The following is a 288,358-nucleotide window of genomic DNA, read 5'->3' as shown; positions in this document are numbered from 1 at the left end:
TTATTTTCTTTCTTTGCCTATTATGTTTTTTCCCAGTCGACAACATATAAAAGGAATGAAGAGCTAATTTGTTTTATTTTTTAATTATAAATAACCATTTTACTTGAGTCGTTTTGCTTTTATTTGACGGTCTTTTTTTTTTGTTAACACTACCAAGCTCTATTCATTCTAAAATTTTAGCCAGATTTTATTCAATATATTTTAAGATTTCTTGTAAAATTTCAGCTCAATCTGATGGTTGGATTGAAAATTACGTCCAATAACGTAAAACTGGTTAAATTGTGTTTTTTCATCAAATTTCTGAATTTCTCTAAAAATTCTGAAATTTTAACCCAAGCTAAAGTGTCGTATTAGAAAGCTTCACACAAATTTTCAGAATTTTTTGATAACTCAATTGAGAATTACAAAATTATTTTATATAAAATTAATTAAAAAATATTAATAAAATCTTGACCTGGACTATATCCCACCCAAACCTTTACCGTGCATGCACTGTAATCGACAAAGAAAAGAAAATAAATCCTTTTAATTTATGAAAATGAAATGAGTTAACCCCTATCTCACGCTGGCCCCGTTTGTTTGCTGGAAAGTAGTTTTTTTTTGGAAAGTGAATTCCGGAGAAAGTGAATTCCGGGAAAGTATTTTCCGATGTTTTGTAGTGTAATGGAAAATAAGTTGGAAAACACTTTCCAGTGTTTGGTTATGTCATGAAAAATGAGCTGGAAAATAACTTATTAATATTTTATTTTTCTCAAATTTATTAAAATAATGAGGAACAAATCTTACAAATTAAAAAGTTGAATGAGAATGAAATTGAAAAAAAATATAATTTCATAAATTATCTCAAATAAAATAAATAATAATCAAAATAATAGAGATCAAATTTAAAAAATTAAAAAAAAATGAAAGGTGAAGAAATTAAAATAATGATAATTAACATTTCATAAATTATTTCAAATAAAATAAGTAACAATCAAAAGAATGAGGACCAAATTTGATAAATAAAAAATTTCAATAAAAAAATAATAAAGAAAAAGCAAATAACAATTATAAAAATAAGGACCAAAATTAATATAAAAATTAAATTTTAAGAGATGGAATTGAAAAATAAATATTCAAAACAAATTATATATAGCAATCAAAAGTTTGAGGATCAAATTTGATATAATCAGCAAATAATGACATTTCTAAATTTTTCAAAACATCCGGAAAGTGTTTTCCGTCCAAATTTTCCAGGAAAATACTTTCCTGAAAACCAAGCCAAATTTTTCTTTGACTGGAAAGTGTTTTCTGTTGACCAACTTTTCTAATGGCAAACAAACACAGGAAAGTTTAGAAAATAGTTTCCCGGAAACCACTTTCTGAAAAACAAACACAACCAAAAGAGAAAACACTTTCCTGGAAACCAAACCAAATTTTTTTTTGATTAAAAAGTGTTTTTTGTTGATCAACTTTTCTAATGACAAACAAACATAAAAAAATTTAAAAAGTGATTTCCCGAAAAGTAAATTTCAAAAAACAAACATGACCAAAAAATTACTTCCCAGCACTGTATGTTCGCTACTTGTGAGAAACACGCGAAAAATGAAAAAGACAAAAACAGAGGTGTGAGGTGTATGATACTTGAGGTTGCCTGATGGTAGTCCTGCTGATTTTAATTAACCTTTTGCCCTTCTCTTTTTCTTTTTCTTTGTTGACTATTCTTTGAACACATGGTGTTTCTAAAACCAAGGAAGCAAAGAACTAGCCAGCTAGTTCATAACTTGCCGCACCAGCAGATGGTGAGTGTTGGTAAACCAAGCCATAGAGAAACTCATGGTGCTTCAATTTGAACTAGTTCTTTCTTTCAGTATATGGTGCTTGGACCCCTCAAAGAACATTAGCACTTATTCAAGAAAAAACATATAAAGTTGTGAGACATGAGAGACTATAATTATTATTATTATTATTATTATTATTATAAGAAAAACTAAAATATATAGGGAAAGCAATGCAATTTTTAATTTTTTGAATTTTTGTTATGATTTTTTTTTCAAATCTACTTTTACAATGGTTGAGAATCTTGGTAAAACAATTAGTCTTAATCGTTGTTGCTACTTAATTTATAATGATAGATGTCGACATTAATTTATAATGGGTGATGGTTGAGGGTCATCTGATAAGTACGCTAACTTACCAAATAAGTGATAAGTGCCTCTCTTTTTTCGCAACTGTCCGTGGCCGCATGACCATTTTTATAAGGGAAAAAGAAAGAAAGAAAACCCATGACCTTTATTTGCTCAGCAAGAAACACAACATAAAGCAGAATTGGACCTATCAACAGATTGCGCTGTCAGGTGTAACCTTGCAGAGGTTTAATTGACTTATAAAATGTATGTTTGTGAGCTATGATGTAGTGTTTTTTGTTCAATTGTTGAGAGAATTTCATGAAACCAATGGAGAAACAAAATAATAAGAATTTATGTAAGAAATACACCTGTTTATTTTTGTGTTGTGTTCGTTAACCATGTTATAACCAATTTCTTTTTAATTTATAATTTACGAAAAAGGATGGAATAATTCTGTAGAGTGTTCTCCTTCTGGGGTTTATCAGTCGCTGATAAAAGTGCAGCGAGCATCATTCTCTTCATTCTATTTATAATTAAACGAATAACAATAATTGATGGTGGGTCCGTTTCCCTTTAAATGTTTATATATATATATATATATATATATATATATATATATATATATATATACACACATATATACATATATATCTTGCATGGTATCTTTAAATTAATTTCTCCATCAATCAAAACTAAATTCCCTCATCGATTGACTAATTATACAGAAATTTAATAAATTCTTCTAGATATTAACCCTGGATTCCAATCATAATTGGTAGACCTAACCCAACATGTGTTAATTTAAGAAACCCATAATTTATAATTTAATTTGGATTGAATTTCAAGTTAAATATGAAAAATTAAAAAAAAGAAATTAACTTGCTAAAACTTGATTGGTCTAATTGTGTTTTTAGGGATTCAGTTAGTATTATAAATTTATTTTTAAATAAAATGATATTGTTTTAATTAAAATAATTGGTTTATATATGATATGATGACCTCAAGGATTGATTCTATTACCTAAAAAATGTTTTTTCTAGATAAATTAATGGGTTCACAGATATAATTTCAAACTCAAACACTCGAGAAAAATGCGTAGTACACTTCCTTAGGTATGAGGACAAAGCTACGATAATATTTAAATGTTATTTAGTCATTGCATTGCATTGATAATATAAATATTTCTTTCTTTCTTTTCTAGAAACAGACACCCTAAAGATCAATAAATCCGAGAAACTAACGACGAACCCACAAACTGACGTTACAACTATCGACTAGTGGCTCCACGTCGCATCACTTTAGCTTTACCTTTCGACCATTTTTCTCTTATATTTTATTTAATTTAATTGTATATATTTATATACTTATTCACTGTGAGCTTGATTGATTAGATAACAAAAGAAATTAGCAAAACGTCCTAAAACAATCTTTTATCCCAAGGATTCATCAAAATATTTTATATCTATTTATTTTACTATACTGTGTTATTATGTGAGTTGAATTAAAAAAAATGAAAAAAAAAATATTTAGATTTTTGATATTGTTATTAAATCCAATTCAACAAATCAATATTAAAATTTCTCGAATTGATTTCTTATTTAACTCGTGTTTTAAATTCAATTACATGGAAGTTGTTCTAATATAGCCTAGTCGACTTCTCAAGTCTGAAGACAACCCACATAATAGGTTGAAACATGGTCTAGCTTAATTTTTTTTAAGATGTACTTTTTTTTGTATTGAACGGCGTCATATTATATCAATTAGGGCTTTGTAATTTAATTTGTTGAACCCGTGATCCTAGTTATGAACTTCATTGAATTTAATAAATTTATTTATGTTTGTTTTTTATAATATTATTGTAATTTTAAACAAACTTCCTAGTACTAATTAGTTCATATTTGATTTTACAAAAATCTATTTCAAAATTAAATTCCCCATTGAGTTTCTGCTAATCAATAAGGTTTAAGTTTCTAATATTATATTTCTACGTTAGAACCAATTTTTTTATTAAAAAAAATGGCATTGTTTTGTTTAAAAAATTAATCTATTTAACCCAATAATTCACGAGTTGATGAACAATTCAACAAAATAGATTTTTAACAGGATCAAAACCTGAACCAGGCTGGATCCATAAGCTGCATCTTTTTGTCACATCTTTATAGTTTTTGTAGAATAAATTGGAACTTAAGATTTTGTCACATCTTTATATATAGTTTTTGTAGAATAAATTGGAACTTATTAAGATAATATTCTTTAATTCTCAATGCTATTTGTAATCAATAAGAAAGATATGGACAAGTCGTGCGATTCACATGGATTGAACGCCACATCTTCCTCGGAATAGACAACACAATAACCCTGACCATGCTCGACCTTGAGGTAAGTTATAAAATGTTCTTCCTAACTAGATGCACAGCTACGCCTTTGAGAGGGAGGGAGAGAGAGAGCTCGGGCGGGGAGAGGTGAGGAATGTTGGACCAATGTGAAATAGATGACTTTATTCTTTTCCAGATTCCTTCTAAAAATATTGATGATTAAAATTTGAGTTAAATTCTATTTAATTAGTGTCTGTATTTTTGTTAAACAAACAGATTAATCCCTCTGGTTGATTTAAATAAATAATTAATTGATCCTTTAATCACAGTTAGCGGCACAAACTAGGGGTGAGCAAATTCGGTTCGGTTCGGTTTTTATCTAAAAAACTAACCAAAATCAAAATTTGAAAAACTAAAAAATTCAAACTGGAACCGAACCGGAACCAGTTCAAACCGACCGGTTTCGGTTCGGTTCGGTTCGGTTTTTTAACAGAAAAACCGGAAAACCTGTGTTATTATTATTTTGGGCTTTTCTAGGCTTTTTGGGCTTTCTGATGGGCTTTCTAATTAATGTAAATATTATCTAATTTTGTTACAAAATTCTATAATATATTTAATATTTTGTCACTAAATATTCATTTATATTAAATTATTAGTGCTAATATTGTATTTAATATATTGCAAGTCTTTTTAATATTTGTGTTTTGGACTCCTCTCCTGCATCAAAGTTTAAATAACACACACCAAATTAAAATTAAAATTACAAAGCATTGCCTTCAAAAGGGCTTAAAAAGAAACAACAAATAACAATGCCATAAAAAATAAAGCACTTCATGCAAAAAATATAAATCTTCATTGTGCACATTATCCCAATAAAAAAGCACATCAAGATGACAAGAACATTGCACTTTGATTCCGTAATACCATTGACATCAAAACCTGGAAATCAAGATCTAAAATTATAACATGATAAAATAAATTAGAATATGTAAAAATAAAAAGTAGTATTTTACCATCAAAGTAACTTCTTAACTAATTATCATCCAATGCTACATGTAATTTTCTACCAAATTCTACAAAATAAAAAATTAAACATGTTAGATGATTGCAAACAATTTAATTAATAAATTACAAAATAAAAAGTGTAAGTTTCTAATTTTTTTTTACCTGACTCAAGGTTTTCGTAGGTTTCAAGATCATTTATCAAGCTTCTTGATTCTTGATAAATTCAAAGAAACTATCAAACTAATAAAAACTTAAATGTCAAGCAAAAACAAAAAACAAAATGGAAAGTAATATCAGCCAAAACATTACACAGAAACAATCACATTACACAGAAACAATGAAATTAATGACTAAATAAGTAAATATAGGAAACACAATCTAATCTCTAAAACTTTTGTTCCATATCACATGCCTGGTATGTACATAAGAAGGCACAGATCAGTTCATAGGCACCAAAACAACAAGAATAGGAGAAAGGGAAATGATTCAAACAACAAGAGATTGCAATAACACAAATAAACAGTCATGAAAATCACAAATACAATGAAACAACAAGACATAGTCAACATATATCCTCAAGTTTGAAGAGTACATATTTTCAAATCAATAAGAAAAGAAAAACATAATTTCTAAACACCTATAGGCACCAAAACTAGCTTCTCCAGGACAGGTGACCTAGGCTGCACAAGTTTCCTGTTTAAAATGGAGTATCAATTAGATAATATTTAGGCATACACGAGACCAATCAAACCGGCAACTTTAATTGTTCATCAATACTAAAAAAAAAATAAACATTCCACCTCAGACTAACACCAAGCTTTCAAAGATTTAATTCTTGTTTTTGTGTTTTCCCAGTGTTAACAGTGAGGATTGCCCATGTAGCAGCTACTTACACCAGGCATTTGATAAGGAACAAAAGTTTTAGAAATTAGACTGCCAACACCATTTTTAGTCATTAATTTTAAAAGTTTTAGAAGTTTTAGAAACAATCACATCACACGTAATTAGTGACAGAATTAATGAAATTAATGACTAAATATAGGACACACAATCACATTACACAGAAATGAATGAATGGCAATGCGGTGCTTTACCCAGAATACACATTACACACTACACAGAACACACAGAAATAGAATCATACAGAATACACAGAATGCACAAATAAAAATCATCCCTACGCTAATCACAAAATACACACTACACAGAACAACAGATTTATTAATGCAGAAAAACATCAACCAAAATACACAGAATGCTCAAACTCTGGTGTTAAAAAAAAATCAACCAACAAATACATAGAATCACAAAGCATATGTTAAAAAAATAAAAATAGAGATTGACAGAAAAAAGAAATCATACCTGGTGTGAGTTGGGACACGATTTAAGGTCCGGTGTGAAAGAGGGAGGGACTGGTTTGCTAGATTTGAACTCTGGTGTTAAAAAAAAAAATCAACCAACAAATACACAGAATCAAAAAGCATATGTTAAAAAAAAATAAAAACAGAAATTGACAGAAAAAAATCATACCTGGTGTGAATTGGGACACGATTCAAGGTCGGGTGTAAAAGAGGGAGCGACTGGTTTGCTAGATTTGAACTCTGGAGGTTCGGTGTGCCGGTGTGGTGTGTGTCATGCGACTCGTGGCTAATTGGCTAGGTTGTTAGTTTTGAAGATGAAGATGGTGTGGGAGAGCCAGAGAGGGGTATGGATGAAGAATCGAAGATGGATTAACTTGTTTTTGTTGCAGAGTGAGTGAAAGTGTGAATCGTGTGAGGTGCGGCCGTGAGGATGAGGGAGCGGCTGCAAGGATAAGGAGTCGTTGGAGTGAGAGTGTCTAGGTCTAGGGTTAATTTTTTTTCTTCGTATTTATAGTACCCCTTAAACCGAACCAGTTCGGTTCGGTTGGGGTTTTGCCGGTTTCAGGTTTCCGAAACCGAAACCGAACCGAACCGAAAATTTTTACAAAAAAAATAATCGGTTTAATCGGTTTTTTTTTTCGGTTCGGTTTTTTTGGTTTTTTTTTCTCGGTTTACTCGGTTTCTCGGTTTTTTTGCTCACCCCTAGCACAAACTAAGGAAATATTGCTGACAGCTCAACATTTTACTAACAAAAAGTTAATTAAGGGACCGAACTGTAAATATATTTAAAAGTATATTTATTATTTCCGTTAACTTTCTAATATTAGATCTTTCTTCAGTATAATTTATTAAATTTATTTTAATATATTAAATAATGTAAGGCACAAAACAAGTCATAATAGAATACAATAAAAACAAGTTGTGATATATTTGTTTCTCATGACAAGATATAAAATGTTTGATTTACACTTTGGACATCACCAGGATTGATCATTGTCCGGTAAAAAGTTTTTCTTTTCATATTATTATCTCAATCATTTACTTATGGTCAATAAATTAGTGTATTTATACAGTTTTGACTTGTTTTGTCAATATGGTCAATAAATTAGTGTATTTATACAGCCTTTTTTTTCATTGGTTTTTTTTTTTAGTTTCTTCATTCAATATTGGTATGAATTTTTTGTTACCTTTTATCGGAATATATGGTTAGTTCATAAAAAAAAACTCTAGGAAACATAGTTGTTAAACACAACTAAGTACATGATTCATGTCGTGATATCAAATATCTTAATCTTAGTTACCTATTTATCAAATATCGATCTAATTACTAAATATATGTATAGGCATTTTGATTTGTGATTGAAAAAAAATTATATTAAAAAGTGCATTGTAAGAGCCTGCTTATTATTACTTTTTTACTTAAAAAAATAACCACCCTGCCGTGGAGTGCCAATACAAAAACTAGTTACTTATAATATAAAGTGTGTGGGTTGAATACTCCATGTTTTTCTAGGTAGGTCACCCATTACAACGCGATCAATTCTCCATGTTTTTTATCTGGGTAGGTCACCCATTACAATGAGGCCATTCTTCCACTTGGGTAGGTCACCCATTACAATGAAACCACTCTTTCCTCCTTCTTTGGGTAGGTCACCCATTACAATGAGACTGCACTTCACATTTTTTCCATCTGGGTAGGTCACCCATCACAACGAAACCGCTTTTCATATTTTTTCCACCTGGGTAAGTCACCCATTACAATAGACCACTTTTTACACATTTTTTGGTTTTGGTTTAATGAGGTCGCCAGATGGGATCTCATGTAGCTTTGGTTAAAGAAAATCGCTAGATGGGATTTCAGGTTGACCGAGTTACGTATATTTTTTGGTTTTGGTTTAATGAGGTCGCCAGATGGGATCTCATGTAGCTTTGGTTAAAGGAAATCGCCAGATGAGATTTCAGGTTGACCGAGTTATGCATATTTTTTGGTTTTGGTTTAATGAGGTCGCTAGATGGGATCTCATGTAGCTTTGGTTAAAGGAAATCGCCATATGGGATTTTAGGTTGACTGAGTTACACATATTTTTTGGTTTTGGTTTAATGAGGTCGCCAGATGGGATCTCATGTAGCTTTAGTTAAAGGGAATCACCAGATGGGATTTCAGGTTGCCGAGCTACACACATTTTTTAGTTCCAGTTTAATGAGGTCGCCAGATGGGATCTTAGGTGGCTTTGGTTAAAGGAAATCACCAGATGGGATTTTAGGTTGACTGAGCTACATATATTTTTTTAGTTCCAGTTTAATGAGGTCGCCAGATGGGATCTCAGGTGGCTTTGGTTAAAGGAAATCGCCAGATGGAATTTCAGGTTGACCGAGCTACACATATTTTTTGGTTTTGGTTTAATGAGGTCGCCAGATGGGATCTCATGTGGCTTTGGTTAAAGGGAATCGCCAGATGGGATCTCATGTGGCTTTGGTTAAAGGGAATCACCAGATGGGATTTCAGGTTGACCGAGCTACACATATTTTTTTAGTTCCAGTTGAATGAGGTCGCCAGATGGGATCTCAGGTAGCTTTGGTTAAAGGGAATCGCCAGATGGGATTTCAGGTTGATCGAGCTCCACATATTTTTTAGTTCCAGTTGAATGAGGTCGCCAAATGGGATCTCATGTGGCTTTGGTTAAAGGGAATATCCATATGGGATTTCAGGTTGACCGAGCTACACACATTCTTTGGTTTTGGAAAAAAAGATCGCTAGATGGGATCTCAAGTTAACAAAAAAAAAAAGAGAGAGAGAAAGAAAGAAAGAAAGAAAGAAGAGGAAGAAAAGAGAAGGAAGAGAGAACAGAAAAAAGAAAAGAAAAAAAAGAGCAAGGTCTTTAGATGAGTGGATATTAAGCAAGTTTAACAGACAGAAAGACAAGTTTTTCTTTACAAAACTTACTATGCAAAACATTGAGGAGTTTTTGTAACACCCTGTAATTTAGTACATTCATAAAAGAACTTTGAGCCTTAACTTTTTTAAAAAATGGGTATTTTTTTTTCATCCACCGAACTTATCCGAGAGTTGCCGAAATTTCCACTGAAATTTCGGCAAAGTTTCCTTTATACCTAGAGGTCCCAAGTTATCAACAATCATCCTGTATAGCTATACTCATTTCTCAATCATATCATAATCATGTAGAACCTTAACAACACATCATTCATGGTACATGCCTCACATTTCGCATGCTCATTTCTTTCCCATTAACACACATAATTCATAACAATTGCAAGTAAACAAACTAAGATTACAAATACAGAATAATACATTTTTATGTCCGACACTAAATGTAAAAGGAGTACTATTACATATTAAGTCATTTAGTTCCTTAAAGATAAAATACATTAATGTTCATCTTCTTATTCAATCATACAAAAAGAGACTAGAGGACCTAAAACGCTACTCCTAGCGTGAATCTGAAGGACTTGCAATTTCATAATGTATATAATAAATATAGCATAAAAGGAAAATCACACAATACATGCACAAGTAATTAAATATATATTCAACGATATGCAATCATAGTTCTTTGAAATTCTCATTTATCCTTCCATTATTACGTCTCTATTCATCCTTCCTAGAATCATTCAACATTTTCATTTTGTCTTGTTTCACCTCACGAGCGCATTTAATCCATTATAATATCTACCATGTGATTTCTCTCCCTTACTCTATCTCTTTATATCAATTTCAATCCCAACATCTATTATACCTATTATGGCTTTTTCCATATAAGTTGTCAAACTCGTCATGATTTCGGTCCAATTTTAGTTTATAAATATATTCAACTTACAAATTTCTTGTGCCCATTTCGACACATTCCAATGTTTCTTTAGATTTTCAGTAAAAATCTCTCATTATCATGGAACCTGCCATCATTTTCACAATATTCACATCGATCCATCTTTAAATAATATGAATACCATACATACATCATTCTATTTAATTCATCAACCTAATCTCATTTGACCACTATAATTAAGGCCAAATTTCATTATCTATCACTATTATTGGCATTTTATTACACTAGTATAATTATCACCAAATTCTTATCATGCCAGCAACAACACGAAACCTTACTACAATATATTTACATTATTAGTCATAATTTCTTTGACATCCTCCATGTGCGCAGGACATGATTCTCAAATTATATCAATTACAATTCATTAATTAATTCAAAATACATCATATATATATATATATATATATATATATATATATATATATATATATATATATATATAGCATTGCATTCCTTAAGTGTATAACACCTACCATGGTTAATGAACTTCTATTCTCACGTCCCAAGCGATACGATATTTACCTCCATCCTTCACAAGAATTAGATCTTCATCAGTTTCTCTCTTTCTTTTTTTCTTCAATAATCCATAACATAAACATAAATTACCATTTTTGTTTAACAATTAGGTATCGTCCAACATTCCATTTATAATCTGACAAGTCAGTCATCCTGACAATATTAACACCACACAAGTAAGTTTAACTCAAGTTGTATATTCCGGTCATTAGAAAACAAAACTAATGCCACTAGCCCATCACCGGGTAACTAGTTCCTCCGCCCATCTTATTCCATAATTTCCAATCAATATCCGCCTCTTCAAGGCCGAATGAATAATCCTATCAAGATGTCAATCCCCATTTCATTAATATTTTTAATTATTCCCTATCGGAAATATCATTATAATACCTCTCCCCTAAAACTTGGAAGGGAATGCTGACACTAATAAATTTTCATTAGTGTTATTAGTCTCCCATATCAGGATCAGCTAATCAAGTTCATTGTAAACATCAAAATTAATACCACTGATTGATGTTATCGACTATTTCTAACATGAAATAGCCAATCAGATTTTTCTTTCCATAATATCTAGGAATATTTCCGGAAATATTGATGTCAAGATTCTTGACACCATTAGCTTTCACTTCAGGAATAGCTAGTCAGGTTTCATGTGATTGCCGATATCGACAACACCGGTCGATATCATTAACTATTCTCACCCAAATAGTTAATCAAATTCAGTATCCCTCATTTTCAGGGATGATTATGCCGATGTTAGTAAACCTTACTAACATCATTAGCCTCCGCATTCGGGACCGGCTAATCAAGTTTCGTGTGATTGCCGATATTGACAGCACCGGTCAACATCATTAACTATTCTCACCTGAATAGTTAATCAAGTTCAGTATCCCTCGTTTTCAGGGATGATTATGCCAATGTTAGTAAACCTTACTAACATCATTAGCCTCCGCATTCGGGACCGGCTAATCAAGTTTCGTGTGATTGCCGATATTGACAGCACCGGTCAACATCATTAACTATTCTCACCTGAATAGTTAATCAAGTTCAGTATCCCTCGTTTTCAGGGATGATTATGCTGATGTTAGTAAACCTTACTAACATCATTAGCCTCCGCATTCGGGACCGGCTAATCAAGTTTCGTGTGATTGCCGATATTGACAGCACCGGTCAATATCATTAACTATTCTCACCTGAATAGTTAATCAAGTTCAGTATCCCTCCTTTTCAGGGATGATTATGCCGATGTTAGCAAACCTTACTAACATCATTAGCCTCCGCATTCGGGACCGGCTAATCAAGTTCGAGGAATGATCATCAACGAAGTCTATTAGTGTAATCCATATTCTTAACCCAGTCAGGTACTCAAATCCATTTTTAATTTCTCGTTTATTTCACTTTATACTCTCTCTATGTGGTTTCACCCATAGACGCAAAGACCAAGAATTTAATAAGTTAGTAAATTAACGCTACGTAAAAAGTGTAGGTATAGAACACCTACCAGCTGCAGAAGCTCAACTCACTCTTCCTTGTTGTTGTTGTGCCCCTCTTGCAGTCCCTCCTTAAGCTCCTACTATACGAGCTCCTGAGAAGTCGAGTGAATGCTTCTCCTACATTTTTAATATAACATCCTGAATCATTATTGAATCTTCCCGATTTATTCATAATATTCATAAATTCACAAAATCGAATACTTCCGTAAACAATTTCCATGAATGTATTTTATTTTCTTACTTGTCATTTAAATTCATTTACATTAGAATTTATTTGCACTAACATTAAACGCCCATTTAATTCAATTTTTCATTGATGATCTTCAATGTCCAAAGGGCATGACTTTTCGTCACCGATTTTCTTTTGTCCCAAGACATTTAATCTATCACCAAACAATGTAATTTAACTTAAATTTCATCAATGACTACACATGCCAAATTTTTTCAAAAGCACACTCAAAATGATTCCTTATATCATAATTCAACTTACAACATGATTTCCCATTCTAACACAACCAAAGTATTAGTCAATCACTATTCTTTATAGAATTTAACTATATCATCACTTATCAACACATCAAACATGACTCAAACATAACACAAACACAACCATCATCATTAAACCCATTGCCATTATCCTTAGTCCCAAAACATACTTTTTATGCTAAACCTCATATTCTCATTCAATATTTCTCAAACCAAACTTAAAACATCATTATGTAAATTTAGAATTCAATAAATCCAAATGGTGGAATTATACATCATCATCATTAGAATAACATATCCAAAATTAACATACATCCAACGGTTAAACCTCCCGATATCAGAACAATACTGGACTGACCTGAAATTTGGAGACCTGCTGTTCAGGAAGTATAATTTCTGGTAGGAGTGTTCTTTTCCAATCCAAACCGTTCAGAATTTACATAACATCTGGATGAATAAAATATCCAAAATCCAGACCAATCCAACGGTGAAACGATGATATAACGGCTGACGAACAAAGCTGTCTTGAAGGGTGATTTTCCAGAAATGTTCCTCCGGTGACAGCCCTCAAACGAAATCTGATATTTGCAATCCCTCCAGTCAGAATGTAGGTGACATTGAGTATAATAACATATCCAAAAATCACTCTAATCCAACGGTGCAAAGTCAAAATATGGCTGCCGAAGTTCCAGCCCTGTTGCAATCCCAAAACCCATAGTTTCAAATCAATTTATTCCTTCTATTTTTCAGCAAATCAAGCCATTATCATGCAATTAATCTTGAAATTCACATGAACAATTACTCCCCCAAAATATTTACATGAACCCTAGAATTTTAAACTTGGAGGTTTTCTTCTCCTCATGCAAGAACAAGAGAGAAAAACGAAATTACTAAAGGGTATGTTGCTTACCTTTGCTACTTTAACTTATTTCAATGAATTCTTGCAAAAATTTACAAAAATCATGTCCTCCTCTTCCAATTTCCAGCTTCTTCTCTTTGTTTCTCTCAAGCTCTATAACTCTCTAAGTTGTCATTTAATTTGTTTTCTTGGATATAATCCTCCTAAGCACACTCCCTTTTGATTTAGCTTGAAGAAAAGAAGAGAAAATGAAGAAAATGGGACAAAACAAATGGTCTCCCTCCTGTTTTTCCATTTGCAGAGGACGTGCTCTGTTTTTAAAGAGAGGAGAGGAGAGTATTTGTTTTGATAAAATTACAAAAGTGCCCTTATTAATGCCTCTTGTGTCATCTTCTTCAATTTACCCGATTTTCAGTGCTCCCGTAAATCCTTCCCAAACTCCGATTGACACGAAATTTGAACCTAATATAAAATAATATGTCTGGAGATTTCTTATAAAATTTCAACCAGATCCAACGGTCGGATTGAGATATATCATCAATACCGTAAAACTAGACAATCAATGTCATTTACGCTAAAATCTGAATTTCATGCATTAATTTATTTACTTAGATCCTCGTGACATTTCCCCTTAATTTATACTCAATAAATTCAATATTACCACATTTATCATTAATTTGTCAAAATACGTGTTTTGACCGGGGTTTACATATCTTCTGGTTTTTTTTATTTATTCTTTTATCCATTGAAACTCGTCACTGGTTTCGCTAACGTTACAAGTTTTAAACTAAAAATCATGACTCTTTTTTTGACTTTAACAATATCTTTAAATTTGTTTATGGAGATCATTCTCTCTCTCACATGACACATTTATTGTCATTCCTACTATTTATTCATTTCTTTCATACCGAATATCCATTACTCATCGAAATGTCATTACTTCGATCCTATGTGTTGTTTTATTATTATTATTATTATTTATTTTTATTTACAGGGGTTTACAGTTTTGCTTCGTAAGCATTGTAAAGAGGGGGCATCTGTTGCTACCCAATTTTTGACCCATGTTTTGATAAATTTTCAGAAAAAATCCAAAAATAGCGAAAAACATTGAAAAGCCAAAAAATACATTTTTAATACATTTTGCATCGTTTTTAGCATTTTTAGCATCGTCTCAAAAGAATTTAAATTTTCAAAGATATTTGAAACGCGTTCAACTTTTAACGCGTTATTTTTAAAAATCACCGATTTTCCTCACTCGAGACGATGTTGATAAGAAAAATCCAAAAAAATAAGAAAAATCAAAAGTTATAAAAAAAAGAAGTTGAGGGACCAATTTTGAGTCCCAGGCAATATTTTGCCTATAAATAGTAGCCTTCAACACACAAAACAGGGGGGGCAATTTAAAAAAAAAAGGGGGGAAACACAAAAAACCCTAAATCTAAACTTATCTTTGCCAACACAAACCAGCCGCCCCCCCCGGACTAACAAAAAAAAAAGCCACTTTCCCCCGGGGTCCTTGGTGGTTGTTTTCAGAACAGAGCCAAGGACCCCCTGACATTTCAGCTTTCCTCCGGTCATCTCTGCCAAAACAAACCAGAGCCGCCCCATTCCCACAAATCTTCCCCTCTCAGCCGTCCCCATCCTTTTTCAGCCCGACAAGACACCAGCCCTCTTTTCCTCACAGAACCCACAATCGATCTTCCCCATTTCCTCTCATTTTCAGCCGACAGCACAGCAGCCCCATCTCTCCTCAGCCAACCGATCTCTCCCCTATCCTCCACCGGAGCTTCAATAGCCAGCAACCTCTTCACCTCCTTCAACCAGCCTTGCAGAGGACCGCCAACAGATCTTCCCTCTTCAACTGGTGAAGCACCGCAGCACCGACTCGCAGCCATCACAGGCCGCTACCACCGACAGGGGTGAAGACCGGCCCACGGCACGCCCACAGAGCCATCAGCGCCGTCCACACTGTCAGCCAGCAGTGCCACAACAGATCCATCGTTGCCCTCTGCACACTGCAGCGTCGCCCGATCTGCCACCCAAAACAGAGGAGAAGAAGACAAACCCATAACAAACCGACCCGCAATGAAGCAGATCCGAAGAAGGAGAAGGTAGAGAAACGGGGCAGATCTAAAAAGAAAAAACCGAAGCAGATTTTAAAAACAAAGGAAATAAAAACTAAAATCAATTGGTTGTTGCGTTTTTTGTTGTTGCTGCAGGTCACCGCCGGCGCAAGGAGACAGAGAAGAGGAAGAGGTTCCTGATCCACCGGTTTTTGCCACCTTCATCGACGACGGCAAGTGAATCCACGCGCCGCCAGTGGCCCGCCACTGTTCCAGTGGTTCCAGAAGGCTTCCGGGATGTTTTGGGTCTGTTTTGTAGTTTTAACAGTGTTTAATGTATGTTTTTTTGTTTAGTTTTGATTTTATACAATTTTGTAGTGTTGATGTAACAAAAAAAAAAAGGAAAAGAATAGAAAAGAAAAGAAAAGAAAAGAAATATAGTGATAGTGCATGTGTGTATTTGTATTTGTTTTATGGATGTTTCTTTTTATTTATGATAGAATTGCAAAGAATAAAGAAGAATTTAATATTTTGATTTGCTCACGGTTAAGAATTATTAACTTATACGTAAGTTGTATTTATAATATCCGATGAAAAAAACAATTATTAAAACTTCTTTAACACATCACACCGCGAAGCAGCTTACCTCAGGTAGGGTGCGCTAGGGGTGTTAATACCTTCCCTAACCACAACCAGTCCCTTACCCGCGAATCTCTGACAAGACTAGTACATCCGGGTTTCCTAGTAGCCTTCAATAAATTACTAGGTGGCGACTCCAACGAATCAAGTCAAGCAAACCACACAACGAAAAAAATCGCCAGCCGACGCCGCGCGGATTTTGACGTGCGACAGCGAACACAATGGTTACTGTTCATACCCTCATGTTTGACGTGCTAAGGATATAGAACCAAGTAATTGTTTCTTCTTTGAGACTAAGTGCTCGTTTGGTAACGTGGTTGACCCGCAACCACGCTAATAAACGTTTGGTTAAGAAAATAAAAGTGCTTTCAGCACGTAGGACCCATATGGCACCGCAAGTTTTGGAGAAGCAACATTTATTTCCTTAAACGTTTTGTTGCTTCTCGTCTGGGAGAAACCTCAACAGTGGAGCATGGCTCCACTGTAGCACTGTTCACTAAAGTGAACAATGCGAGTGAATTGTAATAAGTTGATTGGGATTTATGCTTTAAAATAAGTTGATTGAGATTTATGCTTTAAAATTTGTTGCTATTTGCTTTATATAGCATTATCCTAGTTTTATGACCTGAGTTGCGTGTTTGGCATGGTAACCTAGGTTGACCCGAAATATTTTTTCAGTTTGCTTTCTATGAGATTATCTAGGTCTTGTGACCTGGATCACGGATTTGGCAGGTTCTTGAGTTGACTTAAGTCATTTTTTATGTTATTTTTTCATATATTTTTTCAATTTCATTTTTAAACACTGGTGGTTGAGAATTATGTTTTGTAATTTGTTCAATATACTTTTATGAGGTTATCATAGTCTCATGACTCAGGTCATGAATTTGGCATGTTAACATACAAATTATGAAGCTCGATTACCAATCAACTCAATGTTGGAAATTTTTTTGAAAAAAAAGACAAAAAAAAAACTCTAGTCAACCATGATACAAGGTTGTCAATTTTGTTATATTCCATTCAAAATGACTAGTATATCTCTTTCCAATTTAAAAAATAAAACAAACTGAAACAAATTTCATCTTGCTCAGAGTCTTAGCCCGTTCCATAAATTCCGCCAAAATTCTGGCTCGAATGTTCCGGTTCCATTCCGGCCAAATAATGTTTTTTTTTTCTAAAACAATATTAGCTAGTTTTACGATATCAATCATATCTTTCAATTCGATTGGTGGATCAGACTGAAATCTTATGAAGATTTTCCTAACATATTGTTATATCTCAGGTTAAAATTATAGGGCAATTGGAGTTTAGAAAGGCCTTGCGAGACTGCTGGTGACATTTTCATAATTTTGTTTTGAAACGTCATTTTTTTGTGTCCTTTTTTAGATTATTTTTTTTCAATTTAACTATTAAATAATAGGTTTATTAAGAATTGAGCTTTATAATTTGTTTTAATTTGTTTTATTTAGAGTTATTATGGTCTCATGACCTGGATTACGGATTTAAAAGGTTAACTTGAGTAGAACCCGGTCGATCTAATATGTTGTCATCTCAATATTTTTTAAAAAACTATGTCATCTTAAATTTTTTTGAGTCAAACTCTATTCTTACCAGTCGTTCAGGTAGTCTTTGGGCCCATCTAGTCGATCGGGTCATATTGGTTCAACTCTCACTTTTTTACTTGTGTTTGAAATTTTAATTGCATAATTTCAAGTTAGTTTATCTTTAAATTTGAATCAAAATTATGTTTATATATATATGAATAGTATGAACAGTATAATCCTGAAATAGCACGCCGAAATGCTCCGAAACCAAAACATACTGTTTCAATTAAAAAATGAAACACTAACTGTAAACCTCAGAAAAAAATAAATAAATAAAGGCTGCTTAAATTGAAAACTAACTATATGAGAAATAAAAGTCAAGAAATTCATACGTATGATTAAATAAAAGACAGGAATTCAGAAATTTAAAGGAAATCGGGCCTAAATACAAATAAGGAAAACTATAGAGTATAAATACTCTCTCCTCACCAAAAATCTGCAGGAACGATAATAAGAGAAAATAAGAAGTTTTATACCCATTCTTGCGAAATCAAGAGAGAAACACTAAAATTTCAAGAACCCATCCAAGATTAAGGGTTTATAGATGGGATAAACACTTGAGAGCAAGGGATTACCAAGAAATTAAACACTTGTCGCAATCCCTTTTCGATAAAGAACTCTTTAGTTGGAGAGCCATTCACAAGCATTGAAAGTTTTGTTGTCGAAATACATTATTGTATCCATCATCTCCATCGTGAACCAAAACCCACACAAGCCATAACTGTCGAAATACCTGGGCAGTAATTGTTGTGCGTAGTCTAGGATTGTGTGTGATACCACCGAAAGGCGAGTGATCCAACTCTCTCTTGGGGGTGCTGGGGATTGGGGGTTATGGGAGTGGGTTCTCAACGCATCTTTGTTTCTGCCTTTTAAAGAATTGCAAAGTCTTGATTTGAAGGCTATGAATTAGTTGGGTGCCTTTGAGAATCAAGGTTGGTTCATATTATTGTGTTATACTAAAATTAAAACTGATGAAATGGCTGTTGTTTAATGCTACTACTTATTTTGCTTTAATATTTCTCTAGCAGGCTTCAGAGTGTTGAAGCCTTGTATTAAATTTCGCTAGTTCTCCAACATCAGAGGATCTTAGCATGGGAGCACTGAATTTGTTGTGGTTGCTGGTGGGGGAATCAGTGGTTTGCTTCTTGCATTCTCGGCCCAAAATTGTGTTAGTTCGAAACTTGTCGGCAATTTTCTTGAATGTGTCCAGCTAATGGGTGCTTTTTAGTGTGTTGACCTCATAACTTAGCCTTATTGTTGAACGTTTCAATAGAGAAGTGTTGTAACTGGCCTGTTTGTTTACTGGAAAGTAGGTTTTTTTTTTGAAAAGTGAATTCCAGAAAAGTGAATTATTTTTCAATGTTTGGTAGTGTAATGAAAAATAAGTTGGAAATACTTTCCAATGTTTGGTTATGTCATGGAAAATGAGCTGGGAAATAACTTATTAATATTTTATTTTCTCAAGTTTATTAAAATAATGAGGAACAAATCTTACAAATTAAAAAGTTGAATGAGGATGAAATTGAAAAAAAATATAATTTCATAAATTATCTCAAATAAAATAAATAATAATCAAAATAATAAAAATCAAATCTAAAAAATAAAATAAAAATAAAAGATGAAGAAATTAAAATAATAATAATTAACATTTGATAAATAATTTCAAATAAAATAAGTAACAATCAAAAGAATGAGGACCAAATTTGATAGATAAAAAATTTCAATAAGAAAATGATAAGGGAAAAGCAAATAACAATTATAAAAATGAGACCAAAGTTAATATAAAAATTAAATTTTAAGAGATGAAATTGAAAAATAAATATTCAAAACAAAATATATATATATATAGCAATCAAAAGTTTGAGGACCAAATTTGATATAAACAGCAAATAATATGACATTTTTAATTTTTTCACAACTTTCAGAAAGTGTTTTCCGCATAAATTTTCAAGGAAAACGTTTTCCTGGAAACCAAGCCAAATTTTCCTTTGATTGGAAAGTATTTTCCGTTGACCAACTTTTCTAATGGCAGACAAACACAGGAAAGTTTGGAAAGTGGTTTCCCGAAAAGTGAATTTCCAGGAAACAAACATGGCCATATATTTATCTGTGGAATCCTAAGTCTGTCTTGTTTAATTACTTTGTTTTCGCTATTTTTTTTTTAAAAAAATTTGCACTAACCATCATGTTGGAGTCTTCTGATCAAGAAGTTAACAATGATATAGTCCATCTTCAAGTTCAGTTTCTTATTGATCTCTTCCTAATTTAACATAAAAAATGAGAAAACTATAAAGAAAACTCCTACTAAACCTGTCATGACTAACTCTTTGGACTTGTCTCAAGGTGTATGCACTACAAAGATATCCTTTAACGATGAAGACCTGTTGCTTAAATCAAAACTCCATAAACGATATTTTTTTATTAAAAGATATATCGATGAAAAGATGATGAATTATATCTTGGTGGATAATGGTTCAACTATTAATATACTACGTCTTAAGATTATAAAAGAGCTCAAGATTCATATTTATGTTTATATATAAAAAACAATGTCGTTTTGACACACATAAAATTTGGTTGATCCAAGTTGACCTGACCTGGAACATGATAAAAAACCATGATACAAATCTTACTCCAGGTTAATCCCCGAGCAGGGTCTAACGAGGATTGTTTGGAAAAAGATTCTGGAAGACCACCAGTATGCATAAGGAAATCACCAGGAAATTACGGCATGGTTGTGTTTAAAAATCAAAATGGTACACAGCAAGTCAAGCATCCGCGTTCACGACAGTTTCCATTAGATATTCAATAATTTATATATTCTTTTTGGAGAAGTAACTCATTTTCACACCCTTGTTGGAGTTTTCTATTCATTTTCACAACCCAGTTGCCACCCTGCTTTTCTTTCCATTCACGCACACAGATAATGCAAAAAAGCACTACGACAATAGTTGACTCCCAGTCAATACGGTCTACGCAAATTGTTTAGTGAAGTCTTAAATTGTTTGGTGAGGTTACATGCCAACAAAACTAATTTGAATATTTTTCCCAACCTGGCGAATAGACTAAGAGCTAAACAATAAAATAAAATAATATTCAAATCTCAAAACATGGAACCTGCACAAGATATGCAGATAAAGTCATGGAAATGACCAAAGTGTTATAAAAGAGTGTCTTGGGAACTTACAGTAGATTTCGTTGGAACTCTTGTCTCAGGACAGTAGCATAGCTTCTTGAATCTCCGTTTCTAATCGGAACAGGGGAGCAACGAGAAGCTTGGAGTGGTCGCAGATTGTCTTTCTTTTGCTCATGAGGCTGCCTGTCGAAACGCTGAAGATTTGCCCCCAGCTTGTAGGAATCAAACCAAAGCTCCTTTTAAGAAAATTTAATGACCAAAAGGAAGAAGATCATAAAAATCTGCCTTGTGTTTAAAAGAAACACCTCCCTTCTGTTTCCTGAACATGTCAGGTCATATTTTTGGCTGCAAATCTTGTATCCCTAGCGATCCCTCCTCTTTTTTAATTCCTGTGTGCTATTGTTTTAGATCCATGTAATATGCTGAAAATATTTATTTTCAGTACACTACTCATCTACTATTTATTAAGTTTTCTTGTTGGGCATAATCAAGGGCATGTGAAGCCCAATCCAGGTCATAAAAGAAACTGAGTCATTACAATTTTGATCAGCTCCAATTCGATGGAATCAGAACCTAACAGACATTGGTGTGGTATAGAAATTAAGAACACATCACAGGGAATGTATAAAATGAAATTAATAAAAGAATCGGGAATCACCAAGCTTATATCCATCTACAATCTAGAACAAAATGGACTTTGGTTTCTTACATCAATTTTCTTCAGAGTTCACAGCTATGACAATAAGCTACCAAAGACAAACATGTTCTTGAAAAATTTGGTAAACAAACTTAAATCATCTGTAACATTTACAGACTCTTATGTAGATATCTTATTGGTTGGGATTTACAATTTACACTTTCTAATTTATAAAACCAGGAGCAAATCACATATAATACAGTTTTTTTGTGTAGACATCTTTGATTTCAGGAAACCGGACCTCATCTGGGACAGAATCTGCAATTAAATTAGCACTTTAAAATCAAACCAAGATAAAGGTTTCTTGAAAAGATCAGTCACCAATTTTTCATTATAGAATTGCTCAGCAAATATTGGCCTTACGCCTTCAAGAGTTGAGTTCCATCCTCAATGAGTCACAAATGCACCTTTTGCTTCATGATCAAGAATCAAAACTTGGAGTGCCCATCCTCTGATAATAGCCCTTTGCCTTCCATTCTTTCCTCAAATCCTTCAGGTAAACAATCTTCCTTGTCTTCTTGACTCTTTTTGTTTCTTCTAACTACCCTGATAAACTGATGCCCAGAAGCTTCGAGACCTGCTGCAATCTCCTTAAGCTGAGAGGTAGTGAAGTTTGCCATGCTTCCAAAGCAAATATATACAATTTTCAAGGTTGGGGGAAGAAGAGGTGGCTGAAAACAAAAATAATATGACCATTTTCGAGGTGGGGGAAAGAGGAGGAGGCAGAAAATAAAAATAATCTGTAATTTTCTTGCCTAACATTCATCAATTACTCAACTTTTTGATTAAAGCATGCCATACACATAGCAATATGCCACAATAATTTCGATCGGGTTATATCAGTTCAACTCTTACTTTTTCTTTTTGTGTTTAAAATTTAAATTGCATAATTTCAAGTTAATTTATTTTTAAATTTAAATTTAAATTATATTTATTAAGTTTATATATATATATATATATATATATATATATATATATATATATATATAAACAGTATAATCCTATCCTGAACAGCACACCAAAATGTTCCAAAACCTAAACATACGGTTTCAATTAAAAAAATAAAACACTAACCGGTACGAAATTGACAACTTGACATGATATGTTTAAAATGAGCATCATCGAACCATTTAGAGCAACCGTGTACATAACAAGGGCGTCCCCTTCTCCGTCCAGAGATTAGGCACTGAATCTTTCGTTACAGTTAGAGGAGGCGAAGCTTGTCAAGCTTACAATGGCGCGAATCTTACTCCAGTCCTCGTCACTTGATCACTATTGATCACTTGTTTGAATGTATGGTGGTAGAATTTGAGGATTTTTAATGTTCTTTCTCATTTTTTGAATGAAACTGTAATATCTTATATAAAATGTAAAACAACACTGAGATTTATACATATTCTCTGTTATTATTGCTTGCTTATATGGAAGAACAATTAATGTTCTTTCTGTAATATCTTATATGTAAAACTGAATAGGGAAATAACAGAATTCTAGTTGGAATAAAAGGAGAACATAGTCTGACAAAAGCAAAAACATATGCTGGGAGTGGAAAGGATTGTCTCAAACAAACTAAATGCTAATCCCCAAGCAAACAGTAGCAACTCTTCCAATGCTGGAGAGAGACCCAAGGTGAGGGCAAATAAGTGTGTAATGATGGTGCTGCCCCACTCATTTAATACACAATGATTCTGCATTGACATCAAAAGCTGAGTCACAGCCAAAGAGCAACTCTTTCTATAAAGAAGTTGAGCCAAGCCACACTTGACGCCAACAAAAAGACCAGCAGAGAAGCCAAGACAACCTCCAAGAGACCCAGCAGAAATGCAGCCCAAGGATCCCAAAAAAGCTGCAACAGCTAACTCAGTCGTGACAGAGCTGAGCATAACAGAAACAAAGCAAGGAAAAAAGGGCTTGATTCTGCATTGACAACAAAAGTTGAGCCACGGCCAAACAAAAACTCTCTCCACAACCATCAATCCTAAAAAAAACAGGTGATGAAAGGCCAGCCAAGCAGATACCTGAGCACGGCAGAAGTTGAGCAGAGGAAAAAGAAGATAAAAAGCTGCCTCAAGGTACTGTTACAATTAACGGTTTCATGAGTTTTGATGAATAACATGATTTAGCTTTTTTTTTTAATAATAATTTTAATTTAATATATATATAAACTCATGTGCTTTTGACGTAATCATTTTTAATTCGTTTTTATGTGTTTAAGAGTTAACTTCTGTATCATGTGACAATATACTTTGTATTATAATTTCTTGCATTTTCATTGTATTAAATCAACATTGAAGGAAATTTAAGATGCTAAAGTAAATTATAATTCATTATCCATAATAATTATTAATCCTTCCCAGGTTAGAAGAGAAATCACTTAGGAGTTTTGATATTAATAAATCATGAGGTGGTTATTCTTGTAGATATTTCAATCTCAATTATTTTGAGAATAAGGTTTTGTCTTTGTTTTAAAAAATAGTGTTATTGGAGCCCGGGACTACCTGTTGTGTGAAGAATATATAGGATTCTTCATGAAAAGTTTGTTTTCGGGTAACTTGCTCGAGATTTGCGAATAGATGACCTACTTGTTGCGCGACAAATATCTAGGGTTTGATTGGAGAGTCATTTCCGGTTGCCAAACAAGTGGGTTCGTAGTGTGGGTTGGAACTATTAACTTAAATGGTGTCGATGGGGTATTTATCAGTTTCCGGTAGTGTCAGTGTTTGAACTACTGCTTTAGCTGAAGACTGTGTGGTGGCTAAAATGGCAAAGCTTGTGGAAGAAGCTCAAAACAGCAAGTCTAAAACTCAAAGATTCATAGACAAATCTGCTCAGTACTATACTCCAGGTTAGGCATAGTACTGCAGTCCAATTACTCATCCAGTTTTATAGGCTTTCACTGAAGTAGAGTACCGAGAACGAGTATTTGGACAGCCCTTCACATCATTCGTTTAGAATGAATCGTCAGCTCCATTGCTAGACAATCCTTTATATCCCAGTGTATATATATATATATTGGTAAAGGAAGATTGCTCACAGAATTTCCGGAACAGGTAGAAAGCCTTTATATCCCAGTAAGAATAAACACTGTGATTCAGATTTCAAACACGTATGAATACAACATCTATGGAATAACTTTGGTCTTGAAAGTTTTTGGCAGTTTTATCAAATAACCATGATTTCTCTCGATTTTTAATCCGATATGTGTAATTCAATCGGTCCCTTTAAACCAGCAATATATCATGTGTTATAACCTAAATTTTTTAAAAATAAATAAATAATAATAATAATAATAATTTGAGAATTACATCAAGATAACACAAATTGAGAATTTAAGGACTAATAAAGATGTGATTATAAATTTAAAAGTTAATTTGGTCAGATATTAGAAGAAATGATAAGTTTGGAGACTTAAATAATCTTTGAATCAGTTTAATTAATGAAAGTTAGGGTTTAATTGAAGAAATAATAAAGTTTGGGGCTGATTTGAATCAATATTGCAAGAAATTAAAATCCAAGGGCCAAAGTGAATAAATTGTAATACTGATGAATTAATTTTTTCAAAAATAATTTTAAACTAATTAAAAGTTGAATAGAAATTAAAAACTAAATTAATAAATTGAAAATCAAGAACGGTTTTGTAAATGACACCGAAAGCTAATCCAGAGGCAAAATTAAAATAGCCATTTCAGGTGAAAACAACGCCATCTCAAAACAAGCTATTCATCTCCTTCATCCCACCGATTCAAAGGAAACGGCAGCAGATCATTGTCACGTATCTCTCCCCCACGATGCGACACTAACAGAGACATAGAAGGGGCATTCTCTTGCCCTATAAAGACCACAACACACAGAGACGAAGAGGCAGGGGGGAAGAAAAACAGAGACATAGAGAAGAGAGAGAGACTTGTGACCTTCCTCCAGCAAAAGGGAACTTCAACTTCCCCTCACCGTAGGTTGTTGATCCAACCAACCAACCAAATACAAACCCAGAGAAATCAGGACGAACATACAAAAGCCACAAAGGAGGGGAGAACCACAAACACATAATACAAAAAAACACAGACGAAAAATGAACAAACACAGATAATACAGAGAGAGACCAAGAGGAACAAGAACCGAGAGAGACAGAGGGGACAAGAGAAACAAAAAAGGGAAAGAGAAAACAAGCAGAGAAAAGCAAGAACAGAGGTGAAGTGAACGAAAAACAGAAGTAGAGGGGAAGAAAGTAACATTGGTTAGCTAGCCCTCCATCACCATCGTCTTTGTCTTTAAGTAGCAGCTTCAGGTAAGTCTTTCTTTCTCTCTCCCCCGCTTTGCAGCTTCAATTCTTAATAATAATTGTAATAATAATAACAAACATGGATTGTGGATCATAAGGAACAGCAAACGAAAGGCCTTTTGTCATGATATATATATATATAAAAGAAATGGTTAGGGTGGCGAATCTAGAAGGTGACAGACCAGTAACAGTGGCTGTGGCAGTAAAGATACTATGATGGGGGATCGTGAGATAGTATGTTGATGACAGTGTAGCGCTGCACAATATGGGAGCCTGTAGGCCTAAAATGATCTACAGGCTCCATGCAATGATTGCGACAATGATTGAGCATAACCTACAAGGATAAAATTGCAAGTTTTGCACCCATGATGGGGATTATTGGTGAAGCATATCAAATAATAAGCAAATTATCAATATCCTATAATCTAGAATAAATCGGTCAATTCTGCTTATAAAAGCATGTTACCGCTCAGGATATTCTATACGCAATACGTGACTTACCTGCAAGTCTATCAGCAGTCTCCTCGGCTGGTAGTAGTAGCTTAACTCTCTCTAGATAGTGCATGTCTGCATAGCTTTCTTCTTCAACCCTGAGTCAGTGTCATAGAATATCATCATATTTCTGTAGAAGTAGACTCATAATGAAACATACATCACAAGTAGAATTTATCTGACACAGACGAGTGAAAGAGCATATTCTTTCTTTCCCTGGCAAATTATAATGGCAACAGGAAGAATTGTAATCTAGATTGATTCAAAATCAAGAGTCAAAGATGTTAATTACCTCAATGTCTAGGATTCAAAGCTTTCCAGAATCCACACACCATCTTCATTTGCATCTATACTTCCTATAGCTCTTTCCACTCAATAAACGAATTTCGTACAAAACCTTAACTATAGCAATCTGTAAATGGAAATATATAAAGTTAAGCATGAAAAATGTTTCCCACGACTTCTTTACAGGATAAAAAAAATAATGGCAACTGAGAAAGCTCCACAAGGACAGGCAAGATGACACAGTACCTGAAACACTAGATTTTGGTACTTCTTTCATATTCAAATTGATCCAGGTAAAAAACCAAGGTTTGGATTGAAATAATTAACAAATTTAAAACAAACAATCTACTAGTGTTGAAGCAATTCAAGAACCAATAAAATCATGAAACCATGTAATTTTTTAATTATTACGGGATCACTTCTGTTAGAGCTTAGATGATTCATTTATATATTTAATTATTTGTCAAAACCATTAGATATTTACAAAGAATCTTGAACAATTAAAATAATGAAAACCAGAAGTTGTACCCTATATTATGTCTATTCTCCACGTAATTTTTTCTACTAATTAATGAAATTTTTTTTGATTCCTACAGGAAAATTTTGTTTTGAATTGGACATTCACTCTTAAAAAATAAAATACAATACATGCTTGATTATTTCCACACCAACCAAACATGCCCTATGTGTTCTTGTTCCAACAACCACACGGTGTGGTCCACACCTATTAAAGAGAAAAAATAAAAAATCTAGAAAAGTCAAGACCACCATTCCCCACCAACCATTACCTAGGCTACTACTGCTATTGAATGTGTTGCTATTGGCTCAGCTGTTAAGACAAAGACGGGACTAGGTTGCATCGAATGCCATGGTTCTTGTTCTCGAATCAGCAGCTATTGAAGACGGTGTTCGAGATTTTCCTGTTAGCCCTGAGATAAGCATTTCTTTAGCTTTCTTCTTCGTGAACTGTGTATTCCTATTCTACGACTGGTTCAAGTTTTTTTTTGACAATCTTAGTTATCACGGAGGAAAAAAAAAACCCTCAAAAATCAAATCCATCAGCATCACTAAATCCCACGTCATAAGATCCAACATCAAACACCATGTCTGCATAAAAAAAAAAACCCACCAAAAGCTCCTCCTAGCAACCCAACCCCTCAACCCTTCCCAAATCTATTATTCTCTGGTGACTGTTGCACTTCACTGGTGGTGGGTGGGTGCCCATGAACATAGGTGTTTTGTATACTAGAGACTGGAGACCGCGAGACAAACGAGATGGAGAGGAGAGAAGAGTCAGTAAATTTTGTTAATTTTGTCAAACTCGGTAAACTTGGTCTGAGTTTACCGAGTTTACTGGTTTTTAAGTGTTTTACCCGATTTAACATGTTATATCTGTGTTGACTCGTATAATCGTATGATTTTACAAGTCAATTCGCAAGTTTGACAACCTTGCATTTAAGTAACTTGACATTCTTGACGCAAAGAGATCAAACCATCCAAACTTCATGTCAGAGACATTGCTCTCCCAAATTACAGCTGCAAATAGAAAGGAAAGCTCAGTAGTTGAAGAGATGGTACATTGTTTCATAGCAATTATTGCCATGAAAATATTCATGAATAAAAACAGTAAAACCTACAGAATAATCTCTGAAAGTGAAGTTGCTATACCAATTACTTAGCTGAAGAAATATTTCTCATCAATCATGATGCGAATGTGCTACTTACTTCTTGAGGTTACCAATTTGTTAATAATGTAACTAATTTGTTAATATTATTGTCGTTAAAATCCAAGTCCTCCAAGCTGCTCAAGGATTCTTGATCTTTATAAAAATAATAGTTAATTAAATCACTACAACACAAAAATTGTGTTTTTTGAAATTAAATTTAATAGAGAAAAGAGAAGTATATATATAAAAAACTAATCTTTTAAATTTTTTAACCTCTTCAGTCTATTATAACCTAAATATAGTGATTTAAGAGATGAAAATCCCTTCACAAATGATAAAATACTGTTACCAAATTAAATTGATTATATCCCAAGTCAAGGTGCTCTAAATTGCTCAATCTCAGTAATTCATAACCACCTATATAAAAAAATAAAAAAATTAAGACTTCATGTAAAGAATGAAAAAAGATATTATTGGAGTAATTTAATTATTATTGATGAAGAGGTATGTAAAGAGGTTGGGGTGGTGAAAGAGTGAAAATAAGAGAAGTAAGTGTTACAGTTACGGTCTGGTTTTGTATGATTATATTAATAATGAAAGGAATTAAAAGAAAAACAACAAATCATCTTTCGTTGTTTTAATAATCAAAATATGTTTTCTGTTTTTAAAATCTCAAGGTCTCCCATCCCACGGACCCATCTCCCCGTGGAGATCGAATAAATATGTATAATTCAATGTTCATGACTTTCTTAAGCAAAGAAAAATAAATAAAAAATCTGGAAAAAATCTCAACTTTTTTTTAAATCTCTTTATACTTTTAATCTGGATATCTTTGAGGAAAAAATGCATGATGACAATGGTCTAACGGACCCAACTCATGGAAAAAATGCCTGATGGCAACTCAATTGTTTCTATAGATGGAGCTATCAAATTCAGGAAACTATGTTATCTCATCTAAAGATATATGCAAATATGAGAAGGTGGGATGATTCTGTAAAGATGAGGATGTGGATGAGGCAATTTGGTGTCTCTAGAACCCCTGGCTGTAGCTGGATTGACATTAGAGATCGGAGATCGTGTTCATGAATTTCATGATGGTGACAACTTATATCATTATTCGGTGAATTTATACCAATTGCTGAATGAGATGAAGGGAGAAGGTTATATTCCAATTATCGGTTGCATATGGAGCTGGAAAAGTTGAAATCTTGGTTTAAAAAATATTGTTTTTAAAAAATATATTGAGGTAATATTTTTTTTATTTTTTGCATTTGATTTTTTATATCATAACATCAAAATAATACAAAAATATCAAAAAAATATTGATCGGAAGTAAAGAAAAAAAATTTAAAAATTTTCAATTTGTTTTAAAATCATTTTTGAAAAGTAAAAATAAACATGTTTTAATAAGAAAATTCAACCTAACCTATGAAAAAAATATTATCATCACCCAATTTTATATAATATAAAAAAGGTCACATCAATTTATTTTCTCTTTACAATATAAAAAAAATTAATAAGAGAAAAGAAAAGAAATTTAAAGAGGAAAAAAAATTAAAAATATCTTAAAAGGAAAAAATTAAAGAGAAAGAAATTTGATATTGGTGTATTGAGTGCTGCTTAGCTGTGCGTTATTCATAGTGCTACTATAAAAAATATTTTATTTAAAAATGGTGATGATACAAATATATTATGTGCTTTTAAATCAACTCAAGCATTTTTATATTTGACAAAAAAATTATTGAGATTAAGGTTGAAACAAGCATGCTAATACGTTGGTAGAAGTGCCCTTTAATGTCCTACCATTCTACTGATTAAGGATGTGTTTAGTATGTGGGATTGGGCATGCTATTATTAACCGGTTCAACTCATATGCTAGTATACTTTAAATTATTATTTTTTTAGTGTTTTTAAATTGTTTTGATGTGCTGGTATCAAAATATTTTTTAAAAAATAAAAAATATTATTTTGATACATTTCTAATTAAAAATCACTTTCAAAAGCTACTACTACCATACTTCCAAACACATCCGTAGTTGAACTGGTTTTTTATAAAATTATTAATTAATTTTTTTATTATTTTAATGACTGATATTAAAAGTAATTTTTTAAAAATATATTATTATAATATATTTTATATCAAAAGCATTTTAAAAAATAATTTTTCTAAAATTACAAAAAGGTTCTTGTTGTCACCATTTCAATGTTCGAACTTTACGTAGGCCATGTGAAAACATGGCTGCGACATGCAATTGTTTTTTTTTTCTTTTTAGTTTTTATAACGAGTGAATAAAATAACCAAATAAGTTAAAAAACCTATAACGACATTTAATTTGAACGGGCCATTCAAATCGGTTCAATTTATTTATTTATTTTTTAAATTGATGTGGTTGGATTTTTCTTTTTTTCCTCCAAAACCAATCATTCTCACCCACAAACGACTTTAATGGGTGGACCCTTTGTGGCGCTATTCTACCATGAGGATTGAATCATTGTAATAGCGGAATGCCTCACAACGAGGGACCGTTTGGATCATGATATTATTCTGAGGATTATAAAGTCTAGCTAGGGAAACCCCTGCTGGACGGCAACCTAAACTGAGTTACTTGATCATGAGATGCTGTCCTTAATCTAACACTATCCAGAAGCAAAGATATTGGCCGGAGACTATTTAATTATATGGAAAGGAAAAATTGTATACGGAAAACAAGAAATGTACATAGAAAGATTCAACAAAAAATCCATATCAGTTAAAAGGAGGATTTTCTAACTCAAAGCTTAAGAAAACCCGTTACACTAAATGAATACATGCCAAAGAAGATGAGAATGAAAACTCCTAGTGAGCCTATCATCACGGAAAATATATTTGTTGCTTATTATCATGTTGATGAAGTGAAAACTCATACTTAGCCTATCATAACTAACTCTTTAAACATGTTTCAAGGTTTATACACTACACAGATATCCTTTAACGATGAAGACATGTTGCTTGGATCAAAATTCTATAATTAGTTTTTTTATTAAAGGATATGTAGATAAAAAGATGATGATCGTATCTTGGTAGATGATGGTTTGGCTATCAATATACTACTTTTAAGACTATAAAAGAGCTTCAGATTCCTATTTATTTTTATATAAAAAAAGGTTTAATGTCATATACCTAATTTACTGGAGATCCTAAGATCCAGGTTCAAAGAAGCAACCAAATCATGTGTTAATTTAATAGCAGCACTCTTTCCCTTTCATTTTAAGTCAATAATTTGTATACTATTGCAATAGCTAATTTGCAATTGAAAGGGCAATATATATATATATATATATATATATGTAAAGTATTGACACAATTGTTAATATTGTAAGATAGTTGCTCTAAAATGAGATTATCTTTATTGACCATGTAAAATAGTTAAATGATAATATCATGGATTCACTTATAAAATGTTTAATAATAGAGCAAGTTGATAATCATTGAGGGGAATGAGATTAAAACAAAGTTCAATGAATTGTCATGATAGCAACCTAACCTAGTTTACTGGGGATCCTAGGATCCAGGTTCAAAGAAGCAACAAAATTATGTGTCAATTTAATAATAGTCCTCTTACCCATTCATATGATATAAAGTGCTATCTACAACGAAAATTGGATAAACTAAGCTTTTAATGACTTTTATAGCATGAGAAATTCAAGTGAGGTATTACATGATACTTTTAAGAAGAATAACCTATGTAAGTGTGAAATGAGGCTATTTCTATGAGAATTGAAAATGCAAATTATTTAACGCTACCTGAAATCAAGACGTATTCTAGGCTAAAAGGAACAGAACCGTGAAAACTAAGAAAATGACTGTGTAATCTCTATTATCTGGTTTTGCACAAAAGGCTAAACAACTCAAGACATCATGTTTGCTGGTTAGCCGAGTAAATCCAATAGTTTTAACTATGGAAGGTTCAAGATCAAAAGTTATCTTGCTCAATGCAACGACTTTTCGCTCCTACTCTTTATTTTCATGTCTACTTCGTATTTTATTTTGATCAAATAATTTTTATCATGTGGGGGGATTGTTAGGGTGTGAATGGAAAGTTGTATTTGTTAAAACTCTACTTGAAATAAAAACGTGTACTTTTAAACTAGAAAGTTGTAATCTTTTATTTTTAAAAGTTATGTTAAAATTAAATGTTAGAATTGCCTATAAAAAGAGACAATTCTAACATGGATTTGATAATGAAAAAAACTTCTAGTCCTTTCAAAACTCTTCTCTTTTACATTTCTTTACTCAAAATTCTTATAGAGAGCAACATAAAAATTTTAGTTCGCCATTTATTCTTGGTTGTGCTATCAAGAATAAGAGATTGAGTAAGTTTGAAATATAATATTACAATTACATTGCTAGCATCAAAGAGCAAGTAATAAATTGTTTTATGATAATTTATCGTCATTCTATTAATTTTAATCTGTGGCTATCCGTACATAATAGATCTCATAGATCAATCAAAATTGAAAATGGTATTGAGATTTCTAAAACTATAAGTGAATATACAGAAAATGATAAAAAATTATTTTTTTATGGATGTTAAAGCTGTAAATATTTTATATTATACATTGGGCAAAAGTGAATTTTATAGAATTATAACATTTAAAAATACTTAGAGATATATAGCATGCAACTCATAAAGGAACTAATAAGTTAAAAAATCTAAAATTGATATGTTAATTCATCAATATGAATGGTTCAAAATGTTTGGTGAATTCATAACTAAAATGTTTATTAAAATGACTAAACTAATTAATAGTTTATTAGTTTGGATTTTTTAGTAATGCGTAAATTATAGAGAATTGATCATTAAGTTGATTTTTTCATATGCATAGAAATCAGATCATTATAAATTTAATAAACTATTTAAAGTGTTCCAATAGAAAGAAAATGGGTGTTGTGAATTTGAGTCTGTATTTTTCTCTACCTTCTTTTTGGTTTTTTTCGTTTGTCCCTTCCTGAATATTTGTGCTCAGTTTTTGCCTTCTACCTGCTGCTTAGGTTAGGGTATTAAATTTCTGTTTCTTCAGAAGATGCCTTACTCTTTGTTGATTGCTTTTCTGTTTCCAAGATATATAAGATATATAAGTGAATAGTTGCAAAACAGGGGAGTCTCTGTGAAAACATTACAATAGCATTTATCCTGAGTAAGAAAACTTTTATGTATGCACTGTAATTCACAAAGAAAAGAGAAATCCCTTTAATTTATGAAAATACAATGAGTTAACTTTGTTGATTCCCTAGCACTGACTCCAAGCTTATTTGACAGTGTGGTTACGGGTGCTTTTTAAATAACCTTTTTGTATCAAAATACATGTCAATGATGTTTTTTTATTTTTTAAAAATTATTTTTGACATCACTACATTAAAATAATGTAGAATGTACAAACCATATTAAATTTTAGCAAAAAATAAATTCAATTTTTTTGGGAACACGGGTTGAACCGCGTTCCCAAACATGCTTTACATTGCAGGCCGTGCCTGATAATCCATTAATCATCTGATCTAGAAGGAAATGCAAATTACTATACTGAGAACTGCTAAGATCAACCACAACAGGAAATAGATGAACATGCAAGAAGAATGCAGAGCTAAAAATTAACTCTTCTCTAGTTCGAAAATTTATGTCTCCTACATCCTTTGCAGCAGTTGCACTAGCAAATTCATATCCTTTCACCTTGATTTCTTTCCTGCTCCTGGATTCCTCTGAAGTTGCCAGAGACTTGGCTTTCTCAGCTATCCAAGGACCAGTCACGGGGTCTTCCTGCCAAAGCATACTAATTGTACACAGGCAACCAGCTCTATTACTCACAGACAATCTTCTATGCACAAAATCTATACCTTGGCATCAAGGTAGACAAGGTAGTTCCATCATCATTGCACGCTGGATTGACCAAGTAAACCTCGATATTACTAACATTCAAATGCAAAGAACATATGGTCCTTGGTGCATGCCTTTTCCACGAACTGGAATTCGATGTTGGGCTTTCCAAGATCGACGGTGAAGAAATATCAACAGCAATAAATTGATCCAGGGAGAGTGGCCTCCAATATCTCCACCACTTGCAAATGGGAAACATAGCATTACCCTCGCCTTAAGGACTGATATACTACAGTAATTTGAATACTTGCTCTTAATTATGAATTTTTATCAATTAGGTCTCTATATTAGTTTTGTTGCCAGAATACAAATAACACGATTAATAGTATTTTATTTTCAATTTTTTTCAAGGCCTAAATTTTCCACAAGTAATTTCCATAAAAAAAGTAGCAAGTCTTCTATATCCATCATCGTCATGTGCCTAGCATTAACCTTTTATTCATGTTTTTTTCCATAAATAAATAAACTTGATGAATTACTTAGTTTCAAGAAGGAACATAAGTTTCGGTTAATTACTTAGTTTTTTCTCCAAAATGTTCCACTTTTGTTCTCTCTCTATTACTTTTCTTTTTAAAGGGGTTATGTACAGTCTTGCATATTATTTTTAAATTTAATATATAAAAATCTTTAGTATAGATGAATTTTATTTTTAAAAATAAAAAAATTATTTTCAAATAATATTTCTAATGTGTATAACATTGCATATTATTTTTTCTTCTTTTATTTTATTCAATCAAGTTATAATATGTGTGTTGTTTTTATTATCGTTTGATTGAATAAAAAAATTATTTTAATTTGAATTTTTAGAAAAATACAATTGCGCAAATGTCATGTCTTGTGAAATTAAATATTTTGATCTATAACTGTCTCTTGATTTTTTTAGTTTTTATTTTGAGTCATCATTTATGGTTTTTTTCATTTATTAACACACATAATTCTCGATTTATTTGACTATATTTGTATATAAATTTTTTACTTTTAACTTATTTTTTAAAAAATAAAAAATATATTAAAGAAATCTATATATAATTTTTTTAATTAAACAAATTTAACTTGCGATGAAGCTTTGATCAAATAACCAAGTCCATGTACTAAAATGAGTGGCACTTGAAAGTTCACATACCTTATCTTCCAAGCAAGAAGAGACAAGAAAAGTAAAAGGTGATGTTCTTTTCTATGGATGTAAATGGATGAAGAGATTAATACCAAAAACTTGAACAAAAATTGATGTGGACTCGCACCACTTTGATTATTCTTCACTTTATTTGCTCTTTCTTTGTTCCACTACTTGATGATTCAAAAATTATCTATTTAAAATAATTTAATTTTTAAAAATATTTTGAAAATAAAAAAATAAACAGGTATTATTATGTCATATAGCTAAATCTATTTTGATGTTATTCATACTGGAATTATATATTCAATTTTTTAAGTGTTAGCAATGCAAAAGAGACAATGACAAATACAAATTATATGTATTTTATAATTTTTTTATTTAAAAGCTTGTATCAATGTTTTTTTTTCCAATTTGAATACTTATATTCACGGAATTTAAAACAAATTCAATAAAACTATATTTTTATTAATAGATTTGAACTTAAATGTTGTTACATATTTTTGGATCCCCACACAAAAAAGGAGAAAATACAAAAAGTAAGAGTAAAAAAAATTAAAAATTAAATAATAAATAAATAATATATGTTGCAGTGAGAAAAGCTGTCGGATCGCCCAAAAATGGCCAAAAATTAGTTGAGGAGATAAAAAAATGCAAAGATTAAAATTTGATAGTATATCATTGCCTAATAAAAGCCCTGTTGACAAAGAAAATTCAATTTTTAAAAAGTATATCCAAAATTAGATGTTTATGGACTCAATTATTGAGGGTTTAATTGAATTTATGGAGGGTTTGATTGAAAGAAAAATTGAGTTTTATGTTGATTTAGGCTTTTATTAGAAGAAATTAAAGTTCTAGGGTGCAATTATAATTTTAAAGAGTTGATTTGGTCAAATCAAGGGCTTAATTGCATAATTATTCAAGTTTTATGGCTAATTAGAGACTTGATTGAAAAAATCAAAACCAATGACCAAACCAGAAAAAGGCGTGTAAATAAAGGGGCTGCAATTGACCAAGTCAAGGGCTAAATTAAAGAAATTAGAAGTTTATTGATCAATTGAGGGTCAAATCGCATGAATCCAGAACCAAAGATTGTCTTGTAAATGGGGCTAAAATCCAGGGATCCAATTACAATTTATCCAGGGGCTTGATATGAAATTGCAAAAAATCCAATGACCAAATCAGAAATATTCATTTTGAATTTTAAAATGATACCGTTTCCTTGACAACTGTTCATTACCTTCTTCATCAAAAACGGTTTCTATAGTAAAAGGCAGTAAAGACGTTAGCGGTGGAGCTGCTTCAATTAGGGGAGCACGTCTCACGGCTGATATCACTCACCACCATGATGCACGCCGGCCGTTACAACCTTCCTACAATAAATCCCGAATAGCATGCATCCTCTAGCTATAAAAAGCCAGAGGAGAGATGGACACAAAAAAGGAGGAGACAGGGAGGGAGAGCGAGCAGGACAGGAGAGAAAGTGGGGAGCAACATGAGAGGGAGACAGAAACGAGCAGAAGGAAAGAATGTAAGCAGAGGAAATTGTTGAGACCAGAAGTACCAGCGTTGCCATCGTCTTCGTCGTTTCAAAAACCAGAGACGAAGAAGAAGAAGAGTGCAGATAAGAATTGAACGAAAAGGAGAATCAGAAACGAAAATAGTAGCTGAAGGAAAGAAAGAAACGTCGCCCGATCAGAGCACTGATCACCCTCAACTTCGTCTTCATCTTCAGGCAGCAGCTCCAGGCGACGTTTGAGAGGACTAGAGAGGGAGAGAAAGATTAAAACAGGGAACAAAAAGAAGAACATAGCAGAAGAGAAGAAAAGCAGAGGGGAAACGCAGAGAAAGAAAGAAGAACCACCGGCCAGTCAACGCTGCGGTCGCAACTACAACACCGTTCACCGCCACCGGCAGCACCGCTAGACCGCAGGTTTGTTTTAGTTTTCTGGGCTGAATAGCATCGTCCCAGCCCAAAATGGTTGCGTCGGGTCCCGGCCAGTTAAAATTTTTTTTTTAAAAAAATCATTTCAAAAAAACTTTGATTTTCCTCCGTATTTTTTATTGAATTTTTTTTAGTATTGGTTTGTATTTTACAAATCTGGTATTAAAATATTCATCAAAACATTGAAAATTAAAAAAAAAACATGTTTTTATTTTCATGCATACGGTCACCTATCTCAAAGAAAAAAAATCATATCATATTTTTATATAACAAAAATTCAAAAATATGTATTAAGATGCATTTTAGCTTTAATAATCAGTTTATCAAAGTCATGAGAACTAGACCAATATTTCAAAATTTTCAAAAAAATTATTTCTTTCTTTTATTATCCAGGGTTACGACCTTATACATAAGATGTATTCCGGATATTAAATTCTTTTGTTGACATTAGAATAGTTAGGATTTACCCGATAAGATAAGGATCTCTTTATCAAGGAGGACTTTTCTTAAACCATAGGTAGACCAACAACTAAAAAATAGGAGAAGACCTTAGATTTTATCAGACAATAAAACAATGCAGTTTACCTTAGGTAGTGTGTATTTGGGGTGCTAATACCTTCCCTTTACTCAACCAATTTTTGTGCCCGATCTCTGAGACCAGTTAGGGTTCCTAGTGACCACAATACTAGGTAGCGACTCGCATTTCTACTTCCCACTTATAAGAGACAAGAATTCCTTGTCTCCCCATTTTTCTGATTTTTCCAGGATACCAATATTTAGGATTTGAGAATGGATTTTTTCATCGCACATGTGCCACATTAAGAAAAAGTATATTTTCAAGCTACCAAGAGGCACCTATCCTTCCAAGAAAATCATTGTCCATCAACATTTAAACTAATAGCCCCATCTTAATATAAATTCTGACCAATCATTACTAAAATGCTACTGGTATAAGTAACTATCTCTTGCAAATGGTAGCGAGGAGTTTAGGCTTATATCAAGCAAGGTTGTCAATTCCATTTTAATTGGTGTTTTATTTTTTTAATTGTAACAATATATTTTGGTTTTTGTGTTTTTTGATGTGTCATTTTGGATTGTTCTATATATACTTTGGATTCATCAAATCGATTGGGTCATATCAATTCAATTCTTTATTTTTACTTATATTTGAAATTTAAATTGTATAATTTCAAGTTAGTTTATTTTTAAATGTCAATTAAAATTATTGTTGTTAAAAATATTAAAACATCAATATATTGGATCGACCCGGGTTAATCTAGGTTAATCTTTTAAATCCGTGACCTAGATCATGAGACTATAATAACCACAAATAAAAACAAATTATGAATCTTAATTTTTAATAAACCTACTGTTGAATTATAAAATTAAAAAAAATAAAAAGAGACACAAAAAATAACCTTACGAAAGAAAAATATGAATTTAAATAAAATTATGAAAATATCATCAGCAATCTCACAAATTCTTTCTAAACTCTAATTATCCTAAAATTTTAACTTGCGATATAAATATATATTTGGAGAATCCTCGTAAAATTTTAATTCTAATCTAACAATGAAATTAAGAAATATGATTGATACCCCAAAACTAAACATTATTTGATCATAATAGAATGGCTGGAATAGAACCAAAATATTCCGGTTAGAATTTAGGTGAAATTCATGAAATGAGATAAAATTCTGAACGAGATGAAATATCTTCTAATTTATTCCATTGTTTAAATTGAAATAAAATATACCTGCCATTCTAGACGTGAAGTAATGAAATTAAAAACCATAGCTTTTTAGAACCCCAAGCGTACAGCCCCATGTCGTGGGAAAAATTGCATGATGACAATGGTATCACCGACCCATCTCGTGGATAATTTGTTGCAATATCCTGATCGATCTCCATCAAAATCCTTTTTGTTTTGAAAAGGATTATATGCACACACACACACACTCAATGATCACTGAATATCTTTATATTAGTTTTCAAGTTTTGAGATATAAGTTCATATATAGCTCTTAAAGACAAGAAATATACCACAAGATTTAAAACTATTTTTTATTTCATTAATATAAATAAATAAATAAATTACTTATATGGTTACAATATTTTTTTCTTAAGAAAATAAATTGATTTCTTGTGTTAATAACATTTAAGGATTTCTTCCAATCAAGTAATCAAATTTATTTTAATTAAAAAGTTTCCAATCAATAACAGCATTCCCAATTAAACCAAAGTTTTTCCACGAACCCATCTCATCTCGTGGAAAAAATGCACGATGATTGGAAGAGGACGTCTCACTGCCTCTCCTCGAGGAAAAATGCAGATTACATAACTTTCTTAAGCTAGTGATACTTTTATGCAATTCAATTTTTTCATTTTTTTACTCTATGATCCTGATAAACATGACTTTCTTAAGCTAGTTGTAGTATATAGAATTCTTTTTAATAATAAACTAGAAATATAATTCATGATGGCAACGGTCCCAGGGACCAATGTGCAGATGGAAATGGTCTCACGAACTCATAAACGCTTACGGGGCAATGGTCTCATGGACCATCTCACTGGCCTATATCGTGTAAAAAATGCAGATGGCAAAAGTCTCACAGACCCATCCCACACTGCAAATTAATTCCTATCCATCGATCTTACTTGTTGATTGTGTTACAAAAAATACACTCTTTAGAAAGAAAAAGAAGAAGACTAGTTGTCATGACAATGACAAGAAGTATTTTAGAAATAATATCATTTGTGGTTCATTTTATCAACGATACTGTTTGATTTTGCCATCACCATCAAAATTAAGACATGATTTTCCACACGTTATTTCCATAAAGAAAGTAGCAAGTCTTCTTTTTATTAACAATCATTGTTCGTTCCTTCCATTAAACTGTAATATCTTATATAAAATGTAAAACAACACTGAGATATATACATATTCTCTGTTATTATTACTTGCTTATATGGAAGGAGTATGGAGATTTGAAATTACAATGATTGTTACAAACCAAACTTTTAAAACTGACAATTGCTCGTTCCTTCCATTAATTAAGCCCACGTGATTCTGATGGGATGCAATCAATCCAGTTTACACCTAAAGGTGGAGCTTTTCTCTTTCAATGGTATAAGTCTTCAGCGGGTGGAGGATGAACGTGAGGTGGAATCACCGGGTTCACTGGATTCTAGAATCAGAAAAGGGAGTCTTCGTTACATCATAACTTACAGTTCTGCTGCAATTGCAGAATGTATTGTTGAAGATGAGGTGCAGAGGATGTTGTTTGCTTTGGGTTTTGGGAATGCTGAGGACTTGACAGTTTTGACAGCAGACATTAGAAGCCAGGTGGATATATAGGAAGATTGCAGATCGGAATGCAGCCCAAGAATTCCATTTTGCAGTATAACTTGGTAAGGTTTAAAATCATTTATCAGTGAAGATTTTATTCTGGAATAGTTGTGGGTTGGGTATGTCTGCTAAGAGGGCCTCTATTAGGAATACAATAACGCATAATATTTCGACTATTAACCAAAAAAAATATCGCATAATGATATTGAAGTGTGTTTCTTACTTGAACCTTAAGAGGAAAAACAAATTGAAACTTTTTCAAAACCGCACTTACTTCTTCAAGTGCTTCCTCTAGAACTTTCTTAGCCACCACAGCAAAGACAACTAACTCTTCATGAACCTGATTCTCAAAACTATTTGGGCCTATATGTTGGTGGGAGAAACCACTTGTGGTGGCTCTTATACTAATTGTTGGGGATTTCTGCTCCCCATGCGGAACGGTGGTGTTCATGATCATTGCTCAAAGGAGGCTAAGCACACTGACACAATATTTAACATGGTTCAGATAATTGCCTACATCCATGGGAGAGATCAATATTATTAGAGATAGAGAAAGAATACAACACACGGAGGAGGATCACATCCACTCAACTCCCATCTCTAATTACTACATAGGGCAGCAGCTGTATACAGCAGCAGGGCTGCTAGTGGCAGCCCTTCTCTTTCTTTCCCTCTTCTTCTCTCTTTTGTAGCTCTACTACAAGACTCTCTCTCTCATTTTGTGCTGCACTCTTGGTGTCTATTTATAGGCTTCAATGACAGCTCCTCTTGCTCCTTTGTCAATAATGGTGGTTGCTCTTTGTCAATGGTTGGTGCAGCTTCTTTAGACATTAGCAGCTGCCACCAACAACCCACCATTGTAGCCTCCTTCTTTGACAATGTCAAGGGGCTGCAAATGCTGCACCAGCAGCCCTCTTTGACTCTTACATGGCAGCCATCTTCTTTGACAATGACAGTCATATAATTGGCAATATTCCAACACTATAAGCTTAAGTCGTTTTCCTTTCACATGCTTTTTTTTTCTCATTATTGTTGTGAAGCCTTGGTGGCAGTCCAACAAAAGAGGAAATAGTAAGAATTTGACATATAAAAAATGATGATGTCCATATCACAGAGACATTGTATACCTAACATATCCTACAAATACTTAAATGGCATCCCCTCCATCCTACATATTAGATTGCTAGCAGTTGAATAAGTAACAATAGTTCTAGTGATTGAGCTCTTGTGGAATGTCGCACCCTCCCGAGAGCTTGACGTCGCGGCGACACTTCCTCCGTAGCGGGGATTCGATGTTGGGGTCTTTCTGTTGTGAAAAAGAGAGTCGCCACCTAGTATTATGGTCACTAGGAAACCTAACTGGTCTTTCAGAGATTCTAAGGCAAGGGACTGGTTGCGTAAAGGGAAGGTTTTAGCACCCCTAGTACGCCCTACCTAAGGTAAGCTGCTTGGTGTTTGATTTGCCTTATAAATGTTATGGTGTTGATGTTCTCTAATCCCATCAATTTCCTAGGAGAAGTCTGCTCTGATGAATGAAATCTAGGGTGCCTTAAAAACCTATTTTTTGTCTTAGTGTTTTATACTCTCACGGCTCTAAACCGTGGAGTAAAAAAAATTGAAATGTCCTCTATTATAATCAAGGCTTCTTTCAAGGATTTGTGCGGATTTATTATTCCTAGAAAATTATTTTGGATATTTACCACTCCGGGTTTCTTTATCCAAATATTAACAGTGAATAATAACAAATTATTCCCAATAATATTTTGGATATCCGTCCTTTAAGGATTTCTTTATCCAAACATTAGCGGTGAATAATAGATGAATTCCCCCAAAATAAGATTTTTATATTTTTTTGGAATATTGGCCAATACCCTTTGGAGTTTTACAAACATGTTGTAAAATCCAGAAATGCAAGAAAAATGATTTTTGTTGTGTTTAAGAAATCCATGCGAAAACACATTTTCAAAACTTCAAATATTTGTTTTTTATATAAAAAAAACATAAAAATAATGTTAGGGTATTGGCCGTATGCAGGAAAACAAAACATTTTTTATTTTATATTTTTTTTGATGTCTCGACGAAAACCGGGTATTTTCATACCGGACTTGTATCTTTACCATATAAAAAATACAAACAGATATTGATAAACAATGCATCAACAAACTTTCAGAAAACACATATTTAAATCATTCTTTTAAAGAAAATTTTCCGAACGGGCCAGACCCGGCCCACAAAGAGACTGGGCCGAAATCAGCCCAACATAAAATGGGCCCACTTCCTACAGGGGCTGGACTCAGCCCAGCCCAAACCACACGACTGGTACTGTTCACTGTACAATAACAGTGTTACTGTTCCTCTGCACAGTAACATGTTAATTAATTTTACAGTTACTATGCACATGCATAATAACCGGGTAATTATTTTTCCAGTTACTGTGCACATGCACAGTAACCCCGTTTTCACACATTAGCAAAGCAAATGTAACATTAGCAAAGCAAATTACATGCAAAAGGCCACGTTACTGTTCAAGTGAATTAAATTTCACTTGAACAGTGCAAACACAAAGCAAAAGATTACACAGTGCGGGAGGTTACAGTTCAATCAAAGCTGGCGGGTTACTGTTCAAGTGAATTAATTCACTTGAACAGTGCACACAAGGTGAAATGCATGGAAACAGAATTAAAATGCATGCAAAGAGACCCCGTCAAATACAAAGAAAACAAATGCACACAGAAGGTGAAGAGAACGAACCTGGAGACGAAGAAGCTGTCTGCGTTCGTCTGTTTCCAATCTTTTCCTCCTGTCCTGTATTGGTGTCAGTTTTCCTGTTTTTTCCTTTACTCTACGTCTTTGTCGCTCTCTCTCCTTGGTTTTCTGCTCTTTCTTCTTCCCTGTTCTGCAAGTGTTATATGTAAAAAAAATGAAAGCAAAGCCCGAAAGAGATGATGACCTGGTGCGGTTGGTGGTGTTGCTGCCACTACTCTTCCTGCTCTCTGGTGTTGCTGCGGCTGCCTTTCCTCCTGGTGGTGCTGCTGCTGCTGGGATGGAGGAGATGATGAGGTCGTTGGCAGCGCTGGTGCGGCTCTTCTCCTGGTGCTACTGGACCGAAGGAAATGGTGAGCTGACGATGGCGCTGCGGAATGGATGTTCTTCCCTCTGTATTCTCTTTTTGTTTTTTTTTTCAAAAGGTTTCCCAACTCTCTGTTTCTTTCTTCCTATGCTGCCCAATTCCCCTTCATGTCTCCCTCCGTTCCTTTTTATTTTTCATGTTCTCCTCCCTTCTCCGTTTCCTTCCTGTTCTTCTCTTCGGTATTCCTCTCTCAACAGTTCTTGGCGTGGCTGTTGGGATGAAGAAAATGATGAGCTGGATGACGTTCTTCCCTCTGTTTTTGTTTTTGCTCCTTCTCTGTTTTCCCGTGGGCTGCTGCTGTGTTGCTTTGGGGAGGAAGGATACGGCTACTGTGCTGTTCTTGCTTATTACTGCTCAAAGTGGCTGAGGAATTGCAACTAGTGATGACCGCTCCCCTGCTGGTTCCTGCTCCCAGTGCAGAGAAGAAAGCAAAGCTACTACTGGCGACTTGGAAGAGATATAGATGACTGGGATCAACTGCTGGCAGGGACGAGACTGGTCGCCATCCTGGATTGCTGCTGCAGCTAGTAACCACTCCTGGTGATTGAGGGGCTGCGAGTCAGCGGTGGCTGCCGGAGTTGAAAATGACGCTGCTGCTGAAGCTGGAGATGGCTGCGTACTGGTGTAGGACTCAGAGAAAAGCCGTCTGTTTGGAATGTGAAGCCAAGCTCCTGACACTGTTTATGGCTCACGGTTTTGGCTGGTCATAAAGAAGTTGTTGAACCGTAGGGGAGAATCGGGCGTTGATGGGGGTGGTGTTACTGTTTATCTCTTCCCCTCTTCTCCTTTCTCTGCCATTTTCTTTTGTTCAAAACTTTCCCCTCCTTCTTAGTTTTCCAGCCCTCTCTCCCGTTTTCAAAAACTCTTCCCCCCTTTTCAAAAAAAAACTCCCCCCTTTCTGCAGCTGCTAAGAGCTGTATTTATAGGCAAAGGGGAAAGCTGGGACGCTGCTGCGCATGGGGAGCAGGGGACACCAGGCGAAGTCTCCGATAGGCGTGGCCTTGCAGGGCGTGCCTGCGCTGCTTTCCACTCCTAGGGTCTCCATCTGCATGCTGCAGGGAGGGAGGAACAATTCCGTTTGCTTTGGGTTCTGCTCCTTTTTTTTATTATTATTATTAATTATATTTGCAGGGACCCCAAAAAAAGGTTACAAACACGCGGCAGAATTTTCACTTCCTCATCGGATATTCAAACGTGCATATCTTGAGCTTCTGATATCGAAATTGAGCGATTCGAAAGCCCAAAATCATCTATGTGTGTAGGACTACAACTTTCACGAAGGATTCAAGGTGAGATATAATCGTTTTACCGGACAGAATTGGGCCGCAAAACTGGTCGGTAAAAATGGTCTCCTGATCCGATTCAAAAACTGACGAATGTCGAGCATCCCGATATGACTGAGAGTATCCTAAGAGTGATGGCAGCAGAAATTTCAGTGCAAAACTTGGGTCAAAATCCTGCTCGCGGCAGAATTCTATACTTTCACGTCAGATATTCAAACAGGAATATCTCGAGCTTCTGATATCGAAATCAAGCGATTCGAAAGCCTAAATTCCTCTATGTGTGTAGGACTACAACTTTCACGAAGGATTCAAGGTGAGATATAATCGTTTTATAGGATAGAAACGGGCCGCAATCTGGTTGGTCAAAAAGGGTCTCCCGATCTAAATTCAGGAAACTGACAATGCCAAGCATCCTAGTTCGACTGAGAGTTTGCCATAAGAACAGTGAGCTCTAGGACCCAATAAAGGTGTAGGTCCATTTTTCAACATGTCATGAGTGACAGAATATAGCTGGGATGGTCACATATTGCACGAAACCAAGTCAGAAACAGGGCCTAAGCTGGAACAAAAAATATTGCGGCAGCAGCAAAACCAGGTTTTTTTATTTCCACTTTTGAGGGATTTATTCACCCTTAAAGACCTTATAAAAAAGGAATGAATTTGGCATTATGAAGACTTCTGATCAGTCTAAGAAAACCTGATGATTTTAGCAGCAAAAGGGGAAGGATAAAAAAGAGCAGAAAACAGCTCAAACAGAGTTTCGAAAAAAATATTTCTTTCATTTGCTTTTGTCAATCTTCTAGCAAACATGGGGTCCCAAAATGAGTAACAACAGCTGCCCCCTCTTTACAATGCTTACGAAGACAAACTTGTCAAGTGCTTCGCGTAGTAAGTGTTGTAAAGATAAACCGTCTGATCCTGCCAAATCTCAACTGCCTTTCCTAAACAATGGTATCCCTATCAGATTTTCTAGAAAAACTCCAAAATTTGAAATGGTCTCAATATCGGGTGACCTGCCCATCTTAAGATTCTTAGAAAACTCCACGCTTTTCTAAGAAACGGTCTCAATATCAGGTGACCGGCCCATCTTAATATTCTTAGAAAACTCCACGCTTTTCTAAGAAACGGTCTCAATATCAGGTGACCGGCCCATCTTAAAATTCTTAGAAAACTCCATGCTTTTCCAAGAAACGGTTTCAATATCAGGTAACCGGCCCCTCTTAAAATTCCTAGAAAACTCCACGCTTTTCTAAGGAGTGGTCTCAATATCGGGTGACCAGCCCCTCTTAAAATTCTTTAGAAAACTCCACGCTTTTCTAAGGAATGGTCTCAATATCGGGTGACCTGCCCATCTTAAGATTCTTAGAAAACTCCACGCTTTTCTAAGAAACGGTCTCAATATCAGGTGACCGGCCCATCTTAAAATTCTTAGAAAACTCCACGCTTTTCCAAGAAACGGTTTCAATATCAGGTAACCGGCCCCTCTTAAAATTCCTAGAAAACTCCACGCTTTTCTAAGGAATGGTCTCAATATCGGGTGACCAGCCCCTCTTAAATTTTTTTAGAAAACTCCACGCTTTTCTAAGGAATGGTCTCAATATCGGGTGACCTGCCCATCTTAAGATTCTTAGAAAACTCCACGCTTTTCTAAGAAACGGTCTCAATATCAGGTGACCGGCCCATCTTAAAATTCTTAAAAAACTCCATGCTTTTCCAAGAAACGGTTTCAATATCAGGTAACCGGCCCCTCTTAAAATTCCTAGAAAACTCCACGCTTTTCTAAGGAATGGTCTCAATGTCGGGTGACCTCAAGGAATGAAGTAGTGCTAGCTCACCAATCTCCTCCGTAGTTCTGTTGACCTTAGATTCTGTATCTCAGTGGTTCCCAAATACTTGGAACTAGTTTGGTTTTCGCCACCTTTCCTGCCAGTTTAATGTTTATGACAGTATAGTATGCATGCTTTTGTTACCTATTTTTGAAACATAGGTCCCCCTTTCCATTGTAGCCGTCTTTGAGCTCCGGTTTCCATTTATTTGCATGTCCTGTCCTTTTCGAACCAGAATATATTCCACGCGCTACACTTCCTATCCTTTTGGTGAAGAGGTCTTTGGTTTCTTCTGGGGCCCTTTCTTGCTCCATTGAGTATTGTCTTTTATTATTATTTCAAAAGGAAAACTCAAAAGATTTGGTTTTGTTCATGAAAACTGAAACTTTTAATGCAATTAGCAATCCCCATAAAAGATGCTTTTTCAGAAGTTTTTATGATGATACCTCTTTTGGGCTTTGGTTAACTTTGGGCCCCTATGTGCACTTCGTACGCTCCTTGCCCCCCAGTGTGGTGTGCAAAAATATGTCAAGTTTTGATTTGATTTGATTCTCCAATTGATGGAGTCATCTCCTCAGTCATGTGTAAGAAAAGAGTAAAAGATTTCAAATGCGATGAGATCATGCTTTTTATGAAGAAAGGTTTAGAAAATTCATGGCCAAACTTTATTATTGACCGGGGATCATAGTTTTTCTTTATAGAGTCATCATTCACAAGTTTAACTAGATCTTCTCCATCCATCCTAGATAACAAATAAAGCTCCTCTCGAGAATGTTTTCTTTAAAACGTAAGGGCCTTCCTTGTTTGGCGGCCTTTTACTTTGATCCTCTTCTGGTAAAGGCCATATTCAGTACAAAGTCTCCTTCATGGAATCCTCGAGGTCGGACCTTCTTATCATATGATTAGGCCATCTTTGATGATGACAGATTGCAACTAATCTCTTTTCACTGATCATATTCAACTATTCATATCTAACTTTTACCCATTCCATCTCTTCTAAACTTAAAGTCTACCAATACTCTTAATGAGGGGTTTTCCACTTCTAAAGGCATTATCGTCTCCCTTCCATATACCAACGTATATAGGGTGGCTCTTATTGAGGTTCAGACTGCGGTGCGGTACGCGTAAAGGGCCAATGGCAACATTTCATGCCAACACTTGTACGTGACTACCATCTTCTAAATAATCTCCTTGACATTCTTGTTAGTAGCTTCTACCGCACCATTCATCTTTGGCCTACATGGCAAGGAATTGGGATGCATGATTTTCAATTTAGCGCAGAGTTCTATTATCATCTTGCCAATTGAATTTCTGGGCATTATCAATTATAATCTTTTTCTGGTGGACCATACTGACAAATCAAATCTCTCAATAAATTTCTTCACCACTTTTTGCCTCTACATCATCCAAACATCTCAACCAAGTTCTGTCCGATGATTTCTTATACAAAGTTTCCCCATCAAGATCCCTTGCCAACCTTCTCAACGTCTTCTTGTTGATTTTGGATGCCCTCATGGGATATGTCTGGTTTTTTGGATGAAATTCTTGATATTATAGTACCAAGGGTTTCCATCTATTTCCCTCTACTCTGAGCAACAATGAGCTGGGTTATTTCTGATATCACTGTGTACCGGTTGTACCTTGTGCCCAAAGTCTATTCTAGCCATAGAAGTTAATGTGACCCAAGCATCAACAAAATGTTTTCCTTCCATTCCTAAATGGGTGAACTTTATTTCCTCAACTTCTCTAGCCAATTTAGACAGGTATTCTTGGTAAGGTCCCAACTTCTCGTCCTTGGTTTGCCCTTTTCCTTTCACTTGGCAAATAATAAAAATCGGATATTGTTGTTATTGTACCCATACACATTTATTTTTCTAATATTCAGCTCCAATGCCACCTCTAAAACGAGAATGCAAGCTTCATACTCCTATGTTGTTATTGCACCCAAACTGCAACTTAACTAAACCCGAATACTACTTTTTATTAGGAGAGATTATCATTGCATCAGCTCTATTACCACATACGTTTACAACACCATCAAAGTACATAGTCCACCAATCTAATTTTCCTTCCTCAACTGAAAACACATCTTCATCAGGAGGTACTGCTTGATTTTCTTGAAAGCTTCTTCACACTCTTATTACAAATTCCGAGATTCTTCTTGCTTAACAATCGAAGATTGGGTCACAAGTCATGGTTAATTGGAATATAAACCGAGCAATGTAATTCAACCTTTCTAAGAACTTTCTTACATCCTTCTCATCCTTAGGAGTTGGCATAGATTAAATAGCCTTTACTTAACCAAGGTCCGCTTCTATCCTTTTGTCACTCATCCTAAATCCCAACAACTTCCTAGATTTCACCCCGAATGAACACCTTGCATGGTTAAGCTTTAACTTGTACTTCCTTAATCTTTCAAATAATTCCTTCAATATTTGGACATGATTCATTCCCAAAATCCAAAACAGAGTCAATCTTCTAGCAAACATATTTCTTTCATTTGCTTTTGTCAATCTTCTAACAAACATGGGGTCCCAAAATGATTAACAACATGGAAATTAACCTTTAGCCTAGAAATCAACTCAAAACATCACATAGTTCTTTTGATGTTTTGAAGAGATGGAAAATCATATGAACTGAAGATGAGTGTATCATCTACAAACTGAAAGTGACCAAAACAAATACCTTTTATAAGTCCCGATTCACATCTCTTTTTAGCATTCTACTAAGACCCTCAGTCGCTATATTGAAAAGAGATGCTGATAAAGAGTCCCCTCTTCGCAATCCCTTTTCCATAAAGAACTCTACAAGAATTGGAAGTTTTGTTGTCGAAATACATTATTATATCCATCATCTCCATCGTGAACCAAAACCCACACAAGCCATAACTGTCGAAATACCTGGGCAGTAATTGTTTTGCGTGGTTTAGGATTATGTGTGATAGCACTGAAAGGCGAGTGATCCAACTCTCTCTTGGGGGTGCTGGGGATTGGGGGTTAGGCGAGTGGGTTCTCAACGCATCTTTGTTTCTGCCTTTCAAAGAATTGCAAAGTCTTGATTTGAAGGTTACTGAATTAGTTGGGTGCCTTTGAGAATCAAGGTTGGTTCATATTATTGTGTTATGCTAAAATTAAAACTGATGAAATGGCTGTTGTTTAATGCTACTTATTTTGCTTTAATATTTCTCTAGCAGGCTTCGGAGTGTTGAAGCCTTGTATTAAATTTCGCTAGTTCTCCAACTTCAGAGGATCTTAGCATGGGAGCACTGGATTTGTTGTGGTTGCTGGTGGGGGGAATCAATGGTTTGCTTCTTGCATTCTTGGCCCAAAATTGTGTTAGTTCGAAACTTGTCGGCAATTTTCTTGAATGTGTACAGCTAATGGGTGCTTTTTAGTGTGTTGACCTCATAGCTTAGCCTTATTGTTGATCGTTTCAATAGAGAAGTGTTGTAACTATATTTATCTGTGGAATCCTAAGTCTGTCTTATTTAATTAATTTGTTTTCGCTATTTTTTTTCTTAATTTTTTTTTTGCTCGGACCACCATGTTGGAGTATTCTGATCAAGAAGTTAACAATGATTGTTATTATAACACACAATATTTTATAATTTTTAAAATTATTATATTATTCAAAACTAATAAAACTAAATGATTGTTAAAAATTTATTATCAGTAATTAAAACTATGTTTAATAATCAATAACACTCATTACATTATATAAAAAAAAATGAGGACTTTATATCTATGCAATGATCAATTTAATGATAGCATTTTATCATGTTTGACTTTGCTTTCATCTTTAACGACTTTATATCCATAAATTGTACAGGTTGGTGTGAATTAAAGAATCTGAAGCAGTTGGATCTTTCTGGAAATAATTTTGGAGGTTCACTCCTAAATTGTTTGGGAAACTTGTCATCTCTACAACTATTAGATGTTTCTAAAAACCAGTTTACTGGAAATATTGCCTCCGGTCCTCTTACCAACCTCACATCCCTTGAATTCCTCTCACTATCAAATAACCTTTTTGAAGTTCCCATTTCAATGAAGCCTTTTATGAACCACTCAAAACCTTAAGTTCTTCTGCAATGAGAACAACAGACTAGGAGCAGAACCTGTTGCTTTTGATCATTTGATTCCAAAGTTCCAATTAGTCTTTTTTCGCTGGTAAAAAACAACGGAAGCACTCAAAGTAGAAATTCCCAACTTCCTCTATTACCAATACCACTTAAGATTCCTTGATCTCTCCCACAACAACATCAGTGGAATGTGTACAGCTAATGGGTGCTTTTTAGTGTGTTGACCTCATAGCTTAGCCTTATTGTTGACCGTTTCAATAGAGAAGTGTTGTAACTATATTTATCTGTGGAATCCTAAGTCTGTCTTGTTTAATTAATTTGTTTTCGCTATTTTTTTTCTTAATTTTTTTTTTGCTCGGACCACCATGTTGCAGTATTCTGATCAAGAAGTTAACAATGATAGTCCATCTTCAAGTTCAGTTTCTCATTGATCTCTTCCTAATTTAACTTAAAAAATGAGAAAACTATAAGGAAAACTCTTACTAAGCCTGTCATGACTAACTCTTTCAACTTGTCTCAAGGTTGGTTTATGTACCACAGAGATATCCTTTAACGATAAAGATATGTTGCTTGGATTAAAACTCGATAATCAGCTTTTTTTTTATTAAAAGATATGTCGATGGAAAGATGATGAATTGTATTTTGGTGGATGATGGTTCGACTATCAATATACTACCTCTTAAGATTATGAAAGAACTTCGGATTCCTATTTATGTTTATATATAAAAAGTAATATCGTTTTGACACACACATAAAATTAAGGTTAATCCAAACTAATGTGGGACCTAATAAAAAACCATGATACAAACCTTAACCCAAGTTAACCCCCAAGCCGAGTCTAATGAGGATTGTTTGGAAAAAGATTATGGAAGACCACCATTATGCATAAGGAAATCACCAGGAAATTACTTATCTGGGCCAATAGTGCTACAAAAAAGAGAAAGTGGTATATCCACTTTCTCATCAATTACGACAATAATTGACTCCCAGTCAATACGGTCCTCGCAAATTGTTTGGTGAGGTTACATGCCAACAAAACTAATTTGAATATTTTTAATGTTGGTAACACTATTAAATGTTGTAGTGAGGTAACATTATGTTTTCTTTATTTTGATATTAAAAAACATTATATTTAGAAAGGTTTTGGATTAATTAAACATGATATGGAAATATAATTGCTTAGTGGTATAGATCATGAAAATATAATTGCTTAGTTGTTCTTTAATGGTATAGAAATATCAAGTTAACAATTAGACAATAAAGTTAGAAGTTGTTAGTTTAAGTATTTTACAGGGCTACTATTTGATCCAAAAAATGATTTAATAGATACAGTAAAGAATACGTGGACTATCTGTCAATAATATTGTCCAAGAATGATTTCGGGTTTTATTACAAATTATATAAAAGGTAATTGAGACTAGTTTACAACTCAAAAAGCATAATAGAATTCTGAATTTTATAGGAGCTATGATTAGTTTATTAGGTAGCATGTAGTTAACAAATTATTGTAGTTAAGTGTTCGAGGGATTTTAACAGGTTATATGCTTGCGAATAGGTTTTTTGAGCAAGAACCTGAACTTACAAATCACACCAATATAAAAAATATGAGGAATCATTAGCAAAAAGTAAAAAAAAATAATAACATAAGCAAGTGTCAGTCAAGTAATATAAAACATCAAAATACATAGACATCAAACAATAATTTTCTTGAATTGGAAGAACCCTTCATTTATGGCTATGTTCCAAGATATATAAGTGAATTAGTTGCAAAACAGGGGAGTGTATGTGAAAATATTACAATAACATTTACTCTGAGTAAGAACACCTCCATGCATGTGCTGTAATTGACAAAGAGAAGAAGAGAAATCCTTTCAATTTATGAAAATGCAATGAGTTAACCTTATCTCATACTGCAATAAATACTCCACAGTATTCATGTATGAAAACATTTGAACAAGAATAATCAATTAAATAATATGAGAGTTGTTTGGAAAAAAAATTCTAGAAAACCACCGGTGTGCATAAGAAAATCACTAGAAAATTACTGCATGGTCGTGTTTAAAAATCAAAATGGCACAGCAAGTCAAGCATCCGTTTTCACAACCTTTTAATGCTTTAACTCATCTTCGCCAATAGTGCTAAAGAGAAAGTGATATATCCACTTTCTCATCAATTACTTTAGATTTGTGGTAGATATGATACAAGAGAAAGTGGTATATCCTATAATGGGTGGCAAGCTCCTTGCTTTTCACGTGGCCACTAACAACAACCCAGATAAGATGTTGATTGTTCTTACAGGGAGAGGATGCCCAGCTCCAGACAGCAGAAGGGAGATCGTTTTCCTACATCTTCATCATTAGAGCACAGCAATAACTCAAAGCTATCTTTAAATTACAAGGGTTTATTAATCAATTTTATTGATAATGCGTGATCATAATGGATTTCAATCATATGATCGAAAATATTTCAAAGATTTGGTAAATATTTTGAATACAAAACGTGGGGCTCATGCCATGTTTCTCACCCTTGAAACGTGACAATTGATTGTGAATCAGCATTTTTCTCTTCTGCCCCAGTCTTGGAATTTTTATTTGAAACTAACTCAGATTAATTTAATATTTTATTTTTTTAAAATAATAATATTTTTTTATAGAATAAATCAGTTTTCTTCAAATTTAGAATATAGAAAATCAACGTAGAGAGTAAATATTTTAACCATTGATCAAGTTTATATTGTATATATTCTTTTTGGAGAAGTAACTCATTTTCACACCCTTCTTGTAGTTCTCTATTCAATTTCACACCAGAGTGTAATATAAAAAAACTTTTGAAAAGTACTTTATTTTCTTTCCATTCACCCCAGCACTACGACAATAATGGACTCCCAGTCAATAAGGCACATAACTAATTTGAATATTTTTCCCAACCTGGCGAATAGACTACGTCCTAAACAGTAAAATAATATTCAAATCCAAAAATATTCCAAAAATAAATGAAATAAAGAAAACATCTGCACAACATAGAATATGCAGATAAAGTCGTGAAAATGGCCATAGTGTAGTATAAATAGGACGGACCTCTATGGTTGCCCAAAGGCACATAACAAACAACAATATTCTACGTAGTACGTAGTTCATAGAATTATCTAAGATGATGATGAAAAGAATGGGGGCTTGGATGTTGGTAGCAGTATTGACTTTGGTTGGCGAATGGCATGGTCGTTGTTATGGGTGTTCGGAGGAAGAGAGGATTGGTCTCTTGGAGATCCAATCTTTGATCGACCCAGATGGCTTTTCCTTGGGAGATTGGGTGGGCAGTAGTAATTGTTGTGAGTGGTCTGGGATCGAGTGTGATAACACTACAAGGCGAGTGATCCAAGTCTCTCTTTTTGGTGAAAGAGATGAGAACTTGGGCGATTGGGTTCTCAACGCATCTTTGTTTCTGCCTTTTAAAGAATTGCAAAGTCTTGATTTGGGAAGGGCTAGTTTGGTTGGTTGCTTGGAGAATGAAGGTTAGTTCAATGTTTCTGCACTTAATTATAATCATAAAATAAATGAAGGTTGGTTGGAGTTTAATGTCAATTATCTTGCTTTGATGATTCTCTTCCAGGCTTCGAAGTCCTATCATCAAAACTGAGGGAACTTGGCCTAAGTGAAAACCGATTTAATGATAAAAGCATTTTGTCATGCTTGACTGGGCTTTCCACTCTCAAGTCTTTAGATCTATCATCTAATAAGTTGACAGGATCAGGTAGCTTCTATGGTAACCTTTTAGTTATTTATTCAGATTTGAAACCTTTTCTTTTCTCCTTCTCATATCATTTTTTTCTATGCGTTTATTTCCTTCCAATATGCTCTTGAGAAACGTCATGCAGGTTTCAAAGTCTTGTCATCAAGGTTGAAAAAGCTGGAGAACCTTCATCTAAGTTCGAATCAATGCAACGATAGCATTTTTTCTTCTCTAACTGGATTTTCATCTCTCAAGTCTTTAGATCTTTCATACAATCAGCTGACAGGATCTATCAATAGTAAGTTACATTCTTTTTACCGATAAAATTGAGGACTATATATATATATATATATATATATATAATAATCAACGATTGCATTTCTTCATGTTTGATTGCGCTTTCATCTATGAAGATTTATATCTATGGAGCTTTGATCTTATCCATAAATTGTTTCTCTAATAAGACAGGAAGATATTAAAGAGATCAAAACTAGGATGATTAAAAATTACAAGTGACGATGTATAGAATGGATAGTTGCAATCTATCTTCTTCCTTAATCTATGCACTGTATATTTTTTATGTATAATTTGAGAATTATATATCTTGTAGGTTTTCAACTCCTACCGATGAGGCTGGGAAAGTTAGAGAACCTTGGCCTGGGAGGCAATCGATTGAACAGCAGCATCTTATCAATTCTGAGTGGGCTTTCATCCCTCAAGTCTTTAGATCTGTCAGAGAATATGTTTACAGGATCAGGTATAATACACAGTTTCTACCTAAATGCTTCGCATGACATTCTCTTAATTATATTGTTTCTTTATCAACAAAAATGAGGACTTTATATCTATCTAAAGATCAATTTTGTCAAAACCCGAGTTTCAAGTCTGTGACAGGCAACTCAAGAGTAGGGTTAAAAGGACACCCCATCTACTTTAAGTCTTATAACAAACATATCTAAAGAATAACACACAATATTTTATAATTTTTAAAATTATTATATTATTCAAAACTAATAAAATTAAATGATTGTATTATCAGTAATTAAAATTATGTTTAATAATCAATAATACTCATTACATTATATAAAAAAAAATGACTTTATATCTATGCAATGATCAATTTAATGATAGCATTTTATCATGTTTGACTTTGCTTTCATCTTTAACGACTTTATATCCATAAATTGTACAGGTTGGTGTAAATTAAAGAATCTGAAGCAGTTGGATCTTTCTGGAAATAATTTTGGAGGTTCACTCCCAAATTGTTTGGGAAACTTGTCATCTCTACAACTATTAGATGTTTCTAAAAACCAGTTTACTGGAAATATTGCCTCCGGTCCTCTTACCAACCTCACATCCCTTGAATTCCTCTCACTATCAAATAACCTTTTTGAAGTTCCCATTTCAATGAAGCCTTTTATGAACCACTCAAGCCTTAAGTTCTTCTGCAATGAGAACAACAAACTAGGAGCAGAACCTGCTGCCTTTGATCATTTGATTCCAAAGTTCCAATTAGTCTTTTTTCGCTGGTCAAAAACAACGGAAGCACTCAAAGTAGAAATTCCCAACTTCCTCTATTACCAATACCACTTAAGATTCCTTGATCTCTCCCACAACAACATCACTGGAATGTTTCCATCGTGGTTGCTTAAGAACAATACACAATTGGAGCAACTATATCTGAGCGAGAACTCCTTTGTTGGTACTTTGCAGTTGCAAGATCACCCATATCCGAAAATGACCGAATTAGATATATCCAACAACAACATGAACGGTCAAATTCCAAAGGATATTTGTTTGATCTTTCCAAATATGGAGAGCTTAAGGATGGCTAAGAATGGATTCACGGGTTGTATTCCTTCTTGTTTAGGAAATATTAGCTCTTTGGAAATTTTAGATTTATCCAACAATCAATTGTCTACAGTAAAACTAGAACTACTAACAACATTACAGTGTCTCAAGCTGTCGAACAACACTTTGGGTGGGCAAATATCAACCTCGGTGTTCAATTCTTCTACCTTAGAATATCTCTATCTAGGTGGTAATAACTTTCGGGGTCAGATATCAGATTTTTCATTATATGGGTGGAAAGAATGGAAAATATTGGATTTGAGTAACAATCAATTTTTAGGCATGCTTCCGAGGAGCTTTGTTAATTTTACGTACCTTGAAGTACTTGATTTGTCCAAAAACCATTTTAAGGGTCCGATCCCAAAAGACTTTTGTAAGCTTGGCCGGCTTCTATATTTGGACCTTTCTGAGAACAACTTGTCTGGATATATACCATCTTGTTTCAGTCCACCACCTCTAACCCATGTGCATCTATCCAAAAATAGATTGAGCGGTCCATTAACATATGGATTTTATAACAGCTCTTCCCTGGTTACGATGGATCTTAGAGATAACAGCTTCACCAACTCAATTCCAAATTGGATTGGCAATCTTTCATCATTGAGTGTTCTTCTTCTGAGATCTAATCACTTTGATGGTAAGCTCCCTGTTCAGTTATGCTTATTAGAACAATTAAGCATTTTGGATGTTTCACAAAACCAACTCTCTGGTCCACTACCCTCATGTTTAGGAAATCTTACTTTCAAGGAAAGTTCCCACAAAGCATTCACGAATCGCGATGTTCTTTTACTACCAGGGTCCATCCAAAAGGCTTATTATGAAATAATGGGTCCACCAGTAGTGGAGAGTATGTACACCTTGTTAAAGGGTTATTGGACTAACTTTACAGAAGAGGTGATAGAATTTACAACTAAAAATATGTATTATGGTTACAAGGGGAAAATTCTTAGCTACATGTCTGGTATTGATCTCTCCAATAACAACTTTGTAGGAGCAATCCCACCAGAATTTGGAAACTTAAGTGAGATACTGTCATTAAACTTATCACACAACAATCTCACTGGATCTATCCCTGCAACATTCTCAAACCTGAAGCAGATTGAGAGTTTGGATCTTTCTTACAACAGCTTGAATGGTTCCATCCCTCCACAACTTATTGAAATTACCACACTAGAAGTTCTTAGTGTGGCGCACAATAACTTGTCAGGTAAGACACCCGAGAGAAAAAATCAGTTTGGAACCTTTGATGAAAGCTGTTACGAAGGAAATCCTTTCTTGTGTGGACCTCCATTGCAAAAAAATTGTAGTGAGGAAGCAGTGTCGTCCCAGCCAGTGCCTAAAGATGAACAAGGAGATGATGGTTTCATAGACATGGAGTTTTTTTACATCAGTTCCGGTGTATGTTACACAGTTGTGGTGATGACGATTGCAACAGTTCTCTACATCAATCCATATTGGCGATGCAGGTGGTTGTACTTCATCGAAGACTGCATAGATACTTGCTACTATTTTTGGGTGGCTAGTTTTCACAAGTTCTCCAACTTCAGAAGGTGAATTTGTTACTGGGGAGACGGTCTATCCTGGTTTGTGATGATTATTTTTCTTGTATGTCTAGCTATTGGGTGCTTAACTTGTAGTGTACTGTCTTTATGCTCAGCCTTGCTATCTGATTAGTTATTTGAGCTAAATATATAAGGAAGGGAATTGATTTGGACTTCTCATTGCCAAAACCACTACAAAGTATTCTATGCACTGATTTATGACAACACTTACACAATACCTCAGTTATTTAATCAACTGTAAGTCACTTAACCAGAGATAAAGTGTAAGTCATTCAGAAATATTGCGCTTTTATTTTGAAATAAATAATAAAATGATAATACTTCTCTCCCAATAAACTTTCTCCAGAACATTGAAGCAATGCCTGCTCTTAAAGTTTTGTTTGTTGGTGACCTCCATGGCACCCTACCCGCTCAAAGTAAATTAACAATTCTCCATCCGCATATAATTACATCATCAATAAAAGATTCTTTCAACACTATTTTGACTGTTTGGAAATAAATTGTACGTGTGAATTGAAAAATCTGAAGCAGTAGATCTCTCTGTAAATAATTTATAGGAGGTTCACTCCCAGATTGTTTGGGGAACTTATCATCTCTACAGCTCTTAGATGTTTCTGAAAACCAATTTACTGGAAATATTGCCTTCGGTCCTCTTACCAACATCATATCCCTTGAATTCCTCTCACTGTCATAATTTTTTTATTTTTAAAAGCATTTTAAAAAAGTAAAAACAAACATGTTTTAATAAGAAAATTCAACCCAACCTCAAATAAAAAAACAATATCACCACCTAATTTGTGTATAATATAAAAAAAAAACCCTCATCTATTTATTTCCTCTTTACCATATAAAAAAAAATGAAAGTCTTGGGTCCTGCCCCCAGCAGGACCCAACTCTAATGGTCTAGCAGGACCCAACGCTATTGGGTCTTACTGTAACAACCTAGCAACCCTTTAGACCCTAGGCGCGTGGTTCTACAGACTTGCTAGCCTAGGTCTGCAATTAGGCGTGCAGGTCTGGCCCTAGCATCCATGGCATGACAGCCCAGTGCCAAGCTTTTGTAGCCTTTGGAACTCTTTGTGGCAGGGTGTGGCAGCCTAAAGTCAAGTGTTTGCAGCCCCATAATGCCCCACCCAAAATTTGCACTGATCATTTTCTCTCAAACCATCTCTTTAATACCAAATGCATCCCAATAAAAAACAGCTTTACCTTTTATTACATTGCTTCAATCTATAATATCATGAATCTTGATGAATAAGTCTTTTACTAACACTGCTTCTATCCACAGTGTAATGAATTTTGATGAATAAGATTTTTACCATATAATTTAGCTTTATGTATAATTTCTGTTATTATATGTAGACTTTATTTGAAGTAATTCATAAATATCTTAATATAATAGTAATTGTAGTATATGAGATCCATGCTATATCAATTTCTATTTCCTTGGATTTTTTTAAGATTTTTAGATTTTAGAAATTGCTAAATATAAATAATAAAAATTGATAATTAAAAAGAAAGATTACGGATTATAGTATTTTTATTTTTTTTAATTGTTACTCATATTAAAAAGCCCCCTTAAACATAATGATTCATAAAATTTATCTTCAAGCCTGTATTCATAATTTCTATTCACTTCACATATAATTAAAATTAAAAATTAATAAAAATACTTCAAAATTTAAAACATTATTGAATTAGTCCTCGTTTTTTTTTATAGGCAGCCCTTGGTTCTTATCGTACATTATCTTGACTACTTTAGATGAAAATATTTATACTTTTTGATAGATTTTACTAATATATAAAAGGAATTTTTAATTGAAAGATAACATAAACTTTTTATCCATGACTATATCTTTAATATTATTCCCACATTTAATAAAAATGAACTCTTTAAAATAAAATTATTCATAAAAACTATAACTTTTGAATAAAATTTTATTCACAGATACACTTAATGTTTTTGAGTTAGTTATAGATTTTATCTAAATAAAAAATCTTTCAAACAAAAGTAATTCAAAAATTTTAGAATATAATAATTACTTTTGTAGGGATTTTTTTTATTTTATAATATTAAAATATCAATATTAAAAAATCCAATTTTTTTTTTATTTGTGGTTTTTTTTAAGAGTTTTTAATTTTATATATTGATAATTATATGTAATTAAAAGAAAATCCAATGATTTCTTATTTTTATCTTGTTAACAAACTAACTTTATATTTTTTAAATGATAAGATATATTTTTTTAATTGAAAAAAAATATTTATTTATGTTCGTGGCAAGAAAAAATGTCACTCTCTTTTTATTTTTTTAGTTTTGAAAAAAAAAAGATAAAAATTATGATAATATAATATAAGTAATTTTGTTTTAAATTTTAAAAATGCTTATAAGAAAATTAAACAAAATTTTTAAAGCTTATCTCTTGAAGTCCATATAATAAATTCACAAACACATATACATAATTTATTATTTTCTAATTATTAATTATTGAAGCTATTCATAAAAAAATAATAAAAAATATGAAATAAAATTTTAATAATACACGTTGCCAAAAAAGACTAGTACAATAATAATACACTTCACACACACAAGTTATTTGACCCGTGCTTTGTCATGGATCGAATAATTTTATTTCTAAGTAGAAAAATAAATATATAGGTTTTTTAAACATTTTTTTTCCATAAAAAAATTCCCAATAATAAAACCATGGATAAATCAAGAAATTTGATCTCGAAACATAGTTCATGTACTAAGTTGCATCTAATAACTTTGTTTTTAAGAATAAACTATTTAATTAATCAAACGATAATAAAAACAAACACATATGAAAACGATTGAATAAAATCAAAGCAAAAAAAAATTTATGTAAGGTTGCATGTATTAAAAAAATATATTAGAATTTTACGTGAAAATAAAGTAAAAATAAAATATATTTAATAAAATACTAAATTAAAAATAAATTGTATATATATGTGACTGTAAATATCTAATTTTGAAACACCAAACATATAATTTATTATATTTAATAATATTATATTTTGGAATAAATGTTTTATTTAATAAAATGATAATAAAAAACACTGTTAGCAAAACAATTGAATAAAAAAAATATATAGGTAAAAAAAAAATGGATGGAGAATATCTGCATCCCTATCTTACTTTGCAGAGGATTAATATGCACGATGTCTGCAGGATAAAATTTCTCTAAGAAACTTGAGATCTAGGAGGCCCAGCAACCATTTTCTTTCTTGTAACCAGTCTTTCACCATTGAATGAGTACCTCACTAGCAAGCCAACGAATACCTTATGCAAATTGTAAGTGAAAAAGAACATAGTTATTGCAACATTGAGACAAAAAGGGCAGTTCTAGAGCCAATTGAATTGCAAATTACACTCCTACAGAGATAAACGTTGACATATGATTCAGTTGTTTAACAAAGTAAAATCTAGAGCTTATAAAAGCAAGGAATTTCTCAAGAATATGTGAAATATAAACATACCAAGCCTACAGCTCCACTGGGACTTCAGAATTTGTCGCCATCACATGACATCTCATGAACGCTAAAGAATCAACAGATTTTTGCAGAGGAAAGCTGGATACTACCCATGCCTTTTTCACTGGAAACAGTAGCTAAAATTTGTAGAGGAGAAAGAAGAGCCTCCCCATTGTTTCTCCCTTCTTCTTTAGTCCTTACACTCTTAATAACAGGTTCACCGGCAGGATTGGTTAGTCTACCATCTAATAGGGCAGCATATTAACCAAAATTATGGAAGTTAGACCTCCTTTTTTCCATATCATTACTGGGAACAACATAAGCTACTCAGGACTTTGTCTTCAGTTGAAAATTGTTGCCAGCAAGTGATGCGTGCATACAGTTTCTCGAGATGTTGAAGGCCTTCCAAGTTCTGTATCTCTCCAGCATGTGATGTGTTGTGCATATCCCTAAAGCAAATTGCAATGGAATGAGAAATGAAGTAAAAGAAAAGGTGAAAACAAATCCGAGGAGAAAATTCATGTGGACCCAAATTTTAATATTTTTCTTGTTTTCTAAATCAAAATAGAAAAAGCATTAAAGTAATGAACAAACACAACACAACACCAGAAGTTGGAACACAAAATGGCCACATACTAATTGCTTCGACCCCATAAGGACTCTGATCTACAACAATTTCTCTCATCCTTTGGATTTCCAGTAAACTTTTCCCAGTTTTTTTAAGAAAAAGAATCAACTCCCAGGCCACAAGAGAGACTGAGAAGCCCCTACAAAATGAATATGTCTGTTTGATTATTATTATGATTATGAACCTATGGTATGTCAGTCAGAATACCCATGCTAACAGGGTAGTGTTAGTCTTTGTGCACATCGTATCTGAACCTTAGTTGGTCGGGGGAGTCACCAACCTGTGTGGACTGATCATCCCACAGTACGGAGCCTTATGCGCATTGCATTTTGATTTTCTGACGAGTTTTACCATATGATATTCTTGTTATGGCCTATTTGAGAAACCTTTATATAAGAACCTGGAGACATACTTGTATATATATTTCTCATTGTTGTATTACCTTGTTTGTGTATTGAATGTTACCTACTCACTGAGTAGTTGAACTCATCCTCATATTATTTATCCTTTCCAGGCTTATAACTTGATAGCAGGTCATTTTTGTTGAACATTTTGGACCTGCTTTTCTATTGTAATTTGTACCTTTTTTTATGTCTAGTTAGTGCTCCAAAACTATGAAATTATATTAACTCTTGTATTAAGATAATTCAATTATATTATGAAGTTGATTTTGTTATTAATATTACGTTGAACTCTAATTGAGTTAGGATAAATTTATATGTAAATTTGGGTTCGCATAGGTATGAAACCTTAGAAGGAAACCTTGCTTATATACCGGTCATGGATCCGGAAATTAGGTTGTGACAGAAAGCAAAAAAAAACCCAAGAGAGATGCATGAAAGAAAACCAAGACAAAATGCAAACGAATCTATCTACTCCATCCCACAAAAATATGTGAAAGCATGGGAAAACCAAGGATAAGAGAAGAAGCAATGGAGAAAAAAAAAAGATGACTACACTGATGGCGTAGCAACAAATGGCCAAAGAGTGGTGCCCAGACTTGAAAGCAAAAGAAAACAAAAAATGAAGAGCTAATTGGAAATTCAAGACCCAGCCTCAAGAAAAGTCCTCGCGACCAAGACTCTCAAGAACTGATAAACCAAAAACACCCCCAGCAAAAAAGGCATGGCATGAACTGAGATAGCGACATTACAAACCAGAAGATGAAGTCTTGCCTGAAAACTAAAACTGAATAGCGAAATAACCGAATTCTAGTTGGAATAAAAGGAGAACATAGTCTGACGAAAGCAAAAACATATGCTGGGAGTGGAAAGGATTGTCTCAAACAAACTAAATGCTAATCCCCAAGCAAACAGTAGCAGCTCTTCCAATGCTGGAGAGATATCCAAGGTGAGAGCAAATAAGTGTGTAATGACGTTGCTGCCCGACTCATTTAATACACAATGATTCTGCATTGACATCAAAAGCTGAGCCACAGCCAAAGAGCAACTCTTTCTATAAAGAAGTGGAGCCAATACAGACTTGACGCAAACAAAAAGACCAGCAGAGAAGCCAAGACAGCCTGCAATAGACCCAGCAGAAATGCAGCCCAAGGATCCTAAAAAAGCTGCAACAGCCAACTCGGTCGTGACAGAGCTGAGCATAGCAGAAACAAAGAAGGGAATTCTGCGTTGACAACAAAAGTTGAGCCACAGCCAAACAAAAACAACCCATCAATCCTAAAAAAACAGGTGATGAAAGGCCAGCCAAGCAGCTGCAACAGCCAACCCACCCGTGTCAAATTTGAGATACCTGAGCATGGCAGAAGTTGAGCAGAGGAAAAAGAAGATAAAAAGCACTGCTGTCAAGGCACTGTTACTAGCAGGGGCGGAGCCAAAAGATAAAATTTGAGGGGGCAAGATTTCAATTATGTTATTATTTTAGCTAAAATTATATAAATTATCAAGGGAGGGTTGTAAAAATAATTTTCTTACAGGTTCCAGCCCCTGCTTGCCACCCCCTGTCTCTGCCCCTGGTTACTAGGGGTGTTCAAAAAAGCCGATCAACCGATTAAACTAAAAAAATTGAGAAATAATTAACCGAAAAAACCGAATCGATAAAAAAACCGAATAAACTGATTAAAAAATTAAAAAAGTGTCCGGTCCAGTTCAATTTCTGTTTAAAAAAGCTTAAACCGATTGAACCAGACCAAACCAAATCGGTTTAATTAAATCTAAAAAAAGGTATAAAAAGAAAACCCTAACTCTAAATACCCTAACCCTTCCAGCCGCCCCCTCCCTTTCCCCCTTTCTTTTCCGCTAACCCTTCATGATCTCAAGCTTCACAGCTTCAGGGGAACATGAATCATCTCGAAGGGTCAAATTTGAACTTCTGGTTCTATAGATGGAGATGAAAATCCCTTCATAAATGATAAAATACTGTTACCAAATTGATTATATCCCAAGTCAAGGTGCTCTAAATTGCTCAATCTCAGTAATTCATAACCACCTATATAAAAAAAATAAAAAAATTAAGACGTCATGTAAAGAATGAAAAAAGATAGTATTGGAGTAATTATTATTTAATTATTAAAATCTCAAGGTCTCCCATCCCACGGACCCATCTCCCCGTAGAGAATAAATATGTATAATTCAATGTTCATGACTTTCTTAAGCAAAGAAATATAAAAAAAAATTTGGAAAAAATCTCAACTTTTTTTAAAATCTCTTTATACTTTTAATCTGGATATATTTGAGGAAAAAATGCATGATGAGAATGGTCTAACGGACCCAACTCATGGAAAAAATGCCTGATGGCAACTCAATTGTTTCTATACAAATATGAGAAGGTGGGATGATTATGTGAAGATGAGGATGTTGTGTCTCTACCGTAAAAGAACCAATTCAACCTAATAGTTTAAACTGTTAGGTGAGGTCCCAGGATATGAGAAAGCCCTTTGGGCTTGAAACTTGTACAGGCTCACATGAGCTTGTGCTTAATTTTTTATCAAATAAATGAGGATGGTGAGATTCGAACTCGAGACCACTTGGTCATTAAAGCTCTGATACCATGTCAAAGAACCAATTTAACCCAATAGATTAAGTTGTTAGATGAGGTCCCAGGATATGATTTATATTATTCTCTAACATCTAGAACCCCTGGCTGTAGCTGGATTGACATTGGAGATCTTGTTCGTGAATTTCATGATGGTGACAACTTACATCATTATTCGGTGAACATATACCAATTGCTGAATGAGGAGATGAAGGGAGAAGGTTACGCTCCAATTATCGGTTGCATATGGAGCTGGAAAAGTTGAAATCTTGGTTTAAAAAATATTGTTTTTAAAAAATATATTGAGGTAATATTTTTTTTATTTTTTGCATTTGATTTTTTATATCATAACATCAAAATAATACAAAAAAATCAAAAACATATTGATTGGAAGTAAAGAAAAAAAAATTTAAAATTTAAAATTTTTTTTAAAATGATTTTTGAAAAGTAAAAACAAATATGTTTTAATAAGAAAATTCAACCTAATCTCAAATGAAAAAAATATTATCATCACCCAACTTTGTACAATATAAAAAAGGTCACATCAATTTATTTTCTCTTTACAATATAAAAAAAATCAATAAGAGAAAAGAAAAGAAATTTAAAGAGGAAAAAAAATAAAATTGAAAATATCTTAACAGGAAAAAAATTAAACAGAAAGAAATTTGTTGTCGATGTATTGGGTGCTGCTTAGTTGTGCGTTATTCATGGTGCTACTATAAAAAATAATTTATTTGGAAATGATGATGGTATAAATACATTCTGTGCTTTTAAACCAACTCAAGCATTTTTACTTTTGATAAAAAACTTGTTGAGATTAAAGTTGAAACAAGCATGCTAATACGTTGGTAGAAGTGCCCTTTAATGTCCTACCGTTCTACTGATTAAGGATGTGTTTAGTATGTGGGATTGGGCATGCTAATATTAACCGGTTCAACTCATATGCTACTATACTGTAAATTATTATTTTTTTAGTGTTTTTAAATTATTTTGATGTGCTGGTATTAAAATATTTATTTAAAAATAAAAAATATTATTTTGATACATTTCTAATTAAAAATCACTTTCAAAAGCTACTACTACCATACTTCCAAACACATCCGTAGTTGAACTGGTTTTTTATAAAATTATTAATTAATTTTTTTATTATTTTAATGACTGATATTAAAAGTACCTCACTAATTTTTTTATTATTTTTTTATAAAATTTTTGAATTTTAAATTCTTTCGAAAAGACATTGAAAATGACACGAATGCATCAAAAATATATTTTTAGGGTTGTTTTATTGATTTTTTTTGTTATATTTAGATTTTAAAAAAAAACATTTTGGAAAGGGAATCAAAATTGGATTATGACAATTTCCATATTTTTACAATACTTACCATCTAAAGTCTTGTAAGAAATTTTAGAAAGTAAATTTATATATATAAAAATGTATGAAAGCCTTCCCAGAGTAGAAGAGAAGTCCACTAAGGAGTTTTGATTTTAATAAATCATGAGATGGTTATTCTTGTAGATTTTTCAAAACTCAATTATTTTGAGAATAAGGATTTTCTCTTTGTTTTAAAAAATGGTGTTATTGTGGCTGGGGACTCCCTGTTGTGTGAAGAATATATAGGATTCTTCATGAAAAGTTTGTTTTCAGGTGACTTGCTCGAGATTTGCGATTAGATGACCTACTTGTTGTGCGACAAATATCTAGGGTTTATTTGGAGAGTCATTTCCGGTTGCCAAACAAGTGGGTTCGTAGTGTGGGTTGTAACTAGTAACTTAAATGGTGTCAATGGGGTATTTATCAGTTTCCGGTAGTGTCAGTGTTAGAACTACTGCTTTAGCTGAAGACTGTGTGGTAGCTAAAATGGCAAAGCTTGTGGAAGAAGCTCTATACAGCAAGTCTAAAACTCAAAGATTCATAGACAAATCTGCTCAGTACTATACTCCAGGTTAGGCATAGTACTGCAGTCCAATTACTCATCCAGTTTTATAGGCTTTCACTGAAGTAGAGTATCGAGAACGAGTATTTGGACAGCCCTTCACATCATTCGTTTAGAATGAATCGTCAGCTCCATTGCTAGACAATCCTTTATATCCCAGTATATATATATATATATATATATATATATATATATTGGTAAAGGAAGATTGCTCACAGAATTTCCGGAACAGGTAGAAAGCCTTTATATCCCAGTAAGAATAAACACTGCGATTCAGATTTCAAACACGCATGAATACAACATCTATGGAATAACTTTGGTCTTGAAAGTTTTTGGCAGTTTTATAAAATAACCATGATTCCTCTCGATTTGTAATCCGATATGTGTAAATCAATCGGTTCCTTTAAATCAACAATATATCATGTGTTATAACCTAATTTTTTATTTTTTTAAAATAAATAAATAATAATAATTTGAGAATTACATCAAGATAACACAGATTGAGAATTTAAGTACCAATAAAGATATGATTATAAATTTACAAGTTAATTTGGTCAGATATTAAAAGAATTGATAAGTATGAGAACTTAAATAAACTTTGGATTACTTAATTAATAAAAGTTAGGGCTTAATTAAAAAAATATTAAAGTTTGGGGCTGATTTGAGTCAATATTGTAAGAAATTAAAATCCAGTAACCAAAGTGAATAGATTGTAATACCATAAGAGAATGAATTAATTTTTTCAAAAATAATTTTAAGAAAATTAAAAGTTGAATAGCATTTAAAAACTAAATTCATTAAATTGAAAATCAAGAACGGTTTTGTAAATGACACCGAAAGCTAATGCAGAGGCAAAATTAAAATAGCCATTTCAGGTGAAAACAGCGTCGTCTCAAAACAAGCTATTCATCTCCTTCATCCCACCGATTCAAAGGAAACGGCAGCAGATCATTGTCACGTATCTCTCCCCCTCGATGCGACACTAACAGTCCAGTAATGGGTATCCTTTTTATATCATGCACGACTGAACCGTGCTAATCTCCACACTATCCTGAGAGAGATGAAGGGGCATTCTCTTGCCCTATAAGACCACAACACACAGAGACGAAGAGGCAGGGGGGAAGAAAAACAGAGACAGAGAGAAGACAGAGAGACTTGTGACCTTCCTCCAGCAAAAGGGAACTTCAACTTCCCCTCACCGTAGGTTGTTGATCCAACCAACCAAATGCATAGCCAGAGAAATCAGGACGAACAGACAAAAGCCACAAAGGAGGGGACAACTACAAACACATAATACAAAAAAACACAGACGAAAAATGAACAAACACAGATAATACAGAGAGAGACCAAGAGGAACAAGAACAGAGAGAGACAGGGGGGACAAGAGAAACAAAAAAGAAAAAGAGGAAACAAGCAGAGAAAAGCAAGAACAGAGGTGAAGTGAGCGAAAAACAGAAGTAGAGGGGAAGAAAGTAACATTGGTTAGCCAGCCCTCCATCACCATCGTCTTCGTCTTTAAGCAGCAGCTCCAGGTAAGTCGTTCTTTCTCTTTCCCCCGCGTTGCACTTCAATTCTTAATAATAATTGTAATAATAATAACGAACATGGATTGTGGATCATAAGGAACATCAAACGAAAGGCTTTTTGTCATGATATATATATAAATAACAGTATGTAAGAAATGGTTACAGTGGCGAATCTAGGTGACAGACGAGTAACAGTGGCTGTGGCAGTAAAGGTACTATGATGGGGGATCGTGAGGTAGCATGTTGATGGCAGTGTAGCGCCGCACCATGTGGGATTCTGTAGGCCTAAAATGATCTACAGGCTCCATGGAATAATTGCGACAATGATTGAGATAACCTCTCTAGATAGTGCATGTCTGCATAGCTTTCTTCTTCAACCCTGAGTCAGTGTCATAGAATATCATCATATTTCTGTAGGAGTAGAATCATAATGAAACATACATCACAAGTAGAATTTATCTGACACAGACGAGTGAAAGAGCATATTCTTTCTTTCCCTGGCAAATTAGAATGGCAACAGGAAGAATTGTAATCTAGATTGATTCAAAATCAAGAGTCAAAGATGTTAATTACCTCAATGTCTAGGATTAAAGCTTTCCAGAATCCACACACCAATTCAAAGATCTAACAAACCATCTTCATTTGCATCCATACTTCCAATAGCTCTTTCCACTCTATAAACGAATTTCATACAAAACCTTAACTATAGAAATCTGAAAATGGAAATATATAAATTTAAGCATGAAAAATGTTTCCCGAGACTTCATTACAAGGTAAAAAAATAAAATAATGGCAACTGAGAAAGCTCCACAAGAACAGGCAAGATGACACAGTATCTGAAACACTAGATTTTGGTACTTCTTTCAGATTCAAATTGATCCAGGTAAAAAACCAAGGTTTGGATTGAAAAATAAAGCACTAATAATGGAAAGTAATTTATTATGAATGAAATAAGTACATGTCAAAACACCCATACATGATCCAAGGACAGAGGATCGAACGGAACAATCTACAAATCCTCAACTGAACAACAAACAAAAAACAGATCAAGCTTTGATGGGCCCAGCACCATCCAATGTGTCTACTTGTAGTCACCTTGTGAATAATACATTTAGGTAACTTGACATTCTTGATGCAAAGAGATCAAGCCATCCAAACTTCATGTCAGAGACATTGCTATCCCAAATTACAGCTGCAAATATAAAGGAAAGCTCAGTAGTTGAAGAGATGGTGCATTGTTTCATAGCAATTATTGCCATGAAAATATTCATGAATAAAAACAGTAGAACCTACAGAATAATCTCTGAAAGTGAAGTTGCTATGCCAATTACTTAGCTGAAGAAATATTTCTCATCAATCATGATGCGAATGTTTATCTCTTGAGGTTACCAATTTGTTACGTGTTCATCATCAGAGTAATGTTGTCTCCCTTAAGAAGAATCCTTCCTGTAAAACATAAAAGATGTATCTTAGAACACGCATAAATAATAGAAGAGTTGAAAAATTAACAATGTAATTACCTAAAGACTTTCTGCTCTTTTTCTTGATATTGACTTCTTCAACATCTTCCAAAACCAAAACCAAATTCATGTACTCATCATACCCCTGCCAACCATAAAAACACCAGAATAACTCAGAAGCGAAGCAATATAAAAGCTGACCATGGATATGCTCCAGGCTTGTATGTGCAAGTCCCAGAGAACAAGTGTTTGGAAACCGAAAGGTAAGCATTTTCCATCTTCTATTGTTCAGCAAGAAATCCAAAAGACATCTGACATGGGGAATTGGATGGGTGATGATTACTTTTAAAGGACTAGTTAATCCCTGAAGCACCTGAAAATCTGAAACCAGCTTAAGGCACAGATGTGTAGTACCAAAATATGTGCTTCTATATCATCCTCAGAGGGAGTTGGGCAAGGCCACAGAGAACATTACTAATCATAACACATATACTATACAATTGATACTCAGAAAATTGAACGTATGGACTCTTACACAGTTTCAAAGCAAACACCACTTGTTCATAAAACCACTCAACTAGTGTCTGCAGTACCGATCAGTCCCTCCACTGCTTCTCCAGCTGGTCTGGAGCTCTGTGTAGACCTCTCCTCATATCCTTTTCAGCCTCTTCCAGGTACAGGTCACACTTCTCCATGCCCAGCTGCTCGTCAACATCCCATGGTTCTTCATCCAAGGCAGCCCAAGACAGCGCTGTCCACAGCCACTGCTGCAGCCTCTACTGTCTCCTTCAGCCGGGTAGTTTCTCCTCCCTCTCATGAGCCACTTGCTTTTAATGATGCTAACAGATATGAGGCGTGGCATAGTGCTATGCATGAGGAAATTCAGGCCTTACGCGCAAACAGAACTTGGACCTTAGTGTCGTTTCATCCCTCCATGAATGTTGTTGGTAGTCGGTGGGTATACAAGATTAAACGCAGATCCGATGGCAGCATCGAGAGGTATAAAGCGCGTCTGGTTGCTAGAGGTTTCACTCAGCAAGAAGGTATTGATTACTCTGAAACCTTTAGTCCAGTCATCAAACAGGCGACCGTCAGATTAGTCTTCTCCATTGCAATTTCGTGTGGTTGTAAAATTCATCAGCTTGACATCCATAATGCCTTCCTCAATGGTGTTCTTGATGAGGAGGTCTACATGAAACAACCTCCAGGTTTTGTTGATTCTGCTCTCCCCTCTCATGTGTGCCGATTGCATAAATCTCTATATGGTTTAAAACAGGCTCCGCGGGCTTGGTACACTCGTCTGAATGATTTCCTGTTATCTATTGGTTTCCGTGCCTCTAAGGTGGATACCTCATTATTTATCTTCTCTGTTGGTGCTGATATTTGTTATCTTCTGGTCTATGTTGATGATATTCTGCTTACGGGTAGTAACTCTCTTCTGCTCCAACGCCTCATTCAGCTACTGCGCTCAGAATTTAAGCTTCGCGACTTGGGTTCTGTTCATTACTTTTTGGGTATTGAGGTTCAGTCTACTAGTATGGGTCTTATGCTCCGCCAGCATAAATATATACTTGACATCCTCACTCGGGCTGGTATGTTATCTTGCAAACCTGTTGATACCCCTATCTCTACATCCAAAGCTACCATTCTGCCCAATCCATTGTTTTCTGATGCTACCCGCTTTCGTCAAATTGTGGGTGCTCTTCAGTATCTCACTCTCACGCGCCCAGATATTTGCTTTGTTGTTAATAGAGTCTGTCAGTTTATGCATGCTCCTACAGATTCTCATTGGGCTGCCGTGAAACGCATCTTGCGTTATCTTCGGGGTACGGCATCACATGGCTTACATATCACTCGTAGTTCTTATTTTGCCTTACATGGTTTTACAGATGTAGATTGGGCAGGCAGTGTTGAGGACAGAAAATCTACGGGTGGTTACCTTGTGTTTGTTGGTCAGACGCCGATTTTGTGGAAATCCGGTGAGCAACGCACAGTTGCTCGCTCTTCTACTGAGGCTGAGTACAAAGCCTTAGCTGATGGTACTGCTGAGGTTATCTGGCTTCAGTATTTATTAACAGATCTACAGATTCCATCCACTTCTGCTCCTATTATCTAGTGTGACAACCTTGGTGCCACTTATTTGTCTGCGAATCCTGTTTTTCATGCTCGCACTAAACATGTTGAGGTCGATTATCATTTTGTCCGAGATAGAGTTGCAAAGAAGGAGATTCAGATCCGTTTTATTTCCTCCCAAGATCAACTTGCCGATGTCTTCACTAAGCCACTTCCTACTTCTTCGTTTACTACTTTTCGTTTCAAGCTTCGGGTTGATCCTCCACCCTCAGCTTGAGGGGGCATATTATAGAATGTACTTATATAGGAAATATTGTATATAGGAAATATTATAGACATACTCTTGTGTGGTAACCTCCACCATTACTATTGTATATTGCCCTACCTATATATATAGAAAGGGTTGGCTAACCATTAGATTAAGCCTCCCAATTATTCTCAACTCAGTCCAACGAAAGAGGAAATAGTAAGAATTTGACATATAAAAAATGATGATGTCCATATGACAGAGACATTGTATACCTAACATATCCTACAAATACTTAAATGGCATCCCCTCCATCCTACATATTAGATTGCTAGCAGTTGAATAAGTAACAATAGTTCTATAGTTCTAGTGATTGAGCTCTTGTGGAAATTAACCTTCAGCCTAGAAATCAACTCAAAACATCACATAGTTCTTTTGATGTTTTGAAGAGATGGAAAATCATATGAACTGAAGATGAGTGTATCATCTACAAACTGAAAGTGACCAAAACAAATACCTTTTATAAGTCTCGATTCACATCTCTTTTTAGCATTCTACTAAGACCCTCAGTCGCTATATTGAAAAGAGATGCTGATAAAGAGTCCCCTCTTCGCAATCCCTTTTCCATAAAGAACTCTACAAGAATTGGAAGTTTTGTTGTCGAAATACATTATTATATCCATCATCTCCATCGTGAACCAAAACCCACACAAGCCATAACTGTCGAAATACCTGGGCAGTAATTGTTTTGCGTGGTTTAGGATTGTGTGTGATAGCACTGAAAGGCGAGTGATCCAACTCTCTCTTGGGGGTGCTGGGGATTGGGGGTTAGGCGAGTGGGTTCTCAACGCATCTTTGTTTCTGCCTTTCAAAGAATTGCAAAGTCTAGATTTGAAGGTTAATGAATTAGTTGGGTGCCTTTGAGAATCAAGGTTGGTTCATATTATTGTGTTATGCTAAAATTAAAACTGATGAAATGGCTGTTGTTTAATGCTACTTATTTTGCTTTAATATTTCTCTAGCAGGCTTCGGAGTGTTGAAGCCTTGTATTAAATTTCGCTAGTTCTCCAACTTCAGAGGATCTTAGCATGGGAGCACTGGATTTGTTGTGGTTGCTGGTGGGGGGAATCAGTGGTTTGCTTCTTGCATTCTGGGCCCAAAATTGTGTTAGTTCGAAACTTGTCGGCAATTTTCTTGAATGTGTACAGCTAATGGGTGCTTTTTAGTGTGTTGACCTCATAGCTTAGCCTTATTGTTGATCGTTTCAATAGAGAAGTGTTGTAACTATATTTATCTGTGGAATCCTAAGTCTGTCTTATTTAATTAATTTGTTTTCGCTATTTTTTTTCTTAATTTTTTTTTTGCTCGGACCACCATGTTGGAGTATTCTGATCAAGAAGTTAACAATGATTGTTATTATAACACACAATATTTTATAATTTTTAAAATTATTATATTATTCAAAACTAATAAAACTAAATGATTGTTAAAAATTTATTATCAGTAATTAAAACTATGTTTAATAATCAATAACACTCATTACATTATATAAAAAAAAATGAGGACTTTATATCTATGCAATGATCAATTTAATGATAGCATTTTATCATGTTTGACTTTGCTTTCATCTTTAACGACTTTATATCCATAAATTGTACAGGTTGGTGTGAATTAAAGAATCTGAAGCAGTTGGATCTTTCTGGAAATAATTTTGGAGGTTCACTCCTAAATTGTTTGGGAAACTTGTCATCTCTACAACTATTAGATGTTTCTAAAAACCAGTTTACTGGAAATATTGCCTCCGGTCCTCTTACCAACCTCACATCCCTTGAATTCCTCTCACTATCAAATAACCTTTTTGAAGTTCCCATTTCAATGAAGCCTTTTATGAACCACTCAAAACCTTAAGTTCTTCTGCAATGAGAACAACAGACTAGGAGCAGAACCTGTTGCTTTTGATCATTTGATTCCAAAGTTCCAATTAGTCTTTTTTCGCTGGTAAAAAACAACGGAAGCACTCAAAGTAGAAATTCCCAACTTCCTCTATTACCAATACCACTTAAGATTCCTTGATCTCTCCCACAACAACATCAGTGGAATGTGTACAGCTAATGGGTGCTTTTTAGTGTGTTGACCTCATAGCTTAGCCTTATTGTTGACCGTTTCAATAGAGAAGTGTTGTAACTATATTTATCTGTGGAATCCTAAGTCTGTCTTGTTTAATTAATTTGTTTTCGCTATTTTTTTTCTTAATTTTTTTTTTGCTCGGACCACCATGTTGCAGTATTCTGATCAAGAAGTTAACAATGATAGTCCATCTTCAAGTTCAGTTTCTCATTGATCTCTTCCTAATTTAACTTAAAAAATGAGAAAACTATAAGGAAAACTCTTACTAAGCCTGTCATGACTAACTCTTTCAACTTGTCTCAAGGTTGGTTTATGTACCACAGAGATATCCTTTAACGATAAAGATATGTTGCTTGGATTAAAACTCGATAATCAGCTTTTTTTTTATTAAAAGATATGTCGATGGAAAGATGATGAATTGTATTTTGGTGGATGATGGTTCGACTATCAATATACTACCTCTTAAGATTATGAAAGAACTTCGGATTCCTATTTATGTTTATATATAAAAAGTAATATCGTTTTGACACACACATAAAATTAAGGTTAATCCAAACTAATGTGGGACCTAATAAAAAACCATGATACAAACCTTAACCCAAGTTAACCCCCAAGCCGAGTCTAATGAGGATTGTTTGGAAAAAGATTATGGAAGACCACCATTATGCATAAGGAAATCACCAGGAAATTACTTATCTGGGCCAATAGTGCTACAAAAAAGAGAAAGTGGTATATCCACTTTCTCATCAATTACGACAATAATTGACTCCCAGTCAATACGGTCCTCGCAAATTGTTTGGTGAGGTTACATGCCAACAAAACTAATTTGAATATTTTTAATGTTGGTAACACTATTAAATGTTGTAGTGAGGTAACATTATGTTTTCTTTATTTTGATATTAAAAAACATTATATTTAGAAAGGTTTTGGATTAATTAAACATGATATGGAAATATAATTGCTTAGTGGTATAGATCATGAAAATATAATTGCTTAGTTGTTCTTTAATGGTATAGAAATATCAAGTTAACAATTAGACAATAAAGTTAGAAGTTGTTAGTTTAAGTATTTTACAGGGCTACTATTTGATCCAAAAAATGATTTAATAGATACAGTAAAGAATACGTGGACTATCTGTCAATAATATTGTCCAAGAATGATTTCGGGTTTTATTACAAATTATATAAAAGGAATTGCTATTTGAATCATATACATGGATGAAAAGGTAATTGAGACTAGTTTACAACTCAAAAAGCATAATAGAATTCTGAATTTTATAGGAGCTATGATTAGTTTATTAGGTAGCATGTAGTTAACAAATTATTGTAGTTAAGTGTTCGAGGGATTTTAACAGGTTATATGCTTGCGAATAGGTTTTTTGAGCAAGAACCTGAACTTACAAATCACACCAATATAAAAAATATGAGGAATCATTAGCAAAAAGTAAAAAAAAATAATAACATAAGCAAGTGTCAGTCAAGTAATATAAAACATCAAAATACATAGACATCAAACAATAATTTTCTTGAATTGGAAGAACCCTTCATTTATGGCTATGTTCCAAGATATATAAGTGAATTAGTTGCAAAACAGGGGAGTGTATGTGAAAATATTACAATAACATTTACTCTGAGTAAGAACACCTCCATGCATGTGCTGTAATTGACAAAGAGAAGAAGAGAAATCCTTTCAATTTATGAAAATGCAATGAGTTAACCTTATCTCATACTGCAATAAATACTCCACAGTATTCATGTATGAAAACATTTGAACAAGAATAATTAATTAAATAATATGAGAGTTGTTTGGAAAAAAAATTCTAGAAAACCACCGGTGTGCATAAGAAAATCACTAGAAAATTACTGCATGGTCGTGTTTAAAAATCAAAATGGCACAGCAAGTCAAGCATCCGTTTTCACAACCTTTTAATGCTTTAACTCATCTTCGCCAATAGTGCTAAAGAGAAAGTGATATATCCACTTTCTCATCAATTACTTTAGATTTGTGGTAGATATGATACAAGAGAAAGTGGTATATCCTATAATGGGTGGCAAGCTCCTTGCTTTTCACGTGGCCACTAACAACAACCCAGATAAGATGTTGATTGTTCTTACAGGGAGAGGATGCCCAGCTCCAGACAGCAGAAGGGAGATCGTTTTCCTACATCTTCATCATTAGAGCACAGCAATAACTCAAAGCTATCTTTAAATTACAAGGGTTTATTAATCAATTTTATTGATAATGCGTGATCATAATGGATTTCAATCATATGATCGAAAATATTTCAAAGATTTGGTAAATATTTTGAATACAAAACGTGGGGCTCATGCCATGTTTCTCACCCTTGAAACGTGACAATTGATTGTGAATCAGCATTTTTCTCTTCTGCCCCAGTCTTGGAATTTTTATTTGAAACTAACTCAGATTAATTTAATATTTTATTTTTTTAAAATAATAATATTTTTTTATAGAATAAATCAGTTTTCTTCAAATTTAGAATATAGAAAATCAACGTAGAGAGTAAATATTTTAACCATTGATCAAGTTTATATTGTATATATTCTTTTTGGAGAAGTAACTCATTTTCACACCCTTCTTGTAGTTCTCTATTCAATTTCACACCAGAGTGTAATATAAAAAAACTTTTGAAAAGTACTTTATTTTCTTTCCATTCACCCCAGCACTACGACAATAATGGACTCCCAGTCAATAAGGCACATAACTAATTTGAATATTTTTCCCAACCTGGCGAATAGACTACGTCCTAAACAGTAAAATAATATTCAAATCCAAAAATATTCCAAAAATAAATGAAATAAAGAAAACATCTGCACAACATAGAATATGCAGATAAAGTCGTGAAAATGGCCATAGTGTAGTATAAATAGGACGGACCTCTATGGTTGCCCAAAGGCACATAACAAACAACAATATTCTACGTAGTACGTAGTTCATAGAATTATCTAAGATGATGATGAAAAGAATGGGGGCTTGGATGTTGGTAGCAGTATTGACTTTGGTTGGCGAATGGCATGGTCGTTGTTATGGGTGTTCGGAGGAAGAGAGGATTGGTCTCTTGGAGATCCAATCTTTGATCGACCCAGATGGCTTTTCCTTGGGAGATTGGGTGGGCAGTAGTAATTGTTGTGAGTGGTCTGGGATCGAGTGTGATAACACTACAAGGCGAGTGATCCAAGTCTCTCTTTTTGGTGAAAGAGATGAGAACTTGGGCGATTGGGTTCTCAACGCATCTTTGTTTCTGCCTTTTAAAGAATTGCAAAGTCTTGATTTGGGAAGGGCTAGTTTGGTTGGTTGCTTGGAGAATGAAGGTTAGTTCAATGTTTCTGCACTTAATTATAATCATAAAATAAATGAAGGTTGGTTGGAGTTTAATGTCAATTATCTTGCTTTGATGATTCTCTTCCAGGCTTCGAAGTCCTATCATCAAAACTGAGGGAACTTGGCCTAAGTGAAAACCGATTTAATGATAAAAGCATTTTGTCATGCTTGACTGGGCTTTCCACTCTCAAGTCTTTAGATCTATCATCTAATAAGTTGACAGGATCAGGTAGCTTCTATGGTAACCTTTTAGTTATTTATTCAGATTTGAAACCTTTTCTTTTCTCCTTCTCATATCATTTTTTTCTATGCGTTTATTTCCTTCCAATATGCTCTTGAGAAACGTCATGCAGGTTTCAAAGTCTTGTCATCAAGGTTGAAAAAGCTGGAGAACCTTCATCTAAGTTCGAATCAATGCAACGATAGCATTTTTTCTTCTCTAACTGGATTTTCATCTCTCAAGTCTTTAGATCTTTCATACAATCAGCTGACAGGATCTATCAATAGTAAGTTACATTCTTTTTACCGATAAAATTGAGGACTATATATATATATATATATATATATATATATAATAATCAACGATTGCATTTCTTCATGTTTGATTGCGCTTTCATCTATGAAGATTTATATCTATGGAGCTTTGATCTTATCCATAAATTGTTTCTCTAATAAGACAGGAAGATATTAAAGAGATCAAAACTAGGATGATTAAAAATTACAAGTGACGATGTATAGAATGGATAGTTGCAATCTATCTTCTTCCTTAATCTATGCACTGTATATTTTTTATGTATAATTTGAGAATTATATATCTTGTAGGTTTTCAACTCCTACCGATGAGGCTGGGAAAGTTAGAGAACCTTGGCCTGGGAGGCAATCGATTGAACAGCAGCATCTTATCAATTCTGAGTGGGCTTTCATCCCTCAAGTCTTTAGATCTGTCAGAGAATATGTTTACAGGATCAGGTATAATACACAGTTTCTACCTAAATGCTTCGCATGACATTCTCTTAATTATATTGTTTCTTTATCAACAAAAATGAGGACTTTATATCTATCTAAAGATCAATTTTGTCAAAACCCGAGTTTCAAGTCTGTGACAGGCAACTCAAGAGTAGGGTTAAAAGGACACCCCATCTACTTTAAGTCTTATAACAAACATATCTAAAGAATAACACACAATATTTTATAATTTTTAAAATTATTATATTATTCAAAACTAATAAAATTAAATGATTGTATTATCAGTAATTAAAATTATGTTTAATAATCAATAATACTCATTACATTATATAAAAAAAAATGACTTTATATCTATGCAATGATCAATTTAATGATAGCATTTTATCATGTTTGACTTTGCTTTCATCTTTAACGACTTTATATCCATAAATTGTACAGGTTGGTGTAAATTAAAGAATCTGAAGCAGTTGGATCTTTCTGGAAATAATTTTGGAGGTTCACTCCCAAATTGTTTGGGAAACTTGTCATCTCTACAACTATTAGATGTTTCTAAAAACCAGTTTACTGGAAATATTGCCTCCGGTCCTCTTACCAACCTCACATCCCTTGAATTCCTCTCACTATCAAATAACCTTTTTGAAGTTCCCATTTCAATGAAGCCTTTTATGAACCACTCAAGCCTTAAGTTCTTCTGCAATGAGAACAACAAACTAGGAGCAGAACCTGCTGCCTTTGATCATTTGATTCCAAAGTTCCAATTAGTCTTTTTTCGCTGGTCAAAAACAACGGAAGCACTCAAAGTAGAAATTCCCAACTTCCTCTATTACCAATACCACTTAAGATTCCTTGATCTCTCCCACAACAACATCACTGGAATGTTTCCATCGTGGTTGCTTAAGAACAATACACAATTGGAGCAACTATATCTGAGCGAGAACTCCTTTGTTGGTACTTTGCAGTTGCAAGATCACCCATATCCGAAAATGACCGAATTAGATATATCCAACAACAACATGAACGGTCAAATTCCAAAGGATATTTGTTTGATCTTTCCAAATATGGAGAGCTTAAGGATGGCTAAGAATGGATTCACGGGTTGTATTCCTTCTTGTTTAGGAAATATTAGCTCTTTGGAAATTTTAGATTTATCCAACAATCAATTGTCTACAGTAAAACTAGAACTACTAACAACATTACAGTGTCTCAAGCTGTCGAACAACACTTTGGGTGGGCAAATATCAACCTCGGTGTTCAATTCTTCTACCTTAGAATATCTCTATCTAGGTGGTAATAACTTTCGGGGTCAGATATCAGATTTTTCATTATATGGGTGGAAAGAATGGAAAATATTGGATTTGAGTAACAATCAATTTTTAGGCATGCTTCCGAGGAGCTTTGTTAATTTTACGTACCTTGAAGTACTTGATTTGTCCAAAAACCATTTTAAGGGTCCGATCCCAAAAGACTTTTGTAAGCTTGGCCGGCTTCTATATTTGGACCTTTCTGAGAACAACTTGTCTGGATATATACCATCTTGTTTCAGTCCACCACCTCTAACCCATGTGCATCTATCCAAAAATAGATTGAGCGGTCCATTAACATATGGATTTTATAACAGCTCTTCCCTGGTTACGATGGATCTTAGAGATAACAGCTTCACCAACTCAATTCCAAATTGGATTGGCAATCTTTCATCATTGAGTGTTCTTCTTCTGAGATCTAATCACTTTGATGGTAAGCTCCCTGTTCAGTTATGCTTATTAGAACAATTAAGCATTTTGGATGTTTCACAAAACCAACTCTCTGGTCCACTACCCTCATGTTTAGGAAATCTTACTTTCAAGGAAAGTTCCCACAAAGCATTCACGAATCGCGATGTTCTTTTACTACCAGGGTCCATCCAAAAGGCTTATTATGAAATAATGGGTCCACCAGTAGTGGAGAGTATGTACACCTTGTTAAAGGGTTATTGGACTAACTTTACAGAAGAGGTGATAGAATTTACAACTAAAAATATGTATTATGGTTACAAGGGGAAAATTCTTAGCTACATGTCTGGTATTGATCTCTCCAATAACAACTTTGTAGGAGCAATCCCACCAGAATTTGGAAACTTAAGTGAGATACTGTCATTAAACTTATCACACAACAATCTCACTGGATCTATCCCTGCAACATTCTCAAACCTGAAGCAGATTGAGAGTTTGGATCTTTCTTACAACAGCTTGAATGGTTCCATCCCTCCACAACTTATTGAAATTACCACACTAGAAGTTCTTAGTGTGGCGCACAATAACTTGTCAGGTAAGACACCCGAGAGAAAAAATCAGTTTGGAACCTTTGATGAAAGCTGTTACGAAGGAAATCCTTTCTTGTGTGGACCTCCATTGCAAAAAAATTGTAGTGAGGAAGCAGTGTCGTCCCAGCCAGTGCCTAAAGATGAACAAGGAGATGATGGTTTCATAGACATGGAGTTTTTTTACATCAGTTTCGGTGTATGTTACACAGTTGTGGTGATGACGATTGCAACAGTTCTCTACATCAATCCATATTGGCGATGCAGGTGGTTGTACTTCATCGAAGACTGCATAGATACTTGCTACTATTTTTGGGTGGCTAGTTTTCACAAGTTCTCCAACTTCAGAAGGTGAATTTGTTACTGGGGAGACGGTCTATCCTGGTTTGTGATGATTATTTTTCTTGTATGTCTAGCTATTGGGTGCTTAACTTGTAGTGTACTGTCTTTATGCTCAGCCTTGCTATCTGATTAGTTATTTGAGCTAAATATATAAGGAAGGGAATTGATTTGGACTTCTCATTGCCAAAACCACTACAAAGTATTCTATGCACTGATTTATGACAACACTTACACAATACCTCAGTTATTTAATCAACTGTAAGTCACTTAACCAGAGATAAAGTGTAAGTCATTCAGAAATATTGCGCTTTTATTTTGAAATAAATAATAAAATGATAATACTTCTCTCCCAATAAACTTTCTCCAGAACATTGAAGCAATGCCTGCTCTTAAAGTTTTGTTTGTTGGTGACCTCCATGGCACCCTACCCGCTCAAAGTAAATTAACAATTCTCCATCCGCATATAATTACATCATCAATAAAAGATTCTTTCAACACTATTTTGACTGTTTGGAAATAAATTGTACGTGTGAATTGAAAAATCTGAAGCAGTAGATCTCTCTGTAAATAATTTATAGGAGGTTCACTCCCAGATTGTTTGGGGAACTTATCATCTCTACAGCTCTTAGATGTTTCTGAAAACCAATTTACTGGAAATATTGCCTTCGGTCCTCTTACCAACATCATATCCCTTGAATTCCTCTCACTCTCATAATTTTTTTATTTTTAAAAGCATTTTAAAAAAGTAAAAACAAATATGTTTTAATAAGAAAATTCAACCCAATCTCAAATAAAAAAACAATATCACCACCTAATTTTTGTATAATGATGTTGCTGCCCGATCAAAAGAATTCCTATTTAACATTAATCTGTCCATCAAGTTTTTTATCCCCGATTAAGACCATCTTGATAAATGAGATTTTACTCTGTAATTTTAATGCATAGCTGTCAATGACCCGAAACATGCAAATTAAAATTCAAAGTGTGAGCATTGAATTTCTTGTCAGTTTACACCTTTCTGTGGTGTTCCCTCTTTCCATTGATTGAAGAGCGTCTAAGAGGAAAAACTGAAAAGGCAAAAGTTCTGTTGTACAGTGAAAAAGAGCATGATCAGAAATACACAAAAACAGAGATGCATGAATCCTTCCCCACTAGCGGCTCTCGTCCATCGGATCATTGTGGTTTCAAGACTGATGCCTGATCATCGCCCTCTTTGTTCGATTCCTCAGACCTTTAGGAAACTGTATATGAGATGTTACAGAGTGACGGAGGACTTGACAAAGGGCTGAGGGGTGGGTGAGATGTTATGTCAAGAAATGATTTTGGAAAATTTCTTCATATTTGTTGAATAACTAAGAGAGGAGTCTTGATCAAGGCAAGAGCATAGGCTCTCCAAGACGATTGACCAGAAGGAGAGAAGGAAGGCTCTGTATCCTTAGCACGTCAAACACTCCTTTGCACATTAGAGAAATTGTCGAGTTATTTCTGCTTCTTTTTTTTTCCTTTTTTTTTTAATAATAGTCGATTATTATTATAGAAAGGTGCTAGAGCCAAAATTAGAGGCTAGCTAGCATAAAAGAAAAACAGAGGACAATATATACAAGACAGGGGGAGGAAGTAATAACATAACATAACATAATTAATATATATATATATATATATATATATATATATATATATATTAAAAAAAATCTTGAGTTAACGCAACAAGTCAACGACCCGGATCATGAGATCAGGATAAACAAGCTCAATGTTATATATATATATATATATATATATATTAAAAAAAATCTTGAGTTAACGCAACAAGTCAACGACCCGGATCATGAGATCAGGATAAACAAGCTCAATATTAAAAAATAAAATTAAAGAAAAAAACCATAAAAACATATATGGTTTAACAATATTAATTAATTATTAAAATCTTTCATTTTATATATATTAAAAATAAATATTAATAACTATTATATTAATTTGTGAATGTTTCAATTTGAATGCGAATAAATGTTTTATATATGATATTTTTTTAAGAATGTCTTTTTCATTAAAACCAAAATTATTTAACATGATTAGATTTAATACCCAGATAAGAGTTTAGGTCATAGATTGGCCTAATACTCGGATCAAGATTGGGATCATCATGGGACAAATTAGCTTATATTGAATGGTGTTAATCTAAAATTGTATCATTTTAAGAATTTTTTTAGAAAAAGTCAAAATTGCATAGTTAAAAAAAGTAAAACTAGTTTTTGACTGAGTTAACTAGGTTGTGGGTTGATTTATTTAATCAATTTGGTTTGATTGGGTCAACTCTCACTTAGTTTTTTCTAAACCTGAATTGGGTTAGGCTCCAAATTAAAATGTTAGGCTTGAATTAAATTTAATAATGCTGATTAAAACCACATTGTAGAAAAAAAATTAAATTGAATAAAAGTAATTAACCGAAAACTTGTATTCCTTCTTGTAGAGCTGAACCCATGACTATGACTCAAAGGTTAATGCTACTTTCATGATGATGACGAATATAGAAGACTTGCTACTTTTTTTATGGAAATAACGTGTGGAAAATCATGCCTTATTTTTTTATGGCGATGGCAAAATCAAAGAGTATCGTTGATCAAATGAACCACAAATGATATTATTTCTACAAGACTTCTTGTCATTGTCATGACAACAAGTCTTCTTCTTTTTCTTTCTAAAGAGTTTATTTTTTGTAACACAATCAATAAGTAAGATGGATGGGAATTTGCAGTGTGAGATGGGTTTGTGAGACTATATATTGCCATCGGTATTTTTTCCATGATATAGGCTTGTAGGATGGTCCATGAGACCATTGCTATATATGAAGCGTTTTTTCTTCGAGATGCGTCCATGAGACCATTACCTCGTAAGCTTGGGAATGGATAATATGATTTAATTAATACATCAAGATCGGGATAAGTAAATTTAATATTAAAAAATAAAATTAAAAAAAATTATATATATATATACATATTAAAAATAAATATTAATAACTATGATATCAATATTTATGAATGTTTTAATTTGGATGTGAATTAATGCGTCATGTATGACATTTTTCTTAAGAATGTCTCTTTTATTAGAACCAAAGTTATTAAACATGATTAGATTTAATATCCCGATAAGGGTTAAGGTCATAAATTGTCCTAATATGGATTATAGATCAGACAAATTATTTTATGTTAACCAGAGTTAATCTAAAATTATATCATTTTAATATTTTGTTTTAGAAAAAATCTAAACTATATCTTTAAAATTGTGGTTCTTTATGAAAATAACGTTTTTAAAGTGATGATAACAAGTTTATAAAATAACATTTTTAGAAAAAATCCTTAATTTTGATGGTGATGGCAAAATCAAATAATATCGTTTATAAAATGAACAGCAAATAATATTATTTCTAAAATACTTCTTGTCATTGTCATGACAAGAAGTCTTTTTCTTCTTTTTTTTAAAGTACTTATCAGTTTATTTTTCCACGATGTAGGCCAGTGGGATGGTCCATGAGACCATTGCTATCAAGCATTTTTTCTACGAGATGGGTCCATGAGACCATTGCCCTGTAAGCTTGGGAATGGTTGGTTATATTAACTTGAAAATTAATCGTTTCAATAATAGTATTCTATTATCATTTGTGGAGGGATTTTCATTTCTTAAATCATTATATTTAGATTATAATAAACTGGAAAGGTTAATGAATTTAAAAGATTCAGCAAGACTCTTGCAAAAGTTACACAGCTTGCCAAGTTTGAAGAGATCTGCTACAAGGATAACTGCTACCCAAAATATATGGTGTGACTATGCCACCATCACCAATGCTAACTTCGATAAACAATGAAGATAATAGTAGCTTCATAGATATGTAGGTTTTTTATGTGATCTTTGGGGTTGCATACATCATGATGTTGCCGGTAATAGATGCAATTCTGTACATAAATCTATATTGACGACAAGCTTGGTTTCACTTTATTGAGGTGAGCACAAACAATTACTATTATATATTTTCTGGTGAACAATCTTCTTATTTTATCCAAGTTTGGATTTTCATAGCCTTTTATTGCATCGTTTTGGATTTTAGTTTCAAGATTTAAATAAGTTTACATTGACTTCAAGATTTAAATATGCTGTGTGATATATAATAATAAAGTTTCTTCACTGATTGCTCTATGACTGGATTTATAAACTTAGAACTAGTAGTTTCTACGTGAATTCATAAGAGGATGTCTTGGTATTTTGGATTGGGTTTGGCAGACTGCATGTTTAAATAAAATAGATTAGATTACTAAAGGGATCGATTTTGATGATGATTTAGTGTGGGAAATTCTCTGCGTGCTCTACATAGAGTGTGGCTTCTTGAAACTCCAAAAATATATATAGGTGTGTCCAAACCAATATAATCAACCCTAATCAGAATTTCCCAAGAAAGAATTAACTGAAGACTTTAGTTAGTACTGATGAACACGAGTAAATGATTTGCTGAAGAGAAAACCATGTATTTAAGAACCATTGCTAAGCTACAGGTTCTGGAGCCACAAACCACTCACACGAACTACCTGCAACATGTCTCATCACATCACGCGGGCCACCCTAAGTACAACAAACAAGGATATGGTCAATTTCACTGGTTCTCATGACGAGTTTACATCACTCATTACTTCTGCACCAAGGTCTGGGACAACTAAGTTTCCAGCCCTGAGAGCGATGAGCAAAAATCTCATCAGAACAAAAGAAAATTGCAACGTAATATATACTGGGCCATTTGTTTTTGGTAATAAAAGTGCTCCTTAACCTTTTTGAAGTTATTTTACAATGAATTACAAGCATTAAACATGTATATACATGGAAAAACAACAAGTTATGATTCTAAATTGCCATATAAAAGATGCCCCAAGTTTTAGAATTTACCCCGAGGGCAAGTCTGTGCAAGGGCATAAGGGGATGAAAGATTTGACATGGGCTAATGTGGGTGAGATGTTTTTGTCAAGAAATGATTTTGGAAAATTTCTTGATATTTCTTGAATAAATAAGATAGGAGTCTTTATCAAGGCAAAAACATAGGCTCTCCAAGATGACTGACCAGAAGGAGAGAAGGAAGGCTCATTCTGCTCCACTGACTCTTAGTCTCAAAGAACAAAAAATTACTTAGCTCTATATCCTTACTCTTACTTGCTATATCAACTCTTAGAGTTGAAGTATCATCTTTGAGTATGCTTCTTTGTTATAATAAATATATCTTGATGAGATATTATCTTCAAGCATGTTTTCAAAAAGATGGAGAGGAGTAGAAGCATCAGGCTCTTCTTCATCAAGGAGCTCTGCCAGGCAACAAGATAAAGCAGCGATGTTGCTGATGGAAAAACTTCACTCTTGAATGAGTGCTGAAGTTATAATCCAGATCATTAGTTTGAAGGAGTAAAACTGGTTAGTAAAATTTTAGGAAGATCAATTCACACATACGGAGTGTGTAACTAAAATAAATAAACAGGAAGTAGAAAACAGGAAATCCACTTAGTCTAATATGATCTTTATGTGAAATAGAGGTTTTTTTTATGAAATTGTGGAGATGGGAGGAGATAAACGCAGATGCAAGATAAAAATAAATAAATAAATAAACACAAAAGTAGCATGGCTAACAAAGGACTCAAAACACAAAAGTATTTACCAAATGGACGATTAATATAATAGTTGACAGAGCTACAAATCATCTTTAGCTTTTGGCTCCTGCAAACATGTTACACAATTTTCCAAAATCATGCAACTAATAGCTGATGTTACACATAAGAGAGTGCAAAACACAGAAAATGAACCTGACCTGCATCCAAATGAAAAACTTTCCATCATCTGTATTGAATTTCAAGATGTAAACTCTTCCCAAAGCTTGATTAACCTGACTAACCCAAAGAATTATGAATCTATGATATTACAATCAATTATTAGAGTCAAATATCTCCCATCTCAGAAAAAACTAAGACAGAAAAGTGTACCTTCTCAAAAACAGCCTCTTCAGAAAAAAATAATCTGATCCTGTCAATCAACACATCAAGAAAAAGCTACCAAGTTCTCACCTCAAAAGAATATTAACAAAACAAACAACAGAAAAGGAAATAAAAACCAATGTTGGAAGAGAGAAACAAAATCCCCAGGCTCAAAAACATAATAATAACTAGGATTCCACAGCATTCAAAGTCCTATCAAGCCACTGGAAATGAAGCAAACCCTCATCACCCTGGAAAAATTCAAAAAATCCGACTTCAAACAGGAAACAAGATGCTAGAAACACACTATCTAGTACTTAAGATAAACCAAACCAACAGAAGTAACTAAAAATCTTTACACAGGCACGAACTCTATATAACACAAAAAAACCAAAAGACACCAGTTTACCCTTCCAATGCGAACAAGTCCTTTTTGAGAATTAGGAACAAACTTTTTACCATCGAAAACTATTTTACCAGCACGAAACTCCAACATAATTTCCTACCAACAAAACAACCGCAACACCATAACATAACTCCATCAAGAAAAACATACTTGTACATCCAAAAAAGCAATTACAGGCTCTAATTAATAAGAAACAGAGATTTTAAGCAAAACCACAATTTTAAAAGTGATTTTATTTACCTGCATTACTGGAATATCTACAGCTGATGAAGAACCCATTTTTCGCATACTTCATCTAAAGCTTCCTTTTTTTCAACACTGCAAAAAAGAACAAAAAAAAGGAGGACAAATCAAATACCAAAATCAGAAACAAGAACAGAAAAAAATAAAAGAAAATCCAAAGCTGGAAGTTGTAATCAAGAGGAGAACCATACAATTTCTGATAGAATGACATTTTATCAAGAATTGAACTAGGCATTCAGTTAATCAAATAGGTTGTAATCAGGTGACAGTAGTGTCAACAGCATGTCTAATTTTCCTCTCGGAAGTGCCATTCTGCACAAGCAATGAGCGGGTACGATTATTAGTGAAATGTAAAATTAGTCTGCGTTTGTTTTTTATGTTTTAAAAATATTTTTAAAAAAAATTAAAATTTAATTTTTAGTAGTTTTAATACATTTTAATATTAAAAATATTTTTTAAAAATAAAAAATATATTATTTTAATATATTTTAAAATAAATAAAATACTTTAAAAAAATCATCTAGATGAACAACGTTAAGATATTTGTTTTTTTTTTTTAATAACGAGAATATCCTAAATACTCAGGCTGGCCAGGTCAGGAGTGAGGTGTTTGGTCGCCACTGTGTCAGGAGGATACCATGCTTGTGAATTTTCTAAGGTAGACATGTTGGCAGATATATTATCCACGTGTTGCAACAGGCTGAATAATTTTTTTAATATAAATAAAGTGAACGGTGAAAAAAATACAAATTCCAAGTCATTTGTTAAATTAAAAATTTAAATATTTACAAAACAAACTAATAATAATAAATAAACCAACAAAAAAACAAGAAAAAAAAAATTACATTCATGTCCATTCAAATTATCATACAAACCCATGTGATAACCTGATAGAAGAAAAACAAAAAAAAAAGTCAATTTTTTTTTTAAAAAATCACCTTCAAGATATAGAGAAAAAACCACGAACCTCCTAAACCTGATCCAATTTAAAAAATTGCAATTTGTTATTTCATGAATCCAAATTTAATCAAAAAACTTAAATGTCATCTATTTTAATTTTAAAAGGTTAAATCATTGAAAAAAATATTAATAAAAAAACTTGAAAAAAAAAATAGATCTAAAATCTAACAGGAAAAAAACAATAAGGAAGAATTCTAAAGAAAAGAAATTATTGCAATTAAAAGAATTGTCAAGGGGTTCGCCGCAACGTCATGGGTGATGACGAGATTTTATTGTGCCTCTTGATGAGGTGTGGTGTTATTAGAAAGGGAAATGAGTTTGGGTTTAATCATAAAATTATGATTAATATTCAAGAGTCGCCATCTAGTATTATAGTCACTAGGAACCTATGGTTTGCGAAAGTCTAGGTAAGGGACTGGTTGTGCAAGGAGAAGACGCATCACTCCTAGTGCACCCTATCTAATGTAAGTTACATTGTTTTTTATTATTGTTGTTGTTTTTCTAAATTGGATTTCTATTCATTGGTTTTTTCTAAGGTTCAAGATAGATATCTCTTCATAAGAGAGTTTCTATCTTATTAGGTTAAATCATAACCGTTCTAAAGTTAAAAAATTTAGCATCGCATTTATTTTACACCTCGTATCTTTAATACCTAAGGGTGTACTCTATTATATAGTTTTACACTCCATAAATATTAAAATCTCCATCTAAACCCTTAAAAAATAATTGGTAAAATGATTTTTGACATTTTGATCAAATCCTAATAAATAATCATAAACTGGTTATAATATTTATATTTTAGATTTCTTAAAACATGAGAAGATGTAATTTTTTGTCTTTTAAGAAAATATACTTGGGAAACTTTAGGATTTTATTCGTATGCATTAAAAACTATATTTTTTTGTCTTTTGAAAAATGAAATTAATTTAAATTTTTGAGATTTTTGTTTTATTTTAAAAAAAATTAGAAACATTTTAGAGAAAAATCGGGCATGTTAACACCGTATTTGTATCTTACAGTGTAAAAATATAACCCAATATTAGGTAAAATTGGTAGAAAAATCTGCAAGGAAATCATAAATTTTTTGAAAGGATTTTTGATTTTTTTTTAAATAATATTATAATATAGATATTATAATTAAATATATATTAAATATATATGGGCTAGGATGACCCAACTAACTGGGCCAGGCTTAGATTAAAAAAGGATTGGGCGATCTCAGCTTAAAAAAGAGTTTAAATTAATATTTAGGCCAGACATGACCCAACCATGTGGAGGTTGATGGCATGTCTATTAATTTACTGATGGAACGATATGAATTGCGAAGACAATGGATAAAACCACTCCCGTGAGATGGAGCAAACCGGAGCATGAACTCTTCAAGAATGTCCTCAGCATCGTAAGCTACATCTCTCAGTCCTTGATCACTCTCACTCCTTTCTTCCGCATCCTGAAGGAAAGATTTCATGCTATACAAATCATCCTGTAGTTCAACGATTCCCCCTCTAACTCCTCCCAAGAAACGCGTTTCTTCTGCTACAAAGGAAGCCAGTTTCTCGAGCACCACCTGCACCGCAATCATGGCCACGGCTTCTTGCTCCAGAATCACCAATCCTGATCTCTTTTTTCTCGCCAAAAATTTGAAGAAAGGAAAAACAAAAACCCATGATGCAGTTTCTATCTCAGATCTTTGCTACAGGGTTTCAAGCTTTCCCTCTGCTGATTCAGTGTACATGAAAGTTAACAATTGTTTTCATTTAAGAAAATTATTATGGGGACCATATGGCCCCTAGGCAAATTAAGGCCTCACATATAAAATGAGCAAATGGTTTATGAAGTAAAATGATCCAAAATACCCAACTGTATTATATGTGATTTACTCCTGGTTTTATAAGAAAGTCTAAATTGTAAAACCCAACCAATAAGATATATATCTACATGCATGTTATCAGCAAGTGTAAATTGTAGATTAATATTTTTCACCAGTAAGTAATCCTAGTGCTTGCTTGGACTTGCAGATTAAAAAAAATGAAGTTTCACCAATCAGTCATCAGAGTCTGTAAATGTTACAGATAATTTAAGTTTGTTTACCAAATTTTTCAAGAACATGTTTGTCTTTGGTAGCTTATTGTCATAGCTGTGAACTCTGAAGAAAATTGATCTAAAAAACCAAAGTCCTGCAATGTAATTCCATTTTGTTCCAGATTGTAGATGGATATAAGCTTGGTGATCTCCGATTCTTTTATTAATTTCATTTTATACATTCCCTGTGATGTGTTCTTAATTTATATACCACACCGATGTTTGTTAGGTTCTGATTCAATCGAATTGGAGCCGATCAAAATTGTAATGACTCAGTTTCTTTTATGACCTGGATTGGGCTTCACATGCCCTTGATTATGCCCAAGAAGAAAACTAAAGAAATAGGAGATCTAAATTTATAATCACATCTTTATTAGTTCTTAAATTCTCAATCTGTATTGTTTTGATCTAATTCTCAAATTTATTTTTTTATTTAAAATAAAATAAAAAATTAGATTGTAACACATGATATATAGTTGGTTTACTGTGCATGCTAATTAATTAGCATGTGTATAAATATGTTATCTATTGTTTACTGTTAAAACAAAAGCAGCCGGATGATACTTCATGATTATTGAGTTTGCAACACAGTAAAAGATGAGACTCATAAATAGTTAACAATGTTCTTTTCTATAACCAAACACATGTTTACTGCATTTTATTTCAACCACAACCGCATAAACAGACGGAGCCATCCCTATCAAAATTAAGGCATGATTTTCCACACGTTATTCCCATAAAGAAAGTAGCAAGTCTTCTTTATCCGTCATTGTCATGCAAAGCTTGCTGCCTAGCGTTAACCTTTGATTCATATTTTTCCTTAAAAGAAACTGACATGGGTTCAACTTTATAAGAAGGAATACAAGTTTTTGGTTAATTACTTTTATGCAATTCAAATTTTCTACAATGTGGTTTTAATCAGCGTTATTAAATTTAATTCAAGCCTAACATTTTAATATGAAACTTGACCCGATTTATATTTAGAAAAAACCAAGTAAGAATTGATTCAATCAAGCCTAATCGACTAAATAAATCAACCCACAACTTAGTTAACTCAGTCAAAAACTAATTTTATTTTTTTTAACTATGCAATGTTGATTTTTTCTAAAACAAATCTTAAAATGACACTATTTTTTATTAACAAAGGTCAATAAGCTAATTTGTTCGATTTATAACCCAAATCTTAATTCGAGTATTAAGCCCATCTATGACCTAAACCCTCATCTAGCTATTAAATCTAACCATGTTTAATTTCTTTGGTTTTTTAAGAAAAATATCATATATAATTAAACATCTATTTGCATCCAAGTTGAAACATTCACAAATTGATATAATAGTTATTTTTAATACATATAAAATGAAAGATTTTAATAATTGATTAATATTATTAAACCATATATGTTTTTATAGTTTTTTTCTTCAATTTTTTTTTAATATTGAGTTTGTTTATCTTGATCTCATGATCTTGATCATAGACTTGACGAGTTAACTCAAGTTTTTTTTAATATATATATATATATATATATATATATTATAATAATAATAATAATAATAATAATAATAATATATTATGTTATTATGTCAATTAGTTAAGATTTGTGGAAGATTTGAATGATACAAGAGATAAGAAAATGATTGCTATTATCGACAATTTCTCTTTTATATATATATATATATATATATATATATATATATATATATATATATTAGGCGGAGTTTCATGAATCCTTTCCATTAGATATTCAATAATATATATATTCTTTTTGGAGAAGTAACTCATTAGATAATCAATAAAGTTTCTTTTTGTTCATTTACCACTAGTTTACACTTCAATCAAAAACTCAATTTACTTTTACTGCTATTTTAATTTTTTTAAAATATTTTAATTTTGTTTAATGCATTAATTTCAAGAAATAAATTCCTTTTATCTTAAAATCTGGACTTGAAAAACCAGATTTATTTTATAATTAGGGAGAAAACTAGAGAAATTAATTAGACTTCTCATTCTAATATAAATGGTATATCTTTGACTAGATTGAAAAAAAAAAAAAAATATATATATATATATATATTTGAAGTTTTTGTAAACAATACTATATATAGCCACACAATCCACAGGGATAAGATTTATAATTATTCCAAGTTTATTGTTATTGATAATTTATGCATTTAATTATATTTATGATAGTGATGACACCATGCAAGTAGGCTCTTAAATGATTCTAAATTATGACGAGAAAAGTATAATTATTAAAGTTAAAAAGATCTTATACGGAATCACAGGGAATACTGCAACAATATTAAAGTATTGCAACAATTTTTTTTATATATATAAATCGGATAATTAGTAACCAAAATATAATTAAATGCAAATAGAATAAGTGCTAAACAATAAAATAAAATAATATTAAAATCCAAAAATATTCCAAAAAGAAATGAAATAAAGAAAACATCTCAAATCATGGAAATGGCCAAAGTGTAGTATAAATAGGACCAAAGGCACATAACAAACAACAATATTCTACGTAGTAGTTGATAAAATTATCTAAGATGATGATGAAAAGAATGGGGGGCTTAATTGGATGTTGCTAGCATTATTGACTTTGGTTGGCGAATGGCATGGTCGTTGTTATGGATGTTTGGAGGAGGAGAGGGTTATGGATGTTTGGAGGAGGAGAGGGTTGGATGGCTTTTAGTTGAAATATTGGGTGGACAGTAGTAATTGTTGTGAGTGGCCTGGGATCGAGTGTGATAACACTACTAGGCGAGTGATCAAACTCTCTCTTTTTAGTGCAAGGGATTTCCGCTTGGGCGATTGGGTTCTCAACGCATCTTTGTTTCAGCCTTTCAAAGAATTGCAAAGTCTTGATTTGGGATGGAATGGATTGGTTGGTTGCTTGGAGAATGAAGGTAAGTTCAATGTTTGTGCACTTAATTATAATAATAAAATAAATGAAGGTTGGTTGGTTGGTGTTTAATGTCAATTATCTTGCTTTGATGATTCTCTTCCAGGCTTCCAAGTCCTATCATCAAAACTGAGCAATCTTGACCTAAGTGAAAACCGATTTAATAATGATAAAAGCATTTCGTCATGTTTCAATGGTAACCTTTCCACTCTCGAGTCTTTGGATCTTTCAGCCAATCAGCTGACAGCTGGATCTGGAGGTAGCTTCTATGGTAACCTTTTAATTATTTAGCTTCGAAACCTTTTCTTTTCTTCTTCCAATATGCTTTTGAGAAACATCATGCAGGTTTCAAAGACTTGTCATCAAGGTTGAAAAAGCTGGAGAACCTTCATCTAAGGTTTAATCAATACAACAATAGCATTTTTTCATCCCTAACTGGGTTTTCATCCCTCAAATCTTTGGATCTATCAGGCAATCAGCTGACAGGATCAGGTATAATACACAGTTTCTACCTAAATGCTTCACATGACATTCTCTTAATTATATTGTTTCTTTATCAACAAAAATGACGACGACTTTCTATCTGCTTAAAGAGGCACTTGGAATATTATAATTATTAAAACTTGGACCTTAATGCATTTGAGTTTGAATAACATAATAAGAAGCTCTCTCCTATAATATTATAAATATTAAAACTTGGATCTTAACATCAATTAAAAAAAAACTATCCAATACAAATCACTAGACAGCCAACGAGAGAGTAAAACGATTATGGATAAAATATTTGGACTTTGAGAATAAAACGATAAAATTGGGAAAGTAGTTGCTAGAAAACAGAGGCAGTTAGGAACAAATTATAATTACTAAATTAGTGACAACTAAGCATCTTACTAACTATATAGATAGAGGAATTAAGTTACGAACGGATTTCAACTTGCCATGGATTATGACTTACTCTTAGAAACAACTCTCTTGCAGGTTTTGAGATCATATCATCACATCTGGGGAAACTCGAGAACCTGGACCTGAGCTATAATATATTCAACGACAACATTTTCTCACATCTGCATGGACTTTCTTCTCTCAAGTCTTTAAATTTATCAGGCAACATGTTGCTAGGATCGACGACTGTCAATGGTAAAGTTGTGAATATCTCTTGGCATCTTCTATTATTTACTTCATTTCTTAACAATACCTTTTGAAATCTCAGCATGCTTCATTTCTTTATCATAGGTTTAAAAACTCGATCAAGATCACACTTAGTTTCACTACTTACTTGATTGCCTGTTTTCAATTCTACACATCACAGGTTTAAGGAAGCTGGAATTCCTGCAGTCATTGCCATCCCTGAAGACCCTATCTCTCAAGGATACTAATTTAAGTCAAGGTTAATCATAGTTTAGTTTCTTAAAATCTTAATTAATAACATTGAATGCAATGACTATTCTGTACCACCACTATTTTCATCATATCTCTTCTTCTTTCTTTTTCACAGGAACTTTCTTCAATTCAAGCACCCTTGAAGAATTGTATCTAGATAATACTTCTCTCCCAGTAAACTTTCTCCAGAACACTAGAGCATTGCCTGCTCTTAAAGTTTTGTCTGTTGCTGAATGTGACCTCCATGACACCCTACCCGCTCAAGGTAAATTAACAACTCTCCATCCGCCTATAATTACATCATCAATAAAAGATTCTTTCAATATTGTTTTGACTGTTTCGAGATAAATTGTACTGGTTGGTGTGAATTGAAGAATCTAAAGCAGTTAGATCTCGCTAGAAATAATTTTGGAGGTTCACTCCCAGATTGTTTGGGAAACTTGTCATCTCTACAACTATTAGATGTTTCTGATAACCAGTTTACTGGAAATATTGCATGTGGTCCTCTTACCAACCTCATATCCCTTGAATTCCTCTCACTATCAAATAACCTCTTTGAATTTCCTACTTCAATGAAACCTTTCATGAACCACTCAAGCCTCAAGTTCTTCTCCAGTGAGAACAACAGACTAGTAATGGAACCTGCTGGCGTTGATAATTTGATTCCAAAGTTCCAACTAGTCTTTTTCCGCTTGTCAAGTAGTCCAACATCGGAAGCACTCAATGTAGAAATTCCCGACTTCCTCTATTACCAATACGACTTAAGAACCCTTGATCTCTCCCACAACAACATCGCCGGAATGTTTCCATCGTGGTTGCTTAAGAACAATACACGAATGGAGCAACTATATCTGAGCGAGAACTCCTTTGTTGGTACTTTGCAGTTGCTAGATCACCCATATCCGAATATGACCGAATTAGATATATCCACCAACAGCATGAATGGTCAAATTCCAAAAGATATTTGTTTGATCTTTCCAAATATGTGGATCTTAAAGATGGCTAAGAATGGATTCACAGGTTATATTCCTTCTTGTTTAGGAAATATTAGCTCTCTTTCATTTTTAGATTTATCCAACAATCAATTGTCTACAGTAAAACTAGAACAACTAACAACAATATGGGTTCTCGAGCTATCAAACAACAATTTGGGTGGGCAATTACCGACCTCGATGTTCAATTCTTCTAGCCTGGCTTTTCTCTACCTAAGTCGTAACAACTTTTGGGGTCAGATATCAGATTTTCCATTATATGGGTGGAAACTGTGGAGTGTATTGGACTTGAGTAACAATCAATTTTCAGGCATGCTTCCAAGGAGCTTTGTTAATTTTACGAGTCTTGGAGCAATTGATTTGTCCAAAAACCATTTTAAGGGTCCGATCCCAAGAGACTTTTGTAAGTTTGACCAGCTTGAATATTTGGACCTTTCTGAGAACAACTTGTCTGGAAATATGCCATCTTGTTTCAATCCACCACAAATAACCCATATTCATCTATCCAAAAATATATTGAGCGGTCCATTAAAATACGGATGTTATAACAGCTCTTTCTTTGTTACGATGGATCTTCGAGATAACAACTTTACCGACTCCATTCCAAACTGGATTGGCAATCTTTCATCATTGAGTGTTCTTCTTCTGAGGGATAATCTCTTTGATGGTGATCTCCCTGTTCAGAACAATTAAGCATTTTGGATGTTTCACAAAACCAGCTTTCTGGTCCACTACCCTCCTGTTTGGGCAATCTTACTTTGAAGGAAAGTTCCCAGAAAGCAATAGTGGATACTAAAATTGGTTTTTTATCAATGTCCATAGGAAAAGCTTATTATGAAACATTGGGTCCACCGCTAATGGATAGCATGGACAACTTGAGAAAGGGTTTATGGCTTAACTTTACAGAAGAAGTGATAGCATTTACAACTAAAAATATGAATTATGGTTACAAGGGGAAAATTCTCAGCTTCATGTCTGGTATTGATCTGTCTAATAACAATTTCATAGGAGTAATCCCACCAGAATTTGGAAACTTAAGTAAGATATTGTCTTTAAACTTATCGCACAACAATCTCATTGGATCTATCCCTGTAACATTCTCAAACTTAAAACAGATTGAGAGCTTGGATCTTTCTTACAACAACTTGAATGGTGTCATCCCGCCACAGCTTACTAAAATTACCACACTGGAAGTTTTTAGTGTGGCGCACAATAACTTGTCAGGTAGGACACCCGAGAGAAAATATCAGTTTGGGACCTTCGATGAAAGCTGTTACGAAGGAAATCCTTTCTTGTGTGGACCTCCATTGCGAAACAATTGTAGTGAGGAAGCAGTGTCGTCACAACGAGTGCCTGATGATGAACAAGGAGATGATGGTTCCATAGACATGGAGTTTTTCTACATCAGTTTCGGTGTATGTGCAGGTGGTTGTACTTCATCGAAGACTGCATAGATACTTGCTACTATTTTGTGGTGGCTAGTTTTCGCAAGTTCTCCAACTTTAGAAGATGAATTTGTTATGATTGTATGTCAAGCTATTGGGTACTTAATTTGTAGTGTACTGTCTCTAAGCTCAGCCTTTCTATATGATTAGTTATTTGGGCTAAATATATAAGCTGGACTTCTCATTCCCGAACTATTGGGTGTGATTACTCTTTCAACTCTCAAGACTTGTCTGAAAATACATTCCCAAAACCACTACTAAGTAGAAACAAAATATTCTTTGCCTGTGTGACAACGCTTATATTTGCCTTTGTTTCAACAGCGACCCCACCTCAGTTATTCTATCAAAGCATTGAAATCGGAGCAAGAAGATCCACCTTCTTCAACAGCCTTTCTGGCCGTTTGTCCTAGCTTCTTTGCTCTACTCCTCATTTCCTCTGCTTCTTTACCCATCATAATTTGAGTGATTGCCTTCTTTACAGCTTCACTTTTAACATGATCTCCATGCACTCTAAACCATTCCTTAACTCCAACAACTCTAGTTTTTAAAACATCAGTCACTAACTTTTCATTATAGAATTGCTCAGAAAATATTGGCCTTATGCCTTCAAGAGTTGAGTTCCATCCTCAATGAGTCACAAATGCACCTATTGCTTCATGATCAAGAATCAAAACTTGGAGTGCCCTTCCTCTGATAATTAGCCCTTTGCCTTCCATTCTTTCCTCAAATCCTTCAGGTAAACGATCTCCCTTGTCTTCTTGACTCCTTTTGTCTCTTCTAACTACCCAGATAAATTGATGCCCAGAAGCGTCGAGATCTGCTGCAATCTCCTTAAGTTGAGAGGCAGTGAGGTTTACCATGCCTCCAAAGCAAATATAAACAACTGAATTTGGTTTCTTTGAGTCGAGCCACTTCAAACACTCATGTTGAGCGATTGAGGCTTCTTTTCCTCTTCCTGATTTATCTTTAATGTCTCTATTGCATAGTGAAACCGGGCCTACGTTAATTCACACCCTCTTTAATTGACCCAACAAGACTATATCCTAACCATACAGCTTCCTCTTCTACAGATTCATGGATCCCTTTATGCAAAGCAGAGGAATGATTTTCTGGAAAAAGAGTGTCTTGGAACTTACACTAGATTTCGTTGGAACTCTTGTCTCAGGACAGTAGCATAGCTTCTTGAATCTCTGTTTCTAATCGGAACAGGGGAGCAACGAGAAGCTTGGAGTGGTCGCACATTGTCTTTCTTTTGCTCATGAGGCTGCCTGTCTAAACGCTGAAGATTTGCCCGCAGCTTGTTGGAATCAAACCAAAGCCCCTTTTAAGAAAATTTAATGACCAAAAGGAAGAAAATCATAAAAATCTGCCTTGTGTTTTAAAAACATCTAGTTAGATCAAAGGAGAAGATATATTATATATTCATAGAAAGCTTAAAGTAGATATACACCAAACATTGATTAAACATTTAACAATGCAAGTAGCAAGGTAAAAGTGCTGCTCATATCAACCAGGACTTGTTATGAAGGAATTGTTGGGTAATTCCAGAACTCAAACACACATCAATTTACGTGGTTCGGCAACTTGCCTACTCCACGGAGCTACTGGTTTGTATTAATCACTCAAAGAAACAATACAAACAAAGGAGGAGGAGAAAACTCTTCTCAACTCAACTCTACTCACTCAAGCTCTCTCTACTGCTCTCTCTTCTTCTTCTGTTCTCTCTGTGTTTTTACACTTTCAATGTCTTCTTCTCTCCAGCTCTTCAATGAGCATACATATGTATATATATATGGGAGTGAAGAGGCATAAATCATGCAATGATTTATGCCATTGATTATGTCCTCCACCATGTGTCAAGTGGGAGATTAGGTATTCCCACTTGCATATGGTGGGACATCGTTTGTCTTCCACTTGCTAACAATCTCCCACTTGGAGACAAACAATGAAATCATCTTTTATCCTTGAAGGCCAACTGAAGTTTTACACAACTTCAGTTTATCAAGTGTAACTCATTTGGTTAACATGTCAGCTGGATTCTTGCTTCCACAGACCTTTTCTAGCATTAGTTCTTCATCGTCTAGCAATTGTCGAATGAAGTGATATTTGATCTGAATATGCTTAGTCCTGGAGTGAAATGCTGGATTCTTGGCAAGGAAGATTGCACTCTGACTGTCGCTATACAAAGTACCCTTTCCATTCATCTTGCCCAATTCTTTCAGAAAACTCTGCAGCCATACGATCTCTTTTGCAGATTCTGAGACTGCAACATATTCAGCTTCTGTTGTTGAAAGAGCGACGATCTTTTGCAAGGTAGAACTCCAGGAAACAGCAGTACCTCCTAGAGTATATACATATCCTGTAGTGCTCTTTCGGCTATCAACATCTCCTGCTAGATCAGCGTCTACAAAACCTTCAAGTTTCAAACCACCAGCTGTGAAGGTGAGACATGTCTCCGATGAACCTTTTAAGTATCTCATGATCCATTTCACCGCCTCCCAATACTGCTTTCTAGGATTACTCATATATAGGCTTACAACTCCCACTGCATGGGCAATATCGGGTCTGGTACAGACCATAGCATACATCAAAGAGCCGATTGCTGAGGCGTATGGAATCTTATCCATGTATCCACATTCTAGCTCAGTTTTTGGTGACTGGTCTTTGCTGAGCTTGAAATGATTCCCCAGAGGTGTACTTACTGGTTTAGCATTATCCATACTAAACCTGCTGAGAACTTTCTTGACATACTCTGTTTGTGAAAGCTGTAGTATGCCTTTGTCTTGATCTCTGATGATTCTCATGCCAAGTATTTGTTTAGCAGCTCCCAGATCCTTCATTTCAAACTGTTTTGACAATTGTTGTTTTAGCTTGTCAATCTCCTCAATGTTGGATCCTGCAATCAACATATCATCCACATATAATAGTAGAATGATGTAGGAGTTGTCAAAATGTTTGACATAGCAACAGTGATCAGCCTGGCATCTTGTGTATCCCGAACTACACATGAAGTTGTCAAACTTCTTGTACCACTGTCTTGGAGCTTGCTTCAAACCGTATAGGCTTTTCTTTAGCTTGCAGACTTGGTTCTCCTTTCCTGGTATTTCAAACCCCTCTGGTTGTTGCATGTAAATGTCTTCCTCCAATTCTCCATGAAGAAAAGCTGTTTTTACATCTAATTGTTCAAGATGTAAATTCTCTGCTGCTACTATCCCCAGAACAACTCTGATTGTTGTGAGCTTCACAACTAGAGAAAATATCTCAGAGTAGTCAATCCCTTTCTTTTGTTGAAACCCTTTTACAACAAGTCTTGCCTTGAACCGTTTGCTTCCGTCATGCTCAGTCTTTACTCTGTAGACCCACTTGTTTTGCAAAGCCTTCTTTCCTTCAGGTAGTGTGGTCAGCTCCCAGGTCTTGTTCTTCAGCAACGAACTCATCTCATCCTTCATGGCTAACTCCCACTTGCTTGAGTTTCCATCTTGTAAGGATTCTTCATAACTTAGCGGCTCACCACCATCTGTCAGCAAAATATAATTCAGTAGAAGTGTGAACCGTTGTGGGCGCTTTACAGTCCTTGAAGACCTGCGAACATAAACAATTGGTTCACTTGGCTCTGCATCTTCTTGTGTAGTGGTGGGTACAGATGTGCTTGAATCGTCTTGTAAAGACTCTTGAGTTTTGTTCTGCTCGGTAACATCAGGAAGGCCTTCTAATCTTATGAATTCAGATTTTTGTGGACTTGTATTTGAATCAACCATGTATGTTTCTACACTTGATTTGTCTTTGTACAAAACTTTCTCGTTAAAGATCACGTTCCTGCTTCTAATAATCTTCCTGTTCTGATCATCCCAGAACAGAAATCCAAATTCTTCATCTCCATAGCCGATGAAGAAACATTTCTTGGATTTGGCATCTAGCTTGTTGCGAGCATCAGAATCTATATGCACATAGGAAACACACCCAAAGACCTTTAAATGAGAGATTTGTACCTCTTTTCCTCTCCATACTTCCTCGGGCAATCTGAACTCCAAAGGAACTGATGGTCCACGGTTGATCAAGTAAACTGCAGTATGAACTGCGTCAGCCCAAAATGTTTGAGGTAGCCCTGAATGCAACCTCATGCTTCTAGCTCGTTCATTGATGGTCCGGTTCATTCGTTCAGCAATGCCATTCTGTTGTGGTGTGCCTGGAACGGTCTTTTCCATTCTGATACCATTAACAACACAATACTCCTTGAAACCTCCATCAATGTATTCTCCTCCATTATCAGATCTTAAGCATTTCAACTTTAAACCTAATTTATTCTCAACCATAGCCTTCCACTTCTTGAATGTTTCGAACACATCAGATTTATTTTTCAGAAAGTAGACCCATACCTTTCTGCTGCAATCATCAATGAAAGTCACGTAATACCGAGAACCTCCAAGAGATGCTACTGGAGAAGGTCCCCATAAATCTGTGTGCACCAGTTCTAGCTTTCTTGGTCTTAAGGCTCTGCCAACCTTTAAGAAACTAAGCTTCTTCTGTTTTCCAAGAACACAGCTTTCACAAATGTCTAGATCAACATTTTTAAGCTCTGGCAGTTTTCCCTTCGACTGAAGTATCTTCATCCCCTTTTGACTCATATGGCCGAGTCTACAGTGCCATAGCTGTGCTTGCTCTTCTGCTTCAGTAGAGGCAATAATGTCTGCAAATCTTGTGGTCATATACAGGGTGTCGGTTTTCTTTCCACGAGCCAAAACCATTGCTCCCTTTGATACCTTCCACATACCTCCAGAAAAAAGGATTGAATGACCACTCTCATCAAGTTGTCCGACTGAGATCAGCTTCTTCTTTAGTCCAGGAACATGCCTTACATTTTGCAAGTTCCATGTAGATCCATTCATTGTCTTGATCTGCACTTCTCCTATACCCACAATCTTCATTGGTTGTCCATCGGCCAGATAGACTACACCGTGATCTCCAGCAACATAGTTTTGCATCATCTCATGGTGTGGTGTACAGTGGAATGAAGCACCAGAATCAAGAATCCAATCATCAATTGGACTTTGTACAGCAAGAATCAAAGCGTCTTGCACCTCATCTGTGGTAGCGTTTGCAGAGTCAGCTTCAGGTTTTTTCGGTTTTGTGCAATTCCTCATGAAATGACCAGGTTTGCCACAATTCCAACATTCAACCTGCTTTCTGGGTCCAGACTTGCTTTTACTTCTGTATCTTGATTTGGATCTGCCTCTGGATAAGCCTATATCCTGTCTCCTCCCTCGAGTGTTAATGTTGAGAGCTGATCCTGAACTTGAACTTTCACATGAGTCTTTCCTTCGCACTTCTTCAGCTAAAATCAAGTCTCGGATGTCATCATATTTCAGTTTGGATTTTCCAGCTGAGTTGCTCACGGCTGTCCTCATACCTTCCCAACTGCTTGGAAGTGAAGCTAGCAAAATGAGTGCACGGATCTCATCATCAAACTCAATCTCTACAGATGACAATTGATTTGTGATGGTATTAAAGTTGTTGAGATGTTGTGTGACGGAGGTGCCTTCTGTCATTTTTAGGTTGAACAACTTCTTCATCAAGTGCACTTTATTGTTTGCCGAGGGCTTCTCATACATCCCAGACAAAGCTTCCATTAGTCTTGCAGTGGATCTTTCTTTTGTAACATTGTGAGCAACTCTTCTTGATAAGGATAGCCGGATAATACCCAAAACTTGTCTATCAAGAAGCAACCAATCTTCTTCTGGCATATTTTCTGGTTTGCTCCCCAACAGAGGAAGATGAAGTTTCTTCCCATATAAATAGTCTTCAATTTGCATTTTCCAATATCCAAAATCTGTTCCATCAAATTTTTCAATTCCCGCAGCCTTTATTTCATCTGCCATATTTAATGTGTCTCCGATTTGAATTTGTCAAATCTGACCTTACAGATGTGTCCGGAACGGCAAAAAATATTGGAAAGGACACTGAGATCACCCAAATCGGACTTCGGATGGCTCAGATCTTAACAATCACCTCACTTTTGCTGACGTGTCCAGATGACGTGGCATCCACGTAGGCCAACCGGGACCCACTTTTGCTAACGTGGCAAATGCACGCGTAATTTTGACTGACGTGGCAGGTGATGACATGTCTGCTGACTGGTCTGATGACGTGGCGGATGACTGTGCAAGATTGCTGGCGTGGCTGCTGACTGGCTGCTGGCGTGGCGGGTCAACCCGGTTCAGTTGCAGGCAATCAGGTGAAGACGACGCGTGGAGAGCGTGGCGCGATTGGTCGCGCGTGGGCAATGTTGTCGTCGGCGCGTGTTGGCGCGTGAGGGCATGCAGGACGTCGGTTGTTCGCCGGGTTTTCACTAGTGAATTCGTCTCTTCTTCCTCTACGCGATGGTAATGTCAACAACACGTTTGGAGAACTTTGATTTTTGAGTTTGGATCAAACACCCTCTTTTTCAAGAACAAGCTCTGATACCAGTTGTTGGGTAATTCCAGAACTCAAACACACATCAATTTACGTGGTTCGGCAACCTGCCTACTCCATGGAGCTACTGGTTTGTATTAATCACTCAAAGAAACAATACAAACTGTTGTAACCCATTTTTGGGTCCCCCCCACAAAAATAAAAATATATAGCCAGAAGAATTTAGAAAAAATAATAAAAGGTGGGAGCGCTCAGAAAGAATCAGAAAAAATTGATTAAGGAGGTTCATAAATGCAAGGAGTGATTTTACCGTATATATTTGTCTGAGGAGAAAATTTAATTTGAAGAGAAATGGGCCAAAATTGGATGTTTATGGACTCAATTGGATTTTATTGAAGGTTTATTTGAATTTATAGAGGTTTTGATTGCAAGGAAAATTGAGTTTTAAGTCAATTTAGGCTTTAATTGGAAGAAATTAAAGTTCTGGGGTCAAATTATAATTTTTGAGAGTTGATTTGGTTAAATCAAGGGCCTAATTGCATGCATATTGAAGTTTAAGGGCCAATTAGGGACTTAATTAAAGAAATCCGAAACCAAGGACCAAATTGGAAAAGGCGCGTAACTCTGGGGCCGAAGATGAAGTTACGCCGGGACTAAATTGCATCAAATCAGAAGTTTTAGGGTCAATTAGGAAATAATATTGAACGAAACTGAAAGTCGGAGGACTAGATTGAAAATTGGCAAAGAAATCCCTATTTTTAGCAAAACGGCGCCGTTTTGCATTTTTTGGGCAGGAACTGTTCATTTTCTTCCCCACCGAGCAGCCCGAGTAGCCGACTTCCAAGCGTGTTTTCTACCTCGTTTGGCCCTCAAATCCGACAACGAATGCACCAACATATCCACATGAACCCCCTTTATCCCGGAGAATGGTCCGGTCGGGTCGAAAAAGTTTGAAACAGGTCCGTTCATTGGCCCGAAGTGGCCACCTCGGGCAGTTCACAGCCTGGAGCTGCCAAATTTGGCAGCTCGAGGTGCACACTTTGAGCCAACGGTTGAGATGCTTCCCAACTAAATCAAGGGCTGTAATTTTTCCACAACGTAGACAAGATTGCCCTCTTCCACTTCCTATAAATAGAGTCGGATTTGATGATCTGGGGGGGAGAAATTCAGGTCCAAAGTCAGCCAAAAAAACCAGCATTTTCGCCCAATTTCTGCAGATTTTTCTTCTTCTTCTTTCTTCCTCTGCCACAGGAAACCGACACCGTCTTCCTCCAACTCCACCGCTGCAACCACCGGAACCAACTCATCACAGCAGCCACAAACCCTTCAGCCAAGCGAACAGCGGGGGGAGACGTTAGAGACAGGAGGCAGAAGGGAAAGAAAAACACACATAAAAAAATAAACAGAGGAAGAACGAACAAGAAAAAGGAGAAACAGGGGCAACATGAGGGAATAAAGGCTGAAAAAACACACAGGAGCCAGACCAAGCAAGAAGAACCCGGCGTGAGAAAAATAAGAAGAAAACACATCACCATCAGCTTCACCTTTCTACAACACCATCCGCAAGAACCAGCGGCAGCAGAGCAAGGAATCGGTAACAAGAAAGGAGACGAAGAGAAAGACAGAGACCAACACCAGTGTTACCAGCGTTCGCCATCATCTCCAGAATCAGTGATAACCGTTTGTGCGGGAGGACTGCAGCATCATCATCTTCGCCCGTCAGCTATCAGGTAAGCTTCTGCATTCTTTCCACTTTTGCAAATTTAATTACCCGGTTACTGTGCATGTGCACAGTAACCGGCTAATTAATTAACGGGTTACTGTTCACCTGTACAGTGAATAGTAACCAGTCATGTGGTTTTGGGCTGGGCTGAGTCCAGCCCTGTAGGAAGTAGGCCCAATTTATGTTGGGCTGATTTCGGCCCAGTTTCCTTTTGGGCCGGGTCTGGACCGTTCGAACAAAAATTCTTGAAAAAAATTATTTCAATAAATATATGATTTTATGTAATTTTATTACTGTATTTTGACCAATATCGGTTTGTATTTTTATACTGTAAAGATACAAATCCGGTATTAAAATACCCGGTTTTAGTCAAGTCTTCAAAAAAAAATGTTTTGTTTTCATGCATACGGCCTAGTCTCTCCAATATATATATATAAATATTATAACATCATATTTTCACACAACAAAGGAAATTTCAAAACAATATATGTATTAGCATGCATTTTGGCTTTAATAACCAGTTTATTCAAGCCATGAGAACTAGGCCAATATTTCAAAAATTCTAAAAAAATCTTTTTGTCTTCTTTTAGTATTTGGGATTACGAATTTATACGTAAAACGTATTCCTGATATTAAAAATATGGTTTTTTTATATAGGTGTTAGAACGGTTAGGTTTTACCCGATCAGATAAGGACCTCCTTATTGAGGAGGACTTTTCTTGAACCATAGACGGACAAACAACTAGGAAACACAACGAGACCTTGAATTTTATCAGACAAATAAACAATGCAGCTTACCTTAGATAAGGCGTATTTGGGGTGCTAATACCTTCCCTTTACGCAACCAGTCCCCGTACCCAATCTCTGAGACCAGTTAGGGTTCCTAGTGACCAAAATACTAGGTGGCGACTCCCATTCTATTTTCTACAAAAAAAGACAATATTTTCTTGTCTCCCCATATTTCCCAGATAGATACCATACACACCTGCCTAGATTTTAAAGTGGAATACTCGCCGCGACGCCGCGCACCCGCGACAGAATGGCGACTCCACTGGGGACCTTGTGGACTAAGCTTTGTTTTTGTCTGATTTGTTTTTGTTTTCGTGTGTTTTTAATATACCTTGTCTTTTGTTTTCTGCTTATATGCTTTAAATATTTTTACACATATTGTTCATGCATTTGTATAGAACTGTCTCATGCATCTTATAGAACTGTCACATGCATCACAATACTTTGATTTTAAGAAGCACACACAAGCTTTAAGTTAGGTGGGGGATTAGCGATTTGCCCTATGACTATTGGTCAGGGTTCAGATGCGTGAAACACCCAACTCATATCTGAGTGCCTGCTTGGTAATGGTGGGTATACGTACCTTAACTGTTCCTTGCAACGCCCCCATACTATCTTTACGAAGAACGTCACTGGGCAGATATGAGACCCTTCAAGACCAGATAGAAAAACTGCCTATTCTCACATAATGATTAGAGCTTGTCCTTAGGGTATATATCTTACTTTCATTTGCATCAGGATTAATAATGTTAGATTCATCAATCTAGGTTTTTTTTTATATGAAATCATGACTAAATACCTATCTTTCTTTCTAATGTGTTCTAGTAATCTACCATGATAAGAACTTGGCAAATCTTCTTTTACAACAATCAGTTCGACTTAGAAATCTTGCTTATTACAAAAGGCATGAATCAGTTCACATCGCATGTGCATCATATTTCATCACACATTTTTTTATAATTTATCATATGGTGAAACATAGGTCCCACATCCAAAGTCCGCCAGACCCAATCTAGATCAAGAATGGAGAACGAAGAAAGAGCTCACTTAGAGTCACATTATCAGACCGAGTTGGAGTCTGTAAAAAATGAAGTTTCTCGGCTAACCGACTTACTCGAGCAGCTTTTAAGAGCTAAGAATGGGGAGGGAACATCAGCACAACAACCTGAAGGAGCGCCAACAGCTCACATCCCTCAAGCAACTCAAAACCAGGGGGCAAACTCGGCCAATGAACAACATTTTGTGCCTATCACCCCTATCCAGCCAACTCACGCTCCAATCACTGTGGACTTAACAGCGAAGGGAATCCCGGATAATAGGTCTCCCAGTTTGATGGACCAAGACAAGCTATTTGCTCTGGAAGAAAGATTAAGGGCAGTTGAGGGTAATGACTGGTTTGACCCTATGCGAGCAGCCGAAGTATGTTTGGTACCAAACATCGTGGTGCCAAAAGATTTTCGAATACCAGAGTTCATTAAGTATACTGGTTTGGAATGCCCAAACACTCACCTTCGATCATACTGTAATAAAATGGCAGAAGTAATCCGCGATGATAAGATGCTAATTTATTTCTTTCAAGATAGCCTCGCAGGATCCGCTTTGAGTTGGTACATGAGGTTAGACAGTGTCAGGATCAGGAGCTGGAGAGACTTGGTGGAGGCTTTCCTTAAACAGTACAAGTTTAACATGGAAATCGCTCCTGATCGAACAAGTCTAATGTCAATGGAGAAAAGAAGCCAAGAGTCGGTAAGGGCCTATGCGCAAAGGTGGAGGGATGAGGCAATGCATGTCCAACCCCCTTTGATAAAAACGGAGATGGTGACCTTGTTTGCCAATACCTTCAAAGCACCATATTATGAGCATCTAATGGGTAGCTCATCTCAGCATTTCTACGATGCGGTGCGTATAGCTGAAAGAATAGAGCAAGGGATTAAAGCTGGACGTATAGCTGAGCCATTGGAGACGAAGGGTTTTATTGGAAGAAAAATGGAAGGTCACATTTACGACTTCGAAGGTGGGTCCAAGGGCAAGATAGTGGATTCACTTAACCCACAAATACCTACCTCTCATGTTGCCCACATAAACTTTAACAAACCTTTTTCCTCTAATCAAGCAAATAATCAGTCAAACAAACAAAACAACTATCAAAGACCAAACACAAGATACATCTCAGAACCACTACCGCCATTACCCATGCCTTTGAAGGACGTGTATGCCAAACTACTAAGCATTGGACAAATAGCTCCTATCCCCGCACCACCACTGCAGCCACCATTCCCAATCTGGTACAAGCCCGAGTTGACTTGCGAGTACCATGCTGGTAATCCCGGGCATGGGATTGAAACCTGCTACGCTTTCAAGAGGAAGTTGTTGGAGCTTATTAAGATAGGATGGGTATCATTCGAAGACAAACCCAATGTTGATTCAAATTCACTACCTAGTCATACCGCAACTAATAGTGGATAAAGGGTTGAAAAACCTCGGTCAAGAATTGCCAATGATGAAGAAGGTGAGATCGAAGTAGATGACAAGAAAACACAGGTGGGGAAGGAAGATGAAGCACTGCCACAACTAACTGTCCAGATAATAGAAAAAGTCTCTTCCAAGACCTTTGGGCGCAAGTTGGCTCAGAGTGAGAAGTTCCAGAACGGGGTGACCCAAAAAGCTCTAGTAGTTTTTCAAAATGTAAACCAACTTTGTTTGCCTTAGCACGCTTTTGTCATTGCTTTTGGTTTGCTTTTATTTTCTCTAGTTGACAATCAAGGCTCATGATGTCAGCTAGATTTTGTGTTTGTCTTTGAGCCTATCTTTTCTATAAGTAAATGACAAGATCATGCACTTTTTAAACAAGGTAGAGTGATTACAAGGAATGTATCATAAAACGGTTAAAGATGAAATTTAAGAAAAAAAAACCAAAGTTAACCCTGAAGTACAACCCTGTCTTTGGATAGCATAATGAATTGATCAATCACCTATAAGTTTCTTTCAAGATAAAAAAAAAAACAGAGTTTATATTGCCTAACAATGTGCATTTTGAAATGAGAAAATTTCATTTTCCCTTCACTCTCTAAAGAGTATATCGCGGGTGGTCCCGTTTGAGCCGGAATGATTTTCTTCTTTATAAAACCTGGAATAGGATCACACCCCACACTGGGGGCAATAAAAGATATTTCATGAAAAGTTTTACATGATTTTAAAACGGGATGAGAGCCCGTAGATTTGAAAAAGATAAGTTAAAGCATTTGACAAAAGCATGACAAAGAAGGCAATGACAAGCCATACATTTTGAAAAAGCTACTTGTAAAAAGTCGAAGACTTTTTTCTCAAAGATATGATAGGTAAAAGGTGGCAGTACGAGAAATGAATCCAGCATATGACTTCACAAGCAAGCTCATGTCAAGGGAGAGTGGTGGGACCTATGTTTCAAAACCAGGTAAGAATGCATGCATGACATCAAATCATAAATCATTGCATATATGTTTTGAATTGTTACAGGAGGAATCCTTAATTCAATAAGATTGTGGATGAAGAAAGGATCATTGAGTTGATGATAACAAGGAATCACGGTTTTGATTCTGGAACAACAATAAAGTGAGGAGAACCTATTAGGAAATTTTTAAAAGAAAATGAAAGGTTCAAACCCTGCCATCAGGAAGAACGACACCAATTTCAGCTTTGGTTAAAGGGAATCGCCAGATGGGATTCCAGGTTGACCGAGCTACAAACATAGTTTTTGGTTTTGCTTAAAAGAGGTCGCCAGAAAAGATCTCATATTTCAGTTTTGGTTAAAGGAGGTCGCCAGAAGGGATCTCATATTTTGGATTTGATTAAAGGAGATTGCTAGAAGGGGTCTCATATTTCAGCTTTTGTAAAAGGGAATCGCCAGATGGGATTCCAGGTTGATTGGGGTTTCAAACATAGATTTTTTTTGTTCTGGTTAAAGGGGATCGCCAGATGGGATCTCAGGTTAGCCCAACCACACACAGAATTTTGGTTCTGGTTAAAGGGGATCGCCATATGGGGTCTCAGGTTAGCCCAACCACACACAAGATAATGGTTCTGGTTAAAGGGGATCGCCAGATGGGATCTCAGGTTAGCCCAACCACACAGGATTTTTTGGTTCTGGTTAAAGAGGATCGCCAGATGGGATCTCAGGTTAGCCCAACCACACACACAAGATAATGGTTCTGGTTAAAGGGGATCGCCAGATGGGATCTCAGGTTAGCCCAACCACATAGGATTTTTTGGTTCTGGTTAAAGGGGATCGCCAGATGGGATCTCAGGTTAGCCCAACCACACATATAATAATGGTTCTGGTTAAAGGGGATCGCCAGATGGGGTCTTAGGTTAGCCCAACCACACACAAGATAATCGTTCTGGTTAAAGGGGATCGCCAGATGGGATCTCAGGTTAGCCCAACCACACAGGATTTTTTGGTTCTGGTTAAAGGGGATCGCCAGATGGGATCTGAGGTTAGCCCAACCACACACAAGATAATGGTTCTGGTTAAAGGGGATCGCCAGATGGGATCTCAGGTTAGCCCAACCACACAGGATTTTTTAGTTCTGGTTTGTATTAATCACTCAAAGAAACAATACAAACAAAGGAGGAGGAGAAAACTCTTCTCAACTCAACTCTACTCACTCAAGCTCTCTCTACTGCTCTCTCTTCTTCTGTTCTCTCTGTGTTTTTACACTTTCAATGTCTTTCTTCTCTCCAGCTCTTCAATGAGCATACATATGTATATATATATATATATGGGAGTGAAGAGGCATAAATCATTGCATGATTATGTCCTCCACCATGTGTCAAGTGGGAGATTAGGTATTCCCACTTGCATATGGTGGGACATTGTTTATCTTCCACTTGCTAAGAATAAATATTTTGGTGCTTCAAGGGTGGTTTTTCCTAAAGTTATGTGGAACCCATCAGTAGAAAAGCAAGCCATGAAGGCTAGGTTAAGAGAAAATTGTCTACATTTACCATCTCATTACATCAGGGACAATGAAAGAGGAAAAACGTTTTCGCCAAGTCGAGAAAGAGCGATTGTCAAAGCTGATGTTTGATTGCGCAAACATAAATGGTAGTCATTAAGGTTATGTTGATGTCCCGGACGGTAGAAAGATGATTCAACATGACAACCTCAAACCCATGTTTACCCATGTTTTAAGAAGATCGTAAGACAGTAATCTAGTCAAATATTTTGGCTTGGATTTGTAGTAAATCCTGTGAAATTTTTGCTACAACATCCTCATCATTCTCTCTTCCTCCTTTTCTTTTCTTAAAACCTCTCATCCCGCATCATCGTGTTCGGCTGTGACATAGAAACCCCAGATAAAGATGAAAGAGAACCATGCTGCAAGCTTGACATATTGTTCTGCTGCATCGTTGGTATAGAACAGTGCACATTCATTGATTGCAACTGGGGATTCAGTTGATTTTCATGGGACTGCAACTGAGGAACTGGAGGCTGGGGAAGTTGTCCTAGCTGTAGATTAGGAAGAGGCCTCCTGAATCTGCTTGGGTTTAGGAAACTTACAATCTGCTTTTAGAGACCTGTAAGAATGTTATCAAGTGCTCCAACATGGCCTTGAATACTTCCAGCTTTTCAAGCTGTTCTGACTTCGGTTGTTGCGGATGAGAGTCAAGCTGGAAAGCAAAGTTAACATACACGAGAATTTAAAATTGCATTGATCCTTTGTAGCAAAACATTTCAATTCTTCTGTGTCAATGCATGATTGTGGGGCGGTTGGGGGGAGGGGTAGGTGATTAGTGCAAATGATACAGTGACAGGCAATGCTGATGAGGAAAACAAATTAATACAAAAGCTCAACGTGGGGAAATTGCAGATAATCATGTGTGGCCACATAATCCGGAAGAAATTGCAGAGACAATTTACCTGCTGTAACCTGGCAGCAATTCTCTGGTACATTTCATTTATTTCAGGGAAATAAGTCTCCTTCATAACTTTGATCTAGGAAGTATAAAAAAAATTATCAGTCATATGCTTGATTTCTTCAGGTGCCAGTCAGAAAGAAAGTAACACAAACAAACTTAAGAGAATTGATTAAAAAAAAAAAGGGCAGAGGACAGCATAAATTAATGGAGATAAAAATAGCAGAGTGGAATGAATGCTGGAAACTCAGGAGGATGTCGATATTGATGGAATGGAAAGATGCAAAGGACAGTGTAATTACAGTCTGTGCATGTCCAGTCTGTGCTGTAGAATCGAGGGATGCTACAAAAATTTCAATGCGGGCAACAAAAGATTAGAATTCATGTATTTTTGTGTGTTTTCCATATACAAGGGTATTTCTGTAATTTTCACACGCTGAAAATTATGAAATATTGCCAGTCTCAGTTTTATTTTCCATTTAGTATTTAATTATTCCCAAAGTATAGCGAGCTTTATTAGGTTTTTCCTATTCTAGATAGGACTATTAGTATTTTCCTATATAGGAATACAAGTCCTTCTTGTATTAGGAACTTCATCTAAATGTTATGTAATCATTCAAACAGGTGGAGAGACCCAATAAATTCAGAATGAGAGGGTGAACAGTTGGTGCAATGCACTGGAGGGTATGATGTGGTAACAAATGCGTGTGTGATTGCAATGATTTCAATAGCAGTGGCATTACTAATGCCATAAATGGCAGCAGTAGCACATAAAGCTACCTAAAAGAGCATTGCTGACTCGAACCATTCATAGTTATTAAACATGGACCGGTCTAGTGGGTTGACCCGGAACCCGGTAGCTAGACCGGTCCGGATAAGACATAAGACCGGGATAAGCAAAAACCCAGCAAAACTCGGTTAACCTGCAGGTTTGACCCGTGACCCAGGCAACCCGGCAAAACCAGGTTGGGACCTCTTTCTTTTTCAAATGTATTTTTTCTCCTAATTACAGACCCCTCTTTTTTATATATATTTTTTAGTTTGTTATTAAACCTTTTTAAAGTTCATTATATAAATACTAGACGAATATTTTATTTTTTCAATGTGGGATTTGAAACCTTTTAGTATATATACTTCATGTTCACAAGAAAAAAAAAGTTTTTTCAATGTGAGATAAAAAAACATTTTTGGTTTAAATACTTTAACTTAAAAGGATAACATACTAATATAGTATCTTTTCAATGTGAGATAAAAAAACCTTTGGAAATAATCTTTTAAACTTCATTATTTATAACATGTATAATATATATTTACATGGATTGTTTCTTAATTTTTTCATATAAAACATTAAAACTTCAAATATTTTTTTAAATTTTTTCTGGGTTGACCCGGGTCAACCCGTATAACCTAGGACTCAGCTCCTTGACCGGGTCAACCCCCGAATTGGGTTCGATAACTATGTAACCATTATGTGAGGTGAACAGTTGGTGCACCGCACTGGAGGGCATCGTGTGGTTACAAATGCATGTGTGATTGCAATAGTTCCAATGGCAGTGGCATTTCTAATGCCATAAGGGGAAGCAGTGGCACATAAAGCTACTGAAAAGAGCATTACCTGGCATTTGTCTCTGAGAATTGGCAAACATAGTGGAGGGAATCCCTTGTCCCATTGAATTCTCCACTGAGTTCTGTGAAACACCGGGGATACTCTGCATGTTCTGTGATACCAACTGCTGACGTGCTTGAGACTGATCTGTGGACGATAGGAGAGGGAGAAACAGCCCTTGATTCTGAACTTGAGGGGGCATACTATGGGATGCTGTTCAAGATAAAACACAAAAGGGAAAACCGTGTCAAAGAACAAAACAAGGCACTGAACAAGGAAGACAAATGAAACATCGGCAGTTCACACATAAAGTTATGAGCGAAAGAATTAGGATGGATTTGATTCAAAGCATAAAAGTGTCCTTTGACAATTTTTGGGGTTGGGGGAAGAAGAGGCGACTGAAAACAAAAATAATATGACAATTTTCAGGGTGGGGGAAAGAAAAGGTGGCAGAAAACAAAAACAATCTGTAATATTCTTGCCTAACATTCATCAATTACTCAACGTTTTGATTAAAGCATGCTAAACACATAGCAATATGCCGAAATAAAATGTAAAAGAGTTTGATAACAATGCGACAAACAAAACAAAAGGTAAGATGTTTAGAAATTCAATGCACAACAGCATTATTTTATACAAAAAAAAGGATCAAATACTTTCTCTCGGAAGAAAAGCAAGAAAGTGACGTCTTATCTCCTAAACAGGAAAATCTTTAAAATCTACCATCTCAATCATAAAATATAAAATAGCCATGCATCATAGTCCTCGTTCCTTAACAAGTTAAGGATGAAACACTTCAGATGCATTACAGAATTAGCATCGTGGAGGTGATCATGAGATTTTTCCAGCAAGGCGATATACATAGCAATATGCAACAATAAAATGTAAAAGAGTTTGATAACAATGCGAGAAGAAAAACAAAAGGTAAGATGTTTAGAAATTCAATGCTCGGCTGCATTATAACCTGCTGGATCCATAGGGGCAGTGGGCATAGTGTTTTGAGACCTGATCTCCATTGAAAGCATCTCCAGAGATATTTTACGCAGATAATCATACTGAAATCAGATATTAATAACAAAACATTAGATCTCAGAGCAATCCATGCTACAAGAGGAGGAAAATGGATAAATGCTCTATCATTTCATCTTTTGTGAGGATATACTTCTATTTCCTCTCTTTTTATTTAATTATTTATGTACTGATTTGCTATTTTCTTTTCGCACGCTTCCCTTGTACTTGAACTTGGTCACTCTAAATAAAACACTTGTCAAGAGAATTAACAAAAAGATGCGAACTCCCAACCAGCCTTGCATACAGAATGAACGGTGAGGAAGTGTAAGCACACTACACACACATTTGTGCATGCATAAATGCATATGTATATTCATGTCAAGAGAATATCATAATTATTGAACCTCGCATTAGGCAAATACCTGATTGGTGGCGGTAGTATGAATCTTTTCCTCAAAACGTATGGCAAATTTCTTGAGTTCTTATAATCCCTCCTGACCAGAAATCAAAAGATGCCTCTTTATTGTCTCCATTCTGCACATGCAAATCATTACGTTTCATTTTTAATGACCAGGTAAGTATAAAAAAGTTAGCAGCAACGAGCAAGAACCCTGAATTCATAAACCACACCAATATCAGAAATGGATGGAATCATTAGCAAAAAATAAAAACAAATAATGAGATAAGCAAGAGTTGGTCAAGTATTATAAGACATCAAAATACATAGACATCCTTTCCCTGTATTATTCCAGAGGTACAGATTATAGGAGTTTACTTGGCCACCCTTCTGTCTAAAAATTCTAGCTACGAGCTTCATATATTAGTGACTTAGTTGCAAAGCAGGGGAGTCTCTGTGAAAACATTACAATAGCATTTACTCTGAGTAACTTCTATGCATGTGCTGTAATTGACAAAGAAAAGAAGAGAAATCCTTTCAATATATGAAAATGCAACGACTTAACCTTATCTCACACTGCAATATATACTCTACATTATTCATTGACCAATGCAAATGCCAGCAGTAGCTGTCTATATGATTTTGGATGTAGAGAGGTCAACAAAACATTCAACTTTATGCTGAGAATCTAGGAAACCATGCACCATTGTGGCTAATTGATTTTTGTCTGCTGCTTTTCAACTTTAAGATCACTATCATTTCAACCCTGTAGAAGTTAAAACAAATAGAAGGCCCAAATCCAACACCATTCATTTAAGTTCAGTTGCAACTCGAGTTTTAAATTGAAACACGTATGCTCATAGCAATAGATTAACCTTGAAATTAAAAGCGGAACAAGCTTCATGCAGCCATCCAAGAGGTCATCATCAAAAGAAGAGATTACACAAGAAATTCCAACAAAAATTACTTCCCAGCACTTTATGTTCCCTCAAATTTGCTTCTCGTGAGAAACAAATGAAAAGATGAAACAGAAAAAAAAAGAAAAAAAAAAGAGGTGTGTGATACTTGATGTTGCCTCATGGCAATCCTGCTGATTTTAATTAACCCTTTGTCATTCTCCTTTTCTTTCATATAAATAAAAAATTTACTATTTTGCAGCACTTGCACATACATTTTGTCGACTATTCTTTTCCGTGAGTCAGGCCGCAATTGAATTCTCCAATCACCCGTGTCCATGACAGGTTCTCCGCAGTGAGCCAACCAAAAAGAAAGAAAAAAAATCATATTGCATGTTAGAATAGACCCTAAAAAGAAAGTCAGGAACGACAAGAAGAGCAAAAGCACATCAAGAACATGAAAAATGGAATATCAGTTTATTCGGACTTGAATAGATTTAGAAAGAACTTCCGTCTAATATCATGTACTTTATTAAAGAATTCAGCCAAATATGGATGCATAACAAATATACACAACCATTCAGGCCAAGGTGCTAGGATCCTGGGTATGCGGCCATTCAAAGCAAAGAATCTTCATGGTGCTTCTAAACCAAAGAAGCATTCCCTTCTAAGCAAATACTTACTGTCAAACCCCACTCCCCTTCCCCTCCTGTTCTTGTTATTTAGGCATATATTTACTTCTCTGAAAGAATAAATATTGTAGGGAGCAAATAGTGTAAATAGAAAGAGGAAAATACCACATCCCCAAAAGAATAAAGAAATAAGAAGAAGACAAAACAAAGTCGTAAAACGAGGCCTTTCAATCCCCAATGAATATCAGCAGACTAAATATCACAACACAAATAGAAGATGACGAGGCCAGAAACATCCAAAGAGATTGTCTAGGATGTTTTAATCTAGGAAAGAGAAGAAGAAAACAACGAGCATTAACAATGAATATTTCATGTTATCATCAACTCTAAAGAGCAGACTCATAAGAATCAACTTAACAAATTTACAGGCACATCTTTCTTTGAATAGACAACACAATAGTCCTGACCATACTAAATTCTCCACCCACAGTAGAATCGGCTGATTGCGCCTTTTTTCGAGTTGCGTTCACGAGCAGCGATTTCATCGGGTTCGATTATATATCTTTTTAATTTACTTATTAAAATCGAATTTCTCTTTCTGGATAGTAATTTCAATTAAATAAATGAAAACACAAATATGAATCTTTTTTTTAAAGAAAAAAACAAAATAGAAAATGAAGCACCTGGTGAAGATTTGAAGCCTTATTGGTATCGGCGGCGGTTTCCGAGAGCGGAGGAGGGAAAGAGAGAGAGCTCAGGTGGGGAGAGGTGAGAAATGTCGGACCACATTGAACAGAGCTTGACAGATGACTTGATTCTTTTCCAGATTTGCAAACAAACTAAAAGAATTGTATTCTTGTTCATAACTAACAAACAAAAACTAAAACTAAAAGAATTATAATTATATAGCTTTTTTATATATAAAATTAAAGAGAGGTTCTGAATATATATGATATAGAAAATTAATTAGAAATCATCAATCATAATAATTTTGATATACTTGTTAACATAGTAATCTTTGTGATCTGAATGGCAAACCCAATTCCTAAACATTCTTCATGCGGGGAAAAAACCAGAATTAATTTGAGTGGTGTCGGCAAAAAGAAGTTCAAAGAAACTTATTTTGTTTGTAAAAAGCAAAGACATATTTGTAAGGACTGTTGTCACGTTAAAGGAAAAAAATGCACAGAGCAATATCATTGAGAATGTTAACGAGAAAGCTACTACGTTTGTTGTAGTTAGGTCAAAAGTAAATTTTGTGGATAATCCTAAAAGGCAGTGAATTTATATTGGAGCCACCTGTCGTATATTTTGTGATATAATATTTTTTTTTATGCAATAATAGCTAATGGACAACAATTATTTTTGGATAATTTAGTGATTGTTTAAAAATACAATAACGGTTTTGTTTGATAGTATTTTTTACTTTAAAACATATCAAAATAATATATTTTAATTTATTTTTTACATTTAAACAATTTAAGAGCACAAAAAAATGAAGCAAGAATAAATTTTAAAAAAATAACAAAACAACGATTCAACCACAACGTCAAATAAATTCTTAATGTGCAAAATCCTAAACCATAAAAAGGTTCATGCTTTTAATATTCAAAAGAGTATTCTTTGTGGCTCGTTGTAAAGCAAGAACAAGTTTAGGTTAGTTTATTAGTCCCCTGAATGACATGGTGGACTATTACGCGTTGACACGTACTACTTACATGGTAGTGTTTTTTATTGATTTATTAATATTTTAATACTTTAAATTACTAAATAGCCATAAAAGCATCTAAATATTACAAAAAAAGCTATATTGCAAAGATGGAAATGTTATCCAAAGCCAGCTTTAGATTTATTTTATTCTAAGATTAACTTTATCTCCATTAGCAAGACAATTATTTTGTGTATAGAAGAGAAAAAAATAAATATATTGTGATAATCCACAGTGTTTTATCTTAGAGTCTATAATGAATCACTTGAATCATTAACCTATTTTAGTTTTTTTTTAATTTTTATAATTCCAATTTATTTTTAGTTCATGTTTAGATTTTTAGCATGCATTCTCAAACCAAATCTCTCCTCTCTTGTACACAGGTATTTTTTTTAACTTTTTTTTTCTCACAATCTAATAATGTCGAAACTTTTTTTTTCTTTTTTTGCTTTTGAAAAAATAGAATAACCCATAATGCAGGTCATTTATCTAGCTGGATACTATAATGATGTTTCATTTTTATATGAATAGTGAAACAGTTTAATTTTTTTAAATTAGTTTTTTATTCTTTTTGATTTGGTTTTGTTTTCTTCTTTTATCTTTTTACAATTTTGTCCTTTTTTATTTAATTATTTTTTAGCCTAATTATATGAGATAAAGTTTCCAATTTAATTAGAAATAAACTACTATACTAAAAAATTTATGCTTCTCTACCTCCTTCACTCTTTATATATATGTATGTATTTTAAACATGTTCTTATATTCTTTCGCCATTTTCTTCCCTTTTTTATTAAACTTTTTTTTGGGTCTAATTGTATGAGATAAAGATCTTAATTTAATTAAAAATTATTTATTATACTAAAAAAAGGTTACGGTTGCCTCCTACTTTACTATTCATATCCTCCCCCTTAAAAAAACAAATAAATTCTTTCTAATTTTTTCTAATTTTGATTGAATGATTTTTGCTATTTTTTTCCTTCCAATTTCATTTTAATATTTTCTTGATTTTGAATTGGTCATCATAATTTATTTTTATTTCTTTTATATGTGATTATCATAGTCTTAAATAAACGTCACTAAATTTGTTTAGTGCTTAATTTTATAAGTGTCTATTTTAGTTATCGTATCATTATATAAAAAATAGTATTTAAATCTAGTGGAGTTCATGATCTGAGTTGTGCATTTAACGAGTTGAGATGCGAAACTCGAATTGATATAGTATATCGTCGTCTCAATAATAAAGAAAGATGTTGTTTTGATTTTTTTTCCTTCAAAATCCAAACCTTGCTTTTAGTGGTCATTTAGGTTGCCTTAATTTGCAATGTCAAGTCAACTAAGTTATGTACAGACAACTCCCTTGTAAATTAATTTTAAACCTATGTCAAGCAAGAAGTTGAATTAAGAGGTTTCAAGGTTATCCACTTGATTGAGTTTAAAAACAATGTTATATTGTTACTTTGTTTTTAAACACTACCTTCCAATTTTTTCCTTCTTTAAATTGAATACACTTTGGCTTTTCCCTGGTTTCATCCTTTAACATTTAATTGATTTTGAATTTGTCTTGTTTCGGTTTGCTTTCTATGATATTTGTTATTGCAATCTCAAACAAATATCCTGATATTTGATTGATACTTAATTTTACGAGTATCTATTTTTATTATAATATCATTAAGTAAAAAATAATTTTTTAAAAAGGTTTTAAACTAGGAGTATTATTCAGGTAGTGGGTTTGGAGAGTTAAACCACAAAATCAATGTCAATCTAATATATCACCGTATCAATGTTATAAAAAAGATGTTATCTTGAAATTTTTTAAAGCCAAATTACATTTTTTACCGGTCATATGGATTGATTTTGAACCAACTACATCGATTGAGTCATGTTAGAAGAACTTTTACTTTGGTTAATTTTAAATTTAATATAAGTAAAGAGACGGATAAAAGGAATTTAAGATTAATTTACTAGATTGAGTTTAATCACGAAGGCAGATGCCAAATAGTTACTTAAGCATATATGATTTTTTTCAGGTTGCTGTGGAAAATCTTCTATATTCTACAGCCCAGTATTTTGTTATAGTTGTTGTTGATGTGGACAAAAGTGCATTTATTTTCTTTTAACTTTTTAAACAATTCTTTTAGTTTTTTTTTTAAATGTTTAATTTCTTGGTATTGAACAAACCCCACTTGTAGAGAGCCTTATGTAGTTCCATGAATTTTTGTGATTTTGTATCCTTTGGTATCATCTTCTTTTACTATTAGTTAATGGATATTCTACCTCTTATTCGTTTTTAATATTGTTGTTTGGCTCACTTGTGTATTCTTTTTATAGATTTTTTGCCTGACTTAATATTCAATAAGTATGTTAATTAAGTATGCATCCAATTTGCAAAAATAGATACATACATGACTTTTATTAATTAATAAGATTGATTACATTAATTCTTGAACTTGTTTTATTTAAATAAATATATAGAATTATGATAATTCATAATTTGATGATTAGATAATATTCGTATAATAAGAATACAAGACGCATGTATATATCGAGTTCAGTTCAATGTTTTTGAAAGGAAATGTTTTATTGATTAATGTATAAGTTTATAAATTTATTTACTAAATAATATCTTGATTAATTAATAAATTTCATGGTCTCAATGATATTAATTTATAGATGTTTAAATGTATATTGTATTAATCTTTTAAAAAATATATAAATTTTACATGATAAAATTAAAAACACTTAACTCCATATAAGGAAAATATTTATTTTTTTAAACGACAATACAAAATATATGATAATACTAATTGTTGTGCATACTGGATCGAAAGCAAACACAAATAAAACACAAACAAGCAGATTTACGTGGTTCCCCAAAACCGGGTACGTTCACGGAGGCAGCAGATTGTATATTATTGGAGGAATGATACAAACACTCAACTCAACCCAGTACAATCCCACAAAACCCAGTGTTTCACTCTTACACTCGGTGTTTCTCTCAAATCTGCACTCTTTCACTCTCACAATTGCATTATTTTCTTTTGCACACTTGCACACACCTCTTCACTTGCACTGCACTCACTAATCACTAATTGTCTCCATTTATAGGAGGAAGGAGAGCAGAAAGGAGAGCCTTGAAATATGCCACTAATTGTGGCACTAGCCACTAATGGTGCTTCCACTAAGCATAGTGGTGGGGTATTGTTATTATCAATAAAATCTAGACAAATCTCCACAAATCTCCACCTTGGCAAGATTTTTCCATCCAATCCTCGTGATCAATCAATGCTGCCTCTGATGCGCCATATGGCGCTGCACCCTGAAGGTGCTCAACACCGAGAGATGTTGACCAAGTCCAAACAATGTTGGAACTTGATCTCTAAGACACATTTTGTGAGCATGTCAGCTGGATTATCTGCGGTACCAATCTTCTGTAGCAGAATATCCCCTTCATCCATAATTTCTCGAACAAAATGAAATCGAACATCAATGTGCTTGGTGCGGGAATGATGAACCTGATTCTTTGCAAGACAAATAGCACTTTGACTATCACAATGGACATCCACGTGCTCTTGAACAATTCCCAAATCTTCAATCAACGTATGTAACCAAATAGCTTCCTTGAAAGCTTCTGTTACTGCCATGTACTCTGCCTCAGTTGTTGACAAAGCTATTGTTGATTGTAACGTTGACCTCCAACTTACAGGCCCTTTAGCAAGTGTAAACACATAGCCTGTTGTGGAACGACGCTTGTCTAAGTCACCAGCATAGTCCGAGTCCACATAACCAGCTAAATTTTGTTCGAGTCTATCATCCCTCTCAAACTTCAAACCAATATCAGTTGTGCCATGAATGTACCGTAGAATCCACTTAACTGCCTGCCAGTAACCCTTTCCCGGATCAATGCATATACCTGCTCACCATACTGACAGCATGTGAAATATTTGGTCTCGTACAAACCATTGCATACATTAATGCACCAACTGCATTTGCATACGGAATTTGAGCCATATGCTTGCGCTCTTCTTCTGTGCGTGGAGATATTGAAGCACTTAGCTTAAAATGAGGAGCTAAAGGTGTGCTTACAGGCTTGATCTTACCATCTACCCCAAATCTCTGTAGAATTTTCTTCAAGTATTGGGTCTGTGTCAAACAGACAGTGCCTTTTCTTCTGTCTCTCTGAATCTCCATGCCAAGAATCTTCTTAGCTTCTCCAAGGTCCTTCATTTCAAACTCAGTTCTTAGTTGAGCTTTCAGTCTATCAATCTCCACCTTGCTCTTCGATGCGATCAATATATCATCCACATATAAGAGCAAATAGATGAAAGAACCATCAAGAAGTTTGCGAAAATATACACAGTGATCAAACTGACTCCGTGTGTATCCATGTTCTGTCATGAACTTATCAAATCGCTTATACCACTGGCGAGGAGATTGTTTCAATCCATACAATGACTTCTTCAGTTTACAAGCCCAATTCTCTTTCCTAGTGACTTTGAAACCATCTGGCTGAGACATGTAAATTTCCTCTTCCAAATCTCCATGTAGGAAGGCAGTTTTCACATCAAATTGGGCTAACTCCAAATCAAACTGTGCAACCAAGGCTAACAGAATACGGATTGATGAATGCTTAACAACTGGAGAGAATACCTCATTATAATCTATCCCCTCCTTTTGAGCATAGCCTTTTGCTACCAATCTTGCTTTGAATCGGATGTTGTCTTTTCCAGGATTACCTTCCTTCTTGGCATATACCCACTTGCAACCAATTGTCTTCTTTCCCTTATGGAGTTGTACCAAATCCCAAGTCTGATTCTTGTGGAGAGATTTTATCTCTTCATCCACTGCCTCTTTCCATTTTGCACTTTCTACACTATATACTACTTCTTTATAGGTGTAGGGGATTCCATCATCAATCACCGGAAGTGCATAAGCCACCATGTTACAATACCGAGCAGGTTTCTTGATAACCCTTTATGGTTTACTCATTGCAATGGATTCTTGTTATGTGGTTGCTGGAGTTATTGCATCCTCTTCATCTGAACTTTCATCTGAATCTCCTTCAGTAGGGATTGTCTGAACAGTCTTTACAGGAATGACTGAAGTCTCCAACTCCACCTGTTGTGCATCACCAGACTGTTTTTCCTTCTCCTGTGATTTCTCTTGTTGTAACATGCCAGACTCATCAAAAGTGACATCTCTACTCAAAATCATTTTCTTTGATTCAGAACACCAGAGTTTGTAACCTTTTTCTCCTCCACTAAAGCCCAAAAATATAGCTTTCTTGGCTCTAGGATCTAGCTTGGACTCAGTAACATGATAATATGCTGAGCAACCAAATATACGCATAGAGTCATAATCATTTGCAGGAGAGCTTGACCATACCTCTAAGGGGGTTCTTCCATTTAATTCTGCTGAAGGTAATCGATTAACAATATGACGAGCATAGCTTAATGCCTCGCCCCAGAACACTTTGCTTAGTCTTGAATGTGATAGCATACATCGGACTTTCTCTACCAATGTGCAGTTCATGCGTTCTGCTACTCCATTCTATTGTGGTGTTTTGCGAACAGTAAAATGTCGCTTGATCCCTTCATTCTGACAAACTTTAAAGAAAGGATCTGAAGTGTACTCACCAACATTATCTGACCGAAGAGTCTTAACCCTCCTTCCAGTTTGAGTCTCCACCATTTTCTTCCATTTCAGAAAGATACCAAGGACCTCATCCTTGTGTTTCATCATGTACACCCATACTCGTCTTGAGAAATCATCAATAAAAGTAACAAACCAACGATTACCTCCAAGAGATTCATTCTTTGAAGGTCCCCATACGTCTGTGTGAACATAATCTAGGATCCCTTTTATGTTGTGTACCGCAGTGCCAAACTTGACCCTTGTCTGTTTTTCAAGAACACAATGCTCGCAGAACCCATGCTTCCCAATCTTGGCGCCTTTTAATAGACCTTGCTCTACTAATCCTTGCAAAGCCTTTTCACCAGCATGCCCTAAGCGCATGTGCCAAAGTTGGGAATTATCTGCTTCATCATCTTCTATACTTTTGGAAACAGCTGCTGTACCAGTAACTGTAGATCCATCTAGGAAATATAAGTTTCCTATCCTCGTGCCTCTTAAGACAACTAATGCACCACGGATTGCTCTCAGGACTCCACCATGCATGATAATCTTATAACCACTGGATTCTAGGACTCCAAGTGAGAAGAGATTTTTCTTCAAATCAGGTACATACCGTACATCTGTTAGTGTCTTGACTACCCCATTATGCATCTTCAGATAGATAGTCCCAATCCCTTTGATCTCACTAACATCATCATTACCCATCAACACAACTCCTCCATCGAACTCCTCGAGTCTCGAGAATAAGTGCTTGTTAGGGCACATGTGATAGGAACATGCAGAATCAAGAACCCATTCACCAGAATGGTTTTCTGGTGATGAGACCATGAATGCAGAGTCTTGTTCATCCTCATCTCGTGCAACGTTCACAGTTGGTTCATTTTTTTCCTTGTTGCCCTTGATTGGACAATCTTTCTTCCAGTGCCCTTTTTTGTGACAAAAGGCACACTCATCTTTTGCAAGACATCGTCTGTTTGATGATTCTCCTCTGGATTTTGAGCGAGATCTCCCTTGCCCTCGAAATCTTCTGGGGTTTGTTCTGCCTATAACTGTCAATGCTTCTGACGTTGACTCCTTGTGAACAATCTGGTCCTTCTTCCGGTACTCATTGTTCACCAAAGCATTGGACACATCAATGAATTTAATCTTTTCTTTACCATACAGTAAAGTGGTGACGAGATGTTCATATGTGTCAGGCAGTGAATTCAATAACAACAGAGCTTTATCTTCATCATCAATTTCCACATCTAAATTCTTCAAATCAGCTATCATTTTATTAAAATCATTTAGATACTCATTCATAGAAGTACCTTTCTTGTGCTGAAAACGGAAGATCCTTTTCTTCAAGTAAAGACGATTCTCTATACTCTTCTTCATAAACTTGTCCTCTAGTGCTTGCCATAATTCCTTTGCAGAGTTTTGTTCTGAAAAGGCGTACTTCTAATCCTTTACAAGACAAAGTCGGATGGAACTGCAAGCCAACCAATTTATCCTTTCCCAGCTTTTATCATCCAGATCCTCCGGTTTATCTTCTAGAGTGAAATCCAAATTCATTTGGACAAGCATATCCATGACTTTACATTTCTACATGCCAAAATTACCTTTCCCGTCAAACTTCTCCACCTCAAATTTGGTACTCGATACCGGGATGTATTGTGGAGGTATACTAACATTCCCCGCTGATCTTTCTTCTGGAATATCAGCCATTAGGACGTCTTTGAATTACAAATGGACTCCTAAAATTGTTAAAATACACACTTTTATGCTCAAAAGAGCCAAAATAGTAACTTCGATGTGCTGTTTCACAAAACAGACACCACGGTTGCGTCCGGAATGGTTGAAAATGTTAGGAATCAACTTGACTCGGCCAAAAACGGGTCAAAAAATCACTGAGTTGGCCAAAAAACCAATCTGACTGAGTTGACTCAGGGAAGGAATATTCTGTCTCTGATAAAGAATATTCTGTCACGGGAATATTCTCTTACTGTTAACGGAATATTCTTATTCTAATAAGAGAATATTCAGTCACTGTTGGATGACGTGTCTGATGACGTGGCTGATGACAGGGTGATGTGGACCCTTTGTTGATGACGTGGATGATGACTCAGCGCCTACGTTTCGGATGACGTGGCTGTCTTCTCAGGCGAGAATTCCGGCACTGACTGGTTTTTCCGGCAAAACTTCGGCGAGCTCTACAGGGCACGTTTCAACTCCGATTTCGATGATCTTTATATCGCCGGACTCATATCGACGAGAGGAATCTCCGTAACTAGTCAAAAGCAAGATCTGAGAACTTTGAAAATTCTGCAACTTTAAACAGAGAGCTGAAAAAAACATGTTTTTCTGTGTTTAAGCTTCCCTAATGCTCTGATACCAATTTGTTGTGCATTCTGGACCGAAAGCAAACACAAATAAAGCACAAACAAGCAGATTTACGTGGTTCCCCAAAACCAGGTACATCCACGGAGGCAGCAGATTGTATATTATTGGAGGAATGATACAAACACTCAACTCAACCCAGTACAATCTCACAAAACCCAGTGTTTCACTCTTACACTCAGTGTTTCTCTCAAATCTGCACTCTTTCACTCTCACAATTGCATTATTTTCTTCTGCACACTTGCACACACCTCTTCACTTGCATTGCACTCACTAATCACTAATTGTCTCCATTTATAGGAGGAAGGAGAGCAGAAAGGAGAGCCTTGAAACATGCCACTAATTGTGGCACTAGCCACTAATGGTGCTTCCACTAAGCATAGTGGTGGGGTATTGTTATTATCAATAAAATCTAGACAAATCTCCACACTAATATGTAAATTCAAATCTATCTCTAATGAGGCATATGTCATTGCGGCAACAATTGCTTACTAGGGACATCATTAGCTTTTTAGCTTCCATTGGTTTAGCCATGCATTGCCTCTTTCATTTCTCAACTGATTGTTTTTAACATTCCATGTTAATTTTATTTGTAGATGAAGCTCTCAAATGTACTCTTGGAATCAACAACTTAGGTTACAATTACATGAACATCGCCCTTTTTTTCTCACACATACATATTAAAGAACTTTGGCATGCTTAACTTTCTCACTATATATGGCTTTGTCTAAAAAATGATGATTGATCTTTCGTATAAGAGTTACTTTTCATGCCATTGTTCATTCTTCTCCCTTTCAATTTGCCTTAGCATTTGTTGTTTCCCTTTCAATTCTTCTACTTTTTATGATGCTGAAAAGAAAATTTTCCAACTGTTACTTGGTTCAACTGTTACTAGATTTGCTTTTCCAACTTCCATTAACAATTTGAGTGGCTTGCACATTGGTTGCTTATGTTTATTGATGATAGCTTTTATTGCCTTTTTTCTTTTCGTTTGTAATTCACAACAATAGATTGGGTCTGATCATCTTGGTCTGGAATTGACATGAAAAAAAAAGAGAAAGAAATTTACATTCTCTACTTTAGATGGCTTGAGCATTGTTCGCTATAACAACAGATTAGGTCTGATTATCTTGGTCTGGAATTGGCAGGAAAAAAAAACAGAAACTTGCATTGTCTGCTTTAGATGGCTTGAGCATTGTTTGCTAGATGTTCATTAATTTTTCTTTTTGCAATGGACTCTTGCATATTTGACAGATCATGCTACCTTTTTCACGCTATTATTGTTCTCTTTTGAACTGCCAAGATGATTGGTTGGATAATAGCCACTGTGATTAGAGAAACTGAAATAATTTATAGTCTGCAAGTCTGTAAATTCATTACGCCAGTCATGTTTTTATCCAAACATTTGCCAAGAGTCAAGACCAAAGTTAGATCAATAACAAAAAGATGAAAAAACACCCTAAGATAAAAGTGACAAAATTCATAAAACTCAAACACTAATAATTTAATGTCAAACAGAGAGATACTATTTCACCAATCGAGTCACAGGTATCTAACATATTCATACCTAATGATTTTCCACAAAGTGGTGATGAAAGCTTGTACAAATCTTTTTATTTTCCAATTCGACCCGATCCATTTGTTCGTTGAGCTATTTATTCTATCGCAGATGTTTCTGGAACATCTCTAACAGAGGGACCAATAATTTAATGCCAATAATTCACCAATGCCGAAATGTTTTTTTTTTTTAAAAAAAAAATTAGGATAGCCCGTAGTGTAGGTCACCTATCTAGTTGAATACTATAGTGATGTTTCATTTTTATATGAATAGTCAAGCATTTTATTTTTTTTAATTAGTTTTTTTTTCTTTTTGATTTGGTTCTGTTTTTTTTTTAAAAAATTAGTCCTTATTTTGTTGTTTAATTCTTTTTTAGCCTAATTATATGAGATAAGGTTTTCAATTTAATTAGAAATAAACTACTATACTAAAAAAGTTATCTTTCTCTACTTCCTTCTCTTTATTATTTTTTTTGTTTTTTTAAATTAGTCTTTATATTTTTTCGCTTCTTGATTTGGTGTTTTTTCATTTTTTTTCCTTTCATTTTTTTACAAATCGGTCTTTAGAAATCTTCTTCCCTTTTTTATTTAACTCCTTTTGGGTCTAATTGTATGAGATAAAGATTTTAATTTAATTAAAAATTATTTATTATACTAAAAAAGTTAGCTTTTCCCTCCTACTTCACTATTCATATCCTCCCGTTTTTTTTTTTTTAATTCTATCTTCTAATTTTTTCTTCTTTTGATTGAATGATTTTTGCCTTTTTTTCCTTCCAATTTCACTTTAATATTTTGTTGATTTTAAATTGATTATCATAATTTGTTTTTAATTTTTTTATATATAGTTATCATAATCTCAAACATATATCACTAAATTTGTTAAGATTTCAATTTTATAAATGTTTATTTTAGTTATCGTATCATTATATAAAAAATAGTTTTTAAGCCTAATGGAGTTTATGATCTGAGCTGCGTATTTGATGAGTTAAACCACGAATCTCAAGTTAATCTAGTATATCATCGTCTTAATATTTAAAAAAATATCATCTTGATTTTTTTTTTAAAATCGAAACCATGCTTCTATTAGTCAATTGAGTTGCCTTAAGTTGCATATGTCAAGTCAACTAGGTCATGTATAGACAACTCTCTTGTGAATTAATTTTAAACCTATGCCAGGTAAGAAATCAAGTCAACAGGTCAGGATGAAGTTTAATAACAATGTCATATTAATCCTTTGTTTTTAGACCCTACCTTTTAATTTTTTTTTCTTTTTTTGAATTGATTCCTTTTAGGCTTTTCTCTAGTTTTATCTTTTAATATTTGTTTGATTTTTAATATTTATTTGATTTTAAATTGATCACATTTCAGTTTACTTTTTATAATGTTATTGCAATCTCAAATAAATATCCTGACATTTAATTAGTGCTTAATTTTACAAACAACTATTTTGTTATCACATTATTAAATAAAAAATAATTAAAAACAAATTCAAAAACAAATTATATTTTTTACCGGTCATATAAATCAACTTAAACCCATCACATTAACTATGTCATGTTAGGACAGGACAACTTTTACATTAGTTAATTTTAAACTTGATATAGATAAGAAGTCAAGATGAGAGGAATCTAAGATTAATCCACTACTTTTTTTATGTTGCGCAAAACATAAACCAGTTCCTTCCAAAATATTTACAAGTAAACACTCACGAATATGATGGTGAAAATTGGAGTAAAATTCTATTTAACCAGTGTCTGTTTTTTGTGAAACAAACAAATTAATCCCTCAAGTTTTTTAAATAATTAATTGAGTTTTTAATCACATTTTACCGTCAAGTTAGTGGAACAATCTTAGGAAATATCGCTGACAGCTCTACATTTGACCGACGAAAAACTAATGAAGGGACCAGATTATTGCATAATGGAAAAGTACAGGAAAATGATTTAAAATATCTAGTTATCAGCAACAAAACAACCAAAACAAAACACAATTTCACTGCTCAGTGTCTCACTGTAGAAATGGCACTTTGTAATTCTAGGGAAGATTAGTTTTCGCTTTGGGAATGGCCATCTGCAGATATTCCTGCATTATATGTTTTGATTAAAGCATGGTATATACATAGCAATATAAAACAAAAGGTAAGGATGTTTAGAAATTCAATGCTTGCCTGCATTACCATTGCCAGTGGGTATGGTATTTTGAGACCTGGTCTCCATTGTAAGCATCTTCAGAGATATTTTACGCAGATAATCAGACTGAAATTAGATATCAATAACAAAACATTAGATCTCTGAGCAGTCCATGTTACAAGAGAAGGGGGGAGAGGGATATATGCTCTTACTAATATGCTAGGCTTTATGTATTTGCATTGTCTGTGAGGATATACTGTAAACTATGAAGAGAGAATAGAATTTGCTGGAATGAATTGTATTATTGATCATATCATATATTTATACAAGTGCATTTACAGTCATTCCCATAGATTAGGAATCAATTACTACCTTACATTTATCATCCTAAAGACTTAGTTTTACACTAGGAAAGCCAATGTATTCAGATTATCCATTCCTAATATATAGCTTACGAGATTCCTAACATCTCCTTCGGTGTCCTCTCTTTTTATTTAATTATTTATGTATTGATTCGTTATTTGCATTTTGCACACTTCCCTTGTACTTGAAAATGACCTTGGTCACTCTAAATAAAACACTTGTAAAGAGAACTAACGAAAAGATGTGAACTTCTACAGAATGACTAGTGAGGAAGTGCGGACACACTACACACGTGTACATGCATAAATCCACACACTTATGCATGTGTATATTCATGTCTAGAGAATATCGAAATTATTGAACCTAACATTAGCCGAATACCTGATTGGTGGCGGCACTATAAATCTTTTCCTCAAACCGTACAGCAATTTTCTTGAGTTCTTGTAATCCCTCTTGACTAGAAAACGGAAGATGCCTCTTTAATATCTCTAGTCTGCACATGTAAGACATTACATTTAATTTTTAACGACAAGGTAGGTATAGAGAAGTTAGCAGCAGTGAGAAAGAACTGTGAACTCATACACCACACCAATATCAGAAATGCATACAACGGAATCATTGGCAAAAAGTAAAAACAAATAATGATATAGCCAAGTGTCGGTCAAGTAATATATGGCATCAGAATACATACATCTATTTTTACTTCCTTTCCCCGTATTATTCCAGAGGTACAGGGTATAGGAGTTCACTTGGCCACCCTTCTGTCTAAAATTCTAGTTACGAGCTTCATGGTTAATTTTCTTGAACTGGAAGAACCTTCCATTTATGGCTATGCTCCAAGATATACAAGTGAATTAGTTGCAAACCAGGGGAACTCTGTGAAAACATTACAATAGCATTACTCTGAGTAAGAAAACTTTTATACATGCACTATAATTGACAAAGAAAAGAAGAGAAATCCCTTTAATTTATGAAAATGCAATGAGATAACCTTATCTCACACCGCAATATATACTCTACAGTGCTCATTGGCTACTGCAAGTGCCAGCAGTAGCTGTCTATATGATTTTGAATGTAGAGAGGTCAACAAAACATTCAACTTTATGCTGAGAAACTAGAAAGCCATACACCATTGTAGCTAATTGATTTTTGTCTGCTGCTTTTCTACTTTAAGATCACAATCATTTCAACCCTGTAGAAGTTAAAACAAATAGAAGGCCCAAATCCAACACCATTCAATTAAGTTCATTTGCAACTCAGTTTTAAATTGAAACACGTATGCTCGTAGCAATAGATTAACCTTGAAATTTAAAGCAGAACAAGCTTCATGCAGCCATCCAAGAGTTCATCATCCAAAGAAGAGATTACACATGAAGTTCCAACAAAAATTACTTCCCAGCACTTTACGTTCCCTCAAGTTTGCTTCTTGTGAGAAACACATGAAAAGATGAAAAAAAACAAAAACAAAAAAAAGAGGTGTGTGATACTTGAGGTTGCCTCATGGCAGTCCAGCTAATTTTAATTAACCTTTTGCCCTTCTACTTTTCTTTCATATAAATAAAAAAATTTACTATTTTGCAACACTTGCACATATTAGGAAACACATACTTACATTTTGTCGACTATTCTTTTCCGTGAGTCAGGCTGCAATTGAATTCTCCAATCACCCATGTCAATGACAGGTTCTCCGCCTGGGGCAGTGGGCCTCCAATTATTGGCATCCATGGGGTTTTGGCCAACCAAAAAAATCACTTCTATCATGACAATAAATAAATAAATAATATTGCACGTTAGAATAGACCCTAAAAAGAAAGTCAGGAACAGCAGAAGAGTAAGAGCACATCAAAGTGATGAAAAATGGAATATCAGTTTATTCAGACTTGAATAGATTTAAAGAGAACTTCCATCTAATAGCATGTACTTTATTAAAGAATTCTACCAAATATGGATGCATAAAATCTGAACAGCCATAACAAATATACACGACCATTCAAGGCAAGGTGCTAGGATATTGGGTATTCGGGTATTATAAGCAAGATTTGGGCCTGAATCTTCATGGTGCTTCTAAAAGCAAGGAAGCAAAAAACTAGCCAGCTAGTTCATAACTTGCCGCACCAACTGATGGTGAGTGTTGGTAAACCAAGCCATAGAGAAACTCATGGTGCTTCAATTTTAACTTGATGTTTTCGAGCAACACTTGTGATACATCATCGATGCAATGTTTACAATGACAAACTTGCATTTGTATTCATTGTGGTTTTAGAGGTTCACAGATTCTGATCAAATAGATATTTAATGTTCCAATAACATTGTATACGTATTTAAATGCTTTACTTCAATAGATAGATTAAGTTATCTCTCTAGATATCAGTATATCACATCTTACCAATTTAGATTCAGGACCTTTTTCAGGTGCTTACCAATTTTTACTCGCATCCAAATACATACCGTCAAACCCCCTCCCCCTCCTCTCCTGTTGTTATTTATGTATGTATTTACTTTTCTGAAAGAATAAATGTTGTAGGGAGCAAAGAGTGTAAATAGAAAGAGGAGAATACCACATCCCCAAAAGAATAAAGAAAGAAGAAGAAAACAAAACAAAGTCATAAAACAAGGCTTTTCAAATCCCGATGAATATCAGCAGTCTAAATACCCCAGCAAATAGAACATGAAGAGGCCACAAACAGTAACCCATCCCAAAGAGATTGTCTAGGATGTTTTAAGCTAGGAAAATGAAGAAAACGACGAGCATTAACATGACCAAATTATAAAATTTAAAGTTCTGTTCTTTCTTTCTTTTTTCCATGTGTGAGCGAGCATGAAACCCAAGGATATCGTATTGTTGTTAAAAACACAATAATTTTGAAGAATTCAGTAAATTCCAAAAAAAGAAGAATCAACCAAACAGCTCATTTTTCGGCCATTCCGGCAGTAATATCCCTTCCACTCCAGCTGCTGCATAAACTAATTAACAAATTATCGATCGAGCCTAAAAGATTTAAATTGATTTCTATTCTCCACTTAAAAATAAAACTAAAAAATAAAATAAAATAAATTTGGGTTCAAGAATTCAGGGCTTGATTATTACAACAATAACTGTGAGAAAAATTGGATAATATCATGTAAATTAAGGGGGAAAATTTAAAAAGAAAATATTAGAATCGGCTGATTGTGCGTTTCTTTGAATTGCATTCACGAGAAGCGATTTCTTCGGATCCGATTATATACTTTTTTAATTTACTTATTAAAATCGAATTGCGTTCACTAGCAGAGATTTCATCGGATCGATTTTTTTTCTTTAATTTACTTATTAAAATAGAATTTCTGTCTCTGAATAATAATTACAATAAAATAAATGAAAACACCCATAAATTTTAAAAACAAAAACATGATAGAAATAGAAGCACCTGGCAGAAATCTGAAGCCTTCTTGGCGGCGGCGGTTTCCGAGAGGCGGAGGAGGGAGGGAGGGAGGGAGGGCTCGGCCGGGGAGAGGTGAGGAATGCTGGACGAAAGTGAAATGGATGACTTTATTCTTTTCCAGATTCCTTCTAAAAAACATTAACGAGTAAGAGCGTGTTTGGTAGTGTGGTTGCGGGTGCTTTTCAAATAACTTTTCGTGTCAAAATGCATGCCAACAATGTTTTTTCATTTTTTAAAAATCATTTTTGATATCAGTACATCAAAACGATCCAAAACGTATAAACCATATTAAATTTTAGCAAAAAAAAAAACAAAAAATTTTCAAATTTTTTGAGAACGCAGCCGCAGCCGCGTTCCCAAACGGTCCCTAAACACTCGCTTGTTCGCTTGCACGCACGCGCGCACGCATATGATGATTAAAATTTGAGTTAAATTATATTTAACTAGTGTCTGTATTTTTGTTAAACAAACAGATTAATCCCTCAAGTTCATTTAAATAATTAATTGATCCTTGAATCACATTTTACCGTTAAGTTAGCGGCACAAACTAAGGAAATATTGCTGACAGCTCAACATTTTACTAACGAAAATTAATGAAGGGACGGAATTGTAAACATATTTAAGAGTATAGGGATTAGTTAGAACAACTAGTTATCACTGCCTCGGAGAATTAATATACAGCTCAGCATTTTGTTGAAGGGACGGGCGAAGGTACATTTATTTCCGTTAACTTTCTAATATTAGATCTTGCTTCAGTATAATTTATTAAATTTAGGTTGTTATATATTTGTTGCACATGGCAAGTTATAAAATGTAAAAAGTTTTTCTTTTCGTATTATTATCTCAATCATATACTTATGCTTAATGTATTTATACAGTTTTGACCTATCTCTTTTTTCATTGGTTTTTTCATTCAATATTGTTATGAATTTTTTATTATCTTTTATCGGAACATATGGTTGGTTCATAAAAAAATACTTTAGAAAATATAGTTGTTAAACACAATTAAGCACATGATTCATGTCACGATATCAAATATCTTAATCTTTGTTACTTATTTATCAAATATCGATCTAATTACTAAATATATGTATAGGTATTTTGATTTGTGATGGAAAAAAATATATATTCAAAAGCGCATTGTAAGAGCTTGCTTATTATTATTTTTTTACTTAAAAAAATAACTACCCCGCTGCGAAGTGCCAATACAAAACTAGTTACTTATAATATAAAGTGTGTGGGGTGAATATTGTGTAGCCGCATTGTTCACCCCCTTATGTTTGATAATGGACACCATGGTTACTGTTCATACCCTCATGTTTGACATGCTAAGGATATAGAACCAAGTAATTGTTTCTTCTTTGAAACTAAGAGTCAGTGCGTAGCAGAATGAGCCTTCCTTCTCTCCTTCTGGTCAATCGTCTTAGAGAGCCTATGTTCTTGCCTTATCAAGACTCCTATCTTAGTTATTCAACACATGAAGAAAATTTCCAAAATCATTTCTTGACATAACATCTTAGTTATTCAACCGGTTTAGTGGGTTAATCTGGTTGAATTAGATTTATTTTTTAATTGATATTTTTTTATTATTATTAAACATTAGGTTAATTAAGAATTAAGCTTCGTGATTTTTTTATTTGCTTTCTATCAAGTTATCTCAATTTCATAACCTAGATCACATATTTTTACGAGTTAACTTGAGTTATTTTGGGTTGTTTTATTGTCTTTTTTTTTAGATTGAATTTTTTTTTAATTTTATTTTTCAACAATAAATTGATTGGGATTTATGCTCTAAAATTTGTTGCTATTTTCTTTATATAGCATTATCCTAGTTTTATGACCTGAGTTGCGTGTTTGGCAGGGAAACCTAGGTTGACCCGAGTTATTTTTTCAGTTTTCTTTCTATGTGGTTATCTAGGTCTCGTGACCTGGATCACGAATTTGGAAGGTTCTTGAGTTGACTTGAGTAATTTTTTATGTTATTTTTTCATATATTTTTTCAATTTCATTTTTAAACACTGGTGATTGAGAATTATGCTTTGTAATTTGTTCAATATACTTTTATGAGGTTATCATAGGCTCATGACTCATGTCATAAATTTGGCATGTTAACATATCATAGGATCATGATAACCTCATATAATACATATCAAAACAAATTATGAAGCTTGATTACCAATCAACTTAATGTTGGAAAAATTTTTGAAAAAAAATCCAATAAAAAAAAAGACAAAAAAAAACCCTAGTCAACCATGATACAAAGTTGTCAATTTTGTTCTGTTCCATTCAAAATGACTGGTATATCTCTTTCCAATTTAAAAAATAAAACAAACCGAAACAAATTTTATCTTGCTCAGAATCTTAGCCCGTTCCATAAATTCCGCCAAAATTCTGGCTAGAATGTTCCGGTTCCATTTCGGCTAAATAATATTTTTTTTTCTAAAAATTATTATCTAGTTTTACGATATCAATTATATCTTTCAATTCGATTGGTGGATCAAACTGAAATCTTATGAAGATTTTCCTAACATATTGTTATATCTCATGTTAAAATTATAAGGCAATTGGAGTTTAGAAAGGCCTTGCGAGACTGCTGGTGACATTTTTATAATTTTGTTTTGAAATGTCATTTTTTTGTGTCCTTTTTTTAGATTATTTTTTTTCAATTTAACCATTAAATAATAGGTTTATTAAGAATTGAGCTTTATAATTTGTTTTGATTTGCTTTATTTAGGGTTATTATGATCTCATAACCTGGATTACAGATTTAGAAGGTTAACCTGAGTTGACCCCGATCGATCCAATATTTTATCATCTCAATATTTTTTTTAAAAAATATGTCATCTTAAATTTTTTTGAGTCAAACTCTATTCTTACCAGTCGTTCAGGTTGTCTTTGGGCCCATCTAGTCGATCGGGTCATATTGGTTCAACTCTCACTTTTTTACTTGTGTTTGAAATTTAAATTGCATAATTTCAAGTTAGTTTTTCTTTAAATTTGAATCAAAATTATGTTTATTGAGTATGTATACATATATATATGAATAGTATAGTCCTGAAATAGCACGCCGAAATGCTCTGAAACCAAAACATACCGTTTCAATTAAAAAATGAAACACTAACTATAAACCCCAAGAAAAAAAAAATAAAGGTTGCTTAAATTGAAAACTAACTATATGAGAAATAAAAGTCAAGAAATTCATGCGTATGGTTAAATAAAAGACAGGAATTCAGAAATTTAAAGGAAATGGGGCCTAAATACAAATAAGAGAAAATATAGAGTATAAATACTCTCTCCTCACCAAAAATCTGTAGGAACGATAATGAGAGAAAATAAGGAGTTTTATACCCATTCTTGCGAAATCAAGAGAGAAACACTAAAATTTCAAGAACCCATCCAAGATTAAGGGTTTATAGACGGGATAAACACTTGAGAGCAAGAGATTACCAAGAAATTGAACAAGAAGAAAAGAAAGGAGGGAGTTAAAAATCTTCAACTGGTTGAAGATCAAAATCTTAATTCGTACCGGGTAAGGTGTTCTAAACATGATCTTAAAAAAAATCATTTCAAATTTGATAATGAATTGATGCCTTGATATTGAATCATAGGTTAGGGTTCTTAGACATGAATTTGGGAAAAAGTACTTATTGTTAAGATTAAGTTAATTCATGTGTGTGGTATGTAGTTTATGAAAGTATTGTGTGAAGGGGAAGGGGAGATGAATCTGGACATACTTGTCTCCTAACTTTTTGTGAGATTTCAGGTAGGAGGATGAGGGAATTAGGATCAGATTCCCCTATAGAAATTGTAGATTTGGATGTTAGCTAACCAAGAAAACTGATCTTGCTCAATTTGGAGATGTAGAACTCCAGTTATGGGTTACCAACCGAGACTGAGTTGTGACTGATTTTGTAGAGCAGTAGGACTGATGGGTTGATGAGCATTTTTTACTATCTTGGAGGCAGAACTGGGTTCTCCTTCCTTCAGAGAACTTGTAGCCTCGTGTCTTAACTTTTCAACGAGATAATCTCACTTAAAATAGAATTTTAGAACTCTAGATATAGTTAAAAATATGATAAGAGTTCAAACAGCAACCGTTAGACAGCAATTGTTGGACAACAACAGTTCAAACAACAACGGTTGGACAACAACCATTAGACAGTAATAGTTTAAAATTAGACAGTAACAGTAGACTTTTACGTGAATATTATATGTAAGAATATAAAACAATTGAGTCATACGAACACTTGCACATTGAGATACTAACTTTGAAAATATACCTGATATATGTATGTTTGTTATTATGAGAAAATGAACATGCATAGAAAGTAACATATGAGTAATGAATGAATATGGAGCCTCTATAATATCAGTTTGAAGGAATCATAACCAAAAACTTCCTTGTGATTTAGGAGGAGCAACCAGGATTGGATCTTCTATTAGGGGAGGTCACGAAACAGGTGCGTGATTTTTCCCTCCTATTTGCACTTATACAATTTTAAAATTCCTCTAGTGAATGCAATTATAATAAATATCATGTTCAATGGAAATAAAGTCTAGTGTATTTATAAGATTAGCTTCGGCTAATGGCATTCGTGATTGGAGTGCCGGGAAATGAATTACAAGATTAGCTTCGGCTAATGACATCCGTGATTGGAGTGCCGGGAGATGAATCTCAAGATTAGCTTCGGCTAATGGCATCCGTGATAGGATTGTCAGGAGATGAATTACAAGATTAGTTTCGGCTAATGACATCCGTGATTGGAGTACCGGGAGATGAATCTCAAGATTAGCTTCGGCTAATGGCATCGGTGATAGGATTGCTGGGAGATGAATTACAAGATTTGCTTCGGCTAATGGTATCCGTGATATGATTGCTGGGAAATGGATTACAAGAATAGACTTTGTAAGGTCACCCTGTTCATGCAAGTAAATAAGAGTATTCAAATTAAGAATATGCAAATGAATGTTAATTGGGTTTAAAAGATTTACAAGCAAAATATAAGATGTTTGTTAGAATCCTTATGGATCTGATAGAAAATTAATACTTCATTCGGATACATTACATGAGCTTATATATATTTCTTTTATCAATATAATGGTATGTTTATTTATGTAACAGGTTCATCAAATATCCAGGGAGATTACTAGTTTAGGACTCTACTTTGTCAAGTTTATGTAAATATTAAACTTAAACAAAAGAGAATTAACGTGTTTATGTAGTATACTTTTGTGTAAATCTTGATGTATTTATAAAAGTTCAGCTTAGCATGTAGTATTTTAGTTATCTTGTAATTAACCCTTTTGATATGGTTAAGAACATTTATTATGTTGTAATGCTTTCTTTGCATGTTAGTGTTCCCTTTTTTTTAAAAATTTTATGATATGATTTGTGGGTTATATTGATATTGAACTTACTCGTATATAGGTGAGGTGTTGAATTATGATGATTAATGTAAGTTCCGAATTTATGGGACCTTGTGATGATCGGTTGATTGAGTAAATTGATAGTGGTCGATAACTTGGGATGTCCTAAATATAAACGAAACTCTGTTGAATTTTTGGTAGATTAAAAAAGAAAGAAAATTTTTGTTTACCCTCGGGCTAAAAGAATATGTTGGGATTTTTAATATTGATCAAGCCATACAGTCGGGTTCGATACACTAACCGGAACGAAATTGACAGCCTGACATGATATGTTTAAAATGAGCATCATCGAACCATTTAGAGCAACCGTGTACATAACAAGGGCGTCCCCTTCTCCGTCCAGAGATTAGGCACTGAATCTTTCGTTACGGTTAGAGTAGGCGAAGCTTGTCAAGCATACAATGGTGCGAATCTTACTCTAGTCCTCGTCACTTGATCACTATTGATCACTTGTTTGAATGTATGGTGGTAGAATTTGAGGATTTTTAATGTTCTTTCTCATTTTTTGAATGAAACTGTAATATCTTATATAAAATGTAAAACAACACTGAGATTTATACATATTCTCTGTTATTATTACTTGCTTATATGGAAGGAGTATGGAGATTTGAAATTAAAATGATTGTTACAAACCAAACTTTTAAAACTGACAATTGTTCGTTCCTTCTATTAAGCCCACGTGATTCAGATGGGATGCAATCAATCCAGTTTACACCCAAAGGTGGAGCTTTTCTCTTTCAATGGTAGTCTTCAGCGGGTGGACGATGAACACGAGGTGGAATCACCAGGTTCACTGGATTCTAGAATCAGAAAAGGGAATCTTCGTTATATCATAACTTACAGTTCTGCTGCAACTGCAGAATGTATTGTTGAAGATGAGGTGCAGAGGATGTTGTTTGCTTTGGGTTTTGGGAATGCTGAGGACTTGACAGTTTTGACAGCAGACATTAGAAGCCAGGTGGATATATTGGAAGATTGCAGATCGGAATGCAGCCCAATAATTCCAATTTGCAGTATAACTTGGTAAGGTTTAAAATAATTTATCAATGAAGATTTTATTCTGGAATAGTTGTGGGTTGGGTAATGTCTGCTAACAGGGCCTCTATTAGGAATACAATAACGCATAATGATATTGAAGTGTGTTTCTTGCTTGAAACCAAGAGGTCAATATAACACTAGGGATAAAATCTATTACAAACATCTTTCTACTCTTAAGAGTGAAATAGTAAGAATTTGACATACCAAAAATGATGATGTCCATATCATAGAGACATTGTATACCTAACATATCCTACATTTATTGGAGTCACATCACACTCTCATCATGGTAACTTGAGAAATTAATAGGAAAAATACATATCCCTTTGATTGCTATGGAAGTGTTATTAACCCATGATTTTTATCAATAATGTAGTTTATACCCCAGCCCTTTTTGTTTTTTTTTTTGGAGGAACCACCTATGCCCATTTAACATTGCATAGTTTCTTCCCTCCTTCCTCCTAAGAACCAAAGAAAGAATATATGATATGTTTCTCAATTTTGGTAGCGACAGTGGATGTGATAGGAAATAGAGAAAGGTTGCAGATAGGGAGATTATTTATAATTGATTTAAGCAAGCACACTCTCTCACCAATAGATAAGTGCCAACTTGCTATTGATTCTATTAACAATAGTTTTCCACATGAGATGAAGATGCACAAATAGGCAGGCCCAAATACTTAAATGGCATCCCCTCCATCCTACATATTAGATTGCTAGCAGTTGAAGAAATAACAATAGTTCTAGTGATTGAGCTCTTGTTTGGAAATTAACCTTCAGCCTAGAAATCAACTCAAAAAATCACATAGTTCTTTTGATGTTTTGAAGAGATGGCAAGTCATATGAACTGAAGATGAGTGTATCATCTACAAAGTGAAAGTGACCAAAACAAATACCTTTTATAAGTCCCAAATCACATCTCTTTTTAGCATTCTACTAAGACCCTCAGTTGCTATATTGAAAAGAGATGTTGATAAAGAGTCCCCTCTTCGCAATCCCTTTCCCATAAAGAACTCTTTAGTTGGAGAGCCATTCACAAGAATTGAAAGTTTTGTTGTCGAAATACATTATTGTGTCCATCATCTCCATCGTGAACCAAAACCGACACAAGCCATAACTGTTGAAATACCTGGGCAATAATTATTGTGAGTGGTCTAGGATCGTGTGCGATACCACTGAAAGGCGAGTGACCCAACTCTCTCTTGGAGGTGCTGGGGATTGGGGGTTAGGCGAGTGGGTTCTCAACGCATCTTTGTTTCTGCCTTTTAAAGAATTGCAAAGTCTTGATTTGAAGGCTAATGAATTAGTTGGGTGCCTTTGAGAATCAAGGTTGGTTCATATTATTGTGTTATACTAAAATTAAAAATGATGAAATGGCTGCTGTTTAAAGCTACTTATTTTTCTTTGATATTTCTCTTGCAGGCTTCGGAGTGTTGAAGCCTTGTATTAATTTTCATAAGCTCTCCAACTTCAGAATATCTTAGCATGGGAGTACTGAATTTGTTGCGGTTGCTGGTGGGGGAATCAGTGGTTTGCTTCTTGCATTCTTGGCCCAAAATTGTGTTAGTTCGAAACTTGTCAGCAGTTTTCTTGAATGTGTCCAGCTAATGGGTGTTCAAAGAGTTTGTTTGGGAATATAGTTGTGGTTGTTTTTTAAAGTGTTTTTTATTTAAAAATATATTAAAACAATATTTTTTTAATAAAAAAATTATTTTTGATATTAGAGCATTAAAATGATCTAAAAACACCAAAAAATATAATTTAAAACAAAAAAATAAAATTTTTTAAAAAACATTTTTAAAACGCAAAAACAAACAGAAAATATTGACCTCATAGCTTAGCCTTGTTGTTGATTGTTTCAATAGAGAAGTGTTGTAACTATATTTATCTGTGGAATCCTAAGTCTGTCTTGTTTAATTAATTTGTTTTCGCTATATTTTTAATTTTCTTTTTTTGCATTGACCTGTTAGGATACTGGCATGCAAACCCGACAAGACAAAAGGCAAGGAATAAGATAAAATGAGAAATGAGACACACAAGAATTTACGTGGTTCACCCAATTGGGCTACGTCCACAGGCAAGTATAGAAGGATTTTACTAAGTAATGTGGGAATTACAACCTCTCTCAAATAATAGGAGAACAACTAAGAATCTCTCTATTATTAGGAGAAAACACCTCACTTACTCTCTTACAAATACCTCACAATTTTGTGGGATTACTCTCTCTTCACTCTACTCTTCTCTTCTCTATCTTGGTGTGCATATAGGCTTGAATGCATTGCCTATTTATAGGCAAGAGTGAGGGTATAATGGTCATAAATTTAGGAGGAATATATGCCTAACAACTCATCCTCCACTCATACTCCACCAATTATACCAACTCATCCTCCACTCACACTCCACCAATTACAACTCATCTCCCACTCAAATCCCATCAATTATGCCAACTAATTAAAGTGGCTTTACATTCTCCCACTTGAAGACTTTGATGATTTAATCAAGTCTTCACACTTGATTATCTGTGATTCTTCTTCTATCCTTTCTATACTTGCCATCTTCATGCTGCTTACGTTTCTGCTAGGCCATAAGAGGATCTACACCATATATACTTATCAGTGTTGACCGGTTTAGTCAAAGCATCTGCTGGGTTTTCCTTTGTATGAACCTTCTGAAAATCCACACTTCCATCTTCCACAACTTCGCGAACAAAGTGATATTGAACATCTATATGTTTTGTTCTTGAATGAAATGCTGGATTCCTTGCAATATGCAAGGCACTTTGACTATCACAATACAAAAGAATCTTCTCTTGTTTGTGCCCGAGCTCCTCCATAAGTTTCTTCATCCATATTGCTTCGTTGCAAGCTTGTGTAGCTGCCATGTACTCAGCTTCTGTTGTGGACAATGCTACAACAGTCTGAAGTTTAGAGACCCAGCTCACAGCTCCTCCTGCAATTATGAACACATAGCCTGTAGTGGATTTTCTTTTCTCAAGGTCACCGGCAAAATCTGAGTCAACATAACCTCTGACAGTAAATTCTGATCCTCCATAACATAATGCAACATCTGAGGTACCCTTGATGTATCTCAAGATCCTCTTAATAGTATTCCAATGCTCTCTACCAGGATTTGCCATGTATCGACTAGCTGCTCCCACTGCTTGTGCAATGTCTGGTCTTGTACATATCATGGCAAACATTAAACTTCCCACTGCTGATGCATACGGTACTCGAGACATCTCCATCCTCTCTGCTTCATTGCTAGGAGACATACTTGAGGATAATTTGAAGTTAACAGGAAGTGGGGTAGAAATTGGCTTACAATCTTGCATGTTGAAGCGTCGCAAGATCTTCTTCAAATAATTCTTCTGAGAAAGCCAAATCTTCCTCTTACTTCTGTCTCGGTGAATTTGCATCCCTAGAATCTTGTTTGCTGGTCCCAAGTCCTTCATATCAAACTCCCTAGCCAACTGTGCCTTCAATTCTTGGACTCGATCTTTGTTGGGGCCTATCACCAACATGTCATCCACGTACAACAACAAAATGATGAAATCTTCTTCAAACCTCTTGTAATACGTACAATGGTCTGAACTGAGTCTGTTGTACCCAAGGCTAATTATGAAGGAATCAAATCTCTTGTACCAACACCTCGGCGCCTGTTTGAGACCGTATAGAGATTTGTTCAACCTGCAAACCAAGTTCTCCTTGCCTGTTTCAGCAAAACCCTCTGGTTGGAGCATATAAATTTCTTCTTCAAGTTCTCCATGAAGAAATGCAGTTTTCACATCTAACTGCTCTAAGTGAAGATCAAATATAGCACACATTGCCAAGACTACTCTGATTGTAGTAAGTCGTACCACCGGAGAAAATATCTCATTGAAGTCTATTCCTTCTTTCTGAGCATATCCTTTCACTACCAATCTTGCACGATACCGCTCCACTTGATCATTGCCATCACGCTTTATCTTGTAAACCCATTTGTTGCCAATGGCCTTTCTTCCTTGTGGAAGCGGAACAAGATCCCAAGTGTTATTCTTGTGTAGAGCTTCAATCTCCTCTTGCATTGCTGTCATCCACATAGATACATTTGTGCTTTTGATAGCCTCATGGAAAGTTGAAGGCTCTCCATCCTCTGTTAGAAGACAGTATGCAATGTTACTCTCAGTAACATATTCTGAGTGCCAAACCGGTGGTCTTCTTTCACGAGTCGACCGCCGAACTTCAGGAGTTTCAGTCTCTATTTGTTCTTGCTCTTCATGCTCTGGTACAACTTCAGAAAAAGCATGATTCTGAGTATTTTCCACATGGACTGCTGTAGTCTCCTTTAGAATGCTATTATGTTCTTCCATTTGCATTTTACCTTCTGCAAATATGACATCTCTGCTGATGACTACCTTGTGGGCAGTGGGATCCCACAAGCGATACCCCTTCACTCCATCAGCATATCCCAAGAATACACATTTTCTGGATTTTGAATCCAGTTTGCTAACTTCTTGTGTATTGTACATCACGTACACAGGACTTCCAAATATATGCAATCGAGAATAATCAGCTGGCTTCCCAGTCCACATCTCCATCGGTGTCTTCAGCTCAATTGCAGCTGATGGAGATCGATTTATCACATAACAGGCGGTATTGACTGCTTCTGCCCAAAATGACTTTTCTAGACCTGCAGCCTTCAACATTGCTCTTGTTCTTTCTAATAGAGTTTTGTTCATCCGCTCTGCCACTCCATTTTGTTGTGGAGTGTATGCCGTTGTGAACTGCCTTTTGATACCTTCATGTTGACAGAAGTTATCAAATTCATCACTGGTATATTCTCCTCCATTGTCAGTCCTCAAACACTTGATCTTCTTTTCAGATTCAAGTTCCACCCGCGCTTTGAAAGTTTTAAAGACTGCAAACACATCTGCCTTCCTTCTAATTGGATACACCCAACATCTCCTGGAGAAGTCATCTATGAATGATACAAAGTATCTTGCTCCTCCCAAGGATACAACCGGTGCTTGCCAAACATCAGAGTGAATCAGGTCTAAGATGCATTTGCTCTTAGTTGTTGATGTGCCAAACTTCAACCTGTGCTGTTTACTTGTAACACAGTGCTCACAAAAAGGTAAAGTAACCTTTGTAAGCCCAGGGAGTAACTTCTGATCAGAGAGAACCTTTAAACCTTTCTCTGACATGTGGCCTAGTTTTTGATGCCACATCATCGTCTTCTCTTCTGCAGGACTGGCTGATGCGATTGACGCTTCTGCCCCATGATGTGTTTCTCCCATTAATACAAACATGTTTGCAACTGTCTTTCTCGCCTTTAAAACCACCAGCGCTCCTTTGACAATTTTCATTATTCCATTGTCTGTTCGGATCTTACAGCCAAGACTATCAAATTGTCCTACAGACAAAAGATTCTTCTTCAAGTCTTTCACATGCCGCACTCCTGAAATAGTACGAATTAAGCCATCATACATCTTCAATTTGATGGTGCCAATGCCAGCAATCTCCAAAGCATGATTATCACCCATGAACACTTTGCCTCCAGAGATGGGTTCATATGTATGGAACCAATCTCGATTAGGAGTCATATGCCATGTTGCTCCTGAATCCATTAGCCAGACCTCAGTGAGCTCTTCTCTATCTGTAGAGACTGTCGCTGCTTCACTATATAAAACCTCTCCATCTTCTGAGGTGCTTGCGACACATCCTTGAGGTTTTGATGACTCTGCAGTATTCTCTATACCCCTTTTAAACCAACAATCCTTTTTGAAGTGCCCTTTTCTGCCACAGTTGTAGCATTTCACAGTCTTCTTACTTCTTGATTTGGACCTCCCTTGCCTTTGACTCCCACTAGAGCCACGCTCCGTTGATCTCCCTCTTGACACTAACAATGCCTCTGCTTGGTTTGAACTATTTCTGTCTCCTTTATTTTTACGCCTATTTTCTTCTTCCAAGATGGTGGCTGCAACATCATCAAAGACTAAATAGTCTGTGAGGATATTATTGGTCAAGTTGATAATGAGCTGATCATACGAATCTGGAAGACTTTGAAGTAGAAGCTCTGCACGTTCACTTTCCTCTATTTGTTGACCCAACGTAGTGAGTTGTGAAAATAGAGTCCTTATTGTGTTGATGTGGTCAGTCACCGCCGTGGTTTCTGCCATTCGAAGGGTATAAAGTCTCCGCTTTAAGAAAATCTTATTGTGTAAAGACTTGGACTCATATAGCTTTGTTAGAGTCTCCCATATCTCCTTAGCTGTTTTCTTCTCCGCCACACTTGATAATACTTCATCGGCTAATGCTAAATGTATGTTAGCAATATCATTGCCATCCATCTCATTCCATTTTGCATTATCAGTGATCTCCGCGGGTCGATCCCCAATTGCTGCCAAGCAATTGTCTTTCCTTAAGATTGCCTTGATTCTCATTTTCCAGAGTGAGAAATTGCTCCCATTAAACCTTTCAATCTCGTACTTTGCTGCCATTTTATTCACCGTGATCTATTCAGCTATCACCGTTTCACAGAACTGTAACGTATACAGAAATAGTATCGTGTGAATAATACTTCACTAAGTAAGTTCCCAGGAAAGATTGGAGGGGTCACAAACGGTCCCGCTTAAAACCCAATCTCCTTAGACAGAACTTCCTAGACTGTATTTAATCACCGCACTGACTTTCTATATACGCCAACAGTAACTTATGTGAACAGTACCGTATGGGTGAATAGTGCCGTATAGGTGAATAGTAACTGTATACACGAATAACTTTTGTGTATTAACAACACCAACCAAGAAGGCTCTGATACCACTGTTAGGATACTGGCATGCAAACCCGACAAGACAAAAGGCAAGGAATAAGATAAAATGAGAAATGAGACACACAAGAATTTACGTGGTTCACCCAATTGGGCTACGTCCACAGGCAAGTATAGAAGGATTTTACTAAGTAATGTGGGAATTACAACCTCTCTCAAATAATAGGAGAACAACTAAGAATCTCTCTATTATTAGGAGAAAACACCTCACTTACTCTCTTACAAATACCTCACAATTTTGTGGGATTACTCTCTCTTCACTCTACTCTTCTCTTCTCTATCTTGGTGTGCATATAGGCTTGAATGCATTGCCTATTTATAGGCAAGAGTGAGGGTATAATGGTCATAAATTTAGGAGGAATATATGCCTAACAACTCATCCTCCACTCATACTCCACCAATTATACCAACTCATCCTCCACTCACACTCCACCAATTACAACTCATCTCCCACTCAAATCCCATCAATTATGCCAACTAATTAAAGTGGCTTTACATGACCATCATGTTGGAGTATTCCGATCAAGAAGTTAACAATGATACAGTCCATCTTCAAGTTCAGTTTCTCATTGATCTCTTTCTAATTTAACGTTAAAAATGTCCTGATTTAACATTAAAAATGAGAAAACTTTAAAGAAAACTCCTACTAAGCCTGTCATGACTAACTCTTTCAACTTGTCTCAAGGTGTATGTATCACAAAAATATCTTTTAATAATGAAGACCTGTTGTTTGGATCAAAACTCTATAAACAATTTTTTTTATTAAAAAATATCGATGAAAAGATGGTGAATTGTTCTTGGTGGATGATGGTTCGACTATTAATATACTACTTCTTAAGATTATAAAAGAGCTCGGGATTCATATTTATATTTATATATAAAAAATAATGTTGTTTTGACACACACATCAAATTAAGGTTAATTCAAGTTCATCTGTACAGGATAAAAAACCATGATACAAATCTTACCCCAGGTTAACCCCCGAAGGTCTAACGAGGATTGTTTGGAAAAATATTCTAGAAGACCACCAGTATGCATAAGGAAATCAACAGGAAATTACTGCATGGTGTTTAAAAATCAAAATGACACACAGCAAGTCAAGCATCCGCGTTCACGACCTTTCTTGGACAGTAATGCTATAAAGAAGAGAGAGGTTACAAGCCAGTCAATACGGTCCACGCAAATTGTTTGGTGAGGTTACAAGCCAACAAAACTAATTTTAATATTTTTAATGTGGGTAAAATTATTAAATGTGGTTGTGAGGTAACATTATGTTTTCTTGATTTCGAGATAAAAAAAACATTATATTTAGAAAGGTTTCGGATTAATTAAATAGGTTATGAAAATATAATTGCTTAGTGGTTGTTTAATGGTATAGAAATATTAGGTTAACAATTAGACAACAAATTTAGAAGTTGTTAGTTTAAGTATTTTATAGGGCTACTGTTTGATCAAAAAAATGATTTGAATAGATACAGTTTTTTACCCAAAATTTATATATATAAAAAGCTTGTTCTCTCTGGTTTTTAATATCATAAACGGTGCATTAATCCAGTTTTTATAGAAATAGCTATGATGAAAATAGTAAAGAATACGTTGACTATCTGTCAATAATGCCCAGGAATGATTTCAGGGTTTATTATAAATTATATATATAAAAATTGCTATCTAAATTATATACATGGATGAAGACTAGTTTACAACTCCAAAAGCATAATAGAATTCTGAATGTTCTAGGTGGCATGCAGTTAACAAATTATTGTAGTTAACTGTTGGAGGGATTTTAACAGGTTATATGCTAGCGAATAGGTTTTTTGAGCTAAGATTTCAGACCAGGCAAAGTATAGAGAAGTTAGTAGCAGCTAGCAAGAACCCTGAACTTACTAATCACGCCAATATCAGAAATGTGAGGAATCATTAGCAAAAAATAAAAATAAATAATGACATAAGCAAGTGTCGGTCAAGTAATATACAGCATCAAAATACATAGACATCAAATAGTAATTTTCTTGAACCGGAAGAACCCTTCATTTATGGCTATGTTTCAAGATATATAAGTGAATTAGTTGCAAGCCAGGGGAGTCTCTGTGAAAACATTACAATAGCATTTACTCTGAGTAAGAACACCTTCATGCATGTGCTGTAATTGACAAAGAAAAAAAGAGAAATCCTTTCAATTTATGAAAATACAATGAGTTAACCTTATCTCACGCTGCAATATATACTCTACAGTATTCATGTATGAAAACATTTGAACGGGAATAAAGAAAATAATTCATTAAACAATATGAGAGTTGTTTGGAAAAAGATTCTGGAAGACCACCAGTATGCATAAGGAAATCCCCAGGAAATTACTGCATGGTTGTGTTTAAAAATCAAAAGGGCACACGGCAAGTCAAGCATCCGCGTTCACAACCTTTTAATGCTTTAACTCATCTTCGCCAGTAGTGCTATAAAGAAGAAAAGGTGATATATCCACTTTCTCATCAATTACTTTAGATTTGTGGAAGATATGATACAAGAGAAAGTGGTATATCCACACTCTATAATGGGTGGCAAGCTCCTTGCTTTTCACGTGATGAAGTGGCCACTAACAACAACCCAGATAAGATGTTGATTGTTCTTACAGGGAGAGGAAGCCCAGCTCCAGACAGCTAGCAGAAGGGAGATCGTTTTCCTACATCTTCATCATTAGAACACAGTAATAACTCAAAGCTATCTTTAAATTACAAGGGTTTATTAATCAATTTTATTAAATTATATGGACTGGGTTATATATATTTATCTCCTATATACTTTCCTGTCATTGTTCATCGGTGAGGTGATATTACGGAAGCTCATCATGCATGAAACCACATTCGATAATTTTGATACGGAAAATAAAATCAATAATTTAATGTTTTTCATTCAAAAAAAAAGAAAACATCAAGACTCATATGTATCCATTCACATGAAAAAAAAAAAGAAATGAAATGAAATGAATTAAGTAGGAAAAATTCTTTTTTTTTTTTTTATAGATACAAATGATATTGATAATGCGTGATCATAATGGATTTCAATCATATGAAAATATTTCAAAGATTTGGTAAATATTTTGAATATAAAACGTGGGTTTCATGCCATGTTTCTCACCCTTGAAACGTGACGATTGATTGTGAATCAGCATTTTTCTCTTCTGCCCCAGTCTTAGATTTTACAGCAATGTGATGTTTGAAAAGAAGAGCACATAAAATTCCAGTAAAAAATGTCTTTCCGTGCATGACTTGCGCACGTTCCTTCAACACAGAATACATATTTTAATTTTCTAAACTAACCATTGTATTTTTTTTTCAAAATTGATTAGGGTGTTCACTGACCCAAAATTTTTATTTGAAACTAACTCGGATTAATTTAATATTTTATTTTTTAAAAATAATAATATTTTTTTTATAGAATAAATCAGTTTTTTTATTGATTTGACCACTACTAGATAGGTTTATAACCACGTGTCATTAAATTGATTTGTTGGACTGGATTTTATAACTATAGTTTTAACCTTTTTATATATTATATTATCATTTTTTTTTGTTATAAGTTTACTTTAAGTATTTAAGTATGATTAAGATAGGTGATTCACTTATTTTCAGGCATGTCTTTTCTTGTGCTTTACAGGTTTCTTTTCTTAAATGATATTATTATGGTAAAAAAAATCAGGTTTTCAACTAACTTAACCCTAGTTAAAAAAACCTTACTACGAAACAATAAAGGAGATCTTTCTACGAAAAAAAATAAAAATATTTAGAGAGAGAGAGAGAGAGAGATTCTTTGATCCACTGCCATAAGTTTTTTTTTTTTCAAGAAAAAATCTTCAGAAGATATTAAAAAAAAAAACTTCTTTTGAGTACTGATTTCAAATTTAGAATATAGAAAATCAACGTACAGAGTAAATATTTTAACCACTGATCAAGTTTATATATCTAGTAGGGTTAGACAAATTTCACGTAATAAGCACTCTGCAATTGATCTTGAATCGAAAGGATCATGAAATGGATCGTGGCCACTTGATCCTTTCAAAGTTCAATGTAAGTGCAATTTTTTGGTCAAAAGAATAAAGTTCAATTCCAATTGTAAGACAAGTTTATATATACAGGTGATTTAAGGATATATCACCAGCTTGTAGCCGGCCCTATATATATGAAACTGTATGCTTAATGATCCTGAATAATTAAGAGCATATAATATTATATATTTTTAGAAGAATTATTTTAGTTTTGAATTTATAAGAGAAGGGCATTAATTTATAAGTACGATTAGTTTGGTTGGTTTTAGGATCGAAGGACAAATACAGCGAGGATAGAAATATATATATTAATTTGGTTAAAAGAGACGAGACTGATACACTAAAAAATATATTATTTTCTTTGGAGTTTTTTTTTCTTTTGCAAGATAGCACCTAGAAAAAAGAATAACACAATTCAAAATTTATTTAAAGAAATAATATATCCACTTTCTCATCAATTACTTAAGATTTGTGGAAGATATGATACAGGAGATAAGAAAATGATTGCTATTATCCACAATTTCTCTGTTATATATATATATATATATATATATATATATATATATATATATATATATATTAGGCGTAGTTTCATGAATCCTTTCCATTAGATAATCAGTAATATTGTATATATTCTTTTTGGAGAAGTAACTGACGCAGCAAGAAAATTAACAGAGGGATCCTCACGTTCACCCTCAAAAGTTTATCTGGAACCCACCAGAAAATGAGAGAATATCTCAAACTATATTGAATATTTGGAATACAAAAATGAGCTGTAAGGCAACGCTTACGTTGTGTATTTATTCTACTTGAAACATGCATGATTAATTATACCTATTGAATGCCATTTAAATCTCAGCGTACAATACTCATGACCTTTTCGTCTTTAATATGCACTTATCAATTTGTGTTTTAAATTTCTCTGCCAAGCGTTCTGCATCAGACTCCTCCACTTTGAAAGAACTCGCCTCTGAGTTATCTTAAGAATAAAGAGCTTCATCTTCATGATACTCATACAAATCTGTAACATTAAAAGTGCTTGAAATTCCCATAGATGCAGGCAGGTCAATAACATAGACATTATCATTGATCTTCCTTAAAATCTTATAAGGTCCATACTTGCGCGGCTTCAGCTTGCTATAGGTTCCAACAGGGAATCGCTCCTTTCTGAGAAAAACCATCACATAATCTCCTTCATTGAAAACTTTAGCACGCCTATGCTTGTCTGCAGCAGCTTTGTACCTAGCATTGGTTTTTTCCAGCTTATCTCGCACTTCTTCTTTAACCTCAATAATGTCTTTAGCCATATGCTGAGCGCCTATGCTAACTCCATGAGCTTTGGGAAGTTTTACCAAGTCAACGACATGGTTAGGAACCGAGGTATATACCAAAGAGAAAGGAGACTTTCCTGTGGCACTATGAACTGCATTATTGTAAGCAAACTCTACTTGCGGCAAGGCATTGTCCCACTTCTTTGATTTATCAATACATACACTTCGAATCATGTTGCCAAGCGTTCTATTAGTCACCTCTGTCTGGCCATCTGTTTGTGGATGTGCTGTACTGCTACGCTTCAATGTAGTACCGAAAAGCTTCCATAGAGTAATCCAGAAATGACTAAGAAATTTGATGTCACGATCAGATGTAATAGTTTTGGGTACACCATGCAAACGCACCACCTCCCTGAAAAATAGTTTGGCTATATGAGTAGCGTCAGAAGTCTTTCTACAAGCTATAAAATGTGCCATCTTAGAGAACCTGTCAACCACAACAAACACAGAATCGACCCCACTTTGGGTTCGAGGAAGCCCCAACACAAAATCCATGGACAAGTCTTGCCAAATATCGCTAGGAATCGGTAAAGGCATATAAAATCCAGTATTTTGAGTTTGTCCTTTTGACACCTGACAAACATAGCAGTTTCTCACAATTTTGCCAACGTCCTTCTTCAACTGAGACCAAAAATAACGTTCCTCAACTCCTGCAATGGTTTTGTCTCTTCCTAGGTGCCCGCTCAAACCGCCTCCATGAATATCTCGAATAAGCTTCTCTCGTAAGGATGAGCTGGGAATGCATAACCTGTTGCCTTTAAACAAATACCCTTCTCTCATGTGGTAGTCTGAAACCGGTTGACTCTGAGCACACTTCACCCAAACTTCTTTGAAATCAAGATCAGCTTCATATAGCTCCTTTAGAAATTCAAATCCCACAATCTCTTGTGCTAAAGTAATCAACAAGTCTGCTCTCCGACTCAAAGCATCAGCAACATGATTGAGAGACCTAGATTTATGCTTAATCACAGAAGGGAACTTCTGAAGGAAAGTGGCCCATCTGACATGCATTTTACTCACACTCTTCTAGCTGTTGATAAACTTCAAGGCTTCATGATCAGTGTAAAGAACAAATTCTCGTTGCACCAGATAATGCTCCCATTGTTTCAAAGCACGCACAACTGCATAAAATTCTTGATCATAAGTACTCCACTTTTGACGGGCCTCACTTAATTTTTCACTGAAGAATGCCACTGGTCTTTTTTCTTGAGATAACACAGCTCCCACCCCCAATCCACTTGCATCACATTCGACTTCGAATATCTTTTCGAAGTTGGGAAGGGCCAAAACTGGTGCAGTGCTAAGCTTTTCTTTAATCAACGCAAAACTTTTATCTTGTGCTTCACCCTAATGAAACTTTCCTTGCTTGAGACATTCAGTAATAGGGGCTGCAAGGGTACAAAAGTTTCGTACAAAACGCCTGTAAAAAGTAGCAAGGCCATGGAAACTACGTAACTCACTTACAGTTTTTGGAGTTGGCCATTCTCTGATTGCACGTACTTTGTCCTGATCTACATGAATTCCATCTTTGCTCACAATATACCCCAAAAATAGTAGTTTATTTGTAAAGAATGTGCACTTCTTCAAATTAATATAACGCTTATTCTCTTTCAAAACATCCAGAACCTGTCTTAATTGCACCAAATGTTCTTCTTTGTTTTTACTGTAAAATAGAATATCATCAAAATACACAACTACAAATGACCCAGTAAAAGGACGCAAAACCTGGTTCATGAGTCGCATGAAAGTACTTGGTGCATTTGATAATCCGAATGGCATCACCACCCATTCATACAGACCCACCTTGCTCTTAAATGCCGTCTTCCATTCGTCTCCTGGTTTAATTCGAATCTGGTGATAGCCACTACGCAAATCAATTTTCGAAAACACCTTGGAACCCTCAAGGACATCCAGCATATCCTCCAACCACGGAATTGGAAATCTATATTTGATGGTGATTTTATTAATGGCTCTGCTGTCAACACACATACGCCAGGTGTTATCCTTTTTTGGCACTAGCAAGACAGGAACTGCACAAGAACTCATGCTCTCACGAATAAATCCTTTTTTCCAGCAGCTCTTCGATCTTCTCCTTCAAGATCACATTTTCCTTCAGGCTCATTCGATAATGGGGAAGATTAGGTAGGCTTGCTCTAGAGACTAAATCAATCTGATGTTGAATATCTCGCATAGGAGGAAGTTGTGTTGGTAAATCCTCAGAAACCAAATCTTCATACTCACTCAAAATTTCCTGCACTACTTTTGGAACGTGACTTGAAATAGCATTTGTCACCTTAAGCCCCTTAAGAACAATTGGATACATGAACCCAACTTCTTTAATAATGTCTTCAAACTCGTGGCTATTCCTGGAGATAGCTAGAAAATTTGAACTCCCAGCTTGTGGTTTTTCTAATTTTCCAGATTGATCAACAGGAGCAAGTGTAATTTTATGAGAACCCCACTCAAAGATAAACACATTATCACGCCCTTTGTGGGTAGCATCAACATCAAACTGCCAAGGCCTTCCTAGTAATACATAGCTGGCATCCATATCAATTACATCGCACCAAATCTCATGTTTGTAATGCTTACCAATAGAAAGAGGAACCCTGCATGCTTCTGTCACCTTTACTGATGGCCCTCTCTTCACCCACCCTAACATATAAGGATTCTTATGCTTCTATGTTCGAAGCTTTAAATAATCAACCAGCTTTTGTGACACAAAATTCTCACAGCTGCCTCCATCTACAATCAATGTGCACACCTTGTTGTCAACAGAACATAAGGAATGAAATATGTGATTCCTCTGTCCTTCTTGTTTAGGTGAAAGGAGAGCTCGTTGTAGCACCATGCTGAGCACTTCGTCTTCTTCAATAGCAGTACGTTTCATCATCAAATTAACAACCTCATTATTATCTTCATATGCAAACTCAGCCCTATCATAATCATCATCATAATTTCCACTATGATCATCAGCTTCTTCGGTTCCTTCTACAAGGTTCGCTTGCTTCCGCTTTGGACAGTTATTTGATCGGTGGCCAGGCTGGAAACACCTATAGCAGACATCACCAGTTGCTCTAGCGTATGGGCCATGGTTTGGTCTCTGATTTCAATTCTGATTTATGTTATTGTTCTGGCTGTTCTCTCCTCTATAATTCTGCCCTTTATAATTATTTCTTTGGATCGGCTGGACCTCTTTCTTCTCCTTGTTAGGAACATATGAATCTGCTGCCTTCCTCGGGTAATTATTGTTGTTGCCATAGTTCATGTTTTTCTCCTTCTGTTCACGTTCCTTCAGTTCTTTCTCTAACTGTTGTGCCTTCATAGCCATATTTTGAGCCTCATGGACGTCCCAAAAAACTTGTAACCCGATTCTATCCTGTATTGATGTCGTCAATCCATTGACATATCTTGATACCGTCTGCCACTAAGTCTCATTCAACGAATTTCTCTCTGCCAACCGTAAGAACTCATCAGTATAATCCTCTACTGTCCTGCTTCCCTGGGTACAATTATGGTAGAGGCGATAGAGATGCTGCTCATAATCTACTGGAAGGAAACGGTCCATCATCAATTGTTTCATCCTTCGCCATGTCCTGACCGGTTGTTTGGCCTGTCTCTGTCGTGACTTCTGCAAATTATCCCACCATACAGCTGCACTCCCTTTTAAGCGAAAAGCCGCTATCTTAGTCATCCTCTCTTCTGGTACTGACATAATCTCAAAAAATCTCTCTACCTCCACAAACCAATCTAAAAATGCTTCAATGGATAGATGACCATTAAAATAAGGGATGTCGGCCTTCATTCGATAATCTTCAATGGGTTGTCGATTATTTAGATTAGCAGCAAATGCATTCTCGGGACGTTCCATCTCCTCCTCAGAATTCGATTCAATCTCCTCCCGTTGACGACGACCATCACGGTTCCCTCTGCCTCCACCACGTTGGTTATCTCATTCATTGTTGTTGTTGTTGTTGTTGTTGTTGTTTCCCATATTGAGAAGCAATTGCCGAATCTCTTCAACGCTCGTAGCAAGAGCGTCAAACTCTCTCCTGGAAACTGGTTCCCCACCAGGAAGGGGCCGATCATTGTTCGGGTCATTCGCTATCGAGCCAAGGCAAACCTGCTCTGATACCAATTGACGCAGCAAGAAAATTAACAGAGGGATCCTCACGTTCACCCTCAAAAGTTTATCTGGAATCCACCAGAAAATGAGAGAATATCTCAAACTGTATTGAATATTTGGAATACAAAAATGAGTCGTAAGGCAACGCTTACGTTGTGTATTTATTCCACTTGAAACATGCATGATTAATTATACCTATTGAATGCCATTTAAATCTCAGCGTACAATACTCATGACCTTTTCGTCTTCAATATGCACTTATCAATTTGTGTTTTAAATTTCTCTGCCAAGCGTTCTGCATCAGTAACTCATTTTCACACCCTTGTTGTCGTTTTCCATTCATTTTCACACCCCAGTTGCCACCTGCTTTTCTTTCCATTCACGCACACAGATTGTTGCTACCCAATTTTTGACCCATATTTTGATAAATTTTCAGAAAAATCCAAAAAATAGCGAAAAACATTGAAAATCCAAAAAATATGTTTTTAATACATTTGCATCGTTTTTTAGTATTTTTAGCATCGTCTCAAAAGAATTTAAATTTTCAAAGACATTTGGAACGCGTTCAACTTTTAACGCGTTATTTTTAAAATCATTGATTTTCTTCATTGAGTCGACGTTGATATTGCTCGTTTTCAAAAAAATACAAAAAAAATTAAGAAAAATCAAATTTTACAAAAAGAAAGAAAGTTGAGGGACCAATTTTGAAATCCATGCAACATTTTACCTATAAATACTAGTCCACAACTCAAAGAATAGGGGGGGCAATTTTGACATCATTAGAAAAAATACAAAAAACCTAACCCTAAACCCACAGTTTTTTCAAGGAGAGCCGCCCCCCCCCCCTCCCCTTGATTTTTTCTTCTCTTCTCCCTGAGCCCGGCCACTCTCCTCTTCGCCAAACCTTCCCCAAGGCCAAAGCCAGCTTCCCCCTCCTCTGGCCATTTTTTTCCTTCTCCTTTTTTCCCCCGCCGCTCACCATCGCCTTCAAGCTCCTTTCCCTCGGCCAAAAATCCAGAGAACAAAAGGAGCGGCGCACCTCCCTTTCCTCCTCACAGATTCTCCCCCTAGCTGGTTCCACCTTCCTTCTTCATCTTAGCCGCCTGCACAAGCCTCCATCTTTCCCCCAAGACAGAAACCCAACTCCCTTTTCTTCTTCTTCCAGCGGCGACGGCGCTTCCCCGTGCAGCAGCGCCGTCTCCCTCCAACAGACCCGGTTGCTCCACCAACCCGTGCAGCAGCGCCGTCTCCAACTCCTTTCTTCAGCCCAGCACCATCGCCTGCAGCCTCCAGCGGAAGCACCGTCGCCTGCAGCCGATCCTCCCTCTCAGCCACCGTTCTTCCCCTCTCGGCCGCCAGCCTCCAGCGCTCCTCCTCGACGCCGCCAGTACATGGAACAAGAACAGGGGAGAAGAAGGCGAGCAAAGGAAACGGATCTGCAGCAAAGCAGATCCAAACAAATCGAAGCAGATTTTACAAAACGAAACAAAGGAAACAAAAAAAACTAAAATCATTTGGTTGCTGTGGATTTTGTTGTTTTTGCAGGTCACCACCGGTGCAGGGAGGCAGAGGAGAGGAAGAGAGTCCCGATCTGGTAGCTCCTGCCGTCTTCATGGGTGGTGGCGCGTGGACCCACGCGCCGCCAGTGACGGTGGCGCGTGGGAAGACGCGCCGCCACTATTCCCGCGCCCAGAAGACTTCCTTGGCACTGTTCCGGCTTGGCAGATGGCAATCCCTGTAATTTCAGATTTGTTTTGAGGCTAATTTCTGTAATTTTAATTTGTTTAATGTATTTTTTTGTTTAGTTTTGAATTTTTGTAATTTGAATTTGGATGTAACAAAAGAAAAGAAAAGAAAAGATATAGTGATAGTGTATGTGTGTGTTTGTATTTGTTTTATGTATTATTTTTTTTATATAAATAAAATTGCAAAGATTAAAGAAGAATTTAATATTTTGATTGGATCACGGTCAAGATTTATTAACTTACATGTAAGTTGTATTTCTAACATCCGATGAAAAGACAATTATTAAAACTTCTTTAACACATCAAAGTCACGAAGCAGCTTACCTCAGGTAGGGTGTGTTAGGGGTGCTGATACCTTCCCTAACCACAACCAGTCCCTTACCCGCGAATCTCTGACAAGACCAATACATCCGGGTTTCCTAGTAGCCTTCAGTTAAATACTAGGTGGCGACTCCAACGAACCAATCAAAACATCAACGATAAAATCGCCAGCCGATGCCGCGCCGATTTTTTATGACGTGCGACAGAATGGCGACTCCACTGGGGAAGGTACTGTTTCTGACAATATTGGACTAAGCTTTGTGTATTTGATGTGTTTAAGTTTTTGCATTTTTGTCTTGTTTTATTTTTGTTTTATCCATGTATTTTTAGAATTGTTTCATGCATCACCTGTATTTATTTTTGAAAGCACACACAAGCTTCTAAGTTAGGTGGTGAATTAGCGATCTGCCCTATGACTATTGGTCAGGGTTCAGATGCGTGAAAAACCGAACTCATATCTGAGTGCCTGCTTGGTAATGGTGGGTAGACGTACCTTAACTATTCCTTGCAACGCCCCCATACTGTCTTTACGAAGAACGTCACTGGGCAGATATGAGACCCTTTTGAGACCAGGTAGAGAACCTACCCATGTTCACATAGTGAATAGAACCTGTCCTTAGGTTGTATGTGCTATTTTTATTTGCATCAGGGCAAACCCTTCTTGAAGCATCTTGAACTCAAGACTTGTGGGTGACCCAATGGCCGTAACTCAGAAAATTTTTATTGTAGAGTTTGGGCAAGAATCAAGATTCTTGTTACATCATACAAGAGTTACGACCATATGTCACCCCTTGAAGGGCGAGTTCTTCATCTAGATTACATGTTCATACATTTTTCATCCATGTACCAGGAGGAAAAATAGGTTCCCCCATCCGAGCTTTGCTACACCTGATTGAACAAAGATGATGGGAAATGAAGAAAGGGGTCAAAGAGAGGCTCAGAGTCAAATGAAGTTGAGAGCATCAAAGATGAAGTAGCTAGACTCAAATCTGCTTGAACAAGTGTTGAGCTTCAAATGGAAAGGGAATGTCTGCACAGTCTTCTGTAGAAACACTGCTTTTCCACGTCCAATTGAAGTTGCACCTATCCTTTTCAGTCATGAACAAACGACAACAATGCTTTCAGTCATCAACTTATGACAACTTTTATTCTTTGTCAGTTGCCCTGATAATTGTTCATCGCCTCCGCATTTTTCAATGGCACCAAATAAACTGCTAGCCTTCTATGCATGGTGCATTAGCCTTCTTTGAAGTTACCCCAACTGTGAGCTCAATTCCAGTTCAGCAGCACAAGATGTGAAAAAAAAAAAAAACCGAAAAAACCATGATTAGACACTGAACTTCTACGTTGCAGAGCTCTCTCTGTAGAGATTTGTTTGTGGATCTGCCAGTGGGGAATGCAAGAGGGGGTGTAGTAGTTTCATATGCTTTGAAACTTTCTCCCACCAGTGGCACCAGCAAAACATTGTAGTAGGCAGAAGAGTCAGACCTGGTCTGAAAATATTAGCAGTCGTCAAGCTTCAATGTGGCAGAGCTTCCTCTACAAAAATCTGTTTATGGCTCTGCAAGTTGGGAATGCAAGAGGTGATTTATTAGTTGCATATGCTATAAAAATCTCTCATTAGTTTCAGCCCAAAGACACTGTGGTAGGTTGAAGAGCCAAACCTGGTCTGAAAAACATGAACAGACATCAAACTTCTACGTTGCAGAGCTCTCTCTGTAGAGATTTGTTTGGGGATCTGCCAGTAGGGCATGCAAGAGGGGATGCAGTATTTCCATAGGCTATAAAACTTTGTCTCATTAGTTTCAGCACCGAAACACTGGAGTAGGCCGAAGAGTCAAACCTAGTTTGAAAACATGAGCAGTCATCGAACTTTGACGTGGCAGAGCTCTCTCTATAAAAACCCGTTTGTGGCTCTGCAAGTGGGGAATCCAAGAAGGAATGAATTAGTTTCATATCACCTACAAGTTTCTCCTACCAGTGTCAGCATTAAAACGCGGAAGTAGGGAAAAGAGACAGACCTTGGCTGAAAAATAGGAAGAAGATTGAAACTTCAACAGAGCAGAGCTCCCTCTACAGGTGTTTGTTTGTTGCACTGTCAGTGAGGGATCAAAGAGGAGACAAAGGAGTTTCATATTCAGCAGTTTCTCCTCCAATAAAAACAATGCATCATTTCACACATTGACAGTGACAATGCTGCAAGTTTCTAGGCGCTACCAAGATTACCTAGCTGGTGGAGGTTCTCCAACAACCCTCAAACGACCACAACAACGAGGGAAGATTGACATGATGTTGTGAAGATTGTCAAAAATAATTGAACGAGCCATGAAGAAGTGAAAGATTGAAGGTTCTGCCATGAATTCCAGAACAATGAAGAGAAATGAATAAGAAGATAACTCTGAAGGTGGAAAACCTTATTCATGTGGTTTAGCCAAGTCTCACTATAGCATCAACTGCTCAAGTACCTTTGTCAGGATCGACATCCTTCTGCCACTTAAGTTTGTCGACTAGCATCTGCCAGATTCTAGAATTTTGCCTGACTCCGACAAAACCCGTGCAACCACCGTTTTTTAGGTGGTTCAATCCAAACAAGAGATGTGTTGTCATAGTGGGGTCCTCGACCATTTCAGTTCAACAAATGCAAGAGTTTCAAGAATCGAGCTCAGTTTGTGAAAGATGATGTCATCGATCATTTTGTCACCAGAACATCCTCAGAATGACGAGTGATCGGAATTGCTAGGCAAAACACAGATATTGCCAGAGAAGCTGATCTAAGAAGGGGTTAAACTGTCAATCATCTTTGTTTTGGATTTTTGCCCTTTCTGCATTTTTGTTTTGGGGTCACATCTCACCCTTCAACGAAACATGTCTTCTCTTTTTCTTCTTATTATTTTGAAATCAAGAGATGCTTCTTTCAAAGGGTATTTTTACAAAATATTTTGATCAAGCTCCAACATGCGATTAAGATTAATCAATCCTGAAGATTAAAAGTATTTTGATTGCAGAAATAACTCGATGCTTGAAAATGACATGAGGTGACGAAACAATTTTGAACTCATACCTCCTGAAACTGAACCACACATCATATAGCTAGTTTTAGCAGTATGCATAATGACATGTAGTGGATTCAATAGTTATGGACTCGTGAATCATGATTCTTACAAGTCCAATCATTACACTGGATGAGGTCAAAATTTATCGGTTCTAACCGACCTTGCTTGAAATGAGAAAAGGCCATCTTTGATATCCCTTTACTTTCTAAAGATTATATCCCTTGCAGTCCCATTTTGAGCATGGTAAAATATTTTCTTTCAAAAAGAAACCTTGACTAGGATCACACCCACACTGGGGGCAATGAGAGATATGTTATTAGGAAGGATGAAGACACTGATAGAATCAATGATACAAGAAAGGCTTAGAATAAAAGCCCAATGATTGAGAAAGGGAGAACAAGAAAAGCCATAGATTGAGGGCCATCCAAGAAAATTTTGAGGAAGGTTATGTAAAAGCAAAAAAATTGGAAATGAAGGAGAATGCTTATCAATTCTAAGAGGGGCAAAAGAGGTTTCAATGGAAGAAAGACACAACAAAAGCCAAAAGTCAACACCAAAAAAATCAAGTTTCATGTCTTTTGGTGTGTCTAGGATAAAGCCTTTAGTGTCTTCAAAAAATTTTAGATTCATTATTCATCAGAGAAAAAGTTGGATTAGCGTTATGACCTATGTTAAGAGAATTCTGAATTTGATATTAACAAGGTTATATGTCACTTTCTCCACAAAGACAACAATAGGAAAAGAGTTGATGAATAATTTGATGTTGATCCTAGGTCTTTGAAACCCTCAAACACCTTTTGAGCCTGAATTTTCCTTCCTTTCATAAGCCATGAACCATAGCCTACATTACGTGCTTTTAAAAGCCCTTTTTGATCAAGTAAGCAATCTGAACCGATGAATGACGATCTCAAAACTTAAAGAGTTTTTTCCATAAGAGTCGTGGCTTTATGAATTAAGCTACTGGTTATTATGCATGCTGATAAAATTGGTGCTAAAAAAAAGAAAAACAATCTTTCTTGATGAATCCTCAAGTTTTGACTTGAGCCTTTTGTTTTCCTTGAAATTCACAGAAGGTTACCTCATTGCACACCGTGAAAAGATATACCCAAGATCAAAGATTAAAACTGACATAAAGAACCATGAAAAAAGTCGTTTTAAACTTACAATGGGTCATTTCTGTTTTCAAAATACAAGACAATCAAAGGACAATATTGAATAGTGTGTGTTGGGTCTTTGACCAAAAAGCTTGATTTTCAAAAGATCTTTTCCAAAACTGATATCTCTTTGATTTCATTTTAACAATTAGACTTGAATTGACATGATCTTTGAAATATGAGAGTTGATTCCAGAACAAGAAAGATTGTTAAACAACAAGAACATCGACCGAATTTGCAAAATCCTTGACAAGAATGACATCAACATTTCTCAACACTCCTTGAAAAGTTGACCACTTAGAGACAATACAGTGGATCATGGGTAGGAAAACAAACAGTATTCAGATCAGCTGGGGGCAATGAAAGATGATCAAATGATGAATCAATGCACTGAGGACAATGGTATTTAAAGAAAGCTAATCAGCAGGACAAGCATTCAGATCATTACTGGGAGGCAATGTTGTTCAAAGACAGTCAGTGATTTAGTGAACTTCAGCAGTAATTGATGAGCAATGCTGCACTTGAAGGGCATTTTATTATCGTCAACTTGGGTTACCCTCTAAAACATGGCCATGACTCCTGACAGATGTTATCAAGTGAGTGCATTTGAATGAACATCTAACATATGCACACCACCAAGACTAACGGTGGATCAAAGATGTACCTGAAGGACATCTTCATAGCATCATCTTTTGAAACATGGCTAGCAATCGATGAGGATACATGAATAAATGTAATTGAATGGTGAAAAGATGCACACCACCAAGATTGATTGTGGAACAATGTTGTACTTGAAGGATAACATCATATTATCATCTCCAACATGGCTATGACTTTTGAACGATGTTATCGCATAGTTGTATTTGAATGAATATTGGAAGGATGCACTCACCAAGACTGACTGTGGGACCATCTATTCTGAAGCTCAAATGCGCACTTCACCGCATGAATATGGGTGATGAACATCATTGATGATGCCAACGCATTTCCTTTCATGATCTGATTTGACAAGCTGAGAGGAATCTATGGAGAAGAACATTGAGCTTATAACGATGAGCCTTTTACTGCAAGGTATGAGATCCATGTTTAGATGACCTGAAAGTTCCAAGAAGACTGGTGATATCATATACTTGAAGAGTATTGCTTCAACTGGAGGCAAGTTCATGACTGATTAACAATCTTAATAGGTGTTGGCATGAGGCATACAATCAATCAAAGGGTAATTCTTAGAAGAATCCAAAAGAGAAAATTCTTCATGATGAATCAAGCAACACCACACTTGGGGGCATGGTCAAGCTTGATAAACAGCGAGAGCAGTAATCGTCGTGGACAGCCCAGGATGGGTACTGCACTTACAGCTGAGTGGATGGCTAGCACATGAATGAGCCAAGGCATCAAAAGAACAAAGAAAGATTTGGAATGCAAACAAAAGCACCCTATGACGATGGATCATCAAAGGGGGGGACCTATATTTCACATCAGGTAAGGATGCATGCATGTCATCTAACGTTAAATCATTGCACATTCTTGTGATTTGTTACAGAAAGATCCTCAATGAGGTCCAGCAAGATTGTGGACAAAGAAAAGGGAGAATCATTGAGCTGATAATAATAGAGAATCATGGTTGTGACCTTGGAACGGGAAAAAGATGAGATAAACCTTACTGTTAGGAAAATCTCAAAGAAATGAAAAGATCAACCTTGCAATCAGGAAGCATCGAGTTTTCAAACCCTGCGATCAAGAATTATCAAGAAGCACCAAGTTTTTCGGCCCTTCTTCTATCATCCCTTTAGGACTTCGCCAGGTAAGTCCCTTTTTTCACACTTGTCACATCACATCTTTCATTTGGGCAGGTCACCCATTACAATGAGACCATTCTCCATGTTTTTTTTATCTGGGTAGGTCACCCATTACAATGAGACCATTCTTCCACTTGGGTAGGTCACCCATTACAATGAGACCACTATTTCCTTTCATCTGGGTAGGTCGCCCATTATAATGAGACCACCTTTCATCTATCATCTTTCATCTGGGTAGGTCACCCATTACAATGAGACCAACATTTTCTTGGGTAGGTCACCCATTACAATGAGACCATTCTCCATGTTTTTTTTTATCTGGGTAGGTCACCCATTACAATGAGGCCATTCTTCCACTTGGGGTAGGTCACCCATTACAAGGAGACCATTCTTTCCCTTTTCCCTGGGTAGGTCACCCATTACAATGAGACCAACATTTTTTTGGGTAGGTCACCCATTATAATGAGACCACACTTCACATTTTTTCTACCTTCCACCTGGGTAGGTCACCCATTACAAGGAGACCACCCTTTCTTTTTTTCTTTGGGTAGGTCACCCGTAACAATGAGACCATTATTTTATTTTATTTTATTTTTTGAAAAAAAAACATCATTTTTTCTGGGTAGGTCACCCATCACAATGAGACCACCATCTTCCATTTGGGTAGGTCACCCATTATAACGCGACCACTTCACATTTTTTTTCTCATCTTCCATCTGGGTAGGTCACCCATTACAATGAGACCACTTCATATTTTTTCTATCTTCCATCGGGTAGGTCACCCATTACAATGAGACCACACTTCACATTCTTTCTCATTTTCCATCTGGGTAGGTCACCCATAACAATGAGACCACACTTCATATTTTTTCTCATCTTCCGTCTGGGTAGGTCACCCATTATAATGAGACCACACTTCACATTCTTTCCATTTGGGTAGGTCACCCATCATAATGAGACCGCTTTCCATATTCTTTCCATTTGGGTAGGTCACCCATTACAATGAGACCACTTTTGCACAGTTTTTAGTTTTGATTGAATGAGGTCGCCAGATGGGATCTCATGTAGCTTTGGTTAAAGGGAATCGCCAGATGGGATTTCAGGTTGACCGAGCCACACACATATTTTTTCTAAGTTCCAGTTGAATGAGGTCGCCAGATGGGATCTCATGTAGCTTTGGTTAAAGGGAATCGCCAGATGGGATTTCAGGTTGACCGAGCTACCACACATTTTCTAAGTTCCAGTTGAATGAGGTCGCCAGATGGGATCTCATGTAGCTTTGGTTAAAGGGAATCGCCAGATGGGATTTCAGGTTGACCGAGCTACCACCATATTTTTTAGTTCCACTTGAATGAGGTCGCCAGATGGGATCTCATGTTGGTTCTGGTTAAAGGGGATCGCCGGACGGGATCTCAGGTTAGCCCAACCACACACAGGATTTTGGTTCTGGTTAAAGGGGATCGCCAGATGGGATCTCAGGTTAGCCCAACCACACAGGATAATGGTTCTGGTTAAAGGGGATCACCAGATGGGATCTCAGGTTAGCCCAACCACACACAGATTTTGGTTCTGGTTAAAGGGGATCGCCAGATGGGGTCTCAGGTTAGCCCAACCGCACACAAGATAATGGTTCTGGTTAAAGGGGATCGCCAGATGGGATCTCAGGTTAGCCCAACCACACACAGATTTTTTGGTTCTGGTTAAAGGGGATCGCCAGATGGGATCTCAGGTTAGCCCAACCACATAGGATATTGGTTCTGGTTAAAGGGGATCGTCGGACGAGATCTCAGGTTAGCCCAACCACATAGATTTTGGTTTTGGTTCAAGGAGATCGCCAGATGGGATCTCAGGTTAACGAAGAAAAAAGAGAAAAAAAAAGAGAGAGAGCAAGAAAGAAAGAACGAAGAGGAAGAAAGAGAAGAAAAAAAAAAGAAGAGAAAGAAACATTTAGAGTTTTTCTTTACAAAGCTTACTATGCGAAACATTGAGGAGTTTTGCTTCGTAAGCATTGTAAAGAGGGGGCATCTGTTGCTACCCAATTTTTGACCCATATTTTGATAAATTTTCAGAAAAATCCAAAAAATAGCGAAAAACATTGAAAATCCAAAAAATATGTTTTTAATACATTTGCATCGTTTTTTAGTATTTTTAGCATCGTCTCAAAAGAATTTAAATTTTCAAAGACATTTGGAACGCGTTCAACTTTTAACGCGTTATTTTTAAAATCATTAATTTTCTTCATTGAGTCGACGTTGATATTGCTCGTTTTCAAAAAAATACAAAAAAAATTAAGAAAAATCAAATTTTACAAAAAGAAAGAAAGTTGAGGGACCAATTTTGAAATCCATGCAACATTTTACCTATAAATACTAGTCCACAACTCAAAGAATAGGGGGGGCAATTTTGACATCATTAGAAAAAATACAAAAAACCTAACCCTAAACCCACAGTTTTTTCAAGGAGAGCCGCCCCCCCCCCCTCCCCTTGATTTTTTCTTCTCTTCTCCCTGAGCCCGGCCACTCTCCTCTTCGCCAAACCTTCCCCAAGGCCAAAGCCAGCTTCCCCCTCCTCTGGCCATTTTTTTCCTTCTCCTTTTTTCCCCCGCCGCTCACCATCGCCTTCAAGCTCCTTTCCCTCGGCCAAAAATCCAGAGAACAAAAGGAGCGGCGCACCTCCCTTTCCTCCTCACAGATTCTCCCCCTAGCTGGTTCCACCTTCCTTCTTCATCTTAGCCGCCTGCACAAGCCTCCATCTTTCCCCCAAGACAGAAACCCAACTCCCTTTTCTTCTTCTTCCAGCGGCGACGACGCTTCCCCGTGCAGCAGCGCCGTCTCCCTCCAACAGACCCGGTTGCTCCACCAACCCGTGCAGCAGCGCCGTCTCCAACTCCTTTCTTCAGCCCAGCACCATCGCCTGCAGCCTCCAGCGGAAGCACCGTCGCCTGCAGCCGATCCTCCCTCTCAGCCACCGTTCTTCCCCTCTCGGCCGCCAGCCTCCAGCGCTCATCCTCGACGCCGCCAGTACATGGAACAAGAACAGGGGAGAAGAAGGCGAGCAAAGGAAACGGATCTGCAGCAAAGCAGATCCAAACAAATCGAAGCAGATTTAACAAAACGAAACAAAGGAAACAAAAAAAACTAAAATCATTTGGTTGCTGTGGATTTTGTTGTTTTTGCAGGTCACCACCGGTGCAGGGAGGCAGAGGAGAGGAAGAGAGTCCTGATCTGGTAGCTCCTGCCGTCTTCATGGGTGGTGGCGCGTGGACCCACGCGCCGCCAGTGACGGTGGCGCGTGGACCCACGCGCCGCCAGTGACGGTGGCGCGTGGACCCACGCGCCGCCAGTGACGGTGGCGCGTGGGAAGACGCGCCGCCACTATTCCCGCGCCCAGAAGACTTCCTTGGCACTGTTCCGGCTTGGCAGATGGCAATCCCTGTAATTTCAGATTTGTTTTGAGGCTAATTTCTGTAATTTTAATTTGTTTAATGTATTTTTTTGTTTAGTTTTGAATTTTTGTAATTTGAATTTGGATGTAACAAAAGAAAAGAAAAGAAAAGATATAGTGATAGTGTATGTGTGTGTTTGTATTTGTTTTATGTATTATTTTTTTTATATAAATAAAATTGCAAAGATTAAAGAAGAATTTAATATTTTGATTGGATCACGGTCAAGATTTATTAACTTACATGTAAGTTGTATTTCTAACATCCGATGAAAAGACAATTATTAAAACTTCTTTAACACATCAAAGTCACGAAGCAGCTTACCTCAGGTAGGGTGTGTTAGGGGTGCTGATACCTTCCCTAACCACAACCAGTCCCTTACCCGCGAATCTCTGACAAGACCAATACATCCGGGTTTCCTAGTAGCCTTCAGTTAAATACTAGGTGGCGACTCCAACGAACCAATCAAAACATCAACGATAAAATCGCCAGCCGATGCCGCGCCGATTTTTTATGACGTGCGACACAGATAGTGCAAAAAAGCACTACGACAATAGTTGACTCCCAGTCAATACGGTCTACGCAAATTGTTTAGTGAAGTCTTAAATTGTTTGGTGAGGTTACATGCCAACATAACTAATTTGAATATTTTTCCCAACCTGGCGAATAGACCAAGTGCTAAACAATAAAATAAAATAATATTCAAATCTCAAAACATGGAACCTGCACAAGATATGCAGATAAAGTCATGGGAATGACCAAAGTGTTATAAAAGAGTGTCTTGGGAACTTACAGTAGATTTCGTTGGAACTCTTGTCTCAGGACAGTAGCATAGCTTCTTGAATCTCCGTTTCTAATCGGAACAGGGGAGCAACGAGAAGCTTGGAGTGGTTGTACATTGTCTTTCTTTTGCTTATGAGGCTGCCTGTCGAAACGCTGAAGATTTGCCCCCAGCTTGTAGGAATCAAACCAAAGCTCCTTTTAAGAAAATTTAATGACCAAAAGGAAGAAAATCATAAAAATCTGCCTTATGTTTAAAAGAAACACCTCCCTTCTGTTTCCTGAACACGTCTGGTCATATTTTTGGCTGGAAATCTTGTATCCCTAGCGATCCCTACTCTTTTTTAATTCATGTGAGCTATTGTTTTAGATCTATGTAATATGCTGAAAATATTTATTTTCAGTACACTACTCATCTACTATTTATTTAGTTTTCTTCTTGGGCATAATCAAGGGCATGTGAAGCCCAATCCAGGTCATAAAAGAAACTGAGTCATTACAATTTTGATCGGCTCTAATTCGATTGAATCAAAACCTAACAGATATCGGTGTGGTATAGAAATTAAGAACACATCACAGGGAATGTATAAAATGAAATTAATAAAAGAATCGGGAATCACCAAGCTTATATCCATCTACAATCTAGAACAAAATGGACTTTGGTTTCTTATTTTTTTTATGATAATTGAGGAATATATATATTAATACCCAAAAAACACCAAAGTTTAAATGACCAGCCATTAAAATTAATCAATCGGTGGTTGCATTCTAACACACTACATTGAGATTTATTTTTTATACAAGTTGAAATTAAAGCATATATATATATCATCCCTTCTCAAGCTTGAGGGGAAATGGTCTAACGGACCCATCTCCTAGAAAAAACGCTTGATAGTAAAGGAGTGTTTGACGTGCTAAAGATATAGAGCCTTCATTCTCTCCTTCTGGTCAATCGTCTTGGAGAGCCGACTCCTATCTTAGTTATTCAACACATATGAAGAAATTTTCCAAAATCATTTCTTGACATAACATCTCACCCACCCCTCAGCCCTTTGTCAAGTCCTCCGTCACTCTCGGTAAATTATTCTATTCTATAACATCTCATATACAGTTTCCTAAAGGTCTGAGGAATCGAACAAAGAGGGCGATGATTGGGCATCAGTCTTGAAACCACAATGATCCGATGGACGAGAGCCGCTAGTGGAGAAGGATTCATGCATCTCTGTTTTTGTGTGTTTCTTGTCGCACGTAAAAAAAATCAGCGCGGCATCGACTTGGCGATTTTATCGTTGTTCATTTGTTTTGTTCGTTGGAGTCGCCACCTAGTAATTTATTGAGGGCTACTAGGAAACCGGATGTACTGGTCTTGTCAGAGATTCATGGGTAAGAGACTGGTTGTGGTTAGGGAAGGTATTAGCACCCCTGACGCACCCTACCTGAGGTAAGCTGCTTTGTGGACTTGATGTGTTTTTCAAAAATAAAATTTTTAGCCCAATTCCAAGGCTTCAATAATTCAGTTATTAGTTCCCAATATGTAGATACATGTTCTACATTTTCATGGAAAATATAACATGATTTTATCTGTCCTTTAGATATTTGCGCTTATAAATTAAAAATATTAAATTCATTTTTTTTTATTAAATAACATACATAAAAAAATACACAAACACACACATCTCTTTTTCTATTATTATTTTCTCTTTCTTTTCTTTTCTTTTTCTTTTTTACATCCACAATACAAAATACAATTTCTAAACAAACTAAACAAAAATTACAAAAATATTACAATAACATAATCTAAAAATTACAAAACAATCCCTAAAACTCCAGAAATTGCAGGGGGACACTTCTGGAACCGGAGGAACAGTGGCGGCGCGTGGGTTCACGCGCCGCCGCTGGAAACTCCAAGAAACCAGGGGATCTACAATGTCTTCTTCCCCCCTGTCTTCCCACGCTGGCGGTGGAGTCACCGTCACCTGCAAAAACACAAAATGCAACACAAGCCGATTTTATTTTGTTCTGTTTTTTAGATCTGTTTCCTCCGGTCAGTTCTCTTCATCTTTGGATCTGTAATCGGCTTCACTCCTTCTAGTGACTGCTCATGCCGATGGCTGATCTGATGGTGGAGCTGAGGAACGGCTGGATCGGCTGGGAGAGGGAAGAAGGACGGCGCTGCTGCTGGTGTGGAGGCTGTCTGATGGTTGCTGCTGCTGGAGGCTGTTGATCGCAGAAGAAGCTGTAGTGGTTGCTGGCGATGGCCTTGCTGCTGTCCTCCGTTGTGGCTCTTGCAGTGGCCTTCTTGGCCGCGAGGGAGAGCAACGGCCAGTGGAGGGGCGTGGCCGGCTGGTTTTGGGTCACGAAGCAGGGTCCAGCAGCCGGGAGAGGGAAGCCGAAGGGTCGGCTGTTGCACGGTGACAGAGGGAGGGTCTGGAGTCTGTTGATGACAGAACAGATGGCGTTCCTGGCTGGGGCTTCAGTCGGCTGAAATGGGAAAGAGGGGAGACCAAATAGAGCTGAAAAATCAAAAGAAGGCAGGCGGCGCTGGGTTCTTTCTTTTCCAAGGGAGCGACAGCCTGCTCCTCCTTTTTTCAAAAAGAGAGGCCAGCACTGTGGCTGAGGAAGAAAATCATCAGGGGCGTCTGCCGGGGAGAAAAAGTGAGATGGAGAGGGTAGAAGGGAGGCTTGCGTCCGGCGGCTGAGGAAGAAGAAAAACAAAAGGGAAGGGCTCTGTGTTGTTGGCTAGAAAATAGGGGGAACTGTGTGGAGGCTGGTTTGGGCCAAGAAAGAGGGAAATCGAAAAGTGTATGGGGGCTGCTGTTATTTGGTTCAGGGGGGTGAGCGGCTCTGTGGGGGAAGACCGTGTGGCTGTTCTGGGAAGGAGGAGGATCGGCTGAGAGGGAGAAGGAAAATCAACGCCAGGAGGTAGGGGGGGCGGCTGCTCTCCTTGAAAAAAATGGGTTTAGGTTTAGGTTTATTTTGTATTTTTTTTTTATGTTGTCAAAATTGCCCCCCCTTATGTTTGAGTTGTGGACCAGTATTTATAGGTAAAATGTTGCATGGATCTCAAAATTGGTCCCTCAACTTTCTTTCTTTTTGTAAATTTTATTTTTCTTAATTCTTTTGTATTTTTGAAAACGAGCAATATCAACGTCGACTCAAATGACGAAAACCAATGATTTTAAAATTAACACGTTAAAAGTTGAACGCATTCGAAAGACCTTTGAAAATTTAAATTCTTTTTAGACGACGCTGAAAATGCTAAAAACGATGCAAATGTATTAAAAATGTATTTATTTGGGTTTTCAATGCTTTTCGCTATTTTTGGATTTTTTTCTAAAAATTTATTAAAACATGGGTCAAAAATTGGGTAGCAACATTTCTCATGCTCTTTTTCACTGTACAACAGAACTTTTACCTTTTCAGTTTTTCCTCTTAGACGCTCTTTAATCAATGGAAAGAGGAAACACCACAGAAAGGTGTAAACTGACAAGAAGTTCAATGCTCCCACTTTGAATTCTAATTTGCATGTTTCAGGTCATTGACAGCTATACATTAAAATTACGGAGTAAAATCTCATTTATCAAGATGGTCTTAACTGTTAAAACTTGATGGACAGATTAATGTTAAATAGGAATTCTCTGTATCTAGAGAAGATACAGAGATGAGTTAAAACTTGTTCATTCACCTTAAAAAGATACAAAGCCCTGAGTTATGGCAAAGACATATATTTTAGAGAAGGAAGTGCTCAAGGGTTTTAAGGGAGTTTTCTCCAGAAAACAAAAGTCCATAAACAACTTTTAGAAGAGATCAAATTCTCAATTAATTAATTAATTATAAACACTACATTTAAAATTTAGGAAAACTAAATCTATGATATTTTTTTTATAAATTGATTTTATTGTTATTTTTTCATCGTCCCATATATACTTGAGCGAACCTTATTTTTAATTATTTCGATAAATAAAACATTTATTTTTAATCTTATTATTAGTTTTTTCTTAATTTTTTATGATAATTGAGGAATATATATATATTAATACCGAAAAAACACCCAAGTTTAAATGACCAGCCATTAAAATTAATTAATCGGTGCTTGATCAATTTGAACTAGTTCTTTCTTTCAATATATGGTGCTTGGACCCCTCAAAGAACATTAGCACTTATTCAAGAAAAACAATCTTCTCGAGTGATTCACTACTAGGTGAATTTATGAGTTAAGTTCATCGTTGTCTGTTCATTTTTTTTTTCTTAAAATTTTTTTTATCTATTTTTTTTTAAATAATCTTAATTTTAGTTATATTTATATTTATATTAATATCCCTTCTCTTTTTTTAGTTATTTAAAAAACCTATTTGAAATGATGATTATTTTTTAATCATGCATTTAATTTTTGAAGAGGTTTTTTTTATTAATTTATATTTTTTTTAAATATTTTACATAGATGAACTTTATTTTTGAAAATAAAAAGAAATTTATTTTCAAATAATATTTCTAATATATACAGCCTTGCATATTATTTTTTCTCTTTTTATTTTATTCAATCAATTTATAATGTGTGTGTATGTTTTTATTATCGTTTGATTGAATAAAAAATTATTTTTTATATATAAATTGGATAATTAGTAACCAAAAATATAATTAAATGCAAATAGACTAAGTGCTAAACAATAAAATAAAATAATATTCAAATCCAAGAATATTCCTTAAAGAAATGAAATAAAGAAAACATCTCAAATCATGGAAATGGCCACCGTGGAGTATAAATAGGACCTCTATGGTTGCCCAAAGGCACATAACAAACAACAATATTCTACGTAGTAGTTCATAGAATTATCTAAGATATGATGAAAAGAATGGGGGCTTGGATGTTTCTAGCATTCTTGACTTTGGTTGGCGAATGGCATGGTCGTTGTTATGGGTGTTTGGAGGAAGAGAGGATTGGTCTCTTGGAGATCCAATCTTTGATCGACCCAGATCACCTTTCCTTGACAGATCATCGGGTCGACACCAATAGTAATTGTTGTGTTTGGCGTGGGATCGAGTGTGATAACAATACAAGGCGAGTGATCCAACTCTCTCTTAGTGAAGCAAGGGATGACAGCTTGGGCGATTGGGTTCTCAACGCATCTTTGTTTCAGCCTTTCAAAGAATTGCAAAGTCTTGATTTGGGAGATAATGGATTGGTTGGTTGCATGGAGAATGAAGGTTAGTTCAATGTTTATGCACTTAATTATAATCATAAAATAAATGAAGGTTGGTTGGTGTTTAATGTCAATTATCTTGCTTTGATGATTCTCTTCCAGGCTTCGAAGTCCTATCATCAAAACTGAGGAAACTTGACCTGAGTGGCAATCGATTTAATGAAAAAAGCATTTTGTCATGTTTCAATGGGCTTTCCACTCTCAAGTCTTTGGATCTATCATTGAATATGTTGACAGCTGGATCAGGTAGCTTCTATGGTAACCCTTTAATTATTTTTCTTTGAAACATTCTTCTCGTATGATTTTTTTCCATGCGTTTATTTCCTTCCAATATGCTTTTGAGAAACATCATGCAGGTCTCAAGGTCCTGTCATCAAGGTTGAAAAAGCTGGAGAACCTTCATCTAAGACGGAATCAATGCAACAATAGCATTTTTTCTTCTCTAACTGGATTTTCATCTCTCAAGTCTTTAGATCTATCAAGCAATGGATTGACAGGATCTATCAATAGTAAGTTACATTCTCTTTATCAAGAAAATTGAGGACTTTATATTTATATATATTTAAGTATCAACGATAGCATTTCATCATGTTTGATTGCGATTTCCTATGAAGATTTATATCTATGGAGCTTTGATCTTATCCAATAATTGTTTTTCTAATAAGACAGGAAGAGATTAAAGAGATCAAAACATTACTTGCAATCTATCTTCTTCCTTAATCTATGCACTGTATATTTTTTTTATGTATATCTTGTAGGTTTTCAACTCCAACCGATGAGGCTGGGAAAGTTAGAGAACCTTGACCTGAGTTTCAATCAATTGAACAGCAGTGTCTTATCAATTCTGAGTGGGCTTTCATCCCTCAAGTCTTTGGATTTATCAGGCAATCAGCTGACAGGATCAGGTATAATACACAGTTTCTACCTAAATGCTTCACATGACATTCGCTTAATTATATTGTTTCTTTATCAACAAAATGAGGATTTTATATCTATCCAAAGATCAATTTTGTCAAAACCCGAGTCCCAAGTCCCTGATCAACAACTCAAGAGCGGTGTTGAAAAAACACCTCACCTACTTTAAACCTCATAACAAACATATTAAAAAAATAAATTATTTAAAAATACACAATATTTCATAATTTTTAAAAATATTATATTATTTAAAACTAATGAAATCAAATGATTGTTCAAAACTTCTTATCGGTAATTAAAACTATGTTCAATACTCAATAATACTCATTACATTATATATAAAAAAAAGACTTTATATATATGCAATGATCAATTTAATGATAGCATTTTATCATGTTTGACTTAGCTTTCATCTTTAACAACTTTATATCCATAAATTGTACAGGTTGGTGTGAATTGAAGAATCTGAAGCAGTTGGATCTCTCTAGAAATGATTTAGGAGGTTCACTCCCAGATTGTTTGGGAAACTTATCTTCTCTACAACTATTAGATGTTTCTGAAAACCAGTTTACTGGAAATATTGCCTCCGGTCCTCTTACCAATCTCATATCTCTTGAATTCCTCTCACTATCAAATAACCTCTTTGAAGTTCCCATTTCAATGAAGCCTTTTATGAACCACTCAAGCCTCAAGTTCTTCTCCAGTGAGAACAACAGACTAGTAACGGAATCTACTGCCTTTGATAATTTGATTCCAAAGTTCCAACTAGTCTTTTTCCGCTTGTCAAGTAGTCCAACATCGGAAGCACTCAATGTAGAAATTCCCAACTTCCTCTATTACCAATACGACTTAAGAACCCTTGATCTCTCCCACAACAACATCAGCGGAATGTTTCCATCGTGGTTGCTTAAGAACAATACACGAATGGAGCAACTATATCTGAGCGAGAACTCCTTTGTTGGTACTTTGCAGTTGCTAGATTACCCATATCCGAATATGACCGAATTAGATATATCCAACAACAACATGAATGGTCAAATTCCAAAAGATATTTGTTTGATCTTTCCAAATCTGATGATCTTAAGGATGGCTGAGAATGGATTCATAGGTTGTATTCCTTCTTGTTTAGGAAATATTAGCTCTCTTTCATTTTTAGATTTATCCAACAATCAATTGTCTACAGTAAAACTAGAACAACTAACAACAATATGGGTTCTCAAGCTGTCAAACAACAATTTGGACGGGCAAATACCGACCTCGGTGTTCAATTCTTCTATCTTAGAATATCTCTACCTAGGTGGTATTGGGGTCAGATATCAGATTTTTCATTATATGGGTGGAAAGTATGGAGTGTATTGGATTTGAGTAAAAATCAATTTTCAGGCATGCTTCCAAGGAGCTTTGTTAATTTTACGAACGATGGAGTACTTGATTTGTCCAAAAACCATTTTAAGGGTCCGATCCCAAGAGATTTTTGTAAGCTTGGCCGGCTTGAATATTTGGACCTTTCTGATAACAGCTTGTCTGGATATATGCCATCTTGTTTCAATCCACCACAAATAACCTATATTCATCTATCCAAAAATAGATTGAGCGGTCCATTAACACATGGATTTTATAACAGCTCTTCCCTGGTTACGATGGATCTTCGAGATAACACCTTCTCCAGCTCCATTCCAAATTGGATTGGCAATCTTTCATCATTGAGTGTTCTTCTTTTGAGGGATAATATTTTTGATGGTGAGCTCCCTGTTCAGTTATGCTTATTAAAACACTTAAGCATTTTAGATGTTTCACAAAACCAGCTCTCTGGTCCACTACCCTCCTGTCTGAGCAATCTTACTTTCAAGGAAAGTTCCCAAAAAGCAATAGTGGATTTCAGAGCTATTTTTCAATCAATGTCCATAGAAAAAGGTTATTATGAAACAATGGGTCCACCACTAGTTGATAGTATGTACAGATTGGAAAAGGGTTTTCAGCTTAACTTTACAGAAGTGATAGAATTTACAACTAAAAATATGTATTATGGTTATAAGGGGAAAGTTCTCAGCTACATGTCTGGTATTGATCTCTCCAATAACAACTTCGTAGGAGCAATCCCATCAGAATTTGGAAACTTAAGTGAGATACTGTCATTAAACTTATCACACAACAATCTCAATGGATCTATCCCTGCAACATTCGCAAACCTAAAGCATATTGAGAGTTTGGATCTTTCTTACAACAACTTGAATGGTGCCATCCCTCCACAACTTGCTGAAGTTACCACACTGGAAGTTTTTAGTGTGGCGCACAATAACTTGTCAGGTAGGACACCGGAGAGAAAATATCAGTTTGGTACCTTCGATGAAAGCTGTTACGAAGGAAATCCTTTCTTGTGTGGACCTCCATTGCAAAACAATTGTAGTGAGGAAGCAGTGCCGTCACAGCCAGTGCCTGATGATGAACAAGGAGATGATGGTTTCATAGACATGGAGCTCTTCTACATCAGTTTTGGTGTATGTTACACAGCTGTGGTGATGACGATTACAGCAGTTCTCTACATCAATCCATATTGGCGACGCAGGTGGTTGTACTTCATCGAAGACTGCATAGATACTTGCTACTATTTTGTGGTGGCTAGTTTTCACAAGTTCTCCAACTTCAGAAGGTGAATTTGTTACTGGGGAGACGGTCTTTCCTGGTTTGTGATGATTGTTTGTCTAATTGTTGGGTGCTTAATTTGTAGTGTACTATCTCTAAGCTCAGCCTTTCTATTTGATTAGTTATTTGGGCTAAATATATAAGCGGAACTTCTCATTCCTGAGGTGTGATTCCTCTTTCAACTCTTAAGACTTCTCTGAAAATAAATTGTCAAAACCACTACCAAGTAGAAACAAAATATTCTATGCATATGTGACAACACTTACGTCTGCCTCTGTTTCAATGGCGACCCCACCTCAGTTATTCAATCAAAGCATTGAAATCGGAGCAAGAAGATCGACCTTCTATAAAATTCAACAATACTGGATATGGTTAATGGTCCACTTACTTTTTTTTTTCTTCCATTGTCACGTGTTTCAGAATGAATCATGCAAAGATAAACTGTAAGTCATTCAGAAATAGTGCACTCTTATTTTTAAGTCTGTCTAATGCAGTAAAAAGTAATGACCATAGGACTTGTTGGAAATAAATAATAAAATAATAATTCACCACACAACAAATATAGGGAAAAAAATTGAAAGGGAGAGGTTTGCAATAAAAAACTGTCATGCCAGAACCAAAAAAGCAATCCTCTTGACCTAGAAATCTGAATATTTTTACCTTCATTCATCTTATCAATGATTAATCATTTCTTAGTTGCTGCAATCATGGAACTTACAGTGCTTTCTAACTAATAAAATTACGAGCTTCATTAGGTTTTTCCTATTCTAGATAGGACTATTAGTATTTTCCTACAGAGGAATACAAGTCTTTTTCGGACTATACTAGGAACTCCATCCGGACTAGGAGTACTAGGAACTCCATCTAAACGTTATGTAATCATTCAAACAGACAGACAGACCCTATAAATCCAGAATGAGAGGTGAGCAGCTGGTGCAATGCACTGGAGGGTATGATGTGGTAACAAATGCGTGTGTGATTGCAATGGTTTCAATAGCAATGGCATTACTAATGCCACAAGTGGCAGCAGTAGCACATAAAACTACCTAAAAGAGCATTGCTGACTAGAACCATTATGAGAGGTGAAAAGTTGGTGCAGCGCACTAGAGGGCATCGTGTGGTGACAAATGCATGTGTGATTGCAATAGTTCCAATAGCAGTGGCATTTCTAATGCCATAAGTGGCAGCAGTGGCACATAAAGCTACCAAAAAAAGCATTACCCGACATTTGTCTCTGAGAATTGGCAAACATAGGGGAGGGATTCCCTTGTCCCATTGAATTCCCCGCTGAGTTCTGTGAAACACCAGGGATACTCTGCATGTTAGGATCCTGGACAACAGTGTTGGCGATAGTTTGGGTTACACCGGAGACAGGAGGCAGAGCCGCTTGTAAACCAGCAGAACTTTGAACTCCATTAGATGCCATGCAATTCTGCATGTTCTGTGATAACAACTGATGGCGTGCTTGAGACTGATCAGTGGACAATAGGATAGGGAGAAACAACCCAAGATTCTGAACTTGAGGGGGCATACTATGGGATGCTGTTCAAGATAAAAGGCAAAAAGGAAAACCTGTCAAATAAAAAAAGAAGGCACTAAACAACGAAGACAAATGACACATCGGCAGTTCACACATAAAGTTATGAGCGAAGGAATTAGGATGGATATGATTCAAAGCATAAAAGTGTCGTTTGACAATTTTCAGGGTTGGGGGAAGAAGAGGCGGCTGAAAACAAAAATATTCAGTAACTTTCTTGCCTAACATTCATCGATTACTCAACTTTTTTATTAAAGCATGCCATACACATAGCAATATGCTGTAACAAAATGCAAGAGTTTGATAACAATGCGACAAACAAAACAAAAGGTAAGATGTTTAGAAATTCAATGCTCAGCAGCATTATTATATATGGAAAAAGGATCAAATACTTTCTCTTGGAAGAAAAGCAAGAAAGTGACGTCTTACCTCCTAAGCAGGAAAATCTTTAAAATCTACAATCTCAATCATAAAATATAAAATAGCCATGCATCACAGTCCTTGTTCCATAACAAGTTAAGGATGAAACACTTCACATGCATTACAGAATTAGCATCGTGGAGGTGATCATGAGATTTTTCCAGCAAGGCGAAATACATAGCAATATGCAGCAATAAGATGTAAAAGAGTTTGATAACAATGCGAAAAGAAAAACAAAAGGTAAGATGTTTAGAAATTCAATGCTTGGTTGCATTATTACCTTCTGGATCCAGGGAGGCAGTGGGCATGGCGTTTTGAGACCTGATCTCCATCGAAAGAATCTCTAGTTATATTTTACGCAGATAATCAGACTGAAATCAGCCTTGGGAAAAATGAAGATGGAAGTGCGGAGGAAACTTCATGGATAGATTGAGGCAAGACCTAGAAAACAATTCATTTCTCTCAACACAGTCTATTCATCAGAAAACTCAAATCCAAACAACTGAGAATTGAAGCTCAAGGGGAACTTCTTGCAGTCAGTGTTGAAGAAAGCACAAGAAACACTGCCTAAACACTTCAAAAACTGTTCACGTGGATTATGATGTAGAAGATGGGTGGCTTTTCTGAAGTAGCTGAGGTCTCTACAGATTAGCGAAACCAAGCTAATGAAAGTTCAATCGATGGATCAAAATCTAAAGCATCATCGATCTTTGGGGAAATGTAGGGTGCCGAATCGCTCCATTTCAACATCAAGCTTCACAATTTTTTTTTTCTGGCAAAGCTGAATTGTTTTTAATACGAAGGGGATTTATGTCTAGATTTCGAACCAGCAACACCTGAACTATATACCTGTTGGATGCTAAGAGTGCTCGCTCGAATTGTCATCCGTTCACTGGGATAATTAAATCTTGAACTTCGGAGTCAAAATCACTTCTGGCCTACCATAATGTTCCTTCTTCGTCAGACAATATGACCCTCTGACTATGATCTTGAACTCAGTCAACAGAGCTAAGATCCAGCGGCAAAGGAGCTCCAGCAACGCAGCAGCAGCAGCAGATCCAGATCCACCTCCACCAGCAGCGGATCAAGCATCTCCAACTGGTCAAGCAGTGGCAGAGATGGCTCCAGCGGCTCCAGCAGTGGCGGCTCCAGCACCGGCGGTGGCTCCAGCAGTGGATCCTTTGGATCCAGAGGCGTGACCACTTGTCTTAACAGTGAAGTGTGGAGCATCTCGAGCTGCAGCACCACCTCCAGCACCTGCCTTGGTTTTGGTTTGGAATCTAACTTGCTTTAGCTTGAAGATCTCGTCAGTTTTTGCTCTTGGTTTTGGTTTGGAGTAATTAGATTCACATTTTAAAAAGAGCCGCCGCCCACTAACACAGAAGCCTCCCCTTCTCAGCACCACTCTCCCCTCTCATCAGACATAGTTTTCCCCTCCCTCAACCGACAGATCTAGCAGTCCCTTCCCTAACTAAAACTAGAGAAACAAAACCAGCCGCTCCCCACAAGATCTTCCCCCTCTTTTCCTCTGTTTCTCTCTCAAACCAAACAAACTTTCAGCCCATCACTTCCCGCTAACTCAGCCGACCCACCACCACTTCTACCTCCTGTCCTGTTGTGATTTGTTGCTCTTTTGCAGACTGACACGGCTTCTATCCTGCTTAAAAGCTATTAGGTATATCAGATTCCTTTCGGGTCCTCAAAAAACCTCTCTAAAAAGCCATGGCAAACCAACATCAACATGAACATCCCTCAAATAAACAAAACATCCAAATCCTTCCACCTTCACATCCCCTGTCCCACACACACCACCCTCAACCATACAAGTTCTACTTGGAGAGATATCCAAGCTACTTTTCCTACCATGATCTTTGAGCTCGTCTTCTCCAAAGCCTTTTTATGGCAAGAAAACCAAACAAAGCTGGAAGACGATTTGGGTTCTATACCCTTTCCTCTAAAGACTCAACTGATGATCTACTTCGCAGCTTAAATAATATTTGGTTTGACTCTTACAAGTTGCGGGTCAACTTAGCAAGATTTGAAATAAGACACACTCAAGGCAAAAACCCACGAACTCACCTTAAACCTGTAGCTAGATTGAAAAGCCCACCTTTTAGAACAAGAGATCACCGAACCTATGCAACAGTTCTGCAAACAATGGATGCCCCGCACTATCAAATGTCTGCACAAGAAGCATGTCTTCCTCAAAAGCCACCTAAACTTGTTTCGATGAACGAAACTGTCATTTACTCTCCAAAACCACAAGACATATCATGGCTAAACAACTGTTTGCTTGCATCCATACCTGCAGGTGCAGACTATGGAAAGATTCAAGATGACCTTATTAGTTGTGATATTCAATCAACCGGAATGAGGTTTCTTGGTGCTTCACAGGTTCTACTCCTATTTGAAGATCATCCCTCCATGATGCATGTGTTTGAGGTTGACTTGCCTTATTGGGACAAATACTTTGATGATATAAGGCCATGGCTTTCTACGGATTGTGCCATTGATAAGTTAGCATGGATCTCCATACAAGGATTGCCAATAGTTGAATGGAACAGAAACTGTCTAGCAACTCTTCTCAGATCTACAGGAGATATTATTGGCTTTGATCGTTTAGGCCTTAGACGCTCAACTCTTGTATCTTTACACTTATTACTTGGTACAAAAAGTGATGAAGATATAAGGAAGACAATCATCTTGCACATTGATGGGGAAGATCATACCATTCGTATTGATGAAATCAACAGTCTTCACTATCTCATGGCTTACTCAATTTGCTACTCCATGGACACCTTCCATAGTAGCTTAGTTTTGGAAGATGGGTACACACCCTATGGATATGAATCTAGCTCAGATGGAACTATAGCACATGGTCCAGTTGAAACTACTCATGACGTGAGGCTTGATACGGGGGAGAAAATGGAATCTTTTTCAAATTGTAAGGAGGCGGCAACTGCTAAACCACATCTAGCTGGTGATCCAGCTTATAGGGAGGCTACCTATTTGGCACCCACTAGTCTCCAAGACCACAAATGTCTACAGATCTTTTCCCTAAAATTTTAGGATATACTCAACACTTAAATCATCACGTCAGCACCACTAACACCAACAATGCAGATGTTAGCAAGGTGCAAGAATCTAATGTTCAAGCTCATCATTTGGTGGAGCTTGGTCAAGTTACTTCGAGCCACCCCCTTATGTTAGAAGCCCAGCTTAGTCTGGGTACTTACTGCTCTGACTTCCTTGACAGTACCTCCTCTTCTTCTTGCTCCAATTATAATTTGGCCCAGGAGCCAATTCAAGATACATGGCCCCAACCTTTAAAGTTGGGTTCTACTGTGCATACCAATTCTAGAGATCTTGCTCAACAGGACAATAGTCAAGTGAAATTTCGCTCAAGACAAAGAAAGACAAAACTTTTAACTATTCATGGGACTTTACAGAGCCATGTGGATGACATAGAAGAATCCACAGATGACTCAGATGTTCACATGGGGAATAGACGCCATTTTCAAAATGGTGGGGATTCTCATAAACATCTTTGTATAACAGGATCTATACAATCAGGATATAAAGAAGCTATTGTGAGTTCAGAAGAACGAGAAGTTCAGGGTATGGTCCAGATTGGGGAAGCTTTGCTTATTGGGGACAATTCCAACTTATATGCTTTTGAAGGAGATATTCGGAAACAACTTCAACAGGAGGAGGCTGACTGGAGGGCTGTCTAGTAAGTCCTTTGTTTCCTCTGTTTTGGTTAGGATTTTTTCTATTTTCTTTATGAAGGTTCTCTCTTGGAACTTATGTGGACTGGGTAGGGCTGAAAAATTAAGGGTTGTGGGTAGGCTTATTGATACTCATTATATTTATGTGTGCTTTCTTCTAGAAACAAAAATTAAGACTTGCACAGACTCTTTTATTTTTCATGTTTGGAACAATAGCAATGTCAATTGGGCTTGTAATGAGGCTGAAGGAAGTAGAGGGGGTATTATTGCTCTTTGGGATGATACAAAATTTCAGGTTTCTTCTGTTGAATATTGTTACGGGTGGATTGGTCTGTACGGTCAGCATATGCAAAGTGGTTTTGTCTGTGCTGTTGTTGGTGTTTATGCCCCTTGTTCTTTGTCAGAAAAATTGGTTCTTTGGAATAACTTGTGTATCCTCAGACATGCCTTCCCTATTCCATGGTTAATGGTGGGAGATTTTAATGAGACTTTAAATCAGACTGATAGAAGCAGTGGTTATCTTCATATCCGGGGCTCTTCAACTTTTAGGAATTTTCTGGATTCTTGTCACCTTATTGAGTATCAACTGGTTGGAGGTTACTTCACTTGGTTCAGGAATTGCTTGATGAGCAAACTAGACCATGCTTTCTCAGATGAATCCTTTCTTCTTCAGTTCACCAATGTAATGCTCCATCGTCTTCCTAGAGAAATGTCAGATCATTGTCCCCTACTTGTGTCTGATCGCCTCCTAGAGAATGGTTATCATCCTTTTAAATTTTTGGACTGTTGGCTTCAATTCCCTAACTTCAAAAACATTATTAGAGGCTTCTAGTTTGACGGGTGTACTACAGTTCTAGGACGCTTCAGATTTATTAAGAAGCTTAGCTTTGTAGCAACTCAGCTTCGGAAATGGAACAAAGATGTTTTTGGTGATCAAGAGCACAAGCTTCAGGTTGTGATTTCCTAAATTGATGATCTAGAGAGAAAATAGGAGGCTGATCTTCTATGTCCCTTAGACCAACTGAAGCTTGAATCTCTTATAAGGGATAAATGGATCTACAGTAACAGAGTTGAATGCAAGTGGAGGCAGAGATCTACACAGTTATGGTGTAAGCTAGGGGACCGTAATACCAGGTTTTTCCATTTGATTGCTAACTTCAGAAGAGCCAAATCTCAAATTATGATGATCAATCATAAGGGGGTTGAACTTCGGTCTCTACCAGAAATCAAATCCGCTGCTGTTGATTATTTGTTCAATCTGTATAAAGCTCCGAGTGGGAATAAGGCAGAGATAGGTCCTGTAGGTTTTAAAAGGTTAAATTCAGAGTTGTCTCTTTAGCTAGAGCGAGAGGTGACCTCTGATGAAATTAAAAGATGTGTGTGGGATTGTGATGGTTCTAAGAGTCCTGGTCCAGACGGCTTCAATTTTAAATTCTATAAGCTCGCTTGGTATTTTATTGCTGAAGACTTATTTGACCTTATCACTGATTTTTTTAGAACAGGGTCTATGCCAAAAGGGGTTAACCTCTCCTATATCACATTGGTGCCGAAAAAAAAGGTTACATCGGAATTCAAAGAGTATCGCCCAATTAGTTTGATCCATGGTATTTACAAGATTATTGCGAAGATTTTGTCCAGCAGACTAAAGGAAGTAATAGGCAGCTTGATTAGTGACAATCAGACTGCTTTTATAGCAGACAGACAAATTGTAGATGGTTTTATGGTAGCTAATGAAGTGGTTTATGTTCTAAAAAGCAGTTGAAGATCAGATCTCGTATTCAAGGTTGATTTCCAAAAAGCTTTTGATTCAGTTCTATGGGATTAAATTGATGAGGTGATGACTTACATGGGTTTTAGTATTAAATGGAGAGGGTGGATTTCCTCCTGCTTGTCTACTGGTCAGGTCTCAGTCTTAGTCAATGGCTCTCCTTCCCCAAAATTCAAAGTGGGGCGAGGTATTAGGCAAGGTGATCCCCTATCTCCCTTTCTTTTTAATATTGTTGCTGAAGGTCTATCTATTCTCTTTCAACATGCGGCAACCTCAAACATCTTTTGGGGAATTGATTTTGGCTCTAATAACTTCTTAAGTCACCTACAATATGCAGATGACACTCTTGTCTTTATGCCAGCTAGTTTGCATGCCCTTCAGTCAATTAAAAGAGTCTTAAGGTGGTTTGCCCTATGCTCAGGCTTGCACATTAATTTTTTTAAGAGTTCTCTTATAGGAATCAATGTTGATGACTCTTGTTTGGATGAGTTTGCAAAATCAGTTTTCTGCAGGCATGATTCTCTTCCATGTAACTACCTGGGTATGCCTTTGGGGTCTAATCCTAGAAGGATTTCAACATGGAAACCCATCATTGATAAGTTTCGAAAGAAACTCACCTCGTTGAAAGGGAGAATATTGAGCATGGCCGGTCGCATTTGCCTTATCAAAAGTGTGTTGAACTCCCTTCCTTTGTACTTCATGTCCATCTTCCTTATGCCAAATTCTTATGGTCGGGAACTGTCAAAATGAGAAAAATCTGCAAAGTCCAATGGAGTGTGGTTGTTAGAGATAAGGATCAGGGTGGTCTTGGGATTGGGTCATTGATAGCCAATAATAAAGCAATGCTTTTCAAGTGGATTTGGAGGCTATCTCTTCATGGTAATGAGCTATGGAAGAAGATGGTATTCACCAAATTCAAGCCGGTATTTGAAAATGGTTTCCCTATTTTTAATAGAAGATTGTCTTATATCTGAAGGGACATCTCATCCCTTATAACTTCAACAGACTCTGTCTCTTCAGCTTTAGCCAATAATTGCAGATTTGTAGTGGGAAATGGCTATCTAACTCGGTTCTGGTCTGATGTTTGGTTTAACAGCTCTCCATTGAAAGTCATTTACCCACAACTCTATATTCTTTCCACTAAACCGAATGCCATAATTGTTGATATGGGAAATTGGGAGCAAGGGGAATGGAAGTGGGAGTTATCTTGGAGGAGACAATTGTTTCTCTTTGAAACTGAGCAGGTTGTCTGCCTTCTCTCATCTCTAGAAAGCTTTTGGCTAAAGGCAACAATTTCAGATAAGAAAGTTTGGTCCTTTTCAACAGATGGGGGTTATACAGTTAAAAGTTGTTCTTTACTTGTTGACAGAATTGTGAATCCAGGGCTTAGAACTTTTAAGGCTTCGATATGGCAAAAAAGGGGTCCCTCCTAAGGTTCAATCTTTTCTTTGGCTAGCTGTTCAGAATAGATTATGCACTAAGGATTCCTTACTTTGCCGCAATATAATCCCAGTTGATCAAGCCTTTTGTATCTTTTATGAAAATGAGATTGAAACTTCAAATCATCTTCTCCTTCATTGTAGACTAGTGTGGAAATTATGGATGAAATTCTTGGATTGGTGGGGTATTAGTGGTTGCCTTCCCTGCTGTGTGGATGATCTTTTACATCAGTGGCCCAACCTAGTATTTGGAAAATTTCAGTGCAAGGCTTGGTCTATGCTCTCTTGTTATGTTAGCTGGAGTATATGACTTATGAGGAACAAAGTAATCTTCAATGATGGAGCTGCATCCTTCGAAGACAGTTTCTCTTTAATTCTTTATCACCTCTCAAATTGGCTCAAGTCTATTGATAAGTTCTTCATTGCTACTGGCACTACTTTAATTATGGGGCCTAAAGGTATTATAGATTGGTCAAACACCAAATCAAGGCTTTAAGCATGGTGTATCAGCTTCTCCAATCTTGATGTTCTTTTTAGGTTATGTATTTATTGACTCTCTTTTCCTTTCCTTTTGTATTTGCTTTTTTTTTGTGACTTTATTTTCTTTTCTTTTTTGTTTTTCTTTCGTGTATCTTGTTTTGGCTATCTTCTGGTTAGCCCTTTCAATATATCGACTTATTCTAAAAAAAAAATAACAAAACACTAGCTCTCAGAGCAATCCATGTTACAAGAGAAGGGGGGAAATGGATATATGCTCTATCATTTCATCTTCTGTGAGGATACACTTCTGTTTCCTCTATTTTAATTTAATTATTTATGTATTGATTTGTTATTTGCTTTTTGCACACTTCCCTATACATGAACTTGGTCACTCTAAATAAAACAGCCTGTAGGACCCAAGCGCCAGGCTGGAGGAGCATACATTGGGTCTGTGAACACCGGACGCTTGGCCATGCTCGCATGCTGCGCTCCAGGATGCAGCCACCTAGCGCTCGGTCTCCCCAGCCTTGGACGCTTGGGCCGCCTGCCTTTGTGTTGGGCAGACCAAGCACACACGTGGCGTTTGGGTTGATGCCTGTGTGAGAAATATTATTATTATAATTAATATAATTAATAAATTTAAAAGAAAATATTATATTATACAATATAGTAAAAGGGCTCAGTGCCCCTTACTATTTACCTAGACTTAAAGCACTGTGGATTGGAATAGTGTAATGACAGCTCAGCCCTTGCTAGAAAGAGTTGCAAGGGCAGCGATGGAGGGGTGGTGTTGTCTTTTTACTGGGATGCATTTGACATTGAATGCATTGTTGGGGAGAAAATGGTCACTTCAAGTTTTGGTGGGGCTGCCCTGGGTGTCAGTTAGGCCCGAGCCCTCACGTGATGACACTTAACGCTAGGGCTGACCAACCCTTGCACTGGATCAGGCATAAGTGTCACGTGGCGCTGAGGCTAGCTTGCCCTTACCCTGAGCATAAGCCAGGCCCGCGCCCTAATATGGGACACCTTGTGCTTGGGCTGCCTTTCCCAGGGCGCCTAGCCAGACTCGTGCACTATGTGGCGAGACCTGGCGCTTGAGTTGCCCTGCCTATGCGCTGGGTCAAACCCAACATGATGCTGGGGCCACAAATAATAATATTTTTTAGTATTAATACTTTTATTGATAATAAAAATAATAATTTTTATATCATAAATAATAATATTTTTGATATTAATACTTTGAACTACAATAAAATAAATATACAGGTTTTTTTTAACATTTATTTTTCCATAAAAAAATTCTCTAACAAACTAAAAGAATTGTATTCTTGTGCTGCGCTTCACTGTTCATAACTTACAAACTAAAACAAAAGGAATTATATATATATATATATATACTCATTAAAATACAGTGCACTGTGTGTGAATCATGTGGCTTAACAGTCTTTACCGCGCTTCGTATCTGTTTTTTCTTCTTGTGTTTCTTCTCGGCTCCCTGGCGTCTTTTCATCAACTAGCGTCACCTTCATTATTTTTTAAAATATTTTTTATTTAAAAATATATTAAAATAATATATTTTTTATTTTTAAAAAATTATTTTTGATATTAATACATCAAAATAATTTAAAAACACTAAAAATATATTAATTTAAAGTAAATAAAAAAATAAAAAAAATTTAATTTTTTTTAAAAATACTTTTAAAATACAAAAACAAATATGATATGGGAAGCTTTCCTCTTGGTCTGTGGCGGGCCTTCTCGTTAATGAAAAAATTATTCTAACTGAGACATTGTTTTTGTTTTTATAAACTCTTTCCTATTATATTTTTTTTATTAATATGTTTATAGCAAATACCATTTAAATTCTGGTTTTGCTGTTTATTCTTGGTTATGCTATCAAAAATAAAATATTAACTTACAAAATAATATTGCAATCACAGTACTAGTATTAGAGAGCAAATAATAAATTATTTTAAGGCTAAAGAATTGATCATTTTCTCAATTTAATTTTTATTTTGGTTATTAATTTATATGCATGTTTTATATTATGTGGAAACTTGATCATTATAGTAAAAAGGAACAATAATTTTATGAACTATTTAAGGTGTTGTAATAATCTTAAAACAATTTATTTTCTAATATATTAGTTTTGTGTGTATGTATGATGATCCGGTTATACATGGAATAGATAATCTATCGAGAACAACATGATTATATGCTGACATAGATTAAAAAAAATAGTTTAATTTTAGTAAGGAAAGTAAAGTGTATATATATTCTGTTAAATTAATTCCATGACAATGCTAAATTCATTGTCTTCTATTTTCTGTGTGCTTGTTGCATTGATTCTAGGGGAAATAAATTTTATGTTGCATGGTATTTTCCTTTGTTGTCGTGTTGATATGAAAAAACAAAAAACAGAAGATCGGATAAAAAAAAAAGAGTTGTATTAATATAAATACAATTTGAAGAATACAGCTACGTGAATGCTAAAATTCAAGAGAGAAAAAAAAGATGGGAAGGAGAAAAAATTTTGTCGTTGCACTACCGCGAATATAATGATACACGCAACACCATCAATTACACCTTTACAGTACACGTTGAGCTATCACACACCTCCTAAATGAAATGATGGATTATCACATGTTGACACGTGATATGCACATGTTAATTTTTTTTATTAATTTATTAATATTTTAATATTTTAAATTACTAAATAGCTCCTAAAAGCATTTAAATATTACCAAAAAAACTATATTGCAAGGATGAAAACGTTATCCCAAGCTAGCTTTAATTTTTTTTTTATTCTAAGGTTAACTTTGTCATTTTACAGTACACAATAAAATGTGAAAAATACTAAAAAATACCTCTTGTCAAGGTCAATATTTTTTAATTCTCAAGGGTATTGATGTTATTTTACTGTGCAAATAAAATAAAAAAGACAAAATAAACCTTGAACAAAAGGTCAATTGTTTTTTTTTGCTTGCAAGGGCAGCGATGTAGTTTTAATATGCAAAAAAAAAAGTAAACCTATTAAATTATCCCCAATCAATTTACAAATAACTTTTAGATCACTTAAAAAAGATAATTTTACCTCATTAGCAAGTCAATTGTTTTCTGTAGAGAAGGGCAAAAGATAAATATATTGTGATAATCCACAATATTTTACCTCACAGTCTATAATGAATCACTTGAATCATTGATCTCTTTTAAGTTTATATATATATATATATATATATATATATATATATATATATAATTCCACTTTGTTTTAGTTTATATCTAGATTTTTAGTATGCATTCTCAAACTAAATCTCTCTTTCATATAGATAATTGTTTTTTAAATATTTTTTTCTAACATTTGACAATGCCGAAACTTGTTTTTTGTGTTAAAAAAATTAGGATAGCCGGTAGTGTGGGCCACTTATCTCGTTTGATATTATAGTAGTGTTTCATTTTTATATGAATAGTGAAACACTTTATTTTTATTTTTTTCTTTTTTATTTCGTTTTTTTTTTACAAATTAATCCTTATTTTTTTATTTAATTTTTTTTTTGGCCTCATTGTCTACGATAAAGTTTTCAATTTAATTAGAAATAAAGTACTATACTAAAAAAGTTATGCTTCTCTTTATATATATATTTTTGGTTTTTTTAAAGTGATCCTTATATTTTTTCGTTCTTGATTTGGTGTTTTTTTCATTTTTTTTTCCTTTTCATTTTTTTACAAATCAGTCTTTAGAAATTTTCTTTCCTTTTTTATTTAACTTTTTTGGGGTCTAATTTTATGAGATAAAGATTTTAATTTAATTAAGAATTATTTATTATACTAAAAAGGTTAGGGTTTTCCCTCCTACTTCATTATTCACATCCTCCTCCTTTTAAAAAAAAAAATCTATCTTCTAATTTTTTCTTCTTTTGATTGAATGATTTTTGCCCTTTTTTTTCCTTTCAATTTCAATTTAATATATATTTTGTTGATTTTGAATTGGTTATCTTAATTTGTTTTTGTTTCTTTTATATGTGATTATTACAATCTCAAACAGACATCTCTAAATTTGTTTAGTGCTTAATTTTGTAAATATCTATTTTAGTTGTTACATCATTATATAAAAAAATAGTTTTTAAATCCAATGGAGTTCCTGATCTGGTTGCGCATTTGACGAGTTAAATCTCGAAGCTCGAGTTGATCTATTATATCGTTAACTCAATATTAAAAAAGATGTCATTTTGATTTTATTTCTTAAAATTTAAACCATGTTTTTATTGGTCATTTGAGTTGCTTTAATTTGCACCCGTCAAGCCTCGAAACTCTTCAAAAGTTTAGTTTGGAACCATTATATTAACTAGATCATGTTAGGATAACTTTTACGTTAGACTTGATATAGATAAAGAGTCAAATAAGAGGAATTTAAAATTAATCCACTAAATCAAGCTAGTTACTTAAGCATATATGATTTTTTAATCCCTCAAGTTTTTTAAATAATTAATTGATTCTTTAATCACATTTTACCGTCAAGTTAGCGGAACAAGCTAAGGAAATACTGTTGAGAGCTCAATATTTCACTAACAAAAAAACTAATGAAGGGACCAGTTTATTAGCATAATGTAAAAGTACAGGGATTAGTTTTAAGATCTAGTTATCATCAACAAAACAACCAAAACAAAAAGATATTTCACTGTTCAGTGTCTCACACTGTAGAAATGACATTTTGTAATTCTAGGGAAGTTTAATGTATTTTTTTCTTCACATGGGATGTTTGAGTCAACTTATGCGCATCTCGACTAATCCCTACGAATTTTAAATTAAACGATCGGGTAAGCCTTTAGTGGCTATTAATATTAGCAATCATATGACTCGATTCTGAGACCACATGAAAAGCAAACCCCTAAATTTTAAACTCTTACCACTGTAGTATTTACTAGATGGTTAGTGAAGTTTAATGTTATTTATATGGTAAGTGCACTTTGTGGTTCTAGGAAGATAAAAAGTTTTATGCTATTTCAATGTTCAGTGTCTCACTTTGAATTTTCCATGTTGAATTTTATTGTATATTCTTTTTATAGATTTTTTGCTTGACTTAATATTAAGTATGTTAATTAAGTATGCATCCAATGTAATTTTAGCTTGTTGTAAAAATAGATACATGCATGACTTTTATTTAATAAAATTAATTACATTCATAAACTTGTTTTATTTAAATAAATACATAGAATAATGATAATTTATAATTTGATGATTAGGTAATATTTGTATATACATGATGCATGTATTAAGTTCAATGTTTTTGAAAAAAAAATACCTTGATAAATTTTTTTATTGATTAATGTATAAATTTATTTAATAAATAACATCTTGATTAATTAATAAATTTCATGGTCCCAAGATATTAATTTATAGATGTTTAATTGTATATTGTATTAAATTTTTTTTAAAAAAATATAAATTTTACATGATAAAATTAAAAACACTTAATTCCATATAAGGAAAATATTTATTTTTTAAAACCAAAATACTAATATGTAAATTCAAGTCTACCTCTAATTAGGCAAGATGCTAACACGTTAATATAATCCCTAAAATATAAGCTCATCCCTTTTCCAACATATGACAATTTATTCATGTAATTGTTATTTTGTTGGCTTGTATTAGTGAAGTTTTTTTATAGTTGGTAATTAAAAAGATAATTTAGTTAAGAAAAAAATTATCAAGATTAATTAACATCTTCTTTGTAATATTTAATTAGTTTAGATTATTTAAGAAATAAATTCAGATAAAGTAAAAAAGTTATTCGAAAATAACTTTATTAGTGTTTTTGTAAAACATGTTAGCAGTCTATTATCAACATTACAATCTAGAAAACTTGAAGATTATCCTTATCTTTATCATATAAGACATGTATATAAGAAAAATTAAGTTTGAAGAAAGAAGTGAGTTATGTGCTTCAGAGGGGAGTTTTATAACATAAAAACATCAATTACATTGAAGCAAGTGTGCCAACTACCTAAGGAGTTTACGCAAAGAAGAGTTTTAAGATGACAATAGTTTGAAGATTGTCATATGTACTGAAAAACTACTATGTTAGGTGACATAACATGATTTGCTATCTCATCAGGTAAGATAGTACAAACACAAAGGGTTATGTTTGGAGATACTTCTCTTGTAATCATTCAAACTAATAAAAAAATATTTATCTTGGGTTTGGCTGCTCTAAATATTTTTTTTTAATCTTTTAAAGAGTTTTTCAAAAGGTTTTCCATTCATAACCAAATACCTTGGACATTTGAGTTTTCTGTATTTTTTATTGATCGGTGTTTACAAAGTGTTCTTAGATCATCTGTTAAAATAGACTTTCAATAAATCATATAAAAATATAAATAATATAAAATAAACTTTTTAAATCATTCTAAATTTATACAGTATCTCATGAATTTTATTTTGATTATCAAAACTCTAAAAATACTTAAATAATTAAAAGCTAAAAAAATAAAATTTTATCGAATTATTAAATCAGATCCTTGATTATTTTTTTATGTTATCTTTGAAATCGTTTTTATAATTACTACTAATATTAAAAGAAGACTCCCTTAAGCAAAATGATTCATGTACTTCCACTTTGTATTAGTTCCCATATAAATATAAAGATTAATTGATATTAGTAAAATGATTCATGTACTTCCACTTTGTATTAGTTCCCATATAAATCGTTTTTATAATTACTACTAATATTAAAAGAAGTACTCCCTTAAGCAAAATGATTCATGTGTTACGTTATCTTTAACTTTTTTATATGAAATTACTTGATATTTAGGAAAAAATAAATATAAAGATTCTATTTGTATCTATATCTTTAATATGTGTTTAACATATGTTAAAAAAAAACCTCTCTAAAATAGAAGGATCTGTAGAAACTATAATGCCAATATAATAATGTTAAAAGTCACATCATATAACTATGTATTTCTGTTATTATATGTAGACTTTATTTGAAGTAATTCATAAATATCTTAATATAATAGTAATTGTAGTAGGAGAAGATATTTAATAATAAAATATAAATATTAGTATATGAGATCCAATGCTATATCAATTTCTATTTCCTTGGATTTTTTTAAAGATTTTTCGATTTTAGAAATTCCTAAATATAAATAATCAAAATTGATAATTAAAAAGAAAGATTATGAATTTTATTCAACAGGTACACTTTATTTGTTTGAGTAATACAGATTTTATCTAAATAAAAAAATCTTTTAAACAAAAGTAAATAAAACATTTTATAATATGATAGTTATTTTTGTAGGGGAAAACATTTTAATTTTATAATATTAAAATATAGATATTAAAAAAAATCCAAATTTTCTTTTTTTTATTTGCAGTTTTTTTCAAGATTTTTTAATTTTATATATTGATAATTATATGTAATTAAAAGAAAATCCAATGATTTCTTATTTTTATCATGTTATCAAACTAACTTTATTTTTTTAAAATGACAAGATATATTTTTCTAATTGAAAAAAATATTTATTTATGTTTGTGGCAAGAAAAAATGCCGCTCTCTTTATCTTTTTTAGTTTTGAAAAAAAAGATAAAATTATGATAATATAATATAAATAATTTTGTTTTAATTTTTAACGATGCTTCTAAAAAAATTAAACAAAATTTTTAAAGCTTATTTCTCGAAGTCCATATAATAAATTCACAAACACATATATACATAATTTCTTATTTTCAAATTATTAATTATTGAAGCAATTGAATAAAATATTAAATAAAATTTTAATAATACACGTTGCCGAAAAAACTAGTACAATAAAATACAATATATATATATATATATATATATATATATATATATATATATATATATATAAACACACTATTTGACCCGTGTTTTTCCGTGGATTGAATAATTAATAAATGTACAGGGTTTTTTAACAATTTTTTTACCATAAAACAATTCCTAGTAAAAACACCATACACTAAACTTGAAAAATAAAAAAATAAATGTAAATCAAGAAATTTCATCTTGAAACATGAATCATGTACTAAGTAAGAAATTTGATCTCAAAACATAGATCATGTACTAAATTGTGTCTAATAATTTTGTTTTTAAGACTAAACTTTTTATTTAATCAAATGATAATAAAAACAAACATAGATAAAAACGATTGAATAAAATCAAAGCAAAAAAAAAATATTATACAAGGTTGAACATATTAAAAAAAAATGATATAATTTTAATCAAGTAAAAAATAAATAATATTTAATCCAAGACTAAATAAAAAAATTGAGATATATATATATATATATATATATATATAGTTGTAAATATTTGATCTCGAAACACGGACTATATATTTAATAAAATGATAATAAAAAACACGGATAGGAAAACAATTGAAAAAAAAAATAGGTCTAAAAAAATGTCTCCTAACATATAAAAATTGATAAGATCTTTACTATAAAATAAGTAAAAATTAAATCATATTTTATTAGAAGAGAAGAGCTTAATAATATATACACATAAAAATATTTGATCTACTTGACATTGTTTAAAATTTTCTTTTATTTAATTACCTATCCTCTTTGAATATTGTTATAAAAGCAAAGAGCAAATAGTATTTAGTGCTGATATTTTACAGTGTAAGATCGATTCTTGTACTGCTGAATCTTTATCTGGTTTTGTTTCTTTCAAAAAAATTCTGAGCATGGAATGATAGCACCCTCAGGCAACAACTGCTATAATGTGAGTTGTTGGTCAAACTCTTTAGAACTGGGATTCAATAAGCAGGGAAAGGTTGCAGATATCAATCATGACTGTAGTCATTTTTTCCTCAGTAATATCTAAAACATGAGAGATCATTGAACAACAAACAGGAAACCTGACATAAAAAACATAAACCTAATTATAATTTATAAAAAAAATTTAATTTTATATCTGCAGTGGATGGAGAATATCTGCATCCCTATCTTACTTTGCAGAGGGTTAATTTGCAAGATGCTTGCACGATAAAATTTCTCTAAGAAACTTGAGATCTAGGAGCCCCAACAACCATTTTCTTTCTTGTAACCAGTCTTTCACCAGTGAATGAGTACCTCACCAGCAAGCCAACGAATAGCTTATGCTAGTTTTGACATAAATGACATTTGAATTTCATGCCTTGGACACAAATTGTAAGTGAAAAAGAATATAGTTATTGTAACTATTGCAACATTTTATTTTTAAAAAGGGCAGTTTTAGAGCCAATTGAATTGCAAATTACACTCCTACAGAGATAAACGTTGACATATGAGTCACTTGTTTCACAAGGTAATAACTAGAGCTTATAAGAGCAAGGAATTTCTCAAGAATATATGAAATATAAACATACCAAGCCTACAGCTCCACTGAGACTTGCAGAATTTGTCGCCATCACATGACATCTCATGAATGCTGAAGAATCAACAGATTTTTGCATAGGAAAGCTGGATACTACCTCTGTCTTTTTCACTGGAAACAGTAGCTAAAGTTTGTAGAGGAGAAAGAAGAGCCTCCCCATTGTTTCTCCCTTCTTCTTTAGCCCTAACACTAGTCTGTTTGGTATTGTGGTAGCTTTTAATTGTGATTGTGATTTGAAAAAATTAAGTTGTTTTATGAAAAATATTTTTGATTGAGATTGGTTTAGTATTTATATATGTTTGGTTAAAACTGTAGTTGAAATTAAGGTTGAATAAAAAGTAGTTTAATATGTTTGGTTAAATATGCTTTTCAAATTTAGGTTATAAAATAACTAAAAAAGATATATATATATATATATATATATATATATATATATATATATAAATGGTTTTTAATTTAAATATTGTAAATTTAACTACTATTATTACATCATTAAATAAATAATATTTTATATCAAATATTTTTTATTATTCCATTAACTTATCTACAATTTCATCACATATGAAATTCATCTGATAAGAACTATAGTTTCCATGGTTTTTTGAGCGTGCAACAAAATCAGGTAAAATATCATCAGAAACAAAATTAAAATTACGATCAAATTCCACAAATATTACGTCATCATACGATGTTCTTCTAATTTATGTAGTATTATTAAATATATTAAACACTAGTTTTGACCTCTTAAATAGTCCTCCAAATCCTGATGAGAAAGAAGGTGAGAAAACAGGGACAGAAGCTGCAAAAACCAACACAAAAGGCCAACAAAGCCCAATATGAGTTGACAATTGAAGTAAAAATATCCATAACTGCAAAAAAAAACTTGAAACCAAATGAAAAATCAACAGGAAAAGACACTCATCTTGTTCCATTCAGTCAGGCAAATAACCTAATGAAGAAATACCAAAGGAGAACCAAACATAACAACAGTCCTAAACTAAGGCTCCATTTGTTTGCAGGAAAGTTTTTTCCTTTTGGAAAGTGAATTCCGGAAAAAGTGAATTCCTGGAAAATGAATTCCGGAAAAGTATTTTCCGATGTTTGGTAGTGTTATGGAAAATAAAATGGAAAACACTTTCCAGTGTTTGGTTATGTTATGGAAAAGAAACTGGAAAATAATTTATTAATGAATTAATTTTTTTTCAAGTTTATCTAATATATATAAAATATTTAATATAAATATTTAATCACTTACAATAAAAGAATGAAATCTAAAAAGTATAATGATGAATTTTTTTTTATTATAATATATATTTATACATAGCTTATTTTATAAAATATAACTATATATATCATATCATATTATATAGAAATAAGCTTGTGAAATATTTTTTAAGTAAAACCTATTACTATATTTGTTTTCAATTTTAAAAGCTTAAAATAAGTTTTTTTTTCATATGAAGAAAGCCAAATTAGTTTATGGTAAGAGTTATATATTTGGGGTTTTTTTTTTGGTATGAAGTTTTTTAAAAAAGATAAATAGATTCAAAAAATATTTTGATGGGTTTTTTGGATAAATATTTTTTTTACGGGTAAAGGCAATTATCCCTTTAATATCCCTTTAATATATATCAAATAAGCATCAAGAAATAAATATAAATATCTAACATCAAACAAAGTCATGCATAAATATTAAGTTTCGATGTTATATACATACATATTAGTTCAAATTACAAACATAAACATGCTCGACCGAATTAAACAAGTAAACATACTTGTCAAATAACAAACATAGTCTGAACCTAAATTTTAAACATAGTCAAACCATCTTAGCAAACAGGCCTGTAGTAGTGTTGGTTCACAAAATTCTGAACCCAAATTTTCCTCAAATTAGCATTTTTTGCCATAAATGCTTTTGCCAACATTTCATTTTGGACCAAATGATCAAATGCCTCCCCAAGAGTGATCTCATCAAAACCTTCAATTTTCATCACTTCCGCATACAACGCATTAACATCAAGTTGATTTTTGCTGAAGCTTTGAATTGCAAGTGCTACATCTCCAATCTGTTTAGACAACTTTTCAACACCATCATCTTCATACATGCGATTTCTCTTCCTATGTTGCCTTTTTTGTGTACTAGAGGAAGATGTCTCTTTTCCCTTAGAAGTTTCTTCATATTCCCCTTCATTTTCAATTGAAATTGATTGCTCTTCAGTGTTCTCTTTCAAGTTGACATCAGCATATGATTTCGCATAATTCCCGGTTGCCATGTCTTTTCCAATAACAATTGTCATTATTTCGTACATATCAAGTTTTTTGTTGAGATACTTGTTATGATTGGGATGTGCATGTTCATAAAGTATAGAATATGCAATTTTTTAGTTCATTGTATAACATTTTAGAACCAAAAGTAAATATAAAAATTATAAAGAGTATAATAATTATCATATCTTTACTTCTTCATCATATACATCTTTCGAAACTGTAATCATCTACAAACAATCATCCCAACCACAGCCACTTTTATTTTTAAGCTTGGTAATTATTCCCCATTCTTTTTTCACAGTCTTGAGATGATTGTCCACATGCTTAGGCTCGCATTGCACATTGAACTTTTGACTTATTTCTGTAGCCACCTTAACAAAAGATTATGCTTTAAAGGTGGAAGAAGGTTTGCTTCCTTTAAGTGCCTCCTCAGCTAATATCTCAAGCAACATGTGAGACATAGGCTTAGACCATGTGAAGTGCTTGCCCTTGCATTTTTCATTCTGTGTGGAACTCATTCCTACAAAAAAGAAATTACAAATTTATACAAAATAAAATCATACAATATTTAGATTTAATAAATTTCATATAAAAACTACAATTAATAATTAAAAGAGAAATTATAATAAAGTCAACATCTACTCCAAATACATAACAAATATAATACAAACTCAAGCAAGACATAATAAAAACAAACACATATAATTAACACTCAATTACTTGTTTCTTTGAGTGTTATAATCATTCAACATAGTTGAGGCAATCATTTCTCTTTTTGTTATCCACTCCCTATTCTCTTCCCTTTCCTCCCGTTGACTTAAGTTGATTGTTCGTCTAATTGGTTCACTATCCGAACATATTTCTTCCATAAGAAAGTCATAAGGATCAACCCCCATTATGTGATTATGAATAATACAACATGCAAGCACAACATCTACTTGTGTTTCATAAGACCAAAAAGATTTTCCATCAATTGATCTAAAACGACTCTTCAAAATACCAAACCCTCGCTCAATAGCAGTTCTCAATGAAGAGTGTCGAAGATTAAATAGCTCCTTTTCATTTTCTGGTGAACGTTCTGTAAACTCATTCAAGTGATATCGAACTCCATGAAAAGGAAAAATGATTCCTTTTCGAATACCGTAACCAGCATCACCAAGATAATATTTCCCTACACATTAAAAAAAAACCTATTACTATCTTTATGTAATAAGACATTTTATATATTTATTGCATATAATACATACTGTATTATATACCTTCTGGAATTTTTAGACCATTAGATCTTGATAATGCATCACCTAAAACCCGTGAATCATGGGCACTTCCTTCCCAACCAGCTAAAACATATATAAACTTCAAATCAAAAGTTATAGCTGCTAAAACATTTTGTGTTGTTCCTTCTTTTCGTCCTCGAAACTTTCCTTGAATCTCAACAGGAACATTTGCAGGAACATGGGTACCATCAATTGCTCCCACACAATCCTATATAAACATGAAAAAATAATTTATAACCTTTTCTTCTAAATGTAATTAATTAATTCATAAAAATATTGGTCTTGTTTTCATACCTTAAAATAAAGATAGAATCTTCTATTATTCATTATCTCTGCTGGAACTGTATCATCTGGATCTTTAATAAGGTGTTTGTATAACTTAAGAATTGCTTTTAAAACAATTCTAAAGTAACGATGGATAGTTTCAACAGATCTATAGTATATACCACTAATAACCTGAAATCTTTGGTTTTGGCCTACAATTTGTAAGAACACAATTACTTGCTCCCTAATAGACACATTTTGAGTTGATCGTAATAGGTTACGACTTGTGAGAACATCACACAATCTATATAATACAATAGGTTTCATACGAATTTGTTCAACGCAATGTCGATCACCTCAATTCAAAATGCTGTCAATATAGAATTCTCGTTGAGCAATTGCATTTATATGTGGTTCTCTTGGTATATAAATTCTATTTCTTTCTTCTTCAATAATAGCTACCCCTGTAGCTATCACAGTTACAGCTGCTCCCATGCATGCTGCATTAATTATCTTACTATCCATAACATGAAAGTGAAGTTTTCTGATAACAAAACCTAAAAATATAGGGAAATAAATATTAAAAAAAGCATATAAAATACTTACACAATCAATACAATAAATTATGTTCAAAGAAGCTGACAATATACAATTCATAAGTTCACAATGATCAATAAGATCAATCATTTTAATTCTTAATAATGTGATTATCGAATAATTAAATAAACATAAGTTTCGAAAATCACCTCGTATGCGGTAACACAACACACGATCGAGTTCATGGCTAGGTTCAATTCTATTCTATTTTGATTTGTTAGTTATAACCATGGAGATTGTTGAGTTTAAGCACTAATAGGTAGGCAAGGCTGATCCATAATATTTGTATGATAAAAAAAACTAATCAACCCAATCATCAGTTACAAATTAGGGAGATTTTATTGTTAATCTCTATTTTTAGAGGAACAATACCTACTTAGAGTTGTATTACATTATATTTCATTACGCTATTAAACACATAATTTATAACTAAAATTACAAATATAGTATAATTAGTTCTCATGATCTGTGTGGGGTTCTACTACAACCACATGAACAAACTACAACAACCTTTATAAAAAAAACCCCATCGTTTTCTCTGTTCTCTCTCGCCTATCTCTAACTCTCTCCCATAACTAATTAAGGTTTCATTCCACTGTCAATCCGTTTCTCTCATTCGGTTTCTCATGCCCCTCTCAATCGGTTTCTCAAATTCCCCTCTCACTCCCCTCTGATTCCCCTCATTCAGTTTCTGAAATCCCCCCATTCCCCTCATTCCCCTGGCTTTTCTCGTCTCACTGTTCGTTCTCTCTCGCCTATCACTGATCGTTCTCTCTCGGTTCTCTCTAACCATTCCCCTGTTATCTGAAGAAGCAGGACACCATCACAGATTCAAGGGGTAGGACACCATCACCATTCCCTTGTTCTCTCTCTCTCGGTTCTCTCTCACCTATCACTGATTTGCTCCTCATCCCTAGTTCTCATCCCTCTCTCACCCGACAGTTTCCCCTCTTGTTCGCGTCACTCTCTTTGTGCTGGATCCGGTGACGGGAAAACAGGGTAAGGGCTGGTTGGGTCTTGTTTGGGGATTTTTATTTCTCTCAAGAAGCTGCCGAATGTGCAAGAATAAATGTGTTTTTTATGGCTTGATTGTGATGAAATTTGGTTGGGTTTTTCTGTGAGCATTTTTTACTGTGACGAGGAGATGAAGAAGAAAACTGGGTATGGAAAACAAATTGACAGGTAGAAGATAATTTAAATAGAGAAATATAGGCAGAAGATAAATAAAACAGAGAAAATATATAGAGTTTTTTGGGACAGACAAAAAAGATCAAAGATTTTTAGCTATAATTCTTACAGATCTAAAAAATATGAAGAAGATAAAAACATAAAGGAAATAATATTGAAAAATAATAGAGAAATTTGGGGGAAAAAATACCTGAAATGAAGAGTGTGATTCTCAGAAATTGATTGACAGGGGAATGAGAAACCGAATGACAAATCTTCTTGTTTTCCAATTGTTTTTGGACAGAGATGCAGAGAGGAGTTAGATGTGTTTTATCAGTAAAGATAGGAAAGTGTTTTCCTTTTGACAAGGAAAGGAAAATCCTTTCCTGCGGGTAAAGTGAATTTTTTTTGTTAACCGAAATTAATTTTTCTTTGACCAAGTTTTCGGATGATTGCCAAACATTAAAAAATAAGGAAAATGAATTCCTAGAATTTGATTTCCTTGAAACAAACAAGGCCTAAATGCCTAAATTAACTTCAACTAAGCAGAATAACCTCTCCCAATGTTGGGAAGAAACCCAAGGTGAGGCCAAGTGGGTTTATGCATTAAATACATAATGATGTTGTTGTCCCAGCCATAGAAAGAAGTAGCCACCACATTTAGCTCAATTTAGAGAAGAAGCTGAGTCAGACCCAGGGATCACTTCTCCCCCAAAGCTTAGCAATCCACAAAAAGCTGGAAATTACAACCACCTCCCACGAGCGCCAGAGTCGACAATGATCCAGGGAGGAAGCAGCTTGACCAATCCACACAAAGCTCAGCCATCCTTCCAGACCCAAAAGCAAGCACATGGTTGGCAAGCCACAGAGCAGCCAATAACCCGCGCTAATTAGACAGAAACAAACCAACAACGACGCCAAAAAAAATCAAAGAAGCCACGTAAGCCACGCCCAGATGTGGACCATCGACACCTAAAATGAGAAACGAATGAAGAACTGTTCCAATCCACATGAAGTAAAATATATATGGATGAACAATGATAATATCACACCTCTTTTTTTTGTAATGAACATTCAACTAAAACTCAAAACCACTGGCAGAATGACATAATGAATACGACAAAAACCAAAAGGCAATGAAAAGAGAAAGAACCTGGGAAAGAAGAACATCCACTTAGGAATGAAAAGCTACAGCAAACCAACCGAAAAAAGATTCTGCAGAGATAGTGATAACACAACACAAACCTACATTAAAAGAAAAGAAACTAAGAAATGAGGAAGATAAACTCAATGAAATCAACAGAAAAAAAACAAAAAACAAAAGCAAGTTAATCAAAATAGAGGAAGAGGAGCTCTAGAAAAATGAGCACCAATGGTAGAAAACCATATGAACAGAACAGAAAGCAAAAAAAACCCAAGAGAGAGGCATGAAAGAAAACCAAGACAAAATGCAAATGAATCTATCTACTCCAACCCACAAAAATATGTGAAAGCATGGGAAACCCAAGGACAAGAGAAGAAGCAATGGAGGCAAAAAAAGAAGACTACACTGATGGCGTAGCAACAAATGGCCAAAGAGTGATGCCCAGACTTGAAAGCAAAAGAAAACAAAAAATGAAGAGCTAATTGGAAATTCAAGACCCAGCCTTAAGAAAAGTCCTTGCGACAGAAGACTCTCAAGAACTGATATGCCATCACTAAAAAGGAAAAACCAAAAACACCCCCAGCAAAAGGGCATGACGTGAACTGAGATAGCGACACTACAAACCAGAAGATGAAGTCTTGCCTGCAAACTAAAACTGAATAGGGAAATAACCGAATTCTAGTTGGAGTAAAAGGAGAACATAGTCTGACAAAAGCAAAAACATATGCTGGGAGTGGAAAGGAGTGTCTCAAACAAACTAAATGCTAATCCCCAAGCAAACAGTAGCAGCTCTTCCAATGCTGGAGAGAGACCCAAGGTGAGGGCAAATAAGTGTGTAATGATGTTGCTGCCCCACTCAATTAATACACAATGATTCTGCATTGACATCAAAAGCTGAACCACAGCCAAAGAGCAACTCTTTCTATAAAGAAGTTGAGCCAAGCCAGACTTGACGCAAACAAAAAGACCAGCAGAGAAGCCACGACAACCTGCAATAGACCCAGCAGAAATGCAGCCCAAGGATCCCAAAAAAGCTGCAACAGCCAACTCAGTCGTGACAGAGCTGAGCATAGCAGAAACAAAGCAGGGAAAAAGGGCTTGATTCTGCGTTGACAACAAAAGTTGAGCCACAGCCAAACAAAAACTCTCTCCACAACCCATCAAACCTAAAAAAACAGGTGATGAAAGGCCAGCCAAGCAGCTGCAACAGCCAACCCACCCGTGTCAAATTTGAGATACCTGAGCATGGCAGAAGTTGAGCAGAGGAAAAAGAAGATAAAAAGCACTGCTGCCTCAAGGACTGTTCTAATCCACGTCAGTCTTGATAAACAAGAATTTAAGCACATGATTTAGCTTTTTTTTTAAAAAAATTAATATATATATATATAAACTCATGTGCTTTTGACGTAATCATTTTTAATTGGTTTTTATGTGTTTAAGAGTTAACTTGTATCATGTGACAATATACTTTGTATTATAATTTCTTGCATTTTCATTGTATTAAATCAACATTGAAGGAAATTTAAGATGCTAAAGTAAATTAATTTATGTTTTTGACAATAATGGACTGAGGGATGATTTTTGGTGGTGAAAAATAGGTTTATGATGGTAATGAAGATAGCTTGGAATGGGAGGAGACGAAGGGTCAGGTGCTTTTGTGTGAGTGGCGGCTGGGTTAGTAATTTTTAGTGGCTCCCCTATTTTTAGGTTAATTTTTTATGGCCTCCTCTCTTTGCCAGAATTTTTTAATATTTATAGGTAATGTTTTTTTTTTTTTTTAATTGCTTGGTTCTTAAGAAATTTAAATTCACTTTAGAAAGATATTTGTTTGTTGGAAAGTGAATTATTTTTCGATGTTTGGTATTGTAATAAAAAAAATAAGTTGGAAAACACTTTATAGTGTTTGGTTATGTCATGGAAAATGATCTGGAAAATAACTTATTAATGTTTTATTTTTTTCAAGTTTATTAAAATAATGAGGAACAAATCTTACAAATTAAAAAGTTGAATGAGAATGAAATTGAAAAAAATTATAATTTCATAAATTATCTCAAATAAAATAAATAATAATCAAAATAATAGAGATTAAATCTAAAAAATAAAAAAATTGAAAGATGAAGAAATTAAAAAAAAAATAATTAACATTTCATAAATTATTTCAAATAAAATAAGTAACAATCAAAAGAATGATGACCAAATTTGATAGATAAAAAATTTCAATTAAAAAATGATAAGGAAAAAGCAAATAACAATTATAAAAATGAGGACCAAACTTAATATAAAAATTAAATTCTAAGGGATGAAATTAAAAATAAATATTAAAAACAAAATAAAAGTTTGATGACCAAATTTGATATAATCAGGAAATAATATGATATTTCTAATAAATTTTTCACAACTTCCGGAAACTGTTTTCCGTCCAAAATAAAAGGAAAACACTTTCCTGAAAATCAAGCCAAATTTTCCTTTGACTGAAAAGTGTTTTTCGTTGACCAACTTTTCTAATAGCAAACAAACATAGAAAAGTTTGGAAAATGGTTTCCCGGAAACCACTTTTCGGGAAACAAACACCCTCTAGTTCTTTATTTTCTTTCTTTATGCCTTTGATCTTTTTTTTTTATTTTTCCTTTTGTTTTCCTATTTATTTTAGTATTTTGATTTTTTAAAAAATAGCAATGTCAACGATAACTCGATGAGAAAAATTAATCAAAGATATTGAAATGAACATGTTAATAATAGTTAAACGCATTAAAACAAATTTTTGAATTTTGAATTCTTTCAAAAAAACATTGAAAATTACACGAATGCATCAAAAATACATTTTTAGGGTTTTTCACTGTTTTTTTTGCTATATTTAGATTTTAAAAGAAAGTATTTTGAAAAAAAAATCAAAATTAAATTATGACAATTACCATATGTTTACAACACTTACTGTATAAACTCTTGTAAAGAATTTAGAAAGTAAATTTATAAAAATATATATATATATATATGAAAGCCTTCCCAGGTTAGAAGAGAAATCCACTAAGAAGTTTTGATATTAATAAATCATGATGCGGTTATTCTTATAGATATTTCAATCTCAATTATTTTGAGAATGAGGGTTTTCTCTTTGTTTTAAAAAATAGAATATATAAGATTCTTCATGAAAAGTTTGTTTTCGGGTAACTTGCTCGAGATTTGCGATTAGATGACCTACTTGTTGCGCGACAAATATCTAGGGTTTGATTGGAGAGTTATTTTCGGTTGCCAAACAAGTGGGTTCGTAGTGTGGGTTGGAACTATTAACTTAAATGGTGTCAATGGGGTATTTATCAGTTTCCGGTAGTGTCAGTGTTAGAACTACTGCTTTAGCTGAAGACTGTGTGGTAGCTAAAATGGCAAAGCTTGTGGAAGAAGCTCAAAACAGCAAGTCTAAAACTCAAAGATTCATAGACAAATCTGCTCAGTACTATACTCCAGGTTAGGCATAGTACTGCAGTCCAATTACTCATCCAGTTTTATAGGCTTTCACTGAAGTAGAGTACCGAGAACGAGTATTCGGACAGCCCTTCACATCATTCGTTTAGAATGAATCGTCAGCTCCATTGCTAGACAATCCCTTATATCCCACTATATATATATATATATATATATATATATATATTTATTGGTAAAGGAAGATTGCTCACAGAATTTCCGGCACAGGTAGAAAGCCTTTATATCCCAGTAAGAATAAACACTGTGATTCAGATTTCAAACACGCATGAATACAACATCTATGAAATAACTTTGGTCTTGAAAGTTTTTGGCAGTTTTATAAAATAACCATGATTCCTCTCGATTTGTAAATCAATCGGTCCCTTTAAACCAACGATATATCATGTGTTACAACCTAATTTTTTAATTTTTTTAAAAATAAATAAAAATAAAAAATAAAAATAATAATAATTTGAGAATTGAATCAAGATAACACAAATTGAAAATTTAAGGACCAATAAAGATGTGATTATAAATTTAAAAGTTAATTTGGTCAGATATTAGAAGAATTGATAAGTTTGGGGACTTAAATAAGTTTTGAATTAGTTTAATTAATGAAAGTTAGGGTTTAATTGAAGAAATAATAAAGTTTGGGGCTGATTTGAATCAACATTGCAAGAAATTAAAATCCAAGGACCAAAATGAATAGATTGTAATACTATAAGAGGATGAATTAATTTTTTCAAAAATAATTTTAAACTAATTAAAAGTTGAATTGCAATTAAAAACTAAATTAATTAAATTGAAAATCAAGAACGGTTTTGTAAATGACACCGAAAGCTAATCCAGAGGCAAAATTAAAATAGCCATTTCAGGTGAAAACAGCGCCATCTCAAAACAAGTTATTCATCTCCTTCATCCCACCGATTCAAAGGAAACGGCAGCAGATCATTGTCACGTATCTCTCCCCCACGATGTGACACTAACAGTCCAGTAATGGGTATCCTTTTTTTATCATGCACGACTGAACCGTGCTAATCTCCACACTATCCTGGGAGAGATGAAGGGGCATTCTCTTGCCCTATAAAGACCACAACACATAGAGACGAAGAGGCAGGGGGGAAGAAAAACAGAGACAGAGAGGAGACATAGAGACTTGTGACCTTCCTCTAGCAAAAAGGAACTTCAACTTCCCCTCACCGTAGGCTGTTGATCCAACCAACCAAATACATACCCAGAGAAATCAGGACGAACAGACAAAAGCCACAAAGGAGGGGAGAACCACAAACACATAATACAAAAAAACACAGACGAAAAATGAACAAATATAGATAATACAGAGAGAGACCAAGTGGAACAAGAACAGAGAGAGACATGGGGGACAAGAGAAACAAAAAAAAAAAAGAGAGAGAAAACAAGCAGAGAAAAGCAAGAACAGAGGTGAAGTGAACGAAAAACAGAAGTAGAGGGGAAGAAAGTAACATTGGTTAGCCAGCCCTCCATCACCATCGTCTTCGTCTTTAAGTAGCAGCTCCAGGTAAGTCTTTCTTTCTCTTTCCCTCGCTTTGCAGCTTCAATTCTTAATAATAATTGTAATAATAATAACAAACATGAATTGTGGATCATAAGGAACAACAAACGAAAGGCCTTTTGTCATGATATATATATAAATAACAGTATGTAAGAAATGGTTATGATGACGAATCTAGAAGGTGACAGACTAGTAACAGTGGTTGTGGCAGTGAAGATACTATGATGGGGATCGTGAGGTAGCATGTTGATGGCAGTGTAGCACCGCACCATGTGAGATTCTGTAGGCCTAAAATGATCTACAGGCTCCATGCAATAATTGCGACAATGATTGAGCATAACCTCTATAGATAGTGCATGTCTGCATAGCTTTCTTCTTCAACCCTGAGTCAGTGTCATAGAATATCATTATATTTCTGTAGAAGTAGACTCATAATGAAACATACATCACAAGTAGAATTTATCTGACACAGACAAGTGAAAGAGCATATTCTTTCTTTCCCTGGCAAATTAGAATGGCAACAGGAAAAATTTTAATCTAGATTGATTCAAAATCAAGAGTCAAAGATCTAACAAACCATCTTCATTTGCATCTATACTCCCTATAGCTCTTTCCACTCAATAAACGAATTTCATGCAAAACTTCAACTATAGCAATCTGAAAATGGAAGTATATAAAGTTAAGCATGAAAAATGCTTCCCAAGACTTCATTACAAGATAAAAATAATAATGGCAACTGAGAAAGCTCCACAAGAACAGGCAAGATGACACAGTGCCTGAAACACTAGATTTTGGTACTTCTATCAGATTCAAATTGATCCAGGTAAAAAACCAAGTTTTGGATTGAAAAATAAAGCACTAATAATGGAAAGTACTTTATTATGAATGAAAAAAGTACATGTCAAAACACCCATACATGATCCAAGGATAGAGGATCGAACGGAAACAATCTACAAATCCTCAATTGAACAACGAACAAAAAACAGATCAAGCTTTGATGGGCCCAGCACCATACAAACTTGACATTCTTGATGCAAAGAGATCAAGCCATCCAAACTTCATGTCAGAGACATTGCTATCCCAAATTAGAGCTGTAAATATAAAGGAAAGCTCAGTAGTTGAAGAGATGGTCCATTGTTTCATAGCAATTATTGCCATGAAAATATTCATGAATAAAAACAGTAGAACATACAGAATAATCTCTGAAAGTGAAGTTGCTATACCAATTTCTTAGCTGAAGAAATTCTCATCAATCACGATGTGAATGTGCTACTTAACTCTTGAGGTTACCAATTTATTAATATTGTTGCGGCTCAAATTCAATTCCGCTAAGCTGCTTAAAGATTCTTGATCTTTATAAAAATAAAAGAATATATAACTTATTTAATATACTTAACTAAGAGTCTATTTCGTAAACTCAAAATTAAATGGTTTTCTCAAAATCTAATTCATAAGAAAACAAATAATAAGACTTGATGATAATTCACTAAATAACGCTCAATTATTCATCAAACCAATCTGAACAAACTAATATTACAGCTAGGGATCAATCTGGAATTTTATCATATTTTTAGGGGTCCAATTGCAATTTTATCAAATTAGAGGACCAAACTAAAAATGTCATAAATTCATGACTATACTGGAAATTCATCCTCAATTCTATCCAGAATCTATAATTATGCTCCAGGGATCAATCTGCAATTTCATCAAAAATTTAGGGTCAAATTGTAATTTTGCCAAATAGTAGGACCAAATTGAAAATGCCATAAATTCATAACTATACTGGAATTCTGCCCATAATTTATCTTTAATTCTGTCTAAAATGCCGGACTATGCTCCATGGACCAATCTGTAATGTATCCAATGTTTGGGGACTAAACTGTAATTTTTACAAATTGAGGGACCAAACTGAACTTTTGTCATCTTCAACCTCAAACCTAGAATTTCCACAGATGACCTACTGTTATATCAAGATTTCTAACTCAAATTCACCATTTAAACAAATCATAACTCAAAATCATCATCTTTATCTAAAATCTTCCAAAATCAATTATATAACTAATTACCCATATATAACAATCAACCCATAACATTCAAATCAATTCATCAATCAACCCAAAACAAAATATTCAAAACACTAATATTCAACAAAACATAAATTTAAAGCTTAAAGAAAGCACATTTATACATATCAAAGCCTAATCTTATCTTTATACTTATTTTCTCTAACTTTCTTTTCCTTCCTTTATCTTTCCCTCTTTTCTCTTCTTCTTCTTTCCCTTTTCTTCTCTCTCGCCGTCACTCACCCTCAATTTTCAGATCCCTCTTTCCCTTTTTTTTATATATATATTTATCAAGTTTTATTCATTTATACCTACTTCTAGGCCTCGAAGGGCTTTGTTACCGTTTTATATTCTCTTTTATTTTCAAAACATCACAAAAGTGTTGGGCAAAGATCTAAATCCCCCAACCTGCCTTGCTCTCTGATTTTTTTTTTATCTGTCTCAATTATACATTTTTATTTTAATTTAATTTTTACACTATTAAAAAGCTAGCTTAGCTATGATTTAGTTATTTTTTATTCTTGGTTTTGACTTCTATAGCTTGGCTATGATTTAAACACATTTATCATACTACCAAAAGTCCTAAACTATACCAGTCCATGCATTTTAATGAACTTGATCTTTTTTTAAAAAAGTTGACTATGCCTCTACAGAAATAGTTTATGCACTTCAGTCTCACAGGATGTCTTTCATGAAGAGCTTGTTCTTTTACATTCTAATTTGCTTATTAGCTATTTAGTGTAGAATTTGTTAGCTTAGTTACACGAGTCTTTCGCAATAGTAACAACTAATAGAAATGAAAAACAAGACTGGCGTTGCCGTGATTTTATTTAAACGGTGTGTGTAAGCTAAAGACTGGATTGAGCATTACTGACAACGCCGTCATTCCCAACAATGGTTTTTTGGTTTAAAATCCTCTTTCCCGCTACTGTTCTTCCTGGTTTGCAACAGAATCAAACGAAAGCCCCTTTTAAGAAAATTTAATGACCAAAAGGAAGAGAATCATAAAAATCTGCCTTCTGTTTAAAGAAACATCTCCCTTCTGTTTCCTCAACATGTTTTTGGCTGCAAATCTTGTATCCCTAGCGATCCCTCCTCTTTTTTAATTCATGTGAGCTATTGTTTTAGATCTGCGGTGTAAACTGACCCCAACAGAGGACTATACTCAATCTATATAATATGCTGAAAATACATAATATTTCTTCTTACATACCAAAAGAAATATTTATTTTCAGTACACTACTCATCTACTATTTCTTTAGTTTTCTTCTTTGACATAATCAAGGGCATGTGAAGCCTAGTCCAGGTCATAAAAGAATCTAAGTCATTACAATTTTGATCGGCTCCAATTCGATTGAATCAGAACCTAACAGGCATCGGTGTGGTATAGAAATTAAGAACACATCACAGGGAATGTATAAAATGAAAATAATAAAAGAACGGAAATCATCAAGCTTATATCCATCTATAATCTAGAACCAAATGGAATTACATTGCAGGACTTTGGTTCCTTAGATCAATTTTCTTCAGAGTTCACAGCTATGACAATAATCTACCAAAAACAAACATGTTCTTGAAAAATTTGGTAAACAAACTTAAATTATCTGTAACATTTACAGACTCTGATGACTGATTGGTGAAACTTCATTTTTTTTAATCTGCAAGTCCAAGCAAGCACTAGGATTACTTACTGGTGAAAAATATTAATCTACAATTTACACTTGCTGATAACATGCATGTAGATATCTTATTGGTTGGGTTTTACAATTTAGACTTTCTCATAAAACCAGGAGTAAATCACATATAATACAGTTGGGTATTTTGGATCATTTTACTTCACAAACCATTTGCTCATTTTATATGTGAGGCCTTATTTGCCTAGGGGCCATAGGGTCCCCATAATAATTTACTTAAATGAAAACAATTGTTAACTTTCATGTACACTGAATCAGCAGAGGGAAAGCTTGAAACCCTGTAGCAAAGATCTGAGATAGAAACTGCATCATGGGTTTTTGTTTTTCCTTTCTTCAAATTTTTGGCGAGAAAAAGAGATCAGGATTGGTGATTCTGGAGCAAGAAGCCGTGGTCACTCAAGTTTATTTACGAGACTTGGGGTAGCTCTCCTATTTTCTAGGTTTGATGGTGATCCTATGCAAGATTAACTTTTTTAAATCAGTTTTTTTTTTATCCTTGGATACTGGATTAATTGTGAATTTAGTTTCATAATTGGTTTTGTTTCACATTTTATATAAGGTTATCATGATCTAAAAAATTTTTGGTATTAAGTTGGTGTTTGATTTTATAATTATCTATTTTTATTATCATATAGTTAACTAAAAAAATAGCTTTAAAAAACAAATTATAATTCCAGTGGAGTCAATGACCCAATTTACAGGTTTGTCATATTAGCTCGACTTACCCGATTCACAAGTTTCACGAGTTTACCCACCATTATAATGTTTTTTTTGTCTTTTAATTATTTTTAATATTTTGATTTTATCATTTAATATTGAATTGGTTAGGAAATGAACTGCATTATTACTTTTTGTTTGCTTTCGAGGGATAATTGTTTCAAATAAGTGTTTATTTTTAGGTTGATGCTCAATTTTGTGAGTATTGTTTTGATGGGCTGATGTCAAAATAATTTTTCAAAAATAAAAAATATTATTTTGATACATTTTCAAGTACAAATTACTTTGAAAAACTACTACTACCATACTTCCAAACACATTCTTAGCCCCGTAATTGAACCGGTTTTTTATATAAAAAAACTTAATTAATTTTTTAGTATTTTTAGATCGTTTTAATATACTAATATTAAAAATAATTAAAAATATATTATTATAATATATTTTAAACTAGAAAATATTTTAAAAAATAATTCTGCTAAACTTACAAACAGGTTCTTATTGTCTAGAGACCATGTTAATGTTCGAACTTTACGGAGGCCATGTGAAAACATGGCTGCGACATGTAATTGTTTTTTTTTTCTTTTTAGTTCTTATAACAAGATTCTTATCATAAAATTAATTGAAAAAACCAACCAATATAAAATTGAAAAAAACCGATTAGAAAGTTTTAAAAGATCTTAAATTGGCTTTAGATTTAAGAGATTAAAAAAAATTAAACTGAATGAAACCAAACAATTGTTTTTTTAAAATAAAAAACTAAAAAAAACTCAAAAACAACTATGCCTATTACATCAAAGTCTATCTAAAAAAATCAACTAAAAAACCCAAGAATGAAATTGGGTTTCTTAATAAAAAAAATGAATTGAATTAAACCAAACCATAAAATTTAATTTGATGTGGTTGGATTTTTCTTTTTCCCCCCCAAAACTAAACCTAACCAATCATACTGATATGTCCAGATTATAAAATTTATTAAATAAAATAAAAGAGAAAAAAATATTATACAAAGCTGTAAATATTAAAAATATTATAATAAATAATTAATTAATTTTTTAAAGGTAAATTTAATCCATATATAAATATTTATATAAAAAATTACAAATAAATCATATTAACCTTTTTAAAAATTAAATACAATCAATATAATTAAAAAAACTATTTTCATTTTAAAAAATTCTAAATAAGCCAAAACACTAGATGATGTATTAGTAAAACATAAAATAAAAAATTATATAAAAATAGGTACTAATTAAAAAAAGAAAGAAAGAATGAGATTAGACATTGACAAGCCTAGCCAATCAGAGGGCTTTTATTTTTTTAAGTTAAGGGGGCAGACAATGTTTTGAAAAAAAAAAGACAATGTGTCACCTAGATTTCTAGATTCCATCTATTGTTGTAGCGGGAAAACCGATGTTCATATTTTTTTCATCTAAAAACTTATTTTTAATCTATTTGTTATTTAAAATTCCTAGAAAATACCTTAGGAATCTTGTTAAACAATCAATGGACTAAAAAAAACACAAAAAAAACACCTCAAAACCTGATATCAACCTGAATCCAAAAATCTTCTCGAGCTTGGATCTATTTTTTAGGCATTTTCAAGGTAAAACAAAACACTTAATTCAAACTCCTCTATTTAAATGGAATTATTTGAGACAAAAATTGATTATTTCAATGGCTAGAATCGTTGCCAACGACAACTTTCTCTCTCCTCCCATAAAAAAGTCTGAAAAATAAGGAAAATAAAGTTTAATATTAAAATTAATTTTTTAAAAATTAAAGGGACCGGTCACCTAAGAGCTAAAAAAATATGGGGGATAAAAATGAACTTTTAAGAGAAATTTCAAAATCACCATCTATTTCACCTGATTCTTTCACTTCAGTCATATGTTTTTTAATTCAACCATCTCTCCTAAAAAAATATGCAATTGAGTGCTAATTTGGGTTCAAAAGAGCTAAATTATGTGAAATAAAATTTTAAGAATCAAATTGAAATTTTTTTAAAAAATATTACTGCTTCAATCCATAGTGATCTGCGTGTAGATGAACACTATGATGATGAATAGTATTTGTGGATTCATGACAAATAGTACCACCACGTCGAATAAATATATAACCAATGTAGGATAAAGAATCACTTGACAAATATGTTTTAATAGGCATCACTGAAACCTTCGAATACTGCAAGATACTTTTTATTAAATTAATCATAGTTCTTTACATGCTTTTTTTTGTTATTTGCTTGATGCAGTCCACTTGTCTTTCAAGCCAAATGCAAGTAAAAGCTGGTGGTGCTAGTTAGTACTGTTGGGGATTCCGGCTCCCATGCGCGGACCGGTGGTGTACTGATAGTTGCTCATAGGAGGCTAAGCACACTGGGATACAATATTTAACGTGGTTCGGTAAAATCGCTTACATCCACGGGAGATGTTCATTTTATTAGAGATAGAGAAAGGATACAATAAATACATGAAGGAGGAGGATTACATCCACTCTACTCAACTCCCAGCTCACTTTTGTTGCAGCTCTTCTCCCTTTCTCTCTATTCTCTTCACACACTCACATTGTCTCTCACTCTCTCACTTTGCTCTCCAAAATCATGCCTCTTTTATAGGAAAATATGATGAGCTCCTCCAGCACACTTGTCAACATGGAGGGGACAATAAAGCCTTAAAACATGCCACTAATTGTGGCACTAATGTTGCTTCCACTAAGCCACAATTAGTGGTGGGGTATTTCCACAAAATGGCAATATCCTAACAATCACCCCCTTTGCCATTTGTGTGGGCAATTGTCCTCTTGCTTCTTTAGCACAAGCTTGCATTCTGCAGCTCTTCCAAGCTTACCATTCTGAGAGCGTCTTCAACACAACATTCCCCTTCGAGCGTATCAATCATGCTCGGTTCGGAATGATTTTTCAAGCCTTACACCAAGGCTTACAACACCCCCTCAAACAGAATATTCCCAAGTGCGACAGTCATTACCTGAGTATCTCAGTGTGATCACAAGCTCACCACTCTTTCAAGAGTCTACTCATCTAGGAGTTGCGTCTGCCCTCTGTTCCACCCTAAGAAACACACCTTACTTCTCCGTGAGTCTCTCGCTCTTAGTCCTAAGAGTTCAGGTAGCTCTCCACCTTTAACCATGGGGGCAGCCCATTAAAGGTTGATCCATATCTGTCTTCATACTCTGAGTATTACAATGCCATTACCGAGCTCACCACCTTGACAAGAGTCAACTTGTTCCCGGAACCTGCGCATGCCCTCTGCTCATTCCTAGCAGTCGCGTCTTAATGCTCCACAAGTCACCCACTTATTGTCCAAGGCAAATGTCTTCTAGCTCATTGATCTTTAGCATGGAGGCAATATCCATGAAAGTCAATCCTGCATTTGTCTCCATACTCATTATAGCCACTTCATTGGTTATACACCTGTCCACTCATATCCATCAATCACATTGGCTATGGGGTGTTTTGAATTGGGCTCATATCGTGGCCCTCACACCTTCTCTAAGGTGTCTTCGCTTGTTGTCATGAGGCGGTCTGAACTGGGGCTCCTCTCATGGCCCTTACATACCTTCCATCTAAGGTGTCTTCACCTCTCATAGGTGGTCGCATCCTCCTTCAACTGAGATGCTTCAAAGTGGCTCTAAATAATTCTCTACCATCATGTGGACTATGAGAGAGATCACTGCCACAGATTACATAGAAAGAGAAAGTTGTGGTATACTCCTCGCAATCCTCCACCTCGATTTCTATGTTTGGAGCTTCTGTGTCTTTCTGCTTGACAACTCCACCTACACCAACTTTCTTTGGTGTCTTCGCCTTTCATCATAGGTGGTCGCCTTTTATCATAAGCGTTTGCACCCCCTTAATTAGGTGCCTCCACAACATCTCTCTTTCCATCCTTGCATGCATTGGAAAGGTCTTCGCCTGTTGTCTTCATCAAGAGCACAAGAGACTTCCTGTTGTACAAACTTTAACAATCTCTGCTCTGAGCTTCATCTGGGAACACTTCTTCTCCTTGCACATGTTGTCTCATTACAGTACCTCATTGGATCCTACAGGTACTCCTGCATAATCTCCGTGTGCCCTCTTGCAATTTATGTTCTCCAAATTCTCCTTATTCCTTGCTTATGTTTGACAGCAGCTCATCCTGTCATAACACCTGTCCAAGTCAAAATAGGTTGCCAATCTTTATCCCCTTGCTGTATTTCTCTTCCATTATCAGGGTCTTCATAAATTCTCCCCTCGAGAAATCACAGTCACCGAATCTAACCTTTTTGGAGAAATCACCACTCCATCAGATCCTTGAACATACGGAACCCAACTGTTCCCTTGTGTCGTCATCTTGCTAGTCTTCAACCGTTTCATTACAAACTGCTATATATACGAAAATAGTACCGTATGGATAATCCTTCCACTAAGCAAGTTCTCAGGAAAGATTGGAGGGGTCACACTAGTCCCGCTTAAAACCTAATCTCCTAGACATAACTTCTTAGGCCATATCTATCCATCGTACTGTCTTTCCGTATATACAACCATTTGCTAGCTTTGTTGCGACTTTCATTTACAAGTGATCTGGAATATACTGGTTTAATACATCATTTCTCAACATCTGGTGAGACTACCAGTGCTTAGATTTGTCAAAATTGGTCTTCATCAATTTTACCTTCAGATGGGGCGTCCACTTGATCGGGCGTCTAGAGTGTCCCAATTTTACCTTCCCTCAAGGCAATTAAAATTCCCCACTTAGCAGTTCAGCACATGTAATTGGTCAAACATGTGAGCCATCTTCTTCTTCATCACAATCGACCACCATAATGACCTTCAGATGTCTCCTAATTGAGCAATCTTTCTTTAATAATTCACCACCATCACTTTTAGTCTCACATCTCAATGATCGGACCATACCATTGCATCCGGAACGATAAAATTAGCTGGACACAAGTCTAAAATCGTCCAAAACGCATTTCAGATAGCTAAGATTTGATCAAAACAATTTTGTCCTGATGAGCGGTCCAGATTCAATCTCAGATCCGGTTGCACGTAGACTCCGTTGCATAGAATCTTATCCCTCAGCTCGGCTCCAAAACAACTCCGCTCAACTCGGCTCGGCACGGGCCGGCTCGCGACTGATGACGTGGCATGTGGGTCCCACTGTGCTAACGTGGCAGCTGACTGGACGCCGACATGGCATGTCAACTGTACATGCTGGCGTCATGATTACATCATGATGATGTCATTCTTATCCGGGTCTGGCACGTGCGTCGGGTCGTCTGGTATTCAGGTCGGGTCAGCTTATCCGGGTGAAGAAGACACTGGTGACGCGTGGCACGCGTCTGTGCGCGTGTCCAGCCACCCCGCCGGCACGTGACGGTGAGTGCGACCGTTTTCGACGTCCGATTTTGACGCGGTTTTCAACAGTGGCTTCGTCTCTTCCTCCTCTACATAGTGGTATGGTCAAAACACAATTTTGACAACTTTTTTTTTTGAGCAAAATCAAACACCCCTTTAAACCATGTGCTCTGATACCAATTGTTGGGGATTCCGGCTCCCATGCGTGAACCAGTGGTGTGCTGATAGTTGCTCATAGGAGGCTAAGCACACTGGGACACAATATTTAACATGGTTTGGCAAAACCGCCTACATCCATGGGAGAGGTATATTTTATTAGAGATAGAGAAAGGATACAATAAATACATGAAGGAGGAGGATCGATTACATCCACTCTACTCAACTCCTAGTTCACTTCTGTTGCAGCTCTTCTCCCTTTCTCTCTATTCTCTTCACACACTCACGTTGTCTCTCACTCTCTCACTTTGCTCTCCAAAATCATGCCTCTTTTATAGGCAAATATAATGAGTTGTCTCTCACTCTCTCACTTTGCTCTCCAAAATCATGCCTCTTTTATAGGCAAATATGATGAGCTCCTTCAGCATACTTGTCAACATGGAGGGGACAATAAAACCTTAAAACATGTCACTACTTGTGGCACTAATATTGCTTCCACTAAGCCACAATTAGTGGTGGGGTATTGCCACAAAATGACAATATCCTAACAAGTACTGTTTTGTCTACTTCAATGACCATTGATCAGTTTGCGACGTGCTTGTCTTCTTTATCTCTACAAAATTATTAGATTGTGTTTTGAATGAAATCAAATTCCTTTATAGACAAGCAAAAGTGAAAGGCAAACGTTTGATGATAATAAAACTTATGATACTAATCTAAATCACAGATAATAATAGCATTTCCGGATAGACAGAGACCGTCCGGATACCATAGAAACAAAAAGAATATTTCGTATAGAAATTTACTCTAAAATTATCTTATAAACATATTTATTTTGTGTTTCTATCTCTTTAATTAAACTTGTTTTATGTCTTTTATAAATTTGTGTCTCTTGTGCATGAGATATTAACCAAATACAACCAGAAGATCTTCTAAAAAAGAAGCAGGAATTCCTTACATTAATGGTAATCTGATGGTGGAATTTTCTTGGATTATTTATTCTTTAGCTCAGTGGCTTCACGCATTACTTAATAAACGCGGTGATTTTGATGACCCTAATTGGGTTTCTTCATGAATATTGGTGGTGCAGCTCTTCATGGGTTTCTAATGCCTGCATTGGAGTTTACTTTCTTGAAGGCTGGCAAGGCCATGACTTCTGACCTTGTCCTGCAAGATCAGTTCATTGTATCAATGTTTGCCACTCTATTTTGCTCTATCTCCATGATTCTCAACAAGGACTTCCACGTATGTTTTTGGAAATTTCGCCAAGGATGAAGGGCTTCGAAATAAATTTATTTCACCAATAAATTTCTTTCAATTTATTGATGAAGAGCATGATTGAAAATTAAGGACTAAAGTGAAAAGAACAAAGGCACTAGGTGGCTTTTTCAAAATTAATATGAAAAGTTAACTATGATTTTTTTACTTTTCAATTAACAGATCTCTGTAGTTTTGTCAGATTTAATTTTAATCCAAAAAGTTATTTATTTTATTTTTAAATTTTTAGTTTTAGAGAAAAAATAGAGTAGTCAAATTCTAGTGGCAGGAAAAAAAAATCTCGGTTAACATTGATTCTGGCCACCAAAATAATTGATCTTGGTATCAATAGTCCATTAGATAAGGATAGTTTTATTCGAGTGTTCTTCACCTTAAAATTGCATGAGAAGATATAATATCAGAAAATTTAGGTTTTGAGTTATTTTTTTATTTTTAGACTAATTTTTTAATTATTTAAAGGTGTAAATGGGTTCACTTTGATCTTTTAAGTGATTTTTAGTTGCTTGTTTTGGTGAAAACATGATTGAAAATGATTGAAGCGCGCACATATTGTTCCTATGTATTCAGATACCACACAAATTATATTTTATTTTAAAAAATAATCGTTATGAAACTCTAAAGAAAATAGAACTTACATAATTAAGTGAGTTTTGATAGTTACAGAACAACATCATAACATTTTCATATCAGATCTGCAATGAAAGATACTTCCCATTGCATGGAAGCAGCTGATTCGATTATAGGCTCCAAAGTGCTGTCGATGGCTTATTACTCTTCACCTTATACTGCATTTGATTTCTTTCGCCGGTATTGATCATTCGATTATAGGCTCATTTTTCTATGTTCCCCGACATGTATCATTAGTTCATTGATGGGGTCCAAGAGGGTTTGTGGGAAATTGCCTGCCTCTCAGCTTTTTAATTGAAACCACTAGTGAAACGACTTGGTCAGATCTTGGTAGATTCTTAGTTTGCTCATTCATATTTCTCAATTTCATCTTGAAATTTTATATAGTTTGTAGCAATCGCCTTCTATAGTTTGTAAAAAAGACGACGAAATTTGAGAGAATTAGTTTTTCTAGAAATTTATAGGATATAATTAATAACTTGACTTTAATTTAAAAGGATTAATGGACATCATGAAATTTCAACTAATATATATATATAGGAACTGCATGGCCAAAAAGAGAGAGAGAGAGAGAGAGTAAGTATTTTCAATATTTTAGCTAACCAAGGCCGACTTGATCATTGATGAATTGTTTATATTGGATATGCAAATATATTGCAAACAATTATCCACATCCAATTAAGTTAAGGGTATGTTTATAAAAATTAAATTTTTTACGACCGTCCTTTTCAATTGAAATCTTGAAAGATATAACACAAGAAGTATATATCATTTTCTGACAATATTAGTGTAAGGTAAAACTATAGACAAAGTGAAGAAAATATTAGAGCAAAAGACGACATTTTTCCAACCCACTAATTAATTCCTTCAAAGAGGAAGATTCTCTATTTCTTGAGAGGCTAATCTTGCAATGTTTTTTTCTTGCGGAATGCATTCACACTACATTTAAAATTTAGGAAAACTAAATCTATGATTTTTTTTATAAATTGATTTTATTGTTATTTTTTTTATCGTCCCATATATACCTTAAGTAAACCTTACTTTTAATTATTTTGATAAATAAAACATTTATTTTTAATCTTATTATTAGTTTTTTCTTAATTTTTTATGATAATTGAAGAATATATATATATATTAATACCGAAAAAACACCCAAGTTTAAATGACCGGCCATTAAAATTAATTAATCGGTGGTTGCATTCTAACACACTACATTAAGATTTATTTTTTATACAAGTTGAAATTAAAGCATATATATATATATCATCCCTTCTCAAGCTTGAGGGGAAATGGTGTAACGGACCCATCTCTTAGAAAAAACGCTTGATAGCAATGACCTTACCTCTACCTTTTATTCATGTTTTTCCACAGAAGACTTTGACTTGGGGTCAACTTTAATTATTCTTTCAATCTTCCCGTGTGATTCACTGCCTGCTTGGTGCTTCTAAAGTCGCCTATTTAAACTTTAGCACATTATACAACTAAATTTATTCTTTCACTCGGTATTTTATATATATTCAATTCGTTAATTGTTAGAAATACAAAAGAGATAAAGACAACTACAAATATATTTATAACCAGAAAACTTAGTGATTAATAAAATATCTTTCGCTAATTTTGTTATAAAATAATGATATCAGAGTTAATTGTTTTTATCTGGGAGGACAGCAAAATCAAAAGGGAGTGTCTCTATTTATTTGGTATCGAACCATCTTAATGGTTGTGAGAAAATCAAGACACAGTCACAGACATATCTAGATAAGATACAGAGTTGAGTTGAAACTTTTTAATTCACCTTAAAAAGATATTGAGTACACAAGTTTATATTTTTAGGTTTTGCTATAAATTTAAAAGAAAATGTGTGAGGTGAACATTGTCAAGTTGCATTGTTCACCCCCTTATATTTTACCGTGAATGACATTGTTTTTTTTTTAGATTTACTATAAATTTAAGGAAAAAAATATTAAATCCGGTTGAATTTATGGTTTTAGGTTCACCACACAAGTTTTACTGTGGACAACACTATTCACTTTTTTTTGCTTAAGAAAAAATATTTTTTTTTGTTTCTATTTTTTTTTAAATAATCTTAATCTTAGTTATATTTATATTTATATTAATATCCCTTCTCTCTTTTATGTTATTTAGAAAGCCTATTTGAAATGATGATTATTTTTTAATTATGCATTTTATTTTTTAGAAAGTTTTTCTGATTAATCTATAATTTTTTAAAATCTTTTGTATAGATGAATTTTATTTTTGAAAATGAAAAGAAATTTATTTTCAAATAATATTTCTAATATGTACAGCTTTGCATATTATTTTTTTCTCTTTTAATTTTATTCAATCAATTTATAATGTGTATGTTTGTTTTTATTATCGTTTGATCGAATAAAAAATTATTTTAATTAGATAATTTAGAAAACACAACTCCGTAAATATCACGTCTTGTGAAATTAAATATCTTGATGTACACCTTTCTCTTGATTTTTCTAGTTTTTATTTTGAGTTATCGTTTAAGGTTTTTTTTTTTTCACTTATTAACATACGTAGTTCTTGATTTATTTGACTATATTTGTATATATATTTTTTTTCACTTAAATTTTTTTGACTTTCTTAAGCAAGTTATAGTATATAGAATTTTTTTTAAAATAAAAAAATAGAAATATAATTCGCATATGAGTAAATACCTCCACAAATATAATTCCATTGAAAGTTGCGTCATGTATTAATCTAAGGTCCATTGTCCATTAATTAATTAGTGGTTGCATTCTAACACTTCAGATTTATTTTTTATGCATAAGCATTTAATTTTTTTTTTTTGTAAACTAAATAAAAATTAAATCATATTATCCATTCCCAAGCTTACGGGGCAATGATCTCATGGACCCATCTCATATAAAAAACGCTTGATAGCAATAGTCTCATGAACCATCCCACTGGCCTATATCATGGAAAAAATGCAATGAGTTAACCTTATCTCACACTGCAATATATACTCTACAATATTCATGTATGAAAACATTTCAACGGGAATAAATAAAATAATTCATCAAACAATATGAGAGTTGTTTGGAAAAGATTCAGGAAGACCACCAGTATGCATAAGGAAATCACCAGGAAATTATTGTTTGACAGTATGATTGCAAGTGCTTTTCAAATAACTTTTCGTACCAAAATATATGTCAATGATGTTTTTTATTTTTTAAAAATTATTTTTGACATCAGCACATCAAAACGATCCAAAACGTACAAACCATTTTAAATTTTAACAAAAAAAAATTCAAATTTTTTAGAAACGCAGCCGCAGCCACATTCCCAAACATACAAACCATATTAGTCCGCGTTCACGGCCTTTTAATGCTTTAACTCATCTTGGCCAGTAGTGCTACAAAGAAGAGAAAGTGGATGTACCACTTTCTCATCAATTACTTAAGATTTGTGGAAGATAAGAAAATGATTGCTATCATCGACAATTTCTCTGTTGTATATATATATATATATATATATATTAGGCGGAGTTTCATGAATCCTTTCCACTAGATAATCAATAATATTGTATATAAACGGGGCCTTTCTGTTTTCCATCTTTCAATCCTTCAAGATTGTGTGTGTGTGTATATATAATCAAACAATTAATTAATTAATAAATAAATAGTAAAATGGTAAGACCAAGACTTGTGACTGTGACTGGCAATGACAGGTTTGGCCCTTCACATGACAGGATAAATTAAATTAATAAAAAGCTTGGTGACCAGTAATCACTCTTTGACAAAACTCGAAATTAACAAATCAAATGCAAACACACCACTCACTGATGTGGACCCGTCAATGGTCTTAGAGACCATCTCACTGGCGTGGAAAAAATACAGATGGTAAAAGTATCACAGACCCATCTTACATTGTAATTTTCTATTCATCTTACTTGTTAATTGTATTACAAAAAAATAGACTCTTTAGAAAGAAAAAGAAAAAGACTTGTTGCCATGACAATGAAACAAGAAGTATTTTAGAAATAATATCATTTAATAATAAATTAACTTGAAATTATATAATTTAAATTTTAAATATAAATAAAAAAATAAAAACTAAAATTACTGCATCGTTGTGTCTTTTTTTAAAAAGAAGCTGATAGGATTAAATAAGGCATAATTATGTTATGCAATCATATTACACCAAAAAAAAAATTATTAAGCTAACTAGCTAAATATAAAAACATAATCTTCAGATCAGTTAAGATCTTTCCACTGTCTGTTCCCTCCATAGTAACCAAAACATTGCCTAGAGTTATAGCCAAGTAATAAAATTAGATATTCTGTGCACTCCTTCTTTAGTGAGATGATCTGCGCCATGTGCTTACTTTCCCGGTAAGCTGCATGGTTGTGTTTAAAAATCAAAATGATACACAGCAAGTCAAGCATCCGCGTTCACAACCTTAAATGATTTTCACACCCTGCTTTTCTTTCCATTCACGCAAACAGATAGTGCATAAAAGCACTACGACAATAGTTGACTCCCAGTCAATACGGTCTACGCAAATTGTTTAGTGAAGTATTAAATTGTTTGGTGAGGTTACATGCCAACAAAACTAATTTGAATTATAAACATATTTAAAAGTATAGGGATTAGTTAAAACAACTAGTTATCATTGTCTCCGAGAATTAATATACAGCTCAGCATTTTGTTGAAGGTACCAGCTACTTGTGGGCAAAGGTACATTTATTATTTCCGTAACTTTCTAATATTAGATCTTGCTTCAGTATAATTTATTAAATTTATTTTATTATATTAAATAATGTAAGGCACAAAACAGATCATAATAGAAGACAATAAAAACAAGTTGTGATATATTTGTTGAACATGGCAAGTTATAAAATTTTTGATATACACTTTGGACATCACAAGGATTGATCATTGTCTTGTACAGAGTTTTTTTTTCTATATGATTATCTCAATCATATGCTCATGATCATGAAATTAATGTATTTATATAATTTTGTCCAATGTCTTTTTTCATATTTTTTTTTAATTTCTTCATTTAATATTGGGTATGACTTTTTTGTTACCTTTTATCAGAGCATATGGTTGTTTCATAAAAAAAAAAACTAAAAACTCTACACGGTATCTTGATATTTCCAATTTTTATTTTGAGTCATCGTTTATGGTTTTTTCCACTTATTAGCACATACAATTTTTGATTTATTTGACTATATTTATAAAGTTTTTGATTTTCACTTAAATTTTTTTTAAATAAAATGAGTGGCACTCGAAGGTTCACATACCTTATCTTCCAAGAAAGAAGAGACAAGAAAAGCAGTAAGTGATGTTCTTTTCTCCAACAGTAAATAGATGAAGAGATTAATACCAAAAACATGGACAAAAATTGATGTGGACCTGCACCACTTTGATTATTTTTCGCTTTCTTTACTCTTCATGTGTTTCACTGCTTTATGATTTAAAATTATCTATTTAAAAAAAAATTAATTTTTTTTTAAAATATTTTTAAAATACAAAAATAAATAGGTATTATTATGTCATGCAACTAAATTTATTTTGACTTTATTCACAAGGGAATTATATATTCAATTCGTTAAGTGTTAGCAATGCAAAAGTGATAATGACAAGTACAAATTATATGTATTTTATAATTTTTTTTATTTAAAAGCTTATATCAATGTTTGTTTTTTTCAATTCAAATACTTATATTCATGGAATTTAATCAATAAAATATCTTCATTAGTTTTATTATCAAAATAATGATGTCATAGTTAACTCCTTTTAGGTTAGTCTGGATTAATTTTATTTTATTTTTAATTCATGAACAATAAAGATATATAAAATACTTATAATTTATATTTTTTATTCAAGTATTCTAATTAATTTTATTTTTCTATTGAAGTACTTGATAATATAGTGACTGTCCATAAATTTGTTTACATTGATTTCTCTAATAAAAGTATATAAAAAAATATTCAACAAAACTATATTTTTATTAATAGATTTGAACTAAAAAACTGTATATTTTCAAGCAACCAAGAGGCAGCCATCCTTCCAAGAAAATCATTGTTACTAACGCCATCAACATTTGAATTAATAGGCCCAGCTTAATATAAATGCTGATCAATCGTTACTAAATTGCTACTGGTATAAGTAACTATCTCTTGCAAATGGCAGCGAGGAGTTTCAGGCTTCTACCAAGGTTGTCAGTTCTGTTTTAATTGGTGTTTTATTTTTTTAATTGTAACAATATATTTTGGTTTTTGAGTATTTTAACGTGTCATTTTGGGTTGTTCTATATATGTATAATTTAAAATATTAATTTAACAAATATAATTTCAATTCAAATTTAAAGATAAACTAACTTGAAATTATGCAATTTAAATTTTAAATATAAATAAAAAAAAATAAAAACTGAATCGAAATAACCTGATCGATTCGATGGACCCAAAGATTGTCTGGACGATTGATAAAAATATTGTTTTATTTAAAAAAGCTCAAGATGACATATTTTTTATAAAAAGTATTGAGACAATAACATATTGAATCGATTCGGATCAATCTGAGTTAACCTTTGAAATTCATAACTCGGGTCATGAGACCATAATAACCCCAAATAAAACAAATCAAAACAAATTATAAATCTCAATTTTCAATAAACTTATTGTTGAATTATGAAATTAAAAAAAAATCAATCTAAAAAAAAACACAAAAAATGACCTTTCGAAACAAAATTATGAATTTGAATAAAATTATAAAAAGTCTTTTTAAACTCTGATTGCTCTAAAATTTTAACTTGCGATATAAATATATGTTAGGAGATTCCTCGTAAAATTTTAGTCTAATCCAACAATCGGATTAAAAAATATGATTGATATCATAAAAATAGTCTATATTTTTTTATATATAAAACCAAAACAAAATATTATTTGGCCATAATAAAATGGCTGGAATAGAACCGAAATATTCCAGCCAGAGTTTAGGTGAAATTCATGAAACATTAAAAATACTTCACAAAAATAGCAATGGTCTTAGGACCATTCCACTGGCCTATATCGTGGAAAAGTAGACTGAAGAAAGTAACAAGTCTTTCCATAAAAAAAGACTTTAGAAAGAAAAAGTAACAAGTCATGATAATGACAAGAAGTATTTTAGAAATAATATCATTTGTGGTTTTTTTTTTATCAACGATACCGTTTGATTTTGCCATCACCATCAAAATTAAGGCATGATTTTCCACACGTTATTTCCATAAAAAAAAATAACAAGTCTTCCATATCCGTCATTGTCATGCAAAGTGAGCTGCCTAGCATTAACCTTTGATTCATACTTTTCCTTAAAAAAACTGACATGGGTTCAACTTTATAAGAAGGAATACAAGTTTTCGGTTCATTACTTTTATGCAATTCAATTTGTTTTCTGCAATGTTGTTTTAATCACCATTATTAAATTTAGTTTGAGCCTAACATTTTAATCTGGAATCTAACCCGATTCAGGTTTAAAAAAAACCAAGTGAGAATTGATCTATTCAAGCTTAATTAACCAGATAAATCAACCCACAACCTAATTAACTTAGTCAAAAACTAATTTTATTTTTTTCAACCATGTAGTTTTGATTTTTTCTAAAACAAATCTTAAAATGATATAATTTTAGATTAACACCGGTTAACATAAGCTAACTTGTCCGATGTATGACCTAAATCTTGATCCGAGTATTAGGTTAATTTATTACCCAAACCATCATCTAGATATTAAATCTAAACATGTTTAATAACTTTGGTTTTAATGAACGAGGCATTCTTAATAAAAATGACATATATAAAACATTTATTCGCATCCAAATTGAAACATTCACAAATTGATATAATAGTTATTAATATTTATTTTTAATATATATAAAATGAAAGATTTTAATAATTGATTAATATTGTTAAACCATATATGTTTTTATTGTTTTTTTTCTAATTTCATTTCTTAACATTGAGTTTGCTTATCCCGATCTCATAATCCGGGTCGTAAACTTGATGGGTTAACTTGAGTTTTTTTAATATATATATATATATATATTAATTTTTTTTGAAAAGCATGCATGAAGCGCACGTATATTGTTCCTATGTATTCAGATACCACAAATTATATTTTATTTTAAAAAACAATCGTTAACTCTACTCTCAAACGTAGCATGTTAAGTAAAAAAGAGATGGAAACTACAGAATTAAGTGAGTTTTGATAGTTACAGAACGAACATCATAACATTTGTCATATCAGGTCAGCAATGAAAGATACTGCTATGCAAGTTGGGATGGGACCCATTGCATAGAAGCAGCTGATTCGATTATAGCCTCCAAAGTGCTGTCGATGGCTTACTCTTCACCTTATACTCCATTTGATTTCTTTCGCCGGTATTGATCATTCGATTATAGGCTCCTTTTTCTGTGTTCCCCGTCATGTATCATTGATGGGGTCCAAGAGGGTTTGTGGGAAATTGCCTGCCTCTCAGCTTTTTAATTGAAACCACTAGTGAAACGACTTGGTCAGATTTTGGTAGATTCTCAGTTTGCTCCTTCAGATTTCTCAATTTCATCTTGAAATTTTAGTTTGTAGCAATCGCCTTCTATAGTTTGTAATAAAAACGACGAAATTTGAGAGAATTAGTTTTTCTAGAAATTTAGAGGATATAATTAATAACTTGACTTTAATTTAAAAGTATTAATGGACATCATAAAATTTTAGTTAAGGGTATGTTTATAAAAATTAAATTTTTTACGACCCTCCTTTTCAACTGAAATCTTGAAGGATAACACAAGAAGTATATTGTATCATTTTCTGACAATATTAGTGTAAGGTAAAACTATAGAGAAAGTGAAGAAAATATTAGAGCAAAAGACGACATTTTTCCAACCCACTAATTAATTCCTTCAAAGAGGAAAACTAATCTATGATTTTTTTTATAAATTGATTTTATTTTTTTATCATCCCATATATACCTAAAGTAAACCTTACTTTTAATTATTTCGATAAATAAAACATTTATTTTTAATCTTATTTTAGAGAAGGTGGTGCTCAAGGGTTTCAAGGGAGTTTTCTCCGGAAAACAGAAGTCCATAAACAACTTTTCTTAAGGAGCTCAACTTCTCAATTAATTAATTAATTATCGTGGAAAGTAAAAATGCAGATGGCAATATATAGTCTCACAGACCCATCTCACACGGCAAAGAAGAAGACTTATTGTCATGACAATGACATGAAGTATTTTAAAAATAATATCATTTGTGATTTATTTTATCACCATCAAAATTAAAGCATGATTTTGCCACATGTTATGTCTTCTATATTCGTCATTTTCGTGCAAAGTGAGCTGCCTAGCTTTAACCTTTGATTCATATTTTTCCTTAAAAAACAACTGACATGAGTTCAACTTTATAAGAAGACATACAAGTTTTCGGTTAATTACTTTTATGCGATTCATTTTTTTTCCTGTAATGTGGTTTTAATCAATGTTATTAAATTTAATTCAAGCCCAACATTAATCTGAAACTTAATCCGATTGAGGTTTAGAAAAAACCAGGTGAGAGTTTATACAATCAAAGCCTAATCAAAGCCTAATTGACCAGATAAATCAATGCATAACATAGTCAACTCAGTCAAAAACTAGTTTTGATTTTTTTTACAAAAAAAATCTTAAAATAATATAATTTTAGATTAACACCAGTCAATAAACTAACTTGTCCGATCTATGACCCAAATCTTGATCTAAATACTAGGCCAATCTATGACCTAAACCCTCATCTAGATATTAAATCTAACCGTGTTTAATAACTTTGGTTTCTTAAAGAAAAATGTAATATATAAAACATCTATTCCATCCAAATTGAAAACATTCACAAATTGATATAATAGTTATTAATATTTATTTTTAATATATATAAAATGAAATATTTTAATAATTGATTAATAGTATTGTTAAACCATATATGTGTTTATAGTTTTTTTTTTCTTTAATTTCATTTTTTTAATACTAGATAGCCTCTAATTTTGGCTCTGGCACAATAATACTCGACTATTATAAAAAAGAAGAAGAAGCAGAAAAAAATAACTAAGCAGGTTGATTAATAGGAGTAATGAATTATTTAGTTGATTTTTGAAGATTTTAGGTAAAGATGATGATTTTGAGTTATGATTTATTTAAATTATAAATTTAAGTTATAAATATTGATATATCAGTAGGTGATCTGTGAAAAATCTGGGTTTGAGGTTGAAGATGAGAAAATTTCAGTTTAGTCTCTCATTTTGTGAAAAAATCAGTTTAATCCCCAAACTTTGGAAAAATTATAGATTGGTCCCTGGAGCATAATTCTAGATTATGGACAGAATTAAAGATGAATTATGAGAAAAATTCCAGTATAGTTATGAATTTATGACATTTTCATTTTGGTCCTCCAATTTATTATTGATGTATGTTTGACATTTTTAATATCTTAGAAGAGCATAGAGAAAGGTTTATGAGGATTCCATGGGAGGCTACTGATTTTGCTTCCCATGAGAAGAGCATCAGGCAACTTCTAACTAAGCATTGAATGTCATAATGAGAAAGATCGGCAGTCATTGCACACCCAATAATCGACAATTTCTCTGTTATATATATATATATATATATATATATATATATATATATATATATATATATATTAGGCGGAGTTTCATGAATCCTTTCCATTAGATATTCAATAATATATATATTGTTTTTGGAGAAGTAACTCATTAGATAATCAAGTTTCTTTTTGTTCCTTTACCACTAGTTTACACTTCAATCAAAAACTAAATTTACTTTTACTACTATTTTAATTTTTTAAAAATATTTTTATATTGTTTAATGCATTAATTTCAAGAAATAAATTCCTTTTATCTTAAAATCTGGACTTGAAAAACCAGATGTATTTTATAATTAGGGAGAAAACTAGAGAAATGGATTAGTCTTCTCATTCTAATATAAATGGTATATCTTTGGCTCGATTGAAAAAATATATATTTAATATTGAAATGTAATAAAAACAAGTCAAGAATATCTTTCCGAACATAAAAACAAAAGAGTGTGTGTATGTTATGTATTTGAAGTTTTTGTATATAATACTATAGCCACACAATCCACAGGGATAAGATTTATAATTATTCCGAGTTTATTAATATTGATAATATATGTATTTAATTTTATATATATATATATATAGTGATGACACCATGTAAATAGGGTCCTAAATGATTCTAAATTATGACGAGATAAGTACAATTATAAATTTGAAAAGATCTTACGCGAAATCACACATGAATGTCGATAAAAATGTTTAACTACTGCAACAATTTTTATTTTTTATTTTTTTAAAATTGGATAATTAGTAACCAAAATATAATTAAATGCAAATAGACTAAGTGCTAAACAATAAAATAAAATAATATTCAAATCCAAGAATGTTCCAAAAAGAAATAAAATAATATTCAAATATCAAAACATAGAACCTGCATAAGATATGTAGATAAAATCATGGAAATGGCCAAGGTGTAGTATAAATAGGACCTCTATGGTTGCCCAAAGGCACATAACAAACAACAATATTCTACGTAGTACGTAGTTCATAGAATTATCTACGAGGATGTTGAAAAGAATGGGGGCTTGGATGTTGCTAGCATTATTCACTTTGGTTGGCGAATGGTATGGTCGTTGTTATGGGTGTTTGGAGGAAGAGAGAATTGGTCTCTTCGAGATCCAATCTTCGATCGACCCAGATGGCGTTTTCTTGGGAGATTGGAGATTGGAGAATGGTAATTGTTGCGAGTGGGATGGGATCGAGTGTGATAACACTACAAGGCGAGTGATCCAGCTCTCTCTTAGAGGTGCAAGGGATTTCAGCTTGGGCGACTGGGTTCTCAACGCATCTTTGTTTCTGCCTCTTAAAGAATTGCAAAGTCTTGAATTGGGAGAGACTGGATTGGTTGGTTGCTTGGAGAATGAAGGTTAGTTCAATGTTTGTGCACTTAATTATAATCATAAAATAAATGAAGGTTGGTTGGTTGGTGTTTAATGTCAATTATCTTGCTTTGATGATTCTCTTCCAGGCTTCGAAGTCCTATCATCAAAACTGAGCAATCTTGGCCTGAGTGGCAATCAATTTAATGATAAAAGTATTTTGTCATGCTTGACTGGGCTTTCCACTCTCAAGTCTTTGGATCTATCATATAATGAGTTGACAGCTGGATCAGGAGGTAGCTTCTATGGTAACCTTTTAATTATTTAGCTTCGAAACCTTTTCTTTTCTCCTTCTCATATCGTTTTTTTCTACGCATTTAATTATTTCCTTCTCATATCGTTTTTTTCTACGCGTTTTTTTCTCAAAGTCTTGTCATCAAGGTTGAAAAAACTGGAGAACCTTGATCTACATGGGAATCAATGCAACGATAACATTTTTCCATCTCTAACTGGATTTTCATCTCTCAAGTCTTTGGATCTGTCGTACAATAAGTTGACAGAATCAGGTATAATACACAGTTTCTACCTACCTAAATGCTTCACATGACATTCTCTTAATTATATTGTTTCTTTATCAACAAAAATGAGGTCGACTTTATATCAAGAAAAGAGGCATATATTTTATTCTTATTTTGGCCCTTTTATGCCAAAAGTGTTGTAATATTTAGATTAAATTAGCAATCAGAAGTTCACTTCAAAACTCTCCTATAAATATATATTTTATATTTATCTTTTTAAATAAATATATTTTTATATATGTTTTTTCTGTCTTGAGATACTTAGTCGAACACAACTCTAAGTATTTTTTTAATGAATTTGAGTTTGAATGGGTTTTGAATAACATATATAATAAGAAGCTCTCTCCTAGAATATTATAATTAAGAAAATTGTAATTATTAAAACTTGGATCTTAACATCAATTAAAAAAAAATTATTTTGGACCTTTTTTTAATCAAAATATTATTCTGCGGTGGTGAATGGTGAAATATTTGGACTTTGAGAAATAAAACGTGAAAAAGTTTAGAATTCTTTAATGCCATGGATAAAATAGGGAAAGTACTTGCTAGAAAACAGAGGCAGTTAGGAACAAATTATAATTACTAAATTAGTGACAACTAAGCATCTTACAGAGGCAGTTAGGAACGAATTAAGTTACGAACGGATTTGAACTTACATGGATTATGACTTACTCTTAGAAACAACTCTCTTGCAGGATTTGAGATCATATCATCACATTTGGGGAAACTCGAGAACCTGGACCTGCACTATAATTATATATTCAACGACAACATTTTATCACATCTGCGTGGATTTTCTTCTCTCAAGTCTTTAGATCTATCATTTAATGAGTTCACAGGATCGACGACTGTCAATGGTAAAGTTGTGAATATCTCTGGATTTTTCAGGCAATTTATTGTCTTTATCCAAAAATCATCTCACTATTTTCATCATATCTTTTTTCTTCTTCTTCTTTTCACAGGGACTTTCTTCAATTCTAGCACCCTTGAAGAATTGCATCTAGATCATACTTCTCTCCCAATAAACTTTCTCCAGAACACTGGAGCATTGCCTGCTCTTAAAGTTTTGTCTGCTGGTAAATGTGACCTCCATGGCACCCTACCCGCTCAAGGTAAATTAACAACTCTCCATCCGCCTATAATTACATCATCAATAAAAGATTCTTTCAACATTGTTTTGACTGTTTCGAGATAAATTGTACAGGTTGGTGTGAATTGAAGAATCTAAAGCAGTTAAATCTCGCTAGAAATAATTTTGGAGGTTCACTCCCAGATTGTTTGGGGAACTTGTCATCTCTACAACTATTAGATGTTTCTAAGAACCAGTTTACTGGAAATATTGCCTCTGGTCCTCTTACCAATCTCGTATCCCTTGAATTCCTCTCACTATCAAATAACCTCTTTGAAGTTCCCACTTCAATGAAGCCTTTTATGAACCATTCAAGCCTCAAGTTCTTCTCCAGTGAGAACAACAGACTAGTAACAGAACCTGCTGCCATTGATAATTTGATTCCAAAGTTCCAACTAGTCTTTTTTAGCTCGTCAAAAACAACAGAAGCACTCAATGTAGAAATTCCCGACTTTCTCTATTACCAATACGATTTAAGAACCCTTGATCTCTCCCACAACAACATCACCGGAATGTTTCCATCGTGGTTGCTTAAGAACAATACACGATTGGAGCAACTATATATGAGCAAGAACTCCTTTGTTGGGGCTTTGCGGTTGCAAGATCACCCCCATCCAAATATGACCGAATTAGATATATCCAACAACAACATGAACGGTCAAATTCCAAAATATATTTGTCTGATCTTTCCAAATCTAAACAGCTTAAGGATGGCTATGAATGGATTCACAGGTTGTATTCATTCTTGTTTAGGAAATATTAGCTCTCTTTCAGTTTTAGATTTATCCAACAATCAATTGTCCACAGTAAAACTAGAACAACTAACAACAATACGGTTTCTCAAGCTGTCAAACAACAATTTGGGTGGGCAAATACCGATCTCGGTGTTCAATTCTTCTACCTTAGAATATCTCTACCTAGGTGGTAACAACTTTTGGGGTCAGATTTCAGATTTTCCATTATATGGGTGGAATACGTGGGCTGTATTGGATTTGAGTAACAATCAATTTTCAGGCATGCTTCCAAGGTGGTCCATCAATTCTACGGGACTTGAAGCTCTTGATTTGTCCAAAAACCATTTTAAGGGTCCGATCACAAGAGACTTTTGTCAGCTTGGCCAGCTTGAATATTTGGACCTTTCTGAGAACAACATCACTGGATACATACCATCTTGTTTCAGTCCACCATTTCTAATCCATATGCATCTATCCAAAAATAGATTGAGCGGTCCATTAACATATGATTTTTATAACAGCTCTTCCCTGGTTACGATGGATCTTCGAGACAACAACTTCACCGGCTCCATTCCAAATTGGATTGGCAATCTTTCATCATTGAGTGTTCTTCTTATGAGGGCTAATAATTTTGATAGTGAGCTCCCTGTTCAATTATGCTTGTTAGAACAATTAAGCATTTTTGATGTTTCACAAAACCAGCTCTCTGGTCCACTACCCTCCTGTTTGGGCAATCTTACTCTCAAGGAAAGTTCCCAGAAAATTTTCGTGGATCTCGGATATGATTTTCCGTTAGGGTCCATAGAAAAAGCTTATTATGAAACAATGGGTCCACCACTAGTGGATAGTATGTACAACTTGGGAAAGGATTTTTGGGTTAACTTTACAGAAGAAGTGATAGAATTTACAACTAAAAATATGTATTATGGTTACAAGGGAAAAGTTCTGAGCTACATGTATGGTATTGATCTCTCCAATAACAACTTCGTAGGAGCAATCCCATCAGAATTTGGAAACTTGAGTAAGATATTGTCATTAAACTTATCACACAACAATCTCACTGGATCTATCCCTACAACATTCTCAAACCTAAAGCAGATTGAGAGTTTGGATCTTTCTTACAACAACTTAAATGGTGTCATCCCTCCACAACTTACTAAAATTACCACACTGGAAGTTTTTAGTGTGGCGCACAATAACTTGTCAGGTAAGACACCCGAGAGAAAAAATCAGTTTGGGACCTTTGATGAAAACTGTTACGAAGGAAATCGTTTCTTGTGTGGACCTCCATTGCAAAACAATTGTAGTGAAGAAGCAGTGCCGTCACAGTCAGTGCCTAATGATGAACAAGGAGATGGTGGTTTCATAGACATGGAATTTTTCTACATCAGTTTCAGTGTATGTTATACAGTTGTGGTGATGACGATTGCAGCAGTTCTCTACATCAATCCATATTGGCGACGCAGGTGGTTGTACTTCATCGAAGACTGCATCGATACATGCTACTATTTTGTGGTGGCTAGTTTTCGCAAGTTTTCCAACTTCAGAAGGTGAAATTGTTACTAGGAAGACGGTCATTCCTAGTTTGCGATGATTGTTTGTCTAGTTATTGGGTTCTTAATTTGTAGTGTACTGTCTCTACATCAAATATATAAGCTGGACTTCTCATTCCTGAACCATTAGGAAGGGAAATGATTTGGATTGGTCATTATCTCGAGTGTGATTACTCTTTCAACTCTCATGATTTGTCTGAAAATAAATTGCCAAAACCACTACTAAGTAGAAACAAAATATTTTATGCATGAGTGACAACACTTACTTCTGCCTTTGTTTCAAGGGCTACCCCACCTCAGTTATTCAATCAAAGCATTGAAATCGGAGCAAGAAGATCCACCTTCTTCAACAGCCTTCCTGGCCGTTTCTCCTAGCTTCTTTGCTCTGCTCCTCCTTTCCTCTGCTTCTTCACCCATCATAATTTGAGTGATTGCCTTCTCTACAGCTTCACTTATAACATGATCTCCATGCACTCTAAGCCATTCCTTAAATCCAACACCAACTCCAGTTTTTAAAACATCAGTCACCAATTTTTCATTATAGAATTGCTCAGCAAATATTGGCCTTATGCCTTCAAGAGTTGAGTTCCATCCTCAATGAGTTACAAATGCACCTATTGCTTCATGATCAAGAATCAAAACTTGGAGTGCCCTTCCTCTGATAATTAGCCCTTTGCCTTCCATTCTTTCCTCAAATCCTTCAGGTAAACAATCTTCCTTGTCTTCTTGACTCTTTTTGTTTCTTCTAACTACCCAGATAAACTGATGCCCAGAAGATTCGAGACCTGCTGCAATCTCCTTAAGCTGAGAGGCAGTGAAGTTCGTCATGCTTCCAAAGCAAATATAAACAACTGAATTTGGTTTCTTTGAGTCGAGCCACTTCAAACACTCATGTTGAGAGCGATTGAGGCTTCTTTTCCTCTTCCTGATTTATCTTCAATGTCTCTATTGCATAGTGAAACCGGGCCTACGTTAATTCACACCCTCTTTAATTGACCCAACAAGACTATATCCTAACCATACAGATTCCTCTTCTACAGATTCATGGATCACTTTATGCAAAGCAGAGGAATGATTTTCTGGAAAAAGAGTGTCGTGGGAACTTACAGTAGATTTTGTTGGAACTCTTGTCTCAGGACAGTAGCATAGCTTCTTGAATCTCTGTTTCTAATCGGAACAGGGCAGCAACGAGAAGCTTGGAGTGGTCGCAGATTGTCTTTCTTTTGCTCATGAGGCTGCCTGTCGAAACACTAAAGATTTCCCCTCATAAAAATCTGCCTTGTCCCCTTCTGTTTCCTCAACATGTCAGGTCATGTTTGATGTTTGATGCCCAGGGAAGGAAAAGGACAAAATTCTATAAGAGATAATTCAACATGACAAGCTCAAATATTTTGGCTTCAATTTGTAGTAAGCTCAAATATTTTTGCTACAATATCATTCTCTCTTCCCCATTTTCTTTTCTTAATATCCCTCGTCCTGCATCATCATGATTGGTTGTGGCATAGAAACCCCAGATAAAGAGGAAAAAGAACCATGCTGCAAGCTTGACATATTGTTCTGCTGCATCATTGGTATAGAACCTTGCACATTCAATGATTGCAACTGGGGATTCAGTTGATTTTCATGGGACTGCAATTGAGGAACTGTAGATTAGTTATTGGCCTCCTAAATCTGCTTGGGTTTAGAAAACTTACAATCTGCTTCTCATAGGAACCCAATTTCTCCTTGAAACTAAGTGTGATGTTGTTTTTAGAGACCTGTAAGAATGTTATCAAGCGCTCCAACATGGTCTTGAATACCTCCAGCTTTTCAAGCTGTTCTGACTTCGGTTGATGCGGAAGAGAGTAAAGCTGGAAACCAATGTTAACATACACGAGAATTAAAAATTGCATTGATCCTTTGTAGCAAAACATTAGTGAAAAAAAATGTTGCTATATTTTTACAATAGTTACTATATAAAGTCTTGCAATGAACTTTAGAAAGTAAGTTAGTAAAGAAAAAATAAGAAGTGTGAAAGCCTTTCTATATCAAGAGAAAAATCCACTAAGGAGTTTTGATATTAACAAATTATAAGGTGGTTATTCCTGTAGATATTTCAAAACTTAATTATTTTAAGAATCAAGGGTTTTCTCTTTATTTTAAAAAATGATGTTGTTATTGGGGGACTTGCTGGTTATGTGAAAAAAATATAGGATTCTTCATGAAATGTTTGTGTTTGGGTGACCTGCTCGAGGTTTGTCATTAGGTGATCTACTTGTTGTGTGACAAATATCTAGTGTTTTTCATGAATAGTTTATGTTTGGATGACATGCCTGTGATATATGATCAAATGATATGCACGTTGTATAAAAAATATATATAATTTTTCATGAATGGTCTGTGTTCAAGTGACTTGATTGGGATTTGAAAAATATCTAAAATTTTTATAAATGGTCTGTGTTCGGGTGACCCGCTTGTGATTTGTGTTAGGATGACCCGTCTGTTGTGTGAAAAATATTTAGGACTTTTCATGAATTATCTATAATCAGATGACCTGCCTGTTGTGTGAAAAATATCTAGGATTTCTCACGAATGATCTATGTTTGAGTGACCTTTATGTGGTATGTTATTGGGTGACTTGCTCGTTGTGTAAAAAATATCTAGAATGTTTCATGAATGGTTTATGATTTGGTGACTTGCCTATTGTGTGAAAAATACAAAAATACACACAATCGTTGATCCATCTAAGGTTCAAGATAAATCCCCTTCGTTAAGGAGGTATCTGCCTTATATATCATGCTAAATTCTAATCATTCTAAGGCCTAAAATTTTTAATGTCATATTTATTTCAATTTGTATCTTTAATACATGAAGATATACTTTATAATGTAATTTTATATCACTAAATATTAAAGTCAACAGTTTATTTCTAATATTTATTCTTGTTAATTTATTTAATTTAATACCAGGAATATGCATTGCATTGTAAACTCCACACCCCGAATATTAATTAAACAAATTAATTTTTAATGGTATTTTTTAAAATTTGACCAAATCTTAATAGATAACCATAAACTGATTATGATACTTATTTTTGTATTTTTTTCCAAGCATGATAAAAATGTAATTTTTTTTATTTGTATAAAATATACATGAAAAACTTATAAAGCATGATAGACAATTGTTTTTTTATAAAAAAAACCAATTCCACATCTCAAAATGTTTTGTTCTCTATTTTGTTATGCAAATAATATAACATTAACATATTGTGATGAGCTTATTAAATAAATTAAGTAAAGTGATTTATGCGCATACATCAAATTTATTTTTTTAATAATTTTTTATTAAAATTGGATCTACACTTATTTATTGGTTGAAATAGAAATTCGCAACGAAACGTGTACATTTATGCTATACTTGATTATTTATAAGGTGGATGCATAGGTGACTCTAGATTTTTGGTTTAGAAGCATAATGTCCATCATTGATGTTTTTTTTTTGGTAGCTTCAGTGGTTGAAGTTCGAAAAATAATAGGTTTTGAAAAATTATTTTTAGTTATTGTTGATTTAATTTAAATTAGTTAAAACTTTATTTGAAAATATTATTTAATAAAAAACATATTAAAAGTGTTTGGTTAAAATTATAATTAAAATTGATATTATAAATTAAAGTTTTTTATAATTTGCATAGCAATCATAATACATTGGAATAATAATAAAAAAAAAGAAAGACATTGATTTTATTAGGATAAATGACCTTAGCATGTGAAGAAAGAATAGCAATTATAATACATTGGAACAAGAACAATAAAAAAGAAAGAATACATTAGAATAAGAAGTATGATTTTGAAACTCGATTCGGCTCGGTGGGTCGATCCGGGACCCAGCCTACCCGGGGCTGGAACCGGGTCGGGTTTAAGAAAAAATAGAGGAAGTCAAAACTCGGGATAACTCGGCTGACCCGGTTAAAAACCCGGTTGCAACCGGTTGACTTGTTTTTTTTACTAAAACGATGTCGTTTTAATTAAAAAAATCAGAATTGACCCGGACAACCCGACAATCTGATCAAAACCCAGAACTCAAGTCTTGGACCGAGTTTAAAAACTCTGATGATAATAATAGAAAAGGAAGACACTAATTTTATTGGGATAAATGACCTGTGAAGAAAGATTGTGTTTTTTTATTAGAGTGAGTTTGCAACTATTGCTTTTTGTTAACATGTCGTTGGACCACAAATTTTAATGGGTTACCCAAACATAAACCTATGTTTTGTGTTTTAAATGTAACCAAATATCAAACATCTTCTAAGTGTTGAGTCCTTGTGGACTGAGATATCAAATATGAATGCAAATTGTTTTCAAAAAACATTTCCTAAACCGAGCTCAATTGTTTTATTTATTTATTTATTTATTATTGCATATCGTTATTAATTATAGAAGGTTAAATTTTATAATTCCTGAAGGCCATCACATCTAATAATGTATTCTTGTCATTTTGGTTTTCTCTTGTGTCCTCATCATTGTATCATTTTGCTTTCTACTTGATAAGTCCCCGTTTGTTTGCAGGAAAGTAGTTTCCTTTTGGAAAGTGAATTCCGGGGAAAGTGAATTCCGGGAAAGTGAATTCCGGGAAAGTATTTTCCGATGTTTGGTAGTGTAATGGAAAATAAGTTGGAAAACACTTTCCAGTGTTTGGTTATGTTATGGAAAATGAGCTGGAAAATAACTTATTAATATTTTATTTTTTCAAGTTTATTAAAATAATGAGGAACAAATCTTACAAATTAAAAAGTTGAATGAGAATGAAATTGAAAAAAAAATATAATTTCATAAATTATCTGAAATAAAATAAATAATAATCAAAATAATAGAGATCAAATCTAAAAAATCAAAAAAAATGAAAGGTGAAGAAATTAAAATAATAATAATTAACATTTTATAAATTATTTCAAATAAAATAAGTAAAAATCAAAAGAATGAGGACCAAATTTGATAGATAAAAAATTTCAATAAAAAAATGATAAGAAAAAAGCAAATAGCAATTATAAAAATAAGGACCAAAATTAATATAAAAATTAAATTTTAAGAGATGAAATTAAAAAATAAATATTCAAAACAAATTATATATAACAATCAAAAGTTTGAGGATTAAATTTGATATAATTAGCAAATAATGACATTTCTAAATTTTTCACAACTTCCGGAAAGTGTTTTCCGCCCAAATTTTTCAGGAAAACACTTTCCTGAAAACCAAGCCAAATTTTCCTTTGACTGGAAAGTGTTTTCCGTTGACCAACTTTTCCAATAGCAAACAAATACAAGAAAGTTTGGAAAGTGGTTTCCCGGAAACCACTTTCCGGAAAACAAACACAGCCAAAAGGGAAAACACTTTCCTAGAAATCAAACCAAATTTTTCTTTGACTGGAAAGTGTTTTCCGTTGACTGAAAAGTGTTTCCGTTGACCAGAAAGTGTTTTCCGTTGACCGGAAAGTGTTTTCCGTTGACCAACTTTCCTAATGGCAAACAAACACAGGAAAGTTTGGAAAGTGGTTTCCCGGAAAATGAATTCCGGGAAACAAACATGAGCTTCCAAGAGAAGGAGAGCCATCCATGCATTTATTCGCGATGTGAGCAAAACCCATATTGGAGAGGAATATGATCCATGGGTTCCTTTATTAGAAATATGTTTCTATTTATTTTTGTTTTCAAGAAAATATTTGGAAATGCAAGCTAACCATGTTTTTTAAAAAAATATTTTTATTTTTATTAAAAATTATATTTTTTTATGTTTTGGATCGTTTTGATGCGCTGATCTTAAAAATAATTTTAAAAAAATAAAAAAATATTATTTTAATATATTTTAAAATAAAAAACACTTTAAAAAATAACCGCAAGTATATTCCAAAATAAACTCTTAGTTAGGGTGCTTTTACCTTAAAAAATAATAAATAATAGAATTACCTCATGAAGAGTTAGCCGCACCCACGAATGATATAAAGACTCCCGTTACTTTAGCTTTATGATAATAAATAATAGCGTATTTTTATGCGGGTCTTATCTAAAAAAAAAAAGAAGAAAGATTATTTCTGTAAATACATACGGTTATCTCCAATTCTTTTACCCATTAATATTTTAGAAGATTTCACATGACCTTTATTATCACTTAGCTTGTACTGATTTCAAGCATGGAGTGACTTCATGCTTAAGGACCCAACCTCCAACAAGGAAACCTCTTTGAACTGTACCTGGTGACGATGTTACAAACCAGAAGAGAACACGCAAGGCCACTGATCATTTAAAAAGGAACCAACCTAGTACTCTTTAAAAATACCATGAAAAGGATCATCTCCTTCCTCGTTAAGCTTCCCAGACGATTCTCCTTTTTGGAAAAAGAAAGTAAATCTCCAGTCGTCGCAAAAAGAAAGATTCCCGAGCCACACTATTTCACATCCCACCTGGCTCACTTTAAATGCTCACCTTCCCCTCTTCATTTGAAGCATAACAAATTAAAAAATAGCAAGCAATTATTTGAAGTTTCTCTCTGTCAGCAAAATGGGTTCAGTGCTTAAGCAGTGTGGCTCGGTGAGTGAAGAAATGCCGAATAGCTCGGAAAACGAAGTGGAATCACTTCCACAGAGCATTGAAGAAAAGCATCAGGAGCTGGTAGTCAGCCATGTTCCCATCGTATCATCATTCAATGAACGTATTCGACCTCTACTTGATGCGGTTGACAAGCTCAGGCATCTCCAGGTCATGAAAGAAGGCATACAACTCCCCACCATTGTTGTTGTTGGTGATCAATCTTCAGGGAAATCTAGTGTTCTTGAATCACTAGCTGGTATCAGCCTCCCTCGTGGCCAGGGCATCTGCACCAGAGTACCTCTCATAATGAGGTTGCAACATCACACAGCTCCAGAACCAGAGCTTTCCTTGGAGTTCAATGGCAAAACAGTACCTACCAGTGAAGCCAAAATCGCCAATGCCATAAGTCTTGCCACTGATGAGATTGCAGGCAATGCTAAGGGCATATCAAACACGCCATTGACTTTGGTAGTGAAAAAGAATGGCGTTCCGGACCTTACAATGGTTGATCTCCCTGGAATCACTAGAGTTCCTGTCCACGGTCAGCCTGAAAACATCTATGAGCAGATAGCGGATATCATTATGGAGTACATAAGGCCTGAAGAGAGTATTATCCTTAATGTTTTGTCTGCAACTGTCGATTTTACCACTTGTGAATCTATTAGGATGTCACAGAAAGTGGATAAGAATGGTGAGAGGACTCTCGCCGTGGTCACCAAAGCAGACAGAGCTCCAGAAGGACTGCTTGAGAAGGTTACGGCCGATGATGTGAATATAGGTCTGGGTTATATCTGTGTGAGAAATCGTATTGGTGATGAATCTTACAAGGAAGCACGCAAGGAAGAAGCTGACTTGTTTGAAAATCATCCTCTTCTGTCCAAGATTGATAAATCCATGGTGGGCATCCCAGTTTTGGCTCAAAAACTGGTTCAAATTCAAGCAACTATTATAGCAAGATGCTTGCCAGAGATAGTGAGGAAGATTAATGAGAAGCTGAATGCCAGTATCTCGGAACTGAACAGGATGCCTAAGACTTTGTCCTCGGTTGGTGAAGCCCTCACAACTTTCATGGGCATTGTTGGATCCGCCAAAGAGTCGCTAAACAAGATCATTGTGAGAGGAGAGTATGATGAGTATCTAGAAGATAAAAATATGCATTGCACTGCCAGATTGGTTGAAATGCTCAACCAATACTCAGGTGAACTTCATAATTGCTCTGCAAATGACCTTACAGGGAACTTTCTGATGGATGAGATTCAGGTTTTGGAGGAAGCCAAAGGGATTGAATTGCCAAATTTCCTTCCCCGCACCACCTTCCTTTCTATCCTGCAGAAAAAGGTTGAGAAGGTATCGCACATACCAGTTGCCTTTGTTGAGAAAGTATGGACTTACATTGAAGGTGTGGTCATATCTGTTTTGATGCATCACTCGGAAAACTACCACCAGCTTCAGCTGTCCACTCGACGAGCAGGCCATAATCTCATAGCAAGAATGAAAGAGCATTCTAGAAATTGGGTCACAGAGATTGTTCAAATGGAGAAACTGACAGATTATACAAGCAATCCTGAATACATGAATGACTGGAACAAGCTCATGGCTCAACAGCATGATTTCACGCGTGATGTCCTGGAAAATGGGTACGTTGCTACATTCAAGATTGAAGGTTTGGGAGTGGTTCCAATTGCAAGTCTCAGGGGGTATGAGCAGCATGTTTTGCTTCAAGCTTTCGACTTGAAAATGAGAATGACTGCTTACTGGAAAATTGTTTTGAGGAGGTTGGTTGATTTTATGGCTCTGCATTTGCAGTTCTGTGCTCGAAATCTTGTGAACAAGGAAATGGAAGAGGAGATCGTCCAGGAGCTTGTCGGTAGACATGATGGTGCGATAGAAAGAATGTTAGAGGAATCTCCAGCGGTAGCTGCTAAGCGTGAGAAGCTGAATGTGAGCATCAAGTTGTTGAGGGAGTCCAACAATGTCCTGGGTAACATCATGGACAAAATTGCTTCAAATATCTAGTTTGAGCACTGTTTATCTATCTATTTATCCATACCTATCTATGCCCGTTTGGCTTTGCTTTTCCTTTTTTGTTTCTAAGATTGATGGCATCAAAGAGTTTGTGTTAATCTATCTTGTTTTCCTTGTGTTCTAATATTAGTACGTAGATGTTTGCTATTATGATTCTGGTTTGCTAAATTCCTAGCAGCTTTCTTTCACTAGATCCGGTGTCCGTGCTATACTCTTTGCCTGATCAAAAATCAATTCAAGCACTTTGAAAGCGTGATCAATGTGTTTCATAGAATTAATTTCTCACTATATTTATTAATAAATATTAAAAAGAATGGTTAACAATAAACAAAGATTGAACGGGATGCCAAGTGATTGAAATAGATTAAGAAATATAATCTCACAACATCATATTTTATTTAATTATGTGTCAATATATTTAAAAGGAAAAAATTAGATCGAAACAAAATAATTTGTTAGCATGGTTCGTTTATGTTTTTTTGTTGTTGTAATTTATCTATAAAAATAAACAAAGATTGAACTCGAATGCTAAGTAATTGATATACATAAAGAAATATAATCTTGCGACATGTCATGCTACTTAACATCTTTATTTAATTATGCATCAATATATTTGAAAAAACAAAAATAAAAAAATTGACTTGAAACAAAATAACTTGTTAGCATAGTTTTTTTGTTTTTTTTTATCTAACATTGTCCTATGCGTGGTCCCTTGCATGACTTGGGTTTCAAATCCAACTGTGTTAGAGTTGGCTCGGTATGGTCCATTTAACCCAGTAGATCCAAATGTAACTTGGTTGCTATGTTCAAAATCAGGGGCAATACAATATGGCATTGTATTTTCGTTGCACTCTATAAATATTTTTTTCTTGATTTTATTTTTTAAAAGTTTGTTGATTCATTTAAAGCTTTTCTATTTATTTAAATTACTTATAACATTACAAGTAACTTAAAGTTCATATTCTTGCCAAGTTTACAAGTTAACAACTTTACCTAGACTTTTAAACAATATTTTTTATAACACATGCAAACTCCCAATACATAACCTTCAATATATTTTTTCTTGTGTAATTTTATCAATGTATCTATAATTTCACATCATTTAAATAAAATAATTCATCCTCTAATTTCTTTTCCCATGGCCGACCCTAAAGCTCCTTTTCTTTCTGTGATTTAACTCAATTTCTTTCATGAAGTTATGTGTGGGAGAATGATGTGAACAACCTGGAAGAAGGGTACAAGGGTAAAAAAGTAAACTACTGTAACCTCCAAACACATACCTCTCAAGTTACCAGCTATTTGTCTAGAATCAAACCAATCAAGCAAATAACTAGAACTATTACCAAAGACGAAGCACCAGAAATACCCTAGAACAACTACCACCTCTATCAATGCCATTGAAATATTTGTATGCTAAACTGTTGAGTATTGGGTATATAGTTCCTCTCCCTGTACCACCAATGCAATCACCATTTCTTGTCTAGTATAAGCCATATCTAACTTGTCAATACCACGCTGGCAATCCTGGCCATGGTATTGAAATTGGCTACGCCTTTAAGAAAAAGTTGTTGGAGCTCATTAAGATAGGATAGATAACTTTCGAGGATTCACCAATGTTAATTCGAATATGTTACCTAACTATGTTGCAAGAAACAATGGGGTAGGTATGGTGGAAATTGGGAACAAGAACAAAGGCGCTGAAGGTATCCATGAAAAGATTGTATGACATGCTTATACAATCAGGATTTTTAAAAAGGAATGCTGAATATCATTTGGGAGAGGGTGAACATTGTGAGTTTCATGAAGCAAAGAGACATCACATTGAGGATTGTATTGAGTTTCTCCAAAAGGTGGTAAGAATGCTAACTATAGAAGAATTGAGGATAAAGTCTATAGAGTTTAGCAATGAGGTAAGGATGATGGAAGGTTAAGAGAAACCATTAGAAGTATGTAAGATCTAACTAATAGTTAATGGACCACCCAAACTAATCTTGATCAAACTATCCTATGCAAATAAAAGAAATCATAATGTGATGCCTTACAATTATGGTTGTACCTCTAATATCAAGAGTTATGCTCCCTTATTCTAAGATGAAATCAGTAAGTTGACCTAGAGTGGTTGTTGTTTCACGCCTGAAGAGCTAAGGAAAGCTAAAGGTATGGAAGTAACAAGCTTTGACAAAGAACTTGAGGTTAACAAACCTGCGACTAAGGAAGAGTCAAATAATTTCCTAAATATGATAAAGCATAATGAATATTGCATAGTGAATTAGCTAAAAAACACCCTAGTCAAGATCTCTTTTACGTCCTTAATACCTAGCTCCAAACTACACTAAAATGTCCTGCAAAAAGTGTTGAACAATGCTTATGTACCTTAGGATATTGAGAAGAAAACCATGGAACATCTAGTAAGGAGGATCCATGCAAGTAATTACTTGTAGTTCACAAAGGATGAGTTGGATGCTAAAGGAACTAGACACAACAAGCCCTTGTACATCCATGTCATATGCAAAGACTGCTTTATAGGTAAAGTGCTCATCGACAATGGTTTAACCTTTAATGTGTTGCCAAAACATATGCTAAAAGAAATGCCCATCGATGAATCGCACATAAAAACTAGCACCATGATGGCGAGTGCATATGATGGCTCACCTAGATAGATTATTGGGACTCTAGAAGTGTAGCTATATATGAAGCCATATGTTTTCTTGATAACGCTACAAGTTATGGATACCTTTTCTATAACATGTTGTTAGAAAGGCTTTCGATTCATGCAACTGGGGTAGTAACTTCATCAATACACTAGTGTTTAAAGTACATCATGAATGGGATGTTGGTGACTATCAAGGCCAAGGAGATAATTTCCATGATAAAGAATATGGTTGTACCATTCCTAGAAGTAAGAGATTGCAAAGATGGGGATATCTATGCTATTGAAATTGTAAACACCGAGTGATTTCCTAAGAGCACAGTGTTGAGAAGATCAAGAGTTTCACAAGCAGCGAAGATGGCAGCTAAATGCCTCTTGAAACATGGAATTCCATTTCAACGCGACCTTGGCACTGGAATGCCAAAGAAGGTTAATATGATAAAGGTTAAATATGCTGATCAAAGATTCAAGCTTAGATACAAGCCTAAAAAAAAGGATTATAGATAGGTTGTTAGTGTGAGAATAAAAAGAAGAATGGATAGAATTGAGGGAAGAGAGCCTGAAAAAGAAGAGCTGGCAATCCCTCCCCTTAGGGTTTTGTTCCTACAGGTTGCATATGTAATACAACCTGATAAGGGATTGGAAAGTCTTGGTCAGGAACTTTCGACTATGAATATAAACACCTTTGAAGAAGATAAGGTTAAAGGGGACGACAAGAAGACAGAGGCTGGAAAGGAAGATGAAGTGCCGCCGCAGTTGACCATCCACACTCTAGAAAAATTCTTTGCCAATACCTTTATGCAAAAGCTAGCTAAGGGCGAGAAGTTTCAAAACTGAGTGACTAGGAAAGTTCCATTGGTGTTTAAAATGTAACTTAGCATTGCTGATCTTATTATGCATTTTGTTGCTGTTTTTATTTGCTTTGTTTTCCCTAGTTAACATTTAACGCTTAAATGTCAATTAGATCTTGCCTTTGTTGTTGAGCCCACCTTTTCTAATTAATGAAATCATTGTATTTCTTAAAATTGTTTTCTTCATTGATATTTTTCTCACTCGTGCATTTAAACTGAATAGTTTCTGCTTTAAAGAAACTTGAAAGTGGGTCTTCCATAACACCATATACACCTTGAACCAAGAATGAATGACCAAAATATAACAAATATGTAATAGCTACAGAAGAAGAAGAAAAGGATTAAAATGATATCAGGGAATTCACAAAATTAATGGAGCAACATGAGCAGACCTATTTGCTACAGAAGAACTTGAAACCATAAATGTGGGTAATGATCAATTTAAGAAGGAATTGAAAATAGAAGCCTCAGTTACTCCCGAGGATAGAGTAGAAATGATCGCCCTATTACAGGAGTATATAGATGTCTTACGAGGATATGTCTGGTTTGGATATGGATATCATAACACACAGAATATCACTAGTAGAAGGATGCAAACCGGTCAAATAAAAATTGAGAATGACTCATCCTGACATCCTGATTAAAGTCAAGATAAAGATTGAAAAGTAGTGGGACGCTGGTTTTTTAGAAGTAGTTAAATGTCCATAATTAGTATCTAATGTAGTTGCGTGCCAACAAAAAAGGGAAAGATCAAAAGCTGTATTGATTTAGAGATTTGAACAAACCTAGCCCCAAAGATGACTTTTCTTTGCCATAAATAAATGTTTTGGTTGACAATGCTACATAAAGTTCAACGTGTTGCTTCATGGATGGCTTCTTAAGGTATAACTAGATAAAAATGGCTCTAGAAGATAAATAAATAAAAAAATTTTTGTCATACCATGGGGAACATTCTGCTATATGGTGATGCCATTCGAGTTGAAGAATGCAGAGGCCACCTGCCAGAGGGATATAATGATGTTATTTCATGATATGATGCACAAAGAAATTAAAGTGTATGTAGATGATAGATTGCCAAGTCCAAGAAAGGAGAGAGTTATGTCTAGATGTTAAGGAAGTTGTTCAAAAGATTAAGTAGGTGGTACAAACTAAGGTTCAAGCTTGCAAAATATTCATTTGGAGTTAAGTCCGTGAAGTTTCTAAGATTCATGGTAAGTGAAAAATAGATAGAGGTGAATCATGATAAAGTGAAAGTCATTTAATCTATGTCATCTTCTAAGATAGAAAAGGAGGTGGGGGGATTCCTAGAGAGATTAAACTATATTGCTCGATTCATATCCTAGCTGACAACAACATGTGATCATATCTTCCAGCTACTAAGGAAAAAGAATCTTGGGACTTGGAATGAGGAATGCAAATAAGCCTTCAATAAAATCAAGCAGTACTTATAAATCTACCTCTACTTGTTCCTCCAGTATCAAGAAGACCTTTGATACTATATTTGAAAATAACTAAAGTAGCTATGAGATGTGTGTTAGGCCAACACGATGAAACCAGAAAGAAAGAAAAAACTATTTATTACCTAAGTAAGAAGTTCACAGAATGTGAGTCTAGATACATGGTGATAGAAAAGCTATGTTGTGTGCTAGTATGGGCAACAAAATGATTACAACATTATATATTGTATATGTGTGTGTGTGTGACAAACCTTATTTATCAAGTTAAATTGCAAGATGACAAGTTCTGTTAGTAGAATACGACATAATGTATTTAATGAGAAAGGCTGTGAAAGAAAGCGCAATAGCTGACCATCTGGCTAACAACGCCATTAAAGATTATGAGCTATTGGATTTTGATTTTCCCGATGAAAACATATTGTTAATCGAGGAGGAAGAAAATAAGATAGATTGGTGGAGCATGTATTTCAATGAAGCGATAAATGTATATTGAAATGGAGCTGACACAATAATAATCTCTCATAATAAGAAGCAGTATATGGTTTCGGTTAAACTACAGTTTGAATGCACCCATAATACAGCTGAGTATAAGGCTAGTATCTTGGGTTTAGAAGCTAAATTAGAGCTCAGAACCAGAAAGAAAAATATATACGATGATTCAATGTTGATTATCTATCAAGTGAAAGGGGAATGACAAACCAAGGAAGAAAAGTTAAGACCTTACCAAGAATATCTATCCAAACTAGTAGAAGAGTTTGAAGAGATAGAGTTCACCCATCTAGGAATGGAAGGGAACCATTTTACGGATGTTTTGGCCACACTGGCTTTCATGGCCAAAATTGATTTTTGACATAAAGTATAACTGCTACACATTGATATCAAACATTTTTCTGTTCAATGTTGCTTAGTTAAAGGAGAGATAGATGGAAACCCTTGGTACTACAATACTAAGAATTTTATGCAAAACCAGGAGTATCTCGTGGAAGCCTTTAAAGCAGATAGGAAAACCTTGAGAAGATTGTAATGGATTTCTACTTAGACGGAGAAATTTTGTTCAAAAGATCATTTGACGGAACCTTGCTAAGATGTTTAAATGAGACTGACGCTAGAAATGTGTTGTAAGAAGTCTATGAAAGGATTTGCTCAACTCATGTTAGTGGGCACATGATAGCAAGGAAAATATAAAGGGTTGGTTATTTTTGGATGACATTAGAAAGAGATTGCATCAATTATGTTAGAAAATATCATAAGTGCCAAGTGTATAGTGATAAGATCAATACACCTCCAATTTCTCTATTTAATCTAACATCATGATGGCAATTTGCAATGTAGGGAATTGATTTGATGGGGCCTGTTAACCTAAAAGCCAACAATGAGCATAGATTCATCCTTATGGCTATTGACTACTTCACAAAATGGGTAGAAGCCAATTCATATGCTCATATAACATAGAAAGTGGTGAAAAGCTTTATAGAAAAGGACTTAATCTGCCAATATGGTCCACCAGGAAAGATGGTAACTGGCAATGCTTAGAACTTCAACGACAAGATGATAGTAGAGTTTTATGCCAAATGGAAAATCAAGCATTCTAATTCCTCATTGTATAGACTAAAGATGAACGACATTGTAGAAGCTGCCAATAAGAATGTCAAGAAGATTATTCAGAAAATGGTGATCAGTTACAAAGATTGGTATGAGATATTGTCATTTACTTTTCACACATATCGTAATACAGCCAAAACTTCAATGGGAGCTACCCTATATTCCTTGGTATATGGAATGGAGGTGGTGATGCATTTGGAAGTAGAAATACCCTCTTTGAGAGTATTGATAGATTCTAAGTTAGAAGAGGTAGAGTGGGCTAAAGTGATGAATAAACAGTTAAATCTGATCAATGAGAAAATGATAGCTATAATTTGTCATCATCAATTTTACCAAAAAAGGATGGCCAAAGAATATGAGAAGAAGGTTAGACCTCAGATGTTCTAGGAAGGAGATTTGGCACTAAAAAAAATACTATCTTTACCAAGAGAGGATTAGAGCAAATTGATGTCAAACTATGAGGGTTCTTATATAGTGAAGAGGGCTTTCTTAGGAGGCGCTTTAAGGTTGTCTAGAATGGATGGAGAAGATCTAGGTAGAGTAGTGAATTCCGATTCTATAAAAAGATATTATAGATAATATGTTCATTTCCTTCCAAGTTAATAAAAATAAAGTTTTGTCATGAACTCTTCGTGTAAAGAACCTTTTTTTTTTAAATTGCATGATCTCACAACATTTGAATCCCTTTCTTAAAAGAAAGATCTTGAAAGAATTGGTTTTGTGCATAAGTATGAGAAATGGATCATAAAAACAATCAAGATAAGTTTTTAAGCAATTCTCGATTAAGAGGTGACCAAACAAAACAAACCAAAGCCCACTATGAGATATGACCCTGTCTATGAATAGTATTTTGAATTGCATGGATGAGTGGTTGGCAGTCACTCTACAATTACCAGAAAATTCTTTTAGAAAAAGGACAAGGTTTATCAATACTGATGATGTGTGTTTGAAATGAGGAAAAATCATCTTTACTATCCCTTCACTTTCTAAAAAAATATATATCCAAATAAAGTCTATAAAACTATTTCACAAAGAAAAAGAAACAAGAGAAAAGTGATCCTTTAACTCCCAAACACCTTTTGAGCCTAAAATAAGCATCCATTTCATTATTAACCCATAATCATAACCTACATTACGTGCCTTTAGAAGTCCTTTTTAATCAAACTCACACAACTTGGGTTGATAAACAACGATCTTATTGTTCACATGATGTGATAAATGAGTAGCGACCCCCTTGTTTATCCATGCAAAGAAAAATTCTAGCATTCTATACAGATTTTTCAAGTAGATACTTGAAACCATTTTGAAAAAAACTAAAGCAGAAGGTTACCTCTGGTAGAAGCCTGACCTAAAGACAACTTACGTTCTGAAATTCGATGAAACCCTCAAGGAAATTGCTTAAAGAACTGTTTTGATGCATATATTGAAATTTTCTGTTCTCATAAACAAAACCAAGTCTTTTAAAGATTTTCTTCTTGAAAAGTTTTTATGTTGAAACAAAACTAAAAAACCTTTAAAATAAAAAAAACAATTAAAACATCAACAAAGAGCATTATAGGAAGCAGTGTCGAAACACATACTCAATGGGATAAGAAAGGGCCTCATAAGAAACAAAAGTTGGAGACTTTTTCCCAAGAATATGATGGGTAAGAAAGGCAGCACAATAAACGGATCCCGACTCAACCATATAATTTCTAACACATGAACAAGCTCACAATAAAAAAGGAGTTCATAGGAAACCAAAAGAAAGGCTGGGACCTCTATTTCCAAACCAAGTAAGAATGCATGCTTTTGACCCCAAATCATTGCATATATGTTTTTGAATTTTTTAGGAAAATTCTCATTGGAATTCAGTAAGATTTTGATGAATCAAAGTTGACAAAGAAAGAATCTTTGATCTATAATAACAAGGAATCTAAGTCCAAACCCTACAATAAGAAAATTTCAGGACAACCCTATAATCAGGAAATACCAAGAAATTCAACTCTGCAATAAAAAAGAAAAAGAGAGAAGAACCCTACTAATAGAAAATTATTAAGAAAATAAGAAGATCAACCATGATATATATTATGTTTTTTTTTTTTGAAAGAAGGCAGCTATTCATAAACTGAGGTATAAGGGATACCTTGAAATATTATGTAGGTGCTTGTTAGATGACAGTGTATCCCGCATGAGAATTCCATATAGAGAAATCACTTGTGTCTATGGAAAGGCTCACGTGAGAATTATGTAAATCATCTTTAGACTTTAGATCACTAAGCTATCTTATATAGAGAATATTATACTTTAATCCTAACTACATGTTTTCTAAATAAAGGGTAACAAATGGGAAGATATTGAATATAACATGAACTATATATAGGTGTTTAGTGATTAAAAGAGGACTCATCACCTTAGTTGAATTAAAAAAAAAATTTATTTGTTCTCAAATAGTATTAATTGTGAAATTCTTACGTAAGGTGAAATGAAATTTGAAAAGAATTTAAAAATTTTATTCAAATAATCAATGACTATGGTGTTAAGAACAAATATGATTTGATAGAGTAAACACACTGCATGCTATAATATCTAAATTAGAACATTCTTGATGAATGAATAATAATTACACTAAGAAACTAGTTAATAGAAGGCTACATTAAACCATATTCTAATATTTGGAGGATCATGACATGTTGCTGGACATTATACTTGATCTTCAAATATAAATCAATTAGTTTTTAAATTGATAATAAATTAAATTATTTAATTTATTTAGTAATTCTATTTTCATGAGGATTATGATTTATATTTAAGCCAACTTGTTAGGAACTTAATGGGTCACACATATTAAAAACACTTAGTCAAAATTTAAACTTAGATGAGTAATCAAGTGTGACTTGATTGTAAATAATTTTTAAGAATCGAGGACTAAAATGTAATTAATATAAGGAGTTACAATTCTAAACTTAAAAAAATCAAGTGGTGATTTGATTAAATAAATTTCTAAAATTGTTCTGAAAAATATAAAATTATACCTAATTTTTAGTTTTCTCAATCCTGTATTCTTGTCAATTTGGTTTTCTCTTATGTCCTCGTCATAGTATCATTTTGCTTTCGGCTTGAGAAGTTTAAAATGAGCTCTCAATCAATAAGGATCTATTTGGAATTATGGTAGCGGTTGCGGTTTAAAGTGTTTTTTATTTAAAAATAAATAAAAATAATATTTTTTTAAAAAAAATTATTTTTGAAATTAGCACATCAAAACGATCTAAAAACATAAGAAACTATTATTTTTTAGCAAAAAAAAATAATAATTGAATTTTAAGGGAATGCCCCTTAGGTTCGTTTAATTTTTTAGAACATTGGACTAAAGCTATTTCGGACATTACTTCCAAGAGAGGGAGAGCCATCCATGCAATGGTACTGATTTCAAGCATGGATCGAGTGACTTCATGCTTAAGGACCCAACCTCCAACAAGGAAAGCTCTTTGAACTGTGCCAGAAAAGAACTAGGTAGGTATTACTTCTGATTTTACAAACCAGAAAAGAACACGCAAGGCCACTCATTTAAAAGGAACCAACCTAGTACTCTTTAAAAATACCATGAAAAGGATCATCTCCTTCCTCGTTAAGCTTCCCAAACGATTGTCCTTTTTGGAAAAAGAAAGTCGATCTGCAGTCGTCGCAAAAAGAAAGATTCCCGCGTCCACACTATTTCACATCCCACCTGGCTCACTTTAAATGCTCACCTTGCCCTCTTCATTTGAAGCATAACAAATTAAAAAATAGCGAGCAATTATTTGAAGTTTCTCTCTGTCAACAAAATGAGTTTAGAGTGTTCAGTGAGTGAAGAAATGTCGAATAGCTCGGAAAACCAAGTGGAATCACTTCCACAGAGCATTGAAGAAAAGCATCAGGAGCTGGGAGTCAGCCATGTCCCCATCGTATCATCATTCAATGAACGTATTCGACCTCTACTTGATGCAGTTGACAAGCTGAGGCATCTCCAGGTCATGAAAGAAGGCATACAACTCCCCACCATTGTTGTTGTTGGTGATCAATCTTCAGGGAAATCTAGTGTTCTTGAATCACTAGCTGGTATCAGCCTCCCTCGTGGCCAGGGCATCTGCACCAGAGTACCTCTCATAATGAGGTTGCAACATCACACAGCTCCAGAACCAGAGCTTTCCTTGGAGTTCAATGGCAAAACAGTACCTACCAGTGAAGCCAAAATCGCCAATGCCATAAGTCTTGCCACTGATGAGATTGCAGGCAATGCTAAGGGCATATCAAACACGCCATTGACTTTGGTAGTGAAAAAGAATGGCGTTCCGGACCTTACAATGGTTGATCTCCCTGGAATCACTAGAGTTCCTGTCCACGGTCAGCCTGAAAACATCTATGAGCAGATAGCGGATATCATTATGGAGTACATAAGGCCTGAAGAGAGTATTATCCTTAATGTTTTGTCTGCAACTATTGATTTTACCACTTGTGAATCTATTAGGATGTCACAGAAAGTGGATAAGAATGGTGAGAGGACTCTCGCCGTGGTCACCAAAGCAGACAGAGCTCCAGAAGGACTGCTTGAGAAGGTTACGGCCGATGATGTGAATATAGGTCTGGGTTATGTCTGTGTGAGAAATCGTATTGGTGATGAATCTTACAAGGAAGCACGCAAGGAAGAAGCTGACTTGTTTGAAACTCATCCTCTTCTATCCAAGATTGATAAATCCATTGTGGGCATCCCAGTTTTGGCTCAAAAACTGGTTCAAATTCAAGCAACTATTATAGCAAGATGCTTGCCAGAGATAGTGAGGAAGATTAATGAAAAGCTGAATGCAAGTGTCTCGGAACTGAACAGGATGCCTAAGACTTTGTCCTCGGTTGGTGAAGCCCTCACAACTTTCATGAGCATTGTTGGATCCGCCAAAGAGTCGCTAAACAAGATCATTGTGAGAGGAGAGTATGATGAGTATCTAGAAGATAAAAATATGCATTGCACTACCAGATTGGTTGAAATGCTCAACCAATACTCAGGTGAACTTCATAATTGCTCTGAAAATGACCTTACAGGGAACTTTCTGATGGATGAGATTCAGGTTTTGGAGGAAGCCAAAGGGATTGAATTGCCAAATTTCCTTCCCCGCACCACCTTCCTTTCTATCCTGCAGAAAAAGGTTGAAAAGGTATCGCACATACCAGTTGCCTTTGTTGAGAAAGTATGGACTTACATTGAAGGTGTGGTCATATCTGTTTTGATGCATCACTCGGAAAACTACCACCAGCTTCAGCTGTCCACTCGACGAGCAGGCCATAATCTCATAGCAAGAATGAAAGAGCATTCTAGAAATTGGGTCACAGAGATTGTTCAAATGGAGAAACTGACAGATTATACAAGCAATCCTGAATACATGAATGACTGGAACAAGCTCATGGCTCAACAGCATGATTTCACGCGTGATGTCCTGGAAAATGGGTACGTTGCTACATTCAAGATTGAAGGTTTGGGAGTGGTTCCAATTGCAGGTCTCAGGGGGTATGAGCAGCATGTTTTGCTTCAAGCTTTCGACTTGAAAATGAGAATGACTGCTTACTGGAAAATTGTTTTGAGGAGGTTGGTTGATTTTATGGCTCTGCATTTGCAGTTCTGTGCTCGAAATCTTGTGAACAAGGAAATGGAAGAGGAGATCGTCCAGGAGCTTGTCGGTAGACATGATGGTGCGATAGAAAGAATGTTAGAGGAATCTCCAGCGGTAGCTGCTAAGCGTGAGAAGCTGAATGTGAGCATCAAGTTGTTAAGGGAGTCCAACAATGTCCTGGCAAACATCATGGACAAAATTGCTTCAAATGTCTAGTTTGTGACTGTCTATCTATCTATACCTATGTATGCCCGTTTGGCTTTTCTTGTCTTGTTTCTAAGATTGATGGCATGAAGGAGTTTGTGTTAATCTATCTTGTTTTCCCTATGTTTTAATACTAGTATGAAGATGTTTGCTATTATGATTCTGGTTTGCTAAATTCCCAGCAGCTATCTTCCACTAGTTCCGGTGTCCGTGCCACCCTCCTTGCCGGATCAAAAATCAATTCAATTACTTTGAAAGCGTGATCAATGTGTTCAATAAAATTAATTTCTCACTATATGCGTTAATAAATATTAAAAAAAGTTAACGGTAAACAAGGATTGAACCAGGATGCCAGGTGAAGTGATTGATATAGATAAAAAGAAATATGATCTGGCAACATAATATGTTATTTAACATCTTTATTTAATTATGTGTTATTATATTTTTTTAAAAAAATTAAATCAAAAAATTGAATCAAAACAAAATAATTTGTTATTTAACATTACAAGTATTTAACTTAAATTCCATATTTTTGCCAAGTTCACAAGTTAACAACTTTACCTAGAATTTAAAACATTTGTTTTTTCTTTTGTAACACGCAAGCTCCCAATACATAACCTTCACAAAATATAATTTTTCTCGTGTAATTTTATTAATTTATTTATAATTTCACATCATTTAAATAAAATAATTTTATAGACACAATTTTGAACACCTGAAATTAAACAAGTACATGTGGATAAATATATGATTTTATTAAATATATGACCGGGTACAATCTCTATCTAAGTATTCTTTCAAAAAAATAAGACAATCCTCTGATTCTTCCCTTGAATTTGGTGTATGGTAACTTGATTTATTTGAGAAATCAAGCCAAGATTTGTGCTTCGCAAGAATGCAAATTTAAACGTGTATTGTGAAGCGAGATTTAGTGATTTGATGTTTTGAAAAGTATCTTTGATTTGTCTTCAAAGTGCTGTTGAAGAACTCTTATAAGGCATTTAGACTTAATTCAACAGAGCTTCGTTCTTTGTAGACTTCAAGCGTAGATGAAGGAGTCTTGAGAACTTTTGAGAGAGCTTCATTACTTGAAGAGCTTGTCTTGAAGAAAATTTGTAGCTCCCAGAATCCTCTTTTTTTTTTCCCCTCTAGATTGAAGCCCTCTATTTATAGAAATTTGTAGGGGTTCTCATGTCCTTTTCCAATGCCACATGTCATACTTTTATTGGTTGATATTTATTGACAGGATCTTGCATTTATGACAATATATCTCAACGGGATCTTGCATTTATGACAAGATGTCTTGAATATCTCTTCCCAAGTGTCACCCTTTCATTGACCAAGAAATATATGAAGGCTCATTTATTTTCCATGTGATATATTTTTATTTTATTTTATTCTTTCTTTTTTTAAAAAATAAAATAATACTTGGCGGAATTTGATTGGTAGAAAATTTGTGTTTCTACAGATGCCCCCTCGAAACAAGTTCACTTACTTTCGAAACAAGTGGGCATGTCTCGAAAAATATGGTTGAGAGGGTTTTATATTTTTTACTAAAATTTGATTTGATCATATTAGATTTTCATAATAAATAGATAAATCTTATTGTGAAATAAAATATGATAGTTAAAATTGAAAATTTATGGACAAATCTTGAATGAAATTTATCAAATCAAATGATAGAATATCCAAATTCGATACCTCATTTGAAACAATTGCATATTTAGGGACCAAACAAAATTTATCTTTATACCCAAACAATGTTGTTAAAAATGTATTTTTGACACAACACGGAAAATGCAAAATAAACTCGGATTGTAAAAATGGATTGTAAAATCGTAGGGAATTTTAAAATACATTAAAAAAATAAAAATTCATGCTTCAAATAAAAATTCATACATAGTTCAAGTACCTTAAAATACATGCAGCATGGCCAAAACACCCACATTAATTAAAAAAATAAAAAATAAAAGTTGGTAAACTCAAATAGGAAAAATAAATAAAAAAATGCTCACAAAAAATGTTATTAACTCAAAACTAAATAGGTGAGCATCATCCAATAATATAAAACTATCATAAATAATGATTTTTTAATACAAATAGAAACAATGATTGATTGAAAGTGGTGTTTTTTTTTATTTGCAGTTATTTAAAGACATTTTCAAACCAATTATCACATACCAAAAGCAATTATACATCGTAGATTTAATTAAAGATAAAAATCAAAGGATCCATCTAATTTTGAAAGGGTTTTTTTGCCTATGCTTATGATTAAAGGTTATTTTTAAGAATTTTTACGAATCAAATTGTTCAAGTAATTTTTTTGCTATTGATTAATGGTAGTTTTAGATAAATTTATATAAAATAGAAGTTTTTTTTTCAAATAGTTCCAAGGATATTTTTATATCTTCAAAAAATATTTATAATACATTTAAGAAAACAAATTCAGATTTAAATAAAAAAATTAAATAAGTTTCTTGGGCACTACCTATCTCTTTTGTCTCGAGAGGCCTAAGGCCTATGATCACTGCAGAGGTTATTGAAACGCCAAATGTCATGAAAGTGGTAGTCACTCAAATTCAGCATTTACGTCTTTGATCTTTCAATTTGGGGAAAGGGAAAAGGAAAAGGAGGAAAGGGGAAGGATGGAGTGGCAGGCGGGGAGTGGGGACTCATGGGAAAGGGGAGAGGGGAGTGCTCACTCAGCACTTAGCAACTGTTTTAATTTTTATGTAAAACTATAAAATCGGTCCGGGTTCAGCAATTTTAACAAGTTGGACTGATTTTACATGATTTTAATTAGATTTAATTGATTTAATTGATTTTCAAGTTTTTAATCTGATTTAACCTGTTATATTTTAACTGGTAAAATTATATGATTTTACAGTTTTTAATAATCTTGTACCCGAATAGCAATCAACACATTGATCGGTCCCCATGATTTTTTTTTCCCACCAGAAATGGTCACTGTGACATCTTGTTTTGAAGATCTCATTATTCTGAATTCAATAGCGCAATCCATTCATAATTCCAGCTAGCGGTTAACGAGCTATGAAATATTAAAGATTTTGATTCCTTTTCTCTTCCTTCTCTTGATGTGCGTGCACTCATATTGATTGATGAATTATTTTCTTCATTCCCGTTCAAATGTTCTTTCCTATATAATTCCTTGTTTTGTTAACCAATCGAGGGCAAAGACAAATTACAATAGGAATCTGCCAGAAGCAGCAAATCATGCGTAAAAGTTAGGAAATATTGTTTCCCTTTTTAACAGTATAGGAAATTTGTTGTTTCCCTTTCTTTTGGCGTTACCATGTGCATCCCTTGTTTCCTGAATGAGTTGCCCAACGTGAATGAATTATTAAGAGAGCAAAAGAATTTCCAGTACTGGTAGCCGACTTCGCTTAATTGAACTATGAAAATTTTCTTCAACTAGGAAAAGTTCGCAAGCTTTTGATTATGTTAATCAAGCAAGAGTCCTCTCATCAGAGCAAGCGGCTATAAAAACCATACTTGTCCCTTCTATTGTTTTTTACAGACAGTCCGGCTTCCAATAAGCCAGGCAATCAATCTTGGGAGGCGCTCGTCATTCTCTTCTTCTTTAGCACCAACAGGTTGCTACTTCTCAAGGGAATCAGCCATATTATTTCCATTCAATAAGTTGCGGTCGTTCTGTGTGGTTTTAATAATCCTGATTCCTGTGTGGATCGAAGATTTTCAGGTGAATGTGTTAGTGAAGAGTGGGGTCGACCTTATCTGCGCAACACAAGCAAGATGTTTTTTTTTTTCCCTTCAACACAGCCTCCACCAGCAGTCCAGGTATGCATGTCTCCATTGATTTTTTTTGTTTTATTACAACTGCAATTTCTTCTTCTTTTTTTAAGATTTTAAACGAGAAGGAAAGTGCCCACCCTATTCTTGCTATCTCTGTATCTCCGATTATGCGTGTGGCTGTTCACTGCTAGGTGGCATCGAACCTCCTAAAGCTAATTGAAGGTCTGAAGTGATTGGCCAAGTCTGCTCCCATGGTTGACTGTTCCATCAAGGGATCTTCTTTATTGGAAACTAAACCATCACTGCAACTATTTCAATGTCCTTTTCATCACCTACCATGTCTTTATCAATGTTAATAACATCAGATTTATGACAATCAATGTCGACTGGAGCAGAGCCGTGACCCTTAATGCCAATTGCATCAGATCCATTGCCATCAAACTTCTCATTGGTACCATCCGGCACATGTTGGTGGGAGGAACCACTGGTGGTGGCTTTGAAACACTCAGAGGGGATAAAACACAAAGTTTTATTACAAGAACAAAAGCTTACAGGAGCAAAATAAACACAACAAGCTTAATAATACACACCCTCTCTTTCTCTCTAGTGTTTCTCTCTACTCTCCCACACATAATAGCATAAGCTCAGCTTGCTATTTATACACGAATTCAAAACAAGAAAATTCAACCTTCAAGTGTGAAGGCGGCTGTGGACGGTGGTGTGAAGGCGGCTGGCGGCTGCGGCTGGCGGCTGGCGGCTGGTCGGTCATAGCTGGTGGCTGGCTGGTCGGTGGTTGCCTTCCTTGACCTTCTAGATTGAGTTTAATATTCAACAAATCTCCCCTTTAAACTCAATCGAGAGATATCATGCCAAGCATGAACACTTCTCCTTTCAATGCCTTCTCTCTGCTTGTAGCCTTTATCCACTAATTTGGCTTTCGTCTTGTAGACCCTTTTAACACCTATTGCTTTCTTGTTTTCTGGTGGATGAGTCGGCTTCCAGGTATCATTCTTCTCAATGACATGTATTTCTTCATCCATTGTTTTAATCCATTTCTCTTCTGTGACAGCTTCATTGAAGCTTAATGGGTCACTATCTGCAAAGAAACAAAACAAATTTGTATCTTCCATTACTTGAGTGGCATCGTACAGCTCTTCAAGATTTCTCATCCTTCTTGGTTCTTCTGATGAGGATGCTGATGGTGGTGTTGATGATGATGCTCCTGGTGTGTTCCTCCTGTTGAATACAGGGAATCTGTGTACCGGACTTTGTGGTTCAGCTGCTGGCACAATCGGTTCTTCGACAAGTACTGTTGGTACTTCTTCACCTTCAAGGATCAAATCAATGTTGATCCATTTGACTGCTTCTTGATCATCATTCCATTCCCAAGATTTATCTTCTTCAAAGATAACATCTCTACTCATAATCACCTTCTTCGTGATAGGATTATACAGCTTGTATCCCATCCTTCTTTCACCATATCCGACAAAGATGCATTTCTCGCTTTTATCATCAAGCTTTCTCCTTCTTGCATCTGGGATCTTTGCATATGCCACACAACCAAAGACTCGTAGATGAGTAACACTTGGTTTGTGACCACTCCATGCTTCTTCTGGAGTGACTCCTTGCAAACTTCTGGTTGGGCAGCGATTCAGTAGATACATTGCACATGATACAGCTTCAGCCCAGTATTGCTTGGGCAACTTCTTTGCTTTGAGCAGACTTCTTGCCATGTCAAGAATCGTGCGATTCTTCCTTTCAGCTACACCTTTCAGCTGTGGTGTATAAGCTGGTGTTGTCTGATGTCTGATGCCTTGTTGTGTACAATAGGCTTTAAAGTCATTTGCTGTATATTCTCCACCTTGATCAGATCTCACGGTTCTGATCATGTAGCCACTTTGCTTCTCCACAATTGCTTTAAAATCTTTAAAACAATTGAATACTTCTGACTTCCTCTTCAGAAAGTATATCCACATCTTTCTACTAAAATCATCAATAAAAGTGAGGAAGTACCTATTTTGTCCAGTCGACATAGGCGTTATTGGGCCACACACATCTGTGTGCACTAACTCCAGTGGCCTCTTTGCTCTCCAATTGACTTCGTTGGCAAAACTGGATCTGTGATGTTTGCTGAGGACACAACTCTCACAGACTTCATCTGGATGATCAATGTGGGGCAAACCTTTGACCATCTTCTTGCTTGCTAGCATCTTCAGACTTGTGAAATTCAGATGTCCAAGCCTCAGGTGCCAAAGCCATTCTTCACTGTTGGTGATGGCACTCAAACACCTTGCTGCATCATACTGGATGTTTAAAGGAAACATCCTATTCTTGGACATTTTCACATAGGCCATTAATCTCCAATTGTTGTCTCTAATTGTCAGATAACAATTCTTCGAGTAAAAAGTATATCCTCTCTCCAAAAGTTGACCTAAGCTGATCAGGTTCTGCTTTATGGCTGGGACATAATAGACATTGGCGATGTGGCTGGAATCGCCGTTCTTCAACTTAATTGGGATGTTGCCTTTACCTTTGAATGGAACCTTTGTGGTATCTCCAAAAGTAACTAGACCTTGCTTGGTCTCATCTAGATCACGAAATAACTCTCGGTAGCCGCACATGTGATTGCTGGCTCTAGTATCTAGATACCATATATTTTCCTGTTTCTCGCCAAGTTCTTGTTGGACAAGAAATGCAGCTTCTTCTCTGTCATCCTTCTCTGCATAGTTGGCTTGCTCACGTATCTCCTACGGAGCTTTCCTTTGACATTCAATGCTATAGTGCCCAAATTGATTGCAGCTATAACATTGGATATTCCTCTTGTCACGGTTATTGTAACCGCCTCCTCTTCCTCTAGGAGTGAATGCTTGTTGTCTTTGGCCTCCTCTAGTGGTATTTTTACCACCTCTTCCTCTGAAGCTTGTATTCCAAGAACCTCTTCCTTGGAATCTCTAGAATCCTCCTCTGGATTGTTGACTTCCTGCTTGAGCACTTGGTGAAGTCTCCCCTTGCTCATATCTGTCCTTGAGAGACAACTTTGCTTGTAAGGCATGCTCAATGGCCTTATCTCCATTTCGCTTTACAATCTTCTACTCATGAGCTTGCAAAGAACTCATAAGTTCATCCACGGTCAACTTGTCCACTTCCTTGGACTCTTCAATAGCGACAACAACAAAATCAAATTTTGGATCTAGGGATCTCAAAATTTTCTCAGTAATTCGAGAATCGACGATGGCTTCTCCATTTCTCCTCATCTGATTGACTATCACCATAATCCTTGTGTGATAATCAGAAATAGATTCTGAGGACTTCATTTGCAATAACTCAAATTCACCTCGCAAAGATTGAAGACGAATCTTCTTGATTCTGTCAGCACCTTTGTACTTTTGTTGGAGAGCCTCCCATATGTCTTTTGATGTTTCAGCGGAAGCTATGATCTCGAATGTATCTTCATCAAGATCTTGGTAGATGATGGTCTTTGCTTTGTTGTCCTTCTTTCTATTGACTTTCAGGGCTTGCTTCTGTGCCTCTTGTAAAGCATCTTCTTCTTCTTTGGACTCTGGTTCATCATAACCATAGTGTACAATCTCCAAACACTCTTGTGAACCAAGGAATGCCTTTAATCTGATGCACCAACTATCATAGTTGTCTTTGGTCAGCTTCGGGATGAGTGTTTGTGTACTTTCTGTAGTCATTTTGCTCTTTTAATGACTATATCTCCTTCTGGGAGTTGAATTTGGCAAAACGGACACTGTAGATCGATCCGGAATGGTCGAAATAGTCGGGAATCGATCTGACTTTGTAGAAATTAGGTCCGAAAATGGGTGAACCGGTCAAAAAACCAATTCTGGGCGTCGGGCGGTTCGTTGGGTTGAACCGGGAATATTCTGTGGAATATTCTATCAGCTCGGCTTCGGCTAAGAGCGGCTCGGCTTAGCGGCTCGACTTGATAAGGGAATATTCTCGGGAATATTCTTCGGCTCGGCTCGGCGCGGCTTAAACGGCTCAAATATGGCGCGCGTGTGGCTCAGTCGTCGTCTACCTCGGGGCGCGTGGGCTGCGCGTGGGCAAACAGTGCAGAATCTTCAGGTGGCGCGTGTAGCGCACCCCGGTGTCCGATTGAGCTGATTTTTGCGGCAGTGAGTTCGTATGGATGAGCTCTACACGGTGGAATGATCAAAACTTGTTTTTGACAACTTTGAAAATTCAGCTATCCCAGAAAATACTTCTGTTTTCTGACGAACGGGGCTCTGATACCAATTGTTGGTGGGAGGAACCACTGGTGGCGGCTTTGAAACACTCAGAGGGGATAAAACACAAAGTTTTATTACAAGAACAAAAGCTTACAGGAGCAAAATAAACACAACAAGCTTAATAATACATACCCTCTCTTTCTCTCTACTGTTTCTCTCTACTCTCCCACACATAATAGCATAAGCTCAGCTTGCTATTTATACACGAATTCAAAACAAGAAAATTCAACCTTCAAGTGTGAAGGCGGCTGTGGACGGTGGTGTGAAGGCGGCTGGCGGCTGCGGCTGGTGGCTGGCGGCTGGTCGGTCATAACTGGTGGCTGGCTGGTCGGTGGTTGCCTTCCTTGACCTTTTAGATTGAGTTTAATATTCAACAGCACAAACCTCCAAGGATCAAACGATACTAATAATCTTTTTTTTTTTTTTTGTCTTTGCAAATTTTGCTTCAGCAAGGCCTGCCCCCTGATGATCATAGTAATATTTTGCATGGGCTCACTTTCATCTTCTCATTGAATTAACGCGAAGCTGTTGCAGTAGTAGCAGCAGAATCAACAAATCCTTCAGCTTTAAAAGCAGCAGCAATTTGCAGTTGCAGCTTCTACTCGTAGTAAAACAACGACAACTAGTAAAGGAAATGTTCATTCAGACCACATTTCATCATCATCATCATCTATCATGCCATACTTAGTTGTAGCAACAACTCCTATAGAAGTACCGAGATGATTTGTAGCATGACTTCAAAAATATTGAGAACTTTATAATCAGCATTGCGGCTTCTGCTGTTCATCACAAGACCAGTATCTGTTCATCAGCTTTTGCAGTTTTTTTTTCCGACTAAAAGAACACTGCATTTCCTTTCTTTCTGTTATAACTAGCACGACTCCTTCCCCTTTTACTGTCGGTACAATCTCCACCAGTCCTAGCAGGTATGCATGGGTCTCTCTCTCCCTTTCTTTTTTTTTCCTTTCTTTTTTTCATATACAGTTGCAGCATTCTATGGTGTCCTTATTCCTAATGCTACCACCATGCTCTGCAACAACACCAAGGCCAGCCTCACATACCTCCTCCACTGTATCGTTCCAAGCAATAGGAAAGAATGCATCGCTAGCCAAAGAAGCTCCCTTGACCCTCATCTCCTGTTTTCCTCATAGATATTCTCAAGCTTTCTAAGCAGTTTGGCTGCCCGTTTCCCATGCCTAGCATACAATTATTCTTTGTAATGACGTTGCTCTTAACAGCTGCACTACTGAAAACTTGCTGCTGGAGAATTTAGGACGCTTGTAACGTGAACATCAATCACTATGTACTGTTGCTGGTGTAGGGCTGGAGGAGAACTGAGATGGAGCTGTGCTGTGGAGGACGGCTGTGATCTCGGTACTGGTGGAGGAATGAAGAGTTGCTTGATGTTAAAGCTGATGCCGGTGCTGTATTTCGTGGTGGGCCGAGTTAGAGCTGCTGTTGATGAAGACTCCAGTTGCTGGTGTGTCGAAGACTCCAGTTGCGTTAGTTGTGGAGCAACAGAGATGGACGATGCTTAGCTTATGGTGGAGGTAATGAAGAAGCTGGTAGCCATTGCTCCAACCCACTGTCATCTATTTATTGCCGAACTAGCAGATGCTGTTCAAATTTTGACAAAATCTGTCATGGTTGAGTTACACGGTGAAGCAGTGAAAGCACTTCTCAATACAACATCCTTTGATTGCCTTTGCCCAACCAATCCTCCTACAACAACTGCTCAAAGACTAGAACCCGCTTTCGTCTTCCCAATTAATCAATAACAAGCTGCTGTAGAAGTAGCGGCTGCTATCCGACCAGCCAGCATGAGGTCTTCCCATGTTGCCGACAATGTTGCTTCTTCAAATAGCTAAAGTTCTGCTTCAATGAAAGCCACGACATCAGTAATAACTGGTGCAACAATGAACTTCAACCACCCAAACTTCTCAGGCAATGAAACTCAAATACTTGGCAATTTTACAGAATGGTGCATACCAGATTTTAATCTCTGCACATGTTGGGGCCAGACTAACTTACAGAGGAACTCATCCTCAGGCTATGCCTTTGTTTAATGGATCAATTTTATTCTCCTTGAATGCTTCATCCTTCACAGCTTCAGTGACAGCAACGACCATCCACACAGACACAACAAAGCCAAGGTCATCAAAATCCAATTAACTCCTATATGGCCATTCAACTGTTGACAGTCGAGTTTTCTAAGAGAAAAGTCACCACCTCCTTTATTCAAGCAGAAATCACTACAATATCTACTTCTCCTGTGGTAAATGAAGTCAACACAATCATTCTTCAAAAATTAAAAGGATTACTAGAAACCAAACAAAAGGAGTTCAAAGGACATAGCCGGAGTATGCTGATGATTTCTCATGCTTTGGATTTTTTTTTTAATAACACTAGCTTATTAACTTTATGTTGAGAATACATACTTTATGTAATAGAATTCTTTTTTCTATTAATAAAGTCTATATTTTACCTTTGTTACTCTTATTACCTGATTTTCCATGTTACGATTGTGTTTTGAGGTTTACTTATCCCTCCCATGCGAATAATCATATTGGTTCCAATAGTTTTAAAAGATGATGTGACTGTATTCAGAATAATTTCTTAGTTGCCTACATGTCTTTGTAGAAAAAAGATCAAGTCACAATGTAGTTCAAAGAATTTTTTTATGTCAAAGAGTTTTTTTTTTTTTTTTGGCGTGACTATATTCAGAACAAATTTCAAGTTACATATGTACCTTTATGGATAAAGGATCAAGTCATAACATAGTTTTTTTTTTGTGCCTTTTGCAGTTTTAGCTTGTGCGGGCTAAAAGCTACATCAGATTTCAAGCATAGTATCTTTTCAAGAATTTGCCATTGATAGGCCCAATCCTCAATCCATTCTCATCAATAATTTTGTAAGCTCCATTGGTGTAGACTTCTTGAACCACATAAGGGTCATCCCATTTGAAGAGGAATTTGTTGCCCATGTATTTTAACATGATTATCAGGCGTCGTACTGCAAAGACAAGATCTCCTTCTTGGAATGAACGCGGTCGTACCTTCTTGTTGAAAGCTCTACAAACTCGTGCTTGATAACATTCTAATCGTTATTGTGCTTCAAGATGTTTTTCATCTAAAGCTTCAAGTTCTTCGAGGTGTAGACGAACATTGTCTTCATTGGAGAGTCCTTCTTGTATTGCAATTCCTAGAGATGTAATTTCACATTCTAATGGAAGGACAACTTCAACCTCGTATACCAAGGAATATGGAGTAGCTTAAATCGGCATCTGGAATGTAGTACAATAAGCCCATAGTGCTTCTCCAATCCTATCATGTCAGTCCTTTTTCGAGTGATTCTCCATCTTCTTGAGAATGTTGCATAAAGTCTTGTTAAAAGCTTCTGCCAAACCATTAGCCGGAGCATTGTACATAGAAGAGTTATGTTATTTGAAACTGAACTATGCACACAACTTGTTCATGGCTGTATTGTAGAACTTTTTTCCATTATCAGTTATGATAAACTTGCTACCCCATAACAGTAGATGATGTTTGTTCGAATGAAGTTCACAACTGTCTCTTTCTTGACCTCTTTTAATGTTGCAGCTTCTACCCACTTTAAGAAGTAATATGTTGCGGTCAATATGTAAAGATGTCCTCCAAAGCTTTTCGGTAATGGTCCTACCACATCAAGTCCCCAAGCATCAAAGGGCTAAGAGGCAACTGTTGGGTGTAAAGGATCGAGTGGCTGATGGATCAAATTAGCATGCAATTGACAACTTTGACATTTTCTAGCATAGTCTATGCAATCCTTCACCATTATGGGCCAGTAGTACCCCATTCTTTTAATCCGGAAGTGAAGTTTAAGGTCCGATTAGTGTTCTCCACAAATCCCTAAGTGAGTTTCTTCTAGTGCTTTTGTAGCTTCTTCTTCTCTAAGACAGCGCAAAAAGACTCCATCAAAAGAGCGTCAATAAAGAGTGCCTTGAAAGTATATGAAGAGAGAAGCTCTTCGCCTCACCTCTGTCTTATGGCGTAGATTTTTAAGTAGCTTTTCATGTCTCAAATAATTGATAAGCGGTTGACGCTAGTCTTCTTTTTCAATCTTTGTCATGAGTTATTGGTGGAATAACCCATCTTTGACATACAAAAACTTTTATTTTCTCACTACACGATGCTAATGTTGATGCTAGATTTGCTAAAGCATTGGCTTGCTTATTCTCTTTTCATGGTACATGTTCTAAAGTGACAATCAATTGATGTTATTAGTTGTAATGCATACTTGTGATATGGGATAAATTTTGGCTTCTTGACTTTATAAAGTAAAAGGAGTTGTCTGATGACTAACTAAGAATCCCCAAAAACTTTAAGGTGTGGCATCTTTGTATTCACCGCCATTTCCAACCTAAGAATCAAGGCTTGATATTCAACCATGTTATTGGAACAACATTCGGTAAGTAAAAAGGAGAAAGGCAAGACTTCTCCCTCTGGTGTGATGAATATTACCCCAGCTCCGGCTCCATTTTGTCGTGCTGCACCATCAAAGAAAATTTTCCATGGTTCCAACATTTCAATAAACAAAACATCCTCATCAGGCAGGTCTTCAAAGAACTTCCATTCATTAGGAATAAAATGATCAGCGAGAAAATCAGCTAGTGCTTGCCCTTTGATAGCCTTTTATGAGACGTAGATAATTTCAAATTCTTGAAGCAAAAAAGCTCATTCTGCCAATCTTCATGATAGTACTGGTCTTGAAATGATATATTTGAAAGGGTCAGCTCAGGAGATTAATCTTACTAAATGAGCTTGAAGGTAATGCCTTAACTTCTTTATTGCAAACATTAATGCTAGACATGTCTTTTCTATTGGAGAATAATTCAGTTTAGCCCCATTCAATGTACTAAAGTAGTATAGAGCATTTTCCTTGCCTTCAATCATTTTCTTGTGCCAACAACACCCTCAAGGAATGTATTTGAGCAGCAATATAAAGGATAAGTAGGTGTCCCGATACCGATGCTTGAAGGACAGGTGGATTCAGCAAGTACTTTTTAATCTTGTTGAAGGCATTAGTATAAGCTTCATCCCAGTAGAATGATGTATCCTTCTTCATTAAATGGGTGAATGGTTTGACATTGACCTACTAAGTTAGAAATAAATCTTCATATATAGGCCAACTTTCCTTGGAGACTCTTCAACTCATGGATGTTTCTTGGTTCGGGCATTTTTAGAATGAGCTCGATCTTCGACCGGTTAATCTCAATTCCTCGATGTCGAACTATAAACCCTAGGAATTTGCCTAAGGACACACCAAATACACATTTTAGTGGGTTCATTTTTAGTTGAAATCGACGTAACCATTCAAATACCAGACGAAGATCTTGCAAATGATTTTTTTTTTCACCACGAGGTCGTCAACATAACATTCAACATGTTGGTGAAGCATATCATCAAAAATCTTCTACATCGCCCTTTAATAAGTGGCACCTGCATTTTTTAAGCCAAAAGACATAACTGTATAGCAATATATCCCTTTTGAAATCCAGAAAGCTGTCTTCTCCTCATCTGCGGGTGCCATTCGAATTTGATTATAGCCAAATGAACCATCCATGAAGGTTAATCTCCCATGACTCGTGGTAGCGTCGACCATGATCTCGATAATTGGAAGTAGAAAGTCATCTTTGGGACAAACATTGATAAGGTCTTAAAAATCCACACAAACACGGATTTGGCCATTCTTCTTTTTCACTGGTATGATATTTGAAATCCATGTAGGATATTTAACCTCACGAACAAAACCTGCTTGGATAAGTGTAACAGTCCCACCTTTTCGATTCTGTCAACACTAGTTTTTTTAATTTCAAACTATATTTACATCATCAATACTCAACTCCTCATACAATCCATGCACACAATATATATACACCCTACGAATAAGATCAATATAAATATAGCCCACATATCATATAATAAAGTCTAGAAGAAAAATGGATACTAACATGTAACGAGAGAATTTAAAACATAACACTAGTATTCTTAAAAGTTTCAAAGGGTTAAATACAAGGAAGCTAAGGAGTTATGATTCAAACATTATATCAGAGTTTACATAATTAATATACTACATGCTGAGCCTAGAGTTTTATATACATCAAGGTTTACACAAAAGCATAGTGCATAACCTAGCTAATACTATTATGCTTGAGCTTTTTTTTTTTTTTTACATAAGCTTAGCAAAACATAGTCCTAAAAACTGATGAGCTCCCTGAGTATTAGATGGACCTATTACAACAACGACTTAATAAGCATACAATTTTGTTGTCAGTAGAAACAAAAATGATCATATAATGAATACAAATAAAGCATAAGTTTTCTATTAGTTTCCCAAGAATTCTAATAATCAACTTATAAATTCTTATATATATATATATATATATATATATATATATATATATATATATATATTCATTTAAAAACTCAATTAGACATCATTTACGTATTATTAATTGAATACTTTTATTTTCTTGCATGAACCTAGTAATTTTGCCTAATTGGTTTTATTAAATCTTCAACTTTGCATAGTCCCACTTGGACAGTTTAGGCAATTATACTTATCAATTCTCTCAGGTCATCCAAACATGGATACCTTTTACAAATCGAGCCTTATCATTTGTTCCCAGCCATCTCGACGTGGACGTTATTAGCTGAAGCTAATCTTATAATTCACTTCCTGGCAATCCTATCACGGATGCCATTAGCCGAATCTAATCTTGAGATTCATTTCCCGGCAATCCTATTACGGATGCCATTAGCTGAAGTTAATCTTGTTAATACACCAGACTTTGTTTACAATAAACATAACTTAATTGTAATTGTATTCATCAGGAAGACTTTAAATTACATAATAGTAAAGGAGAGGTAAAACCACGCATCTGTTCCACCTGTTTTGTGACCTCCTCCAATAGAAGATCCAATCCTGGTCGCTCCCCCTAAATCACAAAGAAGTCTTTGGTCATGTTTCCTTTAAGCCAAATGTTTTAGTAAATCCATATTCATTCATTATACACATGGTACTTTCTATGCATGTTCATTTCCTCATCATAACATACATATACATATCAAGTATACATTTTCAAGGTTGTTAAATCAACGTGCAAGTGTCCGTACGACTTAGTTTGTTTTTGCGTCAACATAAATCTGTGACTTATGACTCATAACCGGAGTCTCATAACTTTAAATAAAGCAAACTTTGTGTCAATCGAAAGGTAACACATTTATCCACAATCTCATGAAGGATCATGCATCATACTCTATCAATATCAAATCACAACCCAAACAAGAAATTAGACAGCAAATTTGTCTAGCTGGTTCCAGCCTAACCTCCTCTTAGTATTTTGCCTATATATGGAGTTTTATAACTCCAAATAAAGTGAAATTTATGTCAATTGAAAGGTAAAACATTTATATATAACCATATGAAGGAAAATGCATTATACTCTGTCAATATCAAATCCCAAACCGAACAAGAAGTTAGACAGCAAATCTGTCCACCAGCTTCCAGCCTAACCTCCTGTTAGTATTTTGCCTATATATGAAGTTCTATAACTCCAAATAAAATTTATATCAATTGAACATATTTATATATAATCACATGAAGGAAAATTCATCAAACTCTATCAATATCAAATCCCAAACCAAACAAGAAGTTAGACAACAAATCTGTCTAGCAGCTTCCAGCCTAACCTCCTCAGTATTTTGCCTATATATGGAGTTCTATAACTCCAAATGAGGCAAGACCAGTGCCAAAAGTTAACTAACTCATTTATCTACAACTTTTTTATGAAAAGTTATAACAATTTCAATCGTATTCTATGCCTAACATTAGCATAATTTCTATACTTGCATATTTGTAATTGAAGTAACATACTAACATGTTTGAGTTTTCGTTTCAGCCCTTGATTTAGCTTTAGGATAACTATGTAAGGTCATAATTAGCAGAGATTAGTATCCAATTCCTATTCTCTTTATTTCTCCTTTCATGGTCGTTCCTAAAGAGGATTTGTTCCCCTAATTTCTATCACTTTCTTTAGTTATAGAAGCTGAAAATGTTTAACTTCTCATCTCAACCTTTTAATTTCATCATTTGGTTTTTTTTTTTTCAAAATCATGAAGTTTCAGGAACCCTAAATTATTTCTTTTAGGGTTTTTTCCCCTTGGATTCAAAACAAATCAAATTAACAATAGAAAAGCAAGGGCTTATCCTTACCTTACGATGTTATCTAATGATGGAGGGTGTTTTTTTGATGGTTTTCTTCTTCTCCTCTTTATCACTGTTTCAGTTGGCCCTTATGCCTTCCAAACCTGGAGATTTTATGGATCTACACTTCCTAATTACTCTCCTCTCTCACGTAGGTTAATGCAAGGTGATTTGGGTGAGATATGTGTGCAAAGAGAGGGAGTCCAATCTTTTCTCTTCTACTTATTGTTCAGGCTGAAAGTGAGAGGAAAGGTCATGAATTCTCTCTGTTTTTTTTTTAATGTATTTATACTCCCTTACATATACCTTAGGTCTTGTTTGGCAATTTGTTCAAATTTGTTCCTAACATTACTTTTCTCCTTGTTGTGTGCTTTAGTCCTTCATTTCATAATTTGTTTAACATCTCTCCCTCATCCTTCCCTTCGCACATTTTAATCCTTAAACATTTGTTAGTTTTCATACCTATATTTTTGTATTTGACTTCATAATTTATTTTTTTTATTTTGAATTCACCCTTATAAGTATTGAAACATTTTCATTTTCTAAAAATTTCAACTTGGGGTTTACATTCTCCCCTCCTAATAAGAAATTTCATCCTCGAAATTTGGATATCACATCCTTTAGGTGAACCAAAAAACTTGTTCTGATGGACAATCAATCTTCCAATAAAGAAGAATAATGTAGCTTTAATTTTTGTCAAGTTCAAAATGGCTGGAGAAAGTGTTTAATATTTTATGTCTTGTTTTTAGGGTATTTTGTTTCACTGGTTTCAACGGCTTTTTAAACTACCTTACAAAAGATTTCCTACCTTGAACCAAGCCGCATTACAACCTTTGAAAATACCTTATGATTTGTGAAATGCATGTAATCTAAATTGTGGAGAGTGAGATGATTTGCAACCTTATGGTAGATCATTTCTATTAGATTGAATTGGAGTAAACACTAACCTTTCAAACACATGAAAATTGAGCATTATTCTTGTAAGGTCTACAATTTAGTTGTTTTATTTTGAAGTAAAATGCTTGATAAACAATTTTAAAGTGATTGGAATTTCATTCATGATATATTATGATGTGTTGAGAATTTAATTATTGTTTGATGATGGCATTACATTCTTTATACTGAAAAAGTAAAATTGAATTTTTGCCTGAGGACATCCAAAAGCTAAGTGTGGGGGAATTTGATAAGTGCAAAATATACATATGTTTTTATTCCTTTTACATAATGTTTTTTAATGTATTTTGAACTTATTTGAGTTGATTGGAAGTTATTTTTATGAGTTTGGCATGCAGAAGAGACTTCGTGCATTAATCGTTAAAAGATAAGAAAAGTTGCATTTTATGTTTTGGACCTAACTTCTTGTGACAGGTGTTTTGTCAAGTTAGAGTTCCAGAATGAGAAGGTGGGCTTAATCTAAGTTGACATACACATGTCAAGCTTTCCAGTAAGGTATTATGGGTAAAATTATGATTTATTTGGACCTCGAATCAGACGTGCAAACTCGGGCCGAAATTCTTTTTGCAACAGGATTCCCTACTTTCACACTACAGATTCAAACGGGAATATCTTGAACTTATGGTATCAAAATCAGGCGATTCAAAAACCCAAATTCATCTACACATCTAGGACTACAACTTTTATAAGGGATACAAAGTTAGATAAAATCATTTTAAAGGACAGAATCTGTATGCAATCTGGTTGGTCGAAATGGGTCCCCTGATCTGATTCGGAAACTAACGGTGTCGAGCATCCCTATACGGCTGAGAATTTGACATAAAAATGGAGGGCCTTAGGACCCAAGAAAGGTGTAGATCAAGCCTTTAACATGTCATGAATGAAAGAATATAGCTGGGATGGTCGGATATTGCAAGAAACCAAGTCAGAATCAAAGTCTAAATTGCAACAGAGTTGGTATTGCAATAGAATTGTGACAACAGCAGAAGTAGATTTCAACACAAATTCTGAGATATTTATCCAACCTTAAAGACCAAATAAAGAAGGAATGAATTTAGCATCATGAAGACTTCTAATTAGCCTAAGAATCCTGAAGATTTCGGTAACAAAGGGGGAAGATAAAGAGAACAGAACACAACTAAAACAGGGTTTGAAAAACATTCATTTCTTCTCTGCTTTCGTTAATTTTCCAGCAACTATGAACTAAACTCCTGAATTCGGTTCAAGAGGGATACACACCATCTCCATTAGCACATTGTGAGAAGTAACGTTATCATTGTAATTCTTTCAGATTCAAGTATTTATTTTTCCTTGTTCAGAATTATGTTATTGATTGTTATTCAAGCTTATTGAATTGTTTTGAGATGACATATATGCTTTCTACTTTCTTTCAGTCTGTAATTGTTGTTAGGGACTAGAGTAAGAAGCAAAAGAATAAACTTGATTGCTGCAACTCTCATCTTGATTTATTAGGGAAGAATAATCTATGTTAAAATTGTCAAGCTTTTGAACGTTTGCTTAGAATAAATACATAGATTTTATTCCTAAGACTACTGCCGAGTGAATGAAAAATGCTTTTAATATTACATTCGCTTGATGGTAAAAAATTGATAAGAGGGCTTTTCCTAATTAATGTACTCGTAATCTTATTGATTTCCCTTAGCTTTAAGGGATATCAAATTTGTTTGTTTGACATAAAAGAATATTTATTTTATTTCAATGATCAACAAATTTATAAGAATGGATGTTTGGACCCTTGATCTAATTTAATGACATGTCAATTTATTATTTTTAGAATTATTGTTTCTTGAATTTTTCATTCACATCTTCTATTCTTTCTCATTTTGGTATATTGTAAGAAGATTGAGCGAATTTCCCTTGGGTTCGACCTGGTTTTCACGATCATACTACAAATTTATTTTGTTTGTGATAGTTAAGTTAGAATTATATTTTGATGGTTTCGACAACCAACCAGTAGTCACTCTAGAATCACCCGAAAATTCTTTGAGAAAAAGGACAAGGTTTATCAATACTGACGATATGTGTTTGAAGTGAGAAAATATCATCTTAGTTATCCCTTCACTTTCTAAAAAATATATATCCCATGTGGTCCCCATTTAAGCCTAAATAAATCTTTTTTCACAAAAACTCTGATTAGGATCACGCCCTACACTAGGAGCAAAAGAAAATGTGAGTAAAATTTTGGAATACACGCATAGATCTATGAAATTCCAAACCTAACACTAGGGAGCATAATCATAAAAGAGAAAGGCAAGAAAAAGGAAACAAAAAATATATATAAGAAAAGAAGGAAAGGAAGAAGTAAAGGAAAGGAAAAGAAAAGAAAATGATGGTTTGATAATGCTTTAAGACTAAGGCAAAGATTCCAAAGTAGGAATCTTCACTAAGAAAAAGAGTTTATCCAAACAAAGTCCATTTTATTCTTAACCCATAACCATAACCTACGTTAATAAAGCTCACACAACCTGGGTTGATAAATGATGATCTTATTGTTCACATGACATGATAAATGACTAGTGACCCACTTTTTTATCTATGCAAGGAAAAATTATAGCATTCTACACACATTTTTTAAGTAGATACTTGAAACCTTTCCGAGAAAAACTATAGTAGAAGGTCACCTCTGATAAAAGCCTGACTTAAAGATAACCTATGTTCTGAAATCCGATGAAACCCTCAAGGAAATTGCTTAAAGAACTATTTTGATGCATACATTGAACGTTTCTGTTCTCATGAACAAAACCAGGTCTTTTAAAGATTTTCTTATTGAAAAGTTTTTATGTTGAAACAAAACTAATAAACCCTTGAAATGAAAAGGGCAATTAAAGCATCAACAAAGAGCATTATAGGAAGCAATGTCAAAGCATATACTCAATGGGATAAGAAAGGGCCCCACAAGAAACAAAAGTTAAAGACTTCATCCTAAAAATATGATGGGTAAGAAAGGTAGCATGAGAAACGGATCTTGACTCAAGCATACAATTTCTAACACATAAACAAACTCACACTAGAAAAGGAGTTCATGGAAACCAAAAGAAAAGGTGGGACCTATGTTTTCAAATCAGGTAGGAATGCATGCATTTGACCCCAAATCATTGTATATATGTTTTTGAATTTTTCAGGAAGATTCTTATTGGAATTCAAAAGGATTTTGATGAACCAGAGTTGACAAATAAAGAATCTTTGATCTATGATAGCAAAGAATCTAACTCCAAACCCTACAATCAGGAAATTTCAGGTCAACCCTGTAATCAGAAAACACCAAGAAATTAAACCCTGTAATTAAAAACGAAAAGAAAGAACAATCTTACAATTAGGAAATTATTAAGAAAAAAAAGATCAACCTTATCATTATGAAGAATCTTCAGGAAGCACTGAGTTTTTAAAACTCCACGATCAAGAAGTAATAAACATTGTGGTTCTGGTTAAAAAGGATCGTCAGATGGGATCTCAGGTTGACCGAACTTAAGATGAAAATCAAGGTTCTAGTTTAAAGGGGTCTCTAAATTGAGATTTCAGGTTAACCAAGCTGAAGGTAACATTTTAATTCTAGTTAAAAAGGATTGTTAGATAGGATCTTAGGTTAACCGAGCTGAAGAAAAAGACCAAGGTTCTGGTTAAAGGGGGCCTCTAGTTTGAGATTTCAGGTTAACCAAGCTGAAGGATATATTTTGGTTCTGATTAAAGGGGATCGCTATATGGGAGCTTAGGTTGACCCAACTAAAAAAAACGATCAAGGTTCTAGTTAAACTAGATTGAGATTTCAAGTTAACCAAATTGAAAACAACATTTGGGTTCTAGTTAAAAGGAGTCTCAAGATTGAGATTTTAGGTTAACCGAGCTATAAATAATTTTGATAATAGTTCTAATTAAAGGGGATTGCTATGAAGACAGAGTTTCAGGTCATCCAAACTAAAAGGTTTTTAGAGGAAGAACCTTTTGTTTGTCTTTACAAACTTACAACGCAAAGCATTTAACAAAGTCTTTCCTCCATAAGTATTACAAAGAGGGGGCATAATTTGTTACCCATTTTAGAGCCCAACATAAACAAAAAAAATAATCAAAAGGAAAATACAAAAAACAAAAAATCAAAAAAATAACAAATGAAAAACAAAAATATATATCTATTAGTTTAGTAAAACATACAAGAACTCTTAGGAAATTGCCAAAGACTGGTTGAGGAGGGTCAAAATATACAAAATTATAAAATTTGACCTTGTTAATAAAGAGAATTCAATTTTTAAGGAAGAAAATTTAACATTATATGTTGAAGGACTCAATTGGAATTTTTCAAGGTTTATTTGAATTTATTTAGGGCTTAATTGCAAGGAAAATTAATTATTGAAGTTTATTTAGGCTTTAATTGGAAGAAATTAAAGTATAGGGGTCGAATTGTAAATTTCAAGAGTTAATTTGGTCAAATCAAGGGTTTAATTGCTTAAATATTGAAGTTTTATAAGCAATTAATGTTGCGATGTCGCGGCCACATAAATTAATTACCCTAGCTTAAAACACAACACACAAGATAGTATAGAGCAAACAAGGGGTCGATCTCACGAGAAAGGTTCAAGTCAGATTTTTATGCTAGATGATATGCAATTTGAGAGGGTTTGGACATTATCTAGGCCAAAGCAAAAGAAAATAGAAAACTATCAAGCAAAATTAAATAAAATCAAAAAATTATCAAGAGAACAAAACTTGATCGCAAGCACACATCCACCTATAGAAATCAGAACTGATCATGAAAACAAAGCATCAATTTATATTTTGAATATTTATCTCTTCTTAACATTGGTTAGTTAACGGATCCGCCGTATAACTAACCATAACCATCAAACAATTATAGTGTCCGCACTAGTAATTTCATTTAATGGCAGCCTTAAGAACTAGATATGTTCATTAATCAAGAAAACATAATTGTCCGCAATCTAGGTTTGATTTGGTTGAATGTTCTCCCTAAGATTAATAATGTAGATCCGCCACAATTATTAAACTCAGTTGCTTCACAAGTTCATGTACCACAACTTCAGTTTTGATATCAAACTTAGCAATAGATTGTCTACAATAATAACTTAGAGTCCGCTCTAGCAATTAAAATAAACAATTATAGGAAAAATAAGCATAAGAGAACAAACATATTCATAATACAAACTGGAAATAAAAGATAAAATAAATCTCACAGTTCTTGAAATTTGAAGGTTTCGGTATCCTTGCAACCAAGAAAAAAAGTTTAGTCTTGCATGTTTGTTGAACAACTAATCAGAAAGAAGAAGGAATGCATGATTTTAGGTTTTTTAGAGGAAGGGGGTGTTTTTCTCATCTTGGTTAGCTGCCCCCCTTCTATTCTCTCATTCTTTTTATATCTTAGGAAACCCTAGTCTCTATTTTACAAAATAGTCCTCCCTTAAGTAGACAATTGACATTTAAATACTTCAATAACAATTTTCCTAAAAAAGAAAAAATAGTCTTGCATGAAATCTTCAAGCTTTGACTTAGAGGAGCTAAATTGTAAAAATAAAAACTTGGATATTGGTTTAGATGCTTCAGAATATAATTTGGACTCATTTCTTCAGAAAACTAGTTTGCTGGAATAATTCAGTTGTCATCTTTGAAAAATCATATCTCCCTCATATGAGATCTTTGGCTGAAATTTGAAGTGTTGATATTTCTTTGAGTTGTAAATCTAATAAAATTTAGTTTGCATCAATTCGATTCTATAACTCTAAATATTCAAGTCTTTATAACTGAAGGTCAACATTGGCAGATTGCGAGATTTGGTTTTGAAGGCTGCGATTTCTATTATTTTCCTTATTTTATTTTCTTACCTTAGATATCCAGAAAAGTATGGATGTTAGCTTTTTAATGCCACTAGAATCACTTCATTTTGACCTCTAGAGCTCATGCTCTGCATAAAACTTCGAGTGAAGTCAAATCTATCAATTACCTCCAATTTACTCCTTTTTGCATCTTTCATCCAAAAGTGCCTTCAAAACATAAAACAAAGAATATCAAGGCATTTTATATATAAAACATAGGCAAAACACTAGTTAAATGTGGGTGAAACTATCGAATAATATGGTTGCATCAATTAGGGACTTGATTAAAGAAATCCTAGGTTGTCAATTAAGTTTGGTAGGGGTGAAATTGCATGAAATTAGGAGTTCAAGAAGGAATTACAGGTAAAATTAAAAGGAATGAGAAGAATATGGATTAAATTAAAGTATGCCAAAACTCTAATAAAAAAAACCCTAATTTATAGGATTTAGCCAAAATGATGTTGTTCAGCTACTGTGCAACTTCTTGTTCGACAGTTTTGGTTGATCGAGTAGACACTTTTAGGTGTGTGAATGTGGTGTTTCTGACTACCTCTAAGGCTATAATCACCACCATTTAACTGAGAAACAACCCCTCTACAACACCATTTCCATGAAATCAAATTTTTACATCCCATTTGTTTCAATGATCTCAACAATATCTTGTCCATGATCAGTCATCCCTGCGTTTTCAAATTATTTATTGATCGAGTTGACAATTTCTAATGAATGAATGTAGAGATATAGACCTTCAAATTGAGCAAGATTGGTTCCAACATAAATGTATACACCCTCTCAGCCATGATCAAGTGATCTCAGGCGACAATAACATCGGGGTGGCTTCGGCAAAACCATGAAAGTAGCCAACCTAGTCAACCTTAACTCAGATACTCATCTACTCAAATCCACCTAACTCTTTCATGTGTTCACATTTAAAAACTTTAAGAGGATTCTTATCAAGGGTTTAAAACCTTTCTTTCAAGATCAAAAGGTTAAAAACACTTCACCTTGGCCTCTAAGTTTATTACAAGACCACATACATCCAAAATCATTGATCCAGGGGTGAAACTAGCCTAGTTTTGGTTTGTCAGAACCCTAACAAACTCATCTAGAAGCTCTGAATCCACCTATGAAATTAGAGGTAATTAGAGGAAGAAATGAGAGAAATAAAAGGAAAAGAAATTTTGATTAAGGTTCAAGTGATTCAACCAAGTTCATGATCTCAGGAAAAGAATTCAGCTTGGTTTTGCTGAGTTTTGAGAAAAGAAAGAAGAAAGTAGCATCAAAAATCCATTTATATTTGAATATTTCAAGCTTGGAAGGTATACTCTTGCAAGCCTTGAAAGTGGAGTACATGAGGCTTGCTAGATTGATTTTTATTGTTTAAATGCAATGTTTTGAATATGTTGTGACATGACCAAAAGATTGATATCTTCTCCTAAGTGCAGGAGTATCGAAGTAATAAATAACCCGGCAAGATCAGGGTCGAACCACAGGAAGGTTAATTGTATAAATTATAGACAACAATAATACAACAATAACAATAACAATAATAATAGTAGTAGTAGTAGTAGTAGTAGTAAAGAAGTAGTTGATGAGAACTTTGAGATGGAACATTAATGTAAGGATTAAACAATTATAAAAACAAATGTCAAAGTTAGAGGATCCACTAATTGTATTTCAAACAAGTATAGTATAAACTCTTATTATTCAACTGGAAACCACACATAAAGGAGGTTCCGATCGGATGATTTGTCATTAATAGCTCATTATAAGTTGTTAACATAATCATATTAATTATCTTATTTAAGTAACACCAAACTTTTAAATATTTTCAGAAATTCATTATGCTAACTTATGTTAACAACAAATCAAGTTCCTTTCATAGCACAGATGTAGGTAATACCATACGGTTGGGCTATGAGAGTGCCAAGTATTTGTTGTACCAAGTGTTATACAACACAAATCTAGATTAATCATTTAACAAGCAAGGTATTAAGAATTAGTAAGATAAAAAGATAAGACATGTTAATATTAAACATTAAGGTCTATATTGAGTTTACACTATACTTATTCTTACACCATTAGTGTAACCTTTTCACCTTGACATAATAAACTTAGCTAAACATAATGAAGAAGAGAAACATAAATAAATAAAATAAGAACATAAATAAGATACAAGTTAACTAAGTAAAGAAAAGGAAATGAAAAGTATAAACAAGATATTAATGAAAGCAAAACTTAAGAATTACAAAAATATATATATAAAGAGAGAGAGCAAGAGCAAGTTCTTGATCTAAACAACCAAGCCCCTAAATGCATGGTAAATACCTCCTTTTATATGCCAAAATTTGGAACTATTGATTTGATGACTTATTGTTGAGTGGGTGGCCAACTCTTGACTTGGTGAAAATCCTTATCTTCTTGTTTGAACAAAACATCATTGCTAAAATCAGAACTAGAACCACCTGTGCCCATAAAAGTTATAGGAAATTATCTTAGCTTTCCAAGAAAATAAATTGAGATCATTTGGACTTCTAGAACTCGAGATATGGGCTGAACATTGAACAGTGTCTAGGCTGCAAAACAGATTCAGACTTCTCCATTGTTGCTATAATTTAGACTTGGAAACGGCATTTTTAAATCTTGGACTCCACATGAAAGTTGTAGGCCTATATCTTACCGAATCTGTACAAAACTTTGAGGTCATTTGGACATCTATAACTCGAGATATGACCCAATTACCGAACAATATTCCAGTTTGGATTGCACCAATATCTCTTTTCTAAGTTTGGCCCTCTCTTTGTCCTTTTAATTTCAATACTTAAACTCATCAATCAATCCTTTCATTTATGTGATAGGCCTGCATTTAAGATGAACATTTACCATAAATTAAAGGTATCTTATATTATTAGGTATGTTATTATAAAACATGCTTTAGTTAAGGAGTTATTGATACTTCAAGTGCAAAATGATGATATAAAACCTTGATAAAAATGCATTTGTAAGTACTAATCATGTTGATATGTTAATGATTGCTTTAATACGTTATGTTTGTATCTATGTGTGATTTGGAATTTTCCAAATATATTAGCAAGGTTATGTTGTTCTTCTATTAGTTCTTACATGTTTCTGGGTTGCTGGGTTTTATTTGGCTCTGGATGAGTGTTTTACAAGACATTTTAAATTCAAATTGCATAAAAATATAGGTTGTTTTAGGTTGACAATTTTGGAACTTGGATTTTTTTACATGTTTATGATGATTTGTTGTTTTTATTAGTTCTTTTTTTATTCAAGTATGTTTGGTTATGATAATGTGGTTTGCTGAGCCCATAATAGTCTAGTTTGGAAGCTTAAAACGTGTTTTCTAGGTTGAGCGGCATGTTAGGTTTTCTGGGTTGTTATGGGTTCGTGTTCATTCGATGAACATTGTTTTAGGTGCTAGTTTTAAGTCTTTTTTTATTTTGATTCTTGTTTCTATAAGTTCACATATCATTATTAGTAAATAATCTAGGGCTTTTAGTCCTTAATGACATGTTTTTATGGGTTTTAATCTTAGGATTTCGGTTTTGAATCAAAACCTAATTTAAAAAAAAATCATGATGTTTGAGAATAATCGAAGTAACCTGACATTTGATTCTCTATCTATGCTTGATTGCAATTAAAACATTTCCTTTTATTGCTTGAAATCTAGTCTGGTTTGATGTTCATGTTGCTGGGTTTATGTTTGAGTGTTCTTATTGTTCTTCATTATTTCTGTGATTGATCTGTTTTTCATGAGAAAATTTTAAAGTTTTTATGTTTTTCTTATGTTGAATTTGTTTCAACTTTAGGTCTTTATTTTTGTTTGTTTTCGAGTCAACCCCATAAGGTTAAAACCAAGTCCTTAGACCCTGTTTGGTTTGCTATTTTTTTTTTTTGTTAAGTTTTTTTTTTGTTTAAGAATGTGTTTGGTAAACACCCTTTACACTTGTTTTAGGTAGTTTTATTTCAAGGAAAATTGTTTTTTTGACAAATATGGCCTTACAAAAATACAAAAAAAAAATTAATAAATAATAAATAAATAAAAAATATATTTTTGTATGTTGCATACAGCCAAGTTTCTTAAAAATACAAAAATCATATCTAGTTTAAAAAATAAAAGACATTGTATGTTTTAAATATCAGGAGTTGACCAAAAAATTCTTAGAATTATTCTAAATATTCACCGATGAAGTATTTTTCACCAATGAACATGAGTTGTGGAAAACTCTTCTACCTTCTAAGATAGGTGAACCCTGTTAGGGCACCTACATAGATCATTTCCATAAGAGTTATGGCAAACACCCTTTATGCTTGTTTTGGGTAGTTTTATTTCAAGGAAAATTGCTTTTTTGCCAAATATGGCTTTACAAAAATACAAAAAAATTAAATAAATAATAATAAATAAAACAAAAAATGTATTTTTGCATGTTGCATATGGCCAAGTTTCTTAAAAATACAAAAACCATATCTAGTTTAAAAATAAAAGACATTGTATGTTTTAAATATCAAGAATTGACTGAAAAATTCTCAGAATTATTCTAAATATTCATCGATTTTAATTGAAAGTATTTTTTACCACAACATATGAGTTGTGGAAAATCATTCCGTCTTCTAGGATAGGTGAACCCTGTTAGGGCACCTATATGGATCATTTCTATAAGAATTTGTTTGGGCACACTAACCGATAATGAATTCGAAAAGCCAGATTTGTCCACACGAATGAATCTTCACCCTGAGCCATAGATTGACTACCGGTTAGAAACTCATCAAAATCCTTAAACTACATTCAGACCATACAAAGTAGCTTGCCTTAGGTAGGGTGTGCTATGGATACTAATACCTTTCCTAGCCACAATCAATCCCTTACCCTTGGAATCTATGATAAAACAAGTATACTTGGGTTTTCTAACGACTCTAAACCAAACAACTAGGCGGTGACTCTCACAACCCATCGTCGTTGTGCCTCTATATGCGACGGAATGACAATTCCATTGGGGACAATGTTAATATTTTATGTATTTTGATTATAACAATTCATTGAAAATGGACTAATGATATGCTTGAATGAGATTAAGTTTAAACAGGTCTATATGAAGATCACATCAACAAGGGTAACTAATTGAATTAAGAAATCCATCAACAAGTCCAAGATGCAAAGAAAGTGAAGACTTATTTCTTAAAGATTCATTTTAATGCTTATTGTTAAATCTTTATATCTTACTCAATAACAAACTAAAATGAACTCACATATTTTCCATTGCTTACATAAATAAGATTGACATATATTTAATCAATTCAAGTTTCACCATGTTTAAAATTTTCAAAATAGGTTTTAAATTGAATTAATCGACCGCTTTCCATGATGAATAGCTAAGAATTTTGTAGGAATTGCTCATTCAAATGATATGGTGCCAGTCGACAACTTTAGTCATCAGAGGCATTCCAATAGCTATAAATAACTAGTTTTTTTTTAGAAACGTATATATAGCTCTCTTTTATGCAAAATTAAAGAGAGATTCTGAACTTACATGATATAAAAGCTATTCCAAAATAAAAAATCAACTAGAAATCATCAATCATAACATACTACAAGTTGTGCTTTATTAAATATTTATATTCTAGCACAGGAGTATAAAATCTCACACTCATTACACTTACACACTTTCAATCATTCTAAGTATTATTGATTGAGTTATAAAGATTTTAGTTTTCAATTGTATAATCTACTCTTTGAAGAGTGAATCTTGTTGTAAACAAATCATAATTATGAACACTTATGAGTTTGGATAAACTCTTGGCATTAGTAAGGTATTGTCACCAAGAGAAAAATCTTGAAGAGGGAACATCTTCAAGTGGTGTAAGTGCTTTGTGTGGATTCATTAAGATCATTGTATCTTTCACTTGGATTGGTAAAATAGTACAATACCTCAGTACGGTTGGTTCTTGGGGTGTGGATGTAGGCTTGTTGAACTATGTTAAAAACCGAGTTTGCAATCTCTTTTCTTATCTCTTTACTTTAAGCACTTTAATTATATTGTTGGTTATTATATTATATATGCTCAATGTGTTTATTTGTATTATTTGATATAATTAGTGCAACACCTAATTCAACCCCCTTAAATGTTATTGTTGCCTTAATCCTAAAACAATAATTGGTATCAAAACTTAGTTCTAATATATATAAGTTTGCTTAGACTTGAGTAGAATAGCAACCACTAGCTATAATGTTCAAAATGGAGCATCTACCTCTAGGCCACCCTTCTTTGATGGCAATGATTATGTCTATTGGGATGATTATATATCTTAAATCTATTAATTATGATTTATAGCTATCTATTAAAAATGAACCTCACAAGCCTACTAAAATTAAAAATGATATAGAAATTTCTAAACCGAGAAGTGAGTATACCAACAGTGATAAGAAGTTGTTTTCTATGGATGCTAAAGCTATGAACACCTTGTATTATGCTTTAAGTAGAAGTGAGTTTAATAGAATATCATCTTGTAAAAATGCTAGGGATATATGACATGCTTTAGAAATAACTCATAAAAGTATTAATCAAGTTAAAGAATTCAAAATTGATATGCTTGTACATCAATATGAGTTATTCAAAATGCTTCCAAATGAATCTATAACTAGTAGATTTACCATAATGACAACTATCACTAATAGTTTGGATGCTCTTGGTAGGACTTATACTAATGTTGATATTATGAGCAAAGTTCTTAGGTCCTTGCCAAAGTCTTAGGAAGAAAAGGTGATGGCAATTTGAGAAGTTAAAGATCTCACCAAACTTCCATTAGAAGAGCTCATTGGTTCACTAATGACTCATGAAATAACCATAGAAAAGCAAGGACTAGAAGAGAAGCCAAATTAAAATTTGGCATTCAAAATCATATGTCATGTTGATGATGATGATGATGATGAAGTGGAGGAGCACATTGCACTTATAACAAGACAATTTTGAAATTTTCCAAGAAAGAAGCAAGGAAATAAAAAATTCGTAAACCTCAAGAAGGATGAAAATAAGGAAAAATCTAGTAAAGAGGCACTTAGATGCTATAAGTGCAATAAGACAGGACACATTAAGGTCGATTTCCCTCTCTTTTAAAACAAGAAGAAGAATTGTCATCACAAACGAGCAATGAAAGTAACATGGAGTGATGACT

General features: G+C 34.4%; 10 protein-coding genes, 8 long non-coding RNA genes, 1 other non-coding gene and 1 pseudogene across 24 annotated transcripts; 9 read left to right on the top strand and 11 right to left on the bottom strand.

Annotated features, from left to right (window-relative positions):
- Positions 1 to 5,240: 5,240 nt before the first annotated feature.
- LOC133701347 (uncharacterized) lies at positions 5,241 to 10,252 on the bottom strand. Its single transcript, XR_009843550.1, has 3 exons — positions 6,959 to 10,252; positions 5,437 to 6,861; positions 5,241 to 5,362 (listed from the first exon to the last, which is right to left on the bottom strand). It is a non-coding gene; the product is annotated as an uncharacterized LOC133701347 (long non-coding RNA).
- Positions 10,253 to 11,108: 856 nt separating this feature from the next.
- LOC133701346 (uncharacterized) lies at positions 11,109 to 14,321 on the bottom strand. 2 transcript variants are annotated; one of them, XR_009843548.1, is made up of 4 exons: positions 14,043 to 14,321; positions 13,491 to 13,826; positions 12,655 to 12,763; positions 11,109 to 11,166 (listed from the first exon to the last, which is right to left on the bottom strand). It is a non-coding gene; the product is annotated as an uncharacterized LOC133701346 (long non-coding RNA). The 2 variants fall into 2 exon arrangements; XR_009843549.1 differs by lacking the exon at positions 11,109 to 11,166 and adding an exon at positions 11,213 to 11,306.
- A 35,772-nt stretch (positions 14,322 to 50,093) lies between these two features.
- On the top strand, positions 50,094 to 50,920 carry LOC133700794 (uncharacterized). Its single transcript, XR_009843483.1, has 2 exons — positions 50,094 to 50,509; positions 50,603 to 50,920. It is a non-coding gene; the product is annotated as an uncharacterized LOC133700794 (long non-coding RNA).
- Positions 50,921 to 54,524: 3,604 nt separating this feature from the next.
- On the top strand, positions 54,525 to 58,781 carry LOC133700839 (cuscuta receptor 1-like). Its single transcript, XM_062124532.1, has 5 exons — positions 54,525 to 54,998; positions 55,097 to 55,237; positions 55,362 to 55,514; positions 55,827 to 55,973; positions 56,409 to 58,781. The coding sequence occupies exons 1-5, from the start codon at positions 54,638 to 54,640 to the stop codon at positions 58,619 to 58,621; spliced, it is 3,015 nt and encodes a 1,004-aa protein (XP_061980516.1). The 5' UTR covers positions 54,525 to 54,637; the 3' UTR covers positions 58,622 to 58,781.
- A 10,216-nt stretch (positions 58,782 to 68,997) lies between these two features.
- Positions 68,998 to 69,909, bottom strand: LOC133700681 (uncharacterized). The gene is made up of 2 exons (XR_009843465.1): positions 69,780 to 69,909; positions 68,998 to 69,585 (listed from the first exon to the last, which is right to left on the bottom strand). It is a non-coding gene; the product is annotated as an uncharacterized LOC133700681 (long non-coding RNA).
- A 208-nt stretch (positions 69,910 to 70,117) lies between these two features.
- Positions 70,118 to 71,109, bottom strand: LOC133700767 (uncharacterized). The gene is made up of 2 exons (XR_009843473.1): positions 70,727 to 71,109; positions 70,118 to 70,652 (listed from the first exon to the last, which is right to left on the bottom strand). It is a non-coding gene; the product is annotated as an uncharacterized LOC133700767 (long non-coding RNA).
- On the bottom strand, positions 70,934 to 71,039 carry LOC133702453 (small nucleolar RNA snoR99). Its single transcript, XR_009843743.1, has one exon. It is a non-coding gene; the product is annotated as a small nucleolar RNA snoR99 (small nucleolar RNA).
- Positions 71,110 to 77,970: 6,861 nt separating the features above from the next.
- Positions 77,971 to 82,229, top strand: LOC133701767 (cuscuta receptor 1-like). Its single transcript, XM_062125848.1, has 5 exons — positions 77,971 to 78,442; positions 78,541 to 78,681; positions 78,806 to 78,958; positions 79,275 to 79,421; positions 79,857 to 82,229. Exons 1-5 carry the CDS (start codon positions 78,082 to 78,084, stop codon positions 82,067 to 82,069), a joined length of 3,015 nt encoding a protein of 1,004 aa, XP_061981832.1. The 5' UTR covers positions 77,971 to 78,081; the 3' UTR covers positions 82,070 to 82,229.
- Positions 82,230 to 86,809: 4,580 nt separating this feature from the next.
- LOC133700432 (uncharacterized) lies at positions 86,810 to 89,043 on the bottom strand. Its single transcript, XR_009843396.1, has 7 exons — positions 88,893 to 89,043; positions 88,699 to 88,776; positions 88,462 to 88,554; positions 88,062 to 88,303; positions 87,890 to 87,964; positions 87,740 to 87,798; positions 86,810 to 87,455 (listed from the first exon to the last, which is right to left on the bottom strand). It is a non-coding gene; the product is annotated as an uncharacterized LOC133700432 (long non-coding RNA).
- Positions 89,044 to 94,357: 5,314 nt separating this feature from the next.
- LOC133701520 (cuscuta receptor 1-like) lies at positions 94,358 to 98,475 on the top strand. The gene is made up of 8 exons (XM_062125459.1): positions 94,358 to 94,423; positions 94,587 to 94,653; positions 94,756 to 94,908; positions 94,995 to 95,141; positions 95,959 to 96,036; positions 96,145 to 96,294; positions 96,456 to 97,688; positions 97,844 to 98,475. Exons 1-8 carry the CDS (start codon positions 94,358 to 94,360, stop codon positions 98,473 to 98,475), a joined length of 2,526 nt encoding a protein of 841 aa, XP_061981443.1.
- Positions 95,926 to 181,992, top strand: LOC133701515 (cuscuta receptor 1-like). Its single transcript, XM_062125451.1, has 5 exons — positions 95,926 to 96,036; positions 96,145 to 96,294; positions 176,639 to 177,493; positions 177,577 to 178,843; positions 181,758 to 181,992. Exons 3-5 carry the CDS (start codon positions 176,854 to 176,856, stop codon positions 181,990 to 181,992), a joined length of 2,142 nt encoding a protein of 713 aa, XP_061981435.1. The 5' UTR covers positions 95,926 to 96,036; positions 96,145 to 96,294; positions 176,639 to 176,853.
- Positions 112,322 to 119,014, bottom strand: LOC133701637 (uncharacterized). Its single transcript, XR_009843599.1, has 6 exons — positions 117,470 to 119,014; positions 116,324 to 116,435; positions 115,855 to 115,945; positions 114,900 to 115,103; positions 113,289 to 113,363; positions 112,322 to 113,038 (listed from the first exon to the last, which is right to left on the bottom strand). It is a non-coding gene; the product is annotated as an uncharacterized LOC133701637 (long non-coding RNA).
- LOC133701636 (mediator of RNA polymerase II transcription subunit 15a-like) lies at positions 130,996 to 149,138 on the bottom strand. Of its 4 annotated transcripts, none has more exons than XM_062125630.1 (6): positions 149,135 to 149,138; positions 135,001 to 135,066; positions 133,206 to 133,395; positions 131,975 to 132,086; positions 131,269 to 131,356; positions 130,996 to 131,183 (listed from the first exon to the last, which is right to left on the bottom strand). In XM_062125630.1, exons 3-6 carry the CDS (start codon positions 133,352 to 133,354, stop codon positions 131,146 to 131,148), a joined length of 387 nt encoding a protein of 128 aa, XP_061981614.1. In that variant the 5' UTR covers positions 133,355 to 133,395; positions 135,001 to 135,066; positions 149,135 to 149,138; the 3' UTR covers positions 130,996 to 131,145. The 4 variants fall into 4 exon arrangements, with proteins under 4 accessions (XP_061981614.1, XP_061981615.1, XP_061981617.1 ...); XM_062125631.1 differs by having other exon boundaries at positions 133,206 to 133,347; XM_062125633.1 differs by having other exon boundaries at positions 133,206 to 133,344.
- LOC133701768 (receptor-like protein 9a) lies at positions 174,849 to 175,593 on the top strand. Its single transcript, XM_062125849.1, has 2 exons — positions 174,849 to 175,282; positions 175,381 to 175,593. Exons 1-2 carry the CDS (start codon positions 174,919 to 174,921, stop codon positions 175,560 to 175,562), a joined length of 546 nt encoding a protein of 181 aa, XP_061981833.1. The 5' UTR covers positions 174,849 to 174,918; the 3' UTR covers positions 175,563 to 175,593.
- An 18,579-nt stretch (positions 181,993 to 200,571) lies between the features above and the next one.
- LOC133701514 (uncharacterized) lies at positions 200,572 to 202,904 on the bottom strand. Its single transcript, XM_062125450.1, has 4 exons — positions 202,883 to 202,904; positions 202,624 to 202,797; positions 201,115 to 201,336; positions 200,572 to 201,026 (listed from the first exon to the last, which is right to left on the bottom strand). The coding sequence occupies exons 1-4, from the start codon at positions 202,902 to 202,904 to the stop codon at positions 200,572 to 200,574; spliced, it is 873 nt and encodes a 290-aa protein (XP_061981434.1).
- Positions 202,905 to 203,667: 763 nt separating this feature from the next.
- Positions 203,668 to 205,597, bottom strand: LOC133700387 (uncharacterized). Its single transcript, XR_009843389.1, has 3 exons — positions 205,294 to 205,597; positions 204,314 to 204,405; positions 203,668 to 204,132 (listed from the first exon to the last, which is right to left on the bottom strand). It is a non-coding gene; the product is annotated as an uncharacterized LOC133700387 (long non-coding RNA).
- Positions 205,598 to 232,654: 27,057 nt separating this feature from the next.
- On the top strand, positions 232,655 to 237,293 carry LOC133700880 (cuscuta receptor 1-like). 2 transcript variants are annotated; one of them, XM_062124593.1, is made up of 7 exons: positions 232,655 to 233,188; positions 233,291 to 233,437; positions 233,570 to 233,707; positions 234,415 to 234,576; positions 234,682 to 234,831; positions 234,924 to 235,712; positions 235,770 to 237,293. In XM_062124593.1, the coding sequence occupies exons 1-7, from the start codon at positions 232,828 to 232,830 to the stop codon at positions 237,134 to 237,136; spliced, it is 3,114 nt and encodes a 1,037-aa protein (XP_061980577.1). In that variant the 5' UTR covers positions 232,655 to 232,827; the 3' UTR covers positions 237,137 to 237,293. The 2 variants fall into 2 exon arrangements, with proteins under 2 accessions (XP_061980577.1, XP_061980576.1); XM_062124592.1 differs by having other exon boundaries at positions 234,924 to 237,293.
- On the bottom strand, positions 236,478 to 238,106 carry LOC133701513 (scopoletin glucosyltransferase-like; annotated as a pseudogene).
- Positions 238,107 to 243,598: 5,492 nt separating this feature from the next.
- On the top strand, positions 243,599 to 245,870 carry LOC133700842 (dynamin-related protein 4C-like). The gene has a single exon (XM_062124537.1). The coding sequence runs from the start codon at positions 243,666 to 243,668 to the stop codon at positions 245,709 to 245,711; it is 2,046 nt and encodes a 681-aa protein (XP_061980521.1). The 5' UTR covers positions 243,599 to 243,665; the 3' UTR covers positions 245,712 to 245,870.
- Positions 245,871 to 256,017: 10,147 nt separating this feature from the next.
- Positions 256,018 to 258,262, top strand: LOC133700837 (dynamin-related protein 4C-like). The gene has a single exon (XM_062124530.1). The coding sequence runs from the start codon at positions 256,084 to 256,086 to the stop codon at positions 258,115 to 258,117; it is 2,034 nt and encodes a 677-aa protein (XP_061980514.1). The 5' UTR covers positions 256,018 to 256,083; the 3' UTR covers positions 258,118 to 258,262.
- Positions 258,263 to 288,358: the final 30,096 nt, after the last annotated feature.

This window comes from Populus nigra, chromosome 8 (assembly GCF_951802175.1).
Source record: "Populus nigra chromosome 8, ddPopNigr1.1, whole genome shotgun sequence".
In the NCBI taxonomy this organism is placed as follows: Eukaryota; Viridiplantae; Streptophyta; class Magnoliopsida; order Malpighiales; family Salicaceae; genus Populus; species Populus nigra.
Note: the sequence above shows the minus strand (reverse complement) of the source record. Positions and strands in the feature narration are given on the sequence as shown.

What these genes read in the sequence shown, in the direction of transcription:
- LOC133700839 (XM_062124532.1), top strand. Translation starts at nt 54,638, where the DNA reads ATGATGATGAAAAGAATGGGGGCTTGGATGTTGGTAGCAGTATTGACT. An exon ending in TGGTTGCTTGGAGAATGAAG is followed by an intron (nt 54,999 to 55,096) that starts GTTAGTTCAATG and finishes ATTCTCTTCCAG; the next exon opens with GCTTCGAAGTCCTATCATCA. An exon ending in GAATATGTTTACAGGATCAG is followed by an intron (nt 55,974 to 56,408) that starts GTATAATACACA and finishes TAAATTGTACAG; the next exon opens with GTTGGTGTAAATTAAAGAAT.
- LOC133701768 (XM_062125849.1), top strand. Translation starts at nt 174,919, where the DNA reads ATGATGAAAAGAATGGGGGCTTGGATGTTTCTAGCATTCTTGACTTTG. An exon ending in TGGTTGCATGGAGAATGAAG is followed by an intron (nt 175,283 to 175,380) that starts GTTAGTTCAATG and finishes ATTCTCTTCCAG; the next exon opens with GCTTCGAAGTCCTATCATCA.
- LOC133701514 (XM_062125450.1), bottom strand. Translation starts at nt 202,904, where the DNA reads ATGAGGAGCAAATCAGTGATAG. An exon ending in GAGGAGCAAATCAGTGATAG is followed by an intron (nt 202,798 to 202,882) that starts GTGAGAGAGAAC and finishes CTGCTTCTTCAG; the next exon opens with ATAACAGGGGAATGGTTAGA. An exon ending in TGGTCTAAAAATTCCAGAAG is followed by an intron (nt 201,027 to 201,114) that starts GTATATAATACA and finishes TTTAATGTGTAG; the next exon opens with GGAAATATTATCTTGGTGAT.
- LOC133700837 (XM_062124530.1), top strand. Translation starts at nt 256,084, where the DNA reads ATGAGTTTAGAGTGTTCAGTGAGTGAAGAAATGTCGAATAGCTCGGAA.
- LOC133700842 (XM_062124537.1), top strand. Translation starts at nt 243,666, where the DNA reads ATGGGTTCAGTGCTTAAGCAGTGTGGCTCGGTGAGTGAAGAAATGCCG.
- LOC133701636 (XM_062125630.1), bottom strand. Translation starts at nt 133,354, where the DNA reads ATGATAGAAGTGATTTTTTTGGTTGGCCAAAACCCCATGGATGCCAAT. An exon ending in AAAAGAATAGTCGACAAAAT is followed by an intron (nt 132,087 to 133,205) that starts GTAAGTATGTGT and finishes TTACATGTGCAG; the next exon opens with ACTAGAGATATTAAAGAGGC. An exon ending in CACTGGCAATGGTAATGCAG is followed by an intron (nt 131,184 to 131,268) that starts GCAAGCATTGAA and finishes CATATAATGCAG; the next exon opens with GAATATCTGCAGATGGCCAT.
- LOC133700880 (XM_062124592.1), top strand. Translation starts at nt 232,828, where the DNA reads ATGTTGAAAAGAATGGGGGCTTGGATGTTGCTAGCATTATTCACTTTG. An exon ending in TGGTTGCTTGGAGAATGAAG is followed by an intron (nt 233,189 to 233,290) that starts GTTAGTTCAATG and finishes ATTCTCTTCCAG; the next exon opens with GCTTCGAAGTCCTATCATCA. An exon ending in GTTGACAGCTGGATCAGGAG is followed by an intron (nt 233,438 to 233,569) that starts GTAGCTTCTATG and finishes TTTTTCTCAAAG; the next exon opens with TCTTGTCATCAAGGTTGAAA.
- LOC133701767 (XM_062125848.1), top strand. Translation starts at nt 78,082, where the DNA reads ATGATGATGAAAAGAATGGGGGCTTGGATGTTGGTAGCAGTATTGACT. An exon ending in TGGTTGCTTGGAGAATGAAG is followed by an intron (nt 78,443 to 78,540) that starts GTTAGTTCAATG and finishes ATTCTCTTCCAG; the next exon opens with GCTTCGAAGTCCTATCATCA. An exon ending in GAATATGTTTACAGGATCAG is followed by an intron (nt 79,422 to 79,856) that starts GTATAATACACA and finishes TAAATTGTACAG; the next exon opens with GTTGGTGTAAATTAAAGAAT.
- LOC133701515 (XM_062125451.1), top strand. Translation starts at nt 176,854, where the DNA reads ATGAAGCCTTTTATGAACCACTCAAGCCTCAAGTTCTTCTCCAGTGAG. An exon ending in AGAATATCTCTACCTAGGTG is followed by an intron (nt 177,494 to 177,576) that starts GTATTGGGGTCA and finishes ATCAATTTTCAG; the next exon opens with GCATGCTTCCAAGGAGCTTT. An exon ending in AAGTTCTCCAACTTCAGAAG is followed by an intron (nt 178,844 to 181,757) that starts GTGAATTTGTTA and finishes CTTCTTCGTCAG; the next exon opens with ACAATATGACCCTCTGACTA.
- LOC133701520 (XM_062125459.1), top strand. Translation starts at nt 94,358, where the DNA reads ATGGCATGGTCGTTGTTATGGATGTTTGGAGGAGGAGAGGGTTATGGA. An exon ending in TGGTTGCTTGGAGAATGAAG is followed by an intron (nt 94,654 to 94,755) that starts GTAAGTTCAATG and finishes ATTCTCTTCCAG; the next exon opens with GCTTCCAAGTCCTATCATCA. An exon ending in GCTGACAGCTGGATCTGGAG is followed by an intron (nt 94,909 to 94,994) that starts GTAGCTTCTATG and finishes AACATCATGCAG; the next exon opens with GTTTCAAAGACTTGTCATCA.